General features: G+C 39.8%; 4 protein-coding genes across 8 annotated transcripts; 2 read left to right on the top strand and 2 right to left on the bottom strand.

Moving 5' to 3' along the window:
• Nucleotides 1-239: 239 nt before the first annotated feature.
• On the top strand, nt 240-19,451 carry PLCXD1 (phosphatidylinositol specific phospholipase C X domain containing 1). Of its 3 annotated transcripts, none has more exons than XM_048324522.1 (7): nt 240-452; nt 5,362-5,504; nt 8,869-9,005; nt 12,261-12,389; nt 12,902-13,057; nt 16,475-16,658; nt 17,968-19,451. In XM_048324522.1, exons 2-7 carry the CDS (start codon nt 5,393-5,395, stop codon nt 18,258-18,260), a joined length of 1,011 nt encoding a protein of 336 aa, XP_048180479.1. In that variant the 5' UTR covers nt 240-452; nt 5,362-5,392; the 3' UTR covers nt 18,261-19,451. The 3 variants fall into 3 exon arrangements, with proteins under 3 accessions (XP_048180479.1, XP_048180471.1, XP_048180463.1); XM_048324514.1 differs by lacking the exon at nt 240-452 and adding an exon at nt 5,191-5,252; XM_048324506.1 differs by lacking the exon at nt 240-452 and having other exon boundaries at nt 5,264-5,504.
• A 213-nt stretch (nt 19,452-19,664) lies between these two features.
• GTPBP6 (GTP binding protein 6 (putative)) lies at nt 19,665-30,982 on the bottom strand. Its single transcript, XM_048324494.1, has 10 exons — nt 30,604-30,982; nt 27,689-27,826; nt 27,193-27,263; nt 25,513-25,643; nt 24,781-24,851; nt 24,200-24,358; nt 22,651-22,859; nt 21,144-21,292; nt 20,685-20,837; nt 19,665-20,380 (listed from the first exon to the last, which is right to left on the bottom strand). Exons 1-10 carry the CDS (start codon nt 30,938-30,940, stop codon nt 20,239-20,241), a joined length of 1,560 nt encoding a protein of 519 aa, XP_048180451.1. The 5' UTR covers nt 30,941-30,982; the 3' UTR covers nt 19,665-20,238.
• Nucleotides 30,983-31,053: 71 nt separating this feature from the next.
• On the top strand, nt 31,054-95,065 carry LOC125336179 (cohesin subunit SA-2-like). Of its 2 annotated transcripts, XM_048324458.1 has the most exons (34): nt 31,054-31,141; nt 31,256-31,424; nt 35,028-35,235; nt 35,799-35,883; nt 36,496-36,642; nt 38,077-38,173; nt 39,180-39,256; nt 45,134-45,205; nt 47,662-47,866; nt 48,953-49,104; nt 50,360-50,433; nt 50,867-50,990; nt 55,998-56,096; nt 58,142-58,221; nt 66,037-66,144; nt 68,071-68,179; nt 69,021-69,138; nt 70,025-70,128; nt 70,567-70,659; nt 70,745-70,834; nt 71,828-72,031; nt 73,576-73,652; nt 74,645-74,732; nt 75,764-75,841; nt 77,558-77,650; nt 78,333-78,501; nt 81,046-81,191; nt 82,078-82,179; nt 83,501-83,655; nt 83,758-83,886; nt 87,774-87,964; nt 89,058-89,232; nt 90,220-90,307; nt 91,833-95,065. In XM_048324458.1, the coding sequence occupies exons 3-34, from the start codon at nt 35,210-35,212 to the stop codon at nt 91,839-91,841; spliced, it is 3,564 nt and encodes a 1,187-aa protein (XP_048180415.1). In that variant the 5' UTR covers nt 31,054-31,141; nt 31,256-31,424; nt 35,028-35,209; the 3' UTR covers nt 91,842-95,065. The 2 variants fall into 2 exon arrangements, with proteins under 2 accessions (XP_048180415.1, XP_048180405.1); XM_048324448.1 differs by lacking the exon at nt 35,028-35,235.
• On the bottom strand, nt 94,188-147,595 carry PPP2R3B (protein phosphatase 2 regulatory subunit B''beta). 2 transcript variants are annotated; one of them, XM_048324471.1, is made up of 14 exons: nt 147,581-147,595; nt 145,816-146,183; nt 110,872-111,057; nt 109,078-109,181; nt 108,431-108,533; nt 107,602-107,676; nt 103,955-104,041; nt 103,371-103,527; nt 101,972-102,020; nt 100,612-100,701; nt 99,749-99,924; nt 96,834-96,952; nt 96,643-96,749; nt 94,188-95,383 (listed from the first exon to the last, which is right to left on the bottom strand). In XM_048324471.1, the coding sequence occupies exons 2-14, from the start codon at nt 146,161-146,163 to the stop codon at nt 95,239-95,241; spliced, it is 1,746 nt and encodes a 581-aa protein (XP_048180428.1). In that variant the 5' UTR covers nt 146,164-146,183; nt 147,581-147,595; the 3' UTR covers nt 94,188-95,238. The 2 variants fall into 2 exon arrangements, with proteins under 2 accessions (XP_048180428.1, XP_048180438.1); XM_048324481.1 differs by lacking the exons at nt 145,816-146,183; nt 147,581-147,595 and adding an exon at nt 125,200-125,605.
• Between the last annotated feature and the right edge of the window lie 96,198 nt (nt 147,596-243,793).

Below are 243,793 nucleotides of genomic sequence, written 5' to 3'. Positions count from 1 at the left end.
CTAGGTGCCATCGTGGGTGAATTTCACCACAGCTGAGGGCCTGACAAGCTTTGCTGGACAGACACAGCAGGAAATTAAGGTACTTTTAATGTTTACATATGTTTGTGAATATTTATTTTAAGCCTTCCTGCATTAATAGATTCCAAATGCACCAGAAGCATGGCACACGCTGCTGCTTTGCGCTTGCCCCGCCTGTCCCTGCCCGCAGGCTCCTCCTGGAGCAATGCCTCGTCAATCCAGAGAGCGGCTCTGCGCTTCGGGCAGCGCCACTTCACCAGAGCCACTTCTGCTCCTCTCCTTCACCAGTCCCGCCCCTTCTTCACCTTCCTCAAACCTGCGGCCACTTGAGCCGGGCAGGGCAGCTCCGCCCCGCCTCGGTGCGGGGCCCCGGGCGAGCTGGGGTGCGCACGGCTTCCCGAGGAGCCGACGTGGAAACGGAATCGTTCCTCGGAGTGAGTAAAGCAGTTGCGAAGGAGAGGGAGGGAGGCAGGGATGCGGCTCCGCGGAGGGTCGGGCAGCGGCAGGGGACGCGGAGCCCTGGCACCCATCAGGGGCTGGCAGCTCCCTCCTCGCCGGGGCTGCTCGGGTACTGCTCCTCACCGGGTTTCCTACAATTCCCGTGAGGGTTTTTTTAGCTTCTGGGTCGGCTGCAGCATATGTTTTACGGGTGTCATCATGAATCGTTCTTTAATCCTAGCTCCCTCGCGGAACTGCGTTGGCACGCATTTGGCCGTGTCCCAGCGCTCCGGGCCGGCGGGGCTGGGCCGTACAAGGCACACTCCGGCGGGGCACAGCCCGGGCGAGGGACAATCAACCCGATGCTCTCGGTGTCCTGGGGCTGGAGGATGGTGATCTCTAGCGGCTTTACACGTCTGCATGTTTTAGTGCTTGTTTATTGCATGCGTCCCGGTAAAGTCCTCAAAATGTAATTGCTGCCTTCGTGCAGAGCACCCAAGGAGAGTCAGACAGCTGATGTGAACCAGGGGAGCGAGGGAAGTTGGGGTGGGTCGTTCCTGACTGGAAGCCAAGCGCCCACCAGAGAGCAAATTTAACTCTATCACTCTCATTGCTCAGCAAGGAGAGAAAAATGTAATGAAAGGCTCGTAGGCTAGGATAAGGACAAGGAGAGATCACTCACCAGGTACCATCACAGGCAAAGCAGACTCGACTCCGGGAAATGATTGAGTTCATTACCAATGAAATCAGAGTAAAGTAATGAGAAATAACCAGCAAATCTTAAAACACCTGCCCCCCGCCCCTCCATTCTTCTTGGGTGGAACTTCACTTCTGATTTCCTGACTACCTCCTCTAGCTGCAGTGGCGCAGGGGAATGTGGAATGGGGGCTGAGGTCAGTTCATCAAGTATTGTCTCAGCTACTTCTTTCTCCTCAGGGGGAGGACTCCTCACACTCTTCTCCTGCTCCAGTGTGGTATCCCTCCAACGGGAGACAGTCCTCCACAAATTTCTCCAATATCAGTCCTTCCCAAGAACTGCAGTCCTTTGTGATCAGCTCCAATGTGGGGTCACAAGTCCTGCTAGCAAACCTGCTCCAGCATGGGCTCCTCTCTCCATGAGGCCCTGGGTCCTGCCAGGAGCCTTCTCCAACATGGGATTCCCATGGGGTCACAACCTCCTTTGGGCATTCAGTGGCTCCAGTGTGGGGCCTTCCACAGGCTGCAGGTGGAGGAATCTGCTCCAGAATGGATCTCCGTGGGCTGCTGGGCACAGCTGCCTCACCATGGTCTTCATGATGGGCTACAGGCAAATCTCTGCTCCAGTGCCTGGAGCAAGTCCTCCCCCTCCTTCTACACTGGCCCTGGTGTCTGCAGAGTTGTCTCACATATTCTTACTCCTCTTTTCCTGGCTGCTGTTGCACAGCAATTTTTTCCCCCTTCTTAAATTTGTTATCCTAGAGGCTCTACCACTGTTGTTGATGGGCTCAGCCTTGGCCAGAGTCAGGTCCACTCTGGAGCCAGCTGGCATTGGCTCTGTTCTACATGGGGAAAGTTTCTGGCAGCTTCTCACAGAAATCACCTCTGTAGCTTCCCCCACTACCAAAATCTTGTCGTGCAAACCCAACACAGTAGTTTATCACAGTAGCCTGTGTAGGGTGGACTTACCTGTCTGGAAAAGAGGCATAAAGACACAGTTTTCATTTGTGAAGTTTAGGATTTAGTCATGAGAGGCAGCAGCTAATGTCTGCAGTTTCATTTCTCCAGGCAAGCCTTGGTTTCTCCCTAAAGGTGGCCCCTCTAGCACAAGGCAGCAGCTGAGTTTGGAGGTGGCAGTGTGAACACCTAGGGCTTTGCATTGCATGAGGGAGCAGGACAAAACTTTTGGTCCAGTCACTTTTGTACAGGACTTGATCAGCAGGTGGCCATGGTGCATCTCCTGCCATCCACTGCCAGTGACTGCCATCCCCAGTCTCAGGGTACTGTGGAAGAAGAAGAGGAAGAGGAGAATGAGATGTGAATCTCTCCTGTGTCTCTGTTTGCAGGACCGCTTCATGTCTTGGTCTTGCTGTTTCTGCTCTCTGATGGCTTTCCTCAGGCCCAGCAGCAGGACACTCCTTGTGAAGTGTCCTGGTCCCACAGAGGCTGGGGCATTGATGGCAGCTTGTGCCAAGCTGAGAACCTGCTGCCCATGGGCTTTGGCTGGGCAATGCCAAGGGGTCTCTTGTACAGCTCAGCAAATGCAACTGCAGGGCTTGATGCCTCTGCAGGGACTTCCTCAGCATGGGCCAGTGCTGGGCTATCCTGATTCTGTGGTGAACTGGAGAAAGGGACCAGCATGGCAGAAACCCAGCTTTTTTCTGTCAGCTCTGAGGCTGTGCCTGTGTTAGCCCAAGCAAGGCAGTGAGACCATATGGCAGGAGGAGAAAGTGGCAGCAGGCAAACCTGCACCCTTGGATGCATCCTGGGGGTGCTGTTGGTGCAAAGGAGCCTGTGCCAGGACAAGGTGTGACTGCCTGGCAGGGCTAAAGGGTCTTGCTATGGGTCGCTGGGGTGATGGATGGCTCTGGGGGAGCATGGCTTTGGGGAATTGGAGAGCCCCAAAGGCTCTGGAAAGGGAACTGCAAATCCCCCCTCAAAAAAGAGGGAAAGCAATGCTTATTCTTAGGTTTCTAGTCTGCATACAGGACCTGCATAAGTGCTGCCATATGCTGGGGTGTTGCCATCTCACAGCTCCTGTCAGCTTCAGAGCTGGAGAAGAAGAGAGACCATCCAGTCTTTTGGAACTACTAAACAGCAATGCTGTTTTAAGCACCTGCAGCCCCTGTCCACGCTGATACTACTTGGTACAGAGACTAGAGCAGAGCAGCTGTGGGTGAGCAATGGTGTGTAGTCTGATGAAGTATGAAACACAGCAAAAGGTGAAAAAATGAGCTGCAGACATCTGTTGTCTGAACAGGGTTCTGTGGGGAACAGAAGCTCATCATGTTGAAGAGCAGAGCCAGAGGATAGGTGAGTCGATCTGCCTGAGATCTGAACATCTTTCCAAGAATAAGAATAGCTGATATTGGTCATATAGAGACCATTTGTTTATGCAGGACAAAAAGGATCTGCACTTCTTTTTCCCCTAAATAAATCTATGGGCATTTTTCCACTTGACTTTGCACTAGGCCCATCAAATACCTGTTTTTTAAAATAAGGAGACAAAAGGAGCAAGAGAGGGTTTAAACCCCTTTTCCTCTGCTTGCGCAAAGGCCTTGTGTGTATGGATAACCTCAGAGGCAGGTGCTCTTCACCAGGAGTAAGGCCCAGGTTACACACCAGCCACGTGCAGCCTGCGTCACTGCACCGGGGGTGCCAGGCATTTCCCTCTGCTGGCATGCTCCCATTCTAATCTAAACTGTCCTGGCTGTACTCAGAGACATCAACTCAAAGACACACCGAAGGCACAGCAAGGTAGGCTAGGCAAGTGATGCTATGATCACTGGCAGGTATAAAAGCAGATTGTATCTTTATGTGTGGTATGGACATAAAACTTAGGAATGCAATTCCTAAAGTTGCCTTTCAGATGACCCTGTGTGACTACCAAAAGAACAAAAATCTATCACACCATGTTTAAGGAAATGTCCTTCATATGAGCACTGTGGCTTTCCAGTATATAAGCAAAAACCAACCACCTCCTAGGAGAAACAATCTTGAATGATTAAACTAAGATGCAGCAAAAGGGACCAGGGACCTGCAAGTCCCTGTGAGGGTGTTTGCAGAGTACAAAACCTGCAAAAATACGTATCTTACTGCCATTGCTGTGGCAGACAAGAAGGAATCATTTATATTGACAGCTTTTTAAAAAAGGATTTAAAAGGAAGCTGTGATATTAATGATGGTAATTATAATTAATTAATGTGATAATTAATGATGGTGCCATGATCTAAAAGAAATTCTCACACTTGCTTTACAAAATAAAGCCTTGAGAGCAGTGAAAAGAAGGAAGGCTCTAATCCCCAGACTACCACCTGCTCTCGGAACATCCTAGGAAAAAAAACCCCAAAACACAGAGAGGTTATTTTTGTGTTCTGCATAATCCAGGAGATCATAAAATGAAAAACTAACAGGATAACTCTAGTAGGCCCTGGTGATGCCATGATTTCTCATCTGGGTTTCATCCACTGGCACTCCTGGCATGACCACTGCAAATTTTGCAGGAGGTCCCCGAGAAGAACAGTTCCAGAGTAGTTTCAGGAAGGCCAGACCAAACTGAAGTACTTATGATCATGGACTCATAGGGGTGATAAAAACACCTTTGATGTTCTCCAAACTGGGACTAAGGAGAGAAAGGTTTTCCTCTTTTGACCCCAGACCAGCATGACCTGCAAATCCGGTGTCCTGACATCTTTGTAAAGGCTTTTCATAGAGGTACTCCTGTGGCAGCTGATTGGATCCTTCAAAGTAAGTGTTCTCCAGGGACCTGAGGATAGCAGACCCAGCCCCTGTCCCAGCCCTGCCATCAGTCCCCTTGCTATGCTCCTGGGGCTGCAAAGGGTAAAGGAATGGTTGCAGTTTCACACTGGAGGGAGGTACTCCTTGTGATTTCACAATAGCCAATATAGACAGTAATTTCTCCATACCAATGAAACTGCGTATATTTGTCTTGGCTCTGTTTTTTCTTTCACTTGGTCAGTTTGCAAGCCTGAACCTGGAACCCACCCTTTGGAGTTGGGCTAGGAGACAGTGTTATCAAAAGCAGCATATATCATGGCTGATAAGCTCTTGACATTTTGCTGCAACTACTTGAGAGAAGGGTTGGCATTTTTTAACATCTATAAATCCATCCTACACAGGTGCAATGTCATTAATTCAACCACAGTATATGGAATGGTTTATTGTTTTTCTTTTCTTTTTCCCTCCCAGGACACCATATGAAGTGCCAGAGCACATACCAATGGAAGGCCCTTTGCAAACCTTCACTCACGTGTGCCATGAAAATGGTCAATGGATGTCACAGTTGCCAGAGAAACTCTGGGATATTCCCCTCTATAACTTAGCTCTTCCAGGTAAAGATTAACTTTGCTGCTCCACTGTTTTGTTAGCTTGCCATTTAAGCATTGGAATATCCTGTTTGTCCCATTTCAGAATGGCTACGTTTATTATTTGGGTCAGTGTGTGGGGGAGGGTTTGTGTGATGTTATGTGAATAATGTTGGTCTGTAATGTTTGGGGTTTCTTAGAGGGGAGGAGTAAAAAAAGAATTTTTTATTGATTTTTAGAAATGAAAAGAAAGAGGCACTTTTTTTCAGTCCTTCTGCATCATCTTGTCAGATACTATTAATAATCTAAGGATTGACTTATTTGGGCAATGATAAAATTTTCCAAATTAATTCTTGCTACTTCCTATATAATAAAATGTGTCCAGAAGGGGAGAAATAACATTTTACCTTATTTGTTTCTTTGTCCTGTCTAAAAGAAGCTGTGAAGTTGCAGAAAAAGGAGAATTGAGACTTGTAGTTAACATGTTTCTATTAATGCAGACTGTTACTTTTCTATATGATCCAGTTTATAAACACTGGATTTATTGTATTATGCGTAAAAGCACTTAAATGATACCTGTGTATCATTAACCTTTCTTTGGTCATATTATTGCTTCTTTCTGCTGCCTTGATTTTCTTCCCCCTCTCATTCTGTCAAAAAAATTTATGATAGAATGTGATTTCACTGGCCTTGGGGAGGCACTGGAGGACCATCAGCTCTTGAGTGGTTCCCTTTGCCTCCATATAAAAATGGTATTAAAGAAAAGTCTAGCCCATGTTTTCTCTCATACCTGTAGATGTGATGGGTAGTTTGGATGGAAAGCAGCACAACGTGTAGATGAATGTTTTATATAGGCCACAGGATCATAGGTTAATTTTAGGAAAGGTATAAATTTAGAGATAGTGTGAAGTGTTGTCTTCAGTGGGTAGAGCCCTGGCAGAACCCAAGAATTGTAGTGTTTTGGCTTTTTTCTGCCCATTAGTTGTGAACTAATGGAGTGTGAAGTTCCAGTTAAAATTGAAACCCAGAAACTTATTTTGTGGTGGCTTCTTAGATATGTAATTTGAATTGATGTTAGCTTCAAAACAAGCACATCTCTGTTTAGGATAAAGCCTATGTAAGAGGACCAGTACAGGTGCTATAAAAAATATCTAGATTTCTTATTCAACCATCAAGAGGAGAAAAAAGAAAATATATATCTATCTTATGACTGAAGAAAGAAGGTAATAGTATTCTCTGTTTCTATTTTTTATTCTGTTCCTATTGCAAAAATCCTTCAAAAAATCAGTAGTACACTCGGTGGGATTTTGTTTCTCTGGAAAAGGAGCCACGTTGTTTTTATAAGACTTTCGCTTGGTGTTTCTTGGCCATCCTAGAAAGTGGAGAACATGCTGATGGGTTTGTTTGACTTCCTGGCTCTCCTCTAAGGGTGACCTTGTTATTCTTGCAAATGTTTGTTGTTCTTGTGAACAACATGCATGCAGGGAGAACAGGAATGAAGAATAGTTGAAGGCAGGTTCATTTCAGCAAACATTAGAGGAGTTTTACAGAGCATTGCAGGCTATTAGCTTGGAATATTTTGGTGTCTGTCCACCTGACCTACAAATCTAGCCTAAGTCAGAACACAAACAGATCACGACCAACCAGGTCAAGACAGCTCTGGCAGGTTTCCAGAGGGTGCAATGACTGGGGGAAGCCCAGTTTGGAAGTGGAAGTTTATCTCATAGAAGGCATGGGAGAAACATGACAGAGTGGATTCTGAAAGCATGATGAGGAGACAGCAGCAAATCTCACTAATTAGTGTTGTGCTTGCACCAGAATCAGCACAGTGCTGCTGGGGAGGTGTTGCTTCAAGGTCTGGAGCTACTTGGCTTGGTGCTAGCTCACTATCTTTGCATCATATGTGTTGTGTCATGGATGTACCCATCTTCCTTTCATTACTGTACCTCACTGACACCACAGAGGACTCGTCAGTAAAAGATTACTATCCGTTTGCTGGTTGGCATCTGTAGATGCAACACCCATGAAGGGAATCCTGCTCATCTCTCTCAGACTTGGATTTGGTCCTTGGGTATTTAATAGTTTGACTCTTACATCTTCTGACACCTACTTCTTTTATTGCATGTCCTCAATATCAATCTCCCATCTGCAATGAGTGTGGTTTGGGTGTTTAAAGCAATAAAATAGATCAAAAATGGCTTTTAGAAGGTGGAAAAAATGGAGTGAGACATCAAACTATTATTGACAGCTTCAAAGAATTTTTATTTCCAAACCAATCCTTTTTACTTTGTCTACTAGAAATATTACCACTAGCACCGGTAAGACTGACAATTCAAGAAAGCAGTTCCTAGCACCAGTGAACAATTAGTTTGACAGAAGACTTAAACCCCAAAATGATAAACAGATTGTTTGCAGATACTCTCTTAAGATCCAAGCAAGTCACTTCACTGAATTGTTAGCTTTTCTTATTGATGCTTTATAAAACTGGAAGAAATAATGGAACAGAAAAGCTAGCAACATCACCAGTTCCCTGTCCTGAAGAAATTGTGAGTTGCAATAGTTTCATCTAAACATGATGCAAGAGATGTGTCAGATTTATTAAGACTTCAAGGAAATAAAATATTTGTGCAGGCTGTTGTTGGCTCTGATGCCTGTGGAATTCCTTGTGCTGGAAAAAGTCAGGTAATTTTTGAAGTCCATCAAATGAGGATCTTGTTCATCTTTCACTCATAAACTTAGACTTGGATTTGCCTCTGAAACCTTCAAGCACCCACCTTGTTTGTTGTTTTTGTAGGGGAGGTGGGGGGTTTAGTTCAGGAGGACGTTTTTACCAGGTATTTAAGATAATAATATTTAAAGTGCCAAGTTAAGTGTTGGTCCAGTCAAAGGTGTAAGAAGATGAATTTCTGCTTTCAATCACATTTTCCCGTGTAGAGATGAGGGTATTGGAGAATGAAAACCTGCATTTGGACAACTCTGAAAATAGGGCAAATTCTAGATAAATTTAGCCTTCAGCTATTTATTCCCTGAAAAAAAAGTGTTTATACATCAAGATAATTACTTTGAGGGAAGATGCTATTTGAAACAGACCATTTTGTTGTGGTTTGCGGCAAACAATAGTAATGTGGAGTTTAGATGGGGGCTGCTTTATTGAAAGTCTCAATGCCTTCCCTTCACAAGGATTTCACACTAAGTTTATTAATGTTAGGTGAGCAACCTCTGTAGAAAATTCCACCTTTTTGCCATAACTACAGAGGTTCTCAGACAATATAGGTGTGTGGCTCACAAATGGGGTGGCCTATCAGGTGTGCACATGAAATGTAGCCATGGAATGTGGTCTTGACTAGTTAAGAAATGAGATTTTCTGTACATTTATTTTTGTGTTCTACAGGGAGTCATGACACTATGACCTACTGTTTGGATAAAAGCTCTGCTGTTAGTGGCAATGAGTCCAAGCTGGTGAAGTTTTTAAGCAAATGCCTGCCATGCATTGTGCACCCCATTATCATGAAGTGGTCTACAACACAGGTAACCATCATCTGGCGTTCTCTTCTTGGCTTGGCAAAGCTGAAGCTTGTGCTGCAGGGCTGAGAGTGTACAATGACAGAATAGCCTGCTGCCCAGAAATCTGTGCTCTCATAAGATGCCGTGCTCGGGTGTTGTGGTTTAACCACAGCCACCAACTCAGCCCCGCACTGCTGCTTCTCGCTGCCCCTGGGTGAGATAGGGGAGGGAGCTGGAAGGGAAAAGGTTGGAGAACTTGTGGGTTGAGATGAAGACTGTTTAATAGGTAAAGCAAAAGCCACAGGTGCAAGCAGAGCAAAATAAGGAATTAATTCACCACTCCTCATGGGCAAGTAGGTATTCATTCATCTCCAGGATAGCCAGGCTTCATCATGGGTAACGGTGTCTTAGCACGACAAGCACCATCACTCTGAACGTTCCCCCTCTTCTTCTCCCCCCAGCTTTATATGCTGAGCATGACTCCTTATGGTGTGGGATATCCCTGTGGTCAGTTGGGGTCATCTGTCCTGGCTGTGTCCCCTCCCAACTCCTTGTGCTTCCCCAGCCTCCTCACTGGTGGGGTGGGGTGAGAGGCAGAAAAGGCCCTGACTCTGTGTAAGCACTGCTCAGCAATAGCAAAAACATCCCTGTGTAATCAACATTGTTTCCAACACAAATCCAAACCACAGTTCTGTTCCAGCTAATATGAAGAAAATTACACTTCCTTATCTAAATCGAGCACTTTGGAGTATGAGATAGGAGTCACACATGCCTGATCATCTTTTCTGAGGAAAAAGCATGCAGGTGAGGCAGGGATGATACTTAAACAAAGATGTTGCTTAAAGCTGGCCACTTGTTACTAGAAACCCTTTTTCAACATGTTTATTGTTGTGGTGAATAACATTTAATGTAATCAACAGAGGTTTTTTCTTTTGCACTTTGTTCAGAAGGTACTGCTTGTAATTTTTGCTATCACTGTTTTGTGAGATGTCAGTTGTTTTCCTCATCTGTACTGGGTATTTCACCCAGCAGCAGAGACAGAAGAATCCCTTGTTGAAGGGATTTTTTTCCCATAAAGATTAAGAGAACGTAGGTGTGGTCCATCATGTAAGGTTTCGTTAACTTTTTAAAATGTGCAAATATTAAGCTAGTAGTTTATCTCTTTGTTCCTTACAAACCTATGTTGAAGACAAAATTGGGGATCATGATTTAAGCTACAGCTTTTGAAGATTCTTCCAAAGAACAGACTTTCCTGACATCAGAGGTACTAAAATGCTTTCTGTTTTTGTTCTTATTGAAGGAGTAGTTAATTTTTAGGGAATTAAAATGGAATAATTGATAAATAGCGGTAAGCATGCCAAAGTTTCTTTTGTTGTGTCTGAGGATCTCTGGCAAACTGGAATCTTAGACACTACCAGGTATCAAATACGAACTGGCCATGATGAGCTGATGTGGAAGGGCACTTGCTTAGCACAGATCCTTGTTTATCTTGAGCTGCCTTTTTTCTGGGGACTTCAGCTGATGAAAGATTTAGATACCTCCTAACTTGTGGGTTTCTGGCCAGCAAAGTGACCCTGTTGGTGACAAACAATCTCTTAACATTATTATAGTAATTTTCTGGTCTGAACCCAGCGTGACAAGCAGGAAGTGGCCCAGTGCTGATAGGGAAGAGGCACGGCTACAATTCTGCCCCTCCTTAGCTCTGTGGCGCTCCAGCTATCTGTGTGGGGAGATGACTCCACCCATTGGTATCCAGAACAGACACCACAGAGCCCTACTGATGGTAGGATCCACAGATTCCTGGATGGGCCAGTGCCTGGGAGTTTCCTACTTGAGCCCCAACTGCTGTGGCTGTCAGTCTAGAGGCCCAAATGCTTCCTGTGTAATGGCCGTGGAACTTCCAGTCATGCCCTGGATGCCTGGTCTGAGATTGAAGCACTGAGCAACATTGCTCCTCAGGGCTTCCTTTTAAATGGTGCCCTTTAGGGGGCAATGTTCACACTGCCTAATTTAGTATCCAAATGCAGGTGACTAATTAGAGAATCTAATTTGTCTAGTTTTCCCGTGTAGTCAACAGAAAAGAAATGAATTCCTCTAAAGGGCAGTTCAGAGCAGCTATTTCATCTGGTGCTCTTTCTGGCCACGAAGGTTATATATGACCTACAGCCATGTATACTCCCATCTTCAACATGCTCCAAGCAAAGGGGTATGGATCGTCCCTTCAACTGCTTCAGCCTGGTGGACACCAGGCAGGCGCTAAAGGAGCTGTTGGCCAGACCCACTGCACCGTCTGGACCCCGGGGCACACGGGGCTGGTCTGTCCCAGCCCAGCCCCTTGGGCACAGCCTGGGGAGACTAAATTCATGTCCAAAGAGCACGAAGTTAGGGGGTTAAACCAGGCAAGGTGAGCATCCTGCCGTGTGTCTTAAGCTCTGTCTCAGTGCTAAAGCTACGAATTTGGATATTCAAGAGCAACTTAGCTTTCACTGAATCCTTTCTGACTTAAATCAGTACCATGTATGGTTTCTGAAATTTTTAAATTTTTATCCCTAGCAGGTTGGACTGAGACAAATTAGTATTTAAACATATTTAATTAAATTGATTCTATTTTCTTATGCTAAGGGAGTCTTGATATAAGGCAAAGATAAATAATTTGGGACTTTTTCGCCTGGAAACAGCTTTATCACCTGTTTGATTCAGCCCTCAAATCCAGTGGAAGAGCTCTGAGGGAAGTGGAACAAGAGGAGTGCCTCTGTTTTGTAGGGCTTCTACAGGTTAATTCAAACTTTATAAGAAACCTTATCTTGAAAAAGAACAATAGCCAGTAGTTTTTTCTATTTTTGTTTTTCCTTCTGTTGAGGATGTGTGAGGTCTGCAGAGACAACCATGGTAAAGTCTTTGATCTAATAAAATAAATACAGCGTTTCTAAGGTGCTGATCCTGCAATTGTTTTTAAATGAATAGTTGTGTGAAGAGCAATAATGTATTTATGCACAGGTTAATTGAGCTTTAGCTTTCAGAACACAACAAGGGCAACGATCTGAAACTAACCTAATCTGTACCTGCAGTATATGCTGCGGGTAAATTGGAATCCCTCCAATTTATGAGAGCAAAATCCTTCAAAGTTGCAACTTGGTGCCATATAGTGACATTTTAAAGACAAAAGACCTGTGAAAAATGCCATAGGGCTAACTTTGTACCCTTTTTTTAGCTTTCTAAACTAAAGAAACAAATTTCTTTCAGGCTCTCAGGACCTTTGTCTTCTGTTTCACCTTTCAGGTCCTGACTGTGACGGAGCAACTTGAGGCCGGAGTTAGATACCTGGATTTCAGGATCGCCCACAAGGCTAATGATCCATCTATGAATTTGTACTTCGTGCATATGGTTTACACAACTGTTACTGTGCAGGTATTTTCCTAACCTTTGTGATGGCTATAAAACCAGTGCCATTTCTCTCATTTAAGGGCCATCACAATCTGAAAATGCTGGCTCAAGGTCTTCTCAGTAGGTTATTAATTTTTCTTTTGTGAGGACTTTAAACTAGAGAAAATCAGCAGGGCTGGAGATTAGTTTAGCAGCTGAACTTGCTACTGGAGCATCTGTCATTTCCTCATGCTCAAACCAGACTGTTCTCCACTGCCTATCCCCTGCCTCATGCTCAGTGTTCTGGGGCTTATCTTGTGTTGTTCCAGGATGACACACAGGGCATTCCTGTTTCCCTGGTAAGGAGAGAAGTTATTAAAGGGAAGAAGGCATGAAAAGCCCTATATAATTACAGAAACACTTATTTTTTTGAGAAAACACTGTTTTTCATTATTGTGATTGTGAGTCTACTCCACAATCACTGCTCTGTTGATTGTATGTCCTTTCTCCTGCATAGCACAGATAACTTTCTAAGCTGCCATACCTGTTTCTTGCAGGATATTATGTGGGAAATATTGAGGTGGTTAGAAACTCATCCTCAGGAAGTTGTTATCATAGCCTGCAGGAATTTTGATGGATTAACCAAGAGACTTCATAATCATCTTGTTGCCTGTATAAAAGAGATTTTCCGGTGTAAACTGTGTCCTAGAAATGTAAGTATGAGATCATTTTTTTCTCATTCTTTAAAGAATGATACATCACAGTGAGATCTTTGATTCCAAATTTTTAGATATATTCTACTTTCACTGTGTTTTTAACCTAGGAAAGGTACCATTTGCTGCATCAGAGATGGGACATTACGTAATAGAACTGAGCAGATAAAGCAAACTTATATTTCACAGTGTGGAGGAGGGAATTAAATTTGATTGTTACATCTGTTGAGTTGTGGGACAATAGTAGAGACAACTGTCATCCATTGTCCTGTCTGAGTTTTCTTGGAAAGGAAAAGGAAAGAAGAGAGAAAAGAAAAGAGAAAAGAAAGGAAAATGAAAGAAAAAAGAAAGGGAAAAAAAAGAATGGAAAATAAAAGTTGTGTGTGTTATATATTTATAGAATATAAATAATCCATTTTCTGCCTTTTCACAGCAATAATTATAAATTAATTTTTTTCTATTTAAATTAGTTTAGGTTGGAAGTGACCTCTGGAGGTCATTTGGTCCAACACCACCATGCAAAGCCAGGACCAGCTTCAAAGTTACGTTGGGCTGCGTCCTGTTCATTCTTGAGTATCTCCAAGGATGGAGGTTCCACAACCTTTCTATGCAACATTTGACCACTCTCACAGTAACTGTGTTTTCCTTCTCTATCTGATCAGAATCTCTCTTGTATCTGCTGACTTTCCATCCTTTGCTGTGCATGTCTGAGGAGTCTTCTCTCCATTTACCTGTTAGGTATTTGCAGACAGCAGTAAGACCTGTCCAGTCTTCTCTTTTCATGCTGGACAGACTAAGCTCCCTCAGCCTGTCCTTGTGTGTCACGCTCCAGCCTCTGCTCGCTCTGGTTGTGTCCTGCTGGATTCATTCCGGCTTGTCAATGACTTCTTTGTACTGGAAACAGTACTTGAGCTGCAGTCCCACAACTGCTTAATAGAGGGGAAGATCCCCTTTTCCTGATTTGCTCTCTGTGCCTCTGCTAATACAGCCCACTTCACAGCTGACCTTTTTTTCCAGGTGGGCACACTACTGTCTCATGTTCATCTTGATGTCTACAAGAACCTCCAGGTCCTGTTCTGCAAAGCAGGTTTTCTGGCCAGCTCCCACCAGTCTGTCTTGGTGTGTGGGGTTAGTCTGTTCAGGACGTAGTGTTTTCTTTTGTTGAGCTTCATGAGGTTTCTGTCAGCTTGTTGAGGTCCCTCTTAATAGTATCTCTGCCCTCAGTGCATTTCTGGTGGCATTGACTTTCCTGGAGCTCACCTCCTAACCAGCATTTGTTACCCAAACCTCCAGAAAAGCCTTAATTGATTTTAAATAATCAGAAAATATTTGATTGCTAGATTTTAGAAGTTGAGACTTTTAGCTCCGTTTTTTACAAGGTGTGGGAGCTTTTAGTGGTTAAACAATTAACATTTCAAAGATGCACAGGAACAGAGGGTTTTCTCTGGAGATGTGAGTGGTACAGGAGAATGATGACCCTGTTTGCGATTCAAATTCAGCCTTTGAAGCTGGTGTATCAGTAACAGTGTGAGTATTACCATTTCAAAGCATTTTGTAAAGCAGAGTTAAAATAGAACAATTCTCAGCAAAACTAGGGGATTCTGAATATTCAGGCCTCAGCTGAATAACTGAAGAGCTGGGTGACACTGTTTTATTGTTTCCCCAAATAACTTGAGTGTGTAAGTTGTGGATGAGCAGAGATACTGGAGAAGGTGGTCAAATTTGCTTTCAGATACATGGCCAGCTCTTAAAAAGAAAAAAGTTATTAGCTGCAAAAGGGGCAAACTGCTGATGACAATGTGTTGAATGAAGCTATTGAAAGAATGGTCTGAGATCACTTCACCGAAGAAAGAACATTTCCGAGTTGTGTCCAGGAAGAGGTAGGAAGAGAACTAGAGAAAAGACAAACCAAGTACTTCAAAAACTTTCTTTCTATGGGATCTGTGACTAGCCAGTGGATCTCATCAATTTTGCTAGTGGTACCATTGCAGGTTAGGCAGCTGGGGGATTTTTCAGGATCACAGATTTAGATTTACGATCAAATATCCAAGTGCTTGCTGACTTACTCTAAAATAAACCACAACCTGCTGTCTATCAAGACCGCATCTCTGTTGTCACACAGAGTTAAGTGTCAAAGTGTTTCTGAAGCAGCTGCTAAGGTGAGGTCTGTATGTAGTACTGGCACAGGCCACAGTGTGACAATATTAGACTGCATTTAAAATTTTAATTGTCTTAACTATTCAAGGTGTCTTCCTTTGATCTGGATTACTAGGGTTTAAAAATCCCTTGTTAGACTTTCATTTCTGCTTTGTTTGCAAAATAAGCACCTGTGTTCATATACACGTCTCTGGTAGCTTTTTTTTTTGGCTTTTATTGCACATTTTGTTTGTTTAAGAGGTTCCAGCTTTAGAAAGGCAGCTGGAGTAAAGCAAAGATTTCAGTCAACCACAGTTTTGTAGCTTGAGTAGCTCGTGCCTTAAGTTTGCAATATTTCCTGACCTAATGGAGGCTTGCATTCTCTCTTTTGTGGATGAACTGAGAGGGATTCATTCAACCCCCTTAATTCAACCTTCTTCAAATATTTACATTAATAATTTTCAAGTGCCTTTGGCTTTTATTTTAATTAGTAAGCTAATTGGAACATCAAAAAGCCACCATTTCCTTTTCAGAAACAGCAAACCTAGTTTTTAACCACAACATTTTTAGAAAAAGCAATGCCTGTTAAATATGTCGGTTTTGCAAATAAAACTAGTCAGAGGGCCTCAGTTCTCTCCAATTGTAACTTCTGAGCTGGAAAATGTAATTTCATATTGAGACACTTAAATGTAACTTAAATTTTAGCCTATCTGTTAGAGAAAGTGTCTGACTCAGGTGTTCCTCTCTCTCAGTTAAAAATGTCTGGAGCATCCCAATTTCAGAAACTTTCCACTTAGACAAATAAGAATTAATGTAGCTCCTGGTGATTCACATTTAGTCTTACCAAGTTTTAAGCAGTTCAGTTTTCTCTGATGGTTACTATGCCAAATTTGCATCAATGTGAGGCATTTGCCGAAATGATTCCTGCTTCTCTGTGTCTGCATTCCTGTAGCAGATGGTCTGTATCTTCCTCCCCTAACAAATTTTCAGCAGCAGCTTGTGCATGAGGGCTGACACAGGGATGATTTCCTATTATGCAGGTGTGAGACCTTGAGTTATGTACACTATCATAGTTGAATTGTTTGAGGAAAGGAGGAATATGCTGAAGCTCCCAGGGTCCTATGGCCCTGCAGCTTGTCAACCAGCCCATCACCTACTGGGCTGCTCATTTAAAAGCTTTATTTGAACTGAATCTGTGCCAAGGTGATGTCACACATCAGTATGTGGACTTTGGGAACACTACTGTGTTGCTGACTTCAACCTGGGCATGCTTCCTTTTAGGTGGTGCCAACACTGCGGACCATGTGGCACCTCAGCCATCAGGTTATAGTCTCGTATGAAGAGGACATGGAACTGGAAAAGCACTGCGAGCTGTGGCCCCCCATCCCATACTGGTGGGGAAACAAAACGTCCACTCGTGCCCTTATCCGGTATTTGGAGCGCATGAAGCGGATGGGCCGTCCAGGTAGGCACAGGGAGTTCGCTCGGAGGAGAGAAGGCGCATTTAGAGCAATGCAAAACAAGTAGGAAGTTGGCTGGTCGTAGCCTTACGGGAAGTAAGCACCCTGTGTGTGCTGTGTGCCCATGGCTGCTGAGTGCTCTGCCCACCCCTGCGTGAGCGCGACGCTGTCTTTGGTGGTGCGGATATGTGTCAGTGTGTGAACATGCACAGACTGCGGAAATGGTGGCAGCCACCTTGCTCGTGTGACCCATGGAAAGGGACCCCTCAGCACAGACCAGGTTGGTGGCGCAGCTGTGCCCGCCTCATGGGTAGGAGGCTGCTTCCTCAATCCAGTGCTTGTTGCTTTAGGCAGCACAGATGATGAGAGAAGTGCATTCCACAAGCCTTGTTGTGAAAGGAAGCTCCTACAAGGTCTCTCTCAGGGGAGACCTTATCACTCTCTACAACTACTTGAAAGGAGGTTGTAGCAAGGTGGAAATTGGCCTCTTCTCCCAGGCAGCCAGCAACAAGGAAAGAGGAAATGACCTCAGGCTCTGCCAGGGAATGTTGAGGTTGGACATCAGGAAGAATTTCTTCATTGAAGGGGTGGTTAAGCATTGGAATGGGCTGCCCAGGGAGGTGGTGGAGTCATTATATCTGGAAGTGTTCAAGAAATAACTGGATGTGGCACTTAGTGTCATGGTTTGTTGTCATGGTGTTTGGTCAAATGTTGGACTCAATGATCTTGGAGGTCTTTTCCAACCTTGGTGATTGTGTGCTACAAGAGCAGTATGAGAAGGGTGTAGCTGCACATTAAACAGCAGCACTCAAGCATGCTGGTGGTATAATCTGACAGAGGTTCAGTTCAGAACCCCTGACACAGCTTTTGAAGTGAACGCACAGGGTGGTGACGGGGGGAGCTGCTTCAGAAGCGCGCTCCCCAACCGAAGGCAAATGCTTGTGTGGGTGCACCCTGTGTTCCCATCCAGCGTGGGGGAAGGTTAAGTGTTTGGAACCAACCCTCACAGAAACAAACATAATTTACAAAGGAGGACTACTCACTGGAGAATCTTTAGACTGCAGTGAATAACTAGACAAATTTAGCTAAAAGGGAATGTTTCAGTAACCGAGCATGGCTCAGGAATTGTTTACTACAGCGTGCAGTTGCAACAGGGGGAGACAGTTGTAGGGACATGAAACAATACAGAAAGAGTGTGAAGTTAATATTTTAATGATCCCCACTGGAATGAGATGTGAAGCTAATGCAGTGCTGAGATGTGTCTCTTCTTCTCAAAAGAACATTTAATGTGTCACTTTCTGATTTTTGTTTCAGGAAAATTCTTTGTAGCAGGGATTAACCTTACTGAAAATTTAAGGTATATTCTCGTACACCCATTTGGATCGTTGAAGAAAATGACACTCCAGAGTCTTCCATGCTTGAAAATCTGGATAAAGAAGCAGTATCCAGGACCAAAAAAAAAAAGTATTAACATAATTGCTGGAGACTTTATAGGAAACAATGATTTTGTCAAAGATGTGATAGAACTTAACACAAAAATTAATCCTCCATTGCACTGTCAAAGTGAACTGGAACAAATAGCATTTAATTCTCTGCTTAATCTATGAAAAGTTGAAAAGGCTTTGTCTGCATTTATTGTGCCCTGCTGTAAACATCCTGAATCCCATAAATGTCCAATTAACTTAAATGAGGAATGCTTTCAAGGCTCAGTAGGAGAAGGTCTCTCAACATCACCAGGGTTTTGAGGCCTTTGGACAGAAAAGAGAGCAGGTGTACCTTGCTGAAGTCTCTAGAGAACTATGGTATAGGTGCAATTTTTTTGGAGGTGCTTTGATTCTGTAGCAGCTGGCAATACTGAAAGTCCCAAGAACTGAATCTTATTTTACATAGTACTAAGAAGGAGGAATATGTCAGTAGCTGCATGATTTAGTGGTAATATTTTATCTTTCTGATAATTGTGAAGATACTCTGCAGTACTTGCAACCCAAATTCTTACTCTTTTATATCAGTCTGACATTGACTTGTCATTTTCATAGTTTGTGTTAAATAAACTAAAGGAACAGTTAAAAAATATTTTGATATATCAGAGGTGCTGTGCTGATAATCCAATTTGAAGTTATTTTATATATACACCAAGGTGCTGAGTATCATTTGTGAGCTCCCTTACAGGGTAGCCACAAAATTATTTAGGATGTGTAAGAGGTAATTGTAATTGCACACTTCATCATGCAAGTTCTGCAGGGATAAAGATAACAAAACTAGGCCCTTACACAGTTTGTCTGTGGCAATGAAAAGTTTTACTAGGTGTTGCCGAAGTATGCCTTACAATGAAAATAAACACAGAGGAAACAAATTCCTGATCTTAATTTAAACTGCCCTAGAAATACAGATTCTTGGCTTCTGTCATGCTCATTTGGGGTTTCACACTTGGTCTTTTATTTAGCTATTTTAGTAGCTCTGTAATTATTTTTCCTCTCACTAACTAGTTTTTGCACATGTCAAAACTAAGAGGTTTATGCTGTTTCCCATCCCAATACTAATTGTTTTTCTAAATGAACTGTGCAGTAACAGATGCTCATGAAAGCAAGAGAAACGTCAAGCATCAGGACTAAAATAAAACCATTTATTGTGTAAAGTTCACTATGCAACGTCATCCATATACCTCACTTTTTAGATGCACTTTATATGCAAAAGCTAAATTCAGATCTCTGCTAATGTTTGCAGAAGTTTTTCTGCCTATCTTTTGTGCCCTCTTTTGTACCCTTGTTACTCTAATAAAACTTGATCTCCCTCTGTAATATGTGAAATAGTTTGGTTTCTCCTTTCTGTGATATTGTTTTATTGGTTCCCAGTAGTAATTCATAACTTAAGTAATGGATCTGTTGTGGTTGTGGGTTTTTTTCCTTTTCTTTTCCTCTGTGAAAAGGTTTGCTGTACCTTAAATGTTTCCTCCAAGAACTGACATAGTAATAGGCACTGTGGATAAATTAAGTGTAGGCAAGAAAACTATATGGGTAAAAGATGTTCACAGCTAACTTTATTCAATGCCTTAATTATGATTTTTTTTTTCCTTCACTGCAATAAGACATGGCAGTTATTTTACTTACATTCATGCATTCTGCTTGAGCACATATTTACCTTCATTATTTACATACAACCAACTACCTTTTGTTTACTAACTTTCATTTTCCAAAGACCATCTGAAACACCTTAACTATAATAAATACTATTTTCTTCTGAAAAAGGCGGTAAAAATCTTTATTTATATGATACAAGAAACTTGGTACTTTTTTGAAGGTTAAGTCAGATGCCATTCCATGTGTTTGAGGTCCGCAGCTTATAGCCAACAACAGGTTTAACATAAAAAACTGAGTGCTGTCCTGGTACTTGCTGACAAAATTAAGCTCAAAACTTTTACTGTTTCCATATGGAAATTTTCTGAAACAGCGTCCATTTCTAAAATGCGCCAAAAACATCAAGTGGGAAAGAAAAACAAACTGTTCAGCAGTGAGACCAACAGGTCCTTCACTTCATTTCACATCATCTTGAGGAGATCAGTTTCTTCTCCTGGAACAGGATGCAGTTTCATGACATGAAAATCTGACTGTTGGGAAAGAGGTTTTTGTACCTGCCAAAAGCAGAACTGCTGATTATCACCTTCACCCTGGCTGTGCCATCTTCAGGCATGACTTCCACCTCCTGAACTGTTGCTTCTTTATAGAGCCAACTGTAAATGTAAAAGCATATTAAGGTATCTTAAAGGTATGACACGCTGCACAGAATGTGAGCCTTGGTCTAGGTCAAAAGGTTCCTATCCAGATAACATTTTAAAAGATGAAGTGCTTTGCTTCACTTCTCCAGTGTATCTAGTAGGGCTATTTTTTGTCAACAGGTCACAAAACATTGATAATTATCTCTGTTATTCTTAATGCAGATTCAAATCAGTATGATATGAATTGAAAAGTTTAAGACATGCATGATTAAGTGTTTAATATTTCTCCAAGTCCTTAATACAATTCGGAATTATTTACCTTAGCTGAGGTCCCTCTAAGTTGATGTTAACTGTTAGAATCATCTTCCCTGTTGCTGTCAGTATTTTTTTCTCTATTTCTTGTTTCAGTTCTTCTAAACCATGCCCATGCAGAGCAGAAATAGCTAAAGCATTTTCTTCAGTGGGTTTATACCTGAAAGAAAATTAATTGCTAGCACATTTATTAATGAAGATTAGATTGTGATAATATTCCAAGCATGGACAATTTAACTGAGTTATTTTATAATGACACCTTCTACAGAGTCCACTTCTTGTATGACTCAAGTGATTTCTTTGGTAATTAAAAGATAATTCATTTTCAGACCACAGCTACATACGTAGAAGATTGAGAAATGCTATTAAATATATTCTGAAGTGTGGGATCTCTTTTCTAGACTAAGAATTAAAAAGCTTCCAGAACATAAGAAATGTTTAAGTACACTTAGCATCTCTTGCTTACCTTTCTATCAAATCCACTTTGTTATGAACTTCTACCATTGAGTCCAGTAAGTGGCTAGGAAGATTAAGATTCCTCAGAACTGACAGAACAGTTGCTTTCTGGAGGATGGTTTCTGGATGAGTAATATCCCTCACATGAACGATCAGATCCTAGCAAAGATCAATATACAACACCAGTTACCAGGCTGTAGAGATTGTATACCATTTTTGCATTGCTAATTCATGTAAAATACTTTCCTCTCTATTGGATAATACACTGGCAGATTAGCGCTGTAAAATTAGCTACTAAAACAGTACTACTGTTTCTTAGGTCATGATGGAAGAAAATCTGTAGCAGCTTAGTCTTTCACCGCTAGTGAGCACAAACTGCCTCCAACAAACCTGAAGCAAATGTTGTCAATCAAGCTAGCTACAGAATCAGATTTCAAATAATTGATCCATTTTTTTTCAAAGCCAAGGCTTTGTAACAATAAGGCTTCAAAAACACTGGAGATTAAAAAGAGTGGTCTCTAAAAAAAACTTTCGGAAGAGTAATAGCTGCTAAACTTTCAAAAACAAAAGGAAAACCCCCCATGTAACTTGTAATTCTGTTTTTACATTCAAAATATAGAAGATTATCCTTATGCTTAGCTCCCAGGATACTATTACTGGTGCTTCACTTAAAAAGCTTAATACAAAAGTTACCAGTTTCAAGTGTATACACGTTTGCCATGATAAAAACCAAGCAACCAAACTCAACATTTGCATTCAAATTGTTTCATCATCTTTGCTCAAGACATTGCTTTAAACTTTTGAAAAATAATTAGAAGTAAATTTCTTGCCTTTCATTTAACACTTCAAAGTAAGTGACAAACAGGATGGTTTCAGCCAGCTTTTGAAAGCCCTGCTATTACATGGTGAAGTCTGATCTTTAGCAGCATTCTGGCACCTAGCTACCACTGAATTTCATTACCTTTTATGATAAAGGATTTTTGTTTAAATATCTGTGTGTATCTATGCAGCTTTACACTTCGTTATAACACAGGAAAATAACTTTAATGAGAAAATAATTGGAAAAGTACCTTTATATTTATTACATGCTGCCTGCATCACATCACAATCACCCACTTGTAGTTCTACAGGAAACCTTAAGTAAAAATCAGATCATTTCAGAGGCTCCATTTCATTTTTAACTCCCAGGAAAGCTAGCTTTGACTGACTTGGATGCACTGTTCAGATATTTAATCAGAAAAATCCGGTTTATCTGGTTTAAGTATCATGGAGGAGGACACATATACTCCCAATAAGCCCTTCTGAAATCTCTTAATATCTGTATGTTCTGCATAATTAAAGTATAAGAAAATTGGTTTATTTTAAGATACTTACATCATTATCTTAGGAGATTACTATAGTCAGCCAGATACTTTGCTAAGAACAACATGTCAATTAACTTCTCCTGTTTTGAAGGGGTGAAGATTATCTAAAAGGAAATTAATTTTATTTCTCAATTTTTATAGTCGACTACTTACTGAGTAAGCCACTTCTTCTAGTGTAGCTGAAAAGGACTCAACCAGATTATGTGGAAGATCAGTCAGAAACCCAATGGTGTCAACATAAATAACTGCCATATGTGAGGGCAGATAGCCAGCATGGGCTGTAATATCCAGAGTGGCAAACAGCTGATCCCTGGGTTGAAGTCCTGCTTCCCCAGTCAAGGCTTTGATCAAAGTAGTTTTCCCTAATTAAATAAAAAAGGACAAGATTTTAATGGCTTGTTCCAAGTAAAATTTAATTTGCAAGGCTCAGGTGAAATGTATGATGTAACATATATCTTCACATCTATTTTAGTCGTTTAATTGTAGCTTGTGATCAGTTTTTTATATGATGGTAAGAAATCCAAAGACAGTCTTACATTTTATAACTTGGAATTCAGTTTAAGATCATGTATGTAATCACCTACTGGTATCTACAGCTGTGCTGTGAAATCACAAGATGATCAAAGACTGATTTGACCTGCAAAGTGACCTACCCACATCTCTCAGCTGTAAGACTCTCTCAAGAGCACTGCCATGACAGCATTTAGGAAGCATGCACTTACACACTCCCCAGTGCTTCTGCTGTCAAATAAAATAATTTACTTGCTAAATAAAAAAATAAACAGAAGCACTAATAATATATACCTTATTAGGCTGAGGCCTTTATTGGGCATTTCCTCATGAACATAATACTAGAGACATTTATTTGACTCAATGAATATTTCACATATTTTATCACTGAAGTGCTCAGTATATAGCCTAATTTAAGTATTTCAATTATGTCTATACAAAATCTTTATATATATATATATGTATTTGAATCTTTTAAAAGTATGGAAGTATGACATTTAAGAAAAACATACAGTATAATCCAAACCTTTGAGTATACAAGTTATAAAATTAGTACAAGGTAGGTTTTTCAAAGGAGTTGAATATGAAAATGAAATTGTCTTAAGATAATGCAACCTGAAAAAAGTGTCTAGTCCAAAGTCTATTTATGCCTTGTGTAAGAATTCACTTGTGTAAGCTAAAAAACCAAATCAAACCAAACCAAAAAAAGCAGAAAAACCCCCTTTAGCTTTATTTAGATTCTCCTAGGAACACATCTCAGAATGCTACACATAATCCATGAAAAGCTGCAGTGCTCCTTAAGCAGGTTTCTCAGATCAATAGCCAACTTTCAATTGTCTTCCTGTGCCTCAAGCCTCCATGGTGATCTAAATACCCATGTGCTTTTCTGTACCCATTCTGATCAAGCCATAGAGATTCATATAAAGGGGCATTAACAGTGCACTCTTCAGCACTGTATATAAAATCTTTTTGGCACAATAGGTGCTAGGCATTTCTCTGGACTGAAAAAACCAAGCAGCTTAATTTGCTTTCCTAACTATATCCTAACTGACAAATATTCACTACACAATTAAAGAAACTAATTAAAATACGAAGCCTATTCACACAAAAGTGAGATTCTGGCTAGAGTTTCTAATTAAAAATTAGACAATATAAGCTCTTTTGTGTTACGATTTCAGGAGGTTTTGCTTACCACAGTTGGTATAGCCCATTACTGAGACCATCGGGAACTCACACTTTCTGCGCTGAGTTCTAAGTAAAGCCCTTTTTCTCCTTAGTTTCTCCAGGGCATTCCTAATTTTAAGTTCTTTTTCTTTCAATACACGATTCTGTGTTTCTAGAAATGTTTCACCTGAAAAAATACAAATGGAGAACTGGCAGAATAGTTTACAAGGGAAACTGTAAAGATGTATTTGGAAATCAAGTGAGTTAGCACTAAGGCTTGTGAAGTTAAAAATAAGCGCCTAAAGCTACATATTCTTGCCTAAGAAAGTGAGTAAGTAATTATAAAACATACACTAACCACTCTAAAAAATCCATGTACACTTATGAACAATCCCTGTGGCAGCAGTCAGTCCTTGACCACTTACTGAGCCACTACAGACTCAAACCTTATTATTTAACTTACTTTCCAATAAATTTTTGTACATTTGTTTAATTAGATGCTTAAAACACTGTTTTCCTCCTGACCTCCTCCAAATAAGATGCAACTGAATTTGTTTAAAGGCTATGGAGAAAAAAATCCTCTAATTCATGAGAATATTTAGACCTTACCTGAGCCCATGATGTATCTTGAACCACCTCTCTGCTGATCTCGCTGAGACACCTCACTTTTCAGATTTGACCTGGCAGCAGAAGCAATTTTCTTTAATCCAGTTATACTAAAATGCTTAAAAATGGTGAAGGAGTAGTGGTATTCTGACAGTACAAATAAAACCACTAAATGACTGAGTTGTAAATAAAACCTGCTCATGGCAAGAAGCCTGGAGAAAAAAAATCCAGATTTTCCTGGCTCAACTGTAGCTTGAAAAAGCATACAACTCTCTCAGTAAATTATAATTGCTATTCTGAAATTTCAGAGAGCCAAAGATACCTCTAATACATCCACTGCCATGTACACATTTCAATGCCACATATGGAAAATTTAAATATAAATTAATCTTCCTTGTTTATAGATTTCCTTATTAAACTCAACAATTTCATATATGGGATACACATATCCAATTCCTACAGATCCTTGCAATCCATCTTCTGTCTTAGAAAGGACCGGGACCTTTACATGAGAAATACATTTTGTAAGATTATTGAACATATTCTGGTTTTTGCCTGTCAGCACTGCAGAAGCTTAAAATAATGACATTATAGTAAATAATTCTATGCCCTAATCAATCACTGAACACCTATGTATTTTTTCTTTATAGTAAATATTGCTGGTTTTTGTTACTGTAAATAAATAGTCACTAAAATGTATAGATATGAGTATGTGATTTGCACAGCTTGAGGTACCTGAGAAGTGGAATTTCAGCCAATGCTACCTGCAGTTTTGCTTCCTTTGTCCGGGCATTACAACGAAAAATGTGAAGTACCACGGTGTATCTGTCAAAGACTTGCACGCCCCAGGCACCTTCCAGTTCTTTCTTTAGCCATGTAAGACAAAACAACCGAGATGTCTTCTGTCCCCCACAGTATCACTAGATCAACTCCTACACAGCAAGTACAGTTAGTCAGCTGGTGGACACTTGAACTCGGGGGATCTCAGGATTCTATTGCAATGGACGGACAATCATTATGAGCATGTAAAGTCGAAATTTGGTTGACCACAAAGAGAGGAGTTAAAGAGAGCTTAGAAAGTAGAACTTATGTCTTGGCCCATCACATTCAGTGAGAATCCTCCCATTGCCCTTTATGGATTCTTGCAACAGGTCTTAACAGTGTATCTCAGAATCAAGAATGTCAGTGGTTAAATCCTTGTTAAAAATAATTATGAAATACTGGATTGGGAAAGGATAGGGATAACACAGGAGAAGAAGAAAGATTACTAAAACCTGCAAACAGAGGAATGCAGGAAAATTATTTAATAGCAAGCTTTTAATGAAATACTTAATAAACCCCCAACCAACCCAAACCCCTCAGTCTTGCTCTAATTCAGCAAGACACTTAAAGTATGCATGCAGTAGTTTCCCTATGCCATTTCTAAAATTCAGAATAATTGTTGTATACATGTTCTCAAACACTTTCTTTAATCAATCCTTTAATTGCTCTTAAGATCTATATTTGTGAAAAGAAAAAAAAATTTAGCAAATCTAGTACTAAAAGAATTCATACTATAAAATAAAGAATTTTCCTAAAAACTAGGAAATTGAAATGAAGCCTTTTAAACTTCCCTTTCATCAACAAATGGAAGCACTTGAGACAACCATCTATTAGAGATATGTGTCATCTCTTCATTTTATAATTAGGGAAAGCATTCAAAACTACCAGCAAAGCATTAATGTTTGCTTGCAGTTTGCATACACTTTACACCCCGCATGATGCTGCACATACTAAAAACCCAAAAAAGTTTTTATTTCAGCTTGTCTAAGAGTATCTGTGGTTCATGTACCAGTTGTTTTACTGCCAGTGTTAAAATACTGGAGTGTGCTGCACCCCTCAATGTTTCTTTTTAAGGGCTAGGAATGAAAGTTTAACTATTTGAAACATTCAACTATAAGCTTGCTCTGAATTTACACCTCATATTCAAAATACAATTCAGCATCCACAGCATAGGAAAAAAATATGCTATCCATTACAAGTATAGAAACTTGAGCACATAGCTAATCCAAAATGTTGACATTCTTCTTAACAAAAGCTGTGTTAACACCACCATTTTGTAAAAAACCCCACTGAGTAACTTTTTCAACACTTTAAATAGGGCCAGTGGCACATGTGGGAGCAGAGTCTGTAATAAATTATACTAAGCTGCTGGAAAATTTCATGCACAAGAGCTGGAAACATATACATATATATATATATATAAACTGGACAAATGCAGTAGATATTATGATTCTTTCCAACAAAACTCAGTCCTGGTGCTTCATATTTGCAACATTTGCAAATTGAGAATCTTAACTGACCACTTCTCATAACATCAATAGCTTCCAAACAATACTGATGCAAAGAATATGATTTGATATTATATTTAATTACCTTTGTTAGTGAAGATATTCTTTCCACATTCAAGAAGACAGCTGTCACATGGGGCAATTTTTTAATCTTTTCTAAAAGATGGATAATGATTGCAAAATACAGTGTTAAATGTCAACCTCTTTTTAAAATGCCCAGACTATAAACCATTTTGCACTGAGCAGAATGCTCATAGAACATCAAAAGGCACCATATTCTTTGTTCATAGAGCAGCTGTAATTGCTAATTTAGTACTGTACCAAGAACAGCATCAGTTTCACTTATGTCAATCACATAAACTTATGGACTGAGTTGCCTCAGACATTTTCAGCGAGCAGGGGTTATGTCTATTCTGTGTTGCTTTTGCAACCTTAAAAATTCTTTCAAGTTTGTCTGCAAACCTGTATGATGGATAAACAAAATTCTCCCTCTCTTCAGCTCTCACACCTATCCTTGAACAGTTTGGCTGCAAAAGTCTTCCATTTAGAGTGATGCAGTGCTGAAAGATCTCAGTCCTTACCTGTCAAAACCTGAAAGTTTCCTTTGCCAAAAACAAACTTCTTGTTGGGATTTTTTGTAGGAATAATTATTTTATCTAAAACTGTCCAGTTCTGAAGGGTATCTACAAGAGCAACGGCTTCGGCAATCTGTAATTCAGCTTCAGGAACATAACAATAACAGAAAAAAGAAATAAAGGTTACAAGGTACCATCATAACTCCGCTCAGATCTCCAATAACTACAGTACATGCATGAACATGGAAAGACTAAGCTACACTGAAACTCTGCTAGGGTATTTCCTTTAACTTCTAGCACAAGGAGCGAAGTGTCTTACCTCTAATCAGAGTAACTGAACAGTTTGATGCAATTTTATCACACAAAGCATCTTTCTGCTGGTATATATTATTTCTGTGGTTGTTGGTTTAGAAGAATTTTTAATCGTACTGTCAAGAAAGAAATCTCGAAGCTTTTTTTCCTCACTAAGTGAAATGAATAACTAGCTGGAAAATCTGTTATTTCAGATGAGCACAAAGCCACACAATTAACACCTCGGTGTTTTGCAGCAATAATTTAGGAATTATGGGATATCCTGCTGCTAACTTCCCAACCACTTATTCATAACGGACCTAAACTGGTTTGTGACTTGCTAAAACCAGCGGATTTGAATCCTGTATTCCGGTTCATCAATTACTTTTGAGTTTTTAACATTGACATTGCAAAGCAATGATTTTTGAGGACTTTGTGAAATCATGAACACTACACGAGGATATCAGATCAGCAGATCTAGGCTTGATATGCCAAACTTTTCCTCTTCAGAACAAATTTGTCAAGTTTCTCTAGACAGCAAAACATAACATATATGAAATAGGTTACATTGGTCCAAAAGGTAATATATTTTTAAAGATAATTATGATCCACTTTCTCCTCATATTGTTTATGTTTCTTGTAAAATACAGAGATTTCCTGTAGTGTCTGTGGTGTTTCAACAATCATTCCAAAACATTTGTTCAGACATCAGGCTCTTCATCTGGAGGGCCTAAATAAATGGAAGAAGACCATTGCTATTCTTCTGTATGTTTAGACAGAAAGATGCCTTCATATTTTACCTACTTTTCAGTTGTAAAATTGTCACTTAGGTAAATTCTGAAAAGGTTAAAAAATTCATTCTGCAATGCGACAGTTTGTTATAATTAGCAGCTTAATAAAACTAAACAAGATTTAGGTTCATCACGTAATAAATTGGAATAAAAGAGTAAGTATCATATATAACCTGTCTCTTGCCATCCAGAAGGACATGAACAGGCTCAAGAAGTGGGCCCACAGAAAACTAGTGAGGATCAACATGAATCAGTGCAAGGTCCTGCATCTGGGTCAGGGCAACCCCCCAGTATATTCATACAGGCTGGGGGATGGACAGATTGAGAGCAGCCCTGCTGAGAAGGACTCAGGGGTGTTGGTGGATGAGAAGCTGGACATGACGGAGCATTGCATGCTTGCAGCCCAGAGAGCCAAATGTGTCCTGGGCTGCATCAAAAGCAGTGTGGTCAACAGGGCGAGGGAGGAAATTCTGCCCCTCTGCTCTGCTCTAGCGTGACCCCATCTGGAGTGCTGCATCCAGCCACAAAGATGATCAGACAGGTGCAACCTCTCCTGTGGGAAAAAGCTGGGAGAGTTGGGGTTGTCCAGCTTGGAGAAGGCTCCTGGGAAGACCTTTTTGTAGCCTTTCACTACTTAGAATGGGCTTATAAGAAAGATGGAGACAGACTTTTTAGCAGGACCTGTTGCAGTGGTTTTAAACTAAGAGATTTGATTTAGATTTGATATACGGAAGAAGGTTTTTACAATGAGGGTGGTGACACACTGGAACAGGTTGCCTGGAGAGGTGGTGGTCCTGTAAACATTCAAGGCCAGGTTGGATGGGGGTCTGAACAACCTGGTCCAGCAGAAGATGTACTGGCTCATTCCTGGGTGGTGGCGGTGGTGGGGGGGGGGGGGGGTGTCAGACTAGATTTTTAACCCTTTAAAGGTTCCCTCCAAGCCAAACCATTCTGGTTCTATACATAAAAAGCTAATTTACAAGATGCTTTAATCCTTACTATTACAGCTTCATAATTAGACAAGTGTTTGAAGAAAGCATCAAATTCATCATGTATCTTAATTGTGTGTGATTAATGCATATATATTAGCTAGTTGCAAGGATTTCTGAGAGAAATCTAATAGTAGTCCTAAAAAATGTCCTTACAGAGGAATTAATTATTGGGGACTGCATCACTAAGTAACTGCATTAAAGTACCTAAGTCCCTGAGAGGATTTATACAAGACTTCACCTTCACTGCACTCTCTTCTCTGGACAAAAGGGTATTTCTGCTCTTCAGCCAACTTCTGGGCAAGCCTAAGGCCAAGGGACTCCAGCCCACCTGGGCAGGCAGCGCGGTTGATGGCTGAAGGCAATTAACATCGTGCTAATAAGGGGGACACCCGGCTGTTTCCCTGACCAGCTTGCACTGAGGCGTTCTGCCGTCCAAAATACAGTTTGAGTGATTTGCAAGTCAAAGCACAGGCCTGCCAACACTCACTAACAGCTCCTTGTCTTAGAAGTTGTCAAAGAAGGAAAGAGTGACCGAGACCTTCCATTCAAGCCTGTACTTTGCAAGCCGCATTTCGCGGTTTCACCGCTGTTAACAGCGGGTCCACTTCACACTAGCGGCCCTAGCCACAGAACCAATTCGGTTGGAAAAGACCTCTGAGATCATCGAGCCCAACCTGTGACCGAACACCACCATGTCAATAGCCCATGGCACTGACTGCTACCATCAGTCTTTTCTTAAACACCTCCAGGGCCAGTGACTCCACCACCTCCCGGGGCAGTCCATTCCAAACCGCCTGGATGCACTCCTAGCGCTCTGGGAGCCCGCCCGCCCCCCGCAGCCCCGCACCCGTGGTGAGCGGCGACTTCTGCGGGCCCCACTTGACCGCGGGGTGCACGATGGCAACGCGCTGCGCGCCGGGCCGCGGGGCCAGCGGAGACGGGCCCAGCAGCTCCTCCAGCGCAGCCTCATCCTCCTCTTCTTCTTCTTCTCCATCCCCGCCGCCTCCCGCCGCCCCGTTCCACAGCGCTCCGCCGCCCGTGCCCGGCGGGCGCACGGGGGCCCGGAGCGGAGCGGCGGCGCTGAGCGGGCGGGCGGGCAGCGAGCAGCACCGGGGCGCGCCCAGAGCCGCCGCCGCCCGCCGGCAGCACAACAGCAGGGAACACGAGAGGCGACCGGGCCCCATCGGCAGCGCCGGGCCCGGGGCGGCGGGGAGGGACCGTCACCGGCCGCGTCTTTCCGGCCGCTGCGGAAGCGCCGCCGCCCGCCCATGCGACAGCGCTCCCCGCCCCTGCCGGGCCCAGCGCGGCCGTGATTGACGCCGGGCCGGTGCCGGGCCCGGGCCAGCCGCGCCGGGCAGCGCCCGGGAAGGACGGCGGCGGTGTCGGTAGGTTTAATTTCTTTCTGATTCATCCTCCCCTGCGGCCGGGGGAAAGGGAGGGGGGCTGTTTCTGCTTTGGTTTGCTTGGAATTTAGTCTCTTTGTGTACCTTTCTTGACAGTTTTCGGCCGCTGTTCCGCCCGCAAAAGCCGAAGAGCTGTTAAGTTTTTAACACTCTCCATTTCGGTGAAAATTCCTCAGAAGGTCGTGTCGGCTTGTTTGTGCTGCTGAAATAATGTAGCGGAAATGATAGCCGAGCCCAACGCAGCCAGTAACCTTCCCAGCCAAAAGTAAGACCCGGCACAGGTTGCCTATAAAATCTATTAGTAAATTAGGGTGCAGTCCCTTGAGTTTGTGTCTTGCAGATACCGCGGCAATCTACAGTCTGTCGTCTTGGGTGGAAAGGGGAAGAAACGGATTTGCTGTGCATTGTGCTTTTTTACTAACATCTTCATTTTATTTCCTTTTATGTACTGTTTAGCATTTTCTTAATGTAGTGTTTAATGCTGTTTGACAGGGACGTTGGTCTTACAAGCTTTTCTGTGCCTTATTCACTCAGTGGAAATAAACCTGCCTTCAAAAAAAAAGGCTGATTAATTGTGAGTGCATGTGCTCCATTCAGTGGGGAATTTGGGGATGCTGAGGGGGAAGAGCGCTAAGTAGTCTGTAGGCTCCCTGTAGGCATTGATGGGGGCATTGCTTCTCTATATATTGTTTTTTATCAGGGATCCATCAAGTCTTCTTCCTTTTATAATGTATTTTTCAGTCATCAGTTGAGATGATCTAAAGTATTCATATCGTTGTCAGTCATGCGTTGACAATGGTAATTAGAAGTTCTACTAGAATAAATATACATGATTAAAAGGTAAAGTTAAAACATTTGGGTATGTCTTGTTTGGTTTGAAAGAGTGCAGCTTCTTAGATGTCCAGTGTTGCGTGCTTTGAACTCATTGCAGTCCAGTCTTTGCTGATCCTGTCACCTTCTGATCCAATTTGCTCCACATATTTTGCTTCACTGTGCTCTAATGAAAGCTGAGAGTTGTAGCCTATGATGACACGTGTAGCTTCCCATATGTCCTTTCCAGTATGTTTCATCTGAAACCAGCCTTTTAGCTTCAGAAGTGTTAGGCAGGCACATGGCAGTTGCTTACTGGAGCTTCTTATGTTGCTTCTAAAAGATGAATCAGTTGTTTTGAAATTTATAATTTTAAAAATGTACAGGTAGGATTCTTTCAGTAACATAGATTAATTGTTCCTGTCCCACAGCAGAAGGAATATATTACCTCCTTGGTAAAGAGGTAGTTTTCTTTTCAAGTTTGAGTCACCAAATCTGTTCTAAATGTTTATTAAGAAAACTGAATTCAGAAGTTATCACAGTAGTATCATGTCTGAGGATTAGATGTGGCACTTGGCTTCCTTTGTACTTCAAGTGTTTTATCTTATCAGTAATACTTCAAGTGCTAGTGAAAGTGGTAGGAACACAAGGTAAAAATGAGTATCTGAGCCATATGTAACAGGGTATAGAGGTGGAAGTAGAAATGGCATTCTGCTTATGCTTCCTTGCTGGTTGCTGATGGAAGCAAACTAAATGGCTAAGACCTGTTTCTTCCAGTGCATGAGGCAGTGAATATATGAGTGCAGAACTGCTCAACATGGTGTAGAATAACAAGGGGAGGAAAAAAAACCCAGCTAGTTCAAAATTTGTCAAACCTACCGTTGCACTCCTATAATTGAAAAGATGTTAAATGGAGTTATGTATAGGGATTGCTGCAGAAGTGATCCCTCTGTCTTCCTCAACTAGATAGTTTCTATTTTGCTTAAGAAGATAAGAGGACGTCTTAATTCTTTTAACAGTTTCTTCAACAGAAATGTAGTTGTGCAAATAAAAGTTCCATTAAATATCCTGTTTAATTGCTCAGTGGTTTCAAGGGGTTCAGTTTCTAGGTGCTGGTCTAGTTTCTGCAAGTGCTTGTGCCTGCCTTATGAATAGCCTTACTGGAAATGACAGTATTAAAAGCTACCAAAAAAAAAAAAAAAAAAAAAAAGAAAAAAAAAAAAAAAAGAAGAGAAGAGAAAGGAGAAACATGACTATTAGTATCTGGATTTTAAAAAACAACTACTTTTGTCTAAATTGTCTGTTGTTGCCCAGTGCTTCCCGGGGCATAGCTATGTGCTGCAATGCACTGGTAACCAAATCAGTTCAGAAACTAATTAATATTAGCATTTGGTGCCTAGTTAAATTTGTTGAGTGTTTAAGATGGATGTTTAGTGTCATGTGTGACAGTTACTCTAACAGGTTTCACCCCACATGAATTTCATTTGGTGTTGGTAGCCCAGCATGAGGGGGCTATAGTTCTGTGGTCTTCCCACTCTTGCAGATTTTGCTGAACTTTGGTAACATGCTGTTCCATATGCCAGGCATTTCCTTACTTTGTTGGGCCCCTTTTGCTACAAGTACATTTTGTCTGACAGAAGAGACTAAGCAAATAGCACAAGGCCAGTAGATACTGTCCAGAGTGCTGTCCTTCAGGATGTTCTTGGGAAAGAGAGGCATGAATTAAACCTTCAAAGAAGTGTGTTCTAGACAGAGATACTAAAGGCAGTACATGATCAGACAAGTCCTTGATGGAACTGTCCTGCAGCAGTTCTGATTTTTGAATTATTTAAATGTTTTAAAACAACTTGGACTCAAATATAGTTTCTATAATCAAATGCAATGCATTTATCTTCATTATGGGATGGAGTAAGTTGCTAAATAGTACTTGTAAACAATTCAGGAAAAGGTTTTGAAGGTGTGTTGAGTGTTATGTTGAGGTACAATGCAGAAACTGGTAACCCATGTTACTATGGTGCTGGCTGGCACCTGAGTTGTAGTTCCAGTGAAACAGTGCAAGTAAGTACCTGTTAGTCCAGCCCCACAGTGTTGCATTCTGCTTTGAAATCAAGAGTGAAAGGATTTAAACACATAGGAGAAACAGCTCCTTGACAAACATGTTTGGATTCTTTTTGGTTTTGTGGTCTGTAGAAGAATCTGGGAAGAGCAAACTGGCATCAGAAAAGCAATACGTATTGCTGTCCCTTGCTGTTTGTTCTTTTCAGTGAGGAAGTCTCTGGTGGTACTTGGAATACTTAATCTCAGTGGCTCACAATTTTAAATCAAAGAAGACATTTGAAAACTTTTGTGAATGATTCCGTATAGAATGCTGACTCATCTGGGAGCTATAGTTTATCCCACTCTCCACATGCAGAAGTCCAGGCTGGTATAAGGATTGGTTCATCCTGAATTATTTTCCTTGCTTCCACCTATCAAACACTGTGGCACATTTTGAACTTTTCTACAACAAGTAATTAATGGAATTTAACTTTCATGGGACTTTTCTCTGTAGGGAAGGTAAGCATTGTATTTAGAAATTTTACATACTTTTGTGCGATTTTATATTTATATAGAATTTTTATAGGAGTCTTTGGAAGCCTCATTCTACATCACTTCTTGAAGTGCCTCAATAGATCGAAAAAGTAAACAGAGACATGTTTAAATAAAAACTTCTCTCTGCTCTTACCAACAAAATACCATCAGGATCTTGGTCCTGCAGCTAATGCTATTCAGTCTCAGATTTTGCTTTGCAAAATCTTGGGAAGAAGCTGCTTATCTGGCATTGATAAACCTAGGTGGAGTTGAGCTGTCTCTGCATCCATAGAACAGTTAATTCTCCATCTGTGTTAGCCAGCACTGGATATTGGAGAGTAGGCTGCATCTGATAGTGTAATACACTGTTTTTTTTTGTTTGTAAAGTGGCCCCTTGTGTTAGTACACTCTCTTGTTGCAGTAGTATCACGAAAATAGAAGTAATTGTACACTCTCATATTTACTTTCTTTTTATGCCTTCTTGTAGTACAAGTCAACTGGCTTCATGTCCTGGCCACTGTAGCTTAAAAGGAGGCCATTGCAGCCAGCTTCCAGTACTGGACCTGCTGCACAAGTGGGATCCAGCTCGTCTACTCAAACATGACCTTTGGCAAAGCACAGTGTTAGCATTGGGATTGATGAAAAATGGCATGGTTTCATTGCAGATAAATGTATGGCTTCAGATCTCCCAGAAGGTGCATCTTTTTTTATAAAATTATTCCTCCATGATGTTAGTAATGACATGAAAGTGAAGTTTTTTATGTGTCTTTTTTTCTTCAGCATGTTTTATAAGCAAAATAAAACAATTTATTCCTCTCATTTTAGGTGTTGCCCTTCAAATGCCCATCAAATGTTACTGCCTTGTTTAGCTTAGGGCACCCACAGGGTGAATGCATACTTGTGTTATTGGTTCATAGTGCAAAGCTCTTAAGTCAACAAAGGCTGCATTAAGTCAACATTAGCTTTCTGTTTCATTTACTTATTTTATACTTCCTTGATATGTTTGATAGCTTTGCTAGTTTTCTAATTATCTGCATATCTTAAAGGAAAGCCAATAGTCTGAAAAAGGCCCCAAATTTCTGTTGTGCTTTGAAAGTTAGCTGTTTGGTTTTTAGTGACAAAATGTCACCACTTCCAAACAATTAATTAAAAATACTAAAATACACGTGTTTGCTTTTATTTTCTTCTGCTTTTGTCCCGAAGTGTGTAGTTCTGTGTACTGACTGCTAACCCCTTCAACATGTTTGTTACACCTTAGAGAGAATGCTGTCCATGATGAGACTGTGCCAGAGTCTGCTGCGCAGAATGGCAACTGTGTGAGAAATGGCAACCTGAAAACACCAGTAAGTCAATTTTAAAGCTTTTAAAAGTTTTAGTTCTTTTCAATTGTGGAGTTTATTTTGTGTCTCATTCAGTTGCTACAAAATGGGGTATTACATACCACAATCACAGTGCATCTAAAAGCTAGTTACTGGATACAGCTTGACCCTCAAATTCCATTGGCAGCAGAGCCTCAAGGCTGGCTTTTGAACCGTCAGCTCATTTCAGCATGTGCTTTTCCTTTGCTGTGCTTTGTGTGCAGCTGATGTTAATTTGTAGGTAGTGAGTTTAACCTATGAGTGAAAAGATGTAGAAGAGCTTCTGGGCTTGCTTTGTATTCTTCAGAACTGACAGCTGTCACTGAAAATTGCCTTCTGGGTAGTGTGCAACTGTACAGAAGCTTCTTTTCTGTTATGTCTTGCTATGGTTATAACTCATTGTTGAGAGAAAAAATTCAAACTGTTAGATCCTTTCTTTCATTCCCTATTAGTATGGTTGTGTTTGGTAAGGATTTGTTGGGGCCCCTGGGGCATAACTGAGCAGCCTGAGGAAATGATTACAGTAAGAGCAAAATAAACTTGTATCTGTTGTGTGTTGTGTTTTCTCACATGCTTTGTTTACTTGTCTCGTTTCAGAGAGAGAAGCGGAAGGTCCGGGAACAGTGTGAAAACATAAGGAGGAATTCTACTGGTAACAGAAGAGTGAGCCAGCTGCAGAATGGCCAAGTGGTTGAGGCAGTTACCTTGTTTGAAGTGGTTAGCATGGGGAAGCAGGCCATGCAGGTATTCCTAGCACTGCGTTCTGAAAGCACTTGGTGGAGGGAGGATGGATAAACAGTGGTCATTTCTGTTATTTATACTGTGGAACATTTAAATTTTGGCTTAGGTGGGGAAGAAACATGTTTGATTGGAAAACTGCTGTGAGCATGGCTCTTGGAAAGAACATCTTGCAACTTCAAGAAATTAGTGAAAAGGTAGCTGTCAGATATTTAAAAAGAGGAAGGAAATTGTACCTAAACCGATCTTCCTAAAGCAATGCCTGAGCATACAAAAAGATAGTTAGTTATTTAAAAAAATGAAGAAAAAATTCATCAGTAGCAAATTTTTGTTGTCCAGGATTCTGAAAATCAGGCCTTTCCTATTTTTTTTAAACTTCCCCCCCCCCCCCTTGTGCTTGCCTTTTGATATTTTTCTTTTACCTTTGTGCAAATGCAGTTTGCCAGCAGCTTGCATAATAGCCAGGTTCCCTGTGCATCCATATAGTTAACAACTTTCTTCAATGTGAGGAAGCCCACCTCCCCATATTCTGTGAGCACACGTATATATTGTCTTTGTATATGTGTATCAAAATCTGGAGACCCAGATGTTTTTTGATAGAGCTATACATATGTCTCTAGTGTGTAGTGTCTGTAAGCAAAGTGTGTGTGTGTGTGCACACATTCATGTTTTGGATGCGAAACCTTCATTTTTCCAAGATATTTGTGTGGATGGCTTTTGCTGTGCTACAGCTGTGTTAACTTCAATAGAGCTGCCTGAAGAGCTTGGCTTCTACTGTGCCAGCCATCATGGGAAGGTCTTGGAAAGGCAGCAGAGCTTGAGTTCTGTTGCTGCTGGAATTTATTCGATGTGTATGGAACTACTGGTGGGTTGAAGCCTGGATGGCTTGTCCCAGGAGATCCATGTCACTTACAGTTTGTAGGCTGTACCACCCTACAGATGAAATTTGGAGTTGTTGTTGACTTATGTGTAGTATGTGAACTGTTTCAAACCTACTGCACGAATCAAGGACTAGCGAAAAAGAGAACTTCCAGGATAAATTGCTAGTATAATACTAATTATTAGATGGTGCAGAGGCTAAATGTGCGTGTGGATTTTTTGTTCTGTTTGTTTTTAGATTAAACTGATTCTTCAGTGCTAGCAAGAATTCAGGAGGACAGGTTTTTTTTTTATATTACGTTTATTAAAACTGTGGTTATTTTCCCTGTTAACAGGAAGCAAAGCATCTGTGAAAGGCAACATTGTCTAAAGCAGTTTAAGACTTGAAAGAGTCTTTAGAACTATTAGATATGGGACAGAATTGCTTGGAGTTTATTCTTGTTTTTGTAATTTAATGGAGATGGAGCAATGTTAGTTTTTGTCTTTATTATGGGTATCCTCAGTGGAGTGCAGCAAACTGTGTTCACTTCCTGACTAATGAGTTTCTTTAATCTGTTCTAGTCTGTAGTAGTTGACTGGATTGAAGCTTACAAACAAGACAGGAATGTGGCACTTCTGGATCTCATCAACTTCTTCATTCAGTGCTCAGGCTGTCAAGGTAATTTGCCCTTTTCATAGCCCTTTCCACTGTCTGTGTGTGAGAGTAGTCTGAAGTGTGCTTTCTGAAATGGAATTTTTCTCTCCAGTAAATCGTGTACTTGTAATCTGTATTGTTCGTTAAGACGAACTCCAGATGGGCAGGCGAAATAGAGAAGAATGCTGCTGGTTAAATTCTTTGACGCTGTGCTTGCAGCATTCCAGCTCTGAGAGTTGTATTTGAACAAGGTTTGCAAGGTCAGGTTTCTGAAGTGGCATGTCACATTGCTTTGCAGAATCCCCACATAGGGACAGTGCTTTTGATGAGTGTTCTAATTAAAATCCAGTGTTTCAGTTGCCATTTGTTTTATATTTCCTGGTATCTTTTGTTTTGCTTGTATCTTTGTTTGAGAATAAGCAGCTAGCAAATTCAGCTCCCTGCTTTGGTGGCTAGAAAAGCAATCTCTTGCTCCATTGCAGTTGCTTTTACTAGGGGGTTGTGAAGCTTTCTGTTTCATAACAAACTTTGGGGCACTGACTTCTGGGGACAGTCTGCTAGTGAAGTGCTTCAGGATGTCAAGTATGAGTTTGAAGAAAACTGTCCTGTTAGTTTGAAACTTCTGAGTGTATTTAAGCAGCTAGAAATGTACCTTTTACACTTCAATTTTTTTCTAGGTCTTTGTCTAATATGCCTTCTCATATGGGAAATACTTTGGGGTTTTTGACTAGCAGTGGGCAAAATTTTAGTCAGTCCTTGAAGTAAATAAAAGAACAGAGAAAATAGCCTTTCCAGACAGTACAGAGCATTCTTCTCTAATGTGAATTTCAGTTTTGTTCATCAGTACTTTTTCCTATCAATTAATTTGTGTGTCTCTTTATAAATAATGTTGCCCGTACCAATGTACACATATAAAACAGAATTCCTCTTTCTTTGGTGTTTCTGAATTTAATAAAGTCCTTACTGTGGTTTGGACTTGAATAATGTTGTAGAGTTGTCAGTAATTCTTTTTAAAACACTACTTTTTTAGGCATGGTAACTGCAGAGATGTTTCAAAGTTTGCACAAGAAGGATGTCATGCGAAAAATGACAGAGACCTTTGATAAGGTAGGCACAGCTTTGATTTTGCGTGTCTTTTTTATATAAACAAGAGGCTCTACCTTAATAGCCAGCATGGATGGAATTCCTGCTGCTTATCAGGAGCTCTGTACCACTTCATTAATGTAGGAAAATAAACCTGGTTTTTTGCAAGAGAAATTTGGTGTTTAAGGACCCATTTTAGCAGCAGTAGGTTATGGGGTTTTTTTAAGTGACTTTTATTTTGAGCGTTTTATTAGGGCTATCTGACTGCAGTCTTCCTGAATCTTTCTCTTAGGAATTCTTTTGATAGTGACTTTGTAGAGGTAAATACAATGCAGCATTGCCACAGGTAAATGGTTTCTTTGGTATTTGGTTGATGGGTCCTTTAAAAAAATTCTAATATGGAGTACTGATAAGTTAATTCAAAGATATTTTTAGCTGATACTTTTATTTGAATACGTTCTTTCTGCTTTACTGACAATTACGATTTTTTATTACTGTATTTTGTCATATAGAAGAAGAAAAATGCATTTCAGATTTTTAGATAATTGTGAAAATAGTATCTCGTTTCTTGTGGATTGTTAAGAAAAGTGCATAGCTTTACATTGCTGTTTCACTGCTTGACTGCTCCTTGACTAATGGCAACATGAAATTTTCTGCAGTGCTCTCACAGTTGCTTCTGTGATATTTTTTCCCCATATTTGTCACCTCTGAATTGATTTGTCAAGCAGCAGCCATCAGCCTTGTTTTAACTGAGCATTTCTCAAAGACCAGCTGCTGTAGAAATTCCCACAGAGGATGAATTTGCCAACACAGTTGTCTTCATGTTAGAAGTGTAGTAGCACTTGGGCTGATTTTTGACAGAAATGAACCGATATGTGTCTTGCCATATGAATTAGTAATCTGGCATTTCTTTGCCAACTAAATTAGCCCTGAATAACACTCATGGTAGTGCAGGCGCTCTGGCAGATATAAAGATGTGATTAGTGTTATCATCAGCCTGGAAGTATTACAGCTCTGTAACCTTTTCACCTGTCTTGGTGGGCAAAAAGGCAGGTTCTGCAGTTGCCTTGGAAGCTGTATTCTTCATGTTCTGTAAAGAAAGTAAGTTCTCTCTTATCTTTTTCATAAATAAGATGGAAATATAAGTTAGTGGTTTAAGTTAGTTGAGAAGTAGTGCCATATGGGACTACTGTGATTTCGAAAACATTTTTTGAAAACTAATGACAGTAATAATGAAAGTAGTAATGAGAGTGGAGAATATTGCCAGATATCTGCTTGATACCATCTTGCCTTTGGATTTTTATTGTTTGTTTTTAGCATTCAGAGGGTTCATTCATGATGATTTCAGTAATTCAACCATGGCATTGCTGTTCAGTTAATTAATAGCAGCACTAGATCCTTGTACCAATGCTTCCTCCTAAAATCCTCACTAATGTTGGTGGGAAATGTTAATGGAGTTGAGTTTGGCAAGAAATGTGAAGGGCAACAAGAAAAGAGCCTACAAATACCTCAATAGCGAAAGGAAGCCCAAGGAAAACATGGGCCCACAGTTAAATGAGGTAGGGTCCCTTGTGACAAAGGACACAGAAGAGCCTGAGGTACTCAATGCCTTCTTTGCTTCTGTCTTTAATGGTAAGACTGGCTTTCAGAAATACCAGGTCCCTAAGACCAGAGGGAAAGTCTGGAGCAAAGAGTACTGTACTTACCCTCTGTGGAGGAGGATCAGGTTAGGTAACACTTAAATGGACTGAACCTGTGTAAAACTATATGTTCTGATGGAATGTACCTAGGAGTGCTGAGGGACCTGTCTGAAGTCATCATGAGGTCCCTTTTGGTTGAAAGGTTGTGGTGATTGGGAGATGTTCCTGAAGTCTTAAAGAAAGCAAACATCACTCCTGTTTTCAAGAAGGGCAAGAAGGAGGATCTGGCAAACTCAAACTGATCAGTCTCACCTGGGAAGGTGAAGAAAACACTAATTCTGGAAGTAATTTCCAAACACATGAAGGATAAGAAGGTGATCAGGAGTAGTCAGCATGGATTTACAAAGGGGAAATAGTGCTTAACCAACATGATAGCAAACTGCAACGAAGAGAGTAATTTGGTGGATGTATTGGTTTGAAAGACAGGTGTCTGCCTAGGAAGGCAGGAGTCTCCCTTGGAATGGAAGAAAAAAAATGCAACCCCCTTCCCTCCGAATTATTATAATTTTGAAATTAAGGGGCTTTCAGGCAAAGACAGGAGGAACAGGAATAGCAGTGCTTTACTATTATGTATCTATATGTGTATAACAAGTCAAACAAACACCAATAACTATGGCAGTGACAGCAAACAATCACAAACCCAGTGCCAGCCTTCTCGGCTGTCGGGCCCTTCCCCCTCGGGTGCAGTTCCGCTCGCAGCCGGCAGGGGCGCTGGCGGCTCCCGGTGAGCAGGGCAGGTGCGATGGTTCCCACGCGGCTGCAGGGGGCGCTCCGGAGCGAGCTCGGGGAGCACGCGGCTCTGGTGCCCTGGGATCCCGGGAAGGATGGAACAAAGGCTTCACAAACCCCTGGGCAGCCGATCCCGGTGTCCGGCCAGACCCTTGGGAACAGCAGGCTGGAACAGCAGGGATGACCACAAATCCCATGTGGCAGACGAGATGTATCCAAACTGCGGAGCTGCCGTGGGAACCCCTGGAGGTCTGGGCAGGCAGGGTGAGCAGGGCTACAGAGTAGTGAAGGCTCAAAGCAACGGCGGGGGCAAGGCGGCCGCAGCCGGGCTCCCAGTGGGGCAGGGAAGGCGGGCTTGGGATCCCGGGGTCTCTCCGGTAGAAGAAAGGCAGCTGAAGAAGCAGCCTCTCTCTCCATCCAAACACCGAGAACTGGCTGCCCACAAACCCAGGTGAAAGAGAGTAGCCAGATGCACCCCACCTCTGTGGCTAGGTCTTTTGTTTTTCTTAAGCACCCAGTAATTTGTCCCCTGGCTGTCGGGGTTCCTTCCCCCCTGCCATGTGGCCCTGGGAGAGGGGCCCTGGGGGGGAGACACGGGGTTTCCCTGCCCCTGGTCAGCCTTGTTCCCCATTGGTTGGTTTGTGTTCCCCTGCGCGGGCAGGGACCCTCGGGTCCCGTGATTGCCTCAGTTCCTCAGCAAATCCCGGCCATGTGGCTGGAGAAATAAACATCTCTGAAACATCTATCAAGAATCAGTCCATATATATTTCTTTTCCATGGGCCTCCTTGTTTGATACGTGTGTTACAGTATCCGCACTGTAACACCTGGCAACATGTATGGGGAAAATTCCTTTAAGAGAAAAAAAAACCAGGAGGACAACTAAAACCCCAGCAGTGGATGAGGAGAGAACAGCAGAAGTTGTTTTTCTTGACTTCAGTAAAACTTTAAACTCTGTCCTTCATAATGTCCTCATGAGCATGGTGGTGAAGTATGAGTTAGTGAAGTGGTCAGTGAGGTGGACTGAAAACTGGCTGAACAACCAGGCCTATGGGAAAATGATCAGTGGCAAAAGGTCCAGTTGGAGGCTAGTCACTAGTGCTCTACCCCAGTTTGATATTTGGGCCAGTGCTGTTTAACATATTTAATAATGAGCTGGAGCAGAGTTTAGTCTTAGCAAGTTTTCAGATGATACAAAACTAGGAGGATTAGCTGCTAGATCGGGTAGTTGTTCTGCTGTTCAGAGGGACCTCAACAGATTGGAGAGTTTGGCAGAGGGGAACCTCATGACATTCTACAGCGGGAAACCCCGTGAACTGCTACACACTGGGGGCTGATTGACTGGAAAGCAGCTCTTCAGAGTAGGGTCTCTGTGTGGGTGACAAAATGAACACGAGCCAGCAACACACCCTTGCAGCAAAGTTGGCCAACAACCTCCTGGGCTGCATTAGGCAGAGCATTGCCAGCAGGTCATGGCGGGTGATCTTTCTTCTCTGATTGTACTACTGAGACTACATCTGGAGTGCCGAGTCAAATTCTGGACCTTACAGAGCAAGAGAGGGATGGGTTTACTGGAGTGAGTCCAGTGAAGGGCCACAAAGATGATTTATGATCTTTGATATGAGGAGAGGCTGAGAGAATTGAGCCTGTTCAGTCTGTAAAGAAGCTGGCTCAGAGGATTCTCACCCATATGTTAAAATACCTCATGTGTCAGACAAGGAGGAAGCGCAGCTCCACTCAATGGTGCACAGTGAGACAGTGAGCACAAAGGCAAGCCAAGATGGGCAATGGGCACAAACTGAAATGTACAGAATTTTACCTGAACACAAGAAAACTTCTACTGTGAGGATGGTCAGACAGTGGAACAGGTTACCCAGAGAGGTTGTGGAGTCTCTGAAGATGTTATTTGACTGCACGTGGCATCACCTGCCACTGAGGGAACAGACATGTACTTTTAGGGATCTTTGACAGAATGTTGATGGCACCAATTGTAGTTACAATTAAAGCTTTATTTCTTAACACTGTGTTATGATTAGTATAGCACAGAATTTATGATTAAAATGGCACAGGATTTCTACAAGCAGAATCAATATAATAGCATAATATAGAATTTATAACATAGCTCAGGTCTCACTGTCCAGCAGGAGTTCTGGTCAAAGTTCACCACTTTGGCCTTGCAGTACCTTGATTTTATTGACAGTGCTCTGGGTGCTATGATGCTTCCCTGTTCTGTGACTGGCTCATCACCATGACCTCCCTGGCTGGATGCCTGGGACCTTCAAGGCAGGGAGTAATTGGCCTGGCATCCAGGAACCATGAGACTACGAGGGAGGGGAATTAATCTGTTTGATTTGTCTGCTTGGTTCACAGGACCTTCAGGGCCTCGTAATGAGGAAGAGGGAGTGAATGAATACATGACCTGCTTGGTCACAGAGAAGGGCTGCTTGCTACTTAAAATGGCATTAGTTATGCTAACCATGTCACCAGGGGTTGAGAGCAGAGGTGCTGGTCACACACAGCACTGGGCAGCCTACTCTGGCTAACCCTGCCTGAGCAGGTGGGGTTGGATTAGGTGATCTCAAAGAGTCCCTCTCAATTTCAGTCTTTCTGTAATTCTGTGAAAATTTGTACTGATACTGGAAGCAGATAATGGCTTTAATGTGGTCATTGAGGCATTTATTTCATCTTTGTGAGCTGTGGTATTCCTCAGTGATGAGACAGTCTTGTCTTTACACTGTTTTATGTTTTTATTCTATTTTAAGGTACTCTGTTTCTCTCTTCTGCTTTTGTTCCTTCTTGTGACATTTACTTCTTGCAGTTCTTTGTTCTTAAGTAGTTTTTCTTCCCTTTCCCATTTTGTTGCTGAAACATTTAGGAAGGGAAGAGTTTTGTGCATAACTGTACAGCTAGATGGGGACAGAAATACTTGAGCTTCACTGAACTGATAAAGAACTCTAGATTTCATGCCTTTTGTCTTGGAATAATTGCAGAGCTGAGAAAACATCTTTGAATCAAGTCACACTAGTGCTGAAAACATTTATCTCTAGTTTGAAAAAGCTCAGAATTTTTTTTTTAGGGTTTAGATATTTTACAGTATCTAGGTACCAAATGTTGAAAAGGGATATATACTTAGACTTGCTGAGGAGCCATGTCTTAGAATTAATAATGAAACCTTGTATATGTTTGCTTACAAATTCTGAAAACAAGTTATCTCCTATTTGTAACAAGACAACTCAGGTTTTATATAAAAAGTATTTTTTTCTTCTGTCATTGGTTATAAAAAGCACCAAAACCCAGATGAGAAAGATTTAGATATTGCATAATATTTTGGATTGTGTAGGTCACCTGTAACACACACTGTTTGAAGTTCTAATGGCCTTCGAAATATCTTGCATGTTTTGTAATGCTTTTGTCCATGAATTCTCTGTGCCATTTCATTAACAAGCTTTCAAAATTTTGCCTCCTGTGTTACAGGAAACTGGGTTGCAGTACAAGAAATTCATGGCCTATCCTTGGATCCTGACAGTTACTTGGCCGGTGGACATGGTAGGGCTCTTGTAGTTCTCCACAACTGTAGTATAGCCTTTTCTCTGGGGAATTGATCTAAACTCCTTGTTGGCGCTTCATTTTGACTTTTCTCTCTTTCTGTAGACTCTGTATGAAAGAAGGAAATATTTCCAGGTTGAGTAAGAATGGGAGCTCACATCACTCCGTTGAGTGATTTGAATAGTTCTTTGGAAGAACTTACGTTATGGGCCTAATCTGACTGGTTTCTGGAAGCAGAGTTGCTTCTCTAGTGGTTATGAAAGGAATCTAAGGAAATCCCAAGTTAGGTGCCTAAATTTAGGTATATGCCTGTATGGTATATATTTACAGCATGCATATTACCATTAAACAGTACCCCAGTGTGATAAACATGGACAGTAGAAATGCTCTTAAAAAGTGAGGGAGGTCTTTGTGTATTTTGTGCTGCTTTTCAGATTGAGGAGTAAGCTATGGTGATAAAGAAGATATTTCCTGAAGTTGTAGGTGGTCTTTCTACTGTCCATGTCATGATCAAGGAGCATTGACTGAGGCTTCCTGGAAACTTACCCTTCTGTTTTGGCACTTGCTACTACTGTTTGGGCTCTGAACTGACTCTTACAGCCTGGTCAGGAACATATTCCAAATTCCCAATGTGCTTTGGGTTGCAGCCAGCCATGTGATCAGTCTGTATTTGCATTTCTCTTTAAAGAAAGCAGCAGCCCCTGTGCTTTGGAAAGAAAGTTACAAGAGAAGAGCATGAAGAGTACTTTGTAAGCTCAGGAGTACTCACGTTGGGCGCCAACCTAACGCAGTACTTGTGCTCGAGGCACGAGCTCTGGTGAGCCCCAGGTCAGAGAGAGTCCAGCTGCGTTACTTCTGTGCGTCGCTGAAGCGACTTCGGCATCAGGAAGGGAGCTGCTGGCTGGGCTGGCTAGCTGGCTTCTCTGCAGAGGGAACACGGCAGGAGCCGATGGGATCGGCTCAGTTAGCTCGGAGACAAAGGAAGAGGGAGGCTGTTCTGGTCTGCCTCCTAACAGGTTTATTGTTAGAAATTTTCCAACCTGAACAAGCTTGGAAGGGATGGAATGCTATGGGATCCCCTCCGAGGCTTGTCCTGGGTTTTATAGGGAATTTGAAAGCTGTGGGGAAAGGGGAAAACAACCAATGAGCTACAAGCTAGGGGGAGGATACAATTTAACAAGAGCCACTGGGGGAAACAGAGAGGCGGGAGTTCTAACAAAGAACCAGTGAACAACCGAGTAATAGGGGAGGCGGCTTGTACCCGGGCACCGCCCAGGGGGTGCAGCTTAGGCTTCTGAGCTGCCCCTCGACCCACCCTCTGAGTCTGCCTGTTCGGGGAACTCTATCCCGGGGATGGGCTGGGATTGATTGGCATTACGCTGCCCCAGTGCCACAGTGGGCTGGGTCACAGCAACACAGCAGGTTATGCTGGGTGTGAAGCTGTGTTAGAATGTGGCTGAGAAGGTGTTTGCCTGCTGGTAAAGGACTAGCTGAGCAGTGGCCTGCCTTCAGGATGAAGTTCTCCATAGTGAACGAAGTTTTGGAGTTCCTTGACTCCACTCACACCTGGAAACTATCAAGATGCAAATTCATATTCTGAGCCATTCCTGGGATCTGTGAGGTGTAAATGAAATAAATGTTCACACTGTCTGAGGTTGCCATTTACAAAGTCTTTCTAGTGTGCTTTCCTCTATTTTGCGTGAGAAGTCATTTCAACTTCCTTCTGTCTGCTTTCCTCCTGGCAGTATCAACCATACTGTGGACACTTATGGTTTCATTGTAACTTGCTTTTTGCATGATGTCCAAGGTATTGCCCACTTACTGTTTGTGTGGGGGTTTTTGGAGACCCAGGTGCAGGTGGTAAAGGTGAATGACCAAGTATTTGGCATTAAGCTTTAGCCTGATAAACTCCTCAAGCTGGCAGTGCTGAGAAGAACAGTCCCATCCTGTTCACACCACAGTTGTTTGTCTCCACTTTTCACTTAATTTTCTGACTGGGTTTTACCATGCTTTTGCAGGAAGAGGAAGGATAGGGAAGTGGGGAAGCACTGCTACCTGTGAGGAAGTAGAAGAGGCCAGGAGTGCTCATGGTTTATGCCAGTGAAAGTTACTTACTCTGCTCTGCCTTCACACACTTTCTTCCTCCTTTGTCTGTTCACAGCTACCTCGCATACATTGCTTTCAAATGTGAAATTTTTTGTGGCAGTGGAGCTCTAATAAAGCTATTTTGTCTCTCTGCTTGCTTGTATTCTAGTGCTCTAATAAAGCTATTTTGTCTCTCTGCTTGCTTGTATTCTAGTTGCTTGTCCCTACTTTGGAATACTAACCATGAAAAAAGTTATGGGGGGGGTGAAGTGAAACTGTCAGCAAAACTCTCTGATGTTCGGTGGGAGAGATGTGGTTGCCCAAACAGAACTAACTAGTGTGTTTTCTCTCAACTTTTCTTTCTTGTGCAGGACAATGAAGACTACCCACTCATCAGAACAGGACCCTACTGGAAGAAGTTCAAGGCCAATTTCTGTGAATTCATTGCAGTGCTTGTCCAGCAGTGCCAGTGCAGCATCCTGTATGATAACTACTTGATGGACACCATCATCTCGCTGCTTACAGGCTTAGCAGATTCCATGGTCAGAGCATTCAGGCACACAAGCACTTTGGCAGGTAAAATTACTTGCAGAGTTGCTGTAAAGGTGCTGAGTTTTACTGAGTTGTGTAAAAACTGCTCTAAATCGAAAAACTCTGTTTACTGGAGCACTTCTCTTATGCACTGAGAGTACCTTCTTCCTAGTGTATGTTATATAAATGTCTATAATATAACCTGTTTGTTCCCATCTGTATCTGAATTGAATTTGAATGCTTTAGATATGATAGATCTGACCCAGTTTTTTCTTTAGAAAGAAATCTTCTTTAATGCCTGTCATGACTGACTTCAGAATTTTGCTGTTCCGAGTATTATATTTTTCAGTAAAATTTTCACAGTTTTCTATTTTGTTATTTTTCTCCCTCTACTAATTAATGTGATGAGGTTGCAGTAAATGTTTCACTTAAAGAAGCTTCCTTTGGAGAGCTGCTATTCTTGTGGTCTCTGTGCTAAAAGAACGTTGCTTGTTGCACATTTTTGCTTCATGCACCATGATGACATGGTGCTTTTTTTTTTTTCCCTAAAGCCAGTAAATACCCTCTTTGCCATGCAAAGAGCACTTAAAGTATAATTTATTCTAAAGTATGCTGTTTGCTTTGAGGGCTCAAAAAAACAACTTGTAATCTGTTCAAACAATCCAGCAGTCCTTAGAGGAATGGTGTGAATTTTTGTCAATTTCAGTAGTATATTAAGATTCCCAGCCATTTCTGAGCCAGCTTCACGGGTTTTGGGTTTTTTTTTGGTTTGGTTTTTTTTTTTTTTTTGGTTACTGACAATCAGGTGTTCCATAATTCTAGATTCTTGTGCAGAAAAGTCAGAATTACATAAACTAGGAAGAGAGTTGCCCAGTAAATTACTTCTCTGACCAGAACTATGACCAAAAGTTATAAATCACCAGAAGTAGAACTTAATTTTCCCTTTTTGGTCATTGTCTTCCTTTAAAATAAACACTGTTTTAAAACAAATTAGTATAATTTAGTACTGTTCATATTTTGGATATAAACTGGATTTGGCTAACCATATCCTTTTTCTGGTAAAGTGGTGAATATGTTTATGCTGCATATCTCTGAGCTAAGCTAATTGTGCTGGGTTTGTTTCTTTTCTAGCAATGAAACTTCTGACAGCAGTTGTAGGCATCCATCTGAACCTTGATGTCAACAAACACAATGCTCAAAGATTGTATGAGGTGGAGAAGCGGAGGATAAGCGGCAAGAGGACCAGTTACAGACTTGATCAGCTAGAGAGAAAAAGGAAAGAGGTTAGGGAGGTGTCTTGTATGGGAGATGTGTGAACATGTAAAACAAGGATTGCTGACTGCTTGCTTTTGGGTCCCTGCAGCTCTTTGAGGTTTATATGTTTATCTAATGCATAGTGCAGAGCAGGTGTGACTGGCTAGATTAAGTGGTACAAAAATGACTAAGGTAGTAACTGCCTTTTGTACTGTTAACCTGTGATGTGTGTCCTACTGATTGCTTTTCTGAATTGGCATCATTAGCCCTTGATCTTCACACAAATATGGATTTACCCAGAAATTTAATTGTCTCAGTAGCTCTGGTGTTGTGGAGTGCAGTTTTGTATGTGTTTGTACAAATTGCAAGCCCAAATTTTAGCGATGAATCAAAAAGGATGCATGATAACTGTCATTTCTGTGTAAGTAAAGCATTATAGAAACGGATTGAACTTCAGGGATGTCCAGTATCATTTTTGCTGTTCAGCTTCTGTTGTTTCTTCCCTGCTCAAGCAGACAGCTCCTTTTCAACTCCCAGAGGCAGAGCTATAGCTGTAAAAAATAACTGGCTTGAGGGAGGAGGTGACTTGATGTATGAACATCAAGTATGGCTCCTTGTCTCCTGACCTTAGAATCACTTATCTCTGTTCTGAGTTTTAGATGTCCGTGGACTTCTCTGTTACGGAAACAACACCATTTTTGTGGGAAGGAGTGTTTGGGTGAGACAGGATATTTTAGCATCATCATAAGTCTGATCTGATGGGAAAGACAGAGGAAACGGGTGCGTTGGAGGGAAAACCCAAACTTGTCACCCTTCCTGATGCTATTGATGACAGAATATTTTTATTAGGTGACTTGGATTTTCAGAAGTTTTTTCAGGATTCAGTTTTTTAATATGCTCATTGTGTATTTTGAAAATTCCTTTGTCTGCCTTTCTTCCGTCTGTGTTCAAGTACATGGAAAGAGAGTTTGGATCTATGTGTGAAGATTGCTTAATAGTTGTGCTGTATATTTCTGTGTGATTTCTGATAGATCAAGATCCACCGTATCAAACAAGTACCTTGTTTCCCAGGCTAGCAGTTGGTATCTGATAAAGCATTCCTTGGGACGTGGCTACAAAAAGGCCAGTTGCTAGTGCAGATACAGACCACTCATTTTTTGTTGGTACCATGTGTAAACACCAGCAGTTTGCACCACAGTAGTGTTCCAAGGGCCCTAATGCAAATTTTTCGTGTGTAGTGAGTTGTGGAACCAATATTAACATTCAGTTCTCTTTGTATTTCAGTATGAGCATAAGCTTCTAGAGATACAGAACATGATGAATGCTATTTTCAAAGGGACATTTCTAAACCGTTACCGGTAAGAGTAAAAACAAATCTGTGATATGTATCTGCATTCCCAAGAAACTCTTGCTCAGACTGTAGAGATAAGAGAATCAAGTTAAACATCCTGGAGGCACTGATGGTGTCAAGGAAAGTGTAGCAGTTAAATAATTTTTAAGAATTTGGGCTTCCAAAAGAACCTCTTGAGTGTGTTCTTTCAGTTCTTCCTGCTGGCTGTAGAGCAGCACATTTGTGAATGAGAAGATATCCAGAATTGCTAAATAGTTTGTGGCTAAAACTGGTCTAAGTATTGATTGAAGACTAACTTATAATATTAGTATGAAGATACTTGGAATATTTTGAATTATACATGCTTTTGCAATTCCAGAACATAAAAATATTGCAAATAATACAATTAGTTTTAAAATTAATTTTTAATGTATTAATATTGCAATTTTATGATTTCACAGTGATGTTATCCCTGAAATCAGAGCAACTTGCATTGAAGAAATTAGCAGCTGGATTAAAACATACCCAGATGCTTTTTTGAATGACAGCTACTTAAAATATGTTGGGTGGATGCTGTACGATAAGGTAAAGTTTTAAATTTTTTTTTTACTTGGGGCAGTACATGGGATTTTTTGTTTTAAATTTTTCTTAAAGAATCCTAGCATTTATTTTCAGAGTAGATATTAAGGACTGTCGTGGTACAAAAAGAGTTTACTTTCTTCCCCAATTCAGGTTTTATTTTTAAAGCCATTTTAACACTAAAGAACAGAGAACGTTTTTTCCAGTTCTGTGTGAATCCTGGTGTGTGCATTTATTTTTATATGTCACTGAATTGGGAGTTATTTCTGAATTGTAAAATGGCTTATATCCTTTGAGAGTGTTAGATGTTGACTGAAATTATGCTTTTAGCTTGCTGGACATTTAAAATTTTGTTTAAATTTATAAAAATGAGCAAATAAATATTGCCTATAGTAGAATAGTTCAATATTGCATTTCTCATCTGGAGTTGGACATAATACAGAAAATATTTACAGAAAGTCCAGCCATTTCCCAAAGGGTTTTCTCCTTTTCCTTATAGTTTGTTTTTTCTTTTGAGTAGAGGCACATTTAAAAATCCTCCAAAAACCACCAAAACAAACAATCAAAAAACCCAAAAAGAAGTCAGTAAGTCCAAAGCACCAAGCAATAGAACAAGATGCAATGGGCAAAAACTGATACCCTGGAAGTTGGCCTGGAATGTGAGGAAGAACTTCTTTACTGTGTGGGTGACTGTTCACTAGAAGAGATTGCTCAGAGAGGTTGTGGAGTCTTCCTCGCTGGAGATGTTCAGAACTGTCTGGACACAATCCTGTGCTAGGATGACCCTGCTTGAGCAGGGAGGTTGGACCAGATGATCTGCTGTGGTCCCCTCCAACCTGACCCATCCTGCTGTTCTGTGAAAATACACTTTTTCTCTTGCTTCGAAAATGCATGAGAGAGACTTCAGAAGGATAGGAATATTTATCGTGAATAGCTGATGAGCGAAATCGACACGCTAGGCTTCTGCAGGCCGCCTTTGAAGGTGTCTGTAGCTCCCGTGTGCATCCCGAAACATCCCGGAATTTGAGTCAGCTCCGGGCAATGTTTGTGTTCTGTGAATCAGGTTGTACCCTGCCAGGGAGCCAGGAGGGGGCGCGCGAGGCTCCTGCTTCCCGGCGTTGTGCCGTCCCTCTAGAGGTGGCACTTGGGTTTTTGGGATGACAAATCTATCAGGAACTGCCGCTTTTTCCTGCATAAATTTTATCTCATCACAATATCTTTTTAGTACATGTTCAGTTTGGAGAATTCTCAAAAGAAAAAGTCATTTTTTTGAAGATGATGTGTCTTCATTCGCAGTACTCTACAGTGAAAATTAACAGCTGGTGTCTCTGATTAATTAGCTCACCCAGAGCCATTTACTGGAAACTGGAAATGGTTGTTTTTTCGAAAGCCTTTTTTGTCTGAAAGCAATGCAGATGCAAGCAGAGTGAGATAAAGTGAGGTGTCTTCCATATTCTACATTTGGCTGAGACCTGATAGTGTGCCACTACTGGTGGCTGCAGTCCTGGCTGTGCTTTGTGCTTTGTGCTTTGCAGCCACTGTCAAATTGCCTGATTTCAAAATGAGAGCAGGGCATTTTTGGCATCCACAGGGGCAGCAGTGTTTTTATATACTGTCATGGTTTTAAGCCCAGCTGGAGATGAAACACCACACAGCCTTTCGCTCACCCCTTCCCTTCCCTTCCCTTCCCTTCCCTTCCCTTCCCTTCCCTTCCCTTCCCTTCCCTTCCCTTCCCTTCCCTTCCCTTCCCTTCCCTTCCCTTCCCTTCCCTTCCCTTCCCTTCCCTTCCCTTCCCTTCCCTTCCCTTCCCTTCCCTTCCCTTCCCTTCCCTTCCCTTCCCTTCCCTTCCCTTCCCTTCCCTTCCCTTCCCTTCCCTTCCCTTCCCTTCCCTTCCCTTCCCTTCCCTTCCCTTCCCTTCCCTTCCCTTCCCTTCCCTTCCCTCCCCTCCCCTCCCCTCCCCTCCCCTCCCCTCCCCTCCCCTCCCGTCCCCTCCCCTCCCCTTCCCACCTTAGCTGAAACCAGGACATACAAATGTAATTTCCCACTACTCTTAATAAGCATTTCTCTCCCACCTTGTTGGGGGTGGATGGCAAGAAACTGCTATCTCCCAGAGCAAATTTTCTTTTAGTATATATAACAGAGGAGTTTGCCAAATAATTTAGGCTGCAGAGTGGAACAACCACAAAAGTGGTCTGAGGGTGGGGGAAAACCTGGCCATCTACAGTGCTGCAAACAGAGATAAGGTTCAGTCATTTATGAGGATTTAAAGGGGAGAGAGGAAGGGGAAGTAAGTATAAAATTAACATTTTTGTCTTCAGAGTCTTATATTTGAAGATAAACAATCTTTCTTCCCCATGAGATACCATTTTGCCATTATAACCTCATATGAACCATTAAAAGATGTTCAAAATTGCATATGAGGACCTCCTTTGGCCTGCTAAGAACTGTGTAACAGTGCTGTAAAGATATGCTTTCAGGTAGTTTATGTTCATCTGTTAGAAATAATTTAACTTTTTTGTTTTGAGGACCAAGGAACAGTTGATAATAAATCTTACAGTTGTTTGCATTTGGATGTTATGTGTAAGCCCAGTCACCTATCAGTGCATTTGTGAAACCCAGGCTCTTAACTTGTACTCAAAGGCTCTACTTTTCTTCCAAGAGAATATACAGTGCCTAAATCAGCATTCAGATTGAATCAAACCAGTGCTGAACAGAGCAGCAGGTGTTAAGGGAAGTGCTGTGGAGAAAGGTCTGAGTTAGAGATCAGAAAAATGAAGACTGTGAAGAATAAGGATGGGAAAAGCAGAAGGCAGAACTAGCAAACAGGAAGGCAGAGACCATGGACATGCACACTTGGGATGTCTGTGTTGGCCTAGCTTTGTCTGGAACTTCAGGGCAAGTTGTTGAGGTTTTCTCATTAGACTGTGAAAAACACTCAAAGAAATCCTGTGGAAGCAGGAACATGCAGTTGAAATGAGCTTCTGTGTCCTGACCATGTGATCCTCCTGGCAAACTACAGGAAATGTAAAGGGCTTTTAGTTTTGCCTTCTGTCCAACGTGGCTGTAGAAGCTGATCCCATGAGTATGGCCACTTATGAAATACTTTTTCTAATGGTCCTGTTAACATAGCGGTTTTCTGCTCATGTCTTTGGGCATATGTATGATATATATTCTGGGGGGGGCTGGGGAGAGAGAGGGAAGTTTTTAAAATTGTTTTACCTCGAAAGACAGTTGGGTTGTCTTTGCTATCCAAGAATAACTCAGAAATAGACCTCCCTAGCTCATAATGTGGGGAGTGTTGACCCAGATGAAAACAGGAAAATAGCAGAAGTAGTCATAGAAGTAGTTATTTGTTTCTGGTTACTAATTTTCTCAGCATGTAAAGAAACATCCATGTATGGGGTCGTGACTGAGAGCTTTTGGGTAGGAACAGGATACCTCAGAAGGGATGTAGTATGCTTTAATGTGTTACACTTTATGTCTGCAGGCCTATGCTTGACTCCACCTGACTGACAAAGGACGTTACCAGGCACATGCCAAGAGCTAAATGACCATTCAGCAAACCAGTGCACACTGTTGTGCCTTTTCCCAAGCACAAATTCAGTCCCTGTTCACAAGCAGAGTGTTGTGAAAAAGAACCAAGGGCAGCTGAAGCCAGTTTTGCAGTACATTGGCTGAGCTGAATTTGTGCCACTATGCAGTGATGGGTGCCACCCTGGGACTGTCTGTGAGAGAGTTCTGTGCTGTGCAGCCCTTGTGGCTGTAGGAAGCAGCAGATGTGGGCAACAGTCTCTTCCTCAGAAACTTTATAATTGAATTATGATGTAGAATAAATACTGCTGGTGTGTCATGCGCACATTAGAGAGCAGTGTACATTGTTACCTGTTGATCTTTCATTTTATATTTCTAGCAAAAAGCTGCCTTAAGCAAAACTGTTAGTCAGAGCCTGCCACTGGGTATCATCCTTGGCTTTCCATCTAAGCAGGTGAACAGGAACTTGTAGCAATGGATATCCTATGTGTAGGTGGTCTCCTTTCTTGGATTTCCATGTTTATTCTTACTGTTATTGTTAGCAAGTGGAATTAAGAAAGAAATATGAAGAGATTCAAAGCCTGCAAATCATTTTTGTGTCTCTGCTGATAGCTTGGCATTATAAATTTACAGAACACATGATTTTTCTATGTTGGATCATCAAAATCACTTTCCTAATGCGATTTAAAACTGTGTCCTTTGAAAGGTGTAGCAATATGCATGAGATAACTGAAAAGCTGGCTAAGGAAAAGACTTCTTTTTGAGGCATTTATGAAGCAGGAGTACGAATAGTATGAAATAACACCCTGTACAGATAAATATATTTTGCCTAAATTAACTAATTAGGCTGAATTCAAAGCAACCCTTTTCCTAGAATACTTAAAGTACTGTGTCTAGCGTAAAATAGAAATAGGGAGAAAGAATGACACTTAACTCTGTAAGAATCCGTAGTGATAAACCATTGCATTTCTGAGTTGTACCTCTTCCTCTGGGAATCTAGAGAAATCCAGAATTTCTTGGACTCCTTGTCTGTGTTTAACAATTGTCCCAGTCAACTGTTGAAAAGAAGCAAGCAAAGTCTGATATATGGGAGAGTGCTGGTTGTACTAAGTAGGTCATCCATACTCCTGTCTTTGTATCTTTAACAGATGAATAGCAAATCCTTGTATCTTTTGCATTCTGTTGCTTTTATTAACTGTGATGTCTGTGAGAGTTTCTTTCACTCTTAGGGAGCCTAACACAAACTTTGATGTTACGTTTAAGTTTGGCTTGTTGCAGGCTTCCTCTGTGTGTGTGAGAGAGAGAGTGTACACACAGACAAAATGGTACTGATGTCACTAATCAAGAAGATGGGACAACATTTGAATAACCTGCTGTAGGAACCCACAAAGAACTCTTATTTACATGATATAAATGCTGATAGTGAAAAATAAGGATATATATGTGTGTTTTACTGTTAGCCAATTTCTCTTTGTCTTGCAGCAAGCTGAAGTACGGTTGAAGTGTCTTCTGGGACTGCAGGGAATTTATAGCAGAAAAGAACTTGTTTCCAGGATGGATCTCTTTACTAACAGATTCAAGGTAAATAAATTATTGTTTGCTGTTTTTTTAAGTATAGGTTGGGTGTATACACAGGACCTGATGTTTTGATCAGAGCTGATCTCCCCACTCTCTTGACTGAGAGGAACTTAGACCTGCAGAAACAGCCTTGTTGACTGAGTGGATGAAGGAGTTTTGCTGAGATGTTTCTTTCTGTTTCTATGGAATTTTCCATTTCACTTTAGTTCACACAAAATGGTGTTAGTATGCACTGTGGTCAGTTGTCTCTGCCATTTATCCAGATTGGCCCAGATTTTTTTACAGGATCTTTGGCAGATGACAAAGAATTTCATATGCTAAAGATCCCCTTTTTGCTGCCCCTGATAATGGGTTAACCTTGTAGGTAGTGGACTGGCTGTCCATGTATCACACTGATGTGGGAATGGCTCTCTCTCGATCTACCATGTCAGTATGAGTCTCGAAGAAGGATCCCTTATCTCCTTTCTGAACAAATCAGGTGATACATTGTAGTTTTGAGAGCTTGTTTTGTGGATTCACTGACCCTGTACTCTGCCTTTATCATTTTCCAACATCCTGACTCATTTAAGAAGTAAGCCCTTTACTTTTTTCAACCCTGGCCTTGGTAATGATTTTGTCAACTGCTCTTATCCTAGCAGGGTTGCACCTTCTCAGTATTTGAATAACAAAGCTCAAGATGATGCAGCTGATATCTCAGTCCCTGTGAATCACGACATGATTCAATGTCAGGACAAATCAATGCCTGCATGTGGTGGCAATCAGTGTTCTTTTTGCAAAAGGTGCAGGGCTTACTTGTATATCAAAGCAGTTGCTAATAGTAAAAAATGCCTATCAGATATCCTCCAAGAATAAGAAATAGATTAATATTGGTATCTTAGTAATAAATTATTCAGAATGAAACTTGGCTAAGACTGACCTCTGTTTTATATGATTATGTGGTAGTCCCTTATCTTTCTGTCTCCTGTAAGCTGTGTAACCAAATGCAGGGTTGGTGTTCAATAAAGACTGATGAAATAGCTCTAGGCTGTTTGTACTGTGATCTCCCTGTGTGGAGGACGCAGTATAAATGGTTTATTGCAAACTCCATCCCCCAGTCCAACCCTCCACCCAAAAACAACTCTTTTCCCTCTAAACAAAAGAAATCCAAACAGCCACACAAGAAATACAAGTTTAAAAATTTAAATCATGCTTTCTCAGTGATGGGGAATGTAATCATATAACCATCAATCCATTTCCTGCAAATGGGAGTTACTCGTGTTCCCTGTTACCCTTGAGTGTTCAAACTCAGGATTTGTGGACTTACATACCTTCCAGCTGGATTGTGAGAAAAAGGAAGGTGCAAAGGAAAATGAATATAGAGATTTAGAATTCATATGTTAAATGGGGAAACTGTTAGTCCCAAATCAAGCAAGTCTAAAGGTGTAATATATCTTAAAGATATAGGCCACACTGAGGTGTGCAAGTTCTTGGTTCTATGGGATGGGAAGTTTTCCAGTTTTCTGAGCTGTTTGCCTGTGTACTAAGTTACGATATTGTGAATCCTGGAGGTCAGCAATGTTGCTGCTATGCCATGAGGTATCTTTATGACTTAAGCTCTAGCTGTCTTTCCAGCAAGGCATTGACTTCTGTAATGTGCAGGTGCAGGCACTTTACTGTTAATGGGAGGAACTGATTATATATTGCTTGTAATTTGAGGCTTACCTTCATTTAACATACTGAAGTGCCAGTAGTAACATCTTAGAAACAAGTTGTCAGTCACTTTTAATTTGTAGTGTGTAGTTGATTTCTTGTGAACGCATACATTACATCTATAAAAAAAATCATATTACTGCATGATTAATTCAGTTAAAAATTAACATGCTGTTAATTTTCAAGGGCTGGGGAACTACTTGGTAGTAATCAAGTTGCCTTATGTCTCTTAGGAAATAGCTACTGAAATAAAAATAAATCTCTGCTGTACTAGTGTAGATGATCTAGCTGTAGCAAAATACATGTTTATTGAGAATAAACCATGTTACATCTTTTTATTGTCATTTTACATCCATTAGGATCGAATTGTGTCCATGCCTCTGGACAAGGACCATGAAGTAGCAGTTCAAGCCATGAAACTCTTGATGCTTATGTCACAGTAAATAATTTCTTTTTTAATTTACTGTATTGTTTTAATGGCAACAAGATCCAGGTACAATCCTGATGAGTCTTCCTGTAATCAGTTACTTGTTGGGAAACAGTTGCTTCTGGCAGGATGTGAGTTACAGGTAAAGCTGCTCAAGACATGGCATTTTCTTTCTGCTGGAAATGCCAATGTTAAGAAAACCCTTGTGCTGAGATTCAATCTGAAAACTACATTTTTATATCTTTACATTTCCCTGTGAAAGGAAATTCCACCTTTTTAAATTTTGGCTTTTCTCAAAAAGAGCATTTGACTGCCTTGGGGGAAGTTCCCACTGAAGATGGGGTCCCCACCCCCATCTTCTGTCCCAGGTTTGCCAGGCCTTGACCAGGAGCTTGGAGAACTCTGCCATCTTCCCTGTCTCTGCACCTGATATAAGGAAGCCTTGATCTTTGAGGCGGTTGCTACAATTTGGACTTTCGGATTCTTGGCTCCAGGGCAGAGAATCTGGTAGCCTTTGAGCCCATAGCAGACTGACTGACAAGAAATGAGCAAGTGTTTGACACTTTTGTTTTGCTGAGGTGGAAAACCAACGGAAGAGTTGTTTTCTTTGGAAATTTACTTGCTGGCCATAGATTTGGTAGGATAATGGCAAGCTGGAAGTGTGGGGAAGAATTAGACTTAGCATTACAGAAGTATATAAATATTACTGTGATGCATCCTTGAACAGCATGTTTATTTTAGAAATGTCTTTATTTGCAAAATATGTGTAGAATAAATTTTCTGTCCCTCTTCTTCAAAGCGAAATGGGAATAAAATCTTCACTGCATTCCATTGGTAATACAGTTGAGATGTTAGGACTCAGTGTCTCTTCTGTCTGAGAGTGTAAGTTGAATTTTGGTGATACAGATGCTTATTTCCATGTACAGCATGACACGTTGTCCAATAGCCTTGTGGGATTTGCTTCTCTATTTAAGCCAGAAGTATTGGTCATTGCTAGAGGAGCATGTAGACCTTAGTGGTCCAACTAATACGGTGTTGTAGATATTTACATTAAATTCCAAGTATGTTTGTATATTGAAGTGCTGCTTTCTAGTCTCCTATCTCACTTCACATTCCACTGGTTTGAATGGCATTTTTCCAGGCCTCCTTGAATAGGCACATCAGAACAGCATATGATGCTGTGAACACTGCACCCTCTTCGGAAGGTAGTGCCATTGTTCGGGCCTCACTAGTAGTAGCCAGGGTTATATTGTTCCTGTGTTCACAATGTCCATTTCTACATCCCTTGGTTCCCCATGGTGCCTAGCTGTTAGAACAAAGCACAATGCCATGTCCATGGATAACGTGTCCCTGTGCTAGGAGGAGCAGCTCGCCATTGTTGAAGTACAAAGATTCCATACACCCGTTATGGCTGCACTTGTTCCGTATCTGAATTAACAAGAGCTATATTGGCACTGCAGCTGTTTATCATCTCTGGCTTTATTATAAGGGATCATGTTCTCATTAATGCAAGCTGCAGCTATAAAAGTTTGATCAATGTTTCTTTTTCCCTGAAGCAATTTTTTTCAGAATTTTGCTTAAATATGGTTTCCACTGTGAAGAAATGCCTTCTAAAGTTTTCTGAATGGTATTTTCCATCATAAGATGTAATTTTCATAAGTAAAATTAATACTTTATAAAATTGTTTTTAATTAGGCTGTGTAGAGGCCTAGCAAATACTTTTTCTTTCTTTTTGCTCATCTGTTGCATAGCCATCCTGCTTTTTTCCACTGTCCACCCCAGTTGCTCTTAGCCCTGCTGATTTGGCTTAATTATTGGAGTGGTGAAAGTGTGAGCTGGGGACTCAATAAGCAAATTCAACAACAGCTCTTCTCTTTGATAAGAGTAGTGCTGACCAGTCTATAACTCTGTGTGAAGAGAATGCAGACAGTATAGACAGTCGCATGTACATGTTTCTTAATAAAAGCCTGCATCAAGATCCTTTTCTAGCAGGGGAAAAGCTGATGCCTTAGTACCTACAATAGTAGCAGAAAGGACTTGCTGCTGGCACTGCAGAAGCAAAGACCTGCAGGGATGTTGTGTCTCAAATAGGTGTGTCTCATAGCTCAGAAGCAGTGTCTGGATATTGAGCAGTGATGCTACTTGATATGTGCGGTAAAGCATGAAATGGAGTTGGGGACAGCAACTCCCCTGCCTTAAAGGGGACAACAGAATAATAAATGACAGCTTGTATAAATGGCATGGCTACTAGTATGCACTGGTGTAATAAAATTTTTGCCACTTTTGTCATGCTGTCTTGGCTTCTCTTTGAATGACGAATTTTTGTCATCTGCAAATTTGGCAACTGAATTCAAGCGCCCCAACTTGCATTTTTAGTGAGATGTGAAAGACCTTTCAGGTCAAGTTTCTATTTTTAAAGCTACTGGCAAGAATCTCTATCTGAATTCCCTATATTTGATCTGGAATCATTAATTATTAAAAAAAATTAATATAATCTTAACTGGTGAGGTACTGCCCTTCAGAACATATCTCTAATCTTGGAATAAATATTTTGTTGTGTCATGATGTGAGTCATCAAGAAGCAAGGCCAGGAGTAGTTTTTTTTCTTCCAATAGTTTTTCTTGGAAAAATATATTATGTAAGTAACTTTCTTTTACTGACTTCCAGAGTTGTCTTTTGGGTGAGTATAGCAGCTAATTGACCGTTTTTGTGATGTTTTACAGTGGCAGCAGAGCTGTGCTCCATGTGTGTTAGTAACAGGTTTCAGCATCTCTTAACCGTGACTGCATTCCAGTCCTGTGGAATATCCACTGACTTTACATTCTCTCTCTTGATAGCTAGAGAGACAGTGAAAACACTGATCTTTTCAATTTACTTATACGTATTACATTATTAAAAAAAAAAATCCCAGTGCTGATTCAGAATTCTCTTGCTATGCATAGACTTAGTTTTTTTCAAATCCGTATTTGTATTTTGTTCTTGTGTATCTCTGTGAGCTGAGATTTTTTTTCCTTCTTGTTTGTTGCATGTTGTCTCAATTGAATGCCAGTCTTTGGGCTAGTAGTTTTCTATTTTTGCACAGCATGATGTGATCCTGAAACTGAAATGAGCCTATGAGGCTTAGCATAATAGAAATTATTAATGGTACTGAATTATGCATAATTGTTAGCATTAATGTTGCAAAGGATCTGACAGGGAATAGAACTAGGAAGGAAATAAAGAGGGAGAAAACATGAGTGACAATGAGAGACCAAGGTATCTTACTGAAAACATTGCCTTTTAGGAGGCAAATTAGTTTAGCATGCCTACTGCTAGACAATTCTGTTAATTTTTGTGTGCTTAACTACCTAAAAGAGTAGAGGGATTATGGAAAAGAGCAGCAAAAGTAATTGGGTAACTGCAGTAGATGCATGAGGGAAGGTTACAAGTGGTGTGGGTAAGGGCACAAATCTGCAATTAGCTTGAATATGTAAATAGCACAGGGGAAAATGACTGTGATTTACATTAGTTAAATGTAACTGGAAATTACACTGAGTTTTAAACACAAACCATATCAGTCTGCCACAGCATAATCACAGTGTATATGCTAATCCTATTGTAGGTGCGTGGGAAAGGACTATTGTTACATTGTAGTGGCAACCATGTCGTCATTTTGCTGATCACCAAAGTCTGTCTTCAAATACCTGCAAATGAGAGCTGGGGAGCTGTAATCTGGAGATTACAGAACAGATTAGTAGGACATGATTTCTGTACTTAAAATTTTTATTGCAGACATTAGAATACTTTCAACATATGTTTTTTTGGTTGATAGTGCTCAGTGTACAAATACTGCTTGTACAATGCATCTGCAGATTTGGATGTTTAACTTGACAATTTTAAATGCAACGTGAACAGATTCTTTTTTGACTGAGATGCTATACCTTGGATTGTCAATCACTATAATGTGTACCAGATCTTACCATGCACAGCCACTAAAAACAAAGACTAGCATAATACCCTGTAAAGTGTATCAGGTGTGTTTTTATTTTACTCTTGTGATTTTGATGGATATCCTTGGTATGAGTAGCAGCACAGACCAAGTCAAGCAACTCCAGCAGTCATACCTCTTGCTTGCAACAAAATGAAACAAAAAGCAAGATATGAAATCTTTCAACTGGTGCCATATGCAGAACAAAATGGGTCTGTGATCTCCCTCTAGAATGTCCCAGTTTCTTCTTTGTGACATGTTCACACTGAAGTGCAGAGAAAATGGTATGTCATGAGATTGGTATGTGGAAGACCATGCCTGTTTATTTTTAGGCACCTAAACACTTGCAGGCACTTCTGGCTTAACCTTTATCTGTTGCTTGGCATTCTGAGGGCTGTGAATTTGCAGCAGTATTATTGCTGTATTTGAATTATTCTTTGTGTGGTTGATGATTGGCTTATGTATGTAAGAAAGAAAGGCACCTGTTTTCTGTGGTAGTGTTAGTGCTGGTTGTAGCAGGTGTAGTCAAGTGCTGCTGCTTGCAGAGGTAAGTAAAATGCCTGAGCACTCATTTCAGTGGGAGTTATGAATATAAACCTCATTGTGGCTCAGAGAGTAGTGTTTGAACAGTAATAGTAGTAGTAGTACACACAGGTATTCCCTCCCACTCAAGAAAGAAAAAAACCTGAAAGATCAGGTGCTCAGGTGGTGTCAGGAGTGTCTGTCAGCTTGTGCTGCAAAGAAAATAGATTCTTCTCCCTTCCTTTGCTTCTCTGCTGTTTGGGGGTGCTTCATTTGCAGCTGGAGCTGTTGCATCTGACCTTGTATGTCTTGAGGAGGCAGGAAATAACACTGCACTAGATTAATGTAGCTGGCAAATTCCCAGGCTCCAAGAAGACAGTTAAAAACAGGGAGGTTGGGATTTTGGAAATCACAGAATTGCTGAAGTTAGAAGAGTTGTCTGGTCCAACCCCCTACTCAAGAAGGGCCACATAGAGCACGTTGCCCAGGACTGCACCCAAATGGCTTTTGAGTATCTCCAGCAGTGGAGACTCCACAACCTCCCTGAGCAGCCTGTGCCAGTCCTCTCTCACCCTCACAGGAAAAACATGTTTCCCGATGTTCAGGAGGAGCCTCCTGTGTTTCAGTTTGTGCCTGTTGCTTCTGGTCCTGGGCACCACTGAGCAGAGCCTGTCTCTGTCTTCTTACTCTCTCCACCAGCTTTGCTAAAACCCCCCTGAACCTTCTTTCTTCCAGGCTGAACAATCCCAGCTCCCTTGACCTTTCCTCAAAGGAGAGATGCTCCAGTCCCAGGAGAGATGATCCCCAGATCATCTTTGTGACCCTTCCTTGGTCTCTCCCCAGTATGTCTCTTGTCCTGGGGAGCCCAGCCCTGGACCCAGCACTCCAGGTGTGGCTTCACCAGTGCTGTGTAGAGAGGAAGGATCAACTCCTCAAACCTGCTGGTAACACTTAATACAGACTGAGATACCATTCACCTTCTTTTCAGCATTGGTGGCTCGTGTTCAACTTGGTGTCCACCAGGATCCCCAGTTTTTTTCCTAAGGATAGAAAATACCTATGGAAAGGCAGTTTCATTAGTACTGGAAAGGAAGAGTCCTTAATTTCTATCCAGAGAGACAGATGTTGCTGAGCCCTTCAAGCTATCTGAACAATTTAGTCAAGGAGCTCTTTTAAAATAGAAACATTTAGGTATTGCATTCATAATTTCTATAAATATGCTAAAGAGAGAAAACCTGAAATACAAAGAAGAAAAAATTTAAATGTAAAAAAAGTGTATGTTTGACCGGCGTGTTCATGCAGGAAATTCCATTTAAGCATAAGAAAAAAGTTTTTCACTGTGGGAGTGATCCAGTGCTGGAACATATTGCCAGAGATGTTGTAGAGTCTTTGACTTCATAGATTGGACACAACCTTCATCAACCTGCTGTAGCTGATCCTCTTGTGAGCAGGGGGTTGGATCAGATGATCTGCAGAGGTGCTGACCATCCTCAGTGCTCTGTGATTCTGTAGTGGTTCAGTCTAGATCACTGTATATTTGTGTAGAAATTTCTTATATTCCAAGCTGTCCACTTGGTTTTGAAAAAAACAGTGTTTTGGAAAAAAAATATATATATAGAGAAAATGACAAAGACATCTTCATGGAAACCAGTGCTTTAAAAGAACTGAATAATAGATTAACATTAAAAAGAATGAAAGAAACCTTGTCAGACTGCTAGTTTTTGTGTAAATTCCCCATAGTCTTTTAATACTTGTTATATCATGTCTTTTTATTCCTGTAAGTGCTCTTTTCTGTCATTCTTTGTTCTACTCTCAATTGTCAAGCTTGTAGAAGTTTAATAAATTTGATCATTTATGGCTTTACAGGACACACCACTGCTTATTCATATGCTCTAGTGCACCATTTTACTTCTTTCATTTTTTTACTGTTGAACATCGATAAACACATTTTTACGCTACTTTCCCAGTTCTGTAGATGGTTGAATGAATGACATAAATATTTTCCTTTATGTTGATTTCTTAATGTGTATTATCAGACAACTTCCTGTATGGCCTATTACTGCAAATGTGTGCTCAAGGTAATTGCATGTTTAAACAGTCTGCCAAAACCTGCCTTAAGTATGTAAGGCAGCTTTTATTTCACATTATCCTGTGAGACCGAGTCATCACTTTTGGAGACATACCATTAGCACTCTCATTTAAAGGCCTTTTTAATGGATGCTCCAGTGATACTCTCACCTAATGTGAGCTCACTTCTTTTTCAGTCAGGTTGGAGGATATTTTGGGGCTTTCTGACTTGTGAGGATGCTAAAGGATGTGATGGGCTGGAGACAAATGGGCAAGCATAGGAAGGACTGCTGATTTTTTTTAGACATCGCTCTTAGCAAGAGAATAGCATGACTCCTCAGTTGTAGAGAGGGTATTGGACCACATTTGTAGATGGTTTTAAAATGTTACTCCTCAAGGATTGAATGCAGTGATAAATAAAAAACCTTTCCTCTCACCTGGGTGTAGTAAGTGTAAGGATCTCATATGTTGCTATTTCATTCTCTGAAGTAGCCTAGCCTAGTGACATTGTTGTGGCAGCAAGAAGCAGGTATTTGGAAACTGTAATGCTTGCTTTGGACTTCCCTGCTCTGGTATCTCTTCTTTGGGTTATTCAACCTTGATGCTTCAGTTTCTCTTTGTAAAAGTTTGATATGGATACCATTTCTACCTCTCAGAGAGAGTGTTCTAGGTTTACTAGTTGGCATATGGTATTCTCAAGATGTGTAGCTGAATGAAAAAAGTCATGACTTTGAATGTGCTTGTGCAGAGAGGTCCCAGCCATAGGTGTGCCATCAAGAATGTGTTTTGATTTCTTTTTACGTCGGACTCTGTACAAGCCTAGTGTAATAGAATATGGGTTTTAAAATACTGGAATAAATAACTTAAAAATAATTTGTACTACAAAATGAAGGTTTCTTATTGTTTATTATCTTCTATGGTGAACATCTAAGCATGAAGTAGAGGCATGATTTTCCTGTTTTATTACTCTTGCCCTTTTTACTGTGATCACTAATCAACCGCAATTATATTTTAAATTAATGTTCATGTCTATGCAGTGGGCCTGATTTACCATGGCTTGCACAGACTGTTTCTCTACACAGTGAGTAAAAGAACACTGCCAATTTTGTTTGAGAGCATTTTTAGAAATGCCCTACAAAAATTTACACATAGCTGTGTAAACAAGTAGCATGGTTATGGAGAATCAAGTCTAGTGAAAGCTGGACATAGCATTCATACTGTTCTTTGCAGATAAACCTGGTCTTTAACTTCCGTTGTTATTTTTTGCCTAGGAACTGTGAGGATGTATTATCAGCTGAGGACTGTGAAATGTTGCACCAGTTTGTTTATACCACACACCGTCCGCTTGCAGTAGCAGCTGGGGAATTCCTTTATAAAAGGTATCCCTGCCTACTTCTTGCATATTCTCATTTGTTTTGGAATGAAGGTGGATTTATTTAAGGGGGACATTAAGCATTACTTTTTCCTCTGAAAGTGTGTTTCTTCTGGTGAATCAGACGAGAAGTGCTGTCTGGAGGTAATTGCGTCTTTTCCTGCACAGCCTGAAAACAATAGGCATGAGAAAAGTTGGAAGACTAACGCAGAGGGTATGAAACTACTGACTGATCCACAAGTGCCATGCTATATTGAAAACAGGCTCTCTTTCATTCTACTTTCTTGTCCTATTGCTTTGCTTCTTACAAGCTAATCTGTCACCTGGTATCTGCTGGATTTTCATAGTTTGGTGATTAATCACAAAAATGGCCTCCTCTTCTCCCTTTGGAAGTTGCCTTATACATTGTAAAGGCTTTAAATAATGGGAGATGCAGCAGATTAGAAAGCCCTCCCAGTTTCCTGTCAGGTTAAACAGGGTTTATCTTCCCCAGGAGTAACTCTTAAAAATGGGCTTCTTATAACAATGGTTGCATGAAGTTGAATGGAGTTGTCATGCTAAAAAGGGAAGAGACAAATATTCTTTCTCTACTGAGAAAGAAATAATCTTGACTTACAAAAAGGAATGAAAATAAAAATATTTAGGCAAGGATTTTTTGGGGGAAGATTCAGAAGTAATGATTGTGTTTCCACACATACAGAATCTCCTCCTAGTTGTCTTTTCCTGTCTAACTGAAATGTTGGCATTCTGGAATTTGTGGAGCCAAGTCCAACAGAAAGACAAATGAAGAGAAGCTTCTGTTTTGATGAGTCTGCTATCACATCTGCTAGACTTAGTGTTTTGTGTTGGTCCTAATATGCACTCATAAATTAGATGTTTTTCCTCTCAGAACTCTGCTGCTTTTTGCTATCAAAGTGATTGCCCTGATAACTTTACTTTTTCTACCCAGCTTGCCAGTGCACTGTGGACACCTTGATGCTGTAAATCTCATCCTTGTTCTTGTTTGCCCAGTGCTTCTCTCCAGCACTTCTACCAGTATAGAATGTTCATTCTCGTGTGAAAGACATGTTAGTGACACCCTCCTTTCCCCAGTCATACTGATAAGTTTTAGTATTAATGCTTATGCTTTCCAGCCCTGCTGCCCCTTCTTCTTGGTTTGCACAAAATCTCCTCTATGTCTGCACGTTTTAACTTAGGTTACTTAGCTGGCATAAATTATACTAGCAGAAGCACTTCCTGAATGCACAAGCTGACATTTTTGCTGACATTTAGTAGTGTGGTCCAGCTCTTAAATCCAAGCTGTTTGGGCAGTATATTAGTCTGCGGGGATGGCCTTCCTGTATTTATCTTGGGATTAGTACTCTTTGTGGGCAGTAGTCACAGTCATTTTGGATAAGGGGGGGAAATGGAAATGTCATACTGTGCTTCATACTTCAGATAGAAGAGGAGCAGCAACTTTTCCACTGTATTTGTGATGTTAATTTCCTCGTACAATTACAAGATACTGTGCTTTCCTTAAGAAGCTGCAGTTCCAAGATGTACTGTGATGTGAACAGTGGCTGTGTCGTAATATCTCTGTTGTGTTAAGGTTTAAATTTGGCCTAGAGCAAGCCCCTTTTCAAGCATGAGCAAATGCTGGCCTCCTTCTGTGGTCAGTTCTGTGGAATCTGCATCCATTACCCAGAAAGCTGGGAGGGTACCTGTGAAAACTGTCAGAAATAGTCTCTGCATCCACAGGGACAGCATATCTCTCATAATGCAGAACAATCTAATCTTTTTTCCTTTCATCTGCTGAAAAAGTCAAATGACATTTGGGGTAAATAAGTAGACACTTAAGAGAAATACAGTCCTTGTGATCTTGACAGAATTACTGTTTCATTGGTAAATGAGGAGAATGTGGCAGAACTGGACTGACTTCCTTTTCTGTTGGCAGGCTGCTTAGTCATGAGGGAGATAAAGAAGTTCAGCCCAAAGGAGGAGGAAAGTTTGGGGCGAGTACTGACCAATTGAAAAGATTAATACACTTTTTCCTGGAGAGTGAGGTGAGGAGAATAGCCCCTCTAGTAAGCCTCTTAAATCCAGTGCTGCATGTTAAATCAATTATTTTCTTTCTTTTGAAAGCAATTTCTGTTGGTGAGCTCTGAAATGTTTGGTGTTTGAAATGTTTTTACTCTCTAGGTTAAGTTTTTAATGAATCCATTTCTGTTCTGTTGTATTAAAACTAATTTGCAAGTGTGCTAATGCAGAGAATCAGTGCTGAGGCAGTTTCTGGAAGTAAGCTGAAAGTCTAATGCCACCAAGTGAGGTTTTTTTGGAATGTGTCCATGTCTTTCTGCCGGCAGGTGTGGGTTGCTGTACCATGACTCCATGCTGACCCAAACCTGTAGTTTTATTGAGAGTTTTATCAGCTGAAGTGCTGATAAACAGTTCATGCTTAGCTTTTGCAGTGGTGCAGACCTCTCTCTGGCCAAAGTGTCTCAGACACAGCAGTTTTGAATCTTTCTGCAAAGAACTGGATAGGAAACTTGTTTCTAGTCCTGTGACTGGATTTTTTGCTGTTCCAGACAGCAATATAAAGCAATACAGAAGCTAGTTTCAGAGATTATTTAAATTAAATTTAAATTACAATTTGTATTAAAAAGAAAATAAAGTATTTTTTGCCTGCTTTTCATCCTTTTTCACCCCACTTTCCTGCTTTGTATCAGATTGAAGACATGGTGTTTAAATGTTGATTGGCCTCGAACTAAATATGTTGGACTACTGCATGTGAATATATGTGTGAATGGCAGAGCTTTATCATTGGACAAAGGGAGAGGAACTTACGAAGCTGTATTTCTTTTAGTGATGTGCTTGCTTCTATAAGCTTGTGTTTTTAATCCCTAGCTACACAAACATGTTGCATACCTAATAGACAGCTTGTGGGATTGGGCAGGCAAATTCCTGAAAGATTGGGAGTGCATGACTACTCTTCTACTAAAAAATGCTGAAGAAGATGGAGAAGGTGGGTAAGCAAAGAACTTAGTTTTGTCTGAATGAGTCTCCCCTTAGTATTTTTTGAACCTTGCCTTAGCTAGTTTAGGATAATTTCATATTGCAATACCATTTGGTCCCAAATTGTGGTCCCCAAGTGTCACAAAGCAGATGCAACTCAATGCACTGCTAATGTAATATTTATATCAACATACATGTTTTATTCAGTATTCTGTATTTCTGTAATGTTAGTTCAGAAACTTTGCAAGAATACTTGTATAATTAAGCCGTAATGCTTATGTAGTGTTCACTTTCTTTGTTTCTCAAAAACTTAAAAATCTAAGAGTTTTAATAGGTCGAAATGCAGTTATTGTCAGGCTTTTGTTCCTGCCTCAAAAGAAAATGAATAATGTATTGAGTTCAATGACATCTAACACTAGAGGATTTTTTGTGGTAGAATTATTTTGAAGTGAACTTAAATAAATCTTTAAAGTCCCTTCCAACCCAAACCATTATATGATTCTATGAATAGTTGCTGTAGTAGAGCTGGAGTTGGTTGTGTGATTAAAACCAATTTGTAGACCCAGTGAGTTAGAACATTTTGCTACTCAAAGAAGAAGGTTTGTCCTAAATGAGACACTAGTCAGTAGGAGACCTCATTAAAACTTCCTGTGTTTTTGTGAGCCCAACTGCCCAAAGAAGTTTAGCCATTAAGGGATTAATGGTACTCAGTAAATGTAGAAAATAACTTTCTTCAAACGAAGTCAAGCACTCTCCAGCTGTTTATGTAGCAACACTGCTTCTCCCTTTCTTTACTGTCCTTCCACAGTTGCTCAGGTAAATGAGTAGGCTTTACATCAGTTGTTGCTGCATTTTCACTTTTCTTTTGTGTGATGCTGAGGGTGGTTTTCTTCCAGCACTGAGCGATGCCCAGGAAAGTGCTCTCATCGAAATCATCCTCGCAACAGTCAGAGAAGCAGCTGAAGGTCATCCTCCAGTGGGCAGAGGTGCAGCCAAAAAAGTCAGTGCATATTAGTCTTATTTATTGTCCTGTCATCACATTATCTTTGCCTTATGTACTTTGCCAGAATAGCTTGTTCCTAGTTTGCAGGTGTATCTTAGGAAATAAAATAGCTTTTTTTTCTGAAATGCTGCAGTGTCTTTTCACCACTAGGTCTTATTAGAAGTGGGTGTTGCAGGAGATGAGCATTAGAGAAGAGCCACTTGAAGCATGTTATTGACAAATGATGAGCATTTTATCCATGACATATAGCTGTTCGGAAAATTGCATTTAATTTAAGGTTAACAAAAAAAAAGCATCTGGTTTTCTTCATTGAAAAGTATCTCTATCTTAGCTTGATATGCTTGAGACAATGCAATGGGAGTTAAGCTTGGATTACATGTAAAATTCCACTCATCTCAGAGATTTTATAATTGAAACCAAATGCTTTATCTGCAGATTTTGTCAGTGAAAGAGAAGAAAATACAATTGGAAGATTGTACCAAAATTACTGAACACTTTATTATGGTGCTTCCTCAGCTCTTGGCAAAGGTAACTAACAGCTGCTCTGTGAGTGCATGTTAAATATTTCATTAAAATTCCTGCAATGTACTCATATCCTGTTTTTTCTCTGCAGTATTCAACAGATGCACAAAAAGTGGCAAATCTTCTGCAGATTCCTCAGTATTATGATTTAGATGTTTACAGTACGGGACATCTAGAGAAGGTGAATAGAAATTGGGGTAATTGGTTCATGTGGAATGTACTAAGTTTTTGTGACAGTGTAGGGAGTTTAATGGGATTTGGAACAAGTGGGAAATTGTTGAAATACAATGAAATGGTCTCATACCTTAAGGAAAGTGGTCTTATTCAGGCTTTACTTTTTGATTTGGAGCTGCAAAGAAAAGCCTTAGTGCTTGTCAGTTCTGATATGCTGTGTCTGGCTTTGGTGGGTAACGATTTGTGGTTTTGTCTGGTAGACCCAGCCCTGGATTTTTTCATTCCTGGCTGGAGGGAGGGTGGGTTATACCATGTGTCTAAGTTGGTGTCTCCCAGGAGTTTACTACAGAAAAGGTTTCATTCTCCGTGAAGGCTGACTCCCAGCTGCTGGGGAATGACAGTAACTGAAAGATAAGAATGGAGATAGTATATCTGCTGATGGGAAAGGGATGGTCAGAAACGGATAGATGAAATCCTCGAAATAGCTTAATGTATTCTTAAGCAGGGATGTTTACAGGGAGCTAGTGTTAGACACACACTCTGAGGTTAATTCCAGCCCAAAACTTGAACTGGAAGAGAGCGAGTCATCAGAATGGCACAAGTTACCTCTCCCAATAAGAGCGAAGACCCAGTCGCTGATGTGGTCCAAAACATTCTCCATTCTCCATTGCTGAGGGAAACAGCTTCCATTGTTTGGAGACACACCTATCCTTTGAGAAGGCATCTTATATTCCCTGTGTAGTGCTAAACATGTATTGCTAAAGTAGAACTTAAAGCAGCTGCTTCATTCTTTAGGAAGATCCAGAGACATAATAATGAAAAAGCTACAAACACAGAAAAAAAAGTTGTGTCCTCTAATCCTACCCCTCTCCTCCTCAGACTGGTTTTTGTTTCGTCTTGTTTATATGACCTATAAGGATATATGGGCCTAGTAAAATGATTTAAAGCATAAGAGGATTTTTGTACAATTTACCTATAATACCCCTTTTATCACCTGCAGCATTTGGATGCTTTGCTGAGAGAGATTAAAGACATTGTGGCCAAACACTCCGACATGTCTGTCCTCGAGGCTTCCTCCAGGACTTATTATATCCTCTGCAGTGAAGAAATTGCCATCTATAGCCAGGTGGATTGTGCTCGAACTCAAATGATAGATGAGTTAATGGATCAGCTTAACCAGCTACTAGATTGCTTCTGGCAAAAGGTGAGTGTGACTCATTGAGGGGTAAGCAGACTGTTTCTCTAGGAAAAAAAAAGAAGACAAAATTAAGGGGCATATGGAACTATTCTTTGCCTCCTGTTTCATCTTGAAGGAGGCAGAACTCTAAAAGATGGGTTTGCACCTCTGAGAAGAATGGTTCTTCACATTTTAATGAAACAGATGTATTTTGGCAGTATATTTGGCAGGAACAGAGTGGGGAAAATAATAAACAAGGTAGTCCACACCACCAAGAGGGCATTGTATGTCTTCTGGGAGGGTTTTATTGGAAGCTGATGTTGTAAAATGTAAGCCAAAAGGCCCCCTAACCTCAGATTAGAATTATTTTGTTGATCTGTGTCAGTGTGGGAGAATGTTTACTTGTGAGGAACAAAGTCCTACTCCAGATATTCTGGACCTAAGCTCTGTAGTTGCTTTGTAGTTACTCCAGTACTGGGCCAAAGATACTATGTGTGAGATCAGCTAGTAAGTGCTGTTGATCTGTAGGTGATGAGGCTCTTCCCAAAAAGGTGCAGTTCTGTAGTTCTCCATATTTGACTCTGCACAGGATGCCCTTTGTGCTGTCACTTTGGGTGTAGGGAAAAAAAATAGCAAACAGCAGTCTGTAATGCAGATTGTATAGCTTTGAGGGTCTTTGAAATAATGACTTTCCCCTTGAAAGAAGACTGCAGTCTCCCTCAGAGCTTTTCATTAGGTCTAAAAAGCAGAAACAGCTGGTGGGGATATGAATAGCTTGCTGGCTGAGCTGAACAACAGAAGCCTGCAGCTGATCTGATCAACTGTGCCGTCAGGAACAGGTGTCATGCCATGGTATGAGAGTTAACACTGGCAGGTTTATATTGGACACAGGGATATTGCAAAATGTGTCAAGCCAAAAAATCCCCTAACCTCAGATTGGATTAATTTTATTGGTCTTAAATAGAGATCTATGTCAATGTGGGAGAATGTGTACTTATGAGAAACAAGATAAGTGCAAGACCAGGGATTCTTTGACTCCTCCGTAGTGTGATCTATATCTAAATAAAGAGATTTTCCTCCTGGAACTCCTCCCTTCTAATTCCTGGTTGTATATTTCGTCCCCCAGAATCACATAGTATACTTGTGGAAACTACAGCAATTGCATCTATGGGAAAGTATTTAATATATTTTTAGCTGTCTTTGAATGTGATCTGGCAGCTGGAAGCAAGGAAGGTCAGCACCATGTGAGCACTTAGCTTTCCAGAGATCACAACTGTGTGAAGAACCATGTTAGACTAATTGCTATTTACTCTGTGTTAGCAATGTTGCAGTCTAGGGAGGCTGCCACTGGTTTGTTAATGACAGGGATTATACAAAATTTCTCTGCAGTTGTATTGTTTTCTTTTTACTGTAGAGTAAGACATGAGTTAAGATATGGTTAAAAGTGAAGGTACTGGGGAGGGCTGGAGGAGAGTGATCCAGTCTTGTGGGTTGGTTGGGAAGAGAACACAGTAGTTGCCTTGGCCCACACTGGCTAATTCCTTTCTCTTTCCCAAACTTCCGTGATTTAGGAAGGAGGATTTTGTACGGATGCAGGAGAAATATCCCGGATGCATTCTACTTTGAGAAGAATAGCAGCTTTTCATAAGTGAGATGTTTATTTACACAATTTATGTTCCCATATACTTAAAGTGTCAACCGTACACATGGAAAGTGAGACTTGCTTGTTGGGTTTAATGGGGTTTTCACAAGAGAATGAAAGTGATACCTATGAGAGGTGCTGCAAGGTTTAGTTTCTTCTTAATAGAACTGTACGCTTGGATATGGAATTATTTTTGGACTCATTACTGAGCATCAGCCCTAATGTGGCTGAGAAGTGTATGCTACAGAATTGAGATGTCAGAGTGGACACAGAGATCCCCTCTGTGGTGCCTCTGTCCTAGCTGGATGTTTTTCCACAGCCTTACTGACAACACTGGTGGTCAGTCTGAAGAGGGTATAGTGAATGCAATCATTCTTTGCAGCGGATGTAGTCTGCTTTTACTTTAGTTTATCTGATCTTCTTTTGTTAAAAGATGATTTCTCAAAACCCTGATTCTCCAGAGATTGGTAAATTGTCATGCAAGATAGTACAGAGGTTAGGGGAATTGGGCCTTCTTCTCAATGTACTTTTACCTGTCAAGTGTTACAGTGGGGATTATTGCAACACGTGCCCAACAGTCAAGTGCACTGGGGCTACTTTGGTTTTGCAAAGAGAAGTCTAATGTTGAGTTAAGAATTCTCAAGACTATTAGAAACAGTCATATGGAATGAGCTGAGGAAATTGTTCCTTAGACCTTTTTGGGCACTTACAGAGTATGTGTAAAGTATAGCAAAAGATGCAGAACTCAAGCTTCTTTTTCCTCTCCTCATAACACTGCAGTTTTGCGGTAGGAATGCAGACTGTAAAGCTGTGGTCTAAAGGTTGCACTGTTAGATGATGAAAACTTACTTTTTTCCCCCTCATAATTAATATTTAGTTGTTTAATGTTATTGCTGTACATCATATGAAGGCAAAAATAGGATACATTTAACCTGTTTGATCAGGTGAGTCTTAATTTCTTGCTTAGTGTATCATTATTATTTCTTTTTCACCTGCAGTGCCCATGATCTCACCAAGTGGAATCTGTATGACAAGACTTTAAGGTTCCTGGTGTTTGAAACGGAACATGGCAGTTTGCCTGTTCTGGTGAGTAGTTAATATTTAACATTGAAAGATGTTTTTCTTGATGAAAGCACAAAGAAATGTGAAGTATTAAGTAATCTTATATATCAATGTCCTCTGAGACAAGAAGATACTGTGTCCATTTCTCAATCTGGGAAACTGAGGCTGTCTTTGGTATAACGTTATTGGAATCTGTAAATTTATGCCTTTATATTAATTAATTTTGGAGATTTTTCAGAACTGTGGTAATCATCTGACATCTGGATTGATCCTTTGTCATGTTCAGTATTTCCAGTGACTGCACAGTCTCACTTTCAGTACATATGAAATTGTTGGGACTGTGAGGAACCCCTTTTAGATTGCATGTAGCCAGAAATTGGAATACTTTGGACCTGTTGCTTACATGTTGACTCTTGTTGCAGTGATTTATAATTACCAGTTGTCTCAACTGCAGCCTTTTGGTTATCTGGTTGCCTCAACTCAAACACTGTTTGTGTCAAGATGGAGTTGTGTATTCTAGGATTGCAAGGTGAAATACTTTAGCAATTATGAATGTTAACCAGTCCCTGTTTACAGGAGAGAACTTGGGGGGTTTTTTGGGAACGGGTGAAATTTAGTTGAGTAGAGAGAGCCTGCAGCTGGTGGGTAGAGGTGGATTCCTTTAGATGGAGCATTGGAGCACCAAGGTTTGGCTTCTGCTCTGAACTGGCTTCTGGAGGAGTCTGCCTTTCATCAAAGGCTGCAAAGGAATCCCGAGGAGCTAAGCTAAAGTGAGCCTCTGGGAACACACTTTTTAGTATGTGGGTTGCTTTCCCTTGATCTCATCAAGATGTCAGAGAAGTTCTGCAGAAGCAGCACCTTAGTAGGTAAGTATCTCAGGGGGCAATGCTTGCTTGTATGTAAACCTATTAAATTTATTTTAAAGATCTAAATACAACTGGGAAATGTTCATACAAGCAGCATGCAGAATGTCAGGCTTGAATGCTTTGCTTAGTCCTAAACTTTTTGCTGCTGAACCTTTCATGTAAATAAAGGACATGTGTTTTTATTTGCAGATTATCCTGCCAGCTCTCCAGTGCACATATTTTTCTCTCCTGTGGCAACTAGCTGCTGTTTCGGAAAATTCTCCCAAGGTTGGCCATTGATGTAATTTTGAAACCTGGAGTTGTGCTTACAGAAGTTGATTTTCCTGTTCTGAGATTTTTTGAAAAAACAAGCTTATAAGAAGATAGTTTGTCAGTTTTCTTGAGGAAACAAAATTGAATTGAGGCATTTTCTCTCTCTCGTCTCCTCTTTTTTTGTTTTTTCTTTTAAAGTGTGTGTGCTTTTCCAGTCTGCGGGAACAATGGTTCACCGCTATTTTTACTGCAGAACATGTGCATCAAATTCCTGGGGCTTGATGGAGATAAGGAACTTGTCTCACTGCCAAAGAGTTTATTGTTTTCTTGTTTTAAGCTACAAAGAATATTCAATGAAAACTCCAGGACATTCTGTAGCTTTGTTTCTTTTTTTATTTTCTTGATTTACCTACATATTTCTGTCAGAAAGGTCGAGGAAAGTGGAAAATTTTCTTATTGGTTGACTATTTACTTTTGTAATTTATAAAGTACCAAGCTCTAGCAGGTGTTTCAGAAGAAAGTCTAGTTCAAGACACCAGAGGGGAAAACTCTTTTATGTTTTGTTTCACGTGTGAATGTGTACTTGTGCGGCTCCTCTTCATGGTGATTTCTGACTTCACTGAGTGCTGCTGTTTCTGTCATTCTGTCCCCTTCCCTGGTGCTCCTGTGCATACAGGACAGGGCGCTGACACGGACATTTGTGTGAGAAATGCTAGCTGGGAGGTTACCCATTGGGCCACTGATTCACTGTCTATTCCCGTCCCATTCCATTCCTGCGTGGATGTCCACATCTCTCACTGCTCTAATGTGTTCTGCCTTGCACTCCAGACACGGTTAGCTCGACTGGTAATGGGGCAGCACATTTTTTAATTTGGCCTTTCATATGGGAGCAGATTTTGATTGGAAGTAGATGTGACGGCCCACTCTGCAGGGCCAAATCTGGATGTTGGCAGATAGAGAAGTTCCAAGAGCAAGAAAAAATATTTCCTGGACAGCAGCTCTGTTATTTCCCTCTTGCTCTTCCCTAGCAGTGTTAAAGCAATGTATTGCCCCTCACTTGGTTCTCTTCAGCATGTCCTGGGATGGATCCCCTTCCTTATTAATGGAGAGTTGCATAGCATGAAATCTGGCTCTTATAAGGGCATTCCTCTTACACTGACTGCTCAGAGCTCAGTGCACTGCGGCTGGGACCTGGTGGGGGATCAGAAAGTCTTTTGTGTGGCTGTGAGCAAACCAAATAGTCTCCCATGCTGGACTCATCTTAACAAAGAGTGGTGTCTTAAGTTTATGAGTGCCAAAGTTAAACTCCCTTCCCTCTGTAGTCATTAGGGGAAGAAGGGAGAAAACCAACTCCAGAAGGCAATGCACATTGAACATTAGGTGGGATGGAGCAGAGGTTTTTATGACTCTACTTCCATTGTTATCACTGCTTCATACAGATAAGATTAAGTGAATAGGAGAATACGTGCTGCCCTCCCTACAGATGGAGAAACAAAGAGTTTGTGACTTGCTGAATTCCACTGGTCTCAGCAACTGTGACAGATGCAGTTGTTCATAGCTAGTAAGCTGTTCTGTGAAATGCCAGCTTCTTTCATCATGTCATCAGCTGTGCTATCTTAAATGAATAATATGAGTGGAAGAAAGATGGTACTGTTGTTTGTTCTGTAATTCTCTGTTGAATCATAGTCTCTAACATATTGGTCCTTTCATTTTTCCTAAATGCGTTTTTAGGAGACTCTTTTTCCACTAAGAAGGGAGCTGAGACGTTTCAGTCAGATTTGTACATGCTTCCTCCAGCATAAGGAAAAAGATGTAAGAGAAAAGGTTCGTGTTTCTCTATCACTTAACAAGCATTTGTGCTCAGACCTCCTTTTAAATGCTTGCCTTTTTTTTCATACTGGTGTTTCCTTCTATTAAATTTTTGCTATGTTTTTGTCTCTTAGCAAAGAAATAACACATAAAACCCCCAGTCTTCAACTATTTATTTAAAATAAAAATTAAAGTTATGTTAGTTAAAATGCTACAAGTTAGTGCTTCAGTCAAGCATAGATTTCTGTCTGCATGAGTCCCTCTGCAGAATCAAAGCCTGAATCTGAATGAAAATCATTGCATTTTCTGATTAGACCTATCAGTGTGCTGGTTGCTATCATTGCTTCAATAATGTCTTGCTATGAATATTACTTAAAAAAATGGAGAAATTGTCCAGTGGTTCATGTTAAAAGAGGGATATTTCAACGTAATAGAGCTCTTCTTCTTGCCCATGGAACTTTGAAAACCTTTAGGTGGTATTCATACATGATACTTGTGTACTCTGCATCCTAATATACAAGTTTTTTAAGGATTTAGCTGGGGCATTTCACCACAGCTGAGGCAAAGAGAAATCTTTAGTTTGCAAGGAAGAAGTGGGATGGAAACTTGATTGTGATTGATGGAAATGCAGAGTGGAATTGGCAGGAAAAGTAACATGGTCTCTAAATCCTTCTTTGGCTTTGTTTGCTTGATACAGGCCTTCATGATACTCTGTGACTGGTTGCTGATTTTGAGTCACCTGGATTCAAATAATAATCAAGAAGCAGTTGGACTTCTAGGTTATCTTCCTAACACACCACTTCAGGAAAAACTGCTTTCATTTATCCAGGAACATGTTTTCATGGATGAAGAAGATGAAAAAAAAGGTTAGACATCTTTATCACTGGAGAAACAATCTACCATTTTTGCTATCATTTGTCATCTGCAGTGAATGTATCAGGAAAAAGGGCTGGTCTTGCTTTTGTTGTTGTTGTTGTTTTGTGAGCTGCTTTGGTTTTTTTCTGGTTGGGCTCTTTTACAAACAAAAAAATCTGTAATTCTTTGATCTGTACTGACTAACCACAGAATACAAATGCCAGTTTACTTGTAGGATGAAAAGGGCTGAACTAAAGCAGGGCTGAGTGAGTGAAAGTATTTGGTAGATTGACTTTCATGGTCCAGATGATGGTGTTAGAGGAAGGCCTTGCAGTATTGCAGTGTGGCTCTGTCAGTGCATGGACCCTTCTAAGCCATCAGAGTAAAGGACCAGTGGATTTTGATTTTGGGGCTGTGGGGCAGGTTTCACAGAATTATAGACTTGTTTGGGTTGGAAAGGACCTTAATGATCATCTAATTCCAAAACCCCCTGCCATGGAGAGGGACACCTCCCACTAGACCAGGTTGCTCAAACCTCCATCCAGCCTGGCCTTGAACATGGAATGGGGCATCCACAGCTTATCTGGGCCACCTGTTTCAGTACCTCACCACCACCACAGTCAAGGATTTCTTCCTTATATCTAAGAAATAAATCTTTCCTCTGTCAGTTTAAAGCCTTTCCCCATTGTATCACTACATGCTGCTGTAAAAAGTCCCTCTCCACCTCTCTTGTTTGCCGTTTTTTGGTACTGGAAGGTGCTGCAGGGTCTCCCCAGAACCTGCCCTTCTCCAGGTGGAAGAACCTCAACTCTCTCAACCTGTTTTCATAGGCAAGGTTCTCCAGCTCTCTGAGCATCTTCATGACCCTCCTCTGGACTTGCTCCAGCAGGTCTACGTCCTTCTTATGCTGAGGATCCCAGAGCTGGGCACAGCACTCCAGCTGGGGTCTCACCAGAGCAGAGTAGGAGGGCAGAATCACCAACCTTGCCCTGCTGGCTGCACTGATTTTGATTCAGCTCAGGACACAGTTGGCTTTCTGGGCTGTGAGTGCACATTGCTGAGTCATGTTGAGCTTCTCATCAACCAACACCCCCAAGTCCTTTTCCTCAGGGCTGCTCTCAGTCCAGTGGGAAATAGTATTTGTTGCTCTCCTGCCTTTTTTCAAATACATTTGGATGCTGTATTGAGGTTGTAATTATGAAGGCTGGTTTCTTTTGGGAGTGTTTCGAAAATAGATTGTTCACTGTGGTTCTGAGGCCAAGTTCAAGTGTCATGCTTTGACAAAACAAGCATTGTTCTAGATTTCTCTGTCTAACTCTTGTCCTTCAGCTGTTCAGATGTTCAGTTTTGGGCACTACACTTCCCTGGATCATGGTGTATATGCAAGAACCACTGATGGGCTGAAATTGCAAGAGGGAGATAGTAAGAGAATCTGTATTAGTAAAGATACAGGAGAAAAGATTGCACAAGTAGGTTGTAGTATCCTAGTTGTGGGAGTTACTGAAGTGGGTTATGTTTCAGGTTGTGTATGTTAGGTATCTGAAATGTTTGTTGTGTATCTGAAAGGGATAAAATTGATCCCGCTTTGGGTTAAATGGCCTGAGAACTGTTTCAAACCTTTTTATCTATGATGCCTTCAGTTTCTCAGTTCTCCCCACAAAGGATCCCTGCCATTGCAGATTCCTTCCTGAACAAGTGATTTTGTGATGGTATATGTGTACTGTCCGTGTGCACAGCTGGCAGCTGTTTCATTCCAGTTTAAACTCTTAATTTTCAGATACTTTTGATCAGTCATTTGCCTTATGTTTGTTTCGAGGCCCACAGTCATTCTAGCAGCAGAAACAGTCCACATCAAAATTATAGGTCAGAGACTGAAGTCTTTTGGTAGCTGATAACTTTCATATGCAGCAGGAAAGAGTGTGTCTTGGCTGTCCTGCTGCAAAGAAGCTCTCCTCAAGCACCTTCATTGCTTGTTGGAATACTCTTAAGAGTATCTGTTTCCCATGAGTATTCCAGCAAGTAATTAACTCATGTTCTAGACGCTTAATATGTTCTTAATGCTGTTAAATGACTTTTTTTCCTTTCACTCTTACTGATAAGCACTTGGAGACTTTCATTGGAACTCTTGCTGACTGTGTGTGACAACTTTTGTAGGGTTTCTGATGAGTTAGGTGCTACTTTTCTAGCATGTTTTATTCTAGGAAAAAAAAAGTGGTTGCAATTTTTCTGATCCATTCCATTTGGTGTGTTTGTGCCTTTTATTCTACATGCTGGTTCAGTTCTGTAGCTGTGAGCAGTGTTGTACTAGGAGATTCTGACTAGTAGAAATGCCAAAGCCCTGTGAAGATCAGAGTAGAAGACTGTGTTTTCACTGTGTTACCAACTGCAGCTTTGAAATGGGAACAAACCTGTGTTTTCTGATATACACAGGGATGAGTGCTGGCATCTGTTACTGAACAGCTGAGTCTATGCTATTTAGGTGAAAGTTGGTCATTTGAATTGGGATACCTTGAATAAAGTAACAGAACAAAGCTTCAATGCTTTTGTTTCCCTAGATCTGACAGAAGAGGAAAAGGATGAAAGTTGCAAACTTGATGACTTGCACAAAAAGCGGAGTCTTCTTGCAGCATATTGCAAGTTAATAGTGTATAATGTGGTAGAGATGACTGCAGCAGCTGAGATCTATAAGTATTATGTGAAGGTAATGTTTTAGATAAGGTTGTTTTTCCTATCAGTGCATTTTAGTTTTTGAAAGTGTCTCCAATGTTTGTGAAAGATACGGTGTTAATAGTGTTATGGCTCCGAATCCTGGTATAATCACAAAAGGGCTATAAAATCAAGCAGGAGTGGGGCAGATCTCCTCTCTTGGTTCCACAAAGGTACCTCACTGCAGACAAAGCTACTGAAAATTGAGAAGAGGACATGTCTGTCTGGACATCTGCTCCTCAGCTTCTCCAGAGAGGCCACTGCAGAGCAGCAGTTTATGGCTGGGGAGTGTTTCACCTATTGAGGTTCTCACACTGAAATGGTCAGCTTAATTCATACAGCTCACACAGTCCATATGCAGGTGCCTACATTTCACATGAGTCCCAGGGTTTAGATGACCCGGGTTTAGGAGAGCTTCAGCCACTCTGAAGGGGGTTTCAGGAGGGCCAAGAACATCAGAGTGTGCAGTTTCCTTGAGTCAATTGACAGAACTTTGGAAATACCTGAGTATGAATCTTGTGCTTTGCTTCATTGGCAAGCACTGGTAAAGTACAGAAGACTCTTATTTCTCTCCTGGTGAGGCTTTGCTCTTTTTTAAGAATTAACAATTAATTATGAATTAAGAATTGACAATCAATTAGTTGTTAATACTTAACAATTTCAGTGTATCTTTGATCCCCACATTACTCTTAAAGAAGCATACCATTGCTTTACATATGAAATATTATAAAAAGTCCAGTTTTCATCTTTTAACTTGCATGTTCTGATATTGGGAGTGTTTTAGGAACTTCTTGTGTCACTTGAACAGTCATGTGGTTTGTGTACTCCCAGTGCTAAAGAAGGGGAATGATAATTCTCAATTGTTTTGTTACTGTTGATAGACCTACAGTGATTTTGGAGACATAATTAAAGAAACATTAAGCAAGACGAGACACAATAACAAAATTCAGAGTGCCAAGACACTGATTCTCTGTCTGCAGCAGGTAAGGTTAAGATTAAAGTAAGAGGCTAGGGGCTCTTATGATAGCTGTATTCACAGTGAAGATTTTTACCTCCCATGCCATAATTAATTCAAAATCATTAGAAAACCTAGCGACAGAAATGACTTCCTTTCCTGCACTTTCTATGTTTATGTTGTTTTTGCATGTCATAACTAAAACTCCTTTCAAATCACTACATCTGTTTTAAAAGGTGCTTTTGTCCCTGATTTTTTTTGTCATGTTTTTAATCTTCCAATGCATAGTATGTTAGAACTGATGTGAGGTTCTGAAGTGTTTCTTGGGACACAGCAAGTGTCTCTTAACCTTAACAAATGTTAAGGATATTATGCTGTCTTTTACGGGCTACCTAAATTCCTTTTGGATTTGAGGAACCATGGATGTGCGTATGTATGTTCAGCTCCAACCCCCTGTATTTTCAGCTTTTTTTTTCTGGAGGAAAGTGGGTTGCAGCTTTTCTGAAGGGTCTCAGTTGCTGGGGCTTGCAGCTGCTGACTGATAGCCAGTTAGCTATTTTAGCAGCTGCTTTTGCCAGCTCTGCCTGTGGTCAGAACTGCTTCTAGCCTGGCCTGCTGTAATCCAGAGAGCAGGCTCCTCCTGGGGATACTGACACATGAGCTTTGCTTATTTCACACACACTGCCGGGGGCTTAGATCTGTGAACCAGCCCTTGAAATCTGAGCTTAGATCAGTCTAAGCAGCATTTGGCTACATATATTCTGCTGACATAGTCAGGACTTTGTGTTTAGGTATCACATAGACAACAGGCCCTTTTTGGCCTTTACTTGACCTTGAAAGTTAACAGGTTGATGAGAACAAGCTCCTTCCATATTCTGTTAGAAAAAAACCCAACCCAAAGCACAGTTAATTGAGCTCAAGGTGTGCTTTTGACCTAATCTTACTCTCCGAAATTGGCCTATGGTGCTGCCAATCTTGCTGTTTTGTATCTGCATTGTGCTACTCTGAAAGCATCTCGGGCCAATTAGGCCTCTGGGGCTTGATTCAGAAGACGCAAGAGGAGATGAGATCAGTGGGACCATCGTCTTCAGGAATCGCTTTTCTCTTTATGCGTATCATTTTTTTATTTCTATTTTTTGATTTGTGCCTGTCTTATGAGCACAACAGTGTCCTTTGTGTCAGTTCATTGTTCCATTCATGTGCTTCAGAAGCACAACTTACCAGCTCTTCTGTAAGGCTTCTGTCTGTGTGAGGTGACTCTTGCTTGCTGTGCCTGTCTCTCTGTCTGCCTGGTGCTTTGTTTCCCTATAGGATTACCTGTGTTTGCTTATCTGAGACTTCTCTTGCAGCTGTTTCAGACACATGCAGAAAACCAAGACAGCAGTAGTGGTGTGGACTTCTCCTCTGCTTCCTTTACAAACATCAAAGAACTTGCTCGTCGCTTTTCACTAACATTTGGCTGGGACCAAGTGAAATCTAGAGAATCTATAGCCATGATACACAAGTATGTGCCATGTAACATCACCTTGTCCGTGGTCATTGCTTTTGTTAGTTGTCTGTTTTATCTGCTTTATTACTCTGTTCTTTTCTGTTTTTCTTTCAATAGGGAAGGGATTGAATTTGCTTTTCAAGGAGCTACTGGAGTAGATGGAAAATGCTTGCCTCCTAACTTGAGCTTTCTGGTAATCATCAGTGAATTTTCCAACAAGCTGCTAAAGCCAGACAAAAGACTAGTGTAAGTTAAGTTCTTGTACGCCATCGTACAGTGTGTGATTTATGTATCCCTGTACAAAGGACACTTGAACTTCAGTGTGGTGGAATTTGCTCAAGGGCTCTTCAGACAACCTCTTACATCAGTCTGCCCCTGAGGCTGAGACACCCTTGTTGAATTTTGTAGTAGGAGTTATTTCAGATTGTATGCGCAAGATGCATTCTAGATCTTTCTTACGCTTAGTTGTGGCCACATATGGCAATTCTTGTAAAGGAAAAGCTGTTAATTTGGTGGGAGAGATTTGCGACTTGACTGGTTAGTGGAGTGGCAGGAATGCTTTTCTGAACAGAAGAGTAAATCAAAAGTTTGTGGAAGAAGTAATGCACGGATCATTATTTTGTAATTATCTATTTCCACAGCTTCAGGCCTCAATTATGTGAATTCCGTGGAACATATTTGGAATAGAAATATATGTGACACTCTTCATAATATAGATATTTAAATCCAAGGATTTACTATTTACATGGGAATATGCCCTGATCCAGTGGGCCCATGGTTTACAGTGGTTTAAATATTTTCATTTAATGCTGTCAGAATGATAGCCTTCCTTTGGCATCAATGGGGTATTATGCACCTGAATGGAGAGATGCATGAGTATTCCCTTCTTCACTTGCCTCAGCTCTGGTCATCTGGAGACAGAAGTAGCATTCTTCCTTCTATTTGACCTTTAGCATTACTTCCTTAGTCAGTGCTGTTCATTTTGGATCTGGATCTCTGTACTTCAGTATTTTAGTTACAGATACTGTAAAAAACAGGTATTTCCATTTTCCAGAAAGCATATTTGAAGACATGGGAATGTAAGATGAACCATTAAGACACATCTGCCTTTTTGCATTTCTGAGCATATCACTCCAGTACATGACAAGAAAAGTTTTACTTTTGAAAGGAAGTCAGCAGAAATGGAAAAAAACAACCATCACATCTTTCTGAGCTCTGTGTAACTTGCTTGTTCCCATGTCACTTTGTCTTAAATTGGAGGATAACTTCCATGGGAATCATAGAACAGGTTTTATGTAATCTGGGTCAAGAATGGTAAAATGTCTATTTTCCTGTTACTTCACATGACACAATTTATTAATGATTGCCAGCAACACAGACAATTCATTTGAAAAAATTGATTCAAAGCTGGAATGCAAAATGCAGAAGAAAAATAGTCAACATACACTGATTACAAACCCTGAGAAACCTAAAGTGGATAACCTATGGGTATGGATAACTTCATTTTCTATTCTTGCATTTTTCTCAGATGAGACTCTTTAAGATCTGCTACTCAAATTGGTTTTCATAGAAGCCAAAGGATCATCCAGTCCCAACCCCCCTGCCATGGGGAGGAACACTTTCTACTAGACCAGGTTGCTCAAAGCCTCATCCAACCTGGCCTTGACACTTCAGGGATGGGGAGTCCACAGCTTCTCTGGGCAACCTGTTCCAGTGCCTCACCACCCTCACAGTCAAGGATTTTTTCCTAATATCTCATCTAAACTTGCTTTTTTTTCAGTTTAAAGCCATTTAAAGCCTTGTCCTATCTCTACATGCCCTTATAGAAAGTCCCTCTCCAGCTCTCTTGTCAGCTCCCTTTAGGTACTAGAATGTTGCGGTGACTGGCGGCACTAGAAGGTGCTGTAAGTCCTGCCTAGAGCCTTCTCTTCTCCAGGCTGAACCTGGGCTCCCTCAGCCTGTCTTCATAGGGAAGTGCTCCAGGCCCCAGTTTGGACAGTTTCTGTATAACTCTGTCCATGTTGTCTGTATTTTAAAGACCTGTAATCATCTGTGGTGACACCCGTGCAATAAGTAGTTTTCTGTTAAACCATCCTTGAAAAAGTATCATTTCATTTACCTCCTGGGAGTACTTTTTAATTGAACAAGAGGAAAATATTTAATTGTTGATGGGGGCAGATTAAAGCTAAATCATGATAATTTTTTTCCTAGGACTATATTTAACCTCTTGATCAGAGGATATATTCTGGAAGTATATTCCTGAATGTATCAGATACATTTGATACATTCAGGTAGGTTTATTCATGGAAAAGTTTTGTGGGACATTACAGAACCTAGCAGGGAATGCACTTGACTTCAGTTCTTACTGCTTTGGGCCTTCCCTCTGCTGCTGGGAACAAATGGAAAACAATAAAATTCACTAGAAGGGAAATTGCAATTTATCCACAAGTATGTTCATACTATGTTTCTAGAATAACAGTTTCTATTCTGGGAGGCCTAAAGTGCCTTGCAGAGGCTGGAGATTATATTTCCTCTTAGAAATATTTAGGTTTAGCTCCATCATAAATTACTGGATGGAATGTTTTAGGTCAACATGAACTTTGAGAAACAAACATCTGGTTATTTTCATTTTTCTTATTAATCATAGGATTGATGTCCAGGTCTGTATGTTATGTGAATGTACCTGTAACAGATGAGATACAGAATATGGGCATTTGTTAGAAAAGGCTATATTTCAACACCATCAAAGTATATGGACTTTAACCCTCTCCCCTGTAATTGCCCAGGCTATAGCAGTAAAACACTTGGCTTGTCAATTGCTCTGTACCACAAAATGCACACAAGAAATGAATTGCTGAATAGCAAGCAGCATGAAGGGCCTGATTCCTGAATCAGTAGGAGTCTTTCCATTGACATTGATAGCAGTTGGATTAGACCCTGAAACTGTAGTTACAATACGTGCTTGTTTGAAACCAACAAATTCCATTACCAGGATTTCTTGATCCCTGGGGCCCCCAGAGTCCAGGACTCTTAATTGTTTCAGAGTCGGTGCTTACCCTGACCTCCTCTCAGCACTGGTTTTCTTGTTTTGCAAAGCAAATGAAACGTCTGATATTTTCCAGGCCACTCTCCTAATAAATAAAAAAAAAGAATAATATGTTGTACAGGCTGGTGTTAAAACTGTCACTTCTGGTATTTGCTAAGGTGGGGTCTGTTTTAACAACACTGGGCTTGATTTTAAAGTGATGAACTGTAGCTGAAATGTGGTGAATATCCAGTTTCTAATCCTGAGTCAGACTTTGATTTTTTTTTTCTTATGGTTATGAAGTAGGAGTGGGTCAGAAAGACTTCATCAGAAATGTCCTGTTTTTCAAACAGAGTATTTGAAGAAGGCCTTTTTGCTCCAGGAAAGGTGATAACTTCACCTGGGATTCAGGAAGGCCCAGTGTCAAGTCTCTGGATTGATTCAGACGGAACAGGGCTCGAGACAATGTTTCACACATCCCATGTGTTGTCACAACTGCAGAGCAGTTAACTGCTTCTTGCAGACACTTGACATTTTATTGGAAAGCTGTGAGAATTGGATTAAGTTTGAGCTGATAATATAGAAAAATGGTTTAATTGGTTGTTCTTGTTTTTAACCTTGACAGAACAGGCACTCATGGTGTAAAAACCCCATTGCCTGACCTGTACTGTTTCCTGTACTGCTGAATCACAGGGAGCATCTCTCGCCTTGTGTTGCAGTCCATGAGGCAGAAAAAGCCACCAGGAGAAGAGGTGACTCCTCATAGAATTCTGCTTTGTTCAGGTTGCTACTGTCAGCAGCAATTGGCAGTGACTTTCCCTGCACAGGAAACTCTTTCTAGAGGCTGATGTAGTTTTGTAATTTCTGTGGATCTAGTGTTGTTTCTAATGGTAAAAACTCAAGCACTCTTTTAGCTTTGAAGACATCTGCATTTTAGATAGATATTTCAGAGATGTCAGGTATTTCAGAGGAAAGGGGTGCCCTCTCTTCAACAGTTCTGTATGCACCTTTGGAGAGTAAAGTGAAAATACTTTCTTGCAATACCTGCCCGAGATATTGAAGGGAAGGACAGTGAGTATCCTTATGCTTGCTTTTGTTTTTGTCCCAGGTACAGTTACTTACAGAGGTACATAACAGAGCCACTGCCCTGCAGAGGAGACGAATGGCAGCCCTTGGTCTGGTACAGAAACTCTTTATTGGCAAATGAAGATGAGGAGAGCTCTGTCTTCGGCAGTTTGGGAGAGTGGCCCCCCGTGAGCTCATCTAAGACATCTTCTTTTAAAAGGAAATTGTCTAATGGTATGAAAACTTCCCAGTTCTTGATCAGCTGTATTTTTGTTGTCTGTGTGACAAAACTGCTGTATTTGCTATTTTGCTTTGCTTTAGCAAATTTGCACGTGCTAAAACATATTTCATGCTTTGCATTGGCAGTACAGTACCACGATGTGTTGGATGTTGTGGACTTCCCAGCTTGAACTGTGGTTTTTGCCTTCAGCTTTGTTGTTGTTAAAGGTCCCTTGATCACTCAATAGCAGCAAGGTTGGGCTGAGGACTCCGAGTGACAAGAATTCAAGATTATCTGAATTCTGCTGTGTACTAACATCTGGCATTTGTCTGAGGCACTGAGACTTGGTTGATTGCTTTTAATTGTTAACTTAAGGGCATTGTTGCTTTAGGCCCTGTAGATAATTGAGACAGGAGAGGTATTTCCAGGAGTTGACTCAGATCTTCAGGCCAGATTATCTGGGCCAAGTCATCTTCTAGGGTTTTTCTCTCTGTTGAATTTCTAGGGAGCCTGTAAGATTATACTCCTACCTTAAAGAGTTATAGTTAGATGGGCTGTATCCAGGCTTTAGTGGCATTAATGGACTGCCAATCTGTAATGAAGTATTCACTGCATGGATATGGTGGGACTTAGTTAAAATGTAATAAAGCCATTATGAAAACAATTGCTAATAAAAATGCTAAGTGTTACGGGCATGTGCAGTTGTATGTGGAGGAAAGGAAAATTTTCCACAGTGTCCTTTAGTTTCTTTCTCATTCTTTCTCATAAATCTTCTTTTCAGTGACATGCCTTCAGAGAGTTGGTTCCTTTGTGTCCCCATAGGCCCTCCTTTCTTGGGCATTATAGAGACTCAGCAGTACTGATAGCAGCTATGGCCCAGGGCCAGGTTAATAAATCTAGATTGCAAAAATGACCAGTGGGCAAATTAAATGGATTTTCTTTTAAGTGGCTTTTAGCTGTCTCCTTCAATAAATGAATGCTTTGCTCCAGATGTCCTTTTAAGCTTGGCCCGATTGTTTCACTGCTGTGGGGAACATATTGGAAATGTCCATCTCAAGACCTCTGAGGGTGAGGCTGAAGAACAACTATGTTCACTCTCTGTTGCAGGGTCTTTGCCTGAAACCAGCCAGACTGAAGCAGCAAGCAAAGCCCTGGAACAGCAGGGTGCTTCCCAGCTTCCCTCCTCAGCAGGGAAAAACAGAAAGAGGCTGAAATCTCGAGAGATGCGCTTGCAGGAGCATTTGCCATTCCTTTGTCCAGGAGGGCTGCGCAGAAGATACTGGTGAGAGTTTGATGTTTTACAAGCTCCTTCACCTGTTCTTACATTGATGCTTGGGGTCTCTCTATCCACCTCTGCTTCTGTTTTTTGTAATACTTCATGAGCTAAGGGTGTGTGCCCCTCCTGTCTTTCTTACGGGCTGCGTCCCAAGGACAGGTTGGGGTTTTTTCTTTCCGAGTCCGGTATCTACGTTTGCTGCTTTCTCCTGCCACTGTCACAGGGCTTCTGTGCTTTCTTGGAGTAATACTGAGTGTACAGAGAAAAAGACAAGGATGGAGGAAAATTCCCTGTCCTACTTCCCATGTCCAGATTGGAGTGCTGTGGTGTGGGTTACTCTCTGGCTGTTTGCTGGAGCCAGACAAGAAATGTTTTCTGCATCTCTGGAAATCAAAGAGGATTCTTGTCTCTGCAGATCTGCTATCAACTACTGTGTACCCAGTGGCTTTCTTTTAGAGAAGTGTTGGTGTGTGGCATGCACACGTGCCCGAGTGAAACCCCACACAACTTGGATGTAACAGGTGTTGCAGAAATAGGGAGTCTGCAGTCTACTTTTGAGCGAAGTGCTCAGTTGCAGTATTTGCCTTCAATTCAGTTAATTTATTGAGGTGTTAGGTGCTATTTCCCTTATTAGTAGGTTAAAAGGTGAAACACAAATTCTGGGAAGATGCATATTTTTCCAGGTTTTGGAATACTTGTTAAATGGACATAGTGAATACAAGTAAAATAGAACAAAAATTCATTAAACATCAAGGTAGCCCCTGTTTAAATCAATGTTTTGTTTCTGAACTGCTTTATTGAAAATTCCTCAGAGCATAACCTGTTTCATACTGGGAAATTCTGGGCCAGTAATTTTAGGCTACCTTACATGGATATCAGCAGCAGATCTTACTATGTGAAATACACTGCCTAAAGCACATTTGTGCCATGTGCAGCCTCTGTTACGAGATTTCTCAAGACTTAGCTATTTTTTGGTTTGTTTTTCATTTCCAGCAAAGATGAGATTAAGACAGAAGATGTCTCCGAGGAGGGTCCAGCAGAAGACACAATTGAAGATGTTGACATTGTTGGTACAGACCAGGTAATTCTGGCTGGTTTTCCAGCTCTGAGGACAGCTGTAGTTGAGGTGGGTGGATGTCAGGTCAGAGCCTCCTGGGTAGCCGTGTAGCAGCAAAGGGGGTTGCTCTTTTGTTGCCTTTTTCAGGATGAGAAAAGGGGGATTGCCTTTTTCCCGCTGCAGCTGTAGTTTCCTCCTTCAGCTCAATCTACATTTTTAATGCAATCCTTATTGTAGCATCTAGACATCCTTAGGTCATTCCTAAGGATTGAATGTCACTTAGGATGCATTAAGAGGAGGATCCCGTTTCCTTTTTTCCCATACTGTGAAGCTTCCTGATTAGGAGCCATTTGCTGCAGTTGCTTCGTGTTACTGACACATTGCAGAGATGGCACTGCTGCATGGCCTGCAGGGAAGATCTGCTTCAGAAATGGTGTTTGCATTGTGTTCTTTGGATTGAAAGACTTGGAATGTGTCTGATCACTGGTCAGCCCAGGGCTCTTGCTAGAGTATCCCATGTTTCTTTTCCAGTCAAGGCTCTTGGGCAGATTAAATTGTCCCTGAACAAACTGGAGATTTGAAGGGAAGCATGAGAACATTGTGGGCTTGGAGTGGCAACCAGCAGAGCCAGGGGCTTGTCTTGTGAGCACTGATTGCCTTTGGGATCCAAGTTTGGCAGAGCTGCAGCTGTCTGCCTGGGTCTCAGCTCAGCCCTGGACTGGATCCTTGCTGCAGGGAAGGACTTTCAGTCCTTTGGGCCACTGGAGTGCAAAGACTCAAACAGGACATTGTACAGCAGGGTCTTGTGGAGTGACTGTACAAGGAAAGGGGCAGGGGGGTGGAAGAAAGGCCATGATTTTTCCTGTGCTGCAGCTAATCCCAACCCTTCTGCCCCCTAAAGGTTTCTGTCAGCCTCTACAGGGGGCTGAGCAGTTCCTTCAGGTTTTTCTCCTGTATTTCCCCCTGCTCTCTGCACTTCAGAACATAACTGAAGTGTTTGGCAGACAGTATTTCTGCAGTAAGTCAGGAAACCCCTTGATTTCCAGTGACTCTGGTTATCTGGGATCTAACAACCACATTCATGATTGTTGACTTTTTAAATGAGTTTTTCCTGTAAAGTTCAGCAAATAGTTTTTTACACATGGTGGGCTTTTATTTTTAAAGAGGACTAGAAGGAAAGAAGAAAGGACTTCTACCTTTTCTTTCAGTCATATGCATGTTAAAATGTGGACAGTTTGGCCATGTACTTGAAGCAGCTCCTACTGAAGATAGAAGAATTTAACTCCATGGACAAAGATCGAAGCCATACAGAAAATGCACTACTTATCCAGTATGGTGCCTTTCCCAGTAGTGCCTTTTCTGGGCTTTTTGGGGTATGGAAATACTTCTTTCCTTTTGTGGAAGCTCTAGTTCTATACAAGAGCTGTCTCTATGGCTAAGCTGCTGAATGGTTAGATGCTACACAGTTACTCAGATTCCTTGTGGACTTTTACATGACATCTCCATCATAGTAGACGACTGACTTAATCTCTTTTTTCTTGTGATATAGGACATTTAAGACACTGAGAGGATGAACAGAAGTGAAGCACACACAGTTTTTTTCTGCAAATTGTTTAACTTGACAATGTGGTGTGAGGGCATCAGCTGAGGTGGCAGAGACATGGATCAAGTTGTCTCTGTGCCTGTGGGCATCCACTCAGAACCAGTTTGTAGCACTGTGGTTGATTTCTCACCATTGCTGGTTGTGGGAGTTACTGAGGTGGCTGCTGCAAGTCTAGGGTTGGGTATTCTGAGCATCATTACTCAGCTGCATCCTGATCCTTGATGCTGCCTTGGAAAAACTCCCAGCTGAAGGACTGGAATCAGTGTACTGACAAACACCGCATCAGACACTGTGAACCAGGTGAGACAAGCGTGTTTGAAGCATGTGGGGGCAGTGCTCTGCTGGCTGTGTTCTGTACTGTTTGAGATAACCAAATGGAGAGCTATGTGCTTCCTTGCACCCAGTGCAGGGGAGAAAGGAGCCTGGCTCAGCTGTGAACACTGGGACCTGCTGGGTGATGGCAAATGCCATTTCCTGCCTGTAAAATGGAAAACCTGGAACAATCATCTGAAAGTATTTCTATATTCCATTGCTTAGAGAGATGTGGTTAGTGGTCTGTAGGCATCAGGACATGTTCCTGGGAAACTTGTGTCAGGGTTTCAAAGTAACAAAGAAAGCAACTGTGGACCAGCTGACTATTTTCCTCTGGAAGAAGACCTTTGTACAATGAGCACCTGTGGTGTTTACTTGGAAAAAGCCTGGAAAGACAATGTAAATAGACTGTAAATATGGCCATTCAAAAATAGGGGTTTTTGCATTAAGAATTTGCAAATGATCTTCACCCAAGAATGTTTCAGTGGCAGTTAGGCTGGGGAGGGTGGGCTGCTTTCAACTGACCCTTCTCACTGCTCTCTGGAATTGTACATTGCAGTAATCATATCAGCTTTATTTTTTATATATATATATATATATATATATATATATATATTTTGGATTGTAACTGTGTAAATAAACTACAGAACTATTGCTGTACTGAATGTGCAAGTGATACTCCTACACTGTGTCTGGAGAAAGAAGGGCAGCGATGTGTGCTGGCCTTTGCAGTTGTTGTGTTTATTTTACAGGCTGAGCAGGGAGTTCCCATGAAGATGGAAGTGGAAGCCATGACTGTTGCCCAGGTAGTGGGTATACTGAAGTAGCCACAGTGAATCCATGATGTTTCCTTTTGCCTGGGTGGGTGTAGGGGCTGAGGTACCACTCCCCACATAATGCGGTTGTCAGGTCTCCTCTGATTCAATCAGTAACTCCCCCTACCTGGACTGGGGTACTGATGTTTCCTTCATCCATCTGTGGATGATTTGTGTATCTAGGCCTAAGCACTCACCAGGTAGGCAGAATAGAGCTTGACTAAGAAAACAGTTATACCTGGAACCACATCAAGCATATGGAAGCTTTAGTTCTTGTAACAGTGGGCTAGGGCTGGGAATTACCCTGCAAGGGCAAGGTCCAGTAATCCTTAAAAGCTCATGTATTTCAAGAAAATGGACTTCTACAATAACAACAGGATGCGTTCCACTTAGAAAAGAGGGGACTTGGTTAGCACAAGTATAATAGAGAGCAGGATTTAACAGGCACTTCATTAAACACAAAGTGGCAACAGCAGCTACAGGCTCTGCAGAAGAGATCGACCCTGCACTGTAGTGCTGTGTGACAGAGACATGTCACTGTATGCTGGAAAAGCCTGTGGCTGTTCACTGCCCAGATACAAGTTCCCTTTTTAGGAAGGGTTTCAGGTAGAAAAAAGCAGCAGGTAGAAAAAAGCCTCTCCTGCACTGCAACAGGGGCTCAGGATCATCTTCTGGAAAGCCAGTTGGTCATCCTTTCCCTGAGGGAACAGAGCTTAACAGAAATGCTCTGTGTATCTTTACTGTTTAAAAGCCCCACACCATGGGCAGTAAGTGAAAAGTATCCAGCCACCACAAGAGAAATCTGACATTGGTGAGTCTCTATTAAAACTGGAATAATCAACCCACTTATCTTTTTTAAAAAAAAAAAGATCCTTCAAATGGTATTAAAATGACTTTTTCCTCAGTAACATTCACCAGCACTTCAGCAACGAGTTTCTTTATACACAGGTGTGTAGGTTTGTGCAGGAGCTGGTGTGATGAGTAGAGCACAACAGGTTTCTCCCAGCTGCTCTGCAATACTCTCTTTTGGATGATGAAAAACCTGCTAGAGGCAGATTGCTTTGAATATGCAGCTTGCACTTACCCAACCAGACTGCAATACCTGTGTAACCCATCTTATGGTGAATGGTTTTTTAACAGTAAGACATGAATTGTGTGCAGTATGTAACAAACGTTAAATTACATGTATGAAAATCTTTATTTGAAAATACAAACATGTTTTTTAAACATTTTAAAAGATCTACACTGCAACCAAAAAAATAACTTACATCTTTTTGTACATTTTTTTTCCCAACAAAACCTGTTTAACAGTTAAGAGTGAGGCAACAATTTCAAGCTGCTGTGACACTGATGAATATCCATGGAATGTGTCAATAGCAAACAAGCAAAGGGGAGGACAGACAAAAGCACTGAATGCCCACAACAAATTAGTGCACATCACTGATCAAGTAACATTTATACAAAGGATTTAAAAAAAAATTGGTTCCTTCTACATGAATTATCACACCCATTTTGGATCAAGTATGAACACTCAGACTTCATTGTTAAATAATCTTTTTATGATTAACATCAATGAAAAGACTGAAGTTTAAAAGGGCACACAAAATTAAAGTTGGGGCAAACAAGGACTACGTAGGGAAGAAAAACAGCTTGTCTTGGGTGTTCACTTTCCTTGTATTCTACTAATACGCACAGCTTGTCAGACAAAACTCTGCTTGTAAATGAGTGCTGAACTGTGCACTCATTGTCATGTCTTTTCCTTGCCAAGGCATAAAATAGGGCTGTCTATGAGCATGAGCACATTGCAGGTGTAAATTGTCTCCTTACCTCCCAAACCAGGACAGAAATACCTGTTCCCAGGTGAGATGGAGATGGTCAGTGCCCCACACATCAACTTTGAGAGAATTATACAGTTCTCTTAAAAACAGTAGATTACTTTTCTCTTAAGTCAAATATTGTTATTCTTCCAAAAAGGAATTATGCAACATCTGTAAATAAATATTTTAATCTATTTTACAAACTATAAACTATTGAATAAATACAAAAATCTCATCATTCCGTATAAATGCGCTTCTTTTACTTAAAAGGTAGTGTAGTGATTAAATATTTTTAGCACAAAACTAAGCTGACTTCCTGGAAACAAACCCCAGTGAAATGTATCAGTGTGTAGCAGACCTGCTGCAGACTGTCCCTTCTCTTCTGCAAGTGCCGACCATAAGTAACCTCTACTCAAAATCCTCATCATAGTCATATTCATCCAAGTCTACATCAGCCAGATGGGAAGGCATTTCAAAAAATGGTCTTTTCTCCATTTGATACTTTAGAACACTGGCCTTCTGATGGTCTACAGGATTCAGCTCTGCTTCATACCTAGAAGCAGACAAAAAAAAAAAAAGAAAAGAAAATGAAGGAGTCTAACTATGCAGAGAGTGCCTAAATGTTGGACCACTAACAAGGCAGCTGCAGGAAGAACATACTTTTCAATATTTTATATTTATAATAAAGAAACATAACCAGAACAGCACCAGGGTTCTGTAATAATTCCCTGAATTTAAGGTAGCTTACTCTCCTACCACATGCCAAACTTTGCAGTCTAATATGCAGCTCTACTGAAAGGATTCAAAGCACACAGTGACACACTGCTCCAGTGGACTACTCATAGGCTAGAAATGGTCAAATGCAAGACTTCAAGTACTTGCCAAAAACCCCTCAAGTTATTTTCAAGAAAGCTGAAATGAAGCTCAGTTAGGAAGAACAGAATAGAGCTGCAGTAGGTTTGACAAACAGGAGGGAACACTGGATTGAGGCTCTTCCTGACATGTGTTTGAGCACCAGGAAGCGATAGCAACTGTGCTTTTAAGCAGATGCTGGAAAGCAAAAGCCAACTGTTAATGCAGAAATTATTGATAACTACCTGCTGCTGATGCAGATGAATAGATGGATAATGAAATGTAATGTTTAACTAATGCAAGCCAGTGAAGGCTGGTATTTAAAAAAGGTTAGCTTTAACACTTTACGTGGGATCCATCTATAATTCATAGTGCTTGAAAAACACGAAGTCTCTGTGGAGATTTATGGTGGCAGATTAAAGAACTAACCATTTCCGGGGTTAGGGTGACTCAGGTTCATGCATGTCTTCCCAACCACTACTGAATCTCATCACATGATTTTTTCCATCTACTTAACAGGACTGTGCAGAGAATAAGCTTTAGATACTGCAGTATCTGTTCTTTAAAACTGCTTTATGAAGGCATTACATGCTGATTAGAGTTGTTCTTTCAGAGAAAGACATAGGGCAAAGAAGAGTTAAAAAGAATCCACTATGAGCACTAAAATAGAGCAGCACCTTGGGTTTCTCCCATGAGTTCACCACTGATTTAAACAGAAAACAAAAGTCATCTGAAGGTTTAATTCACCAAGTTACACATTTAAAAACTAGGGTTTGTAAAAAGAGATGTATATTTCAGAGTAAGAATTTTGGCTCACACATGTGTACTTGGTAGTCTCACACACAGTTAATTACATATTTTGAGAAGGATTTGTCTTGTCTTTTTTAAATGAATGACAGTGGTGGTGAGGCTCTACTTTAGTAGAGAGGATTCCTATCAACCCTTCTGCTGCATCCTTACCCGTCATTCCACTGGTCACTTGCTGCCTCTTCTGCTACCAAGATATCATACTCTTCAGCAGCATATTTCTCCCAGTCAGAGACCTCTTGACTTTCACCTTCACCATCCTAAACAATCACATTGCATGTTATACAAAAAAATATTAATTGCTAAGCACGTTGCTGTAAAGACTTTTAGAGCTTCGTACTCACCCGCAACATAGAAAACTGATCCTTCTGTTCATGGTCAAGGTATTTTTCAATGTTGAAAAAAGTATCAAAGAACACATTTGTCAACTTACATCGCTTTAAATCATGAAGAGTAATTTTTCCTGTAAAGAAGATTATGAGATAAGATAATTAAGATAAAATAATTAGAGCTGAAGTTATCCCTTCTCCAAAGTGGAGGAATCAAAAGGTACATTATCATTACTCAGTCATCACTGCTCAAGAACATTTGTCACTGATGCTCAATGCAATGGGAGAGATGCAAACAGATGAAATACTCACCTAGAGATACGTCCTTCAAAGTGTACAAAACTTCTAAATGTTTCAGATTTTTTTCCTTGCTATGGTTGTCATCCCACAGCCCGTCAGTATATTGGAGTGAGATGCAGTCTACCTCCCTTAGCTATTAAAAATCATTGAAGGTATTAGTTTAAGCTTCTTCAACAGATAGAAGTCTCCAGTGAATTAGCCATTCCTTCCCAAGGAGTGCTTGGGTAGCAGGTAGGAATCTCCTATGGCAGCAGCCCTCTCTCCTCCCTGACTTGAGCAGACAAATGTATGACAGAAATGACAGTGTGTGACTATGCTTCATACAGATGAATTTTTCATAGAGTCAAGGTTGCCACACTTGTCCAGTCTGATCAATATTTATTGCTTGAGAGGAAAGCTAAATGCTCAGAGGTGCTTTGTTTGATTTTTATAGTGTGATACTTTAAAAGACTCAAATCAATGGATGTGTTAAGCATTAGAAGTATTTGTCAGGTTGCTCAGAAATGTTACCCTATTTCAAAGCAGAATATTAAAGCTTCTGCAGAAAGGCTAAAAAGTATGAGATACACAAGGGAGGACAGATGACTATCCTTAAAACTCCCCTTTATTGATTCACCTGGAATACAGACAATCTTCCATTGTTAATCAAATAGGAGCTAACTGAAGATGTTATGGAAGAGTTCAATAAAAGCCAGACTTGGACCAGTATTTCCTCAGCACACTGTCCCAGTCTCTAACAAAGTGTAACTCAAGGACATCACAGGGAAGCAAAATCCAAATCCCATTTGTACATGGTTGCATCTGTCATGAAGGGCCCCAGTGTGTTGTGCCTGGCTTGTAGCTGGTGCTCCAGAACAACACAAATCCCCCGTGGCACCTGTGCCGTATCTGTCAGACCCACACAGATGTCTGAAGCACTGCACCATCTCAAGCGGCAGCAGCTCTCCACAACCAAGCAAATGATTTGAATCCTAGTTACATAAGCTCCCAGTTTAAGTTAGACTCCTATATTTGGTTCACTGATTTGCTCTCCGGTTTCCATTTATTGCAATGGGAGCTTAGACACTTAACACTCATGTGGATGCCTACCACTGTCTCTCAAACACCAACAAAACAGGAGTGAAATTAAAGTAATTAATTCAGGTCTCCAGAAATTAAAGCTTGCTTTTCTGTACACAGAGCATTTTATAGAAAGTGTATCGCAGCTTAGCCATAAATTTATGAAAGTGTCTTCTTTTGTTTCAAGTCTACAAAGTGAAACATCAGTTTACACTGCTAGTTTTTTGTATTAGAAAAACAGAGGTTTTTTTTTAAATCCACCTTTAAACATAATTCAATTTTTACTAAAAAAAAAAAAAAAATCAAGCCTTCTCAACTGGCTTTCATTTTTATTACCCTAAATAACTCATCTTGGTTGTGTTTGATAGCCTTCTTTTATCATCCTCATGACATAGAAGAGATATATCAATCTTGTTTCATTTGAAATGCAGAACAGAAATATTATTGTAAATGTCTGCTTTTCAGAAGCATAACATAAAACTGGAAGGGAACTACTGAGCTCAGGAGGTGATTGTGAGCAACCATGTAACATAAATGTGCTTCTCAGAGCTTGCCTCACTTCCTCTTAAATGCCCCCCAGCCCCCATGTATTATACAATGTTGGTCTAAGACTTCATTCCACTGATATCAGGGATTGAGCTTTCAGATGAATCACACATCATATTCCTTTTTCATTTACAATTTTTTTATCTGCCTTTAGAGATGTGTTTTCATCTAGCAAATTCCTTTCAACTTGGTTTAAATAAGAATATATCAAGCTTTATGTTCTAGTTTTAGCCATTTCAATTCTCTCAGCATGCAAAAACTGACATCTCAATAAATGACAAGTGTCTTTAAAAAAAATTAAGTTTCTTGTAATTTAAATATTCTTAATATTAGAAAGAAAGTGGGCAATAAGCAAGACTTAGTAATTGTTTTTTTTTTCTAACCATAATTGTCTAGAACATCATGCTCACTTCTTAAGGTTTTTTTAGGTGTAAAATATAAACTGAAGTTTCATCATCTAGACATGATACAATGTCAAATGCAGGAGTAGAACGCAGGTCTATGAAAGTCCAAATAAGTGTAAAAAATAGCCAAAAACTCAGAACAGTTTATTATTCTGTTAATTTTAAGCCCCTTGTCATGAATTTCCTAAGGACAGCTTAGGCTTCTAATGTAAAATAAGTCAATACTGGTCTAAGGGACAAACCCTGTTTCGAAACTCTTCCCTCCAGAGAAACTCAATTAAATGAACATTGGAGCAGGTGAGAAATGAGTGAACCATCAAGAGGTTTTGCTGAGAGCCTCACCTCAGCTAGACAGTGACAAGGTATCACTTAAGACTAAATGTGGCTAAAAGCACAAAATAAAAGCTGACAAGGAATTTGAAAGCAGCCTATTAAATTTTAGTATGGAAAGAATGCCTGCCTGCTGTTGGAAGACTGATCGATTATTAAGATTTAATAGACTTTAGTGAGAAGACAACCTCAAGGCATTTTATTTGTATGACCAACTGAGTGCTCTTAAGGCTGCACTGACTCCTAAATCCAGAGAGGCAAGAAGTTACAGATGGAAGAGGATTTTATTACCTTCATGTTGTGGCTTTACAAGATCCAGCATCTGGCACAGACAGTCTTCAAATGGCAAAGGTTCTATGGCCATGTTATCTAATTTTTGGCACTGTTCTTCATAAAAATATTCCAATTCATACATAGACAAAGCACCATCCCCATCAAGGTCCATGCAGCGGAACCAGTATTCAATGCTGAAATTTGGTCATTAAGAGCAAAGAGACAAACTTACTACAGCATTTCAAGAATTCATGCTGCCTCTTTTAAAGGCAAAAGTAGACTTAAGACTACATTCCACTAATCCATACAAAGTCATTAAACACCACCTACTGTGCTAGGAGTTGCTGGTATTTGCTATGCCATCCATTATTGCATTTGAAAACACATTTGTTAATGGTGTAAAGGAGAAGACTAAAACACATCATTTTACGTCAAAATATCAAGGGAGACAACGAAAAATTGATGAAAACTTCAGTATTTTGGGCTTGTTTCCATATTGAACAAGTGATATGTCACATGATAGGTTTCTTATCAGTACCATGCAGCTAATAGTAGCTGCACAGCTTCCCAAAATCATTGGCATCATGGAACAGCTGCAATGTCCTTAATGTATGGCCCTGTTCATAAATAGGCCACATACAACTTATGGAACAATAACATTGAATTAGCCTCTTAAAAGTCATTAAAATAGACTTCTACAGCAACAACAACAGCAGACACTGATAAATAAGGACGATGCAAAGAACTGGGCCAGTTTTCCACTCATGTTTTTATAGTTTAGCTTCTTCCATTAGAGTTGCAGCTGTTCATCAGTGGTCCCCATTTAAGGGCTGGAAAAACAAAGTCAGTCTTTGTTTCTGTTAAAACAAATTAATTCTTACCTAGTTGGTGTTTTCTTGTCCTCTTCGGATATCAAAAACCAGACAAAATCAGCGTAGCTAATCTTCCCATCTTTTTGTGCTTTTCTACCTCTTGAAGGCCAATGAGGAATAAGATAGAAAATTTATTTTAGAACACCTAGCTTTTACAAAGCAAAATTAGGATTGTTTTCCTTGTTGCTACTAACTATTTACTCCTAAATGATGAAGTGTTCATAAGGTGACTTGTGACAGAGTTCACTGACCACTCAGGATAAGGAGCTTGTGCGCTCTGTTCTGTTTCTAATGCAATGGTGAAGAGGAAAGGGCAACTGGAGAGGAAGGTAGTACCCTCTCCAGGACTTACAGCTTTTCTCCCTGGGCAGCAATGCCGCTGCTTAATTGTTAACAGAAGAGCCATCTCAAATAATTTTTGATGATATATTATATACAAGTACATATGCTTTTTAGAATTTCTATTCAGGTAAAAATGATGAGAACTTAAAAGCTTTATAGAACTCCACAAGCTAAAAGTTTTTGAATGAAAATGTGAAGATAAAAATGACATAGAAATATTCAGGAAGCAAATGTCTGTGGCAAGAACAAAATTGTCTGTTTCTACTCTCCTACCGCAGCAACCACATAAGTTCCACATAGTCAACCTGTCTATTAAATAAAGTCAGGTAGGCGGTTCCTAGACATATTACATTTCAATAATAAAATTCATTTTTTTCTGTTTTATCTTCAAGATGTCTGGGAAAATATGGTATATGTTTTGTCTTGCCCAAAAAACTCACATAAAGGAGTAAGCTCTAGACATATATCTGCTAAATCTCTCTTCAGCTTTTATTTCTGTTTATCAGTTGCTTTCTAGCTCAGATACTTTCTTGCAAGCAAACACTTAAAAAATGAATAAAATGCCATAAATACACAAGAGGAAGTCAATCCGAAGGGGAGAAATAAAGAATGACTGTCAAAAATGTGAAGTAATTCAACTGGAGGCATTTTGGTAAATTTATTGATGCAATAAGCATTGATTTTGCAATTAATACTTAAAAGCTCAGTTTTCCTTGAACATTTTTCAGGTTTGAGGGATGGAAAAAGAATGATGCTAACATTTCTTACTTCCTCATTCTCAGTCCTGCTAAGTCGTACAATATCCAGTGGCCAGTGTTCATATGGGTGAAGAAAGGGAGAGTGAAGAACTTGAACTGTGCCAAAGGTTCCAAGACCACTCTAGTACTACTAGAGTTTAAACTACAATACTAAATCTTGAAATTCACTGCTCCTTTGTGAGGGGGAGCCATTTTTTTCCCCTGGCAATATCATACAATTTAACAAGCAAAAATTAAATTGGATTTAGGTCAGCATACAAAATACATACCTTGTTACTGCTCCTGAGAAGATGCGCTCTATCATCCGATTTGAAATTGCTGTGAAGAAAGGTTTAAAACGTGTCAACTCTATGCAAGTTATTTTTGCCTTGTATTGTCTCATTGAAGAGTTTACTGGAACTCTTATATATACACATATCAGCAAGAAAGACCAAGTGTAGTGCTCATTAATCCCTTTGAGTCCTTTTAGAGAGGATCTCTTAACACAACGTCTCCAAAACAAAGCTAGAACCAGCCAGCTTTGAATTCAAACTTAACACAGAAACAGTGGTGCAATAAAAGTAATAAAATTGGCTGATTAATAAAACAGCATTTCCCAGTTCTTTGACAAGTAAATAATGTTTTCCAGTGGCATTAAGTTTTACATGACCTTGGCAAAGAGCCAAAACAGAACTGGCACGATCACACATAATAAACATACCTTACTGATTCTGACGGGTCTAATTTTGACGTGGTTTTGACCCATGCTTCTATTTTGAAACCATTTCAGGGATTTTAGAGACATATCTTAACTGAGCACTACATCTGTAAAGGATCTTCAACTTATACTTAAGATTTTGCAAAATTAAATTGCAGGTGGCACTGTATTAGTTGTGCTTTCTGTATAAAATGTACTAACACAGTAGAGCAGCCACTCAAATGAAAGCAGTTTTCCTTTCTCACTGTCCTAAAGCATAGTCAAACTATAGCAGGCAAATTTTCAGAAGGAATCAGAGTTGTGTTTATCCTTTTTAACATGGGATAATACTCCGTAATCACTTTGTGCTTAAGTAAGCTTTCCTGTCCTGAAAGGAACACTATTAGGATGGGCACTAGGCATCTAAAAAGAGCCCCAACAGTTCCATACAAGCTACAAGAATATTTAAAATAGGAACAAGCATGCAAGACTACAGAATAATGGTCACTGCATATTATACATGCAGAAAATGTAAACCTGCTAACCAGTGCTAAATAGTATTAAACCAAAACACACTGCAGCTGAGTTAGCAAAACTTTAAAATAAGCCAAGTACCAAGAAGGTATGTTTACCTTTTCTACTCTTTCCATACCTTGCCATAAAAGTAATGCTACTCGAATAATACCAGTAAAATGGATAGTGTCCAAGATAACAACCCAAAATTGCCAAATAAAACCATTTATAATATACCAACACTTAAGTGGTATTTCCTCCACTTCTTTGCCAAGATCACAATTCAAATTCAGAATTTTCCTCAAATGTGGTATTCGTAGATGCATCACGGATGACTTGTCCTGCTTTAGTTCACTGAGCCAGCAGGATCAGCTACACCAACAGACTCATGAAACTGGCCTTGGCATTAAACCACTTCCTCAGCTCAAAGTTTACAGGTCATTTAATACATGTAAACAAAGGTGCTTCATTTGTCATACCATGATCATTATGTCGAGCTAAATCCTTCCGATCAATATAGAGGTCATGGTCTGTATCCAGCTCCCAAAATTTGCAATAGATAACATAAAAATGTTCATATGAGAAGTACTCTGTCAGCTGGTTAATATCAGGTTCCTCTTCCAATAATGCCACATTCTATTATCAGAAGGATAAATAGAACACATTAAAGCATTTGTAAGACATTTATTTGTTGAATGATCTGAGTTCTCATAACCAAATTAATATCTAATGCTATTTCAGTGGAACAATTTGTTTTCAGGGACAATGCACACCATACAGCGTGACAGTGAAACTGAACACACAGGGTGGAAAATTTAATGCATTCACGGAAGAACGAGTAGATCAGACCAACTTCTGCTTCACAGATTTGCAGGTATACAGCTCTAGATACAAAAAATTACATTTAAACATATTCTAATGTATGAGAATTAATGCAATTGGGTCTTCATTACTTTTTGGAAAAGGAGGAAATGCTATTTCTGTTACTCCCTTAAGCCTTTAGTTAATGCAGTTTTAAAACTTGTAGAAATATCTGTCTTGCAAAATTTTACATGTTATGTACCTGCAAAAAGTTGCTTTTCCTGAGCTCATTGCAAGTTATTTTCCCAGACCAGGACCTATTTACTGTATAAAATATTCTCTGTATGACCTGCAAGAAAGAGAAAATGGAAAGAAACCTTAGCTATGGTAGTTAAATGCTCGTCCAAGTATTTGTCAAAGATGTCTTAGTACAGCTGCATTAGAAAGCTCCATCTTTCTCCTATTTCTATTCTTTTCATTAGACAGAGCTTGTGTCATATTATCCATTATCCAAACCATTTCTAAACTACACCTAAACTCATCTAGGTAAGTTTTATTTCAATGCTGCAGTATCTATGTCTCACTCAGTAATGCTGCAGAATATGCTAGCCAAAATATGTCTATTGGCAATTTCACTACCTCCAGTCTTCCAGATCTAGAGGATATAATCTATTAAACATATTAATGTATCTTATTACTTCACATTTAAAGACCTGCATTTGCTATAAGACTGTTTTACTTCATAAATGAATTTACAGAAATAGAATTGGGACTGTTTAAGGATCAGCGTACAGCAGATGTTGCTACTTCTGAAGTCCACAAACCCAACAAATCTACATCTGACAGAAATACTTCCTGCAGATGCAGAGAAAATGTTTTTCCCCATTTAACTTCATTCTATTTGAAGTTCCTTGGAAAAAAACCCTGTTAATAGCATTAAAAGTAGTACATTGATATGTTCCAAGTGAAGAACAAAGAAAAATCTGTGCAAGAAAGATGACTAGTTCTTGTGCCATGACTGATACTGGAACCAGAAACAAATGCATCCAGTTGAGTATCCAACACTTTTGTTTAAATAAATTTTACATGTACATCAACTCAATGAGCGTACAGATCTTTTCCAAACTAATGGTTCTATGGCTATTTTGGATAACTCATGCATTCAGTGTAATTTTCTCGGGTTTAGTTTACAAACATAAGACTTTAAAATATGCTTTTCCTGCTGCTTTACTGAACTCAGTATTCATCTCAATTAGTTTGACTTAAGACAACCAGATGTACATTTCAAGTCAGTCATTCACCACTAAACAAATAAACAGAAAAAACCCAGACAAAAAACCTAAACATGTTATGAACTATAATTGCTCAACTGGTGACTGATTATACCTGCTAACTGGCAAGACTTAATATTGCATGTGTAGTGTTTCATTTGCAACAGAGCAATTACTAACTAAAATCCCCATCTCTTTAGGAACCCCTTCCCCACAATTAAAATGTCCTCACAACTACAGGCTGTTTTTATCACTTCAGACTTTAATTGCAGTAAATCAATAGTTTAAACTAACCAATCATTTCTAAATTACACATAGAAAAGTAATGTACTTATGAAGCTTTGAAAGAAAGTTTAAACTCTAGTGCAGCAAGCTCCTCAGTTCTTACTTCGAGCAAGAACAGCTGGTTCCATGACTTCAGACAGAAGAATAGATTATTCTGCTTCTGAAACTTAATTAACTTAATTCTAATTGTGAGTTTAGGGAAGGCCCATTTTTGGCTTATACTACAAAGCAATTTTTTCTAAAAAGTTTTTTGCCTTAGCCTTGCAACCTAATCCATCTGCATGTCATTATCTCATCTGTTATACATTTAACTGGTCTAAAAATAAGAACAAAATTGAATGTTTGGTAAAGACAACTGGGAACAGACTTAAACTGTTTTCTAAAGTCAGCTGAGGCAGAGTATAAGCAAATTGTCAGAGAATTGCCTTTACTATTCTGCAGAGTGCTTTGTCAGAAGGGAGAAGAAATGGTGCAATACAGAGACTACAATTTCAAGAACTTATAGTTCAGGTATGCACGTAACATCCTGGCAGAATAAATGTAATATCTCATTTGTCACAGCAAACATTTTTAACTTATTTCAGCTCTATCTTGGCCATATGTAACTAACCTGACCACTAGACTGACCAACAAACCTATACCATATCTTAGCAGACAGAATAGACTGCTTTCATGGCTTACAAAACATGTGCCAAAGAGATGTATGTAATGTATATGCATACACACACATATATGTATGTATTTACAAAAACCCAGCAGAAGAATGGCTCATTTGGTTTGCAACTGGAAGTATCCTTTAGATAAAACTTCATGTAGCAAGGTTAAGCTAATTGAATACAGGTATGAAATGCCTTATTTCATCATAGGTAAAATAATCTATAATTATCCTTAATAACTTGCAGGACAGAATTTTAGAAGACTATGCCAAGCTCAGTTGGTCAGAGCATGGTGCTAATAATGCCCAGGCTGTGGGTTTGAGCCCTGTATGCACCATTCACTTAAGAGTTAGACTTGATCCTTGTGGGTCCCTTCCAACTCAGAATATTCTGTGACTCTGTGAACAGTTATGCTGTCCTAAAATATGACAAGAAAAGGGTGGAGTGCTCCTGCCATTTCTTAATCTGCAGAATGGTGTTCCAAATATTGTTGATATATTCATACTAGTTTACTTTTCGATTTAACACCTTTTTTTTTGATTAAACACCGATTTCTATTGAAGTCTACACTAAATTGTGCTAATAAAATACTTCCAGCACTAATTTATTCAATACTGCTAGACTCAGACCTACTCAAATAAGCTGTTCCTCCAAAGAAAAGTAACTGGAAATGGCAGGACCTTTTCTTTCCTACTGTTCTTCAGGACAGGCAGCAAGTTTTCACAATTTTAACCGGAGCAGGCTTTGATACAACCCAGAATCCATTAAGAAACAAAACAACTCACAGGCAGAACAATTCCTTCAATCACAATTGACAAGAAAGTTCTGTGAGCTCAGGTAATCATTATAACAAGAAGCAAAAACTAATGCAGCAGGACATACTTGATAGGCCAGCAAGTCTCTGAAAGGATATAATGAACAAAACCCAAATGCTCTCAAAAAAAAAGTTCCACAATTTCAACCTGGGTCAAAGTATAAGATGGACAAAAGATGATCAACTCTGCATAGTTTTTTTTTTTGTTGGAAAATATTCATTAAGCTAGTTTTCACATGCACAAAGAAAGTGAACTAGATGTCATTTTGAAGAATTTTAATCTTTTGAGACTTCACTGGAATCAACTGTCTAGTCTACAGTTGAGAAAATTTAATGTCACTGATTTTTCCCTTGGGTACAGAACAAATACTTCAGTCACATAACCCTGCAAAGACAGAAATGAAACTTTTCATGTAAAAAACCTTCCTTGGAAGAAAAGTCCCCAGAGAGAAAAGTGGCAGGCAGCTTCAATATCATCATTATTTCACTTAATACTGAACATAATCATATTAATATAGATGTTTCATTCAAGATTTCATTTAATTAATCCCAGATTAAGGTCAGGATTCTAATGAATACAGTCTAGAGCCACAATCAAGTGTTTAAGATAACAGCCTGCTCTTCATTTAATGTTCACTAACTTATCCAACACCATTACAATTCACTGCTTCTCTTACTAGTATCAAATTCAGCAATTCCTTACAAATGTTAAGAACTAGGATGCTTAAGAAAGACACTTTTCCCACAAGATTTCTAGTTACGTAGAAATGAAGACTGACAGCCTACTCTACCCTTCCCAAGGGACAGGATGCTTAGACGTATTGACTAATTTTGATTTTCTTAGTTAACCAAAAAATAGCTTTTCCAGATATAAATCACTTACTGTTGTAATATACCGAGAATGGAATTCAGATGCTTCTTTTAAAAATGAAAGGCCTGGATGACTATTCACCACATCCTACAAAAAAGAAATGACAATATCCCGAGGAGTATTCATTAGTAACCATATACAACAATTAGCAAAGAATAGCACACCTGCTTCCTTAACCAAAAAAGTTCAAATTAACTACCACAATCATTACTGATAACTTCGTTTTCACCAGGGCTTCACATAAATAACACTACAAATCTTTTTAAAAATAAAATTATCTTTTAAAGAAATCACATAAACAAAAGTTTTCCTATATTTTAGGAGTATTATAGGATTTTTTTCCTATATTTTAGGTTAGTTGAGGATTTTGAACACTACTGACTGCCGTAGCTTGTAATTTTGTGGCTGACTATGATGCAGTAAAGCCAATTTAGGTTTTATTCAGTCATTTCTACAGGTGGTGCTTGCTGCTCTTTCAACAAAGATTTACTTGGTTTTGAATTCATATCCCACTTCTCCTTTGCCCTCCAAAGGCCTATCCTGACTTAAACAACTTTAACTGCCTTCTGAAACATAAAAGATTCCAACACAGGTGCTATTCCTGCAATTGATTTTAAGTCTTACCATGGCACTTAAAAAAGACCTCACCTTATACGAAATGATTAACTGTAAAACAAGTCACTCACTGGCATCTTAGTGGATCATGCAAAGTCAGTTGCACTAAATATTATCAATAAACTTTAATGATGACCATGAAAAGTATGTTTAGTTCAAACAACTCAGGGCTTTGCCAGTTCATAATTTTTTGGTGTTCCTAAAACTAGTTTCTGTTGCAATTTACTTGTAAAAAAGGAATGAAGTCTTCTTGCACCACGTAGTTACATCCAGGGTTCATCAGAAGGTGAACAAACTTTGCAGCATCATCATAGCAGGTTTGAAGTACTCTGAAATGTAAATAGTTCCATTTAATATTCTACACGGAAAATTGCTCATGCTACCTCATGCAGGCATCCTAGAGCAAGGCCTATGAAACAACATTTATTCAAAAGCTAATTACAAATGTCAAACCATGCTCCAAGTGAACTTATCAAAGCAGTACTGTCTCTTAAATTTATGTTAAAGGAGGCAGGTACACCATGTAATTGATTACATGAAAGTACAATTTAAAATTAATATTAGATGAGAACTAGAAATAAAAAGCATTTTGTCCACAACTGGCGTCTACAAGTTAGGGCCATGGTTTTCACTCTTCTCATGAACTGTCAGTCATTTACCAAACATTTCAAAATCTATAAACACTGTAAATGAAGATTTGTTTATGTTAAAGTATTATTTAGTTACATTTTCCCATGTACACGTTCGCTGACAATGGTTGATTATGGGAAAGTGTTTTATTCCCCTTTCCAGACAGGATTGCATTCAGAGCTTAAAATATCACATTTCAATGAAAAAAAATGCAGTACTTCTAAAAAAATGTAATCTACTTACTTCCTCCACATTGCAACAAATTTATGAACTGACACATATCCTGTTCGTTCACCTCCAGCACAATAAAACAAAGGACCTTTCCAGTAAAGTGGGCATTCACAAGCCTAGAATTAAAGTATACATGAAGTCAGTTTATTGATTGCTTATCTGAGGGCTACTCTTTTATTTATAGATCCTTCAAAAATTACAAGCGTTAAGAAGAAAGCATTAGGGAAGAGATATTTTAAAAACTGTTTCGGAAACCAGCTTCACCTTCTGAAATAATTCATTTTAAGCAACTGCTTTTGGCTGAAATCCAAAAGTGGAGAGCAAAACACAGGGCAACTTGTAGCATTCCTAATAAACTAATGCAGAGAGTCACATGCCTGTCTGTCCATACTCCAAGCAGCTGAACAGAGTCCATCTTAAGCTCTGCTCAAGAGCTGGATATCTTTAAGCTAAGCTCAAGACAGCACACTTACAGGCCTTCTGAACTGGAGCAAATTGACAATTTGTCTGGCTCGGAGGATGGTTCAACTCATCTGCATCCCTGCATGTGCATGGCACATCCTCTATCCAATTTTAAGTAGAAGGCCAGCCTGATCTGAGCAGCAGTATCTTGCTTTAGGGTACTCAACAGTTACACATTCCCAACTCCAATGCTCCCCACATACACCTCAAGTGCTGCTTCTGTGTCTGCTCCAAGTGTCTACAGCCGCACCAGCCAAGTGCCCAACTCGCCTAAAAGCGACTCCAGCTGGGAGCACTCAGACATGCTGGCATCCCCAACAATCTCTGCTAAGACTGTGAATACTGCAAGATGTGTAAGGTCACTGCAGCAAAAGTACAATTACTTCTCATGCAATAGTTTAACCAGTACTTCAAACAAATTTTTAAAAGTGAGTTTGAGGAATACTGTCCTCAGACAGTGTTCTTCAGGGAGGTTTCTTTCATCACTGAATTGTAGGTGACTAGAACCTTTCACCTTCCTTGCTGAGGGAGTGGGGTCTCATCCCCACCTCCTCTCTTCTGTGTTGTAAGGAGCTGTGGAAGACAGGGATCCTATAATTCAGCTTAGCAGTAAAAAAGTTTTGGAGAGGCAAACCCCCATCCTGCTCCTGTGAGCAGTCTTAGCTTCTATTTTCTAGACCCTGGACAAAGTGACAGGAACATGGATGAGAACCTGAGACTCATTACCAAGACCAGGACTTGCAGTGAGATTTCAAGCATTGATTCAATATAACAAAATGGAAATTTAAGTTTATTTTAACTAGCTTATTGTCTTTAAACTTACACAAGTTCAAAAATACTTGTTGCTTTCTAAGCTAAGTATGTTGTAACTCTGCCATAACTCTAAATTAGCTCTTCAGGAATAACTTGAGGGCTATAATCTCAAGTTACCAAACCATTCTGTCTTTACAACAGGGGTTCAGCACACTGCAGAATGAGAAAAAAAAACCAACCAGTGTGAACACCTGAAAACAAAACATGTATTAGCAATGCTTTTGCCCTAAGTCTCTCGGTCAATATGGAATGGAGAACAACATACAATGTGCCCTTCAGTATTTGGTTGTTTATGCAGCAAAAAAAGTAGTTCAAGGTTTGGTTTAATGTTTGTTTCTTTTTGGAAGGTCATTTGATACACAGTTAATGCAAAAAATTCCAGATAACTGTGCTATCAACAATGTAGAATATCGTTGAATACTAAGGTGTGGGAGATGGAAACACACAATACAAGAAAACCGAGCACAGAGAACTCATCTTTCCTTTCCATAGGAGTACAGTACAAAAAGAAGATGGCCAGCAAGTTCTCACCTTTGCAACCTTACCCATATCTTCTAACGTTGCCCTCTCATTTGGAAATTCAGAGAAAATTTTCTCAATTTTGGCAATCACAGCATCTATATTCACTTTTTCCTTAGGACATCCTCGAGGAAAATAAAAAGTTGGAATGTTTTGACTATGTGATGGTGGCAAAGTTTCTTCCTTCTTTGTTTGAACCTAAATAGATGAATACACATTTGACAGTCAAGTACCATGAAATCACATAGTCATCCACAGATAACTTAAATCTCTTGATATTCTATGTTCCAACACACCTTGAAAAAGATTTCAGAATATAAATTGAATAAACTACTAAAGAATAAGAAGACAATAGAAAAATTAATGAGGATTTCCAAAACCAGCAGTTTAGAAAGACTTCTAGGATGTTAAATATTTAATAAAAACAAGTTCAATCTTCAACATACCAAGTTTCAAGACTGATACATAAGACAGCTTCTTGGGGACATCTGAAATTACTTAGGTTCTATTATTTGTTTCAGAAAAAACCTTTCAACTTCTACCTTAACAGACCTTATGAAAGAGTTTGCTATTGAAATAAGGATCATAACTTTGTTACAAACCACGAACCTATTTAATGTAGGTACTGTGAAGATTTTCTTTTTTTTTTTTTTTACCCTAAAAAATGATAGATTTTATAAAGGTAGTAAACAATGCCTGCAGAGGGATTTTTTTGGGTAAAGTATATGCAATTATGGTATGAGAGCTTAGAAATATATTTCTCAAGAATTGTGATACACCATATCACTAAAACCACCCCCCCCAGATGACCAGTAACAAGAGCAATTTATTTAGAAGCATTTAGGTTCAATAAAGAAGAATTTACCTTGTAGTTAGTTTCCAAAAGGAAGTTAAATAGGCCAGAGAAACAAAGATAACAGGCAAAGTAACAACAGAGTTAGGAGACAACTCAAATGTAGCAATTCAACTAAATTAAACTCTTTATTCCCAACACTACTATTCAAATGTAGAAACATTGCTATAGGGTGATCTGTCCTAGTGATGGATGTGTTCAAGATCTTGCATCTAATCTCTCATTTTCAACCAGAATTGGGGGGATATAAACACAAAATCCCTCCAAAAACCCTAACCCTTGTTTTATTCCTTATCACCTTTGCCAATGCCTGTAAAGATACCCAGCTCTCCTACCACAATCAAAGTCCTTCCTTAGGTGAGTGGAAGAACTAGGTGCTTATGGACAACAGATTTTAATTTGCAGAGTTCCAGCCCAGAAGCCTTCATTGGAATGCTACATATGCAAAAAAAAAAGAGCCTGAACTAACCTTTCCTTCCCCTTCTCTGCATTTGAGCAAGAATTCCTGTCCACAGCTGCAGAATTACCTTAACCATGCTACAAGTTTTATTTCATAGAGGAAAAAGTTACCTTGAATCTGTGACACTGGAGTCAATGTCTGTCAACTTTCTAAGAATCCTGTAAGTAACATCTTTTGATATTTTATCATTGGTTCAGCAGTCCAGTTGACAAGGCATCAGTTTAGAATAAGAGTGCTATGGGGTATCAAAAATCCCTTCCAACTTCAGACTTCCAAAATTTTGGGAAGTATAAAGACAGCACTGTTTTATTCTCTGGGTAACATCACCACCAGCACTACAAATAATGTCTGTAATTGGGTAAACACCTTGTTTCATTCTAGAAGCCCAGCTCTACCCATCAGCACTTTACAAGAGCCCTTGCAGTTACCCTATTTCCCCTTGTTCCCATCTCCAAGAATGGCCTGGACTGACATAAGATTAGCTTGGTAGGTGAGAGCATGGTGCTAATAACACCAAGGTCAAGGGTTCGATCCCCGTACGGGTCATTCATTTAAGAGTTGGATTTGATGATCCTTGTGCGTCCCTTCCAATATTCCTCAGAATATTCTGTGATTCTGTGATAACCACTCCCATGTGAGCTCCTCAAATGGCCACAGAGCAGCAGGTGTTCCAGTTCTTCAGAGGCACCCAATGAGGAATGCCTCCTCTGAGAAAAGGGAAAGTGCAAATCATAGACTACTAACATTCCCTGAATGTCACAGATAACATGAGGTAAATCACCTTTTTAAGGAAGCTTAGTACAGACAGGCAAGGCATTTTTAAAATCCACAGCTAGGGAAATTTAGAGCCTCAGATTAAAAAAGAAAAATTTCTTTTAAAAGGAAAGGTAGAACCGGAGGGAAGACTACACTGGAAAAGATCCCAAGAGAAAAAGAAAAGCTATCATCAGAACCATTTGTTCATTGGATACTATATTTTTTCCAGAAACTACTAATTCAGATACCTCAGATACACAGTAAATGATTTCCATTGGTCCAGGTTAAAAGCTGTTCTTAAACATATATGGAAATCTCAATTCAGGATTTGTTTTAAGACCTATCCAAGCACAAGTTATTTAAAAGAATTATACGATAAGGGCTTTTTATTTATTTTTCATTTTACAGTCTGGAACATGTTCACAACAGACAAAGATTATGAGGAAGTAGTTCAGCAACAGATTCAGATCTTAAGACAAATATATAGCTGAAGAAAACGGATTTTTCTAAGATGAAAATGTTATATTTAGAAATTTGAATTCAGCATGCTTAGTGTAAAAATATATAATATTTAATCTATAAGACAGAATATTCATTCAATTCTAAGACCAAATATAGACTACAAATCTGTCATGGCAAGACAAATTAACACCCGCTATACTGAGAGATGTCTATTTTTACATGCTGGTTTCTCAAATTTGGCAAAAGAAGAAACTATAAAAAGGCTTTGTTTGCATTAGCAAGTGTGTGATCACTTCACGATCATTTCTGCTAGAATTATTTGGTGCCTACATATAGGCATCTAGTGAGAATACCATCTAGGGCATGAAACAAAGTGCCCTTGAACATTCCTCGTGGTATCCAGCAGGCAGCTCTGAGCACAGCTCTCTCTCTGCATCTGCCTTGTGGATGTTCTGAGCATGCTAATGCTTCTTAAATGCCACCAGCAACTTGGAATGGGACAATTGAATTGTGCTGTTAATGTCAGTCAACACAGGGATAGGAGCTGTACCAAAGAGAGAAGCATGTCATCCAAAACCATTAGCCCCAACTAATGCACTATAAAGTTGATATTACATCTCCCCCCTCTTCTCAACTTCCCAAGAAGGGCCGAGGATTCTTCTCTCAGTCTGAATTCCAATAACCAAAGGGCTCCTTATACAGCTGAGGCTGCTCTGCTGTATGTGCTCTAATGAAGCAATGTGTGATACTAAAAGGGCTCTAAAAACTTCACTATTTTCTGTACATTCAGCTGCTAGTTACTTCTGTAGAGGTGCATATTGCATAGCTGATGAAAGAGTCAGTTCTGTTATTTCAGGACAATCAAAATGCACTCATTGTGTGAGATTAGGCTGTTCTAAAATTAATTATAATTTTAACTGGGGAATTCCTTCATTAACAAGAACTGCCAGAAGTCTGCTAACACCAAATCTTTGACTGGAAAATCTGCAGGAACAGTTCATTAATCTTTTTGCACAACTACTCCATTTCAGTGGTCAATTTAACATTTAGAAAGTGATCTATGTTTTCCTGTGGTTTTAAGTTAAAACCTTTAATACTTGTATCAGTAAGCTAAACTCAAAAAAAAGAGACTCGTTTGGTCAGTGAAAATTTTCCCTGCAACTTGCTGAGACAGAGTACCAATAACAAGATGCTTGGAATTAAGGAAAACAGCTGTATAAGCTTGTACATAACTCCTCAAACAGATGTGTGTTGCAGTGTCAGGACTGAAGGGAGCATTAATATATATATATGAAGTCCAGGATCTTTAAGTGTATTGCCAAGTTGCCACTGCAGTTTAGGTGTTATGTAACAGATGGGAAGTGAGGATTCCTTGAAAACTTCTTGTTTGCAGTCATGTAAACAAACTTCTGTAAGATTTGTCTATAGGAGAATTCAAGAAAACCTTTAATACACAACCAGTTTTCATTCCTGACATACAGAATTGTAAGGACTGTCCACGGCTACCCAACACTTACTTGCCTTGATTTTTAAAGTGGAGGAAATGGAAGTTTTTATCCCATTGAGGCCACTGTTCAAAGGGCAAACATCTAATATTATTTTGCAACTTTCCAGATCCTTTTCCAACCATTCTTTCAGCAGTTGTTTATAGTCATAGCATAAAATCAGTATTATAACTACAATACAGTCATATATTAGCATATACCAGAGAACAGGATACACCGTATTCCAAAGATAGAAATTAAATTCTTCAAGCTAGACAGTCTTCTTACATCTAGTAGCTGAGTTGTATTCAGCAGTTAACTGTGTTATAAGCAAAAAATAAAGACAGTGGGGATTTTAAAAGGGTAGGCTTTTCCTTCTCTCAACTGAAAGAGCTGATGCTATGATACTACAGGACCTATTTCTGAAATAACAAGGAAGGGAGGACTTGTTCCCAGATATTTTAAGAATGTATGCTCAGTAATGTCTAGATGTAACATCTGCATGCAGCAACTACCAAGCAGAAATATTGAGCCCCATGAAGGGGCTGAATATGTGGATTCAAATGCAAGCAAGTAAAACCACACTTATAAAGGACTTGCTGGAAAAGGAAGAAAGGTAAATATGTTTGTGAATGTAATAGTCTTTTAGACATCTTCGAGATTAAGACATGAACTTGGGTTGGAAGGAACATCTAGTTCCAACCCCTCCTGAGGTGGGCAGGGATACCACCCACTAGATCAGGCTGCTCAGGGCCCCATTCAACCTGGTCTTGAACACTTCCAGGGATGGGTCATCCACAGCTTCTCTGGGCTGCCTGTACCAGTGCCTCACCACTCTCATAGTAAAGAATTTTTCCTCCCCTCTTTTAGTTTAAAACCATTCCCCCTTGTCCTATCACTATCTGGATTGAACTGACTGGTATTTGCATTGTTTTGACATAACTACAGAATAAGATAACTTCCTTCAGAAATGCTAATGCTTTCTAACTGACATCTACATTTTTTCTGCCTGTTTCTCTGAAAAAAAACCCCAACCCTAATCATTTAAAAAATATTTACAGAGTTCACAGTCAGCTGTTGCTGTAGTATTTGACAGGAATTTCCATGATATTAGAGAAAAGTCAATGGAATGCATACAACAGGGTCAAAATCGACCCCAAAAAATTCTACCTCACATTTACACCCAACTTCACATTAGGTTTTTAGTAAATGATGCACCACAATCTCCCCCACTAAAAATGGCATTAAATACTGAAAATACTATAAGGAGATTTTTGCCTATTAAATAGACAGAAGTCTGGTTCAATTCCTTAGTAGTTTTTAATTAGGCAATCAAAAGAAAAAAGGTCTGTTACAATACTGTTTATGATGTGCAATATATAAGTTAATCTAGTTCTTCAGTAGACTAGGTCTTCTATTCTTATATATTCTACTTTATGCTGAACTTACCTGGATGAACCAAAGTGCATAATAAGCTAAGAGGACTTTCTGCAGAGATATGCTATTCAGCCTTTTAAATTCTAACATCCCTGCAACCACCCACATATAAAGCTCATCAACCACCTAACAATGAAAACGGATACTGCATGAAGTTCCTTGACACACAAGAGAAAATGGAAGCCAACATGGAGATTCAAAAGCTAACACTATTTTTTTAAATTAAATTCAGTGAGTTCTTAAGAATACAAGGTGTGCTACAGCCTATCAGTTAAACAGTAATTGTGAATGTAATAAAATGTTATCAGTAAGCAGGCTCACAAGGGATACCTGACCAGCCTTCCCATCCCTCTGCTCTGCTATTGCTGTCAATCTGAGCTGGACTAATAAAATCACGGAAGTGTTTTACCTTTAACTTACTATCTAATTGATGGCACAGTGAAAGTCAACATTTACCTCTAGATAAACAATTAACATTATCAGTAGTTTAATGGAATTTAAATCTCAAAAACATCACATAAAAGACTTACACTACTATTGTTTAGAAAAGGGCTCATTCTCATTTGGAAGAAAGACAACAGTTTTGAAAAACCCATTCTAACACCTCAAATATTTTAACATGCTGAAGTGCCTTCAAAAATCTGTTTCAGGATAGGTAAAGCAAGGTTACTACCAGAACTCTCCTCAAAAGAAGCCCAGAGAAACATGTTCTCTGTAACATAAGTGCTCTTGACCTTGTGGAAGACATTTACGTTTACAATTATTTAAGTTGAAGTGTGATGCTTTTTCATTGCTCTCTGTGTCATCCTTATTAGCGTCTTTCCAGCCAAACTAATGAGATTTATTACTGCAAGAGTTCACTGATTGTACCACTTCCCATTCAGCTTGATGTGCTTAACAGTATTTTTTCCTCTGTGAAAGATGATCCTTGCACAACTTAAAACTTTCAAAATTTGTGGGCTCTCCTGGCCCTCCCCCTCCCTGAAGTTCTATTACTGTAAAATGCAATTATTGCACTGAAAACCAGATTGAAAACAGTAAGTTAATCTGAAAGCTTAATAATGAAATTTTACAGCATGGCATAAGGTAAGCTTTAGCACAGCACACCTGCATCTTCCCCCATGCCCACATAGAATTTACTGCCTCTCTCTCGCTAGTGACAGTGAAGCAATATTGTGAATTGCCTCAGGTCACCAAGACAGCTGAAGAGAAAAATTAAAACCCCTTGTTTGTCTTCATCCAATCTCACACAGTTGGTGCCACTTACAAGCAACAAGGTTCTGCTGCTTACATAAGGAAGATCAGGGAGTACTGTGGCAGTATTGTTTAAAGACAGCTTACATTAGACTTAAAACCATTCTAAGATTGTGATTCATTTTGCATAGCTTAGTCAGAAATACAAAACATATGCAAATAATCAAACCCTGATAGACACCTACAGAGAATGAATCCATGCTAAACCAGTCATCAGGGTATATATGTAAAAGTCCTTCCTCTGGCAACAAATCCCAGTTGCTTCCTTCTATCCTGGACTTCAGCTTGCTATCCTTCAGTCACTGTCTGGCAGCTGTTTTTAGATGGGCTATAGAGACTAATTTTATCATACATGCTCCTCTTTCCTTCCACAGTAAGAGATAAATATCCATTAATTTTAACCCTGCTGCAGTTTTACACTAGCTTACTTCTGCTGTTAGCCTTAACTCTGAAAATTTCATTCATCTAGTTTGGTCTTTAGTCACTTAATATTTGTGCTATGCGAGGGAAGGAAATGGAAAAATTAATACAATTTCCCATAAAGTTCTAGCAATGTACCATGAAAAGAAAAAAGGTACTTTAATCGACAGTTTGCGATTTTATACATACTTATGACCTGAATTAATGCAAGGGAGCAAGGTTCACCAACTCTCCCAATGCAGTCTATGTTCCAGTTAGCAATCCTGTATTCAAATTCTGACCAGAAAAATATGCTGGGAATCGCCTTCCTGCATACCAGGTTGTGCATTCATCTCAGTTTTAAACAAATTGACTATCATTCTCATCTCATTTATGCATGTTCTTGGCCATTTACTCTCAAATCTCTTTCTGTACAAAAAGTATATGGTAATGTGGTTGTGTGATTCAATGCAAATGTCAATCCTTAATGCTAAATCAGCTTTACTCTAGAGATGAAGCTGCACACTGCTCTGTCCCATTTTGGGATAATTAACATGTTACAACAATTCCATAAGCAAATCAAAAGAGATTCAGTGAGGTTTAGAGCAGTCAGGAGCAACCTAAGGAAGGATCCTAAGTAACAGTAAAAACGAAGTCTGAAGAAGACTCTAACTTCTGACTCTAAGGTAAAAAAAGAAACAGGTTTTTTTAAGCTCTTTGCTATGTGAAGCTAATTTCTCCCCTTATTTTAAGTCTTAAGACAGCAGAGTAAGTAGCAGTACTCTTAATTTTATGATAGCCTGGGAAAGAAGCACCCCATTCAGTTTAAGGGAAATTGCTGTGTTAAGGGCCACCCCTGGATAGTCTTGGAAGTCTTAATATAAAGCATCAAGAATTATGGTACAACTATCATTAACACTTTTCACCTTTAATTTAACCAATCCAAATTGAAACAGCCAAAATGACCCTTGAGAAAAAGTCACTGAAGTGTCAGCACTGCAGCAGAGCATGCAAAACTTTGGACCATCTACACAAACCTATCTGAGAAAGCATGTTAGTTCTAATGTAGGAGGAGACAGTGGGTAGTGGCATCCAGGAAAAGCTTCCACCTGAAACTACGAAATGCATTCCAGACATACCATCTTGGGTATTGAATTTAAAACCACATTCAACTAAAAGCATTTGTGAATGGCCACCAGAGGCAAATCATATCACATATACACAAACAAAAGAAGCACTGGGAAACTTTCAAATGGTCAAAGTCTGATTTTTACTTGTTAGTGAAGGCTGAGGCAAACTGGCATTTTTCTGCATGAAACCTAACCATTATAGCAGACGCTTACCAATCTCCCTTTCAGTAATTTATACGCTGCACTAACAGATGTCTCACTCAAGTTCTTCTACAACTCTGATTTTGGAAATACTGGCATTCTCCCAATTTGCAGTTTGGTATAGCTGACATAGGTAAATCAAGGAGTCCCTGCTGGGAACTGGAGGATGCTATTGCAAAAGTATTACTGCTGTAGAAACACCTCAAAACATGGCTGCACTCTTTTTTGTTTTTGTACAGTCACAGAGCTTCAGTACCAAAAGTATGCAGTATGAAGAGCTTATTGATTTATTCAGAAAGACTTGGGTGGGGACAAAATGGAAGATGTAGTTACCTGTGCCTCCCAAAGCCATGAACACAAGACCTTTCCACCATACATGCATGTCCACTGGTAACTTGCTTTGTTTGCTGACAAAAATTTACCAAAGGCTTCTAGAGTGAGGCTTCCTCTGAGAATTTATCATCACTGGCAGTGATGATATTTTTTACCCAGTGAAGATATTTTTTATCTCCTTCACATGCCCTCTAATTTAAAAATGGAAAAAAGCAAGATTCTTCAGAAAAATCTACCCTGTGAAACACAATTTCTTCTACATTTCATGATAAGACAAAAGTAGTGGAAAAATATTAGTCACTGCTAGTATGACCGCTAATGCCTGTGAGTTGCTGTCAAATAGGCTACAGTTTATGAATGATGTCAAATTAAGTATTCTAGTCACTAGTATATGCTGTTGTCATATAGTTGCAGCTTCCTTAGAAAATACTCTGATCACAGGTTATATCAGTTCTTCTACTCCTTCCCAGTGTATTCTGTTACCCCAACTGTTTCCAGGGCACAAGCTGGTAAGTTCCTCCTAGTACATGATTATTTTGATTGTACACAGCCAAGGGAATGACAGGTACACCTGAGGCAATTCTAACATTTGTCTACAGAACACAGCCCTTGTCAGGACAAGGGCCATCAGTTCAACATCAAAAGTAACACATACAGCTAAGACAGACATCCACTTATACTCTGCAATAGCTTTTTATCCTTACATGTTTACAACAGAACAAGTTTCAATCACTAGAGGCAATTGACTTTAAGAAGAATCCTCTCAAACAAGAAACATGTCACCAAGTTCAGCCTTGCTACTGAGCTGCAAAGTCAACAGCTGGAGCAAGTATTCTGTCAACTGCTTGTCTGCTGATGCCCTGACAAATTCTCATTTGGACAATTGCAAAAACAATCTCCTACCCCTCTTTCCCTGTAAAAGTTGAAGGACATTTCATACGAAGATGTGCTGGACTGTTTCAGGCTTTCTAGCATAGGAAGTACTACCACCAACAGTCATACAACATCTACTATTAGTAGCATTAGTTAAAATGGAGAAAAGAATAGTGAATCTTTTTTTTCAAGGGAAAAAAACGTATGTCTGAACTCTTCAGTGTATGAACTGCTGCATCACAAAACTTAGCTGCAGAGGGAACTGACATCTAGACTCTTAAATCATGCATGTAAATAAGCTGTAACAAACTTGCACCGTATTGGCTCTTCTACAGAAACAGTACACATTTTCTGTAATAATAATTTATAAAATAGACATATTACCAGACATGAGCAGGTAAAGAAGTTGCTGTCACAGGTAGCCAATACATTTTAAGTTTGAACCAGGAGTCTCCATTACAGATGCAGTAAACACCTACCAGTTTGCTTACAGTTTCTTTTTAAGAGACTAGAGCTTAAAACCTGGCAATCCACTAGCAGTGAACCATTTATGGAAAACCTCAACTAGTAAGTCTCACCAGGCAGCTTATATATTTTCATTCTGTTTCCAATGTAGGCATCTGCTCTAGAAAACTGGCATTATATCAGCAAGCGTACCTATTAGCTACAGCCAGAATGAGATCTGTATTCCATCTCTGGCCCTCTCAGCAAGCACTTGTGTTCTTTCATAAAGCATTTGTATGCCTGCTATAAAAATATTATGTAAAAATGAATATTGGGTCCTCCCCCTGTGATGTTAAAAGGTCTACAAATTACCTTAAATTAGAAAACTGATGTTAACAGGAAAGCTGTCGTGCCAGAAGCCTCTAATTGTTACACAACCTGCTTCTGAGACTATTGCTGTAAACCCAACTGCCTCAGTTAAATTTTTTGAAAGTAATTTTTCTTAGAAATGAGACTGTTATCTTCATGACTAAAAGAATCACTGTGTGCACTACATCACAAACACACACCAGCTCAGCACACATTAGTACCTACAGACTCTGTGTTCATTGCTGTATTGAACATACCACAAGCATTTCTGTAGCATTTTTGGTAACAAGAGTGTAAAAATGATCAAGAGGCACTAAAGTCTAGAGTTACTTCACTCGGCAATCTCGTGAGGCACTGCAGAAGCTGAAGAAGTAGTTCTCATACAGCTGACACAAATAGCATGTGTAAGCAGCATTTAGTATCATTAACAGGTGGTCATGAAACGAGTAGTTCTCCATTTTCACACTGAGGTGTGACGCATATTAACTACACCAAGGAATCACCAAGTAGTCACAGCAGATAAAGGTATAATTCATTAAAAGAATCAAAAAATATGCCAGCACAAGTCTGTCACGGACATTGAGAGGATTAATTAAAAATTTAGGCCATCTTTTTATTTAGCTCCTTTTTAAAAGTCATTACATTCAGCACAAATTTATTTGACTTTTTAAAAAGTCTGGTTTTAAAGCTAGAACTCCAAAGTTTTGTAAGGTGATGTGGCCTCTAAGTAGCAAAAAATACCCATTTTCCTAGCACTGAGTTACAAACATATAAGCATGTCACTGTACACACATGTATTTTATGCTGTTATAATTTTGTTTCAAACTTCAGATATATTTTCCTCATACAGCCTGGGTAATGGTGCTGCTTATATTCCAACTCTAACAGGTAGGGATATCACCAGATGTTGGCCAAAACACGGTACTCAGCTATCAGCAGGTAATCAGCTTCTCAGTTCACATCTTTAAGTTGTCAGTACATTTGACAAGGTTATAGTTTCTTCTCCCTCCAAAGTTTCAGATAAATTGACAAGCAAGGTGAACACAGTGACTCTTCAAGTGCTGCATTCCCAGTTCAATATATCCTGTAGGTGCTAAGTACTTAGGAAAAATCTTGGTCTTAGAACCAACATCAGGATAAGATAGACTGAAGTTTTACTTCATTTTATGCAGAGATATCTACTAAGAAATTCAGTTCCCCAAAGTAATAGAGAAAATTTCAACTGTTACATATTGTTTTACCTTTCTTTTGAGAAACAGATCTTTCCAGAAAACCCTACTTTGCTCAGGTTTTTTCAATTTTCATCAATAAATGAAAACTGAAGAACTGCCTATTCCACCACTTTCCAGAACAACCCACCTCACTACTGGTTGTCTATTTAAAGATTTTCAAGAAACCTGATGTGCTATGCTCTAATGACCACCCCTTTTAAACTACAGGGGATTACCTACACAGATTATTTGCTTACATGGCTCTTTATGAAAAGCCACTGCCTTAGAATTCCTGGAATCTGTAGAAGACCCAGTCATTCCAGCTCGCCACAGAGCAGATTCTGAGCCACATGTTATTTCACTATCCACCACCATTACTAACTTTTTATTTTAGGATGCCAGTTTTAATAGCACAAACCTCTTAAAGAGAATCTGTCGTCTGCTTAACAAGTTATAAAATTACAAGATTGTAGCAGAAGTATGGAAGAACAGATTTGCTTCCATTTCTTCTTGACTTTAGCATTTTAATTTTACATTGTATTCATGAACTGTTGTGTCTGAAAGCCTATACAGTGCAAAAAGGAGGTTGCAAATTCCAACAGCAACAAAGCTTAGCAACTGAAATTATAAAGATTTTTTCATGTTATTCTAAAAAATCTCTAAGCAGTCTTTCATTCTAACATGAAATTTCTTCAATGATTATGTAGCTGATGAATAGCTATTCTTTGAAATGCACCTAACCTATGAGGATAAGCTGAAATTAACATTAGCATAAAATGGCAGGTAAAGAATACCCATCTTCTGTACCAACAGTTACCAGCACCCATATTTAGTTTTTGATGATAGTTCCAAAAAGATTGTCTTAAAATCTTGACGTCAAAGGAAACCACCACTAAAAAAAGGAACTTCAGATAAAATAATTTATATCAAACTGAGCAATGACAGACCTCATATTCTAGTTTTATATTCCTATTAATTATGTTTTGCCCAAAGAATTTTGTAATCTAATTAAGTCGTTTATCATACATTATTCTACAGTTGCCATTTACCCAGGAAGTACAAGACTGGCTAAAACTGAAAGATATTTGCTCATTGTCTGCACTGTAAGTTTATAGCCAGCAGCATAAAACAGGAAAAAACCCCTACAGATTAGACAAGCTGTTTTCTAAAGCAGTTAGTTGCTGGGAAGTATGCTTAACCACACTACACTGAGATGTTTTCTATGTCATCATAAAAAGGCCCTGTAAAAGTACAAGCAATCCAACTATCACTCGATGAAAGACAGATCAAGTTAAGGGGCACCACACAAGGAAATGCTGTGTTTGTTTACAACAGGATGCCATGACTAGACTAAACTTGCCTCCTCCTCTGAGGTGCCTGAATATTAACTGCTACCACTACTTTTGGGTAATTAAGATAGTATTTTCTTTTCTTGCTGTGTCTAGGCAAGAAGTTCTCTTACCTGTCTCCAGTTTAGCACTAAAGACGCAATTCAAAAATCCTTTCACTCACGTTTATGTTGAATGGCATAAACCAACACAGTCAACATTGGCATTCTGCTTTCCACAAAGGAATAAACATTGCTTATAAAGGTCACTTGAAACAAATATTAAATAATCATATAGAAGACAGAAGGCTAACACATTCTTATTGTCATAGGTCTCTGTCCCTCTCTTGAAGGTCACCTGAAAGGTGACCTTCAAGACTAGTGCACTGAATTCAAAATTAAGTAGCAGGCTATATTTAGAATAACTAACAATGCCAGAAATTCTAAGATAATGTAATTTTTATTCAACTGCTACACTTTCCTTAATTAAAAAAGGGTGAAAAAAAAGAAATCATACATGCCATCACTGACACACCTTTGGTATATGAATTAGAAGTGAGGGTGAAGTAAGGTCAAAGTGAATGCTTTCAGATACCACTGTATGTCATAAAGCGTGTTCAAAGAAATACCGAATTTCAGTTTCTCAAAAAAAGTTGTACACTTTCTCACTCCAAAAGATAAAAAATCTCTTTGAACATTTGCTCTATAGGTAATTTTCCTTCTTATTTTATGTTTCAAATACTTCTATTCTCAATTTTAAGCATGCTTTAAAATTGAAGCTTTAGCTTGCTACTACAAAACAGCAGAAGTGCACGTGTGAACCAAGCAGAAACAACTGATCTCATCCAAATAAGAAGTCCAAAATAAACATTCTAAAGGAATTCAGGATCATCATGCAAGTATGAAAGCACCTTTTACCATATTATGTTTGAGCTAGGGAAGTTACAGCCTATTTCACTATATTTTATGTCCCCAGCTCCAGTAAAAGGTAAATTAAACCCCTTGGGGAAATGTATGTAGATCACAATTATGCAGATTAAGGAAAATAGTCTTTAAAAGTCTAATAGCATTAAATGCACCAACTTTTCACTGCATATAGTGCAGACATCTGCACTCCGTGCAAACATTGTACTTTAGCTGTGCTGTGTGCTTCAGCAAACTCATCTTTTCTTTGCACAAAGCTACCTGCACAGTCTTTTAAAACACAGAAGAAATCATCAAATATGGAACAGACTACCAAAACCCTGCTAGTTTAGTAACAGCTTCCATGTATTGCCTGCAATTTGAGTGGTTGTGAAGGTACAATTGACAACAATACCTTAATTGTATAAGAACAGAAAGACAAACCTGGACCTGCTGAAAAGCTTTCAGTCTCTTCTTGAATCTAGAAGGTAAAACAAAATCACATCCTCGAGCTAGCAATGCCAACTCCTTTCTTAGATCAGGATCTTGTCGCAAAGAAATCTCCTTTATCCTCATGCTTTCGGATTTCATATAACGTCTGTGTGTGCCAGTCCAGGCACTTGAGTCCCAGTAAATAGCAGAGCTGTTGTATTATCACACAGTGCCGCTTAAAGCAGCAGCTGCGCCCGAGTTCTGTGATATTATAAGAGCCAGCTCAGCTTCGCCCGCTCCATACATTAAAGGGAACTTGGCTGGAATAGCAAAAACAGATTAGGAAGTCACTTTGGGGACCTGCCCTTTCATCCAGGCATTCCAAAGTCTAAATGGGACAGTATGGAAAATGAAAAGCGTGTTTGGAGGAGCACCTATAAAAGCAGCTTCCAATTTTAAAAATGGCAAGCCCTACAGGAATGCAGAGAGGCCAGTTGTGGTTATTTTCTAGCTTCCTCCTCCCATCCTCCTCAGCTTTCCCTTCTGTCACAAAACACTCACTGTCTAGCTTCAAAGAAGTACCTCACCGAAGGATAAGGCTTATTACACAGCAATTAAATTCCTTTAAAACTCTTTTGTCCTTTAACAAGAACCCTATTACACTGGGAAAATGAAGGCAATGACAGAAAAAGCTTCACACAGACTTTCAGAATCACAATCACAAATAGATTTTTTTTTTTTTTTATATTGATCTATAGCTAAGTTACCGTGTTGCAAGAATCTGAAAATTTAAAAGTTAAGATGGAAAGCCATAGCAGTAAGGAAGCTAATGTTACCACGCTGAAATGCTGCTTTAAATCACGTTTTACCAAAAAGTTACATTAGAAATATCAGTGATGTCACAAACTCTGAAAAAAATTGACAGGATACTTTCTTTTCTTAAATAGTTTTATAAACATTAACATCCACATACTAGATTGCACACCTGTTACATTTCACTAGTATTAGATTCAGCTACCACTCTATTTTCAGTGTATTGAATCTCAAATACATTTTATGGGGGTGGTGAGGCCAAGTTTTAGTACACATCAATATTCTTCATGGAAACAGAAATCTGATAAGGTCACTTCAATTTTCACAGAAAATTGAAGTGACCTTCAATTCCTTCTCCTTTACAGTTTTAGGTACATTAACTTATAACTAGTGGAGTTTTCACATTTTAAAAGAATATACCTTTATCATAGCAATCTTTAGGCAATGCTGCTATTTTGATGGAATTTTTTTTCAAATATCACCACTACAGTTATGAATATGGCAATTCTTACTATTCCAAGCTGTAAACACTCTCAGCACCCCAAAATTCTCTTAAGATAGTGATGTTGGCTATTTATTGTGAAAAACGAGGTTCACTCTCCTGTTAGAATTTAAAGAGTTTAATATAAAGACAATAAGAGACACATAAAATAAAGCAAAGGGATAATGGCCGGGTGCCTTGGCGCTCTGCCAAGAGCACGCCTAATGCCCGAGGTGAGTCCTTTTTACACCATTTTTACTGTCTGCTCTCTATTCATATTAAAACTTTTCTAGGAATTGATCTGCATGGCCACTCCTTGGGTCTGCCTTTTTAGAGCAGGTGTAGTCTTCGGCCTTGTGGTTTTATTTCTTTTGATTCTTGGGGTTGGGCCCGCTAGGTAAGAGTCGATGGTAGGGTGGATCTCTTAATTCTCCAGATAGTCAGGGCTGATTGCAGCTTTGGGCCTCTTTGCCCCCCGGGCAGAGCGGTGATAAGGGCTCTCGGACCCTCCTGGCCGCCCGTTCTCCGGGCGGAGTAGCCTTTGGGCCCTTTTGTTCCCTGGACAAAGTGTTGATTAGCAGCTCCTTGGGCCTCATCCTCTGCTCGATTGGAGGTTATCTTACTTGCTCACACTTGCTAACATTCTTGCTAAAATTCTTGCTAAAACGAGAGAAAACTACATCCACACAGCAAAAAGCATTTCTAACCTTATATAATATCTACTTTAATACTTTGCGAGAAGCCAATACTATAATATATGTTTATAACAATCCCCCCTTTTTCTATTTTATAAATCATTTGGCTTGAGCAATAATTCTTTTTTCTTGGCTTCTAATGTCTGTTCGTCCTTTTCACAGATCAATTTGGCTTCTTCGAGAGGGTCTTTTATATCACTTTGTTTTTTTAATACCATAATTTTTTGTGCTATTCCAGACATAGCCAACTTTGGGTCAGTAGGCATTGTCACAACTTGCATGCTTTGAACTACGCTGGTGATTAGCCGAATAAAGCAGGGGATCAAGCAAGGGAGAAATATTAGACCAGCTGTAGCACATAAGAGGAAGAAGCCTAGCTTCTTCCACTATTCTTTCTCTAATATGCCATCTTACCAGTTAGCAGTCATCATTGATTTCCATTTTTGGACCGGTACATGGGCTATTTTTCTGATATTGTTGGCGATATCTAGAACAGCATCCCCATTGTCATCAATTTTTAAACAACATTCCGATGTACTGAACTTTCTGCACACACTCCTTTCTTCAGCCAGTAAATAGTCTAAAGCCAGCCTATTTTGATATATTGCAGCTCTGGTTTGGCGTTGCTGGCTGACTATTAATTTCATAGCCTCAGCTGTTTCATTAGTTATGATTTCTACAAGGGCTTGGAGTCTGATGATACGATTTAGCATGTAAATTGGGGTTCAATATCCCCAACTTCCATCTTGTGCTCAGGTAGCTGGCCTATATGTTTCTAATATTCGTTCAGGGGGCCATTCCTCATCTTTCTATTTTTGGAATCTTCCAATTAAATCTCTTTTATTTCTTTTGAAGTCTTCATAGACAGGTATTCCTAATTGATCTCCCTCTGGTTCTGGTAAAAGGAAAAACCCTGGTTGAATGATTCTTAATGTACAACTCCCTTTCCAATATGAAGGGAGTCTTGGGTATGCCTTTTTCCCACATATCTAAAATAAGCCATCTGGTGCTTTCTAATAATCACCTTCTTGTTGATTTACATTCTCCCAAAATTTGGATATTTCTGGGATTCCAAAATAAGGATTTTTCCTTGTGTCATTACACTGAAAGAGTCCAATTTCATTATCATATATACAGCCTTTTCCTTTTTTCTGAGCCTAATACCAAGTTGGTTTTTCTGGGACCCACCACGTTGAAGTTTCGTTGCTCACTTTATACCTTTTACAGGGAGTGTTTCCTACTTCATTAAGAAAGTTCTTCCCAGTTCGCCAGAGGCATTCTTCCCCTATCACTGTTGAACTTAAAATCCACCCCTCAGGTCGGTTCCCCCCTCTTGTATTTGTCCGGTTCCATTTAAGGAGTTCTACTGGGCCTATGCTGCTACCTTTCCATGGCCATTCTTCTGTCATCAAAGCTCCTCCACAGACCCAACAGTTGGTTATGTTCTTTACCTATCCTCTCCCCCAATTCCACAAACAGGTTTTTTCCTAACCTTGGGGTTTTTTCCTCTTTTAACTATTGTTTAAGCTTTGCATACAGGTCCTGGCGTGAGGTGAATATAGGGCGAGGTTGCTGTGCTGGCTTTGTATTTTTACTTACCACTTGATCTTTTACCAAATCTTGGACTGTTCCCCTGGTGGCAGCTGTGAAACAAATCCATTTTTCTCCTTTTGGACAATTACTTCCTAGTCTGTTTCCACTTGTTCCCAAATTTTCTGTAATCTAATATTTTTCCCCTTTATGCATACAAATACCTAATTTGGATGAGTCATAACAGTGACTGTTGATATGGGTATGAGTAATAAGAAAGAAGCCCCGGTGTCTTTCCATGTAGAGCTTTTGGTAGCATTTGTAACATGGTCTTGCCGGTGTCCCAAAAGGGACTAGGATAAGTGACAAAAGAAGGAATAACAGAGGTCCGGCATGGCTTATACGCCCACCTCCCTTGCCTATGGGGTTGTGCCCAACAGGGTTGCAACCCATAGCAGGTGTATTGGATCTTCTTGGTGGCGAGTACAGTGGGCAACCTGGTCTTGCCCTCTATTTCCTTGTCACTTCCTTTGTAGCGTTTAGGCAAATTTCTTTTGGCACCCTTTTTAACTGTTTGTATCTTAGGCATTTCCCATTCAACAGGCACTGGTATTTCCCATCTGCAGAGCAAAGTTATTGCTTTTGTTGCTTATGATTTTGTCTGGATAAGGGGGTTGATTTTGTGCTTGACACCTTTTACAACTAGGGTGTCGATGATGTGAAATGCCAGTTTCCCTCCAGATTAATTACTTATGTTTGACCTGGCTGGCATGCCCTGTATTAGAATGATTCAAACAGGGTACATGATGTGGCACTGATGGAAGTTGTGATTCTCTCTCTTCTCAATACAAATTACAGGCTAGAATCAGAATATGAGAGTTGTCTGTTTGATACAGTCCCAACCCTTCCTGTTTGAAGTGAGAATATTCTTCTCTAAGATGTCCCAGAATTCGTCCAGGGGTCACTGATATAAATTTGGCTTTTATTTCTCAGTTAGGTGTGATTCTTTGCATATCTCTTGGATTATTTAGATTGTTCTAGTTCGTTGCTACCTGGCCTCCGTTTAAGAATCAATTTGGTGTCACTTGGTTTGGATATTACAGTCCACTCTTCAGGTTCTTTTACAGGTCCTTTGATTCTGCTGGCATGGATCCACCCTCGTTCCTTGGTCTGGATTGCAGCCTCAGTCGTCAGCAGTACCTGAAAAGGACCCTCTCATTGTGGAGTCAAAGATTGTTCTTTCCATGTTTTTACCAGTACCCATTCTCCTGGGTGGATATTATGAATTTTGAACTCTAAAGTTGTGGTTTGAAGGATCATTCTTTTCAGCCTCAAATTTTCAAGTGTTCTGGCAATTGTGGTGACATATTTTTTTATACTTGCTTCTCCCACTTCATAAGTGGCTGTTTCATGTTGAGTGGTAAGGAAGGGTAATCTGAACATCATCTCATAAGGAGATACTCTCAGGTCTGACCTGGGCTGTGTTCGGACTCTCAACAGAGCCAAAGGTAAGCATTTTACCCATGACATTTGAGTTTCAATTATTAATTTTGTTAAAGTTCTTTTCAAAGTCTGGTTCATTCTTTCTACTCGGCCTGAACTTTGTGGGTGCCAGGGAGTATGTAATTCCCATTTTATTCCTAAGGCTTGAGTTATTTGTTGTAAGACTTTGGATGAAAAATGTGTTCCTCTATCTGAGTCTATTTCATTAACCATTCTATATCTGGGAATAATTTGTTCTAGAAGGGTTTTGCATACTACGTTAGCTGTAGCTCTGGTAGCAGGAACTGCTTCTGCCCAATGAGTTAGATGGTCTACTATTACTAATAGGAACTTCTATCTTTGTACTTGAGGAAGTTCAGTGAAATCTACTTGGATACTTTGGAATGGTCTCAGAGCTAACTCGCGGCCTTCTAATGTTGTTTTTCTCATTATTTTCCTATTCACTCTTTGGCAAGTTATACAGTTCCCAGTTATTTGTTTTGCTACCCCAAAGATTCCAATACACCCATAATTTCTCAGAAAATGATCACACAAAGCTTGAGTGCCCCAATGAGTTTTTTAATGCATATCTTCTAATATTCTCTTAGTGAGTGGCTTATTAAGTAACTGTCTCCCATCAGGGAGTTTCCATTTTCCAGACTGATCCTGTTCTCCCCCTATCTTAAATAATTCTTTTTCTTCTTCTTTACTAAATTTGGGGATTTCTAATTCTCCCCTTTCTGGGGTCAGGATTAACATAATTCGTTTAGTCCCATTTTCTGCTGCATCTTTGGCTTCTTGGTCTGCTAGATTATTCCCTCTTATTTCTGGGGTCATCCCTTTTTGGTGTCCTTTGATATGCACTACAGCTATTCCTTCAGGCAATTTTAATGCCTCTAACACTTCTGAAATCAGGCCTTCATGTATCAGTTCTTTCCTCTTTGAATTTAGTAAACCCCTTTCTTCCCAGATTTTTCCAAAGGTATGTATTACTCTAAAGGCATATTTTGAATCAGTATAGATGGTCCCCTTTTTGTGTGCTAAATGCTCCAGTGCTCTTTTTAGAGCGTATAATTCATAAGATTGCGCTGACCAATTTGAAGGTAGTTTTCCTTTTTCGATGGTCTGCATATTTATCCCATCGACTAAGGCATATTCTGACATTCTTTTTCCTTGCAAGCATCTGGATGAACCATCCACATATATTCTTTCCCCTTCTAAGAGGGCTTGTTCTTCTAGATCTTCCCGAACTTTTGTTTGGTATTGAATAATTTCTAAGCAATCATGTGCCAGGTCATCTTTTGGTTCTCCATAGAGGAATTGGGCCGGATTGAGGCTTTTGCTTGTTTCTATAGTTAGATCATTACTGTCAATCAGAATTGCTTCATATTTTAGTATCCTGGAGTCTGTTAACCATTTTTCAGCTTTTTGATTTAGCACATTTCGGACTGCATGGGGTGTGTATACAATCAGTTTACTTCCAAAGGTGAGCTTACGGCTCTCCTCCACCAAAATAGCAGTAGCTGCTATGGCTTGAATGCATACTGGCCAGCCACGGCTTACTGGGTCCAATAGTTTAGATAAATAAGCTATTGGTCTTCTCACCCCTCCCCATTCTTGGACTAATACACCATGAGCTACTCTATTTTCTGCATTCACATATAAATGAAAGGGTTTTTCTAGTGAGGGTAAGCTTAGGGCTGGTACCGAGGCTGGTTTCAACTTCAGTTTTTCTAATTTATTATCATCATCTTTGGTCCATTGTATATTGTCTCCCCCTGTTAATTTTTCATATAAAGATTTTATTGCTTGTGTATATCCCTCGATCCATAGCCTGCAATATCCCAGTAGCCCCAGCAGTCTCCTAACTTCCTTTTTTGAAGAGGGAGGAGGGAGGGATAAAATCCCTGTAATTCTTTCAGGACTTAGTTTTCGGCTACCTTTGCTTATCAGGTGGCCAAGATATTTTACTTCTGATTCCACAAACTGTAATTTCCTTTTTGATGCCCTTAGTCCCTTTTCCTCAAGAAAATTTAGAAGCTTTATAGTAGCTTCTTTAACTTTAATTTCATCTTCTCTTGATATTAGAAGATCATCTACATATTGGATAATTTGTATTCCTGGAGGAGTGGGGAAGGTTTGTAATATTTCTCCCAAGGCTTGCCCAAATAAATTTGGGGCCTCACAATACCCCTGTGGCAGTTTAGTCCACCTCAATTGGTTCTTTTTCCCTGTGTTTGGATCTTCCCATTCAAAGGCAAAAATATTTCGGCTTTCCTCTGCCAGTGGGCAGGCCCAAAAGGCATCTTTAAGATCCACCACACTAAACCACTGATGTTGAGGTGGAATTTTACTTAAAAGAGTGTAGGGATTAGGAACCATAGGGTAGCAGGCCCGTGTTCTTTTGTTTACTTCTCTTAAATCTTGCACTAATCTATAATTTCCATCAGATTTCTTCACTGGGAGAATAGGGGTATTATGAGGGGATTTATAAGGTTCTAGTGTCCCATCCTTTATTAATTCTTCTATTACTGGTTTTAAGCCTTTTCTCCCTTCTAAAGATATAGGGTACTGACGTACACGAATGGGACATTCTTCTTTTTCAATTGTGACCCTTATGGGGTCAATATCTAGTCCACCCCTATTCCCTTCCCCAGCCCAAACTTCTCTGTTAATTTTTCTTTCATCGTCTTGGCTAAGTTTTAACACTTTGGCTGTCATTCTCCCTTCTTCTGGTATGACTCCAATCCCCAGCTGGATTTGTAAATCCCTTCCTAATAAATTGCTGCAAGCCCCAGGAACTAACAAAACATCCCCTATCCCTATTTTTGTTTCCCCTTCAATAACCACATCTTTAATGACAGGGACCTTAAATCCTTCCCCCTTTGCTCCCGTTACTTTTACCACATCATTACTTACATCACACCCTTTTGGAATATTCATCACACAAGTCCTTTCTGCCCCAGTGTCAACTATAAATTCTAATACTTCCTCTTGGGGGCCTACTTTTAAAGTTATCAAAGGCTCTAGATGGTATTTATCCCCCCAAAAATAGAGCCCATGACTTCCCTATTTCTCTTCTGTGTGTGTCTCTTGAAATATTTTCAGATCCCTCCTCAGGTGGGGGCATTCCCTTTTATAATGCCCCTCTTCCTTGCAATAGAAACAGGCATCCCTGGGATGTTCTTGGAAACTTGATTGTGCTGAGGTTTTATTTTTCTCCCTCTCACCATTTCTGAATCTTGAACGTTTAGGAGTGTTACCTGAGGGCTTTTGATTTAGATTTTTTTGGAAGGTACTCTCTCGCATAGTGGCTATCATGATCTTTGCTTCCACTTTGGCTTTTTCTCCATCCCTCCGGACATATATTTTTTTGAGCTTCCCTTACTAGGTCTTGTAATGGTTTCTCGTACCAGTCTTCTATTTTTTCCAATTTTTTCCTAATATCTGGCCAGGCATGTGTGACAAAGTTAACTCTTAGCAGGGCTTGCCCTGCTAGGGACTCTGGGTCTATCCCAGAGTATTGTTTCATATTCTTTCGGAGCCTCTCCAGCCACTCAGTCGGGGTTTCTTCCTTCCCTTGCTGCCCCTCAAAGGCCTTTCTGACATTTTGTCCTCGAGGTGCCCCTTCTTTTATTCCCTTGATTATCAAATTACGATAATCATTCATATGTCCCCTCCCAGCTTCATCATTTTGGTTCCAGTTAGGAGGTGTAATGGGCATTTTCTGATCCCCAGGTGGACCTTGTTGGTTTTCTCTTTCCTAAATTTTTATACCAGCAATTCTAATCATTTCTCTTTCTTCTTGGGAGAATATTATTTTCATTATTGATTGCATTTCTTCCCAAGTGAAAATGTTGGGACCTAGGAACTGGTCCAACTGTTCAGCTGTACCTATGGGGTCTTCTAATAATCCTTTAATTTCTTTTTTGAAATTCCTAACCTCTGTAGAGGTTAGAGGAGCATTCACAAAGCCGGTTCCCCCTCCTCCCATAGGTACTTCTCTTAATGGAAATAAATGAATCTCTCGGCTTCCCTCTGTTTGTTTAGCAATGGAGGGATTGTTGGGCTGCCTCTGAGCCTTAATGGCACCTCTTGTATTCTGGTATGGTGCTCCTTCGTTAAGAAGAGGGTTTATTTGGGAAGAAAGCACCAAACTCCCCTGGGGAAGAGGGGCAGATTCAGAGTCCGGCGCTGAAGCCGAATATGCTGCGGTGCAGAGAGTGGGGGTGGGGTGTGGCAATGAAGCCAAATACTCCGGAGCACAGGAGGCGGGGACCGGCACTAAAGCCGGGTTTCTCAAGGCAGGAGAGGTGGGGGCTGAAGCCGGGACGTGTGACGTTTCCCTTGATTCAGTTGAGGGTGCTGGGATTCCCGAGATATATGGGAAGGGTGGGATCCCCAGCATGGGCAGGGGCAGGGCTCCCGCCCCGCTCCATTGGGGCGGGAGAGCTGCCGGGGGAAGGACCCCGGAGCCGGCGGAGGGGGGGCTGCCGGGGGAGAGGCCCCCGGAGCCGGGGGGAGGAGGGCAGCTCCTGATCCTGGCGGCGGGGGAAGCCCCGGAGCCAGGGGGAGGAGGGATGCAGCTTCTGGTGCTGGAGGCGGGGGCAATACTTCTAAAGAGTCCCACCCTTTTTTCTCTTCTGTTTCCTTTTCCTTTGGGGTTTCTGATATTTTAAAGACTTTGGTTCCCAGAGGTTTTGTAATTCCTGTCCAGCAAGAAGCATATTCTCCCTCCTCAGGGTGAGATGGCTCTTTTGAATTTACAAATACATTTAGAGCCTGGCAAATCCATGCCTCATCAGACCCACATTTTGGCCAGTACACATGATCAGATCTGATTTCCTTTTTTACCCACTCTTTCATGCAGAATTGAATCATTTTTACTTTATCTTTTCCTTTTGTGGAAGGATCCGTTTCTCAGTTCGCGAGTTTGACCCCAAGGGGACTGTCTTGGGGTATCTCCTCTGGCACTCTTGAACTTATTTTACTAGGTAGTGGTCCCATTTTTCCAGTTCTCTATTCCAACTTACTCAAAATACCAATTTATCGCCCCCCCCCCTTTGAAATACTAATTCATTTCTTTAAAACACCAATCTTCACTGCTGTAAAGTACTACCTACTCTTTCACAGTACAAAAAACAAAAAAAAAAATTTATTACAGCCCACCCCCCCAAAAACAAAGTTAACTTCTAATTACACAGTCTTTCATTCACACATTCACTCCTTTTTGATATTTGTTCACTCACTCATTCTTACTCACAACAGAATAATAAGGTACCTCTTTCAAGTCACTTGTTAGTATCCACCCATGGGTATGAAATAATCCTTAGGATTCTGGGTGCTCTTGGATTTCCCTCAACCCAGCACTGTTAGCATCCAACCCCAACTCCTCTTGGGGTACTTTTAGACCCTGGGTGCTCTTGGAGTTTTCCTCAACCCAGCACTGCTAGCATCCAACCCCAACTTCTCTTGGGGTACTTTTAGACCCTGGGTGGTCTTGGAGTTTTCCTCAACCCAGCATATGGGGGTGTAGCTCCCACTTTGCAACCCCTTCCCTGGGGACCCCTCCCAGTCACCCCCGGGAGATTCTTTCACTCCTCTTATCTCTCGCTTCGTCTCCTCGCTGGCCGCTGTTCTCGCGAACAAGACGGAACCGCAGCACTCAGAGACTGCCACACTCGCTTCGCAGATCTGGGGCAACCAGTCCGCGTCTCATTCACACACACTCATCTCCCGTAACCACCCCCTTTTTGTTTGGACAATACTTACCAGTCCTGTTGCTTTTCCAGTGTCTGTGGGATTTTTGTCGAGAGCGCTCTCTTTTATTTGCTTTATTTTTGTGTCTTTCTTGTCCTCCGGGTGTTGCCCTGCTGCCACCAAACCGCGCCAGAGGATGCTAAGCAAGGGTCCTGCCAATTTGGGCAGGGGGCGCCTTACCCTTTGCTTCTTGAATCCTCCCACGCTTTTCAGAGGCGAGGTGTAGATCCCGGGCGAGGCCCCAATTGTGAAAAACGAGGTTCACTCTCCTGTTAGAATTTAAAGAGTTTAATATAAAGACAATAAGAGACACATAAAATAAAGCAAAGGGATAATGGCCGGGTGCCTTGGCGCTCTGCCAAGAGCACGCCTGATGCCCGAGGTGAGTCCTTTTTACACCATTTTTACTGTCTGCTCTCTATTCATATTAAAACTTTTCTAGGAATTGATCTGCATGGCCACTCCTTGGGTCTGCCTTTTTAGAGCATTCGTAGTCTTCGGCCTTGTGGTTTTATTTCTTTTGATTCTTGGGGTTGGGCCCGCTAGGTAAGAGTCGATGGTAGGGTGGATCTCTTAATTCTCCAGACAGTCAGGGCTGATTGCAGCTTTGGGCCTCTTTGCCCCCCGGGCAGAGCGGTGATAAGGGCTCTCGGACCCTCCTGGCCGCCCGTTCTCCGGGCGGAGTAGCCTTTGGGCCCTTTTGTTCCCTGGACAAAGTGTTGATTAGCAGCTCCTTGGGCCTCATCCTCTGCTCGATTGGAGGTTATCTTACTTGCTCACACTTGCTAACATTCTTGCTAAAATTCTTGCTAAAACGAGAGAAAACTACATCCACACAGCAAAAAGCATTTCTAACCTTATATAATATCTACTTTAATACTTTGCGAGAAGCCAATACTATAATATATGTTTATAACATTATTATCTGTACTTTGTCATGCACAAGTTTAGTTACTAACAACAAAAAAGGAAAGATCTGGCCAATCCTACTCAGTTTTCATCCCTCATAAATTAAATAAGGCCATTTTCCTGATTACACAAAGATGTACACAGCCCAAAACAACTTTTTCACCACTAAGGGATTTCTTTTACTGGATGTCACTATTTTACTCCCATATAATCTTTAGCCCTATTTATCCATTCATAGCCATTCTGTAACATAACACTATATTAAAACCCCACAGTAAATATCCTTGTTCAATTAAGAAAAAGAAACTATGAAAAAGTACTAGTGAAACATGATTTGTCTTAATTGGATCCTTTTTTAGTTTATCTCACACTGCTCGAAAGTAAATGATGATAAAACACCTGCTTTCTTGGTTTTAATTTAGTATCCAGTCCTGTCCCCGCCTCCTGCTTCTTTATTGCAACTTGTTATGAAGATATTTATTTCTTTCGGAAGTGGGAAAACAAGAAAGGAATTGACAAGGCAAGAGTCAGACATGTTGTGGTTGGCATGACCAGACTATCCAACTGCATTGAGCAAATCTGGCTGTCACTCACTGTCTTTCAGGAAGACTAAATCAACTAACCTGGGATAAACCTTGGCCACAGGGAAGTCAGCAGAAAACTGGGCATGCAGTACACAACAGCAGCATGCCTGGAACTTGAGATGAAGGACTGAGGTGTTAGAGTAGGAGAGGAATTCTGCTGCGGCAACAGATAACCGTTCCAGACCAAAATCTGGAAGGTCAGGAAGGTTGTATTGCAAGGCAGATTGTGTTTCAGATTAGGCAGAGTAGGCCTTACTTGAGGTAAGGAAAGGTATCTTCTCACCTAAATTGCTTTTATTTTCATCCTTTTCAACCAGATGATGCACTCCCATTTGTTGCTACACTCAGTCTTATTTGATGTGGCTGTATTATGTCATTAAGATGGTGGACTGTCATATGGAGAGCTAACCTAAAACTGAAGTGCGAGTCTGGAAGCTAAAAGGCCTGGAGCTCCTGAACCTGCTGGAGGAGCCTCAGTAACAAAGAAGTGCTCTGAACTCCACTTTGGAAAGAGTTGTGTACTTCCCCCCTTTATTCAAACGGAACTCAGAATCCATCATAATTTGACCAGCAAACCAGGTTCAGTATTTTGAATATTCTGCATTCCTTTGTCATAATAAAATCTTAATTACTTCACTGCCCAAGGTAGGTGTTCAGTGAACCCCATTGTTAGACTACTACTGTTTTAGCACTATGGCTTCCAACCTAGTGGCTGTTTCCATACCTGGATGCAGAATATTTGTTGTTTGTAGGTTGCAATACATGAACAATCTCTGTGCAACTGAGTAAACTTAAGTACACTGGCAGCTACTAATCACATCATTTTCACCATCTAAATGGAAAAGGAGTTTGTATTGCCACATTTAGAGATTGAGCATTTATAAAGCAATGTGGTCAAGAATCCCCTAAGATCTGTTTTAATCTTTTCAGTCATGAACTAACACAGGGAAAGGGGAAAGTCAGCTTTCATCCAGACTGAACTTGAAGTGTTCAAGTATAATGTTACATTTATTTTAAATCTGAATTCTCCCCAGTGAAAGATAAGGCAAAATCCTTTACTGGGTGAAGCGCTGGATGCCAGCCATGAAGCTGTTCAAGTATCCTGGCAGTTTATTATTAGCTAGATAAACAAACAGAGGGGAAGATGCATGCTCAGAGCTTCCTTCCAAAGCTAAAGATACACACTATGAATGGATCAGACTCAAGGGACTGTGGCCAAAGAGTTTTACCACTTTTAACAGAGATCTGAACATACACAAGAGTAACACAAAACAAGTAACACAATATTCTGGGTAATGTAGAGGAAATACAACCTTTAGAATACTTTAAAAAAACCCCTTAAGTATTTGCCTAGCAAACCAGAATTTCTTGTCAGAAGCATATACCAACAGTATATTAAAGTCTTAAGAGATGATGTGGAAGTGACCTCAAACCTTTGGAAAAAGCATCCCAGCATTACAGGAGGCCTCCAAGAAAATAATTTTCAGCCATATAAAACTTTTAGTTGCTGGAGTCTAGTCTTCAATCCAGTAACACATGAACCAAGATGACAGAAAGCCTGTCTGGCTTTTGGAAGAAGTTTAAACAAGGCTGAATAGCCAAACAGCATGAAACCCAATTGCATCCCTCAGCCTGTGATGGTGCAGAAATTAAGAGTGGCTCCTGGGTTAACTGTGGAAAGAAAACTGTTCTATCTCCAAATCAGCCAATGTAAAGGGTTGTTATGCAACTAGTGCAACCCTTTACAAAAGTAACTTAATAGTGAGGGGCAGAACACAGCAGTTAAGAGAAGATAATTAAGGCAAGGTAGCACCTTTTCAATATAGAAAAAACACGTAACAGCATGACTAAGGTAGTATTAAAGATATATTCCAGAGGTTTAAAGTGGAAAGAAGGCATTAGTAAAAACAAATCGTTCAGGAAGATATACAAAAAGTCAATCAGCTAACAATGCTTGCTAAAACACAGCTACTATGAGGCAGGAAATACAAAGAAGAAATTACATAAACATAATTAGTAGAAGACAAATGAAAGCAGCAATTCTTTGCTAGACTAAGAAAGCAAGCAAAACCAAATCAAACCAAAAAACCCTGAAATGCTGAGTTCTTTTTTCATGACTAGACTCTCACCATTATTTAATGCTATCAAGAATTACTTCTAAACTAGATAGTCCATACCTGGCCTTTGCTATACTGAAAGATCCTGAAATGAATTTCTTGCTAGCAACTTTCCATTTTTAACTGCTCTGCATGAGAAGAGAACAAGAAGACAATGCATTTGTGAGCTGAACAGAATAACAAAGTAGGACTATCCATCCCTAACTCTCCTTTGGAAGGGAGTCATCCATTTTCAGCAGTACACTGACTTTGGGCATTTAATAGATTTTTCTCATAACATGGCTTGCTGACAAATCCTGTGCAGCCATTGACTAGGTCCAACAGTGGACAAAGCAGTTCACTGGATGAGCTGCATTTATGGTTTTGTACTGAAGTAAGCCCATACATACTTTTGGCCTCAAGTTTATTTCTTGCCGACAGAGTAAATGCAAGGCATATGAAGAGGTTCTCAAAAAATATAACACAGGTTCTCAAGCATCACTGAATGCAAAAAGAGAAGGCTATCTCCTCTATATCAATAGCTCATTTCCTCACAGATTGAACACCTGTTAAAAGAATGCACTGTTTAAATGACTGATGTAAAAGCTATAATTAAGTTTACATGTTTTAAAAGGCTGGACAGAGAAGCAACTGGAAGTAAGTAATGATCTTATATAGCTTTGAAGTTTTTTTGGTTTGCTTTTAAGCATCAGTTACTCACAAAGGAGTGACTGTGATTAATAAATGTTATAATTCAAAACTGAATTAATTTTAATTGTCCTGTGTCAGGACTCAGGTGAACTTCAAACTTGAAGAAAGCCACACAATTCTGAATTCCATTTCTCAGTACTAGAAATACCAAAAACTCTTAAGACTGGATGCAGCATATAAAAAATATGAGCTTCCAGTAGGACACAAATGCAACTGCCGCTTTGAAGGAGGACAAAAGTTCACTATCTCTTTTAATAAAGCACAAAGTGTAAACAAAATCAATACAACTGCTAACAAAAGTAACATTTATATGCCAGGATAACAAGATACAGTTAGAATAAAGAGCACTATCAAAACCCTACAACAGTGAATAACTTTCAGTTTCTCAATTATAAATAAAAAGAACAGCTAGTCCTCTATTCAGGATAATGGTTCTTCTATTCCAAGCTATTCAGTACAGCAAAGCTTAAGATGAATAACACAACATACTACCAGTGCTGCTTATGCTGCCTACTATTATTTCACCCCACTCAAAACTAATAATGATTTTATAGGAGCACCTATAGCTGCACTCTTCCAGACCTTAATATGAACTTTTGGCTGCCCTTCCTTTGTTGGCACCATAGAAGGAGCTTTATTGAGATCACACTAATGCTGACATCTCTCATAGTACCCTGTTATCGCTGTAAAAGTACATCAGTTTGATACCAGGTTATTTACAGTCTCCCTTTAAGTCACGGGCTTGAGCTGAAAGCCATGCCCACCATCCTCCCCACTTAGTGATAGGACATGGCACTACTAACACTATCTTTGCATAATATAGAGTTAGGGGGTGCCTGTGTTAGACCACACTCAGTCCACACAGCGCAGCCTGGTGTGCAGCGCAATGCTAATACAGCTCACATAACCCAGGCTCTGGTGTTAAAAGTGCTTCTGGTATGAAAGTGTACAGGGTAGCAATTCAGAGCAGACACCCAATAAGATGATGGTATCAGCCCAGCTACCCTTTATCTCAAGCCCTCAGAATTAATTTGTTTCAAAAAGCACCTATTAAGTGTTACTCAGACTTCAGTCAATGTTAAAAGGTTTCATTCTAGCCTCCCTTTAAACTAAAATGGATCGCACCAGTACTACTATGTTTAAATCAAGTAACTGCTTACAAAAACTTGGCAAGAACATTATTGAGGAAAAAAAAGCTAAGCAGATACGTATTAAAGCAGTAAAAAATGTTCAAGTTTTAGAAATAGGAGGAAATGAGCTTTAATTGTCACAGGATAACAAGGAGGAACAGTGAAACCACTCCAAAAAGTACCTTTATATCAAAGGTTGACCCTGCAGAGAAACGGAAAATAACTTTGAAGTGTTTCTGATTGTATCACATTCTCTCTGCACCACCACCCCACAAAATGCATAGGGAATTCTGTGATTTTTTTTCCCCAGATGCTTTTGCACACCAGCTGGGTTAGGATTAAACATCTTGCCTGTGGCACCTTTTAGGCCTTGAGGACCGGCATTTTTGACAATGTGATGAACAGTGTACAATTGTGTATACCTCATGTGTTTAGGATAAACTAGAGTCCCAGAAAAACTGTTAAATCTGTGTTCAGCAGTGATAAGGGTTAGAAGAAATCTACTACAGCTATTCTTCAAGTTTGAAAGTTACAGGTCCAGAATTTCTTCAATACACTCAGAAAATATTTGAGACCTGAATGTTGAAATTTTTTTATGTCTCTAAATTTCTGTTTTTTGAAGTATTTAGTGCATACAAATCACAGGCCTACTTGCAGAATACCAAATGCTAGCAAGCACTTCACATCACATAACAACAGTGACCAGAACTCTGCAATTACGTTTATACAATGGGTACAATCAGATATCCACCTCACTGTGAATGACACCATGCAAGGGAAGCAAAATACCTTCCCTAAAGGAAAAAAACAATTCCTAAGCAAACATTATTTTGTTTTCATTTGCAGTAAAAGTGCAGTTATTATTTTGTTTTCATTTGCAGTAAGATGAATTTTCATGGTAGAGTTCTGATTAGATTTTAAAATGTGCTGTGGATTAAGTCAACAGTTTAGTCTTAACATGGCTTTAAGTGACCTGTCCAGATGAAAAAATTCCATAAAGACTATGTAGGTTCTTTCATTATTGGAGAAAGTACTTTTTTGACTTGCTAATCAGGGGAGGGTTTCAACTATCTTGAAAGACAGCAAATTCTCCTCTGACAAAACATTAGTGTTTCAGCAAAATACATGGCAACTTCTGAATTTTGGATAGAAGTATAAGCCGCAGGCTTCAATTACAAGCTAATCTCTGGAAAAAAGAAAAGACCCCCTTGAATACAATAGCTGACAGCTACAGTACTCTTAATGCTGTTTAATGGTTGCCATCAGCACACAAACTTATTTTGCTCATATGCTACTGTTTAAAGTATCAAAGATTAAATATCTAATTAAATTCTAATTAAGAGTGCTTCCCTTTCAGACAAGCATGTTCTGCTAATAAGTACAGAAACCTGTAGCATGAAAATGTTGTTTTCCTACACATTGATATTTACTTCCTGGTAATTACTTGAGGATGGTAGTTTAATGTTATCAGCTTTATTCTTTGGTGTCCTCCAAAAATGTTGCAGGAATGTTTTAAGAAACAGGAAAAGGCATACAGCAACCTTACCCATAATCAAATGTAGTGATTTAGCTCAGTGATACTGAAAATGTACCATGCCAAAATAAGTTAAATGTTTGTATGCTGCCCTATGAGCCTTCCAGTGCACAATAAGAAAAGGTTTAGTAAGATGCTTAAGTTGACATATGTAGTCCAAAAAGAAAGAATTCTCCAGTTCTATGGCTGGATGTAAAAGCCTTTTCCTAATAACACCCTCATGCACACAGAGCTAAGCACATTAACTTCTACCATTTTCGAGGACTGCTATTTAGAATTTAATCTGTATTAGCTTGTACTATAGGTCCAGTATCTGAAACATCTTCTCCCATATATAGAAACAAGATGAGAGCCTCTAACTTACTTAAAACTCATATGAGGTAGGTAAAACCATTGTGGCTTGATCTGAGAAACATAGTAAGATGCACAACAGCACATGCATTAGTTTTGACACTGCATGAGGTAGTTTGTGGAAGAAAGGGGGGTACATTGTGGAAGAAAAAGAAAATACACTGTCATGGCAGAACATGCAGATCTTGGTGATATTTAAGAGCTGATGCCAGCTGCAAATGCAATTTACACTTAGAGATTAAGAAACTTTTGGATGAAGCTTCAGTTCAGCTGAATAGTAAAGCCATAAATAAATTTCTCATTGCTTAGAAATTCCCTTTCCCCAGCCTTCTCAAGCAACCAACAACCTAACTCCTCTAGGTTCTCTCTCAGCACTATACAAACAATTCCAATTAAGTCAAGAATGTTACTCTTCATTAGTCTCTTCTAGTTCTTCTTTACGAGATTTACTTAAAGCAATCAACCAAGACACACGAAAATACAGTACACAAGTTAGCGATCAAGTATAGCAAATAACAGTGGGTTTTAATGAAAACTCTTCCTCTGCTTGCTTTTATCTGATACAAGAATAAACTGAGCATCTGCTGACTGACTTTCTGCATTTCACTAGAACAGGAAATATAATAGTGTGAACAACAACAACAAAAGTAAATCAATTGTCATGCCCTGCTGTCTGGCTGGTGATTATACATAAATACAAGTCCCCATTATTGTAAAATCAATCTAGACAAACACTAGACTGGACATGTGACATTTTGGAGCTAAGAAGTTGTCAAACTAGATTTGAAAATTAGTATTTATGAAACCAAGAGATCACTTTAGATTAAACGTTTAAGCGCAAAACAGTAGTCATGCTGTTACTCTTGTGGGTTGAAGGGTAAGTCTATACACTCAATGCATATCAACAACAAACAAAAATTAATTTATATTCTTACACATCCTCAGCTTTATCCTCTCTACCCTTACCAAACTGAGGTTTCTCTGGGATACCAGGTTTGTCCACTGTAGTAAGTTAGATACCAAAGTATGCAGAGTGACTGGGAGTTACAACCTCTTACAATTTTCCAGTATTTTTAAAATATATGAATTTATAGTCCTATAGCACAAACAGCATAGTAACTCTTTGAAGTCCTTATGAATCTCCTGAAGTTCAACAAGGCCAAGTGGAAGCCTTGTTCCAAGTGGCACTGCATCTGGGACAAGGAAATCCCATGCACAAATACAGGCTGGGCGGAGAATGGATTGAGAGCAGCCCCGAGGTGGACGCCTTGGGGATGGTGCTGGATGAAAAGCTCAACATGACTCAGCAATGTGCACTCACAGCCCAGAAAGCCAACTGTGTCCTGAGCTGAATCAAAATCAGTGCAGCCAGCAGGGCAAGGTTGGTGATTCTGCCCTCCTACTCTGTTCTGGTGAGACCCCAGCTGGAGTGCTGTGCCCAGCTCTGGGGTCCTCAGCATAAGAAGGACGTAGACCTGCTGGAGCAAGTCCAGAGGAAGGCCACAGAGATGATCAGAGGGCTGAAGTGCCTTGCCAAAGAAGACAGGCTGAGAGTTGGGGTTGTTCTACCTGGAGAAGAGGAGGCTCTGGGGAGAACTTAACAGCAGCCTTCCAGTAATTAAAGGGGGCCAGCAAGAGAGCTGGAGAGGGACTTGGTACAGGGGCATGTAGTGACAGGACAAGGGGGAATGGCTTTAAATGGAAAGGGTAGGTTTAGATCAAATATTAGGAAGAAATTATTCAAATTCTTTACTATGGGGGTGGTGAGACACTGAAAGAGGTTGCCCAGACAAGCTGTGCATCTCCCACCCCTGGGAGTGTTCAAAGCTAGGTTGGATGGGGTTTTGAGCAACCTGGTCTAGTGGAAGGTGTCCCTGTCCATGGCAGAGGGATTGGAACTAGATGGTCTTGAAGGCCCCTTGCAGTCCAAACCATTCTATAATTCTATGGCTGTTGATCATACAAAAGCAATGCTTACTTTTGTCTGTCACCACAATATTTTCTATCCAGTTTTGTTATTACAATTTACAAAAAGAGCTAGAGACTAGATTGAGTTGAATTGCAAGCTTAAAAAGAATATTTCAGGTTGGGGGCAGGGTTGCTATCCTTGCATAGAGGGCATTGTCTGTTATAAATGAAGACCCCATTAGGAAGGAAGTGCTGAATGTACCATGCAGTACCAAAACAATTAGTTTGTTAATATGCAGATGCAGTGGAGCCAAATTTGAGTCTTGTACTAACAACAGTGCCTGGTATCATTAGACAAAGGAATATTTGCAGTCAAGGCAGTATGTTATAAAAGGAACACAAACACAAGGACTTAAATTCATCCCCAATTAGATGGCAAGGAGCCAAGATAATCTTATGGAAGCTTAGGCCACCTATCCACTGATATTAACGACACACAAACATTGATATGTTATGTTCAGTGCTGCTGCTTCACTCCACTCCTGATACCTCCTCTGGGGGAAATACTTACTTACATAATTCACCAATACCACAAACACAAAATTCATTTCCATTTAAACAAATAAATCTAATAACAAACTTACTTCTTTGGTCCCTGAGGATTGACGTGTTGCTCTAACATTAGAAGTGTTCGTTGACCTAGCTGGAGTTGCCGATGGAAGAGTAGTAGAAAGTTGAGGAGGACTGAAAGACATCAAAGGCAATCTGGTATCTCCTAATATACACTGCTTGGAATTGGAATTTTTACTGTTGAAACTCTCATTTTTACTGTTTCCTGAATCTGCGTTACCAAACTCTGTTTTCTCCTTATTCTTGATTCTTCTCAAGCAGTCCTTTAGTGTTAGCCGAGTAGCAGGCTGACTCAACCAGCACAAGAAGAGTTCATCCACCTTCATTTTCACTGCAGGTTGCAGAACTTTTCCAGGTGACATTCTCTTCCAGTTTCCCTATTCTGTTGGGTCAAATTCAAAGTAAAGATTTGACAATCATATAAATATTCCACTCGACTTTCAGTGTTTCACAGGCATTATTTAACAAAGTATTGATATTTATTCCCTCAAGATACCAACATGAGTTGGGAGTTATATTTTAACATGCGACTTCAACAACATTTTACAAGTGTAAGCCATAAATCAGAGTCAATTCCAATACCTTCTTCTAAACAATGGATAACTTCTTTTAAAAGCATATTGTGTAAATGATGGAGACTGGAGAAAAAGAAATTGCACTTGGGCTTTCTCAAAGAGATAGCTAACAAATATTACAAGTATCGTCTATGAATAAGTGTTAAAAACACATGTATTAAGATGAATAAGACTTGAAAATACTTATAATTGAACATGCTAAGAACTAAATGTCTAAGCAGTTTATGCTAAGCCCTGGTGATAGAAGAAATAAGATTTAATAAGAAGTTTTTCAGTCAAGAGATTTAGAACTAAGACTGAATGCTCCATTTTCATTCTGAGGTTGTGCTACGGATTTAAAATCTTGCATCCCCCCATGTGAGTGATTCCCAAAGCCCTGTCATTTGATATTTTAAAACATGTTAAAATGTTATACTTGACATTCACTTTTTCAGTTTTACCAAACCAATGTAACTCAAGAATTGGGACAGTATGATTTCAGGTTCAGTTATTCACCTGAAACAAACAGGTTTTTTTTTTTGGTGTTTTTTTTTTTTTTTTTGTATTAGAGAGACAGAGGACTGGAATGAAACACTGAGAACAGAACTCAAGTTACTATCAAGATTTTCGGCATCCAATTACTTCATGATTTGATACAGTTCAAATAAAACCTATGCTTCCTCATGTTTGTATTTTTTTAAAGCCCTTCGCAGGATTTGATCTATATGCATGAAGCATATGATAAAAAATAGAGGATTCTCGCTCTTAGATGTCTCTTCTAACCTAAATGATTCCATACGCAAATACTTGGCTGAAAAGCCTTAAGACAAGCACCTCAATTTGGAAACGAGTAATACCTAGCAAACGAACATCCTATTAAAACCTAAAGCCCATCCTCGTCCCACGGCAGAACTAGAAGCCTTTTAACACTGCACCACTTAAAACTTTCCAAATCGCTGTAACTTCGCAGTGCAGTTAGTCCGTTCTGAAACTGAAGACCACCTCCTTTCCCTACTTTTTTCAGCTCAACACTTTCACGGCGCTGGCGGCTGTGCCCAGCCAGCCTCAAGCGCCATTCGCCTGGAAAGAAACGGTCCTGGGAAAGGGCCAGCCCGGCACCGCCCCGGGCACGGGGAGCCGGCACCGCCGCTATAGGCTCGCTCCCTTCGGGCGGGCGCCGCGCTTCGCCCCACAGAAGCAGCTCAGAAACGACGGGGCTCCGCACCACGGGAGAGACGCGCTCACCGGCCCCGCTCCGCCACCGCCCCTTCCCGCCGCCACCGCCGCCGCCGCCTTCAAATGCGCGCCTCCTTCCGGCCCGGCCCGGCCCGCCCGCCGCCATCTCGCGAGAGCGCCTCCCTTCCGCCCCGCGGGACGCGGACGCCGGTCGCCATGGCGACGGGCCGCTGCCGCGCTGCCCGAGCCTCCGCTGTGCCGCCGCCGCCACCTGGGCCCGACTTAGAGCTCTGACAAGGCCCCGGCGTCTCACAGGCTGCTCCCCACTGACTGGTTCTCTGAGAGGAGCTGGCAAAGTGTTGAAGGGGCAGAGTATCTCCTCAACAAGTTTGCTGATGACACAAAGCCGGGAGGAGTGGCCGATACCCCAGAGGGCTGTACAGCCCTTCAGACGGCCCTCGGCAGGTTGGAGAGAGGGTCAGAGAACTGTCTGAAATTCAACAAAGGCAAATGCAGGGTCCTGCACCTGGGCAGGAATAACCCTGGGCACCAGCACAGGCTGGGGGCTGACCTACCTGGGAGCAGCTCTACGGAGAAGGACGAGGGGGTCCTTGGACCACAAGCTGTCCATGAGCCAGCATTGGGGCCAAGATGGCCAGTGCTGTCCTGGGATGCATTAGGAAGAGCAGCAGCAGGTCGAGGGAGGCGATCCTGCCCCTCTACTCTGCCCTGGTGAGGTCACATCTGGAGTGTCCAGTTCTGGGCTGGTGAGCACAAGAGACGTGAAGCTGCTGGAGAGGGTCCAGCAGAGGGTGACAAAGAGGGTAAGGTGACTGGAGCATCTCTCTTAAGAGGAAAGGCAGAGGGAACGGGGACTGTTCAGCCTCGAGAAGACATGACTAGGAGGGCACCTTATTAATGTGTATAATTATCTAAACAGGGGGTGCTGAGAGGATGAGTCCAGACTCTTCTCAGTGGTACCAACAACTAAGACATGAAGCAAGAGGGGAAGAAACTGATGCACAGGAAGCTCCACCTGAATATGAGGAAGAACATCTTTACTGTGTGGGTGACCACACACACTGGAACAGATTGCCCAGAGAGGTTGTGGAGTCTCCCTCATTGGAGATATACAAGAACCATGTGGATTGCACTCTTATGCCATATGCTCTAGGACGACCCTGCCTACGCAGGGAGGTTGGGTGAGATGACCCACTGTAATCCCTTCCACACAATTTACCCATTCTGTGATTCTGTGAAAGTGAGCTGGTTCCAGCTGCTAAATGCTGTTAAAAGGAGAACACTAAATGCTCTTTCTACACAGTGGCTGTGGTTACCACTAGTGTTACAGGATTGCAAATGTCAGGATGAAAGAGGAGGTGGAAGCAGTAACAAATAGAAGGATAATCCCCTTACTAAGAGAATGATGTGTGCCAATCTGTTTGCAGCCTCTTTTTTGCAGTAGAAAACATACACTGGGAATTTGTGGTTGTCAGCCTTCATGAGCACCCCTGTGAGGCTCCCCAGGTGCACTTGCCAGTGGGGTTTAGGTGGTTGACCATTGGCCCATATAGTTCTTTTCTTTGGTATATTTTACACCAGCGATTCATTGGTATTTTTACATCAGATTCCCTACTTCCACACGAGGATTTTTCCTCATGTGGCTACACTTCACTTTTGTTTATCCATTTACATTCTTCCACTTTCTTTACCGTCAGAGACACTCCAGATTTATGACAGGTTATTATTACAAATCATTGGAACGTTACTGCTGTGGGAATGGGCTGTACCAAAGATGATACAATGGTTTGAAGGGAAGGCTTGAAAATGCAGGCAAGATTAAAATAGGGTAAGTGAAGGAATGGGCTTGCTTTCTGGTTTTTGGAAGCTTGTAGAGAGGATACAGAGATAAGAAAGGGCTGAGGAGAAGCAAAAGCTGAGATGCTGTGAGAGAAATCTGGTACATTCCAACACAGTTATGTTTAGGTAATACCAGCATGATATTTTGATAATAACAGAGTCATCTGGCAAAAAACTGTATTACTCTTCTAAGTCTATCAGAAGGCTTTAACTTCCTGGTGGAGACACTGAAATATATTTTCACAAATCTTAAAATGAGATTATGCATTTAAGAAGATACTAAAAGTTCTTGAGGGAGTCTCCACCTTTTGAAGTAGAGTAGTATTCTGTTTCCTGCTCATTGGTTGATGAAGTTAGAAAATATGTTTGTAGAAAACCAAAGTGGACAAAATGGCATTATTTTAAACTGGAGTAAAACATTCAACATAACACAGAGGAAGCAGATGTCAAAGGATGGACAAATCTGTAAATATTATGGAAGTAGCTTTTAAGTAGGGGAAAAGAAATTAAAAACCCTGTGTTGTGGATAGCAGCAAGATTTTTGGCGGAGAACTGAAGGGCTGAATTAAGAAGACTGATAGCAGCGCAAGAGACATGGAACAAAGAGGACTTTTAAAACATTTTGAATGCCTTTGAAGCATTCCTTAGTGATGGTGTAGCCATCTGTTGATTGACATGTTGAAGACAGGTGGCAAGAAGGGGATCAGAGAGTGACTTGACAGAGTTGTAGAGTTGGATATCATCTGCAAAGAGATGATGCTCTTTGTTGAAACTGGCAATGAGATCTCCCAGAGGAACATGAGAAATGAGAAAGAAGACATGCAAAGAAAACCCTCTGAGAGATGCACACAGTCACAGTGTTCTCTCATGCATGCTAGAGTAGATTCAAAGCAATTCTAGCTCTGACTTTATTAGACTGTGTCATGGATAGCATTGGTGTGAGAGAGGAATCAATTCCATGTGCCTTCTGTCAAGCAGAAGACACTTAGGGCATCCTTACCCGGTTGTACCAGTACTGCCAAATGAGACAGATGTTTTGAATTTGTGTCTGGATGAACCTACCAGCAGTGTATCTACTGGTAGGGGTGTGTGTTTGTAGAGATACAGGGACTCAAACTTGGCCAGAAATGGAGAAATACTTAAATTGAACTTTTTGTTCATATCTTCCACCAAGAATTGAAACTTGAAATCCTTTTTGACTGCTATTTCCTTGTTCTTGCTTGACATGCTAAGTACAGAAGCTGAATCTTTTCTATGTTGCTTTCAATATATGGAAGACAAAAATCTGTTCTGGTGTCTTACTAGACATATGGATATGTAATGTATCCATCTGGTTTAAGGATGGGCTCCTTTAAAAATCCACTGTATAATTATTAAATATTAAAGTACCGAGCATGCAATATCCAGCTGATACCTGAATGTTTAGTGATGGGGTCACACTTAGCATTGTTGTAAAGAACACAGACTATGCTTTAGGTAAGGCACTTGTTTAATAAATGCAAGAGAGTGGTGTATTGATATAACTCAAGCCAATAAATAACAGGAGTGCTTGGGCCTAACAACCCAGCGCAGTGGAGTTAGTACACCCATGCTGGTGTATCCGTGTAGCACAGTGCCTCCCTCCATACCGTGTGTGGAGACACTAACCCCAGGGCAGAAACCGAAGAGCCGCATCCAGCTCTTGTTGGCTCTGTTGCCTGCAGCTCCTTTCTGAGCTTGCTTCACTGGTCTTGACTCAGCAAGTGTGATGTTAGCAGTACTGCCAATGTATGTTCCTGGCTAAATATCAAAGTCCTCCTTTGCCTTTGTTTATCACTGTGTACAGTCACAAAGGGCAGTGGTGTTCATAAGGAATATTTCCGTTCCTAATCAGCATTTTGCAGCGAGGGCTGGGCTTCTTCCCTGATAACCTTGGGTCTGTACAATTTACACATACCGGTAGTAAAGAGGTGTTTCCAATCCCTCTGTACTGGAGTAAAGCAACATTTCTAAGGCCTGTTAATGTTACCCAGAGGTAGACATCTAACCTAGATCAGATGTAACATGACTTAAAAGTGTTCCTCTCCACTACTTAATAAGAATCTCAATTAGAATCTGTGGTATACACAACTACATTTTAGAAGTCTAAAGTTAGATAGGATAAATGCATTTGGAGTATTATATTTACTTGCTTGCACAGGGCTGTGTTAGATGTACTCTCATCCAGCCTCAAAAGTAGAGTCATCATCATTAAACAGAGTGGCAGGTTGAGGTGGAACATGTGCCTGAGATCAAAATACAGTTCACTGCAGGATGTCTCTGAGTCCTTATTCTTTTTTCATATGCCTTTGTGCTGTTTTTTTCTGGGGTAGAGTTAACTTTCTTCACAGGGGCTGGTGTGGGGCTGTGTTTTGGATTTGTGCTGAACACAGGGTTGATAATGTAGGAATGTTATTGCTGATCCGGGCTTACGCACAGCCAAGGCCTTTTCTGCTTTTCTTACTGCCATGCTGATGAACAGACTGTGGATGCATAGGAGATGGTGAGCCAGGACAGCTGACCCCACCAGACCAAAGGCATATTCCGGACCATATGACATCATGATCAATATATAAAGTGGGAGGAAGAAGGATGAAGGGGGGATGCTTGGAATGGTGGTGTTTGTCTTCCCAAGTCACTGTTGTGCATGATGGGGCCATACTCTCCTGGAGATGGCTGAACACCTGCCTGCTCATGGAAGCAGTGAATTAATTTCATTGTTTTGTTTTGCTTGTGTGCATAGCTTTTGCTTTTCCTCTTAAACTGTATTTATCTCAACCCATGAATTTTCTCACTTTTAACCCTTCCAATTCTCTCTGTGATCCTGCTGGTGGAGGAGTGAGTGAGCAGCTGTGTGGTATTCGTTTGATGGCTGGGGTTAAACCATGATAGCCTGTCACTTAGGGAAGAGAACCACAGTACCTCTTTAGAATGCTGCTTTAAGGAGAATATTGCATTTTGATTAGGATTTTGCTTTTATAGTGCTTTTGTAATGCTTTTGCTGATATATTTCACAACTTTCAAATTTAGGCATCTGAAGTCCAGTTCTAACCGATATATAAGCACTAAAATAACTGTGTCCTGATTTCCTGATGTGCTAACTTAGTTGGAAGCAAGTGTGTTGAATGTTCTGACAAACTGGCCACTTTTATTTAAGTTGTTGTTATTGAAAATTTTGGCCAGATGGGTTCATTGAGGTTGTGCTTCCAAGGTGATGTTCCTTGTAAACCTGCTTATGGTATGCAGTCAGAGAGACTTCAGGGGAGTGTAAATGTTACTTTCCACTAAGAAAAGAATAAAGTCTAACATACTGTCACTCAAATTCCTAGTCCTTGTACTAATTTGGGGGGGAATGAAGAGGGCTTTGCATGCCTTATGCTGCATCATTTAAAATGAAGATAAATACTAAGAAAACGGTAGTAACTGGTAATCCATTGAACTATGCACCCATACCAGCTAACCATGCCACTGCATCCTTTCTTGCAGCAGCTTACCAAAACTAGAGCTGGGATGATGAACTATAAGTCATATGGCCTCCAGAAGTAGCATCATATGCAGGCAAAAATATGTCAGCAATGATGTCTTGGTGCACATGTTTGGCAGCCAGCAATGCTCTCGGAAGAGTCTAATATTGAGACTTGAGGCTTGAATTTTCTCTGTCTCCTACCACCTTCAGGTAGAATACTGCAGTACTATAGGATCTGGTTAATAGCTTGCTGCTGCACAACTCCTTAAGAGCAATCAGAGATATAATTACAAATTATTTTGTAACTTGCCAGCTCGTGTCGTCAGTAGAGGCATTTAAACATTCTGTGCTTGCAGACAAATTTTGTTTCCTGCTTATCACATGCACCATGTAGTTAGAATAAGACCTTGTCACTGGCTCTCTCTTTACCTGAATGGTTGGTTTAATGCCGGGATATTTACATCTCTGCAAGAAAAAAGAATAGAGTATAAAATGTAGATACTGTAAGAGCAGGTGCATTACAAGCCAAAGAAGAAAATTGATACAGCAGTTGTTTGCCATCATGTTTTTAGATTAATTCCTACTGCATATCACTGCAGGACTCTAGCAATGAGCAGTTCTTACACATTTTACTGAATTACTGTTGGTGTGTTGGTTTTTTTCCCCAGGGGCCTTGGACTGAGCAATGTTTACAGCAGTCCAGATGCGAAGGCTGGTTCCGCATTAAGTCACCCTGATCTTCTAATCCCAGGTTCACATACTTCTAGTGCTGTATTTTATCCAATAGTTTTATCTAGCATTGTATCCAGGTTACATGGAGTTTATGGAAAACTGCTTGAAATGCAGTCTCTGGGGTGGTGTTTAACAAGGTGTGCGTGAGGATGTTTATGGGGTGTGAGAATGGGAGTCCATTCATTTTCCACGTTGAGTGTTACTGAGCCCAGTTCTCTTCTAACCTTGTCCTGGTGCAATCATTAAAGGGGCGAGAAGACTCTGAGCTATTGCATCCAGCAGCCTGTAATGTCTGCCAGCTACTTGTCTGCTACCATGCCCAGGTGCTTGGGTCTTGCATCTCCATCACCTGGCTAGGACCCAGTCTGAAGAACTGAGACCTAAACTTGTTTTGGGATAGAACCTATTTTTCTTTGTTTCGTCAGAGCAGTCTTCATCAGATTATCAATGGGGCAGTGTAAAACGGTGCCTCTACTTTTCTACTTTGGCATTTCTAAAGAAATGTAAATCATGTAATGGACAAGTATATTTTTATTACTTGGTACCCACAATTGTTTCTGTAATGACATGTATATTTCTAGGGCAGGGTCCTTTGAATATCCATGTACATATTTACATACATTAAATAGAAACTGCAGTAAACCACAGAATTTTGCCAGCTACCACTGTTCTAATTAGCTCACAGAACTAAAAATAATTAATATAGTTAGTTGTTGGATTACAATACAATGAGAAGTACACACCTAATAAATCACATTTTTTTATTATTATCTGCTAAGTATCTGGCTGCTTGAGTAATATTTTACAACTTCAGCTAAATTCACCTTGTGCTCTTTAAAGCCAGTAGCAAGATTTCCAGTTTTCATAATGCTATGAGATCAGACACCTATGCTCTTGGGGGTTTAATTCACCACTGCATTACTCCATTTACAAGATCTGATCTGCAATTTGACCACTATTTTCATTCAGCAAAACTAAAAGATTAACTATTTCTAAATTTATGAGCTAATTAGTACACTAATACAAACCACATTTATGATTTTCCTGAGTTTGCTTAATCCTCCTTCATTACAAAAGTCAGTTCAGATGTCCGTAAAAGCTTACAAAAAAAAAAAGAAAAGTATTTGTTTTCATTTTCATTAGGGAAAAGTGAAAATTCTGAAAGATTCTGGGCAGACAGAGCCACATTCTTTTGCTCTCATTAAAGTCCTTTTAGTTACAGTAGTTAGAGGAGGAAAACACTGTGCAGCTCTAGGCATATGTCTGCAAGGTTGCCAACACCAATAATTTTATCACAAGTTTAATAAGATTTAGTGTTTTTCTTATAAAGCTCCAGAGTCCCATGATGATGAAATAATGTTATCTTCCATTAAACATGCATGTTAAAAGGAGTCCTTGTAGTTGCAAAGAAAGTATTGAAAATACAAAATTAGTGGTTCAAAAATCCTAATTGAAAAGAAAATGTGAGCCCCAGATTAATTTCTTTAAAATCAAGATTTTAGAGACAATCTCAGATTTTGAAAAGTGTTTATTAATCAAAATATTGTGTCAGTAGTGGCACTAATTCCAGCAGTATTGCTCTTCAAGTGTTTCTATATAGAATCTGGTGCTACTTTCTTGATATTCTTCTCCTGCTTTAGAAACTTCACTTAAGACACAGAAACCCTACATGTTTTTCTGATTTAAGTGCATCAGAATGCTGAGACGTAGGGTTAAGAGCTGGCTACATATTTTAGATATTGGAGCCAGACAGCAATTCAGTCTAATAATGTGCATGTCTACTATTTCCTGAAAATTTGCTGGTACATGACCCTTTATATGCATATATGTGACCCTACAACAAGCTCTCTTATGTGGTGCCAAAAAATGGCATTAGCTTCAGCGGCTTTATTAAATTGCTACCCAAGCTGGCATGCATTCAGAGCGTATCAGCAGCTCATGCGTGCTGTGCCAGCTAACATGGGAACCTCTCCATGCTCACTGGGGTTAGCACACAGAGAAGAACAAAAGCCCCTTGAATGCTGGGCCAGAGTATTTTGCACACTGTCACAACCATGTTTGTCCTTTGGTCTGAAAGGAGCACTGGAGGGGCACTAACAATGGCTACCTTGAGCTGTGTTACTTCCCCAGTCCTCAGTGAGGCAGCATATCCAGCAGACAAGGAGTCTGGCATTTAAGAAGCATTTATCAAATAGCCTGCAGCTGTGATGAACGATACTGTTCCCAACTAAATATTCTATCCCAGAGACAAGGTTAGAGAAATAGTCTCTGTAATTTACATTTACCTTTTAATACTACCAGCTGAAAAAAAAGTGAATGTGACAGCAGTCAGCAACTGCTAAGGTATAGATCCAGTACTGGACTATTATGGAAATGAGAAAAGTGCACACTGGAAGAAGACAAAGCTTGCATAATGTTTCACATGATCCTGGGCAAAATAATTGCAACTAAGGAATGTAATTTGAATGTATGAAGAGTATTCACAGTGGCTAAATTTATCTGGGTGATGCAGGCTCCTCTGGGCTGGAGCTGGTTTCCTGATCTGAACTGCCCTCCAGAAGAGCCTGTTGGTATCCCTTGGTTGTGAAAGTTCCCCCATGGGGCTTAGTGGCCATAGGCTAATATGGCCTTTGGGAATAGTCCCCATGGTAACATGAAACCAGCTTGTATTAGTATTTCAGTGCTGCTGTTTCCTGACTTTTAAGCACCTGCTCACATAGCTTGACTGTCCTGACTCAGTACTTAGCCCTTGTACAAGGACTGGTACTAAGAATGTTTCTGGAGGAGGAAGATCAGAATGCAACTTTTCAACAAATTAAAATATTTTTATAATTTCTCACTTTACTGTGTAGTAAAAATTGCTGTCATGTGTCTTACACTTCTTATATTCCCATAGAGCTATGACACAAAAGACATTCCAAATAGTTCTCAGTAGAAGTAAGCTCATGCAGCAAGTGTCCTTAGTGTTTTGGACCTTGAAATGCAGATAATAGATTAGTCAGAACTATGCACTTGTTTTCCATCCTGTTCAGGACAGAGGACAAGTTTCTACTTGAATTACTTCAAAATCCCATGCTTAAATCCTCTTCTATGACATCTTAAGTTCATGTTTGATTATATAAAACACTTCAAACGTTGTGTACCTGTTTGGTATCTATTTATACTTTAACATATAAAATATAGCATTTTAATTACTTACGTTCCTGCAAGTCCTGAAGATGTAAGGGATCTGGGAATAGTAGTTGGGCTCTATTTTCTTGTTCATCAGTGTACCTGTTAGTGGCTTCCATTGCAGAACCACCCTTACACCATACAGTGGTGCATGTAATGTTTGGTTCCTAAATTGCTCTTACTGGAAAGGTTGAAAAAAAGCGATTTTTTTTTTTAACCTGGGCCTTGACTGAAATGAATATATTTGTGTGTCTTGTTAGGTTCAGCTCTTCTCTCCACAACTGCTGGTGGGTCACAAGTTCTTACTAGCATTCACCATTTCCTGCCAATATCTCTTAGTTTAAGAGTTAGTTCAGCATTAAGAGCTTTAACTTGTAAATATTTCTAAAAAAGCTATTATCCTTGATAGTTGGAGTGCTCATCCTGCTCCTGAGAGTGCTTCTGTGCATACTTTTTCCACTTGCCTTATGCCCCATCTTTACCCTGTGGCTGTGAAACCGCACAAGCTGATATGGCAAACTCCGCCCATAGGTTAGTTAGAGAACACAAATGCCCTGTGAGCATGCCCAGCATCATGCAGAGCTCTGCGTTTCCACACGGGAAGATCAAGTCTGAGTGCTGCTGCTTGTGGTGCGGAGGAAGGAAAAATGATGAAAGATGTTCTTCCCCAGTTGAGAAGGTCAACTTGTGTATGCCAGGTATGGGGAAGTTACTCTGAACAGGAGTTCCCCTCATCCTGCTGTCCTGGATAATGTCTGTGCACCAGGCTTGTGTGTGTGAGGTGAGAGCAGAAACATGGAGGAGACATGAACTGTAGTACAGTTGGTAAGGGCAGCCTAGGACTCATTTTTAAACACAGTACCTTAACATTTAGGTTTCTGCATTGCATTTTTAACTAAATGCTAGTGGTGTCTCCAGTTAGGCCTTCCTTGTGGCTTAAATACTCCAAAGAACTGTAGAAGAAATAACTGGTGTACCATATTTGAAAACCAAACAGCATAATTCCAAGCACCTCTAGAAGGGAAGACAATAACTATTGATGGAATTTTTAAACCAAAGCAAATTTATGCAGCATCATTATCCTCTTGTTTTCCTGGAGATATCTTGTCCAAGCCCAAATGTCCAAGTAAGTTTCATCAATAGCATGGTGCCAAGCTGGTGTTGTTCAAATCAATTGTTTTGGGGTTGAACTTCACAAGTAGCAAGAGGATTTTCCAAAATGAAATGGTAGTCCTTTGGAAATAATGAGGTACCTGATGACATTTCTTGACAGAACTTTCAGGGATGGAAATGAAACATTGCAGTGGTTTAGTATATCAAACAACTTGAAGCGATTAAAAGGGCTGTGTTTCTTTCTCAAAAAGCATTTAAAACATATTAAAAGGCTTCAGTAACCCACCATGGAATATTGCAGGTACATACTGAGAATGGGTCTTTTTTTCCCCAGTTTTGTACTCGTTCATCTGAGCACTCTTAGAAGGATGCCTGCATTTTCCCCCAAAGGTGGCTGCTTTTCACATGTTCTAACCTACATAAATTCTTAATGTTTTACTATACTTTTTGCAGTGGAGATGTTATTGGTTAGATAATAAGAAAAAGCCCCAGTTCTACCGTGTAATGTGCATTTTTTGCACCTTATGAGAATATTGAATAGACTTCATTATTTTTTTCAATACAAGTCTGAATTCTGCCATTTGATTACCTGAACCAAAAGCATTTCAATTTGCCATCCATCACCCTGACCAGTGTAAAATGCTGAATATTCAGATTAAATTGGAACTTTTTTTCTATGAATAAGGAATTTGATTCAATTCTATAATATACAGTGTCTCTGGGGAGAGGAAATTGAGCTGAAGGTCGCTGAAGGCAAGTGAGAAAATTGTATTATCCAAATACAAAATTCTTTTTCTTATCATCAAAACCTGAAATACAGCCATGGGGAATAAGGGGGTCAAGAGAGAATTCAATTAGAGATGAAAATGGAAAAGGTGCATTTTTCAACTTACCTTTCAGTTTTCCAAACAAGTGGCAGCAGTGAGCTGTATAGGGACAATGAAATATTTGTCAAGCAGTTAAAACTTTTTTTTTTTAAAGTATAAATCAGAAAACATTCTCAATCAGTTATAAAGAGATAGTAAAGAGTCCATATGAACATGGAATGGCTAATTCTTCATAGCCTTAACCATTGCAGTTTTAGCTTCTTCATCAGTGGTGAGGAGAGGTAATGAATACCTAATTACAACAATTTGTATGGATAAAATTGTCTTGTTCAGAAAGACTTCTGAAATGTTTGTAATCAGTTCCCTCTCTAAGACAGTTTGTGATAACAATTTCTGTCCTTTTCCCTCCTTAACTCCTAATTTTAAATGATAAATTTTCCAAATTATTGTAGAAGCATGATAGTGTTACGCCATAAAGATGCTTAATTTTCTCTTCATTTTGATGTTTCTCTTTATTTTTTTTAGTGTAGATACCAAAAACTTATAAAATAAACAAGACCTTGCCCAGTGTGGGCACTTGTGAAACACTAACAATTACATATACAGGCAGTGATTTAGCCAAGAGGTGCTGCTGTTGCTCAGTTCTCAGGTGCATGACTGGTATCACTGCACTGTGTCTGCAGGGTTGGAGCTCTTGATAAAGGCCTTTGAGCTAATGCTGAGGGTAATGGTAGGGGAGAGGAGATTTCCTGTGAGATCCTGGAGTACTAATTTAGCAACTTCATAAACTTGCTCTGTAAATTACACAGTGATTTATAAAATTAGCTTGAGATATATCAGGAGTTCTTATTCTGTGTCTGTACTTGTTAAGTTTAGTTTGCAGTCATTTCCTAAACATTTGTTCTTTCCAAGAAGGAGTGGTGGTATTTACAGGAACCTTTCTGTATTTGCTAAGTGATAATTTTTAATAATTTATCATTACATAACCATTTATAGTCTTTCTAGTTAGAATAGATAGTGTCATATATAACCAAACATTCAAATATATTTTAATTCTAAGGAGCCCTTAATTAATATTGCAAGTACCAGTTCTGAGTTTGTCTTTTCTCCAGTGTTGGCTAAAACTTAGTGAAGTTTTTCTCATATTCTGTAAAAAGTAATTTGAAAGTGTTGTTACTCCTGAAGACAAGTGCAGTCATCTCTGAGAAATAATCTGGAAAGAAAATCTTCAAACTCAGTGTAATAAATCTGATAATTGCCTTTTTGGTGTATTTGTAATACTGTATAATTACTAAGTTGTGAATGCCCTGTCTCTGGAAGTGTTCAAGGCCAGGTTGGATGCAGCTCTGAGCAACCTTCTCTAGTGAAGGGTGTCCCTACCTATGGCAGGGGAATTGGAACTAGGTAGTCTTTAAGGTCCTTTTCAACCCAAGCCATTCTATGATTCTATGATTAAAAGCATGTTATATTGACTATGAAGCTATTCTGCTTTTCAACAAAACAGTCTCCTTTTAAAAAACTGAAATTAGCAATCCCAGCCTTGGTTCTCTAGTGGTGCAAGGATTGTATGTGCACATGCAAAATGAAGCCTTTTGTCTCTTTGTGAGCACATGCAGTTGGTATTGTTTGGAAGTGTAAACAGTGCAGTACCCACCACATCTCTGAACACATGACAGAGTTCAGAGGGATGAATTGTCTTCTCCCAGATTCAAAGGTCTTTAAAAAAAATGTCCTGAACATTCTCTAAGCTATGTTTTTCTTGTTCCATGGGACAGAAATTTCAATTTTTTGGTTTTTTTTTATGAACCAAAATTATGTTTCAATTTCTTTCACCTTGTTTTATTTAAAATATAATGGGGTATGTTATAGACACAGAAATAAGATGGAGTGAAATTATTTCAGTGGGAATTCACTTTCTGTACATTTTTAAAAGATTTTGTTATGAGCCTGTCTGCATTTTAAAGTGCCAGAACACCTCTATAAGCCTAGTGCCTAATAGATTCACTGGCTTTCAGTGGAAGTGAAAGGGCTCTTCTGCTCAGATTGGATTGCAAGATTGGGGTCTTTGCAAAATAAAATGCCTACTAGATGGATCAGGACTGTCTGCATGTTACTTATATAATGGGATATGAATAATTTTAATTTTTTCTAAAAAGTGACGAAGAGTTTTATATTTCATATTTAATGAAATAAGACTTACTCTAATTTTCATTTCAGCCTGTCACAGAAACAAGAATTTCATCTACAGTTGCTAAATTTTTCAAAATGAAGGAAAAAGGACATTACATAGGTAAGATTATTCAGTCTGGTTCTGTTTGAATCTACTGAACTTCCTTCTATTTGACAAAATATAAAATTAATGTTTTTGGAATCTAGGGAGTTCAATAACCTAAGAGAATTAAAAAATAAAGGGAGTTTTACTGAATTGAAATAGGTTCTTAGAAGAAAATCAGCCTCCGGTAAGGGGAAGGGAAGAAAAATGATAAAGAGAAATCACATTGACAGAAACCTCAACCATTATGGAAACAAGTAGGTCAAAAGAGTTTTTCAAAACAATATACCTTTGGAGTATATATTATCAAAAGCACCACTAATTCTTTAGGCAGAAAGACACCTGAGATCAAACAAATGCAAATTTGTAGCTAACCATTAAACAGCTACTTGGGTGATGGGAACAAAAGAAAATATATGTAGTGCAGAAAATTAAACCAAGTGATTATTGGAATGAAAAGGTATTATACCAAAATAATACAAAAATAAATATAAAATGCATTTGATTTTTCAAAGTAAACTAAAGCCTCAATGTTTGAAAATAAAGTTCTGTGGGATAGATCTTCTGTAGAAATTTGATTATTTAATCCTAAGATACGGGAAAGGGAATTAAAACCAGTGTCAACCACCTGGATTGTAGAGAGGACTGCTGGAGAGTGCAGCAAAATAGAGGTTATGCAATAAAGTGGCAGCTGGGCACAGGCAAGATATAACAGCAAACCTTCACTTCCCCTCAGAGGTATCACTTTAAAAACAGATGGGTCAGAAGGTGTAGGCAACAAAGAAGGAAAAGGGTTATACAAAGGCTCTAAGGATGATTTGCACTGTGTGTCTGTTGTAAGATAGATGCTCGAGGTCTTCAGCTCAGGTGAGCTCAGTGAAAGTTGAGGCTGGGTACCAGCTTGCACTTGCAAGGCCAAACCAATGATGTAAAAGGCCAGAGATTAACAATTAAAGGTCTAATGTATTTATTTGTTACCTTCATGCATACATAATTTAATGGAAAAACACCACTTGAAAGTGCAGCCTAATGGCTGCACTGTAGTAAAGTGAAGGAGCTGTGTTGATTAGGCAAGAGACTGACCTACTTAGTCAAATACCTTTGGGAAGACTTTTTAAGTATCAAACCCCTTTTCCACACAGTGTTAGGACTGTGATATTAGGCATTCAATAGTCAGGAGTTCCCAATGGATAAGGTGGTAAGCTCAGCTCAGCCCTGTTGTTTTCACCATGGAGAAAAGATTACACAGATGGAGCAGGAGACAAGGTACTTTACTAGACCAACATGTCCATATGGAATTGCCTGTCCCCAGGGTTCTGGGCATCATTAGAGACAAGCTGCTTGTTCAATTGCTCGTGACCATTCTACATCATGGAATGCAGCCCAGGGGATGAGCCAGGCTCCTTGGAGTGGTTCCAGCTCCAACCTTTGTCCTCTGAGACTATCTATGTGGCCCCTGGAGAAGGGAGAAAATGGAGGGATAAAAGTATTGAAAGAAGTCCCTGTCCCTCATATAATCTCTGCTGGACTCCCATAAAACAAGCAGCAAATACTTAAGAAGATGGCACTACTCTTTCTAATGCAGTTCTTTAATTTGCTTCTGTTTTATCTGTGGCGAATTTAGACAAGCCAGGTATCTAGAAAAGTCCACAAAGCATAGAAGAGATATTTTAGGAGAAGGACACTTGGAACTCACTTGAGTAGGTGAAAATTTTTTGTGACTGTGCCAGCAAATGTGATACAAATATTTTTTTCCTCTGAAGATTTCAACTTTAGCAGCTTACAGACACTGTTGTGGGCCAGGGTATGCTGACCAAAGGACCCATTCCAGCTCCCCTTAATGTTGCTGGAAGAGTCATCTTTGACTTCAAGGGTGCATGGGCTTAGCCAGCAGTAATACAGTTGTGCACTCCTTGGGTATAAGGGAATTTTCCAGCCACATCAACACCACGATTTCTGAACATTTGAGTCCAGTGCCAATGGTGTAGAGCATTACAGAATACCTGGTGGAAAAAGGTCCTGCCCAGGTGATTGTCATGTGAAATGTACTCTGGTAAGAGGAATGCATCAGTTATCTCAGTATATTTTGGATCAGAGCCTAAGTGAGATATTGAATACCTTGAGATACCAATGACCGCAGCAAAACTTAGTGTTGTGACCAGCAGGATATTGCTTTATCAAGACAGTTAGAGATGTAGGCATAGTAGAAGACAATTTTATTCAGTAAAATATAGGTGGAATAAAAGCAGGAGAAGCTGCCAGAACTGGGAAGCCATACTTCATGGAATTGTTTCATCTATTTAACAGAAATTTGCACAATGGCAACGCCCTCCCCCCTTCTCCATTTTTATAACTCTACAATACTAGGGAAATATGTTAACATGAATATGAGTGTGTTTCTTTTTTTTATAAGAATAAAACTCTTTTTTTTCAGCTGCAGACCTGTTATTGCAACAGTAAACAAGAAAAGAGCGATCAATTTTAAACTGATAAACAGTGAAAATTTTCACTGGGTAGAATAAGTTAAGTTGAGGTTATTTGCTGAGAGCAGATTAGGAGAAAGCCAGCACTTGTGTCTATTGAGCTTTTCTAATGAAAAGTAAACTCACAAAGCCTTGTTTATTAGTTTTTTTTAATAACAACAAATCGGGTACTGTGGTATGCATATATACATATTGACAGTTAAATCTGGACTTGTTCTCCCCCATGCATGAATATGTAAACATGTACTAATCATTTTACGTACAGAAACAGCTGAAAAGCCTAGAGAGAGTCTGGCTCCAGCAGAGCTTTTGCTGTTCACTTTGTTGTCTGTTGGATCACGGGCTTATTAAAATACAGCCATAATTTGGTTAAACCCTCAAGTAGAATTTGTCCAAGAGTTTACTTTGCACAAGTGCACAGTCCAATGATTAGTTTGCCATTGGGAAGAAAGAAGTGCACATAAAAAGGTAAAACAAATCATATAATTGGGTTACATGAATGTATTGCAGGACAGTCTGTTTTAGAAAAGATACCAGATTGGTAGATATAGAATTTCCACACTAAATTATTTCTTTTGATACCTGCCTCTTACAAAAAGAGAAGAATCCTCCCTTTCTTTCTTCTCTGCTTTACAAGCAAATAAGAGCCAAAGCAGAATCCTCTTTAGGCCATACCTTTTATTTACCAGAGTCTGATTGCCAAAGACACAATTCAGTTGAGGATAATACATATGCATGATGATGGACTTGTCATCTTTGTCTAGTGGGAAGGGAGGTTCTGGATGGAGAAAGTGAAAGGGAAAAATTAAGCACCAGGTGAAAACTCTTTGAATTATGAACTCCAGGTGATGCTGTACAGGGTAGGACTTTCAAAGCATCCTCTTTGGACATGAAAGGTGGGAAAAACTAGAAAACCTAAACTAAGTAGATCAAACCCATATTGGTGGGTCCATAGTCAAGTACAAAAGCTTGTCCTTGTGGGCAAGGTACTGATAGATGTAGAAGGCAGAAGCCTGTTAAGCTTTGGAAAACTCTTTCTTGTATTCTCTAATGACCATGCTGCTGTCTGCTGAAGAAAGAACATGAAAATTATATTGCTAGAGATGCGTGCAGGGACTCCTCAGTGGTAACTCTCTGCAGTTCAAGTAAAGCCTCCCTTCCTGCCATCCCTGAAGGCTGAAGCACAGTTACTTGAATGGGCTTTTATATAAACAGAACATAAAACACCCATCAGCATGTATGCTACTGATATAATTTTAAGTGTTCTGCTTAAAAATATATAACTGTGAATATTGAACTCCTTAGACAACTCATCTGAGGATGAATAAGGAAACTTCAAATTCATCTATTCTAAATAACTTGAGATGTAAAGGATCTGTGTATGTTACCTCTACCTGTTCCTCTTCATTCTGTAGAAACAAGATGAAATACCTCTAGCTATATTGAAGAAACGAAGCACTAGAGTCTCTAAAGGCCTCAGAAGTGAATTTTATTTTGAAAGAGTATGAGAAAATTCTTCTCCGTTTTCCAGGAGTCTTCACTTCTTAACAGCTGGAGACTTGTATTAACCTCACTTACAATCTTGACCTCAATTGCAAGACAGCTCTTCCAAATCTTGAAGTAAAGAAAAATATAGAGAATCTCCCTTTATTGCTGCGGCTAAAGGACCCTTTTTGTTTCCCTGCGTTGTAGGAGCTTGTGTAACTGACACGTGCCTAATCCCGTCTTTCAGGAAACTGGAACGATGTGAATTAAAGGGAAAGGATTTTCTTGCTTCTTCTCCTCGTTAGCACCTGCACATGCCAGAGGCTGTGCACAGACTGTATCTGCCATGCTGCAGTGCCTCTAGGTCACATTTGTTGTGATACGTTATGTCGTCAGCACTACAAAATTCCTGAACATTTACTGGGGATATTAGATTTGCTCTTTCTGAAGTGAAGCTTATAAACTGCATCACCAACTACTAGGAGAAGACATGCACTATATTTGTATCTGTAAGTTAAGAAAAATCTGTATATATCTATGTTATCTATTCACTGAAGGAAGAATCACGTCTCTCCTCCTTATCAAAACCGATGCATCAGATAGATATCTCTCTTTCCCTCTCAAATGATAATGACATAGTACAAATACTCTCCTATCATATAAAAAGACATGTGCTTGCCTCTCTTTTTCCTTGTAATATTTAATCACCTATTTAATTCACTTAAAATGTGTAGTGATTTCAAAATCATAGCAGAATTTTTGTATTATTTGTGATGGGCTAGGAAGCATTTAAATGAGCAATTCTAATCTAGTGCTTTAATTATTTTCTCTTTTAACAGAAATTTCAACCTTTTGAGGCATTTCCATGTATATATCTTCATGACTCACTGACCATGCCCTTTGGGTTTTGTTACTGTTTTCAAGGTAGTTGAAACAGCAATATATTTATGGCAAATCAGGTCAATATGTTGGAGACACATAAAACTGTCTTTAAAAAAGCATTCATAAAAGACTTCTTTCCCAGTAACAAGTGGCATCAATATCTCTTACAGCAGAATATTTCTTACTCTGAATGTCTGAATAAAACCCATGACTGTGCAGAGGAAAGATGTTTTGAATGGTGCATCGGTCTGGACTATTTATTCTCTTGAAGTGCAATACAGTCTTGGTGGTCTACTGAAAAAGAATTTTCCTTTCATTTTGCACTATTTCATAATATAGCTATAAAAGGGAGTGCAACAATATTCTTGCAACATAACTGTTTCCTGTAATGCAATGCATATGAAGTGCTGTCTGAAAAGATACCATGAAACAAGAATTCCATTTTCCATGTGGCAAAACATACACTTTCACAGTGGGTTTAGTTGTTGAATTTTGAGTGGAAATGTTGTTACATATATCTGTCTCACAAACAAAGGAGCAAGTTTTATTATTCCTAGGCCTTGTACAAGTGAATGTAATATTTAGCAAAGGTGATTTTCTATTTGTATGAACAGAAAACATTTTCCTGACCACTTGATTCACGTAAAACAAAGATGTGCATTAGGTCATCTCAGCACTGTCTGGTCTTAGTATGAGGCCCTGGGAGGTATGGAAGAGAGCAAAGGGGAAAAGAGTTGGTCAAAGATATATGATAAATTATAAACTGCATGTCTATGTGTTCAGAAGTTATTGCAAAGCTAACACCCCTGGCTATGTAATGGTATTAGTATCTATTGATTTTTGTGACAGAGAGGATGACAGAGGAATAGTGCACAGAAAATGAAGAAAAAACAAGACAGAAAAGAACACCTTTAAAAGCAGCCTTGCTTTTATAGAGGTGATAGAGGGAGGAGGAAAATTAAAGATGCCAAGGTCTGTACCCTTAAATGCAGTAGAAATTGACTCTCTTTTCTTTCTCACATATACACTGTACATAGCAAATACCATACCAAGCCTCCTTTTCCCAAACAGGGTTTCCCACTGATAGATTCAAGACTTCGTTGAAGGTAAGAGGCAGAGAAGGCCTAACAAGCCCTAACACTAGTGTGCTGTAATGCAAGAACACAGCTCTGTTGGTATCTTGCTTTCCTGTGGGTTTCATTCACTGAAGAAGGGGGTGGGGTACACATGATCAGTGTTTGAAATGCAAACAGGGCACACATTGGACTCCTACAATGTCCACCTGGGACTGAAAGGTTTGAGAAGTTTGGGTGGCATGTGTATCCCTGTGCTTCCACAAATACATCCAGAATGGATCCACCTGTGTTACCCACATTGGTTTTTGGCAAGACCCTCAGTTGAAACCCAGTTCAGAAATATTGCCTGCCTGCAAAGGAAACACCACTCCAGGGCTGGTAGCCACTGGTTCAGCAAAAACAGTTCACTGTTCATTCCAAAATAAGAAATTCCCAAAACTGTGCACCTCTGGCTGTGCATATAATGCAGCTGATTCCTCTACCACTGACATCACTTACTGTCCTTTTTTGCTTTTCCTTATTATCCTTTCCAATGTCAAACCATAGCCCTGTAGTTTGTCAAACTTCTACATTTTCTACCCTATTTACCTTCTTCTTCTATGAGCAATGATTTGTTTGGTTTGGGTCCCCAAGGGCTGTGGCTAATGGTGCATGTATGTCATTCAGTCTTCCTTCCTTGCTGAAAGCACCCTTCTCTTCTTGCTCATAGAAATGCTCATATATTTCATAAATAGTCAAGTGCAATTTATTCTGAGTCATATATAGGGCTTCGTCTCTCTGGTTATCTTTTTGTTTAGAAATATCTTCAACAAGAATTATTTGATACTTTGTTTTTTTCGTATTTTTCCTCTCAGTCTTATACCCTCAGTTTCCTCTTTCAGACAGTCACTTAAATTTTAAGAATATGGGGTAATATGCAGGAGAAGACCAGATAACAATACATTTCAATAGCACAGCTCTGCATACCTGGTAGTCCTCATACTTAATTCCAGTTAATATATCTTCTGTTGGAAATCATAGCCAGGTGATACTTTAATGAAAAGAATTCTCTTGCAATAGCTGTAAACAAACAAAGAAAAAGGTTCCAATAATAAATCATTGAGATGACCTCACATGTTAACTAAATGGTTTTTTTCCCCACTTACACTGTCATGAAGGAGAGGAATAGGAACATAGTAGGTGTAGAGCATTGCAGAGGACAACATGTACAAACAGTTTAGTTACATTTTCCTACAGTCCTTCTTTCTGCTGCACTTCTGTGGGAGTAGTTTGATCTCAAGCAGAGAAAAAAGTGATTTTGTCAGCTCCCGTGGGCCAAATTCCAGCTTCAAGCCAACTTCTGCCTCTTTGCTGGGGCTCATGTGGTCTGAATCAAGGATGGCAGAAGCAGCAGCCTCCTCTTCCTGTTTCTGAGCAAAAGATGAATGGATGTGGTACCAGATGAAAGGCAATGCTGAATCTAATGGAATTAGTTTATGGGGAAAGCTCCACCCAAAAGAATTTTATTTGTCTCCCAGCTACAAATGAAATTCATTTGTTTTGCACTTCCTGACAGATTCAAATGTGTCAAAACATTAGGGTCATGAAGGTGGGCGGTTTGCATTGACAACTGTGTTTTTTTGTGGCACACTGGTTTAAATCAGCAGATTTCAAACAGATTTTGTATTGAAGTTTGGGACAGAGTTGAACCTGATTTTCATGAAGAGAGTTGTGGTGTGTGAACAGATTTATATAGCTGGTCAGTAGCTGGAAGCAAAGCCATTAATGTTTGAATGTCTCTGGATGTTATCTGGGAAACTGAAAAAGCAATTAAGTATTTAGAGAGACATTTAAGGAACAAAAATCAAATTAAATACAAAATAAAGGCTTTGGGAATTCAGTGATACAAGGGAAGAAGACTGAAGAAAGGACAAAAAGGCATTTTTGAGGAGAAAGCTGCAGTAGAATGGGATAATACTGTTTAGAGAACATGAGAATTAAACTGAATAAAGTTGAGATCAGCCAGACAACTCCAAGCCCTTAATCTTTAAAGCATTTATAGGTTAAGGGTGCAAGTTCTAGGCTAGTAGGCCATTTTCCTGTATCAACAAGAGATGCAATCATTTAAATTTGGCAGAGATAAAGATGTGCTAATTAAATGAAAGCCTTGCATCAGCTGAAGAGTGTGAGCTTGGTCTTAACAGCTCTTTGTAATTTTTCAGATGACAATTTTACATTCTCTTGCAAAGGCCAGCTGCCAGAATGATGGTGCTTCTTAGGGAAAACATTAGGACATTTAAATAAAGTATCTGTGAAAATTGTGACATAATTTATAAGGACAAGAAGTAAAACTGGATATATTGTTGGTATTTGCACATCAAATGCAAACTGGACATTTGGTATCATGTGGAGTTTCTAGCATATTGATAAACTGGAAGATGAAAGAGAAACACAAGACTGATGGTTTAGTTGGATACACCTATTCATAAGTGTTGTTTGTGTAATGGCTAGTGGCAAGGAACTAATATATATTTATTTTGCTTATTTGTGTTTGAGTGTGTATGTAACTACAGCTTGTTTCATAGACAAACACTCCTAAAAGTTGTGGTATTTTACCTCTGAATTTTAGGTTCCAATAAGGTGCAACAACTAGATCTTTAAGGGCAGCTTAAAATACACTTTTTCTCTGGGGATATTAATTATCTGGATTTATGATGTATATAATTTATAAAAGTACATATGTATGGAATTCTTTAACTACACTGTTCATGAAAATTTGTAATTATAGTGTACAATTAGTACCTAAGGTCTTGAATGATATGCTCACATTTTTGGTATTGAAAACATTTTGTTTAAGGAAAACTTCTCTTATAATACAACTGATGAACTCATTGTAGCAACTTTACTTAGTCTCCATAACATTTATAAATGCATTTATACTACAGGTCTTTTTTTATACTGGGATGTTATGGTACTTTACATTCAGCTATCTAGGTCAAATCATATTAGTTATTTATATTTAATAGGTTTAAAAAGAGTTGGAGCATTTGGTGTGTACATTTTTCCTGAGGTAACAAGCAGAATGGCAGTGCAGATACCGGGTGGGTCTGTTGGTTGTTGTGGCGCTCAGTGCAAAGGAACAGAGCTATCTCAGCCCCATGCCGAGGGAATTAAAAATGAAAATGAGAAAGTTTAGGTAATGTAATGTTGATTTTTCTTGTGATTTGTACTTCCTCTGAGAAAAACAAATGCAATATTTTTAATGAGAAAAAGTATCTCTCAGATGCTCTTGGTATTTAGAGATGTCAGCATTTTGTGTGACAACTTATTTCCTGCTTGACCACATTTCTGTTTATAAACCATCACTAGAGGTTTATAATGGAAAGAGGTGATGTGCTGGGTGATATGTGCTCACTGCCTATAGTGATACTCTAAAACCAGCCAGATTTAACTGAGATATGTAAATAAGATTCCTTCTATACTCTGTGGTGTTTTACTCTCTGTCTCTGACCCCCTTCTGTGACTTCCCTCATGCCGGCACAACCACCCAAAGCATCTCCAGGAGCTGCTCCTACCCTGCAGCTGGTGTTATGTGGCACGTGTAGTATGTGGGGGGTTCCAGCACCCTGACCTGCCTGCTGCTGCTCAGCCCTGGGTGCAGCTCAAACTAGACACTGCACTCTGTACACTGTTGTTTTCCACCCCTTATTTATCAAGTGCAGTTAAAGGAGCCTCAGACGATATTCACCAATTTTTAGTAATCCCTCAAGAGACACTTAAGGGTATCATCCAGGGAAGAAGAGTTTTGGGTTTACATCTCCAGTGATTTGGGGTGGGGAAATGTGGAGGTGTGGCTATTTGCAGATCACACACCCTGTGGAAGTTTTGCCCCATGAAAGCCTTTTTTTTTTGTCAGCTGGGGACCAGTTGCCGAAGAATAAGTATAACCTAAGCACAGATGCCATGCTGGAAGACTCCCAGATGGAGATCAGGTACCAGTCCAAAAGGACTTTCAGCTTCCACAAGTTTGTCTGCTGGCCCTGGCCTCATTTTTTGGATATCTGCTGTCCAAAACACCTGTTCTCCCATACATGTAGGGATTGCTGTCTTGATGTCAGGTCATAGAACAAATAGAGAAGAAATGGGCTAATCTGGGAGTGGTCAAACTTTTTATCATCTTCTGTCTTGGGGTGACCTTATGATGTGTATCCCATATCGCTGCCTATGCCCAGAAATTAATTATTAGCCTTTCTATGCCTCTGAACTGAGCCTGAGAGGGGGAAGAAAAAAACTGAGCAAAACTTTCTCAAAGCAGTTTGCAACTTGTTCAAGGTCACATAAAGATAGCAGGTTTTTTTTTTCCCAGCTGGGGCAGGGGAGCGAGGAAGCACCCGGCTTGTGGTTTTTCCAGTCAGCATATGGCTAAGAGCCACCTGCACCTTTCCCTCTCTGTGCCCAGCACCTCATCCCCAGAGGGTACCATCCTGGTCACTATACTCTACGTATTTAGTAGCCTGTGAACGGTGGATTAGGGTCAAAGAATATGAAAACAGTAATATTGGTGCTTTGTCTACGATACTCTCAAAACCTCAATCTGCTCTGCAGTTCAGGACTATAAAAATGTTAACAAGTGTTTGATTCATCTCCAAATTACCAGCAGTGTGATCCTACAGGATTTCCTTTTCCCCATGTACATTTGCAAATATGTATTTATATTTACTGGATAGAATTCAGTGACAAGAATGATCTGAAATGAAATTATGAAATGTGCTGCTTAGAACAGTCAGCATCATAAGGGAAGCAGAGCAAGCAGAGAGCAATCTATCCAGGATGCTGCCAGGCCAGGCTGCAGAAGGATGACAATCTATATTCATTAAAGATATTTAATAATTTTCTGAAAAAATAAATGTAAAAAATAAGTCAGGAAATATGAATGTTATTATTGATTACGCTTTTGAAGGGGAATTTTTCTCAATAAAGGAAACCATATTTTCTACTCACTCTTTTTCTTGTGTTTTCATTAAGCAATTTAATATGTCTGAATCTTACTTTATGTTGTGTTTCCTCTTTATTACTTTATATTACATCTCTGTGTTCATAGATTGAATGGTATGATGCCTGGCTAGAGAGAAAGTATGCCTTCTGTTCAAACAGGTATAATAATTTCAGACCAACTTTACTCTTTTTATTGGGGAAAAAGTTATTAAAAAGCCCATAAGGTGTGTTTGTTTTCTTTTTGATCAGAAACTTTGGTACTCAGGTTTTTCTATTTCCTATTCAGAAATACAAAGGTGCTCTGTCTCTTCTGTAAAGGCCCTCTGTTGCACTGTTAAAGTCAATGGGAAATTTGCCCCTAACTTTGATGGGAATGAGACCAGACTCTGTGTTTATAGCAGAGGGCAGTATTCCTCTCGGTGTAATGGAAAAGATGCTCAAGCATTTCAAATATCTGGCATTCATTCTTGCTTGGTTTAGCTAACCAATCAAAATGCATGTAGCAGTGCTTCCTCAAGACAAATTTAAAATGAAAATCAACATCAGTTTTGGAGAACACGAGATTTCTAAAGAAAACAAATTTTCAAATGCATTTTTTCTTAACACATATTTTTCTTGCAGACGTATGCTGTGGTAATGACTATTTAAAAAAAGAATAAGAAAAGGCAAATGCTCTGAGAAAATGTTCTTTAAACCAGCCTGAGACAAATAAGATGTCCAGAGAAAAATCACTCTTGCTTAAGAATCGTCTCTGCTATGCAGTGGCAGCATAGGTGTTAATGTGTCTTGCTTCTGCCATTCTGCTGCAGCAAATGTGTGTTTTCTCACACATCTCTGATAGCTTGATCATCCATATTATTGAATCAGTGAAGGACAAACCTTAGAGTCAAAGAAGATGAGTTTCCACTGAATTCTTTGGGATTTTGTCTGGAACAGACCGTAAAAAATAATGGGAGATTTGATTCTGGGAGATATCCCTTCATAGGAAATGGAGTTTCTGAAGATTGGGGCTACTTTATGCTTCAATTTAACTTATGTCATTGAAAGTACAATAAAAAACTTGGTCTTTGGATCAAAATTTTTTCCTCTAATCTATTTAAAATCAAGGTATTTTTATGTTAAAAATGTGGATATCGTAATAGGAGGAAGAACCCAGCAAGAAGAAAGACAGATGTGGCAGTACCTATCAGTGACGAACAAGAAGCCTGCAAATACCCAATGTGCAGCTGTAGAGTTCCAAGAAAAGCTGTAGCATGTAAACTAATTATCAGCCTTCTGTGGTATCTTCAGAAGACCTGTGGGAGCTTCTAAACACAGTTTAAGTACGTGAATGAAAGATTGTCCATACTGGCATGCAGTGAAGGGAGGCAGGTGCTGAACATTTGGCATAGAATTCAATCACAAATTTGCTGTGGATTTCAACAGGAATTGAATTTGTGTCTTTAAACCTAAGCTTATATGACTATTGCAGAGGGTATCACCTCATAAAACAAAATCTTTATAAAAAAGTACAATGCCCTGTGAAAAATAGGTGTTAATAGTTTGGAAACCCAGGCACATTCCCTCATCCACAAATATGGTTCCTGCACTGAAAGAGATATTAACAAATGTAACAATGTCTAGTCAAATTTATGGGTTTTCATGCTATACACATATTTTATGGAGTTAAGCATATTTTTTATTTCTGTAAGAGAATGAGATGATAGAAGACATTCTGTGACTGTTTCAGCAAGGAACAGAAAAATCTGGATCTAGTCCTAATAAAAAAAGAAAAAAGAAATATGGATTAGGATTGAAAAGGAAGTTCATGCTTCTTCTGACCTCTATTCCAGGAAGAATTCAAGAAACTTGCTTTGCAAATTCAATCATTTGCTTATCTTTGGATGGAGTATAAAAACCCATTTCAGTTCAGCAAAGCAGCTAAGCCTCTACTGGAGTCCTGTTAAGAATTTGTGAGGTGTCATTGCTGGAATTGAATAAACCCCACAAAATTACATAAATCATTACCCTCAACCAAACATCATTTAATTTAAAGTGTTTAACAAATAGCATCACCAAAACCACATATGTACTTCTGCTTGGAAGAAGTGTTTTTCCATTTGTTGCTATCACAAACTGGAAAATTGTGAAACGGATGGTCTTAGAGCTATGAAATCACCTATTAAAACTCAGTCTCTAGTAACTACTCTGCCACAAAGAGATGGTAGGTCCTGCATGTAACCTGAGTTTCCCCTTGGTTTCTCATTGGAGTGTGAGTGCTTTTGAGTCTGGTCAGTACCCTCTCTTGGTACTCATTGCCATAGTTTGATTAAATTCACATCAGCTGAAGATTTACCCTTTTATGCTTTTGAAGTGTTGCTGTCATGCTTTGTACTCTAGAGGGGCTGTAGGACGTGTACTGAGGTGCTTCATTTTCAGAAGGCAGATTGTGACAAAAGTGCTGAAGTGGCCCGACAGTGCCCTAGCCTTCTTTCTGCCTCTCCCACAGGCAATGGCTGCAGCCTTGAGCATGTGATTTAGCATCCCATCCTTGAGATGCTAGCACTGACGTTCTCTCTTTCCCTTCCAGATAAGTTTGTTGGTGCCCCCAAGGTGCTCCAGTAGCAGCACAGGTACTGGAGCCACAGCCAGAGGCTGGGTGTAGGTTTTGGCTGGAGCAGTTGGGTGCTCTGCTGGGCAGTGCAGTGTCTGCCTGGGGCTGTTGCTGTAAGGTGATTTGGACTTGGGTACCCTGCCTAGGGAGAGTTTAATGATGGGGATGTGAGAGAGAATAGTCCCTGGGCTGTTTTATTTAGGAGTTGAGGCAGGACAGAGTTGGAAGGTTTTCCTGGTCCTAGAAACAGTGCAAATGTGGCAAGAGGTCATTTGCATTGTAGAAAATAATCTCTGTGTCAGCTAGATAAACACACTTGTTCAGGTTCTTATGGTTAAGGAGACAAATTCTTCCATTTGCTACAAAATGAAACTCACAGACACTGGGGATTGTCCAATATTTCTGCTCTTTGCTTGTTGCTGGAAGAGAGAGTTTTTGTCATCAAGTGCTTGAGAAATTGTACTACTTGTGGCTGCTGCAAGGCCCTGTCCTGCACAGGTCCCCTGGGAACAGAGGCCTCATGTTGTTCCTGTCCCATGCCACCTGGCAGCCCATGTGGCCACCAAGTGTGATACAAAGCAAGTGAATTTGGAAACTTGCTGTGTGTAAATACCTTCCTGACGGCTTAGGCCCAGTAATTGATATTCCAAGACTTCTGAGAGGTCCCAGAGCACAGATTAGGCACAAGTGCCTGCTTCTGTGTGAGCTGCTTTGCCTTGCTGGTAATGACCTGTGCCAGAGGGTTGGTGTTTTACTGGTGGTTAAAGCTCAGTTGTGGAAACTCATTTAATTTCCTTGAGAGGAAAGCAAAAAGCAAGAGAATGCAGTAGGTCGGGCAAGAAACCTCCCCCAGCAGGGAAGGAATCATGTGCTGCACTATGCCTTGAACAACCTTTCTCTTTATTATTTTTCACAGTTAAATTAAATTATTTTTGAAGAAAACATCAAGGGGCAAGTGTGAGCTGAACAGTTTAGGAATGCTTACGAACACACTAGAAAAATCACTTGGTTACTTAGAGGAATGGAAATAATCACACCAACCAAGCTGCTTGGTTTCATCCATACTGGGATGAAAATACATGTAAAACTCTATTTTCCCAGTTAGTAAGATGACAATGACATTACAGGGCAGCCTTGTCACAGATAAACTGATAAGTAAATGACAATCCATACTGGTAAATGGTATTCTTGACACGAGATGATTTCAATACAATCCAAGTAAAATCCAAGTAGATAGATAAGGAAGGTGAAGCACAGATTGTTGAGTGATGTACTCAAGGTCATTGAGGAAACGTTGTCAAAACTGGCAGTGAAATTTAGGGAGGCAAATCCTTCCTAATATTTTCAACTACTCGCAGCTAAGAAGCTGTGGATTTCCTTGAAGCTAGTTACAAAAGATTTGAAGATTTTGGTTTTAAAAAACAATGCCAAGACCAGCTGGCTTCAGGCAATTCCTTGCATTTAATTATCAGTTTATTTAACCCTTTCTTATGGCTCCTTTATGAAGCTCAGTTCAATTTGTAAGAAAAAAGTGCCTTTCCAAGTAGAAAGTATCAGTGTCTTATTTGGGAAATGAGGATACAAGATGTCGATGTTTCTGAAAAACATATTGAGACGTGTTTTGACATTTTTGACATTACTTCTTTTTTTTTTTTTTTTGTGTCTGAGACAGTCTGTAAGAGTTGATTTGACTTGACAAATATTCTTGCTCCTTAGAAAATCAGTTTATGCCAAATTTACTGCTTAGTGATGCTATTTCCTACAGATCTATGGCTCAGCCTTATTTAACATAGTTAACAAAAGCTAACCACAAGACAAAATGAGTTAACCATTGTACTTTCATTAAATATGTCTGTCTTAAAGCCTTAGAACCTTGGAGCAAGTGTCTGTGCAAGAGAACCTGTTCTCATTAACAAAAGCAGAATGATTTTTTAAGTTTTAGGGATGTAGGAAAAACTTAAAAATGGGATGTAAGTACATTTGAATCTGTGGTCTCTAAAGACCAGAATGCAAACTTTTCATGTTGTGACTATTTCAAGGCCTTGCCATTTTTAGATAGAAAATTAATTTCTAGAAGTCATGAACAAGTTTTATGAAGCTGGGGTTTGCCATCATACAATTGAAGGGCCGAGCTGGACTTTGACTGAGGTAACAACTCAGCAAAAAAAAGGAAAGGCAATGCCACACTCGTCAAAAGAAAAGGAGATTTTCACTGTCTCCATGGACTCTGGATCAGGACCCTGAAAGTTTTTATGTGTGAGTTTATGTTATGCATAACAGAGGTCCTGAGAAGTTTCCCTGAAAGATGTTTTTAACCAGCTGCAGGGGAATGTGGAGTTGACTTCATACGGTACCTTTGTACCAGCAAGTGTCTCCGTCCTAGCCCATCATGCCCTGGGTATTCAGTCCTGCAAGCTGTCACATGCGCATGACATGAGAGTGTACCTGATACATGAAATTATTACTAGCAGCTATTATATTAGTATATTCGGTATGGTCTTTACTGTGTCTTCTAGAAATAATTTTCATGGATGCTTTATGATAATATGACTTATATTGTGTAATACACCTTCCAGGGTTACCTAAATGTAAACATAAACACACACACATTTGCACAGCACCCCCCCTTTTCTTATGAGATCGTTACTGTTATTATTTTATGGTGGTTTCTTATAAGCTCCCCCAGGCACACTAGCTTATTAATTTTATTTCTGTAGTCCTAAATTCTTAATTTTATGATTTTTGGCCCTCATTCAAAAAGGTACTTAAGGAAAATCTTTAGTAAAGTTTCTGCAGAAATATACTGAATGAGTATAATTTTTAGTGAAAGGAAAAGAGATAGGAACAATGTGACTTACAACTCTGTGTCTCTGTGCCTTACAAAAAACTCGATTGTGTATACAAATAACCTTATTACTTTAGAGACACCACAGCAGTATAGGTTAGAGCTGCCTGGATGCTGCAATGTAAGGACTTGGAACAAATTTGGTTGCACTCGTCTTGCATTTGGCAATGTCTGCTGGCCTCTTAAACTGTGGCTTGTCAATTGCATTGGATTTTTTAATGTCTGGGTTTGGGGCTAAGTAATGTGCAATGTAATATTAATGTAAAGAGCTGTTATTATTCATTATCTATCTGTATCTTCTCTCATTAAATTTTATCATCTAATCAAGAAGGACAAATGTCTGACTATTGATCTAAGGTAGGAATTACCCAGTGTAAATTACAAATGTCAAATATTCAAAGTAAATGACCCAGGCAAACCACCTCCTGTTTGTCCAAGCTGTTTGTAGCAATTTATGAACAAAAACATCAGTAGAAATAAGAGCTGGCTCATGAGCAAGGAAATATGCTTAATGTATCAGATGCTTTATTGGTAATTAAAATCAAGTTCAAAGGGACCCATAATGATCATCGAGTCCAACTCCCTGCTCCTCACAGGACTGCTTAAAACTAGAACATGTGGTGAATTCTGCAGGAGATTTTGGGGACTGTTAGAAGATATGCAGCAGTGGAATGTGTTATCTGACTAGAAGGGCCTGGCTCAAATCTTCTCTGCCTGAGAGAGATCAGGTTAATCTGTGAGCTCTGCAGTAAGAACAAATCCCTTTGAGCATACTGAACAGCAAATTCAGCCCAAGGAAAGCTCACATCCTTCAGAGTCAGGACCAATCTCCAGTTAGTAGCAAACTGCTGTGATCCATCCTTTACATATACTTAGCTAAAGCCTGGAAATTCATTAGAACAAAACTTCCATGAAGATGTCACTTCATGTCTCTCTGGTGTATGAAGAGAAAAATAGTGCACTAATGATTAGGATCTAAATCTACTCCAAGCACTCACTTTAAAGATATATAATTTATTAGAACAATAGGGAACTTATTGAAATCAGAATAGGGAAAGAAATAAAGCAGTATCACGAGTTTCATGGCCATACCAGTCTGGGATTCCTAAATAGAAAGTGCTATTCCATTTGCTTTTATTAGCGGGGTGACATTACACAGCAGAGAAAGGGGAAGTCCATCAGAAATGCAGAACACCTGACCTACACCCTTCATGTGAGACGTGGCAGCCAACAAGATCTTGCTCTGTGGAAGCATATAGGTTCCTAAAGAGCACTTAAAGGAGAGTTATTTTGCATTCCCCTGCCACAGTGCCTGGGAAGTGACAGAATGAGTGGAGAGTGCTTCACCACATGTACGGCCAGTATTAATATCACCCGTGGTTCTGCTTCTTCTGTGCCATTACTTCTCCATCTTCTCATAACTAAGATATTGCTGTTCAAGATCGTTCATTCTTGTAAGAGGGGTTGTCTAAATGAGGACAAGTCTTGATATACTATCACACAGTTATGGCACATTCGTTTCATCCCAGCTGCAGCCTGCTGAATGCTATTTAGTTTCCCTTGGCTGGCACTGGTGCCTAGCCAAGAGGAACTCCTGTGCTGGTGAACTTCAGCAGAAGTTTGGCTGTAGCAATCTGCACTGGACACAAGACTGCATTGTTTGTTCTCCTATTAATTCTTTAAACTGTATCAATACTTATATTCAGGTGTCAAATTTAATAACCTTTGTAAATGAGGCAAATTATAAAGTGAATTTGTACAATTAAAAGACAGAGATATCTGTAGGTAAGGCTTCAAATCAGGTTCAGGAATGTAAATTGAATTTCTAAGTCTGTAATGGGTTTTCTGTGTAGTTTGAGGCTTTGGTTTCACATTTGTAAAACTGGAATACATTTGTCTCATCAATTTTGATTGTAAATTCTCTGAGATTATATCCAGCACCAGGCACATTTCCAGTTTTCTTCTGAAACTCTTTGGAGCAAATGAATAAATCTGATTCCTTGGGAACGCCCAAAAACTCTTGAAGTAAACACGTTGTTTTGTTTTGTTTTGTTTTTTTGGGTCAGAAACTAAAAGGAGCTCTTGAATTAAATTTTTGTGTTGCAGCAGAAGCCTTGAACCCTAAATTCTTCCAGACTCACTGGTCGTGTGGCACTTTTGCTCTGTGCTTCTCAGTCAGTATTTAAAACAGGAACTATGTTCTTAAGTAATTTCTTCATTGGCCGTGTTTTCTGGGGTTGGCCTTGGGGCCCAGGGTTTGGATGGGGCAGAATATCTTTTTAGAATGGTAGGTTTTCAGAGCAGCTTTCAAAATGTCACAAAATCTTCATGGCTTTTCTGATTCTATTACTTTTACTTCTTTGTTAGAACAAAATTCAGAGCACAAAAACCCTTCTGTGGGTGCAGTAGTAAGACAAATGAACTGATACCTGTGTTGTGAAGAGTTGGGGCAATGTTTCTTGTTTGCTGTGGCAGGAAAATTAACAGTCTTTTAGTTTTATTTTTCCTTAACAATTTCTGAGGGAATAAAACACAGCTTGATTTTGTAAAAGGCCCCAAAAATGACTGTTTAGCCAGTCTAGAATTTGTCTCAGTCCAACAATGGATGACAACGCATTGAAGAAAGTGCAGATGCATGTGCAGCATGAGAGCTGCCTCCCATTAGTTTCCATCTCCACAGGTCTGTGGGCTGCTAGAAATCTTATATCCTGCAACGTGTTAGGTACCAGTCATGGTTTCTACCTTCACTAATTACAATTTGAGAAACTGCATCCATGTCCCTTACCAAGACAGATCAGATTTCAGTTTTTTACCCTAGTTGCCATAGTCCTAGGCCTAAGCAAGCCAAGGACTGGAATTTTTGATCAGAAGAGCAGCAGTGGAGCTCACTGCAGGTGTAAACATGGACAATCAACTTTTGATTACCTGTGTGAAGATTGAATTGTGGATTAACCACTTCCACCTGCCACCTAATTTTCATTATATTTACTGTGTCATTCTTCATATCAACTTTTTCAAAATTAAATATATTTACTCTGATTCTTGCAACCTAATATGCATCTGTTTTGTATTACCCATGTTATTTCTTTATCTGGATTATTCTGTCTCCAGCCTTCCCCACTGCCCTGGCAATTGAGAGTTAATTATATAAAAGATAATGAAAAAGTGAAATGTGTAATCAGGACAAGATTAGAAGAGTGTACAAAATGAGCATTAGGTTGGTCCATAAGAATGTTGTTCTTGTGCTGTTACAGCAGTTAAAACTGAAGCTATCTAGTAGTGTGTCTTAAATGGTAAGCTTATAGCAGAGAAGCTGTGTTTCAGGGCTGGCATCTTAGCTAGTTAAGGCAGGGGGCTGAGAATGGGCACACTCAAGCCAGGCCCCTGCTCTATCATGAGCTGGGTGGAATGTAGAATGTGGAAGAGATATATGTGTCACCAGCTTATGCTGAAAGGCTTTTGGTTTCTGTACATCATACCTGGACAGTTGAGGCAGCCTTGTGGGGCACCACAGGTTTCCCTGACATGCATCAGTTCAGCACAATCCATCATCATCATTATCATCATCATCATCTGTATGTATAAAACTCATGCTTATTCGAGTATTTTTGCTGAGATCATCTTTCCATCTATGAAGTGGAGACAATTAGTCATAGTATCCCTTGTGGAGGGTGTTACTACCCTTGATTATGTGCTGTTCGCAAAACACAGAGTGGAGCTGGGCTGCCCATGCTCTGGGACTGATCCGTCCTGCCTGGCCCTAAAGTCCTTCCAGAGCATGGTCTATCTCCATCCATCTTTTGTCTCCTGGCTGCAATCTAAGGAAGGCCTGTGTCTTCCTGTGCAGTGCCTAGCACAGGAGTTTCTTGGTCAAGACTGCTTGCTTTTCTGGCCGTGAGTACTGGTAGCAGTAACCGTGATAATACAGGTCTAGAAACACAGGATAAAAAAAATTGTCCCTCCTTTTGCACTTTTCTTCTCTATAAACCTGAGCTACAAACACAGTTAGATGAATGAGTTGTCATCCCTTGATGTTTGATTTTTTTGGTCATGCCTTTCTGATGAAAAGATAAGAAATTTTTAAAGTAAGAGTGCTGTCAAACTTTAGAACGTGTTCTAGTTCTGAGTATTTTGGTCTCTTATTTGTAATTCCCTATGTTTCAGATCTCAATTATCTGTCTTGCAGAGCCAGCATTGTTAATTCACACCAAGATATTGCTTCTCTTATTTCTTCACTGATTAGCTAATGTAGCTTAATTTCAGTGAGGGGTATGCATATTAAATGGCCTGCTGCAATCAGTATGCTTTTTAGTTTTGAAGTTTCTTTAATGCTGTTACAAATGTGTTTTTTGTGATAACACATATTTATACTACTGAAAATCCCTTCTTGTAGACCATTTCATTTGTGCAAATTACAAAAATATAAGTATAAATAAATTGTGGAACACTGTCTTTTGTCATGAGTTGTGAAAGCCAGAAAATTTACTTGTTAAAGCCATAAAAAGAGAATTCACTGGAGAACTGGATGGCTTGGGAGATGGATAATAGGTAATGGAGAACACAGGATTTCACAACCAGGACATCTGCACAAGTCCAACCCAAAGGTCTAGTCCAGCAAACATTAGTATCTCTCCCACAGCAATCCACAAAAGCAAACAAAATATCAGGATGTGCAAGATATGGAATATAAAATAGTCTGGATAAACAGTGTAACCATCTGCCCAGAAAAAAATCCCAACAAAAACTGACCAATAACAGCAACATATCTGAAAAACTGCCTTCTTGGTGCAGGCTAGAAGTTACTTTTCATGTCTGCTTTCTCTTACACAGACACTTTATATGTGAGCTATGGTTACAGTGCTGAACCTGACTGTAAGAGTCATGACCTGTCCTCAAAAGGGCTGATTAAATCTGTGGTATTGTAAGCAATAAAAGAGCTGCTTCTTGGGTGCAAATACGGGTGTACAAACACCTGTTTCCCTGGGCAGATAGAGCTATATCTATGGGAGAGGGATGCAGGGGGTCTGTGTTGCAGGACAAGGTCACAGACAGGCTGTGCATTGTCCCTTCCCCCAAGTCTTACTCATCCCTGTCTCTGGACACCAGAATGATTAAAGAGCAACAGCACATCTGTGTCCACACTCCTCATTTCCAGTTGGCATCTGGCCCCAAAGGTCTTGTACATTTTTCCCTAGGGCCCCATCCTTCAATGTTTGCTCAATCTGCTCTTTCTTTGCTGTTTTCCCTCTTCTTCTCCTTGGACTTCTTTTTCAGATCTCTTTCATATCTGTATTGTCCTTCAGAAAAATAAAAGATAGCAGAGTACTGCAGACTGTATGCTTTGGCTGGTGGCATAGGAAAATTGAAAACTACTGTTTTTCTCTGAACATACTGGTCAGTACTTTACCCTAGCAAACTGTTTAATGCCACTGTGCTCTTTCTGTCTGGCTCTGTCAGTAGTGGTTTGATTCTAAAAATCATTAAATCAACTATTTTATGGGCAGTTTTATGTTAGGATGGGGTGGACACTTAGAACTGTGGCTCTTGAACAAGCTTGTGGTTTCTTAATCATGCTTAAACCACTGCTCATATTCATCTAGTAATGATTTTGTCCTTTTCCTTCCATTTACTTCTGTTCTCGGAACATCTGGAAGTTCCTGTGAGTTTATTGCTTAATCTTTTTCCAAGTTAGTATTTGACTTTATGCATTCTTCTGTCAGTGACATCCAAGTAAAATGCATTCCTATAAAAAAAGAGTAAAATAGCATCAGATAGCTCCTAATGTGATGTGTTAGGGACTAGTATTTTTTACTTTGCATCTTGATAGAGGGCTCTGGCTTTTCTCTAACTTTCAGCTCATTATTTTTATCTTCTACTCTTCAGGAAGTAGGATAAGTTTAGGGGGGCTATGCATCTTCTGAGATAGTTTTTAGGGGCTTTTTATTTTAAACATGTGCAGGAGGGTCAAGGTCACAATGTATTTCCGAGTCTTCCATTAGTATGGTGATAGCCCTTGAAAGTTTCCTTGAACATTTGGCTGTTTTCGAGAGCTGGTCAAGAGAAAATTCCTTGGTAGGTATCTGCAATCTGTAGACTGGTCTCTAGTATTTTGGAATGCAAGTTAAGTAGTTGCCACTAGATGACAGTATAATCTACTGATACGATACCTAAATCTGCATTTCAATACATTATAATACTGAACTTGTTCTTTGCACGAGCAGTTTGTTAGACTTATTTTGCTGGATCCAGTCAGAACCCACTGGAATTCAGCAAAATGTGAAATTATCTGCTTTAATTTTTTCCACCCTAAATGCTATTAACTGGAAGGGCAAAAATATTATCCACAAGTCCTGGGCAAGTGCTAGAGGAAAAAACTTGCAAGAAATAGACATTCCTAATTACTTAGATGCAATTAATTTCTGAATCTCTCCCTGAGCTCCTTTAATGCTGCCTGGCATGTCTAGTAGTTATTTTTTGCTCTATGTTGTCCTTCTGGCTTGATGGTGGTTTTCTCAGATATCACTGTCTGAAGGAGAGGAAGAAGTGGTGAATCAGGTCACTTTTAACTAGCTGCATTACAAATAAAATTCATGTCAAGGAAACACTGGCAAACTGGTGTAAAAAGAGATGGAAAGTATACTACTGTTTTTAACCTAACCTGAGTCATGAGTATGTACTCTCTTGCTCTTATTTAATGACTTGTTTCTCGAAGAGTTAAAGAAAAAGTGTTTAGTGTGAAGTTGGACTTCTTGGATAAACAAAAGTAATGATCATCCTTATATTCACCTCACTTGTTTCTCTGCCTTGTGCTCTGCAAAAATACTGAATAATATAAAAAGGCAGCTAATTACAGAAATCCTTTTTTTGCATTCTTTTAATATGTATGTTTACTTTCTCAGTTACAGCTTTGAAATGGCATTGTTTTTTCCAAAACATATTGAGCAGAGACTTAATGCAGTGGATATTGCACAAGCAGCCTTGCTGTTACAGATTGTGGTTGGGACAGTCACCTGTGGGTTAGTTTGCCTTCTGCTACACAGCTTTTGTAGAAAACATTACTTCAAAAGCCAATGGACTTTTAGAATTTACTTAATTGCTGCACCTCTGTATGTAGCTGACATTTGTTTCTAGGCTGCTCCGTGCTATGAAAAAATGAAGTGCTCTATCACAAGAGTCAGCTGTCACACGTTTTCACTGCATTATAAAAAGCAACAAAGAATCTAGACACCCAAATACTACAAAATAAACCCAAAATGGTTTTTTTCCACTTTATAATTTCAGGTTTGTACAGGAATTGTGCAATAAAGAGCAATGAATATATGAGAAGTGTCACATGCAAATCCTGAGGGGGATGAGAGTTAGCAGTACAATAAAACAGGCCAGGCAGTCTCCAGGAAGAGCTTCCATTTCCTAACATGATCTTTTGGAAGTCTAACTTTGGCTTCCAAAGGTCACCTTTAAAATTTGCCAAATGATGTGATGCTGATAACAGGAGCGTTCTGTAAGACCATTTTCAGATCAAAGTCCTAGCCTAGCAATCGCAAGGAACACTGACACCAGTGCTCACTACTAAATAAGTACTTGTGAGATTCAAATGTTGTTAGCTTGATAGTCATGTGACTTTCTTTTTTCTTGTACTATTGTCCTAGAAAAAGTCATGGCTCTGAAGATATCAATGCTACAAATGTATTTAATTAGAATGATGGGAAATAATCAATATGTGTCCATCAAGCTGAGTGGAAATGGAAAAATGAATATATTGAGCAAGACTAAGCTGGGATGAGAGTGCACCCACTGACTGTTTATGTAGTCTGCTTGCTTTCTGCTGGGGTCCTGCATTTGACTGAGCTAAGAGATCCTTCAAATAAACCACTTGAAGTAAAAGTGATCATAGGTACGCAGCGGTGTTTCAGAGTCTGTGTCAGAGATAATGCAACAGTGATTTTTTACCTCTTGCCTTCCCACTAATTCTGTCTTCAACAAGAAGCTGTTAATATGGACAGCAACACAGTAGCCTGTGTTCTGCTGTTTGTGTGGTGCTTTTAAACCAGATTCAGCAGGAGGGATTTGGAGAGTGTCTTGTAGCATATCTGTATGTGCAGATTGGGACTGGGGGAGGAGTGCTCTGTGCATTCTTATGCTTAAAATTAAGTTACTGTTACTGAAAGAACTTTGATGATGTATGAGACCGAGAGAGAGTGAAATGCAGGTCTGCATTTTAAAAGTTTTCTTTCAGAATGGAAAAAAAGAAGGGTCTGTATTTCTCCTCCTTGGCCAGTTTCTGGGATTCTTGTCTTCTGTTGAGATGCCACAAGCAATTCTGTGTGCAGTGTCTGCGAGTGGCTGAAACAGGGCAGTGATAATTTCTGCAGCATCATGTGCACAGACTCTGCCTCACCCTGGGTGCCTGAACAATACTTAGAAGAACAATTTTTTCTTTGAAAAAGTCTAGCAAAAAATTGTGGCTTAAAACATATAGTGACTGTGGCAAAAGGAGAGCATTCTTAAGACTGAAGGCCACACACAGCAGTGGCAGGAAGGGGTGGGCCTTGGTCTCTGAAGGTCTACTTATCGCAGTGCTGGGCTTTTCTTCTGTGTGAGCAGCAGCAAAATACCATTGCTCAGGCAAAAGAAAGATGTTGGCTGCACTAGAAGAGGAGTCTCAGCTTTGCTTGTGCTTTCTGGAATGTCACAGTAACAAGGATTTTTTTAACTATTAGAAAGGACTAGTATTCAGTAAGAAGCAGTGAGGACTTAGGGCAAGAACTGAGGCAAGAATTAGTAAATGGTGTGACATAATTCACAATGTGTCCCCTTGTGCATTCATGGGGAGAGCAGAAGTGCTGCTGTTATTTGTTTTCATGAGCGGTGATTTTCTTGATAGCACTTCTGTAGGTATTTCACATACCTGTCCTCACAACTCACCTGCTATTCCTGCAGGCAAATGTGATGAGCAGAGCTACATCACAGGAAAAATGGGTGAGAGTAGGATGGGAATTAGGCCAGCAGAATGTTTTCCCATGTTCAAGCATGTTTGCTTTCATGTGTGCGTGCCACCCAGCCTATTGAAGCCATCTGCACAGCCCTAGTGCATGTGCCTGTGGAATATCTTCCTCAGCTTCATCTTTAACCTACACACTAAAGTCTGAGACAAAAAAAGTAAGCTCTCATGCAAAGTGATGTTTGTGGGGATGTTAAAAGCTGGCAGAGAACACAATCACATGGCCTTGACAATCTAAGTGTGCAGGTGGGTTGGAAGTAATTGCATATCTGATAATGCTGGGTGTCACATCCCATTTTCTCAGTGAATTCAGAATTGTACATACACACTGCTCTGGCTCATGTTGATAGGCACATAAATCTTATTTTAGGAATGCACTTAAAGAAAAGCTTTGTTTTATTGAAAAACTGTACTGTATGTTGGTGCCTGTTGGTACATTTAATGTAATATCACGGGTCAGAATTAGAAATCCAACAGATGAAGAAGCACCTTCCACAACTTTCACTGCCTCTGGATTGAGATGACAAGGCAGAAGTAATTCTTCTTGAAACAAACAAGACAAAGGAAGGAGACACCCCAAATGAAAAAAAAAGGAGAGACATTAAAAAGTAGATGGCCCAGTTTCTCAAATCACCAAACTCACCTGTTGTTAGGGGTTCCCTTGGAATTCTGCCTTCGTGGATAGCATATGTTGCCTGAACTGCTTGGCTTTTCTGTCCTTTGTACATGGTACATGTCTTTACATTTAGGTAGGGGGGCAAGGACAGATTTTTCTGAACTAGAAAATTTTCTACCTCTGCTTTATCTTCACTTGCATGCATATAAATCCTTACAATGACAGGGGGCTGAGGAAACATCCCACTATTTCCAGGTGCCCATCTTGTTAACCTTGAACTTACTCTTCCAGCTAATTAAACCAAAATACATGTTGCCATGCAGAAGAAAACATGACACCTTCCAAGGCCTATTTAGTATGGAATGAAAGGCTTTCATTTCGTCTACTTTCAAGTGGATGTGTAACTCATCTTTACATGCTCCTTGTCGGAGAGACTGGAAACTGTCTTATGCATTCCTCATTCTGAAGCACAGAGGTGCCAAATCACACTTATTTTGACCATATTGCTCTGAGACTTCTGCTCTAAGAGTCCAAGCCCTACTGGATCAACCAAATGCATGTGGGCTGTAAACCTTGGAATCAAAAGCCACACACAACCTCATGAGAAAGGCACAAGATCTCCCTGTTTCTGGCGTCTCATGAGAAGAAAGGTACAAGTTACAGCACTGCAGATGAATGAGAAGCCACAAGGTGTAGTTGCTGGTCAGTGTAATAGGAGCAATTGGGGATGGCAGAGACTGCTGTGGGAAGTGAGAATTTTCCTAGTTTCAGATTATAAAAACCCCATAAAAACAGCATTGCTGTTTCAGTAATGCTGCCTTGCATTAATGTCTTCCTATTTATAGCCTCAGTCTAATCATAACAAAGTCCCCACTTTTCCCCCCCAAAATATTCCCTGGAGAATTGTCTACTGTAGCTTTAAATAACTCAAGTAACAGTACTTCCATCATTTATGTTTGGAGATGATTACTTGGCCTAATAGTAATAATTGTGAGAATTCTGCAGGGTTTGGTTCGTGATGATGTTTGCAGACTGAATTCTGCAATTCTGTTTATAAGGGATTGGCCACAGATTAAAGCATTCACTGTTTTCTTGATGTTTGAATACACCAATTCATGTGCCTCACAGCTTAGTTCTAATGGGAATTTAGGTGCTTAAATAGCCTTAATAACCTGTCCCTATATGAATACTCACAGCTAACAAGCCCTTCCTCTACTACCCTGCCCTGGTACAATATTGTGTGGAATTATCCTACTTGCCCAATGGCCTCAGGATTTTTTTTTTTTTTTTTTTTTTTTTGTTTTTTTGTTTTTTTGTTTTTGGTTTTGTTTTTGGTTTTGGTTTTGGTTTTTTTTTTTTTTGCAGATGACCAAAGGCAGCATAGATTATCCTTACTATTTTTGTCCAGATAGGGCAAGAGTATGTAAGAAGGACAGACTTTTAAATTTTTTTTTTTTTGTATCTCTGTTGTTTTCTTTGAGGTTGAACAAGCAGGAGTTAGGCTCATGTTCAGTATTATGGTGGTAAAACACTAATGGCTGGGCCTCCTTGTCAGATTTTTTGCTCTTCAGAAGAAGTGCTAAATGGATGACCCCTTCTCTCTGTAGTAGTGGTAGTTGCATTAACCAGTGATTCCACACTTTTTTGGACGATGGTCCACTCTGAATCCAAAAAAATAGCACACAGACCACCTACATTTCTTGTGGGTAAGTGTCTGTACACAGGCCATAGTCTTTCTTCTCAGTCTGCAGCTGAGGAACAAAACAGCCGGAATTACAGGCAGAATTTTTCTGGTTTAAAACCAAAAGACATTAGGTTGTCTCCTTTACTAAGGCAAAAATTCACTCTTAATACAAATAGTATTTTCTTTCATGTCAGTGAGTGAAATTTGGGATGCTCAGAAGGATCAAGCTCTGTGACTGATTTTAGTAAAAAGCTTAGTTAGGTAGCAGGGGTAGGACAAGTTGCCTGTAACCGAACAGAATGGTTCCTTTCCATTGGAGCTGTAGTTCTTCAGGAGTTTTGTGGCAGAGTTAATGGAAAAGTAGAGTCTTCTAATTGAGCCCAAACTGAAGAAACAGATGAGTTTTGGCCAAGGGCCAGTGTTTTCAGAATTGCTGATCAAAGATAAGTTTTATCATGGTGGGTCTTTAAAAAATACTGACATCTCAGACAAAAAAAATGAGCTAAAACAGATGGAATGTGAGCCCTTACAATTTAAGCTGATCTGGCTTTTTCTTTCTTCTTTCTTTTTTTTTTTTTCTTTTTGCCCTGTGATCACAAACATAAAAAGATGGTGGTAATACAGGTGTAAAATTTATTGTAACTACCAAACTCTTGAGGGTCTTTAGAGAGCAAAGTACATACAAAACCTGTATTTGACCTTAACCATTACTTGTTCCTGTGGTGGTTAGGAATGATTAAGTCATTTTTAACGTAGTGGAAGCTGGGGTCATGCTCCACTTCTCCTAAAGCTCTTTAAAGGACAAACTGCTATAATTACTATAATAAATGTTGTAACCTATAGAAAAGTGCAACCCACAGCAGACATGCTGCTCGCCAAAACACCCAAGTTCTGCTCTGGGCATGCATTCTGGTTTGTCACTGGCTTAAGCACCATAGTGAGTGTGGCAGCTATTAGGAGAGCAGAAAGATTATGTAGGAAAATGTAGACATCGCTGTTAACTACATCAGGCTTTTGGCCCAGTCAATTTCTTTTTCCATTAATATTGAGGCCGTGCAGTCACATATTAGAGGCATGTACAGATTTAGTTCAGAAGGGACCTCTGGAGGATGTTTGGTCCAACCCCCTGCTCCAAGTGAGATCAAGCTGCTCAGAGCTTTTCCAGTCATGTTTTGAATGTCTCCAAGGACAGACAGATTGCACGGTCTCTCTGTGCAGCCTGTTCCCATTCATAACCACTCTCACTGTGGAATGTTTTCCCCTTATGTGCAATCAGAATCTTTTCAATCTACTTAGCGCTTTCTTCTTAAAGCCCTTTCTTGATTTTTGAAAAATGCAGTCAACTTCAGACTTCTCAAGCTACCATTCTTTTTATAAGAGGGATGTCATCCAACAAGGAGAGAAGCAGCATGCCAACTGACATATATAACCACTCACACAATCTGGGGTTTGAATTCTATAGAGCGAAAGCCCTGTGGAACACTCATTATGAATTTTGGTGGAAAATCCGTAACCCCAAATATATTAATAAAAGCAATCAGTAAAACAATTACAAATAGCATACAAGCTCAGAAAAAAAAAAATTCTTTCTTCATGAGTGGGGAAGTTGTGAGGGAGAAAAGAAAAGGCCCCAGCAGAGGAGTCTATTGTTTGCAGCCCATTCCAATTAAGAGTGAGCACACTGGAATTGGGGAGCCACATGCAGGTTCTAGAAGAAATAAATTTGACTGAAAAAAAGGGCTTAATATTAAAAACCTTTGGATTTCTGCTTTTTAGTTGGTTTTTTATTTGTGACTAAAATGTAACCCTTCAAAGAATCATCTCTTTCTTTAGTAAACTATTTCTTCGGTAGTCATGCTAGCCTATGTTTCTTTTTCCTGTGACAGTTTCAGGAATATGTTGTTTGTACACTGGCACAAGGAAAAGAAGGAGGTCCTGGCAAATCAGTGGCAAATGAAGAGCTGGCAACTTGCAAGAGGAATTGTACAAGGACAAAGTGATCTTTTAGATGGGTGACTGCAGAATAAAAGCTACGTAAATGACGTACTGAAAAAAAAGTCAATGGATTTACTGTCAAAACCAGGAGATATGAGAGTGTGAAATTTTTTCCATTTCTGTTTCATCTGGTAAAAAAAAAAATTCTTTTCCAGCACAGGATATGTGAAATGTGATAAGCTAAATTAATTTGAAAAGTATTGTAAAATACACAGGCCTGACTAGCACTGTATTTTAAATCACGTCTTTATTTCCGCTATAACTTAACTCCAATTTTTTTTTTAAAATTCATTATGTCAACATAAGTAGGTGCAGCTTATAATCACTTGGATGGTTGTTATTTTTTAGCTGTTTAATTCATTGACTCACATCCGGCAATAATTCATGCAAAATGGGCTCTGAACTCCTTTCCAATATGCAGATTTGTGTGCAAATGAGCGTTACCTATGGTGTTCCTACTGAAGCGTTTTTCTTTGATGTACATTTCTGACATTCTGAGATTGTAAAGAAGAAAATAACTTTAAAAATTTTAAGAAACCTTAATTGAAGTTAACATAAAAGAAGATACATGGTGTTAATTGGTCTGTTTCAGGCATAATTTGTGCCTTTGAGACCACGTCCCTTACCCCCCGCCAAAGTGTCAAGACTCACATCTTTAATTCAACAATCTTTGTATTAATTACCTCTGGATAAGGTAAGCTTTGATTGGGAGTCCTTTATTGTAAAATTACAGTACATTGCCTGCTTTAAGATAAATAAATTAGGGTTGAACTTGAAAAAAAATCTCCATCCAACTGTGAATGGGAAAGTGCATTTGAGTATCAAATACTAGATGAAAGAACGCTTTTTATCAGACTTCCTTACTAGGGGAAAAGTGTTTTCTTTTAGTACCTCTTTTTTCATTGTTTTTGCACATTGGAAAATTATAGCTTCAGATGGAAACATTTTGGTCCTTGGGCGGCCAACACTTTCTTTCACATGGTCCCTTTCTGCCTCGTGGGATCTCAGCATTCTCCTCTGAGAAGAATTCCCCAATATCTGGTCCGTTCATTTGTCACAGAGTAATCAGTGACCGATGGATGGCATTCCCTTCTCCTTTGCTCACCGTTCCCACTTCTTAATTGCATCTAGTTGACTGTCCATTAAGGCCAACCCTGATTTTGCATTCAGGGAGGGAAGGATTGAAGAGGGCTTTGTACCCTCTCCATGTCACCTGGATGTGTTTTGGGAAGTGTTACAAGTTCTGAGCATTACAAAAGCAGCCACATGGACAAGAAAGCTGCCAGCAATACGGGCAGACTAAAGACAGCTTGTCTACTCATCCCAGAGAAGACTACCCCATTCCTGGCTTTGGTGTAATGGAGCTGCAGAGCTAAATTTGGATGTTGGGGCTTGGGTGCTCTGCAGATGATATGCTTTTTGTGTGGATTATGCTGGCTGCAATATGATGCCCTCACATATGCTTTCAATGCAACTAAGTGGTTTGAACAGCTATTGTCAAATGTTGACAGAGCTTTAAAGCCCATAGGCTCAGTTCTGACCTCAGAGACGCTGGTGGGACTCTTTTGAATCCGTAGGCTGTGCTGTGTGCCTTGTGTACCTTTCAGGGTTAATGCACATTGTTCCATGAGTGCTTCTCTGAGGGAAGCAGAGACTAGATGAAAAACTAGGTGTGCCTATGTGAAGGTGTTAAGGACACTTATTCTAAAGTTTCAGAGCTGACACCGGATTGATTTCAGCTCCACTGTCTCTCAGTAAAGACATACTAACTGCTCTTCAAAAGATTTTCAGCGTTTACATAAAAAACCTGAAGATACGAGTCCAGTTTTTTGTTCTTTGCATGATTTTGAGCTTAGTCTTTCTCTTCCCTGCTGGGACCTTGGTGAGTGCAGAGCTCCCACATTTGCCCAGTTAGCACAGAAGGTGTGCCAGTGATAAAGAGATGCTGGAGGCTTCAGTTTTGCCACCTGATGTGTCAACTGCCTCAGTAAGCCAGGTTTTACCCATTTTTGCAATGGGGGACATTTATAGTAACTGTGGCTTTGGCCCTTTATTAGCACTGAAATCAGCTGAAATGAAAGATAACCAGCAAGAAAAAGGCCAAAAGAACTTTTGTTTTATTAGAAACTCTGGAAATACTGAGACAGCAAGACACAGGACACCTATTCAACCCTCCCCTACTCTGGGTGGGGAATTGTACCAACAATATGTTGAAACCACTGCGGGATCTTGACCCAAGAACTGGTTGTATACTACTCTCTCATTGTACTAGGCCACTGTGATTTTCATCCTGCTACGTTTTCCCATCCCCTAGAGGCAGACTTGTCAAGAAGCCTTTTGTCTGGCACAGTATTTTCAAATCCAAACTCTGATAATTATCTGTGGTTCTGCTGCTGACTTGAAAGGCAATTGCGAGGCATTGAATCCACATTGCCTTCAGTACTAAAATTAAGAGTAAGGAGCAGGGGCCTTTCTGTGACTGCTTCTCTCTCCAACACTTGACACCAAATGCGCATGTGAGGCTGACCGTCAAAGATAAATGAGTTCAATAGAAAAGAGGAGACACATACTTGGATCTCAGTGAAATTCAGTACAAATCAGTAGAAAGCGCAACACAAAGGCTTTGCATGGCAGACTGCTAATCAGAAGAGGTGAGTATTTTAGCATATTTAAATGAGGAAAGGGCATGCACTAATCAAACAACACATTCCAGAAGTACTGAAAGAGCAAGGGAAAGAGTGCTGCTTAAAACTTTTCAACACGGATGGAGGATTTTTAAAATATCATTAAATATGATGATCTAGGTTTATAGGAAGATAATGAGGTAAGTAACAAATATGTCAAAACTAAACTATCAAATACTGTAATTATGTTGGGTACAGATTAGTTGCTGAAAAAGTTTCCCATTACTGCACTATATCTGTCAGAAATCATATTCAAATAATAATGGGTTTTCTTTTGATTTCCTTTATTTAGCAAAAGGTGCTATATGGTAACTTTCCAATAGCTTTCATGGGATGAATAAGAATTACATCATGAGCCTGCTAGGACTCTTCAATGTAAATTGGTGTGAAATACACATAAGTGGCAAAAAATCTTTTTTTTACATGCGAAATTTTAAAAGCTTTCACATCATCTAAGTAGATTGCTTGGAAAGTACCTTTATTTAGTTCTCTTACAGTCTTTATCTTTCTTTACTGTTTTTCAAATCAAGCCTGGGTTGCTGTCACATTCATTGATATTTCTCCTTCACAGCAGCAGTATTTTTTGTTAATCAGTCAAGAAAGAGAATTAGTTTTACATCAACATTTAAAAGGGATATTTTCTTAAAACCTCCCAGGGAAAAAATTACCTTTTACTGAGAATTATACAAAATGTACATGCTTCCTAGGCCAATAGATCATTGCCATATGAGTATAACAAAGGTTATTTAGCAGTCATGGGTTTTCTTTGGGAATATTGCCTTCACAGAAGCAGTTCTCTAAGGAGATGAGCTTATTTTAAGCTGATATTCATTAGAAAGCTGCTAAGCCACTAGAGACATTCTGGATACAAAATAGGATATCTGGCTTATATTTTTCTTTTGCAGGTAATAAGAGATAATATCTGTAATCATGATCAGAATCTTTGATTTATTGCTATGATAGGTTATATTGTGTCATATGATATTCTGAGATTTTTGTCTCTATTTCTTTAAAGGAGTATTTTAATGGATTTTAAGCACATGAGAGCATGAGACTCATACTTTCAAGATTGGCGTCGTCCTCCATTTATGGAAATAATGTCTCCTTCTGGTTATTACCTGTATTCGCTGTAGTTGCATGTCAAGGGCTTGAATTACTTGCTTTAAAGACAAAATTTATATTTTCATTGTCTTGAGTAGAAATTGGATGAAGGCTGCATACCTCAACACATTAAGAGGGGGTTAGATACGATCTTTTGAAGGTAGGAGGGGGTATATATTTAATGTGTTATTGGATCTTTTGATGAAATATGAATCTTCCTTGAGGTACAAACAGTTGAAGAAAAAAAACTAAGCATTGGACAGAAGAAATATATTACTGTATGTATTAAACAGTGAGACTCTTCATGCTAAATACTGGATAAAGATGATTATATAATTGGATCGAATATTTGAGTTCAGAAGAGAAACAGAGAAAGAACTGGGAAGATTTTGTCAAGAGTAAAAAGGAGTTACTGAAAAATTGAGAAATGGTTGTTTCAATAAAAAATAAAGAATCTAGAAGGAAGAGTGCTTGCATATACAAAATAATCTCATCTGTGATAAAAATGGTACAATCAAATCTGAAAGGAGACTTGGGAAATATACCTTTTCAGCTGTATAAAAAAAAAGCTTTTGGCTTGTCACTTTTGACACTGGGGATACAGAGGGAAAAGAGCAGAATGGTATCTGCAGGGACAACACAGTACAGTCAAGGATTGACTACAAGGTAAATTCTGCTCTTTCTCCTTTATGTTTTAGATGGCAGGATTTCACTGTCTGTATCCTCATTCCACAGTACTTTCAGGCATGCAGAAAGTCCAGTAGTGGCAAAATAAAGGGAAGCATTACCTAGAACTTCAGTGCCAAAACTCTGAAGATTTCTGTTTTCTACACAGACTGACAACACTTCTGGATCAGGGCAGGAGCGTTATGGAGAAATAAAAACCAAAAAGAGAGCACAAGACTGAACAGCTGCACAACCAAAAAGGGAATATTGTTCCTCTGCGGCTTTGGGTTACTGACAGTGACAGACTTCTCCCAAAGCCTTTCCCTTTTCTTTAATTTTCTTTTGTAGACATGGAAGTGCCATTGATAACTCCTTGTAACTCCTTGTTACTTGAGCACTGCTATCGAGAGATAAAACATATATTTGATATCTCATATCTCCAGCTCCTGGAGAGTTCCCAGAGAGTTCTCATCATGGTCTTGCCATAAGTTCTCTCTGAAGGTCTCAGGAGCTATTTTGCCTCTCATTTCCTTGGTTTGCTTTTTGCCACTCTTAGAAAACAGTTGTGTGTTCATTCAGCTCTCAGTAAAAGTGTTGCAGTGGGGATTACTGCAACATGCATAAGACAGTGAGGCCCATGGAAAAGAAATATGGACAGATTCTTGGTAGATGTTTCAGAGGTGTTTATTCTCCAGCCACATGGCCGGGGGACTGCCGAAGAACTGAGCAAGCACTGGACCAGCAGGGTCCTTCCCGGGCAGGGGAACACAAAGCAACAAATGGGGAACAGGATTAGGGTACATGTGACCAGGTAGCAGGGAGATCCCGTGCCTAGGCCGTGCCTCTACCCCAGGGTCCCCTCTCTCCCAGGACCCCAAGCCAGGGGGGAGGAATCCCAACATAAAAGGGCATCTTGCTGAGGAATGCCAGAAAGAGCAACAGGCAATTACGTTTTCTAAGACTTGAGTATTCTAACAGGGTGTAGGGGTGGGGGAAAGAACTGTGAAATTATTCTGCTTTTGTATTTAAAAGAGAATACGAAAGAGTTGGATTTTTTTTCTTCACATTCTGTAATATAATTGTTTGCCTCACCAATACTCCAACAGAGATGGGAGAGGTGAAAGCAAAAATCTATGGTATTTTGAATCTTTTTGTTTTGCTGTTGGACAGCTTGTCCAAAAGAATGGACTATAACTGGTGGAGCTGTCTATAGAAGGTAGAGAAACAAAGAACCTCAAGTAGGTTCTGTTGCAGTATATAACAACAAAAATTTGGTTCACTGGCAATATAATTATTAACAGACACACACATGATTTTTATTTTTATCTGTTTTCCTCAACAGGTTTGTCTTAAGCCTGGACCTCCATATATTACAAGGGTATATGGGTATATGAATGCAATACAATTCCTCTGCTAATGTTGATAAGTGCCCATCCTCATTAGGCTGAAGATGAATGGGTAACAAATACTAGCCTTCGGCAATGAACACATGTCTTCAGTGCACAAACGTGGAGATTCTTGGATGCTATCCCTGTGTTGCCTGCTGTGAAATGTTCTGTCTATCAAAGGAACAGGCCTTAAGATGCGAGCAAGATTCTGTGAAGGGGTATTGCAACATCCAGCAGTTTCCTGGTCCAACAGTAACACTCTTAGTAGCTTTTTCCTGCACAAAACTGAAAATCTGGGGTTTCCTGACAGAACTTCCTCCCACATAACCATTTGCACAGTTTCTCTCCTGTGATTTAGCTGATTAGAAACTTCTCCAACACTGCAGGATAACAACGTTAATGAAATTACCATCAGTATAAAAAAATCTATCTAGCAAATTACTACATATATTATGACCAGGTGACTCAGGATGAGGTTTTCCTACAACAGATTTAAAATTAAATAAATTGAAGGATAAAAGAAGATGAAGGATTTAATGGAGAAAGAGGTGATTTTTCTGTAAGTGGAACATTCAAACATTGCATGAATTTGGAGACAATGTCCTAATTCCAGCCTTTATAAATATTTTTAAAATGTTCTCATAATATTTCACATCAAAACTGGTAAAACCCAATAGCTATGATTGAATAAAGATGCATGGGAACACTGAGTCTGAGTGAGCATGTCTTTAAAGATTCACTTGAAATCTCTCTAATCTGCCTGCAAGTAAATTAGGCTGCAGCACTGTAGGACCTGCTCAATGGTGCAGTGAAGTCAGTGGAAAAACTCGCTTAGGCAAACATCTGTATGTAACAATACTCTTCCAGCAGTCACCAAGATAAGCAACTATTCCTACCATTCACTAAATCTACAGAATTCATAGACTATTTTCAGCATTGATTATCAAGTCCAGATCTTTTTCACTGCTATTTACAATAAAGCATGAAGGACAAGTGATTCATTTTCATGATGCATTTCTTTTGGGCCACCTCCAGACCAGAAACTTCAGTTATTCAATATGTTATTTAAGCACCTGCTCACTGAGCCCTGAATGATGCAATACAAGGATACTATCAAGATGTATCTTAAAACACCATTTGCTTCCCCTCACAGTGGTGTTCTCATTTCTTTATGGAATATTTAAGGGGTGCATGTTGTTCTGACAGTATATTAAAGCAACGTCTTCTTTGATGATGTAATAACTGTTAACAGCTTAACACTCCCATAACCAGCTAGTAATGGGAAGGGTATGTTGGATTCTACTAGTTTTGAAGTGATGTCAGCCAAAGATTTGTAGGATCATGGTTTTCCTTAGCTTTTTAAAATATCTCCATCTGGCATACTTTATATTTCATTCTACTCTGCTTTGGATTGTAGTTTTGCTGTGCTTCGTGACTTGCCTTGCAAGATCTATGCTTTTTTGCCTTGACTTGACCTCTGTCTTGATAACCTTGGACTGGTCTTTAAGGATTCAAGTTGCAAACACAGGACCTGTTGTCATCCTTCATTAAACTTTGAGTCCCTCAAGTGCTTCTTGACTAATACTGTGTAAAATCCTGCTCACTGAGCATCTGACTTGTTTCCATTGCAGGGACATGGACGTTTTTTTTTGCTTACCACATATTTTAAAGGTTGCCAGTGATGTGTTCAGCCAACTTGCAACCTGATTCTGTAAAGTTATAATGCTCAAGTCACAATCTGGAATTGATGTATTGTGTGGTTAAAATTCCTTAACTCTTTCATCCCTCAGGAATTCCACCATATTTAAGAAGTCCATAATGATATCTGGTCTTACAGAAAAGTGGGGAACTTTCTTGATATTTGTGCAGCTCTTTGAAGAACATGACATGGGAAGCAGGCTCGGGAAGGAGTAATGCTACACATTGCCAGTGTTTGTTTTTTTTGATCTTGGAGGCTGAAGCTGAGTGCCACTTAGGGTAAAAAGATGCTGCATTTTGGAGCATTCAAACATTTCAGATACTTACCAGTATCTGATGCTGATGAACAAGATGGTTAGAAAGCAGTGGATTACTAATCATTCAGATAAAATTTTTTGTTAGGAATGAAGCAACAGTTATTCCAAGCCTCCTTGAAACCTGCATACTTCACAAAAATACACATAAAGTTTTACCACATGTAAAAAGGAAGAACTCAGAAACAGCAGATGAGCTTTTGAAAGAGGCCAGCTTTTAAAAGTCTCTCAAATTTAGCATGTTCTCCACAGGACAAGTTAGAAAAGTGGTATATTTTTGTCTTCTGGTGTAAGAAAGGACTACCAGGTGGGATGGGAATCTTTCTGGCAAAGCTTATAGCTGAATGTGAAAACAGATCTATTTCTGCTCATATGTGACTCCTGCACTGTTGATATCAAAGTATTCAAGGCATTGAACTCACATCTGTTCATCTGCAGACCTGCACGGTATATTTTTAAGGGAACTTAGGTGTACAGGTGCCAAAGTTGCCATAAAACCTTGGTTTCTATGACTTAATGGACTTTAAAGCTGTGGGACTATATGTCTGATGAGTGAATGACCTTGGTGGCAGGAGCACTTTCCTTCAGATATAGTTTCTGGTTCCACTGAAATCAGCAGGTGTTTAAATGCAGATTTTACTGGGTGGTGTATCTCACAGTTTGCTCTTGAATAGTTTGAAAAATGTTAATGAATGCTTACAATGTTTTCTGTTTGAATTAAGAGAGTTCACAAAGTGTGTACCTCCTTTGTGTTAGTGAAGTCTGGTCTATTAGCACAGAGAATTTCTTTGGCTATATCAGCTACAGGAAAATTGTATGAGAAAAACATGAATAAAAAGAATGCAATGATGAAGATGACCAAAAATGTTAGTGTATTAAATTCTGTGAAACATGCTTGTTTGAGAAAACACAATTCTAGTTTAACAGCTTGATTGCTGACTGTGAGGAAACCTTTTGTTCTGATGAACAAATGAGGAGGAGCAGTTTTACAACCAAAGCAGACAGACATTGCATTTGTTTCTTTCTGCTTGTAGTGACTAATTAAAGATTCTGTTGATGTTTTCCAGAAATAATGTAGTCAGCTCCAGGTACCTGTAATTAAATTGATTTCTTAATTTTGGACAATAGACAAGGAGGAAAAAAACCCCCCATTATTTCTGCTTGGGAAAAAAAAAAAAAAAACAAACGAGAAGGAATATAACCTTCTGTAAACTCTGCAATGCCAGGAATTTCAGAAGACACTTAAATGAGCAAGAGCTGTTCAGCAGTGCTAGGCAGAAAATTGCTTGTCAGGAGACAAGAAAGGTTTAGTACCACTTTACTTCTAGAAATGGGATAGCTTCATTAACATCTTAGAGGACAAGGAATATGGATTTTCATATACTGACTGGACAGTAGCAAAAAAATTCTGTTTCTTGCCTTTTCAGACTGAAAGTCAAGTATATTGAGGTCTTTCAGCTGGCAGGTGCATGTTTTTCCTAAATAGTACAGCTGATAAATACACCTCTGGTTCTGCTTACTGTTACAGATTCATCATGATGTCCTGTTTAGTTCAATTTCAGCTAGAAAGATATGAATGCAGCAGGGATAAGAGAAGGGAGAAGGCTGGAGAGGAGGTGCAGAAGTACAGAAGTAAGAACCAGATATCAAACCGCTCATCCATGGGGTGTTCTTTATCGTTGCATTTCTCTGGGTGATGTGGTAGGTTCAGATTCTGTAGAGTTTAGGCTTTTATTTAAAGGGGAAAAATCTGAAATATTTCTGTTCTAGCCAAAGAGATAGAAACTTTAAAATGTAAACAGGTCCAGCCATCACTTTTTCTGAGTGAACACACCTGCTAAAACAATGCCTCAAAACATAAAAAGTCTTCATTCCCAGTTCACCAAACAGTGAACTTTAAAGTCAGTTAAAGAATGAATTATGAGGAAGTGTGGATTACTAGGACAACCCTCCATTCAGCAGGGGCAAACAGAGGAGGAGGAGACAGGGACTGAGGATCAGAGGCAGAAAATACCCTTGGAGAATAACTGACTGTTCAGGTTTGGCCAAATTTAGAAATATATCCTCTGAGAGAAGGCACAACCACCCCTTCCCCCCCAGGTTCGGGAAAAAATAAATGTTCCTCGAAGGAAAGTGAAGGAGATAAAACTTTTTATTTACCAAACACACGGGAAAAGGAAAATAATGCTAAATAATAAAATGTTTCACTGTGGAGGAAAAACCTGGGAAAGCGTTAGAGTCCTCCCTTTGGTCTCCTCAGAGCTGGGGCTTGGGCCAGGGCCAGGCCCTCTGTGCACGATGGAAAGTCCTCCCGATGTGCTCTGAGGTTGAAAGCAGTCCAGTAGAAAAGGGAGAAAATCTGGAATTCCAGAGAAGGAAAAGCAAAGTCCAACTCTCAGTCTCTCTCCGGAGAACAAGAAACTGAAACAACTGGCCAAAAGCTGACTGGAAAGCAGCAAGCCGGGTGCTTCCTCGCTCCCCTGCCACAGCTGGGGAAAAAAAAACCTGCTATCTTTTTATGACCTTGAACAAGCTGCAAACTGCTTTGAGAAAGTTTTGCTCAGTTTTTTCCTTCCCCCTCTCAGGCTCAGTTTAGAGGCATAGAAAGGCATAAAAATTAATTTCTGGGCATAGGCAGCAATATGGGATACACATCATAAGGTCACCCCAAGACACTGACCAACAAAAAGTCACAAAGAACAACAAATCTGAATGGATAGAGTGCTAAATAACAACTAAGCTAGTGGCTGAGTACTGGCAGTGCTAACCACAGATCCCTGTGTTCACGACCCTACAGGGCCCAACATGTAGCTGTTTGTCATGTCAGTCATTTCTCGTCCTTATCTCAGGTAAACAAGTTCTGTGCTATCACCTCTCACTAAGGGAAAACAGAACCCTCACAAATCTATTGAGGAGGGTAGGAGTGTGCAGTCAAATGAAGAAGTAAACCTGCTGTGTGCCCTTGTTCTCTCTCTTTTCTTTCTGTCCCCATGGAAATTGACAAGGCTGGTCATTTTTTCCTTCTTGAAGCTCCCTTCTATGTTTATGGACATGAGGACCAGCACAGAAGCTACCACTAACACATGGCAAATTCAGGGCATGTTAAACAGCCTGAGTGAGTTATGACCAGCAACATCCTGGTAGCTGAGGGGTTTCAGTGGGAGCCACAAGGGCCAGTCACTGTATATTGTGCTCAAAGATGGGTGCAAATCCTTTGGCAGGCAGCACTCTCAGCATAATCTCTATACTGTCTGCACACAGCCCTAAGATCCAAGTTTTGTAATTCAACACCTACTCCAAAGGGGAGCATATTTTAAATCACATAGTTAAACCAAGTCAAAGAACAAGATTATTATTTTTTAAAAAATTATCACTCTGTTTTGGAGCCATTAGTGTTCATGTGGGTCATATTTACAAGCTCTTGCCCATACCCACCAGGGTTAGAAAATGGCTGACAAAGTAAAGTGAAAGCTGAGATGCTAATTATGTAATTCCAGGAGCTGAGGCTTCAATAAAACCACAGATACTATAGAGCTTGTGCGATTCAGATATCTGTAAGTCCACGGAGGAATACGTAATCCCTCTTCAGTCTTCATTTTGGGGTGTTCTAAGTTCACGTTGCCCCACACTCAGAACCTTAGATGCTGAATCCAACCCTAAGCCTTATTTCTTTACTCATGTACTCATTACTTTGGCTCTTGCACTAACCCAGAATAGTAAGATTATTGCATAAGCATCTCACTTGGGTGTTTGATTACATTACATTTACTCCTTTGACTATTCCTTTATTGCAAGGGTTAGGCCTCAGAAATTAAAAGAAAATCAAAGTGATGTCAGGAACAATTTGCACTGAGGTCAGGCTATCCTCTCAGTAGGGCAGAACCAGCATTGGACTTTACAAAAGGGAGGATGCTTGTCAAACTGACCACCAACATGTTTGAAAATATCTCATGTGTTCCTTCAGGGGAGATCCGGACATTATACACGCTAATCTATATTCCCATTATGTCATCCCACTAACAAGTAATATTATCTACCCAATTGTTATAGACAAAGATCTATCTTTCTAACATTCCTTCCCCCTAGGTCATGTTTTCATAGAATCAGAACAGTTTAAGTTGGAAGGCTCCTTTTAAACACTATATAGTCCAACCCCTCTGCAATGAGCAGGGATGCCTTCAATTTGATCAAGTTTCTCAGAGTCCCATCCAACCTGACCTTAAAGGTTTCTAGGAATGGGGCATCCGCCATGTCTCTGGACAATCTGTTCCAGTGTTTCACTTCCCTCATTGTAAAAGACTTCTTTTTTATATCTAATCTAAATAGATCCTCCTTCATTTTAAAACCTTTATCCCTTATCCTACCGTAACAGGCCCTGCTAAAAAGTTTGCCCCTTTTCTTATAGCCCCCTCCAAGTACGGGAAGGCTGCAATAAGGTTTTCCCATAGCTTTCTCTTCTCCAAAGTTAACAATCCCAATTCTTTCAGCCCTGAGGGAAAGAGTTTTGCCCATCTTGAGGGTGAAACGAGCAGAAAAGTAAACTCCACCACCAAGTTAATGCAAATGACCCTGTGTGGCTCCTAAGGAAACCGGACCTGAGCTGGGCCTGAGCTGGCCTGTATGGGGGACAGCAACTGGGTACAAGGTACGATGTATGAGGGAGTGAGGGAGGAAATAGATGCAAACAGGGTTGCATGTGGCATATGGCTCCTTTTGCTTTCAGTCTAGCAGAAGTTTCTTAGTGGATATGAAGTCCTGTGCCTGATTGTGCCCATTAGCATATGTCTCTGCAGTAGGTTTCTGTGGCAGAGTTCCAGTAATTACTGTTCATTAGTATTCATTAGTACCAGGTCTTGCCTGATCTTGAGTTCATGTTGAATCAGCACTGCTGTAACATTTTTGATATGGGCTGGATGTAGAGGTCAGCATGGAGGCATTAATTAGGCCTGGTAGTCAGAAGTTATTTTCATGGCTCTTCAGATAGGGTTTGTTTCAGATGCACCATGGCTTTTCCTTCTGAAGTGGAAAGCATACATGTAAAGTGGAGCAGTGGTGAGCCTGACACTCAACGGCTTGTGAATATAAAAACAAGGATTTAAACAAAGCCCTAAACTTGCTCTCTGGAGTGACCTGTTAAAAGATCTGCAGGGGTTTCAGTGACTTTTCTTTACCGTTGCTTTCCTTACTGTTGCAACTTAGGAATGTTGACACTGAAAAGAATTTAAAAGTGCAAAATGTGGATGATAACGTGATTTGTATTGCTGAATGCTCATTCCTCTTTTGATCAGCTACTGCTGATAATAATGTAACCATGAGCTTTTAGGGTATACCCTCAGACTTCTACAAAAAGAACATTGAACAACAAAACTCCTGGTGTCTTTCTAAAAACAAAAAGGGGAAAAATTGTCTTAGAATAGTTACTACATTAAACAGATAAGGTCAAGGTACTTTTGGAACCCAGAGGTACTTTTTAGAGGTTACAAGTGAAGGACTGAGTAAAATCTGAACATATGTTGGCATTTTTCATCTTGGATAGTTAAAGAAAGTGAAATTATTTCAATTTCTATTTTTCTTAGAGAAAAATGTGTTTTCTATAGATATCTTAAACTGTATAGTTATTTATAAACACAGCTCTATTTACCTTTTCTGTACTTCAACTGTCTGGAAAATCATGATTCTCAACACACAAATGCTCAAATTTAGTAATAACCAGTCTCAGTAGAATGTTGCTCACCTGAGAAAGATAAGGTATACAAAGATTCATGCACTGAAGCATATAGCCAAGGTATTTTCTTTGTCATAGCCAATGTCTTCTTTAGCTGAATTTAAGCCTGCAATACAGAGATACAACTGGTGAGATCACAGTCATTTAAATTTCAATAACACAGAGTATTGCCATTACTTGGGAATTAACTGCAAAGAAATCTGGCTGAAGAATGGCAGGAAAAAAACTTTTCTCAGACTTTCTCATCTTCAGTAATGATGAATAAAATATTTAAGAGGGAACAGGAAAATTTCTCCTGGTAAAGGTGATACAGAGGTTGGGACTGCTCTCCTCATAAAACCTTGTCTTTCTACATAATAACACTAATAGAGTTGTAGATCTAGTTACACTTCAAAGTAAAAAGCACAAAGTCCTCTCCTGCTTGGAATAATCAAAAGATTCCAGATGATGACAACAAGACTAGACAGTCTCTAATGCTTCCTGGCTTCCTTTAAGTCAGGTTCTTTTTGACATTCCTCTACTCTTTTTCCATTTTATGGATCTTGTGTAAACTGCTCAAAAGTGTGCCCAGTGAACTGGGCAAATGGGCCTCTGGCTTGACCCAGCATGGTCTCTCTTATGTTCTTGTAGCATGTCTCCAGATAGATCATGTTGAGATCTTGATAGCAAAATATTTCTGCATCGTTTTCAAATTGAAAGAGGATGAAGCAGATACTACCATGCAGAGAGGCTTTTGTTTTAAATGAAAACAAGACAAAGCACATAGATTAGGAAAGTGCAAAAGTAACACCTCATGTAGTAAAGATACCTCTGTCAGTAGTGTGGACTACAGGAAAAGTCACTGCTTATACCTGAAACATTTTGAAATATTGCATGATGTAATATCATAAACATTAGAAATAAAGGGGAATGATTTTATAGCTTCAAGAGATCCAAGTACCTCCATGAACCTAAGCAGACCAGAGGTATGTTTGGTGAAGGAGCTGGACAGATTTGCAGTACACACTAAGAAGGGGGATGAAAAGGCTAGTATCACATCCTGTTCAGGCTGGTTCCCCAGCCTAAAAAATCTGGCACCCTCTGGGGTGACCTTTGGCACCAGCTGGTTTATAGCTCAGACTCACACATCTGTCTCCAGAGTTGAACACCTCTCGGGCCTCACCTCGCCCTTCACCAGAAAGCGCACACGCTCTAGATCCCAGCTGAACTGGATACTTTTCACTTCCAAATGATTTAAAAGGAGAGACAATCCTCTTTTAGGGCTTCAGTGGGTGAGATTCTCTCATAGTAATGCTAAGTGCTCTTTGCAGGTTAATGATGTAAACTTGTTTGAGACTCAGTATGGAACACATAGATTAATGACGTCCCAATACAGTATGATTCACAGGTTCCCTTACTTATGTGTTATATGCAGACTAGCCTCAAAATAGACATGCTTTGAGCCAGAACATTTAAAGTCAAGAAAGTCTGAACTGTATAGCCAATTTTGTAGGATGTTCTGTTAGGAGTTATCTGATTACAAGGCAGTATGAGTGTTGCAAATGCAACCTTTTCTCCTGTAAGAAAAATAAAATGCAGACTCCACTAAGTAAGAAATAGCAATCCTTTTCTGACAATAAAAAAAATTAAAATTCTCTTTATCTAAAGATATGAAACAAATTAAGTTCAGTGATGGCACCTTCCACATAGAGGGCTTCTTTTCTTTCTTGTCATGCTTGGCATCTTGTTTTAGGATCCCTCTGATGTGGTACTCCTGTTGCAAGAGAATTGTTTCTAGTTCAGGGAAAGAATGATGTGTCTTTAATAAACAAACATGGGAACTAATACAAATCCATGTTGACAAATGCTTGTCAAGAAGAAAACCAAAGAAACAAAATCAATACATAGTCTTGCATTAAATCACATTGTTTACAGATAGATCTCCTGGAACATTTTTTTTTTTTTTTTGTTTGTTTACTAAATAGCTGTCCCTGATTAATTTAGGATAAACCAGAATTTGGCTTTATAACAACAGAAGTTTTTTTAAAAAAAGTTTACAGCCAACCTTTTCAAATATTCTGTCGTTTTTAAGGAAAAAAACATTCCTCCCAGCCTTCCTTATTCTGACACCATTTTACTTTAGAAGATCTCAAAGTACAAGTGAATACATGACACTTGCAGTGTCTCTAGTGTACACATTTTACGTTTGATTTATGACATTACTATATAGGTGCACTTGACAGCTTTCAGATTGAAGCAGAGACAAGAGAGCTTTAAAGTGAGATGGGTTATCTGGGTAAATCTATCAAGGGTTCGTCCTGGGAGAACAAGGAGAGAGGCTTTGTAGAGCCCTGCTGTGTAGCAAGCCTCCATGCTGAGCACATCCCAAGCTCCCTGACAGTTGCGCTCAGCCTTCACTGTAATAACGAATAAAAGGGAGCTCCCTGTAGATTACAGATCTTCCGTGTTTTGACATTGACCTTAATACATAATTTAACCACAAAGCCTGAGAAGTGTGGAACAAGATAAGAAAAGACCACAGAACTGGCAAATAAAGTGATGTTCAATCAGAAATCATATTTGTTCCTGATAGTGGAGATGTGGGCATTAAAAGGGGAGACAGAGAGGGATTGAGAGAGAGAGAGAGAGGGGAAGAGAGAGGGAAGAACAGTCTGGTTTATTTGAAGACTTATGGATCTCTTTTAAAGGACATATGGTTGTCAAATAAAAGTTTGTCCTGGATTTGCAGTAAGAAATAAAAAAAAAAGTCAATGGTTATTAAATTTTCATAGACACTGGGTTGCTGCTTTTCTCAAAATACAGTAATGGCATTTTCCATGTTTGCCTCATGTCTGTGCTTTTGCTTTTAACTCAATGGACTGCGGAGGGGGCGGTACGTAGAATTACCATAAAGCTCTCCTTAGGCATATATTTAGACTAATCAAGTTTAATATCTGCCTATTCTAGACCTTAGCTTGGGTTTCTACATTAAAAGAAACAATTGTTTGGATGCTAAGAGTTTGTAGGTTTTTCTTCTTATTTACTGAGAACACTCAATGCACAAATGAAATGCACAGTGGGATGGGCTGCTTGCATGGCAATGGCATATTTTTACTTTAGCAGAAGAAGCTTATGCAAAGAAACAGGATTTTTAACATAAAGGGTGTGACTGTGGGTACTGTTAAAATTAAGCACAATTCTTATGGGAAAATTATCAAGGATAAAATGATGTACAAAATAAAAAAATACTTTTCAAATATCATGGAGGAGGCAAAAATTGTTGGGAAAAATGTCTTTTCACCATTTGTGTTGCTTTTGTTTTTTCCATCCCTATTGGATAACATTTATGGCCAGCTAATCTCACATTTTTGCTTTTAATTCTTTTTATATGGTTCATGACTTACCAGTTTTTCTAATGCTACAACAGCTAGATGGTCAAGGCTTTGAGAAAATTCCCGCTTATCTTGTATATTTTGAATTGAAAATATTTACAATTAATGAAACTTAAATGTAAATTTGAGTTTGATTCTGGTTACAAAATTTAAATTTGATGCCTCCTTTTGGATGGGTTTCCAGACCCCTCCCTTATTCCCAAATCCTTCAATTCCATTTTGGGAATACATGCAGGCACCTAAGTTATTTGGGTGGTTTGGTATGATGTACCCAAAAATGAGATTCCTTTCTGTTTGAGCACAGATACATAATTGAGCTGATTTGAGATTAATACCTTTCCTTGAGTACAAATATTTGACTCATAATATAAAGTCAAACCATGAGAATAAAGAATTGAACATTAAAGACAATACACTCTTTCATGTATAAAGATGGAATTGTGTTTCTTTCATTTCCAAAAGCAAACAAGTGAGCAAACCACTCTAAGGGCGTTAGAGTACATCAGTATTTTCATTTGGGATCATTTTTGCATGCATTCTTTGAAACAGTATGTTGAAGTACATTTGGGGGTTTTTTAAATACGTGTGTATATATTTAAAATAAGTGAGCAGAAGTATGATTCCTCAGAACAGTCTGCAGAAAACCCTCACACTTAGGATAAGGTTTCAACTCAACATGATACAATGGTCCTAACATTATCTGCCTCTCACCACAGCTCTCCATGTAACTCCTTTGACATGCTCACTTTTCTATGAGCAGTACAACCTATTTAAAAAGGGCTGAATACAATACTTCAGCCCTCAGCCACCTGCTACATTATTGAAGAACATGATGACAGTTACAGTCCCAGAGCTACATGTCAAATTCTTCTCCGGGTTTAACTGGCCTAATTTAGGCCTAAAGATTCTGATATGAGTGAACTTCAGAGTGCTTACACCAGGCTTGTTAAGTCTACAGTTAACCACCTTCACAACAACTTTTCCATTTGAAAGGAAAAGGAAGAAATAAATGGGGGAAAAAACCCAACTGCAACCCAAACATCTCAACTATTTCTGGTCCACCTATGCAAATTTACATCTCTGTAGATGGAAATAACAGCAAATATGAGGCAAAACTCTGTATCCATATGGAGAAAAGTAAGCAAAACAGAAAAAACTCCAAGATATAACTCATGGAGGTGACAGTCACTGAGGAGTTTTCTTACTTAGGAGAGGAGAAAAACCAATTTTGTTCTGTTCAAAATAGTTCTGCATAAAGCCTGGCAGGAAGGTTGGCAAGACAGGTTCAGAGAAAGGGAGAAACAAACTCCTTTAGGTTTGCTGAGGTTAGCTTCAGTATATTAAATACTTGACCATTCATTTGGATCCAAATGTGCTAGCTTGTCTTTCAAATCTTCTGTTACACAGATTCATCATTTTTCATGGCCACTTTTGTTTGATTTATAAAATAATGCCACAGGTTTCCTGGAAAATACATTGCTAAAAGCAGGAAGTTACAGCTGATGCCTGTTGTATGACATTGCCATAACAGCTGCAGCTCCAAATTTAGTAGTTTGCCTTACTGGCACACCAATCTGAAGGTCTGCCTGTGCAATGCATCACAAACCAGGGTGTTGAGAGTCCAAGAAAGAGAACAAATGGTAAGAGGAAGAGGGAAGCAAAACAGAGTACTTTGGATTTGGCAAAAAATCTGGGGAAGTGTAATCTGGTGTGACATTTTCCTGTCCTCATTAGGACTAACTTTCACAAACTGATGGAGAGCTGGCAGATCTGCAAATCTTCTGTGATTGCCTGTAGAGACATAAGGACTGGAAATGCAGTGATCGCTTACAGGGTGTCTTATGGGGTTGTTTCTGACTTATGGATGGGAGATGTTGCTTTCATCACAGAGAGACACAATTGTGGTAGCTCAGCAATTTTATCCGCAGGCTACCAAGAGGATCTATTTCAGGGCCTAGAAAAATAAAAACAAAAGAAGAGCCAGCTGGGGCTAAGCTTTCCTTGAGCAGAAAAATAGAAATTTATTTTTCTCCCTGCTAAAGAACCAGTACCTGGAGTAGATAAAATTCTCCAATATTTTAAAATTATGGTGAAAGCTGAAAAGATAAGGAGAAAGCTCAAGCAGGTGTATAGAGGCTGTATGAATACTGTAAAGTCAAATAAAACATAAGAGGGACACAGTTTTTGACCAAGTTTGGTGAATAGAAAGACCACATTTTTCCCAAGAGCAAAGTGAACGAAATGGACATTTGATCTTCAAAGTTCCATCAGGAGATAAAAATCCTCTAGAAGAGATGTTATCGATAATATAGATGGAAAAAGAGATTAACTTATCCCAGACTCAGAGCTAGCCAGTCCTTTTGAATTTAAGGGCAATGAAAAGTGCCCTTGTTCGAAGCTACACACTTTGAGGTGAATCAGTAGAAAGTTCTCTGAATTCTCAGACTAAATGCTTGAGCCTATGTCTGTGAACACCAGTCAAATGGGTCTGTAGGAGAAATGCAGGTACTTTTTATTTTAAAAAAAAGACAAAACCAGCTTTTTCAGCTGATGCGAATGAATATAAACCAGTCCAGTATATGTGCCAATATCAAGAAAGGAAAACAAGCCATGTGTTTGCAAAATCACTCAGACTAGAGCAGGTAATGAAATGAATAAATACTGTGCAGAGGTGAGCTGTGCATTTGCTCAACAAAGAAAGATGCTGCAAAGTCAAAAGAATGGCTAATAAAACAAAGCACAAATGGCCTCCATGTGATGCACAAATTAGGCCCAGGAGCACAAATGAAAGAAGTGAGAAAAACTGAAACACACTTGTTCAAAAGAAAGTATGAAGTTGGAGAAGTCAAAGGTGAGACGGAAATCTGAAAGCAAGGGACAAATTCCAGGCCCAGCCAAGTGTGAAGTGTCATTGATGTTCAAAGGCACAAAGAGTAAAACAAGACGTTGTGGTAATGCATCAAGGAGAGCAAGTAGTCCATGGGCATAAGTTTGGTCTCGTCACTGGAATGTGTGCCAAAGCCCAGTAGATTCATAGCCCTGGGAACAACCTGAACCAGACGTGAATGTGCCAATGCGTGAAGTGAAGTGTGCTTGCAGAAAAAAAAGGGTCACCTGGTGACATTCAAGGTACAGTTAATGGAAGATGCAGAATGTCTTACATGTGGCACTAATAAAAGTGCAGCAGAACATGACAACAGATGGCTTCATTCACAGGATCAGTCAGAGTAATAAAACAGGCTTGTTCTTTGTAGCTGTGGAGAAAAACAGTAAAAAGGATTGGTCTTAGATTTTGCAGTGACCACAAGATGCTGAACATGATCATTTAAAAAGGGAAACATTTCCATTTGCTCTCAAGGAACAAAATGTTTGCTGAGATGGCATAAGCCAAGGTCTTCAGAAGATGAGATACAGAGGGAGGGTTTTGGCAGACTCCCCTGGACACTGAACACTTTGAAATTTGCTTTCAAATCACCATTTTGCAGATGCCGCTTCCTGGGATTGCCTTTTGGAATCCATTTAGCATGTTGCAGAAAAACACTCCAAACACAAGGAGGTCTCCCAGGGGTGAAAATACATGTGAATGACACAAGAGAAATGGGTAGCTCCACTTTTGAATGTCAGGAATGATTGTGGAGAACACTAAAAATTGCAAGAAGAAGCATCCTCAAATTGAACAACTCCAAATTGTCAATCTCAAGTTAATAAGAGAAGTAGACCAGAAAATGAATTATGCCTAACTCATCTACAGCAGAGGCCTGGAGGACTATGACAGCAACACAGGACAGATGTACGAATGCATATTCTAAACCGAACATGCAACAGCCATAAAAGGTTTTGTGATTTTGTCTAGAATCAAAAGACAAGACATTAAGCATAGATAAATTTTTATGAAACACAAGAAAGGGCTTGGTGAAACATTGCCAAGCAAGCTCACTGCAGTTTTTTTTTTCAAAGGCTGAGAGAAGGCTGTGAACATGGAGGTCCTGCTAAGACATTAAGTTGCAATTGTAAGCAACCAGGTGACCTAGAATGATCTATAACACAGCATATGACTACTACAAATGAAGCTCTGTATTTACCCTGGATGTGGGATGAATTATGCAAGTTAGTCATATGAACTATAAGCAGAGAATGATAAAAAATGATGCCTTAGGTTTTAACATTTATATTTTTCAAATCACTGTACTGCCTAGTGTGTAACTCTGAAGTTTCTTGTAGCCTGTTAATTTCTGCTCTCTCGTGCTAGGTAGACATAACAAAGCCTTTCCGGGCCTGCTCTTCGAGGACTCCCAGACCATCCTAGGCCCAAAAATATAAAACAAAAGCCTTTGAGAGGGGGGCAAGTGGAGGGGAATTACATCATTAAACTGAAGCTTTAATTGGAGAATTAACCCTGATATGCAAATGAACCAAACCTATACAAGTGTGACAAACTTGTGACCTGTCGTCCACCTTGGTGTCCATCTTGGCAACAGCCTCTGGTTCCCCAGGGGTACCTTTGAAGGCCTTTCAAATAAATACCTTTTTTTATTCCCTTACTCCTGTCTAGTCTCTGTTTCTAGGAGGCCTCTTAAGGCATCAAAACCACAAAACCATTTCTCATGCCCACATTGGATCATCTTGTATGAGAAGTACAAGAATGGCAGTTATCACAGGAAGACAAAATAAAACGTAGGGAAGACGTTTGTCAAGAAGGACACTTTGTAATGATTAGTCAAAAAACATACCAGTGAAGTTCCACTTTATTCACAGATGAGACAGATATCAGAAATGGTGAACATAAGTGGGGACTGGTTTAACTGCATCAAGTAGACATCTGTAAGTTAGCCTGTAATGCCTATATTATTGATATGTTTGAGGTTCCAAAATCAGAAGTGAAACATAATTTATGTGAATAAGCAGAGCATCTCTCAAGGAGTATAACTAATTGAAAAGACCACAGGTTTAGCTGTGATCAAGTGTGTTACAACTGATGCATAACTGTTAAGAAAGGGAATGGTTATTATTGTACTTCACAAATTCTGAACTCCCAAATGTTTCTACAGTGTATGCATTTTAACATAAGACATCAAAGGCTTGATTCATTTGCCCACGTATAGGCTTCTTATTCCATTTAAGATGCACAGACATACCTGAATCATCCACAAGGAATGATGCAAGCCTTAAAGGAGACCTGTGCATTTCTACAGTGTGAGCTGTAGGCCATGGTGGACACGTTAGGGAATCTCAAATCCCATAGGCATCCATATGTACCCATAAAGACTCTAGAAATTCTTTAACCATAGATGTCAGAGGCACACCAGAGCACACTCTTGCTGCATAAGGAAGAATTTGCTCAGGAAACACTTAGTACGAGAGAACCCTGGGAAAAAAGCAAAGGAAAATCAGCCATATAAGTCTGCATAGGTACCTGAGACATAGAAACAAGCCTGAATCAAAGAACAACTATAACTGTGATTTTTGGCAAACAGCCTAGAGAAGTCAAAATGGACAACGAACTTTAACAGTCACCAGGTGTTTGCCACAGCCCAGAAATACAGACCTCTGCAAGATTACTGCTGTCAGTAAAAAGGAGTGAAGATACATCACCTGGTTTACATTCTGGGAGTTGAGCCAGTGAATGGACTTCTCAGACAAATGTATCATCTCAGTATTGGGCTTATAGGACAACTTATTTAAATTTTAGTGTTTGGCTGATATCCCTGTTCTTCTTTTAAATTAGAGATACAAGCTCACCGTATGAAACAGCTGGAGAATTCCCCTGATTAGCCATCCCAGCACAAGCCTGGTGCAACACTTGTGGTGTGTAGGGGCCTGGCGTTGAAAGTGGTTTTAGCTACTGCCAGGGTGAAAGTCAGCATGACCTTGGTCTTCATGACATGATGGACAGGCACCAAAAGTCTTCAAGAACAAGATGTCTTTTTGATCACCAGCACTTACCTGTCAAGGCTGGGCTCAAAGTCACCTTTGTACTTCCATCAGCCCTGGCATTGAGATTAATTTGGCAAATAGTTGGATTACTCTGAAGGCCTGTTTCCCACTGTCATTTCATTGAGTTCTCCTTTCACTTATGCTGTGCCCTGTTCACATGTAAAACTGCCTTCTGCTGCTAGTGGCAAGCTTGGTCTGAGCTCTTCATTCCATAGACTTCTTCCTCACCTTCTGCATCTAGGGCAGTCTCTGGCCATCCAAAGCAGGTTTCATTAGACCTGAAATGTGACGCCTGCTGAAATGGAAGATACACATGTGTGGTCCCAGGGAAAGAGAGACCCTTCTTGTTCAGAAGAGCAGAGATCATTGTGACATAGGAATTTTTCCTGTGGCACAGGGTATTAAAAATGCCCATGGCTCTTTGCAGATAAGAATGAATCTGTGCTAGCAGAGAGTTGTCATTTCAAAGTTGTTTTCAAATTGCAGATGTAAAGAAAAAGCAACGAATCCCACAAAATTGCTATATTTGTTTTTTCTTCTCTTTTAACTTGCACACAGCTGAACCAAATTATTTTATGTCCAGTAAAAGTCCTCTCCCATAAATGTGCTGGCTGTTTCCTTTCATATGAATTTTTTCCGTATGCTTTATGAACTTTTGAAAATGCAGGGAGAGTAATTGCATTGTTGATAAAAATATAGCATAAGTCATGGAGACTGCTACACTAATGAAGAAAGAAAGAAACTTTTTTTTTAGAGTCAGAAAGCCTGGGGCAAATGAAAATCTTCTTGGAAACTTCAGTGGTAGTTTTGCTTGAGTGCAGATTGTGGACTCAAGAGCTCTGTGAGTGGACAGGCATGCTCATATAATTTTTACGACATGTGCATGTTCTTTAATAGGATGGTTGCACACAAAATTCCCAGGCTGCAGAATCATTGTCCTAAATGGAGCTGAAGCCCCAGCTTAGATCAAAATCCATCCTTTGCTGCTTTGAAAAATGATCAAAAGCTTTTGTGGAAGTTTCCCTGTTGCTGTTGCGTACATGTACAAGGTGAAAAGGATATTAACAGGGGTCTGTAAGCATCTCACCTGCTGTCTGGGATTTGAGGTCCAGGACATACTACATTGTGCCTTGACTCTAGAATCTTTTCAGATGAAATTTAGGTAAGATGGGTGACTTTCTTTGTGTGGAAGAAGAGGAACACATGGATACAGAAAACTGGCAAGAGGCATGGCAGTCTTCCTAATGTCCCTCAATATATTTTTCGTAAGTAACAAATTCGCTTCTACTAAAAAAAAAAATAGTTGAACCAATTTAATAACATGTTAAATTGAAAAAAATTGTTAAGAGGAGGAAACCTTTTGGGTCCCAATTACTGTTAATTTGTAATCCGGTGAGGTCAAGTACCTGATTAAATATTTATATAGGAGAAAGGTCATAGTCTTTTGTGATCTTCTATGCCCTGTGTTAATTTTCCGTCAGATGCAATGAGTTCCTTTTGGAGAACACTTTATCAGAGAAAGTAAGCCTTGCTCTTGGCCTCCGAAAAGGTAACTGTTGGGTTTTGATGTCAAGCAGCTGAAATCAATCTCTTGCAGTTAGGTACATTTTTAGATCAAGTTTTTCCAAAGCAATTTAGTGATTTTAGGCTTCTCAGCATTTGAATGCTCATCTCAATGCCTTTGAAAGGCACTAGACTTTAGGGAAATGAGGAGTATCTGACCTCTGTAAATTGGGACACTTTAAAGAGGTCTCTGCTGGACATGTGCATGTCATATGGAAACCTTTCAAAATCACTAGTCACTTTTGAAAACCTTGCACTCAAAAGACACAAAACTTTATTGGGTTTTTTGTGTATTGTAGTTTGTTTTGTGGCTTAAACCGCACAAAAAAGGCATGCCATATCAAGCTCAGGGAAAATAAATACCTAGGTGGAATTCGGGCAAAACCAACTGGAACCAGCAGAGATTTGCCAAGGTTTTCAGTTTTCCCACTGTATCTATGGAGAGACAAATCACCCTGGCTGCCCCGCCAGCTGAAGTGATGGGACAGATGTAGACCAGCTGAAGTCTCTCTCTAAAACATCTCCCTTGCTATGGCACTGCATGGAGCAGTGCGCTCACTGCAGTCAGGATGTGGGGCCTTGGACATCCTCTCAGGGTGAACCCAGCATCTTCTAGGGAGTGGTCAGGTGCCCCAAGTGCTCGGTTGGTGCACCCTGATGTGGGACATAGTCTCTACAGAAAATGACCTATTTTGCCATTCTCATATTGAAATTAGTATATTTTTCTTTGTAGTTTTTTTCCTTGGGTGTGTGTTTGTTCCTGTTTAACTGGATGTATTTTAACTCTTCTCTTTTACAACATTTTAGCTTTCTGTGTATCTCTCCGTATGCTATACACAACCACACATTAGAAATGTACAGTCAATCTAAAGGATCTACACCAGGCAAATATATTAATTAACTCGGAAGCCATAGGAAGCATTAAGGGTGCAGAAGGATGTTACCAGTTGTAGTTTCTAGAAGTGGTTGATTTGCCATAACCAGTTACATCATATATCATGCAGAAAAAACCCCTGTGAGTATGAGACAGTTATGGGGTTTTCTATTTATGATGCATCTTTTTAGCTGGGTAAAATTTGTGTGGAGTAATTCACAAGTGCTGCTGTAATGCCATGCAGACATTCTGAATTAATATTATTGGAATGACCCAGTTGGGTAGAACTTGGACTGGTAACTTTATTGTACTGTTATTTTCTCCCTTTGTAACCCATGATTGCTTGTTAACTGAATTAAATGTCTTTGGCCAGTGAACACTAAGTAGTACTGGGACAAAGATATGGCACCTACCTATTTGCAGTAATTTTCTCCCTCGTTGTTGATGACATTGAAATTGTTGCAGACAAAGCAGGTAGCTGTATCCTTAGCAGAGTAGTATCCCTACTGCACTACCCTTTCATAAAGAGTAATTGTAGAGTCAACAGAACATTTGGCTGTCATAATGCTATACGTTTCCCTTGTTTTTCAGGTTTGAAATGTGGGCTCTTGGGAGTAGTGGTTATTGGTATTCCATGTTTATATAATATTGAGTGGAATGAAATGGTGACCCTGTTTGCCTACCAGTGGGCTGAATTTTCTAATCTGATGTTACATAATCAAACACGAGTAAGCCAGCCTAGGCTCCCATGTTACTCAGCGGGCAGAGTTAGGGACTTAAGAATGAGTTTATTTTAAATATAAATATTTTAATGTAGAGAGCAAATCCTTGTTAAAGAAATTGTATCTGTTTTTTTCCCCGAACATGTAGAGTTGAAGGCCAGGAAGTGATAATTTCATCTAGGCTTTGTATTATCACAGACCTCTAGATATCCCATATTATAGATATAAAATCCAAATAGCCTGTGCTTCAGTGAAAGAATATCTTCATAAAGGTGACCAGTCTTACATGGAAGAAGTCCAAAAATGTAAAAGAATACTACTATTTCTAGTGGAACAGAGTTCCAAAACTTAATCACCCTTCTGCAGCATAAACCCCCAGATATATTTTTTCCAATCTGAAGCTTCAGCTTTCCACCCTTTGGGTTCTTGCTATACTTCTCTCTTCTAGAATTTTTCACAGTATTTGCTACCTAAGAAGATGTTTTCTTACTGAAATCATGTTATTTCTCAGTCGTGCTTCAAAAATGTAAATATACTGAGCTCCTAGAGTGTCTCATTTTAAAGCATTTTCTTTAGCTCTTGGGAGGCTTTCTCCACATTTTCCATTTTTTCCATTTCCTTCTTAGAGAATGGACACCACATGTGTTCACCATTGTCATAAATCCTCTCTTGGTCTGCATTCCCTGTTTAAGCATATAAGGGCTGTTCTTTTTTTTGCCACTGTAAGACACTTTGAGTTCCTGTTGAGCTGTACTCACAGTAGAGCTTATTTTAATTTATCTACAGACATTTCTGTGTAATATTCTGTAGTTGCATGCTAAATTATGACCACAAAACTTCGGGGTAAGTGCCTGCTAGAGTGTTCTATGTAACATAAGAGGTCCGATAGCTTTCACTACACTCCCATCAGAAGGAGCTTGAACACGGGATATACAATGACATTTTTCCAAAATCTATCAAATGTGGGCATTAACACAGTGACAGACTTCTGCAGTGACACTAGCCAAATAATTTGACTCACCATGTTGTATTAGATTTTTGTGCATGTCAACAGTCTGTGTTGTGATGTGCCAAAACACTAAGAGAAACAGAGCTCTTCCAAAAATGACAATTTAAGCCCATTTTAATTCCGTTACTTCACTAAGCTTAAGGGTTGGCAGCTGAGAATCCAGCTCAACCCTTCAATAAGATTGTTGCTTTCAGCCAAGGAATTTGCAGTATGTTTTAATGGGGTCAATTAATTACATAATAAAGGACTCAGTGACTTTTGAAGCCAAACTGCAGACTCCTTAGAAGAGAGTGCACTTTCTAAAATAGAGTATTACAGAGCATATTCTTATTCTAAAGTGCAAAAAATATCAGCCTGGATTCAGAATTATGGGCTGGTAAACTGCATTTTTCTGCTCGTATTCTAGCCCAAGTAAAGATTTGCTACTGTCATATTAATATTTCTCCCTGGCCATTTTTTTAACTGGTGCAGTTTGGAAGAGAGAAATACTGTTCTTGCCCACTGTCTCATAGCATCTGTGTTACTAGAATGGGATTAGGAGATACAGGGAGTCCTCAATCCGACAGAACCCTAAACTTGAAGAGAGCTTAGACTGTAAACTGCTAGGGGCAGGGCTGTTTTGCTGGTGTCCACACAGTGCCTTTCAGAGTGCCATTCTTGCCCATGACAAAAAGCTCCCAGGTGCTCAAGTAATAAAACTGAAATATATGCAAATAGTCTCCTTGAAGATCCAGTGCTTTGACGGATCAGGGCCACGACTCAGCAGATGAATGATGTTGGCTCACAGCAGCTGAACAAGCCCTATTGTTTTAGGAAGCTGTCATCTTGTGCTCCAAATTCTAATCCTTCATTAAAAATAGCCTCTAGCATATAATTGCAAAAATAGCCTTCCCCACTTGGACTGACAGCAAATTGATGCCATGTTGCCTCTAGCTTCTGTAATAACTGGAGACAGCAGCTCAGAATGCCCTATATTCAGTCCTTTCACTTCAATATCTTGTTGACTCTGAAGCCTAATGATGACTGTCTCAGAGTTCATGCTATTATTTAACTGATGATCATATATGCAAGAAACAAGAAGAAAGGTGATCAACAGGGGTTTGTGTCTTTAGAGCATTCAAAACCAGTATGTGATTGCTGTTTACCATGTGATCCTTTACCTCAAAACATGGCAAGTGGCTTTCTTCTGAGGCATGATATATTTCCATGATAAATTCTGTATTTCATAAAAAAAATACTTTCTGCTGTGGAGGACATTGGAACTTGTCCTTAAACGGTCACACTTTTTGGTTCCACTTTTTCTATGCTCATAAGAATGTAACTTTGGGTAATTTTTAGTTTATTATATTTACAATAAAAAGAGATGTGTGTTTGTTCAGAGTGTCTTGAGCTGAAGTTTTCTAGTTCATCTTCTAACTGGAAATGTGCATAGAATGCTCATGTGAACTGCTAATTTTTTCCCCATTCAATTTCTGGATGAAAGACCCATGGAATGAACAGAGTGAAATAAGCAAATAAATTAAAGAAAAAATATCCAAGACCAATTGTACTGCAGCCAATTGAGAACACTTGGTTTTTTTCAACATCTGGTCAAAAACATCTGTGTCATTGGTCTAACAGCAGGTGCAGCATTCAAGAACGAGGGTATTAGAGATGCAGATGGATAATGTGTGTACAGGGTTCAGGGAAAACTCTTGAGAATCTGGCAGTTAAAATAATATCTTCCAAGGCAGCCCAGGGAATTAGAGGATGATCTTTTCCTGAGGCTTACTCTTAAATTTGTTGATTATGCGTGAATGAAAGGGACGTTTTGAAATCTGGATAACACCTAATATGGTCTAAAGAAAGTATTTTGATTTGGAATGCTGCAAATAAAGCCAGTTACTGTTCCTATACCAACCTTTTACCTATCAAAAAATCTTTTAGACAGTGCACCAGTCCTTGTGAAAATGCACTTTTATACATAAAGAATATATGTGAGACTGTGAAATACTGTCATACATTATGACAACAGATGGTAACCTTCTGTGTTACAGATAGCAGAAAATAGGGCCTAAAAAGACAACTGAATTAATGCTAGAGTTCTGTGAGAATATCTTCATGAACCACCTTAAGGAATTTATGAGAGGAGCCAACTGAGTATGAAACTCCTAGTTTTTCTCTCGCCTGTGGAATCCTCCAGGTGTTTGTTAATTTGTTAACGACTTTCCAGAATGCAGTCTTCTGTGACGCAGACGGTATCAGGGGTTGCATAAATCCTGCAATGTCACCGAATGACACATTCTGTGATAACTTCTGTAGACCAGAAAAACGCCATTTAATTTCAAACGTAGGAAGAGGGAGAAAGTTTTGGGGTTTTGGCTGGTTTTTGTTTGTTCACTTGTTTTTTTCCCAGATAAATGTTTTTTTGCTGAATACTTCTTGCCACTCAAAAAGCCTGGTTACTCGAGGCAAACCAAACATAATATGAGGATTAAGTCCATTTCTCTATAATCTCTGCAGGGCTCTGTAGTAACAGAATTTTTCCCTATGAAGACTATTTCAGAATATTCAAAATGTTTCTCATTTGCTGTAGTGGAAGTACAAGGAAAATTACCTATGGATGCAAAGGAAATTAAAATAGCTATTATCAAAGAATTTGTTTGATGTGGTTTATAGTTTATTTTGCCAAAGCACTTTTGTAAGATACTGATAGTCTTTTCAGGTGGATTTTGGGTTGCCCTATTTATAACAATGTGTTATTATTTTAGTTGTGAATCTGTTCACCAGGGTGATAATAAACATACACTCTGCTTTCCTGCCTGTACAGAGCTGGAGGCGGGTTTTCACCTTGTCCTAGTTAGACCAGTCATTGATACAATGTAGTGGCAATCATTAAATACAGCTGTATATAGAGACCCTATAGTTTTAACTGTATCAGGCCTTTCTTGGGCAAGTAAAGAAATGCCAGAGGTGCTTGTCTGTATGATGCATAATGACTGTTTAGGAATCAGCTGCTCCCCTAAACATGCCTGACAAACTAAGTAAGTATTAATTACCTAATTTGATGTAGCTTGGCTGATCTGTTTATCAGACAAAAATTTTGTATATCACATGTGTCTTTTATTATTGCTGCATGTCATACTGAGGTGGGATTTGCCTCAATTTTTGAAGAATTGTTTCAAAAGAACATAGCCAAAGTTTGCAAGAGAATTATTTTTGTAATATTTTCCCATAAGGCTGGCTTGTCAGCCTTATCAAGGCGCTTTATGCTCTCTCTTATAATGTAATATTTAGTACCTTTGTTTTTGCATTTGGTTTCCTTGGTACCATTAGAGTAGGACATGAAAAAAAGGCAGATACAAAAGTGTAAGTGTTGCTTTGGCAATTAATCTGCCAAACTATACACAATCAGCTGGATGACTAAAGAGAAGGGTCCTGATTCTGCAGGCACCTACCAGAGCACTTCATGTGGGAAATTCCACCCATGTGTTGTTACTGAGAAGAAAACATTGTCTGCTTTTTTGCATGGGAAGCACAACCTAACACACGTGAGATTTACTGTGGCAATTTCTCCCCTTGATTTAACGTTGTAAAGAGTGTTTGAAGGGGTAAGGCTCAAATGTAAGGTGTGTATGCTTGAGTCAGCCAAACAATTGCAATGCAGGGAATCTGTTGTATGGGCCTATTGTAGCATTTAGCAGCCTGCTGAAGTACTTCAAAAACAGTGTTTCATTTCTGTGCCTGCTTGGAGATGTTGAATCCTGTCCCTGTCCTGAGTTTTTGCTAAATGTGGTGCAGTCTGCAAGCGGAGCTTATCAGAACTGGTGTTACCAGGAGCTAAGAGAACATACTTCACATTCCCAAAATATAAGGACTTAAAATAGAAAGTTGTTAGGTGTAAGGGTTTATGTCCTGGCTATTTTCAACTTTAGTGAGAGGTTCTCATCCTTAATTTGTAGATGGTGAACTTAGATTTCTACCCCTGGTAACACTAAAATGTGGGCCTTTCCTCTTCATGCTCATTCCCATTGGCAGTTCACTGGAGCTTCACTGAGTCTCAGCTGCATCTTCCATAAATTGGGGAATATCCTTCCCTTGGATCTTTGCCAACTCCTTCATTTTTCCTTTTTCTGAAACTTTTGAATCTAGCCCAGTAGTGCTGTCCAAAAAAGACATTACAGTCCTATTTCTACCTCCAGCTTTATCTGTTTACTCTCGGTCATCTTTGTCCTCTATTTCTTCAGTTCCCCATAGGGTACTGAGGGGACTCTTCTTTCATTATCCAACCTCATTTTTCTTTGGTCCCTACCAACTACAGTGGTCATCTCCACTAGAAGCAATATCTTTTTAAGCAAAACAAAAAAGAGACAGGCCTCTTAAATAAATCAGTCCTTGCTAAGAGAAAGTGGGAGATGACAGCCATTTTCAGGCACAGTCCTTGAAGGGAAGCCAGGCACTCCGTGTAGATTTCAAAGCCCTTTGTTGCCAGAGAACATTATATTACATTTGCAAATGTCAGTCCTCTTAGTATCATTCTGCATCAAATCTGAACAGTATTTTGAAATGCCCTTCATTTTTGCTAAGTTAGCATAGATTTGTTAATAGGAATGAGAATGCTCATCTAGTGCACAATCTTTCCATGAGTTTAATTGCTGCCACCTTTTCTGCGTCCAGTTGATAAGTTCTACAGAATTAATCTCATACAGAAAAATCTGGTGTGAGATGCACCTGGGTTTAGGTTTACCTTCTCTGGCTTTTCTGTCGTTCTCAGCTCCAAGAAGCAACTGAACCATTACTGAATTTGTTATGAGTGTGAGATGTGATACTTTAGCACATATTGGGTGGCATGAAAAACTCAAAAGGCAGTAACTATCCAATGACACTCCCAAAACCAGATAGAAAACTAGTATTTTATTTTAAGCTCTTGTCAAAGAAAATGGTGGTAAGCATCTGCCTAAAGTACGTAAGAACTGCTTGTGTTTTTCTTCTCTTACAGATATATTCTTGGATTTTATTTTTGTTGTTTAAACAGAGCTAGTGAAACCATGTATACAAAGGAGATTTGTTCACCCAGTAAGCTTTGTCATTTAAGTCTTACAAATTGAATGCCCTTATTAGCCACATTCTCAGAGGTGCTAGACACCTGAAAACTCTGGTGTTCAGGGTACAAGTTATTAATCAGCCCTGAAAATTGAGTTGCAAGGGGTAGAAAATGTTCTTTCTTACCAGCACTTGTTTCACTAAGCAGTATATTCTGGCCATATATGCTCTGCACAGGGAAACTTTTGTAATGTTTGCAATATTGTTTCAGAAATGGTTTTATGATTTGTGGCTTCCAGAAAAACATATTCCAATAAAACAGCTTTGACACTTGCTTCACCTGGTTACTCAAAATATTAACATCTCTGTTGAGTGACGGTATGGCAAGCACATCGAGGACATAGTAATCTTGGGCACTTCCTCTTTCATCACAGACAACTGACACAGAAATTGTTCCAGCTAATTTCTTTTTTCCCCCGGCAACATGGTAATCAAAGACTTTAGGGAGATACTCAGTACGCAACCATTGAGATGTTGGCATGACCCCAGGAGATTTTAGGTTTGCTTCAAGGTAGTAGTACAGACTTGGATTATCAAGACCACTGAGTGCCACATTAACACATGTAAATGCTCCCACCATATATTAAAAAAAAAAAAGAGAGAGAGAGAGAGACACTCATTGAATTGTTCGGATTCTAAACAGTTATTTATTTTCCTGTTGGGCACATGGGAACAAAATCAGGCCCTCCCCTTGTGATGTACCCCACAGCTCCAAGACAGCTGATGGTGGTCAGCCTTTCCTCTAGGACACCAGTGCTGGCACACCCTGTGGGTAAAGCACCACCACCAAGAATATTAAATGACATTTCTGTAGGGAAAACACAGAAACCACTTGGAAATGTTTCTAAATCTTGTGCCTATTTTTGTCTGCCTCAGCCTGGCCGGTACAGTGGCTCTGGTTTCAAGGTTTCTCAGGCACCTGCCCATCCTGAGGGCACCCAACCCTTTTGAAAGTAGGGAAACAGAAAAATCAAGAGCGCCTCCTGTTTGCCTCTCTTTCCACCTGACAGAAGAGTACTTGGGGGGTGTTACATACCCCACTCTAGAGAGTTGGGGGTGTTTCTCCTCCCTAAAGTCAGTGGCTCTTTCTCACACCTCACACCAACCCTGGGTGTGGACCTTTCCTCAGGCTGTGGCGACATGGAGGGCCCTTTGCCCAGAGATGGAAGGAGCTCTGGAGAAGGACCAGCACAGTGTTATCTTCAAGAGTTTCAGCCCTTCTCCCTTGTGCGCTAACTGGGGATTTTCCTCACTGGTCCCCAAGGGTAGTCTGGGTTCTGCCTGGACAGAACTGCCCAGGGAGGTGTGGGAAGGGCTGGGCACATGAAGCAGTGTGTTGGTGGCTTCTGGTGTCTGAGTCAGTAAAATACATGAAAAAGGAGTGTATAAGGGAGAAAATGTTGGGCACAGTGTTGCTGTGGGGCAGCACAGTGTTGCTGTGGGACAGCACTGGGAAGTGCACAAGAGTCCTGATGGTTTGGGAAGGCATCATCTCCTGGAGCAGCAACTGGCCATCTCCCTCAGGCACCCGTGGTAGCACCAGGGCAGGCAGTGATCACAGGGGGAATGGTGGTGAAGGTGGAAGGATGGGACACAAGTGGGGCAGGACGCGAGAGCCGTCATGTGCTCCTTGGCTGTCTGGTTACGTCTGTCTCTGGTTAGGACCACACGGATAATGCAAGTGCTAGGTGGGTGAACACTTACAGATTTTGTTAGGATTTAAGGGTTAGTTAAATATGCCTCTCTAACCAAAAAAAAAAAAAAAAAAAAAAAAAGAAAAGTTTTCTCACTTTTTTGATACAGTACTTCTGTTATCATGATATTAATAATTTCGAGGACACTGTGGAAGACTGTACTAAGCTGTTGCCGTGTCAATTACACAGAGCTATATTTTTGTGCTCATTATTATTCTTGGATGTCTCTAATTTACATCTAAATGTACTGACTAATTTTGATTCAATCATGTCAAAAATGATAGGTCATGTGTGGGAGGAGATGACAGCCCTACCATCAGGAATTGCCAGAATGTGAATTCCTCGGGGCAATGATTTAATGCCCAAGTCAAGCAGTGCTGTCAGAATTGGAGGCCAAATTATGACGCATTATTCTGTACTATGGACTTGCACATACAATACATATGAAAAAAGTGGCTGAGATTGGAGTTATTAAACTATGCTTTAACCGCTGCTACATTTTCCTTCTCACTCTCCCTCTCTTTCCCTCCTGCTGTCTTTTTTTTCCCATGCTCACTGCATTTGTTCAGAGGTACTAATAATGGTACAGAAATCTCTTCTGTAACAACCAACATCCCAAACCATCCTGAACAGCAGCCTATGATTAAAGTGGGTGATAAAATAATGGCACTTGATGTACATTTCTGCTTAGCCTTTCTTTAAATCACTTACACTCTTTTAGCAAGCTACATGTAAGCTAGATGTTCTGTGAAAGGGCAGGGCCCATTTGTTCCATTGTGCCTTTTTCCCAGGATATATGTTTTTTAAAGGAATTCACTGTCTCTGGATAAACCTGCTGAATAACCTTCAGCAGCTCCTGAGCAATCCATGGGAACTGATTTGCATGTTGGTTAACTCATCCTAGTTATTGCATCCTATTTGCCTTTTTTTAGCTTAAGGGCATTTATCTGTCAGAAGTGAAGTGGTTTTGTGTTTGTTTGGTTTTTTTTAAGGAAATATTTACTTTTCTATCTCGCCTTTTAATACTGGGGGAGAAGGTGCAGAGCTGTTTACCATGAAGACTGCATGGGCAGTTCGTTGCATATTCTTGTGCAATCAGTGCTGTGATTAACACTTTAAAATTCTTGGTTAGAGTCACTGTGAAGCTGTTGAATTTGATCTTGTATTTTCATATCAATATTATATGTTCATCTATTGTAGTCCTAAAAAAATGCAATAAGATACTGTGATATAATTGATAGCTGAGTCAAAGTAATTGTGTTTTTTCAACTATATAGTACGACTTAAAAAAAAAAAACAAACCTTGAGGTTTCAAATAATTGTATGAGAAGTTGTGGTAATTGATTTTATTGGCACATGAGTGAAAAATTTTAATGGTGCATATCTAAGTTTTGAAATGTTTAAATGAAATCCATTATCTTTTTTGAGGTATCGGAGATGAACAAAAAGGAAATTATTTTGTCTTTTCACAAATATAGCATTTTAAGCATTGCTTGAGAAGTAAACTCTAAGAAAAACAACTGACATTTAAGCCTATAAGCTGAGAATGGACACTGTGAGGAAAGGCCATTGCTGGATTTGGAAAAGATTGGTTTGATTGTCAGCAGGTTTGGATTGTTTGGATGAAGTGCAGTGACATTTTCAGAGAAGATTTGGAATCCTGTTTATAAACACTTAGGCTTAATGTTCACAGAGCCCCAAATCCTGGGGAGTAACTCTCTTCCCAAGCAGATCTGCCTTGCTGGAGGCATGTGATTTGTGTTGTTCTTTCCGTACCTCCCTGGGAACATTAAAATCAACAGTTCTCAATTTCTCAGTCAGGCCAGGGTTGAATGCCAGACTGGGGACTGTCTCCATGTCCGCGGTGGCTGTGGCCACTTATAACTCCAAATACCAAACAATGTCCTGAAAGTGTGAGAGGTTTCCAAATGGCTTTTGTAGTCTGTGTGCCATCCTAACGACTGTCCTTGGTCTCCTTTGACGTCATGAGAAAAAAAGGCATCAGGATGCAGGGACTGCATGGATCAGATCTGCCAGCTGGATCGATCAACCCAATTTACATTGTTGCAATGCAAGTGACATTTTTTGTTGCCCTAGGAGGAGAGTGTGTTACCTTTCATGGAGGTGAGATGAGTGCCCAATGTGTTAAACAGCACAGAAAGGTCCCTCCATCTTTAGGGAGAGTTCTCAGATAGTTGGGACAGTTCCCAAAGTCTCAGGATTTTTTTATGTGGTTATTGATGTCTGTACCAAATCCACAGTGCTGGATGCTCCAAAGGGTGGTACAGACAGCAGCAGAAATGAAAAATCCAATCAAATCAAGTTCCTATTTCCCTGGGGTCGCTTTGGGGAAAGAGGAGAAGAATTTGTCAGGATTTGGAAGGAAATCAGTGAGAGGTTGTATGGACTGGATCAGATGTTGGGATTGTGAGAGGCAACAAGGACAGTCCAGAGATCTGATTTCACTTCTGCAGACACGCAATTGAAATTCCTCCTTCCACTGACATGGTGTAGAAATGATCTGCAGCCAAGTGGATTTAATGCTTCAGTCTGCATTTCCCTGAATGTGGAGAGTTCGTACCCCTACTAATTAAACTTCAAAGCTAACAGCCTATTAAATAAATACAGCTATTATTTCAGTCTGTTTGGCCACAGTTAGTTGACATTGTGAAGGCATTAAAGGAGGCTATGAACTTCACTGTTTTCAAACAAAAGCAGTGTTTTAGAAAATATAGCAAAATCATAAGGAATATCTTAATCTCATTATGTCTGCTGATTTTTCTGTGTGCCTGAATGTCTCTTTTCATTGCTTAGGAAAACATGTCCTAAGCTAGTTTTCCTGACTTCTGATTGCCATGAGCTTACTGAAAAGCCAGGACAAGCAGTCTCATTCCAGTTGCAGAGGGAAGGTGAAGAGCTGTCAGGGACCATACCTGTAAAGGCAGAAAGCCATAGCTCAGAAAGCTATCTTGCCATTTTCCTGGTACCTGAAAGAAACATGTTATTATATCACACCCTTGTATACTTGCACAATTTTGTACAAAATTATTTTTGGATTTCTATTTGTGATCCTATCTAAAAATGGCAATTCCTTCCTTTGGGTTTCTGAGCTCTGGAATAGCTGCATATGCAACTGTGTCAAGCGTCTGTCATTCAGTTTTTGCCAATTAGCTTAATCCCATTAGTTCCTGATTGTCCTGGAAATTTTATGCTTTTTCCAAACAAAGTTTGTTCTATTTCAAAAAAAGTGAGACTCCTTAAGTAAGCTGGTCATTGGCTTATCTAACAGTCTTGTTTTCTCAAGATTAGGGTAGAAGTAGAGGAAGAGCCAGAATGGATCCTGAGATGCTGTTTGAATAGCTTGCAGCTTTATTAACACATCTGGGAACTATCCAGCAATAACTTGTACAAAACACATCATTCTTCCTTCCATAATCCACTCCACCTGTTGGAGGACTGCCATCAGGATGACTGACCAGTGTGGCCATTCTGGCTTGTTTTCCAGCATTGTTTTCCATGTGATCAATAGACAAGTGGACAAATGATCAGACATAACCTCATTCAGCAGCTTCTCTGGACCCACGACCCCTCTACCCCTCTGCTGTTTTCTGTTTGCCAGCCTGCTAAGATCTGTTACTTCCCTGCCCCACATTGGGCTCTTTGCAAGTTCTAAAACACTGAACATCATTTACCAATCTCTTTTCTGTGTTTCTGAACTGCTTAAGTGACTTTCCTCAACTTTTCCCATCTGTAATTCCATACCAGTGACTCCCAGGCCAAATGGAAAAGAAGGGAAGAACTCTTCCCTGGTCAGGAAGAATGTGGCTTTTAGTGAACACGCCTTTCCTACACTTTGTCATTTTAAATGCACTGGAATCTAGGACCAACACGTACATGTCTCCTTTCCCCATCTACATGTCTGTGAATGTGTTTTGTGCAGAACCAGAAGATAGGTGGATTACCTGGGCCAAGCACAAAGAGTAGAATCTCATTGCCTTCTCCCTTCTTTTCAGTCTTACTGGGCTGACCTGGCTGGGCTGGCACAAAATTTTGTTTCTGTTGTGTGTCAATATAAAATGGTTTTTGATTTACTCATGGCCTCTGGCATGAGCGTAATTGATTTCTTCCAGTTTAGGCATGTTAAAGTCCAGGTAGTCTATATTAGTGACTGACCCCTTCTCCACAGCCAGCTGAGAGACAGAGATACACTCAGAGAGAAAATCCCACATTCTTGGTGACATATTTGCCTGGCACACCTTTTGTCCTTGATGTACAGTGGGCCAAAGTGGCTAGATACAGGTTGAGTAGCACTGATTCACTCTGAACAGTACTTGTGACAGGACAATAAAAACAACGACCTTAACTGAATTTTTCCTCAGGGAATTTTTTCTTTCTGCCAGCTGGACCAGCATAGCACTTCTTGACTAAACATCTCTGCAAGACTACATATATTAAAAATATCTGTGAAAAACAGACATTTAGAGGTGCTTAGAAAGCCATCCCATGCTGAATAAAAAAAGAAGGACTTTTCAGACATATTCGTCCCTTTCCTTTCCTTTCCTTTCCTGCAATTCCTGTGCAATACAATTGCTATAATTCTTAGCAGTAGGATAATTCTTTTAGCTACGAAGATACAAATCTTACAGGCTACAAATTTTTGTGAATTTGACAAGCTGTTTTTTGAAACCTCAGGACTTGCCAAACAGCCTGAACTTGCAGAAGTCCTGTAACTTGATCCATAGGTACGTTTTCAGTCACATTATCCATAGAACCAATACCAACTGTCCCAGGCAGACTTTCTCTTAGCATCCCCAGTCATGTTTCCTCTCTTCTCCCAGTACAGCTTACCAGCCACTGAAACAAGCCATTTCTTTCCATGTTAGCAACTGACCCACAATGCCCTTTGTTAAAAGACAGGGGAAGAGCAGGAAGCAGAGTTTGGCAGAGGGGTCAGAGCTGTCTTTGTGTTCTTCTCATAGTGTGGGAAGTCTCTAAGGAGGGAGGTGAATCTTGTGAAAAGGAAGTCTAACCCTCAAAAATGAGAAGTAATACCAGGCAACAGAAAAGCTGTGCTTGGATGCGGGAGCAGGAGAATGGTGGGGAAGCCAGCCACTGATGGAATAGGATGTTTGTAAAATGTTTTGCACAGAAAGAGCAGCTCTCAGAAAAAGACTTGGAGGTTATGGGTTCCCTGCTGGTGGAAAAAGGGGGTAGAAGGACAGAACATCCAAGTAGGACAGCACATCCAAGTCCTTCACAGAGGACAGGTTCAATTTGCATTTGGTGTTCTTCTTCTTACTCATTTCCCTACCCATGTGATGTGGGAAACCTACCTTCATTGGTGTATAAAAACATTCCAAATTAAAGCTCATAATGAGCAGAGGAGCAAAAAAGCAGATGCACTAATTAAATTGGATGGTCCGGCTACAACCTGGTACTGGTGCTTTTGAAGATTAGAATAGAAAAAATATTTCTTCAAAGTTATGTATTTCTATACAGAAATCTTTCCTGTTTGTTATTATGGTAAGATGAATTTAATATTCAGATTCCAACAATGCTGTTTTCCAGATGTGATTTCACTAGTTACTCCAAGGTATTAAACTCTCAGTGCCCTCAGACTCGACACATATTTGACATATAAACAACATTACACAAATAAAATAGAAATTCCTTAGAAAACTGATCTAATAATATTGGAGCGCTAAACCTTTAATGTTAGTTAAGGATAATATGAATTACCAACAGCAAAGACTAGGAAACTGTGTTAGCAGGACCATGACTGTGGTGTAAAGAAACACAAACAAGCAGAGAAAACAAAATATTGTGGCTGGAATTTGATTTGGAGAGCTGCTCTCGTGAGTAACTGTATATAAGGCTTCGCAAAAGCGTGTGTTTTTATGTGGGCAATGGTCACATCATCTTGTTTTGAGTAATCAGTAATTGAAGAAAGGCCTTCAAAATAGCAGATACGATGTACTGGGTTAGGGTGGACTCCATTGGTTTCAGTCATAAACATGAGTTGAGATTGCTGAGGGCTTCCTTTGCATGGCTCACAGAGGGAGAATGGGGAACTGATTTAGCACTTTCTTCTTTCTTTCTTCCTGTTCTGCTTACACCTTTTTTTGAAATGAGTAATGCTTTTGTTTCTTCTGCCTGACTTTGCTGAATGATTTACATTCAGAAAAACTGGTTCCCTGTGGAAATAACAGCTATTAATTTCGAGTACCAAGGCTAAAATAGCCTTGGTACCATCATGATAAAGAATAGTGTGGTTAGAATCACTGTGGTATAACACTCACTATGACTTTTTTAAATGTTAATTTGGTCTCTTAATTTGACCTCCTGTTAGGCACTTTATGAAATGAAGATAAAAATGAAAAGGGTAATACATTAATGCTTAATCCACTTAATGAAATAGGATTTCCTTTGTGATTCCATATAAATTAGTGTATAACCGAGACTATTTTACCTGACATAATAATAGAGCTGAAATTAATTCTCAGCTGTAAATCCTTGCGGTTAATTTTGAAGTGGTCACTTTACCCTTGTGGATTGCTGCATTTTAACATTGTTCAGGAGACTCAGATTATAGTTTTACTTCATGCTGTTTTCTACATACACCAGTTGTTTCCCTCCTGCATCTGATACCCTACAGATGTGAAGAATGCTGTGGATTAATACATATCAAGGGGAAGGTTAATAACAGTACATTCCTCACACAGGATTGTTTTGAGGTGGGCTGTACAGGTCACCATGTTATTTAACTTTTTTTCTTTTCCTAAGTCATGACATGTGATGAAGAGATGGAGGGAGAAGAGAGGGTTTGAGTTCAGAGATTCTTTCCATTTGAGCCCCACAGGGAATAAATAATTTGCACCTAAGCATCTTTCAGTCTTCATGGCTTGCTGTAAGACATCCAGGTTTGAAAGTTGTGCCCATTGCCCCCGAAATGAATCTTTCTATGGTGCGTGTATGATTACTGGTGTGGGAAGCGACACATTGTGGATTGAACCAATGATGTCAAAAACATGAATGGCTTTGGTTTGAGCTAAACCTGCCTCACCCTGGATGGTCATTGATTCTCTGGAGCCTGCACACAGGAAACACCAGTAGCACATGCATTACTGGGTCTTCATGTTGGAGGGCCTGTAGAACCCTTAATCTGTGTTAATCTTCCCTTGTCAAACCTGTGCATTGCAGACTAAAACAAGAAGACAGGAAATTGAATATCAGGGCACGTTGTTTGTGGAAATTGTTTATGGGACAGGCACATAATTTAAAAGAAATGAAACAAACTTGACCGTATTTGTTTGACTGCATGTGTTTTGCTGATGAGTTCATGAGAACCTGGTGGAGTTAATTACACCTTGAGCTGATTAAGTTTTCTCCACAACTGTTTTGCAGTCTTGCAACCCCTGTGGAAACACTGGAATTACTCTTCATTTGTAAGTGAGTGAGATCAGAATCTGTTCATTCCACCACCACTGGCTACAGGCAGCTGCTTTTAACATAAACATGCTCTCCCCTTCTGCCAGTGGATTTGATGTGTACCAATTCTGTATATGGTTTTGGTTGAGTAATAAATTCCCAGTTATTTAGTACAGTGTTCTGCCTCTTCATTTATATCAGCAGGAATTTTCCATTAATGTACAACCTTGTATTCAGTTGGGACCAAGTAATATTCAATGTGTACTGATTTTAGTCTATTAAAATATTACACATCTTTTATTTTTAAAAGGAACCACAGGAAATTCAATTCTTTCTTTCTTTGAGTTTCATTATTCCAATATCAGAAACCATATGTGGGTTTCCACTCTGTTGTTTGTTGTAACATGTGGCTGAAAAATAATATAAAATTGGGACTTAATTGGACTAAATGCTTGGCAGACAAGCTGCATCTGGTTTAAAGAAAACCAAAACATCTTCATTTCTGAAGACTGTGAGGCCTTAAGAATGGTAAATTGAGAATGATTTAAAACAAATTATTGAGCTGGTTGGGTAAGAGAGCCTATCAACCATGAGGTTTGAGGCCTGATTCTGATGTTACTTGCATTGGTAAAAATATATCAATAGCTCCACTACAGTCAGTGACATTAAAGCAGTATAAAACCCTTTAATGTCAGATCAAGCTCTGGTCAGTTATTTGGAATTGAAAGTACTGTAGTCCAAGATCTACACTCTCTGCCTTTTGATGTGTAATGGCTGAGTGCACCAGGCCCCAACAGCTTTATATGCTCTCCTGGTAAAAATCTGCTTCTGGCTTTTAAATTCAGAAGTCTTCTAGGCCCTGATTTATTAAGGTATTAGAGTAATGTAAAAGGAGGGAAAAAAAGAGAATAAGTACTTTTAAAGTGTAATTTTCTACTGTTTGAAGTATTGTGTAAATTAAATGTAAACTTCCTTAACCTGGAACCTCAGTTGGCTTCATCAAATATCAAACCAATGGGAATCCTTAGATAGAATGGCAAATTTAAGTGCTCTCCCTCTCTGTATAATCCACACTCCTTTAACATTAAGTCATTTCAGTTGTGTGTGCAGCAAGCACTGAAACAGAAGTGTGGCTGGGCAAGAACTAGACAGGTTGTTTCACTTAAGGAACATTTATGCCTTGCTTTCCATCATGGCAGAGCATTCCCAGGCCTGCCTTAGTGTTTCTCTGTGCTCCTGGCATTCAGGGTAAATATCCTAAAGCTGCTTAAAATTAAAAAGTGAAAGTAGTTAGTGCTTGTATATGGTAATTCCCATCTGTGGAAGTCAGACACGCTTTTGTGAGAGGGAAGATGAGGCATGGAGAAATGAAATGTTCTGCATATGATGAAATAGTAAGTTGGTAGCAGAGCCTGGAAAAAGGAAATTGGATCTTCAGATTGCCAGCCCATTTCCTCCACAGCACGGACTCTCGGAATGGGCATTAATACCAACATTTGTATTTCCATGTCAGGTTTTTTTCCCGATGAATATTTATCTACATATGGTTGGGGGAGGAGAATAAGTGTAACCCTCATCTTCCCCAGGGTACTGCCTTTAACCATTCATGGGTACATTACAGAGAAAGATGGAAGATTTGTGTGTCAGTAAGTTAATGGATTTCTTTATCACCCACTTGGGTTTCAAGCTATTCCACTCAAAACTGATCATTTACAACAAACATGCCAGCTCTGAAAGCTGTAAATTCTGAATGTTAATTCTGTGAGTGGTGATCCAAACTGAGAACAAGGAATTAAATGGTAAATGGCCAAGCAGAAAAGAACAAAAAATCTTTCTGTGACTGGATTCAGGTCAAAAGAAAAGATAGATTGTTGTCTGTTCTGTGACACCAAGGATAGAGTGTATTTCTAAATCTTTTTCTCTTGAATGCTATGAGGTATTTAGATTGTGCCAATTGTATTTTTTGGATGCAAGAGACAAGCAAGCAAGCAATTTTTTTTTTTTCCAGTGTGTAAGAGAAACAAAGAGAAACTTATACATAAAAAACTTTTGGGGGGATTCAGACCCAGTAAACCAATTTTCTTTCCACTGAATATAAATGAGTTCCATGATCTTCACTGTATTCAGGAAGTGGAATACTTTTTGTCCTTTTTGCTGTGCTTGGAAACTCATAACAGCTACCCAAGTTTTGTTTATACTCACAGTGCTGCATATCAGGTCTACACTCTAGTGGAGCAAATGCCAAAAGCAGCAGAAAGTCTGGGTCACTACATGTGTTTTCAAAAGCAGCTTGCTGTATCAAACAATAAAATGCCATATAATGAGACACAGACTCCATCTCTAAAGCACCTTGTGAGAATGGCAAAACAAAGACATTCCCACAGTAACAAATCTTTTTTCTTCTCTTCGGCAAAGCTGAACCCTTGGAAAAGGAATATACTGAAAGGCTGTAGACCATCTACTGAAGCTGCACTTGGGAAGCTAAAGTTTAGTTTCTAAAGTATAGAAAATTGTACCTTCTCACACCACCTGATGGAAATAAACTTTATGTTGCTGGAATCAGGTGTCTGAGATCAATAATGATACCGTGAATATAAGCTATTTTTGTGTAAGTTGGCCTTTAAAACACATGAGGCAAACAAACAAACAAACAAAAAAAAGCAGGGAATTTTCTTGAAATACAGGTTCTTAAAGGGTTGCTAGACCTCAATCTGGATTCCTAGGAAGGTTTCAGGAAGGCCAGTGGCTTACAAAGGCAAGTGATTTTTGTTGAACATACAAAGGGTGGCCAAGTCTTGACGCAGTGTCCTTGCTCGGGAATGGTGCATTAAAATGATCCTTCCTGTTTTTGAAGCTAAAAGTTGTAATGAACATTAATTGCAAGCACTCTTGCATGCTTTGGCTCCAATTTAGTCTCCATCTAAATTAGCTAGAAATCTATGGCCTTGATTTATTGCATTTGCAACAGTCGCACTAAAGGAAGGTAATTCCTTCTGAAAATGCCACATGCAGGCAGGAACAGGAAACCAATTAGGAATCAGTGGATGATAAATGGGCATTTTTACCAGCAGTTTACTTAATATCCCCATTAAATAAGCCTCTTTGCATTTATCATTTCATTCTCCCTCAGTCTATAAGGTCCTTTAATTGCTGCCTAAATGAGCCCTGTGTTTCAGTCCAAATTTAATCTTGGATCGGGAGAGAGAGATCCTTTCCAATGCTTGCCTGCCCAGCTGCCAAGAACTGTCAGAAATGATCACATAACTTTGCACATTTCTCACAGTCTCATTGGAGAAATGTAAGATTGACAGAAAAAAAAATAAAACCAAACCAAAAACGCAGGTCATATTTTTGCTTTAAATTGTAAACTACAGTGCGAGCAGCCCTTTTCCTCAATTGCATTTCCTGTATTTTTCTTTTTTTTAAGTTTCACTAAAAATAGATGGAAGTTGTAATGTTGCTCTGTGCTTTTTCGTTTTGGAAAGTTACCTTCAGTGGAAGTAGATGTGTGGCAGAACTAATGAAGTGTTACAGAGTTTGTGCAGCAAACAATTACTGGCTGGCTGTGGCTGAGTGGGTTGGTTACTGAACATGTGATTTGTGGGCGGAACATGGCATCTCCAGGCTAAATGGCAGTCAATGATAAAGAATCCCAAAGCGGTTGCCTCAACCTGCCTTGTAATTTTGTTTTCCTGTAACACTCAGATTTGGGGGTCTAGGTTTGGGGCTCTTGAAAACAAAAAATTAGCTGCTTTTTAAAAATTCTGTTGTTTAGAGGTCTTCTTCTGACTTTGGGGCATAAGCAGATGTTTGCATCATGTGTAGAATTCATGGATTAGCCCCCAAACATCATTTTTGCAAGGGGACATTCCCAAGCATTTAGAATCAACTGTTTTCTGAAATGCAGTGGGCTTTTACCTGGGTGGTCCAGATGTCAGACCTTGTACCAAAAGTACAAAGCCTAATCACCAATGCACTAAACCTCCCATATTTCCGAAAAATTGGCAGCAATTAACAGGCCCAGAGGAGGAATATTACCCAAATATTCAGTGCTGATTAATCTTCCTACTGTCAAAAGTGTACACATCTGTCTTGGTACAAAGAGCAACTCAAACTCAGTGCTGTTAACTTGCCCTTCATCCAGACCCTACAGCTTCTAATTTAAAATATCTATCAATGTGGAGCCTGATGTTAGTGCTAGAGGACTTTGAACTGATGTCAATGAGACAGTCTAGGACTGAGTCACTCAAATCTAGTGTTAAATAATGACGAGTCTTATAATAATCTCTAAAACTAGAAGGGCGACTGAATCTCTTTTTGGACTTGTCCTCCTAATACCATAAACCAACAAATACGACAAGAAAAGAAAGAAATATAGCCTCTGTGAAGCTCTGACCTCAGTCATGGGATTATAAACTATTTGCTTTATATATGTGCTTGTCTGCTATTTTTCTTCCTTAAAAATAAAGAAAAGAAAAAAAGTAAATTCAGAACATATAGATGATAACAGCATGGGAAACATTAGATGCATCTCAAAAATATTTTTCTCTTAATTCATTGAAAGGTGGTTGAGTCCACTGTCATATGGATTCAAGACTGTAGAAAAAAATCATATACAAAGGTAATTGTATTCTGTTGAGGAAGGGAAATGATTGATGGGCTCGAGGGTGTACTAATATAAGATTTGTCTTATTTTACTGTCTCCATTAAAGATTCGAAGGTGAGAGTAAGCAGGAAGTTATTTACATTCAGATGTGATACAGAGCTGTCATCCTATGCCATCCAAAATCAGTCACTTTTGAGCATTTTTGTCTTAATGTTTTCTTTAAATCATTCGTCATTGCAGGGAGTCTGGGGAAAACCCAGCCTGAAACCTAATATTTCAGGTAATGAAGATGGGATTACTGCATAGGAACGGCTGTACCAGGCAAGACCATCGGCCCATTTATTCCATCTTCTGTCTCGGAAGTGGCCAATAGTAGATGCCAAGGTAAGAGTATGAAACAGGGCAAGCATTCAAGGATACCTTCCCTGACTAAGGAAGCAGAGGTGTCAAAAGATGAGGTATCCATCCAAATTAATATATTCAGCACCCGAGAGGCTGGTAAGGACTACATGTTACTTGTGTTCAGTTCCTGAGAACTAGCAGATACAGTTTTCATTTTTCAAAAAGCTGCTAAGAAAATTAAGTCAACAAAATCCAGCCATTCTAGGGGAGGTGAGAGGGGTAAAATTCTGCCATCAATTATGGCTGGTTTTCAGGAAAAACAAGAATTGGAATAAATGGTTCATTTTTAGCATGATATTATGATATTGCTGTGTGTGATCCCAAGCATTTAACAGATGCATTTATAATCTGTGAGGACTGGGGGACAAAAATGTTGAGGTCACAAAATCTGCAAAATTATTTAGGTTAGTCCAGATGAAATGGACTGTGAGGACCTCTGGTGGGACTCAACAAAGCTAGGTGGCTGGGGAACATAATGTCAGATGAAATTCAGTGCTGAAAAATACATGGTAATACATATTAGAAGGAATAATTTGATCACTGCCTTCTAACTGAACAGAAGTCACTGCAGAAAAGGGTTTGTCAGTGGACAAATCAAGGAGCAACAGTAAGGAAAAAGCGAGAAAAGTGTTAAAATCAAGGACTAGAGAACACCAAAAATATTGGATTGTCATGATATATTTTTAACTGGAAATACAGAGCATAAATAGGATGGGAAATGGATATAAAAGGCAAAGACCAAACTCTGTATCTAGGGAAAATGAAAACATTTGGCATGAGAGTTACAGCATGAGAGGACAATTAGAAGAGAGCATGAGGAATGTATATAAAGATGAAGGGCATAAAGCAGATATATCAAGGGTTCTTATTTATACTTTTTCCTTACATGGAAAATAATGAAAACCAATAATAAGGCTACAGGAGTTCAAATTTCTGTTGGGCCTATCTCAAACTAATGAAAAACTCACATATTATATGCTAACAAGATACGACCTCTGAGACCCTTTATTTACTAATTTCCTTGCTCGTCTCCTCCCCCTTTGCATCAAGGAAAGCTAAAAAAATGAAGGCACCTAACCTTAGCTTGGTATATCTTTTTGAATAATAATTAAATATTACTTCCCGTTTGGTAAAAATGCATTTATCAGGCTTCCTGGTGGCTAGTTTTAACCTCTGATGGTCAAATATCTTTGCTGTGCTACTTCCCTCTTTCACATCTCTTGAATCTTGAAGAGCTGTGATTGGGTGATGGTGTCGTGCCAGAGCTGAGGTGTGTTTGAGAAAGCATGGACAGCCAACCCACAGGAGGGTTTATTTGGCCTGGAATGGGGCTCCCTTGCCCACAGGTCTCTAGGGATTTCACGTCTTTGAAGGGGTGATTCATGTGAACCTAAAACACTATCTTGCAGACACTGCATGACTTATCCATGCCACTCCTTGACACCTGATGCTGTAGAGGCAATAACATTACCACTGAAAAATATAGACTTGCATGGTTAAAAAGTTCTGTTTCTAGGTAGAAATGTCTGTTGTTATATGACACAGGAGACAACCTTATTTTCTTGAGCATACTAGTTGACAGAATTTGAAAACTTTTCATTAACAATCTGACGCTACCAGCTTTAGGATGCTGAAACTGCCCTGAGGCCTAGACAAGCCCCATGCATATGGATAAAGCCACTGATAGCCACTGGTTAGTGACACAAAACTTCTTGTCATGGCTTTGCACTGTCCAAGCATTCCTCTAAGCTGGTGACTTTGGGGACAACCCTTCAGGCAGATCTACAGCTATTGCAATGTCATAAAATTAGAGTGTAAGAATGTCACTTGATGATCTTATGCAACAAGAGCGTAGAAGGTGGAAGCATATTTAAAAACCCCCTTTGGTTTACTTGTCTACTACAGCAATAAAGGTAAGAACCTGACCCTCTGAGTGTGGGTATGTGGTGTGCATTTGCTCACACGTGCGTGCTTTGTGGCATGGCTGAGTCTGCTGTGTTTCATTCTTCATGACTAATTGTGACCCTTTCCCTCTTTTGCAGAAGGAAGTCTGTAAAAATGGTTGCTGATTATACCGTATATATATATTCTCATATATATACACATATATTCAGCCTGCAAAAGAGAAGGCTTTGGGGGGACCTAATTGTGGCCTCCTAGTGACTGAAGGGTGTCTACAAGAAAGACGGAGAGAGACTTTTTACCAAAGCATGTAGGACAAGGGGAATCAATTCAAACTTAAAGAGAGTAGGTTTAGATTAGTTATTAGGAAGAAATTCCTTACTTTGTGAGTGATGAGGCACTGGAACAGGTTGCCCAGAGAAGCTGTGGATACCCCATCCCTGGAAGTGTTCAAGTTGGATGCAACTCTAACCAACCTGGTCCAGTGAAAGATATCGCTGCCCATGGCAGAGGGTTTGGAACTAGGTGGTCTTAAAGGTTCCTTCCAACCTAAGTCATTCCATGATTCGGTGATTCTATGGTATACAGCAGCCCGTGGCTGGCTGTATGTATAACCTTGTGGAGGGGCATTCTTCAAAGCCAGCTGCTATGCAGGAACACTTTGACGTGAGGGGGAAGCCCAGGTCCCAGAAATATCCTTCACACTGGAAGAGACCCCTAGACCAGAAGTGTACAACTGCTTGATGGCTTTGAGGAGGAGAAATCCTCCTTGGTTTGGTTTGTAGTGTTCCTTCTTGCCTCCATGCCCCACCTAAATTCACTCAAGTTCTGGGAAAGAATAACACTTATTCCCTCAAAAGATCGGCCATTTCACTGCACGCACTATTGTTGTCAACCATAGACCTAAGTGTATGCTGTAGCCTTATCCCTCCCCTACAGGTGAGATAAGCGAGGGGCAGAGAGCTAAGTTGAGTGCCCAGCATTGCTAGCAGACTGCTGGCAGAGCCAAGAATAAAAGCCTGGTCTGTGGCATGACATCTCGCCTTTGCAGCCTTGCAAAAGCTGGATTGCAAGGTCACTTGGGTAGTGCTTGTGTCTTCCTATTTGTTCTGTAAAAAATGTCTGTCCAGATTAAAAAATAATAAGAAATGTCCTGCCAGAATAGGGTGAATTTCTTTACCAAGTCTCTGCCCATTATTGCTTGGATTTTTTTTTTGACAGAATAGCTGTTATGCTGATATTGGCCTTTCCTATAGAAAGGAGGAGAAGGAAAAAAAAAGAAAAAAGGGTGCATAACTATTTTGTGCCTATGCTAAATATCTCTGTAATTTAACAGTATGTATGTGCCCTCATGAAAATCTGCACACTGCATAAAACAAAGTACTGAGCATCTTTGAAAATGCAGGCTGTACTAGCAGAAATATAATTAAGAGGAAATACTAATCGTATTTATATCCAGGGTGACATTACAGGTTAAGAGTGCATATATGTTTGTGTCTGGATTTCAGTCTTAAACTTAAGGCTGAATCCAATGTAACCTCAGAAAAGTGGTGAATAATGTAAGAAATCCTTTTCCAGTAGAATATTTTTGACTTTGAGAAAGTAACTGTCATTAATTTGCAACAGCACATGCTGGCACTCTTAAATAAGTGTTTCCCAGGATAACAATCTGACTAAATGAGAAATAATGAGAAAACTATTTCTTCCATCATTTCTTGAAACCAGTGCTGGCAACCTGATCAAACCATTCAGCAGTGAATTGTTCACTCTGTTCATGTTGCACAGACTCCCACTTTTGGAAGGATTTGGGTTTATTTTCATACCCTAGTCATCTTTTTGTTGAACACCTGTGTGCTTAAAATTATCAACTGATTTTCAATTGCCCATACAACTGTGGTTTCACGAAGACAATCAGAACATGAGGCCACCACCTTTCCCCCTTGTACAAATAAAGCTTTCTTGGTCTTGATGCAAGCCTTTCTGGTGTTGGGGATGAGCTGAGCAAGGATGGGGTTCTGCCACGACATTCTGCTTTGGAGAAGCACTGGAATAGAAGCAGAGCACTTTGGGATCAAGGATAATCATTCAGATCTGGTGGATCAAAGATATGGTTGCTGTTCTTGGCCATGACATAAAATAGTGGCTCTAGGGCAATTCAGTGGAGCTCTGAGGTTTAGCAAGACATGGTCCAGCCACAGAGATTTCATGAAGCATAATTACCTAGACTATAGCATGTTGTGGAGTACTGTGTAGTAAATACTTGATGTAGAATTACCTTCCTTGTGGATTACGTGAAAATATAAAATGCTGACATTTCCTGATTCATTTGATTCAGTAAAAAAGTAAAGAGGTTATTAAAAAATCCCAAAATATAAAGCACATTCCTAAACTAGGCTCTTGGTCTCTGTTATGTCATGCAAATATTGCAAACTATATAGTCCTGTACCTTAATTCCCCTGTGTTTGATGCAAATTGAGATGATATGGCATTTTTGGGGAGTAGCTCAATGTTGAGCTGTGGTTTTACCATCACCAAATTTTCATGCCAGATACTGTGCCTCATCATATTCTTTTTCATTCCTATCCCTGAAAATCTTGTCACATATTATTGCTTAATTATAGATCAAGATGCAACAATTAATCTGTAGTGTTAACCATTGTACTTTCATTTGTTGACATAGAATGATCAATAGTAATGAACAAGAGAGTAAACTGAGGTGGTCCATAAACTCCTATTCTTCCCTATCTTAACAGAGGTGGCAAGAAGGAAGTATGGAGGGCTTTATCACCAGTCCTCATTAGAATCTTTTGTATTCTGACTGTAAAATGTGTGCAGCAAATCCATGGTGACTCAGGAATGCCATGGTTGTCACTATGTTGTGCACTGTGGCCACTCAGAGCTGGGTGGCAGTAGCAGAAATGGGATTCAGTCCTTCTGCTCTTGCATTCAAGGTTTCTCTCACCTGGGAAACAAGCAGTCATGCGGGGCTTACAGAACAGAAAGAGGTGTCAAGTCTGTCTGGTGAAGACTGATAAGTACTGGAAGGATGAAAGTAGTGTCAACGTACCACAACATCGCTGAATAATGGTAATATGGTAGTGAGTCCCCCACAGTCACCAGCCAGTTGGGAAATCTGGTTGACAGGTAAGGTTTTGGAAAAAATGTCTATCTTTTACACTAGTTTGAATAAAAAAGTGATTTTTCCTACTCCCTTACTGGACCAGGAACAATGCAATTTATGACTATCTGCTGTAATATTAATTTAATTAGTTACTAAAACTGGTGAATTGGTCAATGGGCTAACACTTCTGTCATATCTAACTTAAATAACTCATCACTTCTGTCATTCTGCTGCTTCTCAGAAGTAGGGGCTTTCAAGAAAGGCAGTACTCTTTCCCATGTTGATGGATAGAGGACATGGAATGAGGCCAAGAAGAGAGAGAGTCAGCAGGCTTGCAAACAGCTTACATCAAAATGGGTCTAGAAAATCAACACAGGTCAATCCCTCCAGCAGGGGTGAGATCAGAAAGATGTACTGGGAAAGAAAGTGAGACCGCATCTTCACCTTATGTAAGTGAATCTGGTATTATGAAGATTCCTCATTAAGTTGTCACTCAGGCTTAAAGGAAAGGTTCACAAAAACAATCCATTAGATGCACTTCTCATAAAACCTAAACTGAACAATGTTCTGTTAGCTCCTTTTTCAATTTGTTTGAAAATAAAAACAGCTGAATTTTTTTTGCCCCCCCCCGTTCTTATACTTTCCTAGTTTTTTGGAATAATAGGGGCCAGCTGGAGGGAGAAGTTTATAATGAACTACGGTGGTGGTGCATCTCTCATCTGCTGATTTATAAACACTCTTGGAGTAAGCAAAAGTATCAATGCCATTTAATGTTACACCATAACTGTTCTAGGGGCATTATGGGGTGTGACATAGTGGTCCTCTAGTTTCCTCTAGATTTGTCTAGGACCTGGTAGTTAGCATATTTGCTGGCAGTCTTAACAGAGGACTGAGGCCTTCAATCTTAGTGGAAGGGATTCATCAGGGTTACTGTCAAGGGCAGCATGATGAAACAGGCATTGCTCCTCATACAGAGAGCACTGACTGCAGAGCTATCAAATAAACTGGTACCTTTAAAATGTGCTGGGGCTATTAAAAAGACAGGCTCTTAGATTACCCCTAAATGCTGTGCTTCTCTCCCTCTCCTATCTGCTGTTATTTCATTTTTATTGTCTTTATGGAAAAAAATTCAAAGGGTTGGAGGATAGAGGAAATATTCTTGTAAAATTACTTTGTAATCCATAGAGCTAGCCCACAGAGGGAGAGAGAAGGGAAGTATTTTTTAGAAGCTTTAAAAGGTTGCAAATTCTCTGCCTTAAAGGTCCTGTCTAGGCCCTGTATTTACAGGTGTGTGCATATGTACATGCACACATGCACAATCAATGTGTTCTCATGCAACAAATTTCTCCTGAAGTATTTTAGGAAGATGTTCTTATAATGCAATCCTTGCCTAAATTCAGTGCCGACAAATAATGGTATTTGACTCCTACCTTAAGTTTTTTCTCCTGGATTTCCTGGTCTCTCTTTTGATCTCTCTCAGAGAATCAGATCCTTAGCAGTGAGGGATTAAAGTCTCATGCAGTAACATTCATCCTTCTTGCTGAATGAATAACATGATTAAGGTATATGGGGAAGTGGAGTGACAGTAGCAAGTTCCATAGGTACAAACACCCTCAGGGGTTGTGCTGCAATATACAATGATTTATTTGGCAGCTATTTGCATACAACAAATGCCTGTGAACATTTCTGTGGGACTCTGGACAATTTCCGTGATGGAGGAAGCAGATGTAGGCTCATATGGGAGAAGAGCAGAGTTTCTTCCTCTGCTACACTGACGGCTCAATTCGGGAGCAGGGTGGAGTGAGGGACTAGCATGTTCTGCGTGTGTTTTGTCCCACATATTGAGTGCTGTACACCATGGTGTGATAACAACAATCACAACACA

Source organism: Corvus hawaiiensis, chromosome 2 (genome assembly GCF_020740725.1).
Source record: "Corvus hawaiiensis isolate bCorHaw1 chromosome 2, bCorHaw1.pri.cur, whole genome shotgun sequence".
Lineage (NCBI taxonomy): Eukaryota > Metazoa > Chordata > Aves > Passeriformes > Corvidae > Corvus > Corvus hawaiiensis.
The sequence above is the reverse complement of the archived record's forward strand: the minus strand, read 5'-3'. Positions and strand labels throughout refer to the sequence as shown.

What these genes read in the sequence shown, in the direction of transcription:
- PLCXD1 (XM_048324506.1), top strand. Translation starts at nt 5,297, where the DNA reads ATGTCATTAATTCAACCACAGTATATGGAATGGTTTATTGTTTTTCTT. An exon ending in GTAAACTGTGTCCTAGAAAT is followed by an intron (nt 13,058 to 16,474) that starts GTAAGTATGAGA and finishes GCTTCCTTTTAG; the next exon opens with GTGGTGCCAACACTGCGGAC. An exon ending in GAAGCGGATGGGCCGTCCAG is followed by an intron (nt 16,659 to 17,967) that starts GTAGGCACAGGG and finishes TTTTTGTTTCAG; the next exon opens with GAAAATTCTTTGTAGCAGGG.
- GTPBP6 (XM_048324494.1), bottom strand. Translation starts at nt 30,940, where the DNA reads ATGGGGCCCGGTCGCCTCTCGTGTTCCCTGCTGTTGTGCTGCCGGCGG. An exon ending in AAAGTGGATTTGATAGAAAG is followed by an intron (nt 20,838 to 21,143) that starts GTAAGCAAGAGA and finishes ATTTTCTTTCAG; the next exon opens with GTATAAACCCACTGAAGAAA. An exon ending in TTAGAGGGACCTCAGCTAAG is followed by an intron (nt 20,381 to 20,684) that starts GTAAATAATTCC and finishes TTACATTTACAG; the next exon opens with TTGGCTCTATAAAGAAGCAA.
- LOC125336179 (XM_048324448.1), top strand. Translation starts at nt 31,381, where the DNA reads ATGATAGCCGAGCCCAACGCAGCCAGTAACCTTCCCAGCCAAAA. An exon ending in TGCTGAAGAAGATGGAGAAG is followed by an intron (nt 69,139 to 70,024) that starts GTGGGTAAGCAA and finishes GTTTTCTTCCAG; the next exon opens with CACTGAGCGATGCCCAGGAA. An exon ending in TGAAGAAGATGAAAAAAAAG is followed by an intron (nt 78,502 to 81,045) that starts GTTAGACATCTT and finishes TTGTTTCCCTAG; the next exon opens with ATCTGACAGAAGAGGAAAAG.
- PPP2R3B (XM_048324471.1), bottom strand. Translation starts at nt 146,163, where the DNA reads ATGTCACCTGGAAAAGTTCTGCAACCTGCAGTGAAAATGAAGGTGGAT. An exon ending in TTTGTTGCAATGTGGAGGAA is followed by an intron (nt 108,534 to 109,077) that starts GTAAGTAGATTA and finishes TTTACATTTCAG; the next exon opens with AGTACTTCAAACCTGCTATG. An exon ending in GACAAGAAAACACCAACTAG is followed by an intron (nt 99,925 to 100,611) that starts GTAAGAATTAAT and finishes ACCAAATTTCAG; the next exon opens with CATTGAATACTGGTTCCGCT.